Source organism: Panthera tigris, chromosome D4 (assembly GCF_018350195.1).
Source record: "Panthera tigris isolate Pti1 chromosome D4, P.tigris_Pti1_mat1.1, whole genome shotgun sequence".
In the NCBI taxonomy this organism is placed as follows: Eukaryota; Metazoa; Chordata; class Mammalia; order Carnivora; family Felidae; genus Panthera; species Panthera tigris.
This window is the reverse complement of record NC_056672.1, coordinates 30,314,771-30,603,128: the sequence shown is the minus strand read 5'-3', so window position 1 is coordinate 30,603,128 and position 288,358 is coordinate 30,314,771. Positions and strand designations below refer to the sequence as shown.

Here is a 288,358-nt window from a genome sequence, read left to right as displayed (position 1 = left end):
AATTAATAGGAGAAAAGCTAAAGTTTTATTATGTGTTCACAAAGACCCAATAATGAAATTGAGACCTAAAGAAATGACCAAGACAGAAAGGTTTTATACTTTTTAGACAAAGAGATGATAAATCTGTGAGGAATTGACAGGACAAAGAAAATTTATGTCCAGGAGCTTTAATTAGGAATTCTAAACAGAATTTGGGCTGGCATAGTAAATTAGTAAAAAGTAACACGGGTTGTTTAGACAGCCTTCTCAGCCTTAAAATCCCTGTCTCTGGTGATAAGGTTGTCTTTTTACATCCTGGTATAGCAATGGTTCCTTTTAGGGGGATCAGAGTATTCGTTTGGCATTGGCTGTTTCTTAAGTAACTTTGGGTTTTTTTAAGTGATTTATTTAAAATAGTAAGCCAAAGTGGCACATTTGGGGGCAGCCTACCATTGCACACATTCAGAGTTAGCTGGTAGGTGGTTTTATCTCACTGAACCAGCCTCTTAGTCCTGACAATAGGTCAGTTTAGTCAAATTCATTTCAGGAGGTGGTTATTTCAGGGATGTTCTCAAAGTTAGGTCTATGATTCAAATAATCAGGTAGTCAGTAAGAGGCATATCTATGGGAACAAAAGAAAAACAGTGATTAATGATTGGATCAAATTATAAGCCAGTTTTTTTTAAGTTTATTTATTTATTTATTTTTTTTATTTTTTTTTTTCAACGTTTTTTATTTATTTTTGGGACAGAGAGAGACAGAGCATGAACGGGGGAGGGGCAGAGAGAGAGGGAGACACAGAATCGGAAACAGGCTTCAGGCTCCGAGCCATCAGCCCAGAGCCCGAGGCGGGGCTCGAACCCACGGACCGCGAGATCGTGACCTGGCTGAAGTCGGACGCTTAACCGACCGCGCCACCCAGGCGCCCCTTAAGTTTATTTATTTTGAGAGAGAGAGAGCATGCACGTCAGAAGGGGAGGGGCAGAGAAAGGGAGTGAGAATCCCAAGCAGACTCCACTCTGACAGTGCAGAACCCGACACGTGGCTGGAAATCACAAAACGTGAGATCATGACCTGGGCCAAAATCTAACTCTTGTTAGACGCTTACCTGACTGAGTAATCCAGGTGCTCCATAAGCCAGAACTTCTCAGTTCTGAAGTTATCCAGTCCAAAAGGCATCTAGATGTCAAGCTCAAAATGTCTTCAGAGGTGTCTGGGTGCTTCAGTTGGTTAAGCATCCAACTTTTGATGTCGGCTCAGGTATCAACACCTGTGTCGGGCTCTGTGCTAGGCATGGAGCCTGCTTGGGATTCTCTCTCTCTCCCACTCTTTTCTGTCTCTCTAAAATAAAAAAATAAGTAAAAGAAATAATTTTTTTTTAAAGAAGGGAAATTTACATTGGATGTAGACATTTCTTTTTGTCTTATATCCAATTTCTGTGATTTCATCTTGTCAAGGGAGTCCCTGACGCTTAGTCATTATACTAATAAAACAATTGAGAGTTCTTTATATTATATATTATATATATATAATATATTTTTTTATTTTTATTTTTTTCAATATATGAAGTTTATTGTCAAATTGGTTTCCATACAACACCCAGTGCTCATCCCAAAAGGTGCCCACCTCAATACCCATCACCCACCCTCCCCTCCCTCCCACCCCCCATCAACCCTCAGTTTGTTCTCAGTTTTTAAGAGTCTCTTATGCTTTGGCTCTCTTCCAATCTAACCTCTTTTTTTTTTTTCCTTCCCCTCCCCCATGAGTTTTTGTTAAGTTTCTCAGGATCCACATAAGAGTGAAACCATATGGTATCTGTCTTTCTCTGTTTGGCTTATTTCACTTAGCATAACACTCTCCAGTTCCATCCACATTGCTACAAAGAGTCATATTTCATTCTTTCTCATTGCCACGTAGTACTCAATTGTGTATATAAACCACAAATTCTTTATCTATTCATCAGTTGATGGACATTTAGGTTCTTTCCATAATTTGGCTATTGTTGAGAGTGCTGCTATAAACATTGGGGTACAAGTGCCCCTATGCATCAGTACTCCTATATCCCTTGGGTAAATTCCTAGCAGAATTTACCCTTGGGTAAATTCCTGCTGGGTCATAGGGTCGGTCTATTTTTAAGTTTTTGAGGAACCTCCACACTGTTTTCCAGAGTGGCTGCACCAATCTGCATTCCCACCAACAGTGCAAGAGGGTTCCCATTTCTCCACATCCTCTCCAGCATCTATAGTCTCCTGATTTGTTCATTTTGGCCACTCTGACTGGCGTGAGGTGATATCTGAGTGTGGTTTTGATTTGTATTTCCCTGATGAGGAGCAACGTTGAGCATCTTTTCATGTACCTGTTGGCCATCTGGATGTCTTCTTTACAGAAGTGTCTATTCATGTTTTCTGCCCATTTCTTCACTGGATTATTTGTTTTTCGGGTGTGGAGTTTGGTGAACTCTTTATAGATTTTGGATACTAACCCTTTGTCCAATATGTCATTTGCAAATATCTTTTCCCATTCCGTTGGTTGCCTTTTAGTTTTGTTGGTTGTTTCCTTTGCTGTGCAGAAGCTTTTTATCTTCATAAGGTCCCAGTAGTTCATTTTTGCTTGTAATTCCCTTGCCTTTGGGAATGTGTCAAGTAAGAAATTGCTGCAGCTGAGGTCAGAGAGGTCTTTTCTTGCTTTCTCCTCTAGGGTTTTGATGGTTTCCTGTCTCACATTCAGGTCCTTTAACCATTTTGATTTTATTTTTGTAAATGGTGTGAGAAAGTGGTCTAGTTTCAATCTTCTGCATGTTGCTGTCCAGTTCTCCCAGCACCATTTGTTAAAGAGACTGTCTTTTTTCCATTGGATGTTCTTTCCTGCTTTGTCAAAGATTAGTTGGCCATACGTTTATGGGTCTAGTTCTGGGGTTTCTGTTTTATTCCATTGGTCTATGTGTCTGTTTTTGTGCCATATATATATATAGTTTTAATATAGTCAAAGGACCTGTTGTCTGGCCATTGACAAGTAGAATCTATTAATAGTGACTCAAACCAATAAGCCTTTTAATGGCTTAACCAAAGGTACAGGAGACATCCAGAGAGGATATGGATGATGCAGCCCCTACAATCTGAAGATTTATTCTGAAATTAGTCTAAGAAAGCAAAGGCCTTTGTTGCATAAGCAATAAGGATGGCATAGTGAAAATAATGTCTCTGGAATCCCATGAAAACATGAGATGCTGCCAGTCACAGACACACTAATCTGTTATACCAGGCAGGTGCTTCTGGAATGGAACTTTTTAGCAGTAATCCAGCAATGAAGGTTGAGATGCTAAAGGTTAGAAAAACACCCCTGAAACCTGGCACAGCCAAACAGAGAGACTTAGAACCCCAGTCTGTTTAACTGGCCACCAATGGTCACCCTGGTAAGCACACCCTCCAGATAGGGTAGACAAAGAGAATATTCTCATTGATCACAAAGCCAAGATCTCAAGACATAGAGAAAAAAAAAAAAAAAAGAAAATTCTAACAGTTTTATCTAAACCTTGGGTCTTTTGGAGCCACTGTAATACTTAAGAGGGTTTGCTGAGAGGTTAGATTCTGTGTGTTGTTTTACAGCATACTTCATTGCAATGAAGTTTTCTTGACCTTGTCAGGTGACCTAGTGTCAATCTGATCTGTTCCATGACCAACTTATCCTATCACAGGAGTCTCCTTGAGGAGGCGAGTGCTCTAATAGCTTTTAAGTGATCGACTTCTACCCACCCATTTTGTGGCTTTGACTTCCAAGATGTCCCTTAGCAACAGATGATAACATAAAAGACACAGAGGAAAACAAAGACCATCTCAGGGAGGAAATGGATCAGTGACCAAACAATACTCTACCAAATTTGACCAAAGAATCCCTAAGCCTTGGGGCTCCTGGGTGGCTCAGTCAGTTGAGCATCCCTACAGCAATGCTCAGGGCATGATCTCGCGGTTCATGAGTTGAAGCCCCACATCAGGCTCTGTGCTGACAGCTTAGAGCCTGGAGCCTGTTTCAGATTCTCTGTTCCCCTCTCTCTTGGCTCCTCCCCTGCTGATACTCTGTCTTTCTCTCAAAAATAAATAAACATTCAAAAAAAATTCTTTTAATTCAAAAAAGAGTCCCTAAGCCAAAGGAACTAGTTCCATAAATATTTTCTCCTAATCTAAATTTAGATGAAAGGACTCACCACACCTGCTCCATCAGATTTAGCAGATAGAGATTCCAAGAAGCTGGCATTGTGAGAAATCTCACTTATGGCTGGCTAAATGTCAGAGGTCCCAGGGTCTCTCAGCTGCAGCAGTGTCCAGTGAGTGGTGTCCAGCAAGTTAAAGTATCCTACTGACTCTGCCAAGTGTTGAGAAGCAAGAATTCCTGTTCCCTTCAAAGTCCTTCTAGCTGGACTAAGAATCAAATTGACATGAGACAGATTAACAGGAGAAAATCAAATTTAATAGCATATGGGAATCCACACAGACATGGAAATTCCAAAGACAGGCAAAATGAGGCATATAGGTCATTCCGAACTAGGGGGAAGGAGGTAGGGGTCTGGAACTTCAAAGGGAAGAAATGCAATTCACAAAAAAATGAAAAGAGTAAATATTTGGTAAACAAAGGTTTGCCCTGCCATATAGGTGGGTTACTCAGTTAAACTTATCTCTGGTAATAACCCTTATTCTAGAAAGACCCTTCAATTTAGATTCTTCTATGTAGTTAAGGAGGGCAGCAAATTTTCTCTTGAGCCTTCGGGGTTGCCTTCAGCTCAATAATCCACATACCAAAATGGCCCATCTTGGGGCAACTTGCCCTGGGTCCCTGAAATAGAAAACAAAACTCAAAGACCATTAGCAGAACTGAATTCTAATATTTACAAAGATGTTGAAGTGGCCAGAATGTGCCACTTTGGCATATGGATCATTTTGAGCTGAAGGCATTTGAGACCCTACAGACTCAAGAGAAACTTTTGTCCTCCCTTAACCACACAGAAGAATCTAAATTGGGGGTCTTTGCCAGAAGAAGGGTTATTAACAGATAAATTTAATCTGAGTGACCCATCTGTATGGTGTGGCAAACATCTAATTACCACACATCTGCTCTTCTTATTGCCCTGTGAAGTACTTTCCTTCCCTCTGAAGTCCCAGACCCCATCCCCTTTATCCTTAGTTCAGGATGACATATTTGCCTCATTTTGCCTGTCTTTGGATTTCCATGTCTATGGGGAGTCCTATATATATAGGGTTAAATTCTGTTTTCTCCTGTTAATCTGTCGTAAGTAAATTTGAGTCTTAGTCTAGCTAAGGGAAGAGCAGGAATTCTTGTTCTCTGACAATGTCTTACTGAAACGTAATTTTTCTCTTTATAACCACCCTCATTTTTACTAAAGATATCCAAATTAAGACTAACTTTTTTAAAAAGCAAGTCCTGGGGCGCCTGGGTGGCGCAGTCGGTTAAGCGTCCGACTTCAGCCAGGTCACGATCTCGCGGTCCGTGAGTTCGAGCCCCGCGTCAGGCTCTGGGCTGACGGCTCAGAGCCTGGAGCCTGTTTCGGATTCTGTGTCTCCCTCTCTCTCTGCCCCTCCCCCGTTCATGCTCTGTCTCTCTCTGTCCCAAAAATAAATAAAAAACTTTGAAAAAATTTAAAAAAAAAATAAAAAGCAAGTCCTGTTTGTTTATATAAGTGCAGCAAGAATAGCAAATGGTCACATAGACTCTTTTGAATCTGCTTTGCTGGAACTTTTCATAAGGAATCTCCAGATTGAACTTTTAATTGCCTCTCAAGGCCAGAAGCCAACCCAAATATTTGTCATTATATTTTGCCTGCAATACCTATAGATTTGGGTTAATTCCTTTCTTCTCCAGGTCTCCAAATTTTCCTGAAGTTCTGTCCCTGCCAGGAAGTGATCTTTACTTACCTGGTAAGGCTGCTAGGAACCCTGTAAGTAAACTTATCAGGTTGTTTTTCCAACAGTCTTTATTGGCTCCATAACTCTACTTTAGTTCCTTAAGGCAATCTAGTCATATCTGAGTCTATGCCTGTCTCCCTCAAATAAAACATTCCAGTCAAAATCTTGCTAATACAACCAATGATTCCAATTGTGTCCTCTTACAAGGAGAATGAATTCTTATTGAATTAGTGCAAATAAATATATATCTTTAAAAATATAAGAATATTCACTGAGTTTTTTAATTCTGGAGGGTTCAGGTAGGGAGAAAAGATAAATGTTTCAATTCTTCTTATAATGGTGTAATTTATCAAATTACTATAGGCCAGTTGCTTTAAGAGAAAAGATTTCCATAGATCTGGAGAAACAAACTTTTTTTTTTTTTTAAGAGAGAGAGGGCACAAGTGAGTGAGGGCAGAGAGAGAGAGAGAGAGACAGAGAAAAGCAGGGCTCACCTGAAGGGGGGGCTCATGTTCACTTGACACGGGACTTGTGCTCACCTGAAGCAATGCACAAGCTCACCCATTGCAGAACTTGAACTCATAAACCATGAGATCATGATCTGAACTGGAGTCAGATGCTTGACCGACTGAGCCACCCAGGTGCCCCAAAGCATTTTTCAAAGTCAGCAGTGTTTTAACAAAGTTATAAGAACTATAATTATCTTCCTCAGTTCATTCAGTCCCATGTTATTAGTTTTTGTTTTCTTTGAATCCAATTTTTACACTCATTTTGGAAATTCTTACCTAATTCAGTTTTATGATCTTAAGGTTACCAGAAACCTGTACTCAAAAGTTTTTCCATCAATCTCACTAAAGAGGAAACATATTTTCAATAGCATCAGTGTAAAACAGTTAACTGTAAATGACGAGACTTAAAAATGACCATGGTTAAAGATTTGATGAGAGTTTATTATGATGCAGTTGGCTATAACATTTGTTTATTTTCAAGACACACAACACCTCAAGATAATAACATACCAGGACATCAGATTTCTAGGGGTTTTATACAATTTTAGAACATTTCTTTTAATTACAGTCGACACAACTATACTTTAACAGTGTTTATTATCACTTATTTGGCAGTGCTACCCATGTAATTTAACATACCAAATAATTCTAATTAGTTTAATTTTTCACAAAATCTTTAAAATGTTCCAGGAGTTCCCTGGAACATCTCAGATTGTTGTCAAAAGATTTCATTTTAGGGGCACCAGGGTGGTTCAGTCAGTTAAGTGTCTTGACTCTGGGTTTCAGCTCAGGTCATGATCTCATATTTTGTGAGATTGAGCCCCACATCAGGCTCCATGCTGACAGTGGGGAGCCTGCTTGGGATTCTCTCTCCCTCTCTCTCTGTCCCTTCCCTGCTGACATGTGCACACACTTTCTCCCTCTCTCAAAATAAATAAATAAACATTTTTTAAAAATGGGGTACCTGGGTGGATATATTGGTTAAGTGTCCAACTCTCAATTTTGGCTCAGGCCATGATCTCATGGTTCCATGAGATCGAGCCCTGAGTCAGACTCTGCCCTGACAGTGCAGAGTCTGCTTGGGATTCTCTCTTTCTCTCCCCCTTGTCTCTCTGCTCCTCCCCCCCTCTCAAAATAAATAAACTTTAAAAAAGAATAAAAATAATTTTAAAAAAAGAGACTGCTAGAGTTTGGGCACAAGAGCCATTTTAGCAGTTTGTATTTTAAAAAGGCCTCTTTCTCTTTTTTTGTTCTTTAATGTCAGGTGATTTGGGGGTTTACATTTCAAAGATTTGATAGGATTTATAACCTCAAGAAATAGAACAAGAAAGCATTTCTTTCTTAAGAGTGTTCAGGTAATTGCTATTTATCTTCCTTTTTCTTTCTTTCTTTTTTTTTTTTTAATGTTCATTTATTTTGAGAGAGAGAGAGCACAAGCAGGGGAAGGGTAGAGAGAGACAGAGGGACAGATGATCTGAAGCAGGCTGTGAGCCAACAGCAGAGAACCCCACACGGGGCTTGAACTCATGAACCGTGAGATCATGACCTGAGCCAAAGTTGGACACTTAACCAACTGAGCCATCCAGGAACCTCCCCTTTTTTCCCCTTAAGTACAGGGCAATTTTGTTCTAATATCCTCATCTTACAATATTGCTAAATATTTTCAGAAGTTAAGGTGAGGTTTGAATATTGGTAAAAATAAATGGGCTTGAATTGTTTCTAGGGTTCCATTTCTGGTTTTGTAGACATTTGCCAGACAAAGTTATCTCCAATTCCCCAAGGAACTGGATTACAGCCTAAATAACAAGGATTGACTACCCTTTTAATTAAACTTTTTTTTTTAATCAGGGAGGTTTTTTTGTTTTAATTTATTTACTTATTTTGAAAGAGAGTGTGTGAACCAGGCAGAGAGAGAATCCCAAGCTGGCTCTGCACTGTCAGCTTGGAGCCCGATGTAAGGCTCAAACCCACGAACCGTGAGATCATGACCTGAGCCAATGTCAAGTCTGACGATTAACTGACTGAGCCACCTGGACACCCCTAAATCAGGGAGATTTTTAACTAAGATGAGAATCAAGGATTTATGAGTGATGTTTACTCCTCTCCTGATACCCTGTAACTTAGATAAAAAATAAAATAAAATAATTAATAACACTTAAATACTAATATAAAATCAATACATCTTTTGTTATATAATAAGGGAATAAAAGAGGAAAGAAAACAAAGACATTAGCTAAATATGTGTGTGTATATGGTACCATATTCATTAAAAAAATGAAGAAATACTCCAGACATTTACAGTCTTCCTTTCTGTAACCAGTCAAGGGGTAATAGGTCATATTTATAACTATCTCCTTATACTTTCCATTCTGCATTACTTTTGCCTTCAGTAAGTATCTCAGCTGGTTATGTTTTTTCACCTTGTAGGGTCTTGCTCCAAAATCCAAAAGCCTGCCCAATGATTCACCTATAGGGGCCTGCCAGAGGCACCAAAATGCATACCTATTTCTTACTGCCATAGCAAGCACCAGTTGCTCTCCTGGATCATATGGTCAAAGTGATAGAACAGAGTGCTCAGCAGTCAGGATCTGTTGCAGAATCTTCTCTTGTTCTGGGTCCTACTCAAAACTAGCATCTTTGGGGGTACTGAATATGTGGGCTGTAGTAACAAACCCAAATGAGGAATGTCTTGCCTTCAAAATCCAAAGAAGTCAACTAGGCTTGTGCTCTTGGTTGTAGGAGAGGCCAGATCCAACAACTCAACCCTTTGCCTTAGAAAGAATGTCTTTTTTTTTTAAATGTTTTATTTATTTATTTATTTATTTATTTATTTATTTATTTATTTATGAGAGAGCAAGCTGGGGAGGGGCAGAGAGAGAGGAAGAGAGAGAACCACAAGTAGGCTCCACACTTGATGTGGAGCCAGATATGGGGTTCAATCCCATGTACCATGGAATCATGACCTAATCCAAAATCAAGAATCCAGTGCTTAACTGACTGAACCACGCAGGCACCAGAAAGGATATCTAAACATGTCCCACACCATTAGGCCCCTAGAAATTTTCCTGAGATAGAAGTCCCTGAATTTTAGTCAGATTTATTTCTCACCTCCTGACATGCCAATGTCTTATCAATAAGTCTAGAGTAGTTGCTACTTCTTGCTCACTAGGTCCAGTCAGCATATTGTCATCACCATAAAAGACACATGTGATATCTTGTGGAGGAAAAAAGTTGATCAAGATTCCTGAAAAAAAAAAGGGGGGGAGGGTGCCTGGCTTGTTCAGTATGTGGAGGGTGGGACTCTTAATCTCAGTGTTGTGGGTTCAAGCCCCACATTGGGTGTAGAGATTACTTAAGAAAATAAATTAAAAAAAAGAAAAAGAGAAGAAAGAAACAAAAGAAAGAAACAAAAGAAAGAAAGAAAAAGAAAGAAAGAAAGAAAAGAAGGAAAGAAAGAAAAGAAGGAAAGAAAGAAAAAGTAAAAACTAACTTATGAGATAGTCTGGAGAGTTGATACCGCCCTGAGGCAGGACAGTTAAGATATATTCCTAACCTTGCAGTTTAAAGCAGCCTGCTCCTGGTGGGCCTGCCTGATGGACAGATAGGGAGAAAAAGGCATTTGCCACATTAGCATCTACATACCAAGTAACAGGAGATACATTAATTTGCTCAAGTAATAAGCAAATGTACTGGATGCTATACATCTGGTACAGCAACTGTGATTGGAGTCACTGCTTGATTAAGTTTATGATAATTCACTGTTACTCTCCAAGATCCATGTGTTTTCTGCACAGATCAGATAGGAGAATTGGATGAGGATGTGGTGGGAGTCACCACCCTTGCATCCTTAATGGTCGCACTAAGCTGTGCAGTCCTTGCCCAGATGTAGTATTGCTTTTGATTTACTGTTTTGCTAATTTGAGGCAGTTCTAATGGTTTCCATTGACCTTGCCTGCCATCATAGCCCTAACTCCCCAAGTTAGGAAATACAGATATTCTGCCATCTGCTAAGTATGTCTCTTACAATTATGCATTCTAGAACTAGGGAAATAACCACAAGATGGGTTCAAGGACCTATTTTGACTCTGTGACTTCCCTTTGGCAGTTGTGCCACTACTTGTAGCCACCCTGCTACTCTGGGATCTAATTACGCCTATTGCATTCATGTTTTGTGAATGGTTGCAGTTCCCACTGTAAGGTCTGGCCTACAGAGACAAGCAATCATGGAGTTCGTCGAGGATGGTAAGTCTCCCCTCACAAATTTATTTCTCAAAGTGTTGGTAAAAGATATGTCTTCTAGACCCTCCCAGTGTGGGTGAGTAGGCCTTATTAACAAATCCACCCTAACATACCAATTTCCATAAGCCACCAAATCCTTTCCTTTGCACTAAACAGGTCAGGCATTTACAGTTTGATAATTGTAGGCCATCTTTTGGTCCATATTTCAGCCAGCCAACCAAACAGAGCCCTTTCTAACTCTTTGAGCTGCAGGAAGCCTAGATGGCTCAGTCAGTTAAGCATCTGATTCTTGATTTCAGGTCAGGTCATGATCTCACAGTTCATGAGTTTGAGCCCCATGTCTGCGCTGTCAGCACAGAGCCTGCTTGGGATTCTCTGTCTCCCTGTCTGTTTGTACCTCCCCATTCGAACTCTCTCTCCCTCCCTCTCTCTCCCTCTCTCTCAAAAATAAATAAACATTAAAAAAATGATATCTGACTCTTTGAGCTGTGACATTAAAAGCAAAATTTCTGCTTAGTAAGCCCATATCAATAAATTCAACCTGATCCCAACTTTGTGTTTCTTCCTCCATTATCCCCCACTCTTACTGTCCATTTCCACATGTTCCCCAGATTTCTGATTATACAAATTAGAAAGCTCAAGTAGTTCTTTTGGAATGTAACATACTTTCTCATGGGTTACACTTTGTACTTCAGTATTACTGGCCTCCTGGAACTTGAGTCTAGTTATAGGTCTAGAAGCAAAGAGGGGTAATAGGGGTGGGTCCTATGGAGAATCAGCATTGTTTTATGGGGGGACTGCCTCAGAGGAGGCCAATACCATTTTCTCAGGCAATGCAGTATTAATCCTCTCAGATGGAAGCCACTGTGGATACCACTGTTTGTGGAGAAGCCACTATCACTGAAGGTGGGGATACCACTTCCACTGGGGCTTGGGCGGCTATTTTTGCTAGAGGTGAGTGTAGAGTTCCAGATCTGCAAGATGAAATGCTTTAGAGGTTAGTTTTACAAGAGTGTGCATGTGCTTGAAGCTGCTGAGCTATACACTAAGAGATGGTTAAGGGTACATTTTGTGTATTTTCTACCACACAAGAAAAATTTTTTGAGTTGAAAATTCCCTCTTACACTCAAGTTTGTCTTATAAAACCAGTTTAAAACAAAGCATTTTATTTTCTTCCATTCCTACCATCTTCTTTAAACCCAATGGAAAAGAATAAACATCATAAACTATACATGAAAATGATAGTTGCTAAAACTATTTAAAACTGTTGTGTTACATCAGGTTGAGATCCTGGAACTGAAATGGATAGAGGATAGGAGGATAAGGAAACCAGATAATGTCACAGCACCTCCTGAGATGGATTGCTAATGTGGTTTCTCAAACATTTTCTCTCTAGAAAGTCAACATTTTAGGGGAGCCTAAGCGGCTCAGTCGGTTAAGCGTCTGACTTTGGCTCAGGTCATGATCTCATGGTTTGTGAGTTCGAGCCCCGCGTCGGGCTCTGTGTTGACAGCTCAGAGCCTGGAGCCTGCTTCAGATTCTGTGTCTCCCTCTGTCTCTGCCCCTCACCCATTCATGTTCTGTGTCTCTCTCTCTCCAAAATAAATATTAAAACAAAATTTTAGAAAGCCAATATTTTGGCTCTATTATACTTATTAAATCTATCATACTTATTAAATCATTAAATATATTAATAAGAATACTTATTAAATCAAATCTGTAGGCAAAAATATATATGTGACCCAGGTATTTCTACCTTTGTACTCTCAATATCTTCATTTTCCCATCAAATAGAAGTAAGTGCCAAGAAAGTAGGTCATCCCTGCTCTCATGACAAATTAGTAAATATTAAATATCTATCATGGTTTGTGTTCTTATATTGTTTTACAAAGGTAGAGCTAACAAATATTTTTTATGTATATAACTGACATCTTTTATAACTATACTATTTTTATTAGGTGTCATTTTTTATTTTACTGAGGTATAATTAACATACAGTGTTACAGTAGTTTCAGGTGTGTGACTGTACTATTAGTACAGAAAATTTAACATATATTTTAATTAAGAAATTGAATGCTTTGGGTTATTTTATTGGATTCCTTCCACACTGGCCTGAAATTATCCTTTTTTAAAATTTTGTTTAAAATGTTTATTTATTTTTAAGATAAAGAGATAGAGAGCAAGCAGGAGAGGGGCAGAGAGAGGAAGACAGAGAATCCCAAGCAGACCGCTCACTGTCAGTGCAGAGCCCGATGTGGGGCTCTAACCCACGAACCTCAAGATCACTACCTGAGCTGAAATCGAGAGTTGGTTGCTTAACCAACTAAACTATTCAGGGGCTCCTGAAATTATCCTTCTTAACTAAAGTATAAGATAGTTTTAGAAAAGAAATGGCAAATGATTTCTATCTAGAGTATGATCAAGTTGAAATATTACCATTTTATAGTTAAATTCACTTACAAAGAGAAAGCACTGTTTCATTCAGTTATTATTTCCAGAACATTTGACTATTTTAATTTCAATTTGTACCTTACCACTTGAGGACAAAAATAAAATGACAGTTAAAATAACATTAAGTGTGAAATCAGAATAAAATCATACCCTTTCACAATATTCTATCAAGACAAAATTTTAGACTGTGGTTCTTTAAGAATAGCTCAAATGGGAAATTCCTAAAATGGAAACCCTTCTCAGAACTACAGACCCTACCACCTTCACCAGCTCCCAGATACACACACACAGACATTTTCCTCATACTCCACCAAAATAAATTTACTTGTGAGTTTATCAATTATGAGGCAGGAGGTTAATTTATATTACCGTTACAAAAAAAAATTTACATTTTTCTAAATACTAGATTTAGAAACTTTATGTAAAGTACCAGATTTATAATTTAATCTGTAATGCTAGCAAAATGAAGATTATTCCTGATAATATATAGAAAAATGTTCCAAAGTAAAATACTTTTCTCCTACATTGTTTTTCCTTATTGTCAAGAATAAAATATCAAAGGAGGTATGGTTTCATGTAACTAATTTTATGATATTTCATCTATATAATTAAATTACAATGCTTTACAAAGATGATTTTTAGGCCTTAGGAAGGTTAATTATCTTTCATGCCTCCTCTGTTATTTTGAAAATATAAATACCAAGGGGCACCTAGGTGGCTCAGTTGGTTAAGCGTCAGACTCGGGTTATTATCTCGCAGTTCCCGAGTTTGAGCCCTGCATCCGGCTCTGTGCTGACAGCTCAGAGCCTAGAGCCTGCTTCAGATTCTGTGTTTCCCTCTCTCTCTGCCCCTACTGTGCTCATGCTCTGTCTCTCTCTCTTTCTCAAAAAATGAATAAACATTTAAAAAAAGAAAATATAAATACCAGGTTCCATCATTTAAACAAATGGAAGTCACTGTTAATGATTTGGATTTAAACAGATTATAATATATATATTTTTTAATATATTTTCATAAAACACCCCTACTTTCAGCAAATCTTCATGGTTTTTGGCATATTTACTTCAGATTTGATTTTTTTTTAATGTTTATTTATTTTTGAAGGAGAGAGAGTGTGAGAGGGGGAGGGGCAGAGAGAGAGGGAGACACAGAATCTGAAGCAAGCTCCAGGCTCTGAGCTGTTAGCACAGAGCCCAACATGGGGCTTGAACTCATGAACTGTGAGATCATAACCTGAGCCAAGTCAGTCGCTTAACTGAGTGAGCCACCCAGACACCCCTAAAAAATATTTTTAATGACTTTTTAGCTTTTCTAACTACTTGGGAGCTGATAGCAGTGCCATCACCTGTATCAAAGAGTGACCCTCATAACCTTCTTTTGTTTTCTGCATCTTTTATCCCCTTAAGACCTACCTTAAGAAGTAGGTACTTCTTTTAACACTTTTAACACTCACTGATCTTGTTCTGCCTTGGGGAAATTAAAGGCTTTAAATTATTTAATTAAAGACTTTAAAGTCTTAATTAACTTATTCAATTTTGAATTTGTCTTTTTTTTTTGCAAAAATGCATTAATTTAGTGTCTTATGTATTAAGAAATGTATCTACCATCTCTAAGCAATTCCAGAATAAGAAATCAGAAGTTACAGATTTTTAACCACAGGCTAAAGAATCTATATCATTTAACATGTAAGTTTCTTTGTGTTTGGTTCAAAGCAATAGAGGCTCTTATGGCTATTTTGATGGTCGTAAGATACTCTACCCTCCACCTTTATCCAGTGAAGTCTTTATTCCTGTATAAGTTTTCCTTTGTCTTTACTCTTATGGACATTTAAGAATAATAAGAAGAATGGAAAAGCCAGAAAGAAGAAAAGACCCATGAAGAAACATGTCAATAAAACTGCTTCCTCAAGCGATTTAGACAGTTCCCCTGAAGGAGAACTGAGCAGCCCCTACCTGGTGGTAAGCTCCCAATATTGTGTCTTTGAGGATGGAGAAAAATGGGGAAGATAAAAACATGAAGTCTTTTGTTAGAGCGCTCATTAACCCAATAGGATTTGATTTTTACTTCTAGCACTTCAGACACCAAATGTGTGAGTTTTTTTCCAACTGTCCAGACACGAGCTGGGTATCCTACAGTTCAGTTAAATTCTTTCACTAACAGACCCTACAGGTTAAGTAATTGAATGCTCTGGATTATTTTATTAGATTCTTTCAAACTGGCCTGAATTTCTCTTTCTTAAGTATCAAATGTTTGTAGAATAGTAGTATTGGGTGATTTTAGGGTTAAGGGCTCAGTACCGCAGGTCTGTCTCCCCACTTGAGAAGTCAGTCACAAAAGCCTGAGTCTTTTGTATTTCTGACCAACTGGCTATTAATCAGGGATTCCCACAATCCCCTTCTCAGTTCAATAATTTGCTAGAATGGTTCATAGAACTCAGGAAAACAGTTTACTTTACTATTGCAGATTAGCATAAAGGATACAACTCAGAAAAGGACAAATAAAAGAAATGCACAGAGCAAGGTGTGGTGGGGTAGGGGTCCATAGAATTTCCATGCCCTCTCCAAGGATCCCACTCCTACCTAGCACCTCAGTGTTCACCATCCTGGAAGCTCTCCAAACCCTATCATTTAGAGGTCTTATGGAGGTTCCATTACATGGTTATGATCAACTAAATCATTGGCCATTGGGGACTAGCTATTGGGGATTATCACAACCTCCAACCTCTCTCCCCTCCCTCTAGGGAAGGCTTGAGGCTGAAACTTCCAACCTTCTAATCACTTGGTTGGTTGCTCTGGCAACCTATCCTGAAGCTGTCTAGAGCCCACCAAGAGTCACCTCATTATCATAAACAGTTATGGTTGAAAGGGTTATTATGAATAACAAAATACATTCCTCTTCACCCCATCACTCAGGAAATTCCAAGCATTTAATAAGCTCTATGACAGGAACTAGGGACAATGTCAAATATATATTTCTTATTATGTCACCATATCACAATCCTTTTTTATGATTGTGAACCTTTTGAGAACTTAGAGCTAGAAAAAATTCCTGGGGTCTAATAAACCTTTCTGGACCTTCATGAGGGTCTTCTGTATTCTTGTCTCAGCTTATCTTATCTTATTCTCACCAGTCAGTTGAGCTTATGATCTTCCCTACTTTTCTCCCATCTTAGGACCTGACTGAGGAGGGAGGTCCTTGAGCCATATACAGAACTCAATAATCAGTATTACTCTCCAAAATCAACTCAAGGAATGTTTTGTTAACATTAATTTGAAAATTTTCACCCAAATAAAATTTAAGTTTCCTTTAACATTTGAATGCAAACTGTCTGGGTCTAGTATAGCTTTTATTTATTTAGTTAGTGTGTTTGCTTCGGCAGCACATATATTTATTTATGTAGTTAGTTTTAATTTTTTTATGTTTATTTTTGAGAGAGAGAGAGAGACAGAGTGCGAGCAGGGGAGGGGCAGAGAGTGAGGGAGACACAGAATCTGAAGCAGGCTTCAGGCACAGAGCTGTCAGCATGGAGCCTAATGGGGGGCTCAAATTCACTGACCTGAGCTGAAGTCAGACACTTAACCAACTGAGCCACCCAGGCTTTTAAGTGTAGCTTTTAACATACTTTTTAATAATATATATTCATTAATTTTTGAGCTGGTTTTTGCCATGATATTTTTCTAATGTTTATTTATTTTGAGAGGGAAGGAGGCAAAGGCAGAATGAGAGAGGGAATGGAAGGGGAGAGAGAGAGGAAGAGAGAGAATTCCAAGCAGGCTCCACACTGTCAGTGCAGAGCAGATGTGGGGCTCAAACTCCATGAGATCATGCCCTGAGATGAGATCAAAAGTTGGACACTTGACCAACGTGCCATGCAGGTGCCCCTGCCATGATACTTTTTTATTCCTATCAAGGTTCAGTGCTATTAGGGATTCACTTATTAAAATAATGGTTTTTCAACAGATGTTGGTAAGGATGTGGAGAAAGGAGAACCCTCTTGCATTGTTGGTGGGAATGCAAATGAGTGCAGCCATTCTGGAAAACAGTGTGGAGGTTCCTCAAAAAAATTAAAAACAGAATTACCCTACAACCCAGCAATAGCAGTACTAGGAATTTATCCAAAGGATACAGGAGTGCTGATTCATAGGGGTACATGTACCCCAAAGTTTATAGCAGCACTATCAACAATAGCAAAATTATGGAAAAAGCCCAAATGTCCATCAACTTATGAATGGATAAAGAAGATCTGGTGCGTATATATATATATATATATATATATATATATATATATATATATAGTTTGTATGTATACACACACACACACACACACACACACACACACACACACACAATGGAATACTACTCAGCACTCAAAAAGAATGAAATCTTGCCATTTGCAGCAATGTGGTTGGAACTGGAAGGTATTATGCTAAATGAAATAAAGTCAGAGAAGGACAGATATATGTTTTCACTCATATGTGGAAGTTGAGAAACTTAACAGAACACCATGGGGGAAGGGAAAGGAAAAAAAAATAGTCACAAACAGAGAGGGAGGCAAACCATAAGAGACTCTTAAATACAGAGAACAAGCTGAGGGTTGATGGTGGGGGGTTGGGGGGAAGTGGGGAAAATGGGTGATGGGCATTGAGGATTGCAGTTGATGGGATGAGCACTGAGGGTTGTGTGTAAGTGATGAATCATGGGAATCTATTCCTGAAGCCAAGAGCACACCATGTACACTGTATGTTAGCTAACTTAACAATAAATTAAAAAAAAAAATAGTGGTTTTTGTCTCGTTCCAAACTTCACAGTTGTGTGTTTGCATTTGACAACAGCAGAAATAGAACAAAGGAGATCATTTTACCTGGATTTCATTCATTCTTAGCCTCTCTTCTGAAATATAAACTAGTCATATTTGGGTTTTTATTGCAAGTGAAATAATAGACTTGTAACAGTTACAGCTCTTCCTCCAGCTCAGAACCGGATTCTTCCTCAGCGTACAAAGAGTTCTATAATGGCCATGGAGAAGAGGAGGTTAGGATCCATTTGGTACCAATGACAGAGAAGGAGAGAGAATCAGAATCATGCAGCCAAACAGAGAAGAGAAAAATACAACAGAGGGTATAAGTTAAGGTTACCTGCATCTTCTGTTTTTATTTCTCTTCTCCCTCTTTCATTCTTTCTTTCACTCTGACTTATAAGTGGAGACTTAATGTACTAAATGATGTGATTGTTACCATAATAAAGAAATAAATGGTGTGGTGACATTTCGTATGTTTATTCTGTACCATGTGCTTCGCTAAGCACTTTACACTTTGCATGCTTTATCTTAACCTTCAAAATAAACTCTAAGAAATTGGTTATATCTACTTCACAGAAAAAGAAACTTAAATATGAAGTCATTATATGACTGGACTATAAGCTCTGTAAGGACAGGAACTTAGTCTGTTTTGTTCACTACTAAATCCCCGGGTCCTGGAGTAGTGCCTTGGACATAGATGCTCACTAAATACTTATTGAATTATTGACAGATGAACAACATTGTCCATGGTCGTGTGCCAGGTAAGTTGTGGAGTTGGGATTCAAACCTTGAATTATCCAGTACTAACCTAACTACCCTGTACAGTTCAGTTTCTATGTTGGTTGTATTTTCAGTGGTTAACATTTCTGAGATCCATGTGGTTTACCTATCAACATCTTAGCCAGAAAGGACACACCTCCCATCATTCTCAGTACTCCTAATTCTTTCTTCTTTTTTGTTTAAAGTTTATTTATTTATATTGAGAGGGAGAGAGAGCAGGGTAGGGGCAGAGAGAGGGAGAGAGAATCCCAAGCAGGCTCCACACTGTCAGTGCAGAGCCCAGTGTGTCGCTGGATCCCACCAACCATGAGATCATGAGCAGAGCTGAAATCAAAAGTCAGATGCTCACCCAACAGAGCCACACTCTTTCTTGTTGATCTGAATTTCTATTCTGAAATTATTTTCCTTCAGCCTGAAGAATGCCCTTTTAGCATTTCTTGTCATGCAGGTATGCTAGTGACAACTTCTCTCCTTTTTTGGTTATGAGAAATGTTTTTCCACCCATTTCTTTAATGTTTATTTATTTTTGAGAGAGAGAGAGAGAGAGAGAGAGAGAGAGTGGGGGAGGGGCAGAGAAAGAAGGAGACACAATCTGAAGTAGGCTCCAGGCTCTGAGCTGTCAGCACAGAGCCTAACATGGGGCTCAAACTCAAAAACCATGAGATCATGACCTGAGCTGAAGTCAGATGCTTAACCAACTGAGCCATCCAGTGCCCCAATTTCACCCATTTTTAATGGACATATTTACTGATGTGGAATTCTAGGTCCTTGTTATTCTTTTTTTTTTCTTCTTCTAGCATTCTAAAGATATTCCAGTATTCTCTGGTGTCCATTGCTCCTAATGAGAAGCCATCCTTTGTTTGTAATGTCTTTTTCCCCCCTCTGTTGGCCTTTAAGATTTTTCTCCTTATATTTAGTTTTATATATTTATGTATTATATATATTTAGCAGTTTGACTATGTTAAACAAAAACAAATCTGTACTTAGACAAGGAGACTTTATTCATAAAAACCATTGCATTAGGTAGGATGCCCCAACTTCAGGATCTGCAAATGTCTCAAAACCAAACAGAAAAAGACTTTTATAGAGAGGGGTAAGCAGGACCAGCATGATCTGGGGCAGGTAATGGGTGAACAGTTGGCAAAATCAGGGCATTTCAACAGCAATGTTTCTGTGGTTGGCTGATACTCAGAATGAGCTTTTAAAGGTGGATGTTTTACACATTAGTAATTGCTAAACCTTAGTGAACCAGCCAAAGTTCAGGAGCCTGTGGGGAGGAGAGAACCTGACTAAAATTTTTCAAGTCAGGTCAGTGGGTAAATTACAAAACTGAGAGCACTTGGTCAACTGTGATGTAGGTATTTTCTTTATATTTATGCTCTTGGAGTTCGCTGAGCTTGTTGGCTCCATGGTTTGATGTTGCCAAAACTGAGAAATTTTCACTCCTTATTTTTTCAGATAGCCCCTTCTCTCGCCCCCCCCCCATTTTCTCTCTCCCTCCTTTCCTTCTGGAGAATATATATTTGAGCATTTCATGTTGTCTCACAGGTCACAGAGACTCAACTATTTTTGTTCATTGTATTTCTCTCAAGTCAAGTCTTCAGATTCAATCATTTCTACTGATCTCTCTTGAGTTCACTGACCCTTTCTTCTGCAATTTCCCATAATCTGTTAAAACTATCCAGTGAAGTTTTCATTTAAGATACTGTTCTTTTTCATTTCTTGGATTTCCATCTTTTTTTTTTAATTCTTTCCACTTCTCTGCTTAGAGTTTGCACCTTTTACTCATTACAACTTTTCCTTATGTCCTTGAACATATTTATAGTTTTAAAGCCCCTTATCTGCTAATTCCAAATCTAAGTTATCTTGACTGCTTTTTCCCCTTAATTATGGATTATACTGTTCCTCTGTTACATGGCTCATAATTTTTTATCCTGGACATTTTGTGTGGTATCAAGGGGTCTGCATTGTGTTGTTGTCATCCTTTAAAAGATGTTCTGGCCTGCTGTTAAATGACTGATAAATCCTTTTGATCTCTTCAGGTTTGTTTTTATTCTTGATTAAGACAGGCTTATTTCTCTTTTGTGTTTCACAAGGGGTCTGCATTGTGTTGTTGTCATCCTTTAAAAGATGTTCTGGCCTGCTGTTAAATGACTGATAAATCCTTTTGATCTCTTCAGGTTTGTTTTTATTCTTGATTAAGACAGGCTTATTTCTCTTTTGTGTTTCATCCCAGGATGGCATGGCCTTTTCTCAGTTTGGTCCATATTGCTCAAGTGTGGCTTTTCTGGACCTCAACTAAATTCCTCTGGTACTCACAGAGGTCTCTTCTCGTTATCTGGACTGGGCCTTAGCTTCCCCAGCGTGAGATTAGCCTTCAGCACTACAGCAATCACTCCCTACTCATACCATGTTTTGAAAGAAAAGTTGAAACATTTTCTTTGGCAGCATTTGTTTCTATAATATCTAGAGAATATTTCTCCTTTATGGAGCCCATATTAAGTACAGTGAATTTTCCTAGATAAGAATGCTTGCTTTTTAGTTAGTTGCAAGCAGTATACATTCATATTGAATGTGAATGATTCTAACAAAACTGGAAGGTACGAAATGAGGCTTTTCTGTAAGGCTTGTAAGATACCACAGAAAGTTACTGAATATTTTGGAGTAGCAGAGGAGCTTGGCTCAAACTCAACCTAGTTCAGGTTTGTGGGTTTTTTCTTTTCTTTTTTTTTCTTTTTTTTTAATTTTGTATGAGGTAGTTGAATTGTGACTTGGTGATTTTTTTTTTTTTTTTTTTTTTTTTTTTTTTTTTGAGTTACAAGAAAACTGTTTAAAGCAGTGATAATGGGAGGCACCTGCATGGTGCAGTCGGTAAAGTGTCCAACTCTTGATCTCTTTATCTCTGCTCAGGGCATGATCTCAGTTGGTGAGTTGGGGCCGGCTAGGGGCTCTGTGCTGATGGTGCAGAGCCTGCTTGGGATTCTGTCTCTCCTTCTGTCTGCCCCTCTCCCACTCGTGCAGGCTCTCTTCAAAACTTAGGTAAATAGATAGATAGATAGATAGATAGATAGATGATAGATAGATAGATATGTCGCATCCACACGACTCCTGAAACAATGCTACGGGCACCAGTGACAGTTACAACAAAGTTTATTGCAATGAGAGGCAAGGCCAATCGATTGGGACCAACACTCTTGATCAGAGTGCGGCCTTGAACAGCCGGGGTACACAGTTTTTAAAGCCGATCATGATCACATCGTTTTATCATTACCTGGGAACAGAACAGAGAAACAGTTCCCAGATGAGTTAGAAACAGTTGCCGGATGAGGTGATTATTTTAGACTTTCTGCCGCTAAGTTGCAACCAGTGGATCTCCTTGACCTTGCCCTCTGATGCTCTTTTCTTTGAGCTTTTGTTTCCTTCAGTTGGTGAAGCCTGATTTACAAGAGTAGGAAGCGTAATGTACAAGAGTAAAGCAAGGCTGTTATCTCTTGACCTTCAATGTCAGAACAAAGCTGTTACTTTTCAAGCTACGCATTAGCCCGACACTACAATTTAACCCTTACAAATAAAGCAGTGATAATTGATAGTTAAGACTGAGGTTGGGGCACCTGGCTGGTTCAGTCCATACAGTCTGACAATCTTGATCTCCAGGTTGTGAGTTCCAGGCCCACCTTGGGTGTAGGGATTACTTTAAAATAAACAAGCAAAAAGACTGAGGTTAAGAGTCTTATACAGACGCCTTAGCTTTATATGGCTCATTTGTTTAGCTCAATACAGGAAAGGTGATAGTACTGATTAGATAAATATGTAGATTTAATACAATTCTATTTAAAATATCAGAATAAGCTTTGCTAAAACACGACAGAATAATAGCACACAGAAAGAATTATTTTGAGAGAAGCTCCGTGAGCAGGAGGAGCTACCACGGCCAAGCAGCCCTGCTTCCAGAAATCTCTGGGCAGCCCACAGGCGGCAGCCAACCCCCTGCCAGCCGCACCCCCGCCCGCCCACATGAATGCATCTAGGCCCCTCCCTTGCACGCACACACGCACGCAGGCGCCCACTCGCTTGTACGCGTTTGGCTCCGCACCCGCCCGCAGGCACACTGGGCCTGCACCGGCTTGCCTCTGGCTCCGCACCTGCCCATCTGCGCGCACCGCACTGCACCTCCCGCACACAGTTGGCCCTGCACGGGAGGGCAGGCACCCCGCCACCAACCCAAAGAGGAAAGAGCCGCCCGAGAGGAGTTTGGAGCAGTTGTCTGCCAAACCTGCTCTGCAAAAGTGGAAATGATGTAGGGAGAGATAGATCTTCAGACAAGAAAGTCAGAGTGGCTATTGAAGAAACGAAAGACTTAACCTGCAGAAAACGGAGAAACTAAAAACCAGGAGAGTCCAGCCTCTAATGAAGAGGAGAGAGAAGCCCAGGCTGATTAATGTCATTACCATGTCTTTCAGGTCCCTGTCTCCCTTCTTGTACAACCCAGAGGAATATTTTTATCAACTATTTTGCAAATGCAAGGTTTTTAGTAGTAGCTCTAGAAACGTTGTAGAGAAGGAGAGAATCCCACCTCATCCCACTTTTTAAAGTGTAAATGCTCTGTCCTTAAAGAAGTGAAATCATTTTTTTGGTACAACCAGAAAATAGTGGAATATTGACTGTGGGAGGCTTTCATGGTCCTGGGTGCCAGCTTAACATTCTATACATGGGGTAGTTTTTATAGCCTATAATACAAAGGATGGTAAATAACAATTTGGAGTCAGTCGTATTTTTAATATGTCTTGAACGTTAAAAATTACCCTTATTCCTGGGTTGTTTTGGTAGAATGGTTTCCTAAAGAAAACCACTCCTTGATTTTGGCTCTCCCTGTCAGAATTTTATGCACTCTGTAACATCTTGGTCCTGGTAATCTAGTTTTCCTAGTACCTTTTAATGTGCTGTGCGAGATTGAAAATTTGAGTATGTAGTGTATATAATATCAAATAGTAAATTAATGGGACTTAATGTGATAGCATATGAACATTTGAAGATATTGGTACTTGATATACTGTTAAGGAAAATTTGCCTCCAAATTGTAATCTGTAAGGTCACTGGAATAACTTTTACAAAAGAATCATAACATGATTTTTTAGGTTTTCAGTACGTACATTAATAACTGTGCATAGGAGCACCTGGATGGCTCAGTCAGTTGAGCATCTCTCTCTTTTTTTAAGTTTATTTATTTAACTGGGGGGGGGGGTGCAGAGAGAAGGGGAGAGAGAGAATCCCAAAAAGGCTCTTGTTAGCGCAGAGCCTGACAAGGGGCTTGAACTCACAAAACTGTGAGATTACGATCTCAGCCAAAACCAAGCGTCCGTCACTTAACCAACTGATCCATCCAGGCACCCCAAGCATCTGACTCTTGGTTTCAGCTCAGGACATGATCTCAGGGTTGTGAAATCAATCCTCAAGTTGGGCTCTGCACTAAGCGTGAAGCCTGCCTGGGATTCTCTCTCTCCCTCTCTCTTTGCCCCTTCCCCACTCACATGCACATACACACTCTCTCGTCTCTCTCAAAATAAATAAACATTTAAATAAATAAGTAAATAAAATTTATAAAAAGAATTGTGTACAAATTGAAATGTCTGTACCGATCCTAACAATCAATAAAAACTCAATTATGAAAAAAAAATTACTTTGAGGGGTGCCTGGCTGGCTCAAATCAGTAGAGCATACAACTCTTGATCTGGGGGTTGTAAGGTTGAGCCACAAGTTGGGCCAAACATTTACTTAAAAACATTTTTTTAAGAATTATTTTGAGTAGGGGCACCTGGGTGGCTCAGCTGGTTAAGCGTTCGACTTTGGCTCAGGTCATGATCTCACAGTTCGTGAGTTCAAGTGCTGCGTTGGACTCTGTGCTGACAGCTCAGAGCCTGGAGTCTGCTTCAGATTCTGTGTCTCCCTCTCTCTGCCCCTCTCCTGGTCGCACTCTCTCTCTTTCTCAAAATTAAACTTTAAAAGAAAGAATTCACTGAAAATTTAAACAAACAGGCATTTATTTGGGCAATTTGAAATGCGATTTATGAGATCCAAATTCAGGTGGAAACCTAAAAAAAGAATTATTTTGAGTAAAATAAGAGATTTTTTAAAATTCCCCCTGCCAGAAACACACAAAAATAAGCCATAGTAACTTCTTAACTGATCTACTGTTATCAAATGTGGACCATCCCTCCTTCAACCCCATGAATCTATCTTTTACATTACAGCAAAAAAGAGTTTTGTGAGCTATTTCAGTGACTTCCCATTGCTATTAAGATAAAGCAGAGCTCTTCATCAGGAATTATAAGACCCTACACTGACACCTACCTACCTACCTACCCAGCCCTCCAGATTCATCTCCCATGAGATTATACCTCACTCTCTCAGCTCTAACCAAAAGCTTTTTAAAATCCCCTTTTCCTGTCTTGCTCCCTTCTGCCACAGAGCCTTTGTCCTTCTGTTCTCTCTTTCTGGAAAGCTCTTCCCTCCTCATCTTCACCTAGATAACTCTAACCCTGTAGATATCAAGTATTATTTTCTTGGGGAAGCCCTCTCTGACCTTCTGGTCCGGGCCACATCCTACTCTTTTAGGTATTCATAGTATCTGAACGCCATCAAAGTATATATCCCAGTTGTAGTCCGTAAGTTGGCACTGGGCACTTTAAGTTTGTGAATTAAGAGTATGTTAGTCTCTTCCAAATAAACTGTCTCTTTTGGATAACTGTCTTAGGAAGAAAATTATCTTTTGGACTTCCTTCCTTTCTCTAAGGTGACATCTAGGTATTGAGAGTAGCTTAACACCTCTTCCCCATTGGCCTTGAAGGAGCAGGAGGCAAATGGGGGGCAGCTGGGAGACAGTGGGTCAAAGAGGTCAAAGCAAGAGGTGGGAACCTCTAATCCTGAAGAGGGGGAGAGTCTGACATCTAGAGAAACTGAGCTAGGAGTGGCCCTAAAGGAACCTAAAGGAATAAGCCCAGTGTTTCTCCAGCCGCTTAGGGACCACATTTTTTTTTTTCATCACTGATCACCAGTCTCACTCGTCTTGCTTCCTCATTTTCTAGATCAACCTTAGATGGTGCCAGAGATAACAGTATCTCCCAGGAGTCTAGGTTCCTATCTCCACTGGGACCTCCTGTCTCCCCTGGATGCACACAAGGACTCTCAGCGGTTCAGGAATAAAGTATCTCCCTAAGATTCCCACCTAGTGGTGAAACTACATGCCACTGTTTTATAGTGATGAACTCCTATGTCTCCTACCCCTCACACATAGGGTGGTAAGGTGTTATGCAGTTTTCACTGGCTTTGTATGCTTTTATATGTGTTTTTTAATGTTTATTTATTTATTTATTTTTGAGAGAAGAGAGAGAGCAGGGGGCGGGGCAGAGAGCAAGGAGGAGACAGAATTTGAAGCAGTCTCCAGGCTTCATGCTTATCAGCACAGAGCCCAACATGGGCTCAAACCCATGAACTGTGAGATCATGACCGGAGCTGAAGTCAGATGCTTAACCAACTGAGCTATTCAGGAGCCCCTGCCTTTATATTTTAAATATTCTTTTCTATAAGAGAAAATTATGGTCAAAATATGTATATTTTTGGTTTCATGTTTGAAATTTTATTAAAGTGGGAAGACATGGTGTCTGAGATTCAGGGGAGGGGAGTGACATGGACACAGTTGGGGTTGTTGCTGGAGGGAGCTGGTTATGTTGGGGTAGGAGTGGGTGTGAATGTGTTGAAGGAGAAGGAGAACAGAGCTGTCAGATGGGAGCTTGTGTGTGAGGAATCAAAGTAAAAGGTGCCAGGATTTTCCTAGGCTCACAAACTGCCTTTTCAGGGAGGAGGAGGTTGATAAGGCAGAAAAAAGAGCATCACAACTTTGGTGGGGAAGAGGCAGATCTCCCACTAATCATCTCCAGTTACTATAACCTCTGGTTATACCCACAGGAGTTCAGGGTAGAACACAGCACAGAGAATATATCTGTACTTTCTTACCATGGAGAAAGGGGGGGGGGTCATCCTGTTTCTAGGGTGAGGCCTTCTAAATTACCTACCCAAGATGTGGAATCAATCAGTTAATTAGTGAATGAACAAATAAATGCCATTGAGTAATTCAAGGAGTGATACAAATATAGTTGGAGCAAGAAAGGCAAAAAAGGCAGGTATATTCCTCTAGCCCTGTTGGGACAAAAAGTCCTACCAGAGCTCTCCGACATCAGGGAGGGCCAAGACTTTGTTTTTGTTGCCATTCATTTATTCAACACAGTGATTGTCCATTATGTACCAGATTCTATTCGAGGAACTGGGGTGTAAAACAATGACTAAAATAGATTCAAAAAATAATAAACATGGATCTTAGATTCTAGCAGAGAAGGCAGAATTAGTAAAACACCTAGTATATGAGATAGTGACAGGTGCTAAGGGGACAAGTGAAAGCAGAGGTTGCAATTGTGACAGTGATGTGTGAGCTATCTACTGCTGCTGGACAAAGTACCCCAGCACTCAGGAGGCTTAAAACAACAGTACATTTTATTACCGTTCACGGTTCCTGTGGAAGTAGATGAGGCAGGCTGTTTTGACTTAGTCTCTCACAAGGCTATAGTCAAGATGTCAGCCAGGGCCACAATCATCTGAGAGACCCAGGCAGAAGCTAGTTCTTCTCCTCCTCCTCCTCCTCCTCCTCCTCCTCCTCCTCCCCCTCCTTCTTCTTCTCCTCCCTCTTCCCCTCTCCCTCCTCCCCATCCTCCTCCTCCCCTCCCCCTCCCCCATATCCCCCTCCTCCCCCTTCTCTCCCCTTCTCTTCCTCCTCCCCCTCCTCCTCCCCTCCTCCCCCCTCCTTCTCACCCTTCTTCTTCTTCTTCTTCTTCTTCTTCTTCTTCTTCTTTCTTCTTCTTCCTTTTTAAGTTTATTTATTTACTTTGTGTGAAAGAGAGTCAGCACAGAACCTGACACTGGGCTCTGTCTCACAAACTGTGAGATCACGACCTGCACCAAAATCAAGAGTCGGCCACTTAACCAACTGAGCCACCCGGGTGCCCATGAAGCTAGTTCTTATGACTTATTCTTAGAAGTTACATAGCACCACTTATGTATTATTTACCTCTTACTGCTTAACAGGTCACCCCATAACTTAGTGGCTTAAAACAAAAACATTTAGTAGATTGGTCTCTGAGTCAAAACTTGAGACAGGGCACACTGGGAATGGTTTGTCTCTTCTCCGCCATGTCCTCAGCTGGGACATTTAAAGCCTGGGCATCTGAGATCATCTGAGCTCGATGGAGGCTAAAAGATCCACTTCCAGGGAGTTTACTCAAATGTCTGGCTAGGTTGCTTCCTCTCAGCCTGAGCTGCTGGCACATGGGCCTTTCCCCAGGGCTGCTTGAATGTTTTTTTTTTTTTTTTTTTTTCCCAACGTTTTTTATTTATTTTTGGGACAGAGAGAGACAGAGCATGAACGGGGGAGGGGTAGAGAGAGAGGGAGACACAGAATCGGAAACAGGCTCCAGGCTCCGAGCCATCAGCCCAGAGCCTGACGCGGGGCTCGAACTCACGGACCGCGAGATCGTGACCTGGCTGAAGTCGGACGCTCAACCGACTGCGCCACCCAGGCGCCCCAGAATGTTTTTAACATGGTAGTTGAATTCTCCAGAGCAAGCAATCCAAGAAAAACAAATAAAAACCAACCCTTTTAACCATTTATGACCTGGTCTCAAAAGTCACATAGTCTCATGGGATGCCTGGGTGGCTCTGTTGGTTAAGCGTCCAACTTCAGCTCAGGTCGTGATCTCACAACTCCTGAGTTCAAGCCCTGCGTTGGGTTCTGTGGTGACAGCTTAGAGCCTGGAGCCTGCTTCAGATTCCATGCTCCCTCTCTCTGCCCCTCCTCCACTCACAGTTTCTCTCAAAATAAATAAATAAATAAATAAATAAATAAATAAAATAAAAAGTCACAAAAAGTAGTCTCAATTTTTGACTGGACAATGGGAGAGGGAAAGAAGCAATATTTATGTTTGTTGTACCATTTATTCAGCACAAATTGATAAATTGCCCATTACGTGCCAGATTATATTTTAGGGGTATTTGGGAGTAGAGCAGTGAGTGAAACAGATCCAAAAGGTATCATTTTTTAGAGAAGAAGATGGAAAACAAATTAGTTAAAATATATACATATATATTTATTTAAACATGAAAATGACCTGGCTTAGTCAATAGAGCATGTGACTCTTAATCTTGGAGTTATGAATTCAAGCCCTAGGTTGGATGTAGAGATTACTTAAAAATTAATGTATTAAAAAAAAAACAACATATGAGGTGCCTGGGTGGCTCAGTCAGTTAAGCATCCAACTTTGGCTCAGGTCATAATCTCACAGTCTGTGGGTTTGAGCCCTGCACTGGGCTCTATGCTGACAGCTCAGAGCCTGGAGTCTGCTTTGGATTCTGTGTCTCCCTCTCTCCCTGCCCCTTCCGTGCTGCTCATTCTCTGTCTCTGTCTCTCAAAAATAAATAAACATTAAAAAATTAAAAAAAATATATATATATATATGTTTTATGTTGATGTGTGCTTAGAAGACACCTAAGGAGGTTGCAATATTTGGTAGGGTGATATCCAGTCCCAGGGCTCTTTTGCCTCATTTCAGAACACTTTCTACAAGTGAAACTCCTGCCCTCTGTTCCCTCTCAAAGGTCCTCACTTGTCCGTTGTTTACCTGATTTTTTTTCTTCTTCCTTAAATTCTATCACAGCAACAAATAAAGTAATATTAGCCATGACTATTGTACTACAGCACCCCTTAAATTGGTCCTGATTTTACACTGGCCTGAGTCCCAAAATCTTCTCACTTGGCCCCCAAATTCTCTCCATTCCTTGTCAGAGGCCACAGGGAACCCTTTCACCTTTAGTTTCCCATGTGACAGGGAGTTTTGACTCCTGTAGGGAATCCATGTAGCTATCCAGGTTTGCTGAGTGGGATGACTAGCCTCAGTCTTTTAGCTGCCCTGGCCCTGGGGAGCCAGAGTTCAAATTGGAGCACATCTAATTTTTCTCACCCACATGTACAGAAGTGGGCCCTGACACTGAGGGTGACTAGAATTCAAGTGGATTCCCTGATGGGCCCCAACACCTCCACTGATATTCTAGCACACCAGGATGGATTCCTCAGCCCTTTGTACAAACTTCTGCTCCTGCACAGCTCAACAGGGCAATGACACCTTCTTTAATTAAAATAATAATAATAAAAATGTTAATGCTGTTACTTTTGTGCTGACCACAAGAAGGCGCTGTTCCCCAACTCATGCACACTCAGTGCACTTTGAATAAAGCAGTCTACTAAAAAGGTTTCTGGTTTCCTATCAAACCCAGGGACAGTTGAAAGTGACCTGAGACCTTCAAACTGGGATGTACTAAAATCTTTGGGAAAAAGAAAGAAAAATAAATGTCTGAAGTGTTGCAACCAGTTAATATGATTTATATGTTAATTTTCTCATCTTCAGCTCACACTTTACAAGAGGGAGACCTCTGGTCCTAATTCTGGGGCTGTCCTCACAAAAGGGATCATATTTAGCCCCCATAACTAGAAACTTCTTGCTGGACACCTTTACCCCTAATGTCCAGCCCCCAAAAAAGGGGCAGAGAGAGGTTGATGGTGTCCCTTCTCCGACCTACTGCTAGGAAGAAGGTCTTTCCAATACTCTAAGGCCCTGATTCACTCTCGGGAACAATTAATACCAGCAGACACTCTTCCTGAAGGCTCTTGCCATCCCTGGCAAGACTTTGCTCTTCTGAGTGTGGTCTCCAAAGTCCCAGAATATTCCAGGAAGCACCTCCCCAGTCACAGCGTAGTAAGTAGACAGAAGCCAACTCTCATATACTGTCCGTGGGGCCCAGCACTTCCTATTTCTATCTTCATACCTTCCCCTGCTAGGAAGGTTTCCAGTCAGGATCATACCCTTCCTGGAGGGTCAGCCCTGAGCATGCCTCTGGCAGCTTCTCCTATAGTGTATGAGAAGGACCATTGGCGGTTCAACATGGTGAGCCACACTGTTCTGAGTAAATATGGTTTCCGAGGGGTATATAAGTATATCAGTAAGGCTTATAACTAGACTCTGGCCTGCAGTGACTGAGGCACACATGATAGTGTCAGAATCATGATGTCTAGGAATGATAACAGAGTGTTAGGCACTATCAAATATGGGGGGGAAACGTGACAGATTGGCTGGCTCAGTCAGTAGAGCATGCAACTCTTGATTTGAGTTTGAGCCCCACGTTGGGTGTAGAGATTACTTAAAAAAAAAAAAATCAAGTAACAAATGGTTTTGCTATCAGCTCTAGTGAAGATTTAGATACTATTCTGTTTTCCAAGATGGGAATAATTAACAGAACTAAGGAAATAGATCTCCACAAGAGTCCACTTTTCAGTTTCCTTCTAGAAAAAACAAAATGTAGGGACGCCTGGGTGGCTCAGATAGTTAAGTGCCTCACTTAGGCTCAGGTCATGATCTCGCAGCTCGTGAGTTTGAGCCCTGCATAGGGCTCTGTGCTGACAGCTCAGGGCCTGGAGCCTGCTTCAGATTCTGTGTGTGTGTGTGTGTGTGTGTGTGTGTGTGTGTGTCTGCCCCTCCCCTGCTTGCACTCTCTCTTTCTCTCTCAAAAATAAGTAAACATTAAAAAAATTTTTTAAATGAATTCTGAATTCTGTTTATAATGTATAAAAGCAAACAGCGCCACCTAGGCATACTCCTCTTGTGATTTCTTTCAACAAAACTCTTTGCAAAGTATTTATTTCCCCGTTCTGGTAGATTAAAGTTGGTTCTTTGCTACATTTGCTTTTAAAAAAAAATGTTTATTTATTTTAAGAGAGAGAGAGCACACATGAGTGAGGGAGATGGCATGAGTAGGGGAGAAGTCCAGAGGGAGAGAGAGAATTCCAAGCAAGCTTAAGGCTCAGCCCGAAGCCCCACACAGGTATCGATCTGACAACTGTGAGATCATGACCTGAGCCAAAATCAAGAGTCGGGCACTTAACTGATTGAGCCACTCAGGTGCCCCTTTACCACATTTGCTTTTTATCTTCCTGTTTAATGAATAAATCTGATATGTGAAACATAAGAATTTTAATTAATTTTTTCTAACCTGACAGAATAATTCAAATAAATTCAGTTTCAGATAAATTCATCAAAACTTAGGTTTGATTTTACTTTTGAGCTATTTCCATTCTATGTTTTCAACAATAAGCAAAAGAGATGGTGAGTTGTAACTTCATTTTGTCCTAACATATGTCAGGTATCTGCCAAAAGAAAAATTCAGTTCTAGGTGCTGGGGTTACAGAGAACAACATATATGAATTAAATCTTCTTGAGAACTAGTTCTTGGCAACCAAAATCACCATCATCCATAGATTCAGTATAATTTCTACAGTTCGTCACAACAGTTTCGGTTACAAGTAGGAAAACAGCAGAGAATCAGCTTAAGTCACAGAGATATTTATTATCAGGATTCAAAGGACTCACAGAACCTAGGGGCTGAGATGCAGCCCAAGTTCAGTAATGAACTGAAACCAAAGATTCAGCTGTGCTAGGAAATCTTTTTATTTATTTTTATTAAAAATTTTTTTTAACATTTATTTATTTTTGAGGGAGAGAGAGAGACAGAGCATGAGCAGGGGAGGGGCAGAGCAAGAGAGGGACACAGAATCTGAGGCAGGCTCCAGGCTCTGAGCACAGAGCCCAATGCAGGGCTCATGACTCACGAGCCGTGAGATCATGACCTAAGCTGAAGTCAGACACTTAATGGAATGAGCCACCCAGGTGCCCCTGTGCTAAGAAATCTTTATCCTTCATGGACTCTGTCTGCACGTGTGCTTTGCCCTCTTTCTCAGGGGGGCTGGGCTTCTATACAACCCAGGCAACAGAGCAGAATGTGTCTTCTCAGAGATCACACTTTCACATCTGTCCTGCTTTAGGAGACTGGCCAGACTGAGATTGGAAAGAGGGAGTGGGAAGACTGGGGGACCAGCCCAATAATTCAGGTTTCCTACAATTGGGATTTTAGAGAACATGTAATCTAGTAGCCTCTCTCTCTCTCTGTCTCTCTCAGTTTAAAAGTATTACATGGACATACCTTTGTGATCATTCATAATCATACATAGGAAAACACTAAAATCTCCTGACTCCAATTCTCCTCTCTGCATCAAGGATAATCACCATTAATAGTTATATATACTTCCAGTTTACTACTTTCTTTGCACCCATATCTGCATCTATATCTATCATCTATCTACCTATCCATCTCAGTACACTTTGAATAAAGCAGATTACCCTCCATAATGTGAAATGCCTCATCAAATTAGTTGAGGGTCTTAAGAACAATGCCAGGTTTCTTGAGAAGAAAGCAGTTCTGCCTTAAGATTGCAACATAGGGGTGCCTGGGTGGCTCAGTCGGTTAAGCATCTGACTTCAACTCAGGTCATGGTCTCACAGTTCGTGGGCTCGAGTCCCACATCGGATGACCTTGGGGGTCTCTCTCTCCCTCTCTCTCTCTGACCCTCACTCAGTTGTGCCCTCTGTCTCTAAAAAAAAAAAAAAAAAAAAAAAAATTGCAACATAGAAACCCTGCCTGAGTTTCTAGCCTGCATATCTGAGACTCAAGACTATAATACCAACTCATCCCTGAATTTCTAGCCTGCTGGCATGCTCTATAAATTTCAAACTTGCCAACCACCATATCCTATTGGTTTTATTTCTCTAGAGAACCCTGACTAATACAAATTTTGGTACTGAGTGTGGTTCTAGAGGAATACAATCTTTTTTTATATATAAAATTATTTAATGTTTTTATTTATTTTTGAGAAAGACAGAAAGAGTGCAAGCTGGAGAAGGACAGAGAGAGGGAGACACAGAATCCAAAGCAGGCTCCAGAATCTGAGCTGTCAGGAAAGAGCCTGATGTGGGGCTTAAACTCATAAAACATGACATCATGACCTGAGTCAAAGTCAGGCACTTAACTGACTGAGACACCCAGGTGCCCCTACAGGAACACAATCTTTTTTTTTTTTTTTTTAATGTTTATTTATTTTTGAGACAGAGAGACAGAGCATGAGCGGAGGAGGGGTAATTCAAACCAGGCTCCAGGCTCTGAGCTGTCAGCACAGAGACCGACTCAGGGCTCGCACTCACTGAGCTGTGAGATCATGACCTGAGCCGCTTAACTGACTGAGCCACCCAGGTGCCCCAGGAACACAATCTTAAAGTTGAATTTCTTGAATTGGTTCTGGGGTTTCTGGAATTGGTTCTTTAATTTGGTAGCATTAAAGGCACTAATAACTCTATTTTCAGTAGCAAAGAGAACATTTATAATCCATAGCACGATGTGGTAATAGAGATAAACATTACCTCTGAATATTCCTAATCACTATTAATATGAAGCAAGGTCCTGGGTGACCATGTATTTGATACCTTCAGAACATTTTGTCTGGGTGCCTGGGTGGCTCAGTCGGTTGAGCATCCAACTATTGATTTTGGCTCAGGTCAGGATCTCACAGTTTGTGAGTTTGAGCCCCAAATCAGGCCCTGTGCTGACAGTATAGAGCCTGCCTGGGATTCTCTGTCTCCCACCCTCTCTGCCTTTCTCTCTCTCTCTCAATAATAAATAAATAAACATTAAAAAAAACATTTTGTCAAACTAACAAGTATGATGAGATTGGCTGGTTACTCCTAATTGTACTGGACAGAGTGAGGAAAGAAAAGGAGGAGCCCAGGGATTTGAAATCCCAGCTTGAGTGCTGAATAAATTACTTGAAGCTTTCTATGTCCTGAAAAAACCTTGTCCTGTAGCTGCAGAGCTGAGACTGCTGAAAAACAAACCTAGAGTTTCATCCTGAAATGGCTGACTTATAAATGGAATGCCCAGTCTCACAGGTGTCTCCTGTTAAAATAAAACATTGATTGGAAAGGAATGGGATCCTGAAAACTGGAATCAGGAAGATCCTGATAAAATGGAACACAGCCCCTAAATTTTGATGAGTCTTCTTTGTCAAAAGCAGCCACTCCACTGACACCTGACATTAATCCTACTTTGCCTGAAGAACTCGTAATGGCTTCCTTTGAGGTATTGTAGTAGCCTTGCAAGACAATGCTGATTCTCCTCAAGACCAACCCTTACTTACCACCTGTCTTTGCTTCTAGACCTATAACTGGATTCAAGTTCCATCAAGCCCCTAAAGGTGACCTATGAAGTGTGACTCATGGAGTGTAACACACTCCAAAAGAATTACATTATTTTTCCAATGTATACAGGCAGAAATCCAGAGTATCTTAAGAGTATATTAAGAGATATTAAGAGTGTGGGATAATGGTGGAAGTTTAGATCAGCTAAATTTATTGATAGGGGCCCACAAAGCAAAGATTCCAAAGTTAATGTTGCAGCTCAAGGGGTTAAAACTATCTCTAATAGTATGTTTGGTTGTTTAGACCAAAAATGTAGCCTATATTAAATGAGATTGAAATGCCAGAACTTCCTTGGTATTCTTAGAGAAAGGTATCCAAAGGCCTAGGGAGATTGGGGTTTTAGAGAACATTTATTATTTAAGTCCTGCTCACCCACCAGAGGAACATACAGACAATACACCTTTCACTACGGGAAAATAAATTCGTGCAAGGGAACTCCAGCATCCTTGAAGATCTCTGTGCTCACTCTTCTCTGTAGGTTAGAAATTACAATGGGAACTGCTGCCAGTAAGTTGGGAAACCTAAAAACAATGAGTATTAGATCCCCAAGGGGCCAAGGGTCAAGTGGTGGCACTTAATCACCTAAGGCAAGGTACGCATGGTTGCTGTAATGGACAGCAGAGTCAAAGCAGTAAATAAAATAGTCTGATTTGCAGAAACGTATGGCATTAACTAGTTGATCATGGTGTCATTACACATGAAATAGATGGGCAATGTATTAAACTCTTACTTGATCTGTATAAGTGGAAGGGTTCTAGATTAAATGAACAAAAGCCTAACTTGAATTTTTAAAAAATAGAGTCAAGGGGTGCCTGGGTGGCTCAGTTGGTTGAGCATCTGACTTCAGCTCAGGTCATGATCTCACGGGTTCATGAGTTCAGGCCCCACATCAGGCTCTGTGCTGACATCTTAAAGCCTGGAGCCTGCTTCGGATTCTGTGTCTCCCTCTCTCTCTGCCTCTCCCCCACTTGCACTCTGTCTTTCTCTGCCTCTCAAAAATAAAGAAAAATAATAATAAAAAATTAAAAAAATAATAGAGTCAAGTTCCCTCAACCAATTCCCTAGACTTGAGACAGTTTACAGACTCAGAACCTGCTGAATGAAGGAAAAGCCAGGTCCCCTTGAGGAAGGACCCTAGTCAAACTCAGGATGCTGTTCAAACTTTATACTGTTAAGCTTTCTGCCAGTCTTTCCCAGAGAGACCAATGGCCTATCACTAGGGTGACTCTGCACTGGGGAAAAGGAACTAATCAGACTATTTGGATTGCTGGACACTGGCTCTACACTTAAAATGATTTCAAGGGACCCCAAATGTCACTGTGGTCTACTAGCCACAGAAGGGGCTAATGGAGGTCAGGTGATTTGGGGGGGGATTATTTATTTTTAAATAATTTATTGTCAAGTTAGCTAACAGAGAGTATACAGTGTGCTCTTGGCTTTGGGAGTAGATTCCCATGATTTCATCACTTACATACAACATCCAGTGCTCATTCCAACAAGTGCAGGTGACTTTTTTTTTTAAGTTTTTATTTTAATTCTGGTTAGTTAACATACAGCATTATATTAGTTTCAGGTGTATGATATAATGATTCAACACTTCCATACATCACCTGGTGCTCATCATGACAAATGCACTCCATAATCCCCATCACATCTTTAACCCATCCTCCCACCCACCTCCCCTCTGGTAATCATCAGTTTGTTTTCAGTTTGTTTTCTAGAATTAAGAGTCTATTTCTTGGTTTGTCTCTCTCTCTTTTCTTCCTTTTTTTTGTTTCTCAAATTACACATATGAGTGAAATCATATGGTATTTGTCTTTCTTTGATGGGCTTATTTTGCTTAGCATTATTCTCTCTAGCTCCATTCTCTCTAGCTCCATGAAAATGGCAAGATTTCATTCTTTTTATGGCTGAATAATATTCCATTGTATATATATACCACATTTTATTTATCCATTCATCAGTCAGTGGACACTTTGGCTTCTTCCATATCTTGGCTATTATAAATAATGCTCCTATAAACATAACTGTGCAAATATCCCTTTGAATTAGTGCTTTGTATTCTTCAGGTAAATACACAATAGTGCAATTACTGGATCTTAGGGTAGTTCTAATTTTAACTTTTTGAGGAAACTCCATACTGTTTTCCACAGTGGCTGCCCCAGTTTGTATTCCCAGCAACAGTTGCAAGAGGAGTCTTTTTTCTCCACATCCTTGTCAACACCTGTTGTTTCTTGTGGGCGGTCAGACAATTAATGGGGTTTTAGCTCAGGTTCATCTAACACTGTGGGTCACCAAACCCATGTTGTGGTTATTTTCCCATTTCTAGAATTCCTAATTGGAACAGACATACTCAGCAACTGGCAGAATTCCTACATTAGTTCCCAGACCTATGGAGTGAGGGCCATTATGGTAGGAAAGGCAAGTGGAAGCCTCAAGAACTGTCTCTACCTAGCAAATGAAAACCAAAAGCAATGCTGCATTCCTGAAGGTATTGCAGAGATTAATTCCACCATCAAGGACCTGGAGCATGCAAGGATGATGATTCTCACCATATCCCCATTCAACTCACCTATTTGGCCTATGCAGAAAATATATGGATCTTGAATAATGATAATGGGTTATCACAAACTTAATTAAGAGTTGACTCAAGTTGCAACTGCTACACCAGATATGATTTCATTGCTTCAACAAATTAATAAATACATCCTTGTTACCTGGTATGCAGCTATTGATCTGGTAAATGTTTTTTTTTTTCTCCCTCAATATCTATTAGAAAAGACTCTTAGAAGCAGTTTGCTTTCATCTGGCAAAGCCAACAATATAACTTGACTGTCTTATCTCAGGGGCATGATAACTCTCCCGCCTATGTCATAATAGTCCAAATGGACCATGATTGCCTTTCCCTTCCACAAGACATCATGGTGTTCCAAAACACTGACATTAGGCTGATTGGAACTAGGGATCGAGAAGTAGCAACTACTCTAGACTCATTTGTAAGACATTTGCATGTCAGAGTGTAGGAAAAAATCCAGCAAAAATTCAGGGGCTTTCTACCTCAGTTAAATTTCTAGGCATTCAGTGATGTGGGGCATGTCATGATATCTCTTCCAAAGTGGAGAATAAGTTGTTGCATCTTGCCCCTCTTACATCTTAAAAAGAGGCACAACACCTGCAGGACTCTTTGGATTTCAGACATGTGTTCCTCATTTGGGTGTGCTACTTTGGACCCATTTACCAAGTAACCTAAAAGCTACTGTTCTTGAGTGGGGCCTGGACAAGAGGAGGCTTTGCAATAGATCCAGGCTGCTGTGAAAGCTGCTCTGCCACTTAGGTCAGATGATCTTGGAGACCCAGTGGTGTTAAAGTGTCAGTGGCTGATAGAGATGCTGTTGGGAGCCTTTGGAAGGCCATTATAGGTGAATTGCAGCACAGAACCTTAGGATTTTGGAGCAAAGCCATACCTTCCACTGTGGATAACTTCTCATTTTGAGAAACAGCTTTTGGCCTGCTACTAGGCCTTAGTAGAGACTGAACACTTAATCATAGGCCACCAAGTTACCATGCACCTGAACTGCCCATCATGAACTGGATATTATCTGACCCCAAGCCATAAAGTTATACACTCCATCAGCAAATGGAAGCAGCATATATGAGATTGGGCTTGCACAGCTCTGAAGGCACTATAAAGTTACAAAAGGAAGTAACCCAAATGCCCACGGTCCCCATTCCTGCTACATTACCTTCTATTTCCCAACCTGCACCCATGAACTCATGGGGAGTTCCCTACAATCAGTTGACTGAGGAAGAGAAAACTCAGGCCTGGTTTGTAGATGGTTTTGCACAATGTGTTGGTACCACCCCAAAAGTGGACAGCTGCAGCACTATAGCCCCTTTCTGGGATATCCTTGAAGGACAATGCTGAAGGGAAATCCTCCAGAGGGCAGAACTTCAAGCAGTGCATCTGGTTGTTCATTTGCTTAGAAAGAGAAATGACCAGATGTGCAATTATATACCAGTTCATGAACTGTGGCCAATGGTTTGGCTAGGTGGTCAGGGATTTGGAGGGAACATGATTAGAAAGTAGGCGTCAAGAAGGTGTAAGGGAAGGGGCACCTGGGTGGCTCAGATGGTTAAGTGTCCAACTTTGGCTTAGGTCATGATCTCACAGCTCATGAGTTTGAGCCCCACAACAGGCCCTCTGCTGTAAGTGCAGAGATGCTTCAGATCCTCTGTCTCTCTCTCTGCCCCTCCCCCACTCACACTCTTCTCTCAAAAATAAATGAACAATAAAAAAGGTCTAAGGAAGAAGTAAGTGGACTCACCTCTCTGAATGAGTGAAAAACTGGTATGTGTTTGCCATGTGAATGCTGACCAAAGGGTAACCTCAGCAGAGGAGAATTTTAACAATCAAGTGGATATGATGATCTTTTCTGTGAACCAGTCAGCCTCTTCTCCATCTGCTCATTATTGCCCAATGGGCTCATTAAATAAATGGCTGTGGTGACAGAGATGAAGGTCATGCATGGGCTTGGCTACATTCACCAAGGCTGACCTGGTTATAGCCACCACTGCAGTGCCCAATTTGCCAGCAACAGAGACCAACACTGAGCCCACATTATGGCACCATTTCTAGTGGCAGGTTGATTGCATTGCACCACTTCTATTGTGGAAACAGCAGTATTTTGTTCTTACTGGAATAAACCCCTATTCTGGATATAGATTTGCTTTCCCTGCATTCAATGCTTCTGGGAAACTATGATCCATGTATTTATAGAACACGTTATCTACCATCATGGTATTTCACATAGTATTGCTTCTGATCAGGGAACTTACTTAACAGCAAATGAAGTGTGCTAATGGGCTGAAAGTCAAGGACTTGTAATGTTCCACCCCAACCTTAAAGCAGCTGTTTTCAATGTTTGGTGGAATGGCCTTTTGAAAACTCAATTACAATGCCAGCTAGATGGCAATACCTTGCAGGGCTGGGGCAACGTTTTCCAGGCAGAGGCATATGTTCTACATCAGCATCCATATATGGTGTTGTTTCTTCTATAGCCAGGAGTCAGGGGGTGGAAATGGGAATGGTACTACTCAGTATTACCCCTAGTGACTCATCAGCAGAATTAAAAAAAATTTTTTTAATGTTTATTTATTTTTGAGAGAGAGAGACAGAGCATGAGGAGGGGAGGGGCAGAGACAGAGGGAGACACAGAATCCAAAGCAGGCTCCAGGCTCCAGGCTCCAAGCTGTCAGCATAGAGCCCAACACAGGGCTTGAACCCATGAACCATGAGATCATGACCTGAGCTGAAGTCAGATGCTTAACTGACTCAGCAACCCAGGCACCCCTCACCAGCAGAATTTTTACCCCATCCCCATGACGTTATGCTTTGCTCTGCTAGAGGACTTAGTTCTAAAAGGAAGAATGCTTCTGCCAGGAGACACAACAATAATTCCTTGAACTAGAACTTAAGATTGCCAGCTGGCCATTTTGGGCTCCTCATGCCTCTGAATCAACAGGTAAACAAGGAAGTTATTGTGCTGGCTGGGGTGATTACCAAGGAGAAATTGTGCTGCTACTCTACAATGGAAGTAAGGAAAAGGGTGTGTGGAATATAAGAGATTTCTTAGGGCATCTGAAAGGAAAATTATTATTATTTTTTTTACTCACACTTCTGACACCAAATGTGTGGATTTTCCACACAAAGCAATTCTGACACTAACTACCCAGAGTTAGGGCAGACCCCACAGGTTAAAGCTCAATCACACAAGACTCCCTCTCCTACACCTTCAGATGCCAGTTTTAAGTCCCAAGTTGTCACCTGTACTTTTGACTAACTGGATATAAATCAAGGATTCCCAAAACACCCTCCTCAGTTTTGATAATTTGCTAGAACAGCTCACAGAACTTAAGAAAACAGGTTACTCACTATTGCTGGTTTATTATAAGGAAACAACACAGGAACAAAGATAGGTTTCTTGAAGAAGAAGCACTTCTCCTCAATACCACAATATAAATACTCTGTTTCCCGCCTCCTGTCCTGAAAAATTCAAATTCAAGACTGCAACATCAACTCTTACATGAATTTGCAGCCTGCCAGCCAGTCCTACAGATTTTATACTTGCCAGCCCCCACAATCATGTGTCGATTTAGTAAAATAAATTTCTCTCATTCTTAATACATGTAATATACCAGTACAACATTTAAAAAGTTAATGAATGGTACACTCATGTTCATACCAGCATTATTCACAATAGCCAAAAGGTGGAAACAACCTAATGTTTATCAACAGATGAATGAATAAAATGTGATATATACATATAATGGGATATCATTTAGCCTTAGAAAAGAAGGAAATCAGGGGCTCCTGGGTGGCTCAGTCAACCGGTTAAGTGTCCGACTTCGGCTCCAGTCAGGATTTTGCGGATTGAGTTCAAGCCCTGCATCAAGCTCTGTGCTGACAACTCAGAGCCTGGAGCCTGCTTCAGATTCTGTCTCTCCCTCTCTCTCTCTGCTCTCTCTCTGCTTATGCTCTGCCTCTCCCTGCTCATGCTCTCTCTCTCTCTCTCTCTCAAAAATAAACAAAAAAAAAAAAAAAGAAGGAAACTTAGTCATATGCTACAACATGGATGAACCTTGAGGACAATATGCTAAATGAAATAAGCTAGTCACAAAAGGAAAACTACTGTATGATTCCACTTATGAGATATATAGAGCAGTCGAACTCATAGAGATAAGTAGAATGGTGGTTGTCAAGGGGTTTGGGTGAGGGGAGTTATTGGCTCATGGGTACAGAGTTTCAGTTTGGGAAGATGAAAAAATCCTGGGTGGTATGATGGCTGCACAAGAATGCAAATATTCTTAATGCCATTTAAGTGTACACTTAGAAATGTTTAAAATGGTCAGCTTTATCTTAATTGTATTTACCACCATCTTTAGTAAGGGTAAAAATTAAGGAATTAAAAAATAATTTACACATCCTTTGTGTCATCACCCTTGGGTCTTTATTCTTGGCAATTGAATCTGCTCTTGGATTTGTCAGAGGATATTTTGGGGCAGGAGGTTTTTTTCTAGGGCAACAAAATGGTTCATACTGGCAACCCTATCCACATGCAGCACTGTCTCCATGTGTATGTGTTTTCCAATTCATGTTTTTTGGTTCTATTTAAAACCATGGACACATGAAGAGCATTTTTCTTAGTTATACCACAAAATACGGGCCATTTTTAAATAACAAGATAGAAGTGACAATGGTTCATGTATTTATACTTCCTTGATCATAGTCTCTAAGGCACTGTGTTAGTCTGGGCCCAATAAGGAGATTGAAATAACAACGTAGGTTAGAAAGTTTAATACAAAATATTATTCAACTCTGATTGACATATGACTGGAAAACATAAACTATGGCTGAAAGATAGTACCCAAGGAAGATAAACTTGGAATGGGCCCCTTCCCCAAATCCAGGGTTCATACCTCATTGGAGAAGATGCAGTCCAGCCTAGGCTGGGTACCAGAGATTCAGAAATATCAGAGATATCAGGGATATCCAGTAGACTGGATAACAGAGAAAGAAGTTTGCTAGTTCCCCCAGGCCAATCAGTGTCAAAGGTCTACAGTTAGTGGGCAAGCTGGAAGCAGCTCTCCAGAGGGCAGGTGAGGCACAGGTATAATCCCACAAGAGATATGAGTGTGCAGGAGTGTCCAGAAGTGCAGGTGGACCATGTGCAGGCCTGCAGAGAGAGTGGTGGCTAGACAGGAACCACCTGTGGTGCAGGTGAGGAACTGGGCCATTGGTGGAGGCAGGAGGGCTTCTGGGCAGTTTCTGCGTCAAGCAAGATTATTACTAGATGAGGCCATGACTGCAAGGTTGCTGAGGAGATGCACACACTGGGCATGTGACTGGGCAGAGATCCACCCGGTGTTCTCATTGACCCAACGTGCAGCAGCCAGAAACAGTATGAGAGCCCCTTCCTCCTGCAAAAGCAAAAGCACCCCCCACCAGACCCCATGCCCTCTACTGAAAATGCTTAACATTGTGCTCACTATAAACGAGAGATGCTTGAAGGAAATCTGTCCAGTATCACAGAACATATATTGAAGGATTAATTTGGAGCTGGGAGACAATAAACTGGTAACTGTCACAGGTGCTTTATCCCTCAGAGTTTTTAACTCATTCAGTCATGTTCTGATGCTCCGTCCATAATCCTTTCTAATTTCTGCATTTGGCATGGCTACTCTCCCTCCTACAGAATTACTTTTTAATGATGCCTGGGTTCATTGCTCTGCTAAAATAACAATGACTAAATCATATGTCTCTTTATATTTGAAAATTAAACTGCCTAATCTGTAATTATTTTACATGAAATATAACCCCAAAAGCAGTAATGTAAAAGAATAAATCTACTGATATCAGTAATTAATTAGAGCTGTCAAAATAGGAGCAACTGTTTTATTTGCACATCTATGTCTACTTACCAGAACAATGCTAGTAATAAGTGCAGTCAAGTCTTTCTCTGGCAACCTGCATGTTGTCAGTGCTATCCATCAGCCTTTTACTCTCCTCTGCTCATTTATTCCCAGAAATTCAAGAAGCCTCCTCTCTAGAGGCCAGAGGCTTTTGGTACTGAATTCCCTCTGGCAAAAGGTCTTCCATGTAAATACACCATTCTCTTTCCTTGAGAATTGATGACTCCCAAACAAGAAAGAGGATGGAGACATCAATTTAATTATTTTTTTCAAAGAGAGAGAGAGAGAGAGAGAGAGAGAGAGAGAGAGAGAGAGAATTTTAAGCAGACTCCACGTTCAGCATGGAGCCCGATGTGGGGCTCGATCTCATGACCCTGAGATCATGACCTGAGCTGAAACAAAGAGTTGGTTCAAATAGCTGAGCCACCCATGTGCCCTGACATCAATTTTGAATCCCACATAAGCCCCATAGCGAATTAGAAGTTTAGAAATAACCTCACTATTTGCAAGCATTTTAAATTATCCTAATTTGCTAATACTCAGTGCTGGCAAGAGGATGGGGACACAGGAACTTCCAAGACCACCTCTGCTATGATAAATCTGGCAATGACCCTCATGTAAAATGAGCACATCCTCTTGCTCAGAAATTCCACTTCTAGCAATTTATCCCGGGGAATCAACTCTCCCAATTCAAAATTGGTGTTTGCAAAAGGATGTGACCCAAATGTTATTTCTAATAGTCAAAAGAAGGAAGGAAGGAAAGGAAAGGAAAGAAAAGGAAAGGAAAGGAAAGGAAAGGAAAGGAAAGGAAAGGAAAGGAAAGGAAAGGAAAGAAGAAAGGAAGGAAGGAATTGTTTACATCACTAGGAAACCATTTAACTCTATTTCTTAGAAGCCCGAGGACAAACTATACAAACTAAACTTTTAATATGAAAAATCCCAACTATACAAAATGGAAGAATAGTATAATGAATCCATGTTTAACCATCATGCACCTTCAAAAATTATCATTTGGCTATGTAACCAAACCAATGTGAGTACCCACCTTGGTGAATTGGAAACTCGCTGAGTTGTCACACAAAGAAAAGTTTATTTGCAGCAAATAAGATCATGGGGAATAATTTAGAAAGCCATGACCCCCTTTGAGCAAGGGTGGATGGGCTCCTTTTATGGGTTAGGATGAATATTTAGATATAGAAGCTTTGTCATCGTATGTAGAGGTGGGCATAAGGTCGTTCATGCACCTTAAGGAAACATTCCTATACACACATTGTATGTTTTATAAATGAGGCTCATGCCCCTCCTTGGAGATTTTAGTATTACAACGGAGTAAAGGTAGTTGTTGGTCATCCTGGAGGTCACTCCATTATCCATCTGCACAAGTGTGAGTCAGGGGTTACACTCAAACTGGTCTGGGCCGGCTGGAGGTCTTGACAGGGCAGTCACTATCATTCCAGGGGAGGTTTCGCTTTCCACCTGCCTGAGTTAGGAGGTAATCTGGAAAGAAGAGCTTAAGGAAAACTGGGACAAGGGTAGGGGAGTACAAGCAGGTGAGCAGTGTAAGAAATAAGTCCACTGACTCAATCAAAGGGGGGTCGTGAGACTCACAGCATGGTGAAGCGAGGCTTTAATCAACGTTCTTGCAGGAGTGGGAGTCTGATGGACAGTCACCCCTGGGGCAGTTACAGCAACTTATCTTTTAGCATGTAAGTCCCTCCCCTGGTTCCTCATTGGCTGAGTATTACAGAGGTTACAGCATTACCTGGACATTGCCTTTGCCCATGTAAGGCCAAAAAGTAGTCTGATTGGAACAAATGTATATTTCCTGAGATGACAGACTTTAAGTCCCTTGTTTTTTGGTGCATGCTCATTGCAAAGCCTGCAAAAATACGCCTGCAAAAGGGAGAGGGGAAGAAGACCCAGGAAGTCAAGTGTCCGAGGGTTTGGGATTCCATGGGGGGGGGGGGGCATTTGTACATATTTCCAATAGGTTGTAAACCTACTGTTAACTAGACAGCACAGCTTTTATTTGGTATTTCTGAAAATGAATCATCTCCCTTACTTCTCATGGCAGTAAAGGTTGGGTCTTGGGGTCTAGCTGGTGACAGCTAATCTTGTTTCATCTATTCTTCTCTCACCTTTTCTTTCTTCTTTTGAGTAATTTGAAACAAACAGCAAATTACACCATTATATTGTTTTACCTATGAATAGTATGTATCTCTAACAGTAAGGACCTTTAAAAACACATAACATTGACATTATCACACCTAACAAAAATTACAAGAATTCCTTAGTATCATCTAAAACCCAGTTTATGGCTTCCAGTTGTCTAAAAAATGTGGGTTTTTAAAATCGAAATATATTTGACATACAACGTTGTGTAAATTGAAGGTGTACGTGTTGATTTGATACATTTATTATTGCATTGTGATTGCCAGTGCCGTGTTGGCTAGCACGTCTATCACCTCACATATTATCATTTCTTTTTTTATGGTGATTGGAATAGTTAAGATCTAGTCTCTTAGCAAGTTTGATGTTTATAATACAATATTGTTATCTATAATCACTATACTGTGCATTAGATCTCTAAGACTTATTTATCAGGTTTACACCCTTTAACATCTCTCCTATTCTCTACCCTCGAGGCCTTGGTAACTGATAGAGTAGGCAATTAGCTAGATAAAAGCAGGGAACAAATGCTTTCCAACTAAAAAAAAAAAAAAAAAAAAAGGCAGAAACCAGATTCCAAATAGCCAGGAAAGACCCTGGAGGATATACATGCATTCTTCCCTGTAACAGGCTGCCCTACAGTAACCTATAGCTTCATTATAATACATTTACATTGCAGTTTTGACTCCCCACCTCTGGGGCGGTGTTGGGGGGGGGGCGGGTAGACAGCCGCCATGGCAGTTCCAACAAGGACCATACGGGGCCAAAAACTCCCCCTTGAGAGTTTGGCTCTCTATATTCTTTCTTGGCTGAACTCAACAACTGTGGTTGGTGCAGAAGCAGGGAAGGGCTCCACAAGATGACACTAACCACCATTTTACTGTTCCTACAAGTTAAGCATTTTTTTAGATTCCATAGTATAAGTGATATCGTACAGAATTTGTCTTCTCTGAGTTACCTCACGGAGTATAATGTCCTCAAGGGCCAACCATGTTGTCACAATGCAGGATTTCCTTCTTTCTCATGGATGAATAATATTTCACTGCATATATACCATATCTTCTTTACCCATTCATCCACTGATGAACATTTAGGTTGTTTTCACATCTTGGCAATTATGAATAATGCTACAATCTTCATGGAAGTGCATATATATTGCTTCAATATCCTGTTTTCATTTTCTGGTTATATACCAAAAGTAGAATTGCTGGATCATATGGTAGTTCTATTTTTAATTTTTTGAGGAACCTCCATAATACTTTTTATAGGGGCTATGCTAATTTACATTCCCACCAACAATGATTAGTGACTCCTTTTTCTCCATATCCTCACCAACAATTATTTCTTGTCTCCCTGATGATAGGTGTGAGGTGATAGCTACTTGTGGCTTTGATTTACATTTCCCTGATGATTAGTGATGTTGATCACCTTTTCCTGTACCTGGTGGCCATTTGGATGTTTTCTTAGGAAAACTGTCTATTTAGTTCCTCTGCCCACTTTCCCCCCTATTTTTTTAAATTGTATTGTTTGTTGTTAATGAGTTCTGAGTTCTTTATATATTTCAGATATTTACCACTTTTCCAATATATGGTTTGCAAATATTTTCTTCCATTCTATAGATTGCCTTTAAATATTTTCTCCCATTCTATAGATTGCCTTTTCATTGTGTTGTTTCTATTGCTTTGCAGAAGCTTTTAAGTTTGATGGAGTCCCACTTAATGATTTTTGCTTTTGTTGATAGAATCCAGGTTTTCTATTACTTGAAAACAAAAGCACTGTAACTGATAAGTTCTCACTATACTTATTCATTCTTCTGCTATATTATTTATTGCTCTTCATCACAACTATTGATTCTGAGCTTATCTTCCCAAATGGACTATTAGCTCATTGCCTTAAGCGTGTCTTATCTTAATCTTTCTAGTTTCTACCAATACCTGACACAGGGAAGTTGCTAAGTAAATATTTGTTGACTGTGTGACTAGTTCTACCTGTTATATCCTGAGTACAGGGATTAAGGAGTTTACATGAAAAACAATTTGTATCCTTAAAATGTAAAGGAAACCATAATACATTGCAGTTAAATAAAATTTTTAAAAAATACACCTGAAAGTAACCAAATGAAACACCAAACCAGAATAAAACATATTCTGTGGTAATCATTTGTGGCTTGTACGCATACGTCTTTCTGGGTCACTTGGACACTAGAACATTTTTTTAAAAACTGTTATTTTGATCTAATTTTAGATGTACAGATAAATTGCAAAACAGTACAGAGTTCCTATTTACCCTTTACTCACTTATCTCTGTTAACATCTTACACGACTATGATACATTTGTCAAAACTAAACTCATTGAAGTACAGACTTTATTTGGAATTCCCCAATTCCTCTACTAATACCCTCTATCTGCTCCAGGATCCAATACAAAATACCATGTTGTCTTTAGTTGTCATGACTCCTTATCTCTCATCTGTGATGGTTTCTTAGTCTTTGACTTTTATGACACTTTTGAAGAGTATTGGCCAGGTATTTACAGAATTTCTCTTAATTTTTGTTTATCTAGAGACTTATTGTCTAAAGCTTTCTGGAAATTCTTTTTTTTTTTTTTTAAAGTAAACTTTACCTCCAATGTGGGGCTTAGACTCACAACCCCAAGATCAAGAGTTGCGTGCTCTACTGACTGAGCAAGCCAGGCGCCCTCTAGAATTCTTTTGTAGTAATAATAATGCCTTATAAATGCAAGACATTTTATGGTTTACAAATGAACATCAGTATGTTCCTGTGGTGATTCCCACCTTCATCTGGAGAAGTGACTCAGAAAGAATGTTTGTCCCCATGTACAGGAAGGCCTTCACAGAGAACTACTGGAAGGAGCAGGCTGAAAACACCATTAGCACCTGCTGGAATGAAGGCTGGACAGGAGGTCACTGAACCGGACCAGGCCTGAAGGGAACCGAGCTTGAACTTGTGAGGTACCCTCACTGGGTCAGATTCCTGACCTCCACGGGTCTACATTGTTTCTAAAATCCTCTATTATCTATGTATTTCATTCACCCTGCTAATACTGCACTCTATTCACACTAAAAATTAACAGCTAATGATAAAACCCAAAAGTTGCCTTTCACAGATAGCATTTTACTGTACAACAAAGTCCTTTACTTTTATTTCTCTGAGAAAGGCCCTCTTCAAAAGGCTGATGGGGCATATTGGCACCTGATGGGTCAGCCTAAGTTACTTCTTTTCTCCTTCCTTCCTTCCTTCCTTCCTTCCTTCCTTCCTTCCTTCCTTCCTCCCTCCCTCCCTCCCTTCCTTCCTTCCTATTTCTTTCTTTCCTTTTCCTTTTTAGTAATCTCCACACCCAAGTCAAACACACAACCCCGAGATCAAGAGACACATGCGCCTCCAACTGAGCTAGACAGACACCCCTGAGTTACTTCTTGAGGAATTAACCTCTTGGGAACTACATTCCTTGTTTCAGAAAAACCAAGGTGCATTAGTGACAGCAGCAGAGATGAATAAACCAATAATGCACTATTTTCAGACCAAGGTACAGTCACAGCACTCAGCCAGGTGTGCTTGGGGAGAAGGAAAAGAGAAACTGGGGAGAGGGGAGGATAGGTGGAGGAAGAAGTGCGTGCAAGAGGAAGACTTAAAGACAAGCAAAAGGAAGTTCATGCATTCATGAATATTTCTTGGGTACTTTCTCTGTGATAGATTTTAGAGATAGAACAAAGTAGACATGGACTTTTTTTCAGGGAGTTTACAGTCTACTTAAGAAATGGAAAAGAAACAAATACTTATTTAATCCTAATTGTAACAAATGCTTAAAAATACTGAAGTGTGCAGTGCACCAAATAACCAGAAGGTAGCAGGTTAGGGTTTTCTAGATGGGCTAAAATAGTTGATAAATTATTAACATACTTGAGTCCAACCAGGCAGTTTTGGGGACTTTTGATAGCTATTGGGATGATCAGTGTGAAAATTCTTGTTAGAGTCAGTGGTTAGCAACTAAGCCAAGGAAACCTGAACATCTACAGTCAGGTGAGGCCCATCTCTGGAATAATCTAAGCGGAAATAGAACTGGCTGGGTGTTAGGTGGACAGGTTTCTGTGGACTGGCCATACTGCGTTGGATGTGTTCTCTGAGCTCTGCCCTGCAAGTTTCAACCAGTGGGAAACACCCGACCTGTGAAGCACTCTGATTGCCCTGCTCCCACTCATACTCACTGCACACTGGCTGGCTGAGCTTTCCCGGCACCACCATTTCTCACCTATTCCATGCATTCCCCAAACAATACTCACCGAAGCCTACTATGTGCCAGGCCTCATGTCGGTCTGTGAAGATAGTACAGTGCTGCAGAAGGCAAGGAGCTTACCGTCTCATTTAGAGGTTCCCAAACACTCGGCTCGAAGCACCTTTAGGGCAACAGAAATTCCTGTTAGTTCCCTTCGTTTAGAAGTTAGGTCCAGAGGGGCGCCTGGGTGGCTCAGTCGGTTAAGCGGCCAACTTCGGCTCAGGTCATGATCTCGTGGTCTGTGAGTTCAAGCCCCGCGTCGGGCTCTGTGCTGACAGCTCAGAGCCTGGAGCCTGTTTCAGATTCTGTGTCTCCCTCTCTCTGACCCTCCCCCGTTCATGCTCTGTCTCTCTCTGTGTCTCAGAAATAAATAAACGTTAAAAAAAAATAATAATAATAAAAATAAAAAAAAGAAGAAGTTAGGTCCAGAGCGCCTAGGTGGCTCAGTCAGCTAAGCAACCAACTTTTGATTTCGGCTTAGGTCATGATCTCACGGTTTAGGGGTTTGAGCCCCACATCGGGCGCTGAGCTGACAGAGCCTGCTTGGGATTCTGTCTCTCCTTCTCTCCCTCTAAAAATAAATAAATATTTAAAAGTTATTAAAAAAAAAAAAAAGTAGGGTCCAAACAACTTAATAAGTATTTATATTTTAACAACCTAATCGCTGTTTGAAGATAAAGCTACAAATGAAAAGAAAATGTCACATTTTTATTTCATTCCAGGATGTGTGCCTGTTGGGCACTATACAACTCCTCAATCCTTGAAATCAGATTGGACACCGCCACCCTGGTTTCCTGTTCCACAGTAATTTTTGTGTGGTTCCAGATTTTTATCACAGCTGTTGAAAACCCAGCTTTGCAAAGATATGATGTCATTCAAAGAAATGCAGTAGAAAAGAAACGTCAAATCATCAACTATCTTTACTATCTCTACTTATAGGCAAGATGTCAGACAGATGACCCATTTCCTCAAATATTTAAAATATCCTGCTGTACATACTGTGTAAGTACACTGTGGCACCCCAACACCTATTTCTTGATTTAGCAACAGATCTATGCTTTAAAATGTCTAAACCCACTGCAGGTTTCTCAAACAAAGCACTTAAATATGTGTCCAGTAACGTATACATCACACAGCTGCAAGCCAGAGGATACAGGATCAGTTTCTCCCACACTTTGTGGCAGACACTAGTCACATATACCTCACTAGCACTCTGTCCAGGATATGGGTGACTCTAAAGGGCTTCAACTAGACAAATATAATAGAGGATCACATTTTCTGAATTGCAAATCCAGATACAAAGGTGGGTGAACTTATAAAGACGAAGTCTGTTATCTGGCCCCGTCCCAGGAGTTCTGGACACATGGTCACCAACTATGAGAAACCCCAGTACAAGATTAACCCCCAAGTCTGGGGCCAACGGGGTCTCCTAGAGGCTGCAGAAATTCCTAAATTCCCCTATGCCTGCCTACATACAGCCTGCCTTAGGAGAAATTAGGGTGGAACTAGAAGCAGGCCTAAAAGACTACCTGGTATCAACCTTAAAAATAAAACAGCCAGTTATTTTATCAGCAAAGTGAATTTATTTGGCAATAGCAAAGGGACTGCAGTTTGGGACAAACAAACTATGACAAACCACAGGCAAGTATGAAGAAACAAAGGGAAGGTCAGCTTTTATTAGGCCTTTGGGAAAATTTGGGAGATTTGTTTTGAACAAAAGTTCACTGGAGAAGAATAAGAGTCTGCAGCTGTGGTGGTTTCTCACTGGCTACAAGCAGTAGTTAGCATGTTGCTGGGAAGAGAGGGATCTTCCTTTATCTTTTTTTTTTTTTAACGTTTATTTATTTTTGAGGCAGAAAGAGACAGAGCATGAATGGGGGAGGGTCAGAGAGAGGGAGACACAGAATCTGAAACAGACTCCAGGCTCTGAGCTGTCAGCACAGAGCCGGACGCGGGGCTCGAACTCACGGACTGCGAGATCATGACCTGAGCGAAGTCAGCCGCTTAACCGACTGAGCCACCCAGGCGCCCCCATGGGATCTTCCTTTATCTTAAAAGCAGGAGATAAACTCGTAAGTGAAACATGCCCTCTCTTGTCAAGATAATTCTTATCTTCCTTCTTCCTGCTGGTTGTACAGGCTGCAAGAGTGGCATCTGCATGAAAATTTCCCCTTCATGGCTTCTGAACTCTATTTTATTATTCTTTCCATACTTCATTTTAAATGAGGTGTCCTTTACTCATTTTCACACTGGTAGAGACTTCTACAAAACCGATGCCAAGTCATCTAACTCCATCGTCCTCATCCCTCCCAGCCCTTTTACACACTCAGGTGGGTTGTCTCACTTGAGGAGTCTGTTTTTTACTTACAAAACATCTTGTGGGGGGAGGAGTACTCTTGAAACATTTAGAACATGTCTTTTTATTTTTTTTTAATGTTTTACTTATTTTTGAGAGAGAGAGAGAGAGACCGTGTGAGCAGGGGAGGGGCAGAGAGAGAGGGAGACACAGAATCCAAAGCAGGCTCCAGGCTCTGAGCTGTCAGCACAGAGCCCAACACGGGCTCGAGCTCACAAACTGTGAGACTATGACCTGAGCCGAAGTCAGACACTTAACCGATTGAGCCACCCAGGTGCCCCTATTCTATCTAGTACATTTCTGAAATAGGTTTGTTTATCTATCTATCTATTTAAAGTAGGCTCTACACCCAATGTGGGGCTTGAACTCAAAGGCCCGGAGATCAAGAGTGGCATGCTATACTGACTACTGACTGTGCCTTCCAGGTGCCCCCTAAGATAGGTTTATCATACCAACTCTTAAAATGTAAAACACACACATACAGAGAAGTATTATGCAATCATAAAAAGAACAAGATCATACCATTTGTGACAACATGGATGAACCTAAACAGCACAGTAAAACCCTGGATTGTGAATAACTTGTTCTGTGAGTGTTCCTCAAGATGAGCAAACATTTCTAATACATTTTAACTTGATAAAGAAGTGATGTCTTGCAATAGCAGTACATGACTCTGAATGTCCCGTGATCACTACTGAGTCAATGGTTCTTCTCTCTCTCTCTCTCTCTTTTGCTGTGGGATTGTGGATGATTGTCTCCCATGCTCAGATTCTCTGTCTCAGGCCTCAGTGTTTGGCAGAAATCAGTGATTTTTCAGAACAGTGGGAGGTGCCCACAACTGACACTAGTGTATTTTTGTCACTTCAAAGCACCAATGGACAGTCCTTTGCTTTTCCATACAAGAGTAAGCTTAGGAATGCTTTGCTTCATTCTAGGTCAGGCTGCCTGCAGAAATAGACCTTTCCTCTGCTGCCTTATTGCCAGTTACATTAAATATAGTATATGACAAGAATTTCTTAATACTGTACTGTAGTCAACATCCGTGTGAGCATATACAATGATCCCCATGCAGAAAAAGGTGGAAAAGAAAGGCGGTAAGAAGAACGGGATGAGGGGCACCTGGGTGGCTCAGTCGGTTGAGTGTCTGACTTCGGCTCAGGTCATGATCTCACAGTTTGTGAGTTCAAGCCCCACCTCAGGCTCTGTGCTGACAGCTCAGAGCCTGGAGCCTGCTTCGAATTCTGTATCTCCCTCTCTCTCTGCCCCTCCCACATTCGCACTCTCTCTCAAAAATAAATAAACATTAATAAAAAAATTTTTTAAAAAAAGAAGAAGGGGATGATTACAGTGGAAGAAAGACATCATCATGAAGTACAAATGAGGTATGCAAGTAGCTGGAATTGCAAGATTTCATAAGAAGTCCAGGTCTGTGTCTTGTCTGCAGAGGAGGAGGAGAAAAAGGTGGAGGAATCTCTCACTTCAAATGAAATTAGGGAGATGTGTAAAATGTGGGAAACAATGCAAAATTTTGTAGAAAAGCACCACCCAAATAAGGCTGTAGCAGCGTGCAAGCAATGAATCTGTTTAACAACAATGCTAGGTCACATTTCTGTGAAATCCTCAAAAGGAGGCAAAAGCAAGTGTCATTGGATAGGTTCCTTGTTAAAGTTGCATGAAAAGAAAAAGATACCATTGAGCCAAAAGACAGCAAAGATTCCATTAGTGAGAGTGAAAGTCTTCCTACACAACAACCCTCCTCTCTCGTCTCCCTCACATGAACCAGGAAAGTTTTCAAAGGTAAGTGCAGGTTATTTTTTCTTCATATTTTGTATTATATTACAGTATTCTGATCGTTTTTATTTTTATTTATTTTTAAGTTTTTTAACATTTATTCATTTTTGACAGAGTGTGAGGGGGGAGGGGCAGAGAAAGAGAGAGAGAGACAGAATCTGAAGTAGGCTCCAGGCTCTGAGCTGTCAGCACAGAACCCGATGAGGGGCTCGAACCCACGAATTGTGAGACCATGACCTGAGCTAAAGTCGGACGCTTAACCAACTGAGCCACCCAGGCAACCCTTGTGATCATTTTTATATAAATATTTTTGGGTTGTGGAACGAATCATCTGAGTTTCCATTATTTCTTATGGGGGAATTTTCTTTGATATACAAGTGCTTTGCATTACAAGCGTGTTTCCAGAATGAATTATGTTCACAAATCAAGGTTTTACTGTATTATGCTAAGTGAAATAGTCAGACTGAGAAAAACAAATACCATACGATTTCACTCACTGTGGAATCTAAAAAAAAAAACAAACAACAACAAAACAAACAAATAAATAAGCAGAATCAGACCTGTAAACACAGAAAACAAACTCACGGTTGCCAGAGGGGATGGGGAGTAGATGGGCAAAACAGGTGAAAGGGAGAGAGAGATACAGGTTTCCAGCTACGAAATAAAGAAGTCACAGGAATAAAAGGCACAGCATAAGGAATACAGTCAATATTATAATAGTGTTATATGGTGCCAGATGGTAGCTACACTTGTGGTAAGCATAGCATAATGTTTAAACTTGTTGAAGCACCATGTTTACACCTGCAGCTAATTGACATTGTGTGCCAACACAACACTCAAATACAAAAATTAATAATAAAAAAATTGGTGGTCTTACCAAAAGAAGTTGAACCTATGCATCTTAGCTTCTTCTTGTCTGTGGCACTTGCACAAATTGCTGCAAACCTTTGTTCTATGACTTAAAATATTTAAATCACTACCTTGCACACACACGCACACAAAGTAGAATTAAAGGAGTTTGTTCCAGTGATGAAAATTTTCCATATTTTCATAGGGATGTGAATAACAGGGGTGGACAATCAGCCAAAACTCATTCGACTGTGCAGAGATGCACAGAAAAGTGCCAGAAGCCAAGCTATCCAACCAGCCTGATGGCAGGGCCCAGGCGGTGGATGGATCAGGACTGCATGGCGGCCCACCGAAAGTGAAGCTTCTTGTACTCCTGCTTTTATGTAATTTGGCCTTAGCGATGGTCAGGGCAGCCTCCCTACCAATGAAAGTACATGGGGATTTGTTGATTGGGGAATTGCCCATGACAGGCCCCTCGGGGAAAAAAACCATTGGGGAAAGAAAGAAGATTCCGCAGGGAAATTAGTGGCCCTACATCCAGCCTTTGCCACCCCCTATAAAGACTCCTCTACCTAAAGGAAGGATAGCCCCATATATTTCCCAGCCAAGGAGGGGGACAAATGGGTTCGAAATCCCCAATTCTGGTAACAAAGGAATGTATCTATGGATACAAGTTACTCCAACCCCCTGGCCCACTTGGCCGCCAGGAGGCATTCCAGAGCATATCTGGACCTGGTGGGTTAAGGTACAGAATGGTTCTTTAGTTCCTAGGTATACATTGTCTCTCTGGGAGCACATAAGGCATGGGTTCCCAGGGCCCTCTTGCCTCCCTCCGGGCACCCCAGACCAAAGCGAATACTTTTGTTCCTTGTATCCCAGATGGTTCAAAGGAACAATTAAGAAGTCATGTCCCTGTAAAGGTGTTGAGAGCTAGATGACCTTGAAAGGGCAAGAGGAAATGTTACAAGAAAATAACTATGTTGTTCCTTAACGGGTGATTACACAAAAGAACATTTTTAGAATTAGGTAATGCCAGAAAGCATAGATGACACATGCTATAAAGAATTTGCTAACAAATATAATGCCACGCTTGCCACAATAAAGCGGCCTATCTAACACACTGCTATTGTCTGTGTCCATTTGTTATTTTTGCCGACGCCATTCATCCTTCAGGAACCTCTGGACCTGCTGGGGCTGGACTCTGGCAGAAAAGTGACAGAGTAAAACATTATCAATAGAAACTAGATGGTGGACCCAGGAGTGTTCACTGCACAATTCTTTCAATTTTTTGAGCGTGTTGTAAAATATCCAAAATACGTACACCTGAAACTGAAATTAAAAACTTAATAAAAAAATTAAATAAATAAATAAAAACTCCTTGTTTAATCACGGTCAGAAAAAAAAAGAAGAAATGCACATCCAATGACCCAATCATTATTCTCCTGGGTATATACTCAACAAAAATGCATAAACATAAATCAAGAGATGTGTATTTTAAATCTTACGGTGGCATCGTTTATGCTGAGCAGAATTCTATTAGCAAAATGAGTAATATTTATTCACAGATACAAGAATCAGGGGAAAAGCCCATTCATGTCAAGAAATAAATGTCAAAAATAATTTTGCATTTTATATTTAATAATTGCATATCAAATTATGTAATGACTTATGTCATTTGACCATGTGTATACAAATAATAGTTGTAATAAAAACCCAATTCAGTACAAAAACATTTTTTAATAAAAAAATAAAATATCCATGATAAAATGTTGGCAATCTTTAAATTAAAAATTAAAGATTTGGGGCACCTGGATAGCTCAGTCGGTTGAGCCTTTGACTCCGGATTTTGGCTCAGGTCATGATCCCAGGGTTCTGAGATCAGGCCCGACACTGAGTGTGGAGCTTGTTTGGGATTCTCTCTTTTTCCCTCTGCCCCTCTCCCACGCCCGCGCGTGCTCTCTGTAAAATTAAAAAAAAAATTAAATTAAGTTAAAATTAAATATTTATTTTAAAAATAAAAATTAACTCTACACCTAAGATGTGTTCATTACACTGTGTATTAATGATACCTCAAAACAAAACACCAGAACTAAGGAGGGGCTCGGTTAAAAACGGAATAGAAGGAAAATACAATAAGTCTGTTAAATCATAAATGTGGCTGTTCTGAGAAGAAAATTCTTTAAATTGGTAACTGGTTCTCTAAGTACGAAGTAACTTCGGCCGAAGCAGGGGGCTGCGTCCTTCCTAAACAACTTTTTCTCCCCTGGACCCCTCTCCCTCTTCCTACCTATAGTGGCTGAGTCAGAAAACACCCGTGCAGCTTAAGCTTGCCTGCGTGTCGCGGCCAGCGGAGCCTCATCTCGTAGCTGCGGTGGGCGCCCCATCCAGTCCCGGTACACTCCAGTCTACCAGCACCCAGCGGGCCGCGACCCAGCGTCCACGCCCGACGGAAGCTCACGCAGCTCCGCCCCTTGTGCTCTGCCCTACGGCCCGCCGGGAGCTCCGTCCCGCCCCTCCCCGGTTGCGCCCCGCCCCGCCCCGCATTCAGCTCCGCCCCACCCAGGTTGCGCCCCGCCCCGCCGCGACGAGGGTCGCCCCCGCGGGCCGGGACCCCACGCAGCTCCGCCCCGTGCGTCCTGCCCCGCTCCGCCGTGAGTCCCGCCCAGCCTTGCGTCCCATCCCCAGTCCCGAATTGCTCCGCTGGGTGCTCTCTGATCGGCCTCGACCCGTCTGGCACAGCCTATGCGATCAGCCTGAGCCCGGTGGGCGCGATCCCTGACCGGCCGGGCAGATGCTGGGCGCGATGGCCGACCTTGCCCTCGCCCCGGTAACGCGGCAGGTCAGCGGCCGCGCCGCCCCGGCCGCAGTCCCTAGCGGCCCCGAGCGCGGGCAGCCCCTGGCCGCAACAGTGGCCGAGCTGTCTGTGCTGGACGCCTCCGGGAGGCAGGTGCCGTTCGGCGCGCTGTTTCGGGAGCGCCGGGTTATCGTGGTCTTCGTGAGGGTGAGCGCAGGCAGAGGGGCGGCCCAGAGCAGGGACCTTGCGGCAGGCTGGGATGGAGGTTGCTTCTGTAGCCTCTGCTGGGGGACATCGGGTCCCTGAGAAGGTTCAAGGCCCAAGAGTGAGGTCTCCCTGGGCGTGGCCATCCCCATTGCTGGTCAGTAGAGGCTTCCGGAATACGAACTGCCCTTCTGGCTTCCTTTAATAGGAATGGAAAAATAGCCCGCCAAGCCAAGTACATTCTCCCAGCAAACGAGGCCTAAGAGCGGGTGCGGCCCAATTTTAATGCACCTCGAGCGCCCTTCACACCTTTTTTGTCCACCTCGAGTGGCGTCATGAGTAACAAAGTACTTGGTCTTTTATAGTTGCTAACTTGCCCTTTTTGCCGTGTTGGGATTTCAGCATTTCCTGTGTTACATCTGCAAGGAATACGTAGAAGATCTGGCCAAAATCCCCAAGAGTTTCTTACAAGTAAGTTTCCTGAGAGTGAGCAGCAGTGTGCCTTGCCTCAGGGCGACCTTGTGAAAGTCACCTGTCATTTATTAAGAAGCGAGGTGTGGTGAGTATGACACATCTCCAGAACAGACTCTCACAAACCCGTATTATCACCTTCCCCCACATCTCTCCCAACACTTTGAAAAAGTAGACAGAGTTAGAGATCTATTTTTGTCCTGCTTTACTTTTCTATGTACTGCCTGCTAATATGTACTAATCATAATAATTTAGATGTTAGTAACTTATTTGCAAATGTTGAATGATAATGACCAAAAGCACAAATGCTAGAAATTATTGCTATTTTATTCTCTTTATTTTTGTAATAAGAGCACTGCAAATAGTTGTTGACTATGCGAAAATACTAATATATCTTAAAGGTGAACATTTGTATTTGTTAGGATGCGCTTTCCACATTCCTGGGACATCCACATACACGCTTTTTTTCAGATACATATACGTTTGTCCCCAGGTGAATTTTTGAGTGAAGAAATTGGGCAACCTTTATAAAACTAAGATCTGTTTCCCTCAGGCATTAGTAATTGGGATGTGAAAAAGTAAAATTGTCTGATTTTTAAAAACCCTCCAATAATTTTTATTCTTTTTTAATGTATGTCTTTGGGGAGAGGAAAGAATTATTGGCTATATTATTTTGAAGTTCTTTCTTGGCAAAAGACCAACTGAATTAACTGAACATTTTAGCATACATTTCTTTATTTTGATTCACACAATTTTGCTGTTTATTCCATTCTTCTAGAAGCCTATAGGTGGCATTAGAATGGAACAAAAGAGTTGAATAAGGGGGAGTTTTATAAAACATATATAATTTCTGGTAATATGTACCTGTCCTTTTTTTCTCCTAAAGGAAGCAAATGTCACCCTTATAGTGATTGGACAGTCATCCTACCATCATATTGAGGTAAAGGTATCATCAGAAATTGCGAAACCAACAGATTAAATCAGTTTCAGACATAAAAATTATTTTATTTGAACAACTAAGTGTAGATTAAACTTACAAAAATAAAGATAGATTATCATTACTTTTCTCTCTCATTTTTACTAATACAAATTCCAAATATTATCTTTTTTTAGCCTTTCTGCAAACTGACTGGGTATTCTCATGAAATCTATGTTGATCCTGAGAGAGAAATTTATAAAAAATTAGGAATGAAAAGAGGTGAAGAAATTGCCCCTTCAGGTAAGACATGACATGTCCCATCAGAAAATGCCGGTGGTGTATTTTACATTTGTGTATGTATGCATAGAGAAACGAATGGTAAACTCATAAATCAGGCTGGTTTTTAGGATTCTAGTAAGTGGGCCAGATACACCAGATTCTCAAGGATTCATTTCCTAGGTGTAATGACATAGAAAGCTGTGAAGTACCAAAGGAGTGAAGAAAGCAAGTTGCAGAACACTGTTTTTGGTTTGATTCTGTTTTTGTGGAAATAAAAACCATTTTCATAAAGATCAAGAGTATGTATATGTGTGTGTAATGAAAAAGGTTTTAAAAGATACTGCCATGCTTACCCCAAGGTACAGAAGTTAGAAAAGTGGCTTTTGTGCTTTTAACAGTGGGAGTGCATTTTTTTTTAATGTTTATTTATTTTGAGAGAGAGATAGCACATGTGTGAGTAGAGGAGGGGTAGGGAGAGAGGGAGAGAGAGAATCCCAAGCAGGCTCCACGCCATCAGGGCAGAGCCTAAAGTGGGCTTCGATGTCTTGAACCAACTGTGAGATCATGACCTGATCTGAAGTCAAGAGTTGGATGCTTAACTGACTGAGCCACCCAGGCACCCCTAACAGTAAGTACATTTTTGTAATTCAATGAAAAAATAATATTGCTTGAGTTCATATATTTTGCTACTTCAAACAAACATATATTTTGCTACTTCAAACCATAGCTTTGAATAGTATATGTTCTTTAATTGATGAAATCTGTTTTCATTGAAGCCCAACTCAAAGGGGCCCTTCAAGCAGAAGTTATTGCTTCCCTCATTGTACTTTAATAGCACCTTGTACTTTATTATATACTCTATTAGTGATTAAGGTGTGCAGATACTATGGTTATTTGAAGAATTTGAAATTTTATTCATTGTTATGTGGTCCATATTCCCTGCCCTTAGCACAATTCTTTATAATTAACAGAGCTTCATCAGCTTTAGGTGAACCATTGCTGCGTGTTTTAGGTGGAAAGAATGTGGCTTCTAAAATGCCAAACGAGAAGGGGTGCCTGGGTGGCTCAGTCAATTAAGTGTCCAACTTTGGCTCAGGTCATGATCTCGTGGTCGTGAGTTCAAGCCCCCCGTTGGGCTCTGTGCTGACAGCTCGGAACCTGGAGCCTGCTTCAGATTCTATGTCTCCCCTCTCTCTCTGCCCTTCCCCTGTTCTCTCTTTCTTTCTCTCAAAAATCAATAAACAAAATTTTTTTTTAATTAAAAAAAAATGCCAAATGAGAGAACTCAAACTCAAATCATTCACTCTCAAAAAATATTGTTGCACTCTTGTCAGTAATCCCCACTTTGGTGGATGCTCCCAGAAGAACAGTGATAAACAGCCCCTGCCATCCTGAAACTCATACTCTTCTCTAGGAAACAGAAGCGAACAGCTGATTACAATTTAAGGGCTTGTACTAGAAAACATGTAAGGAGAATATCATTACCAGAAATATGAGGGCAGAGAAGAATCTGGGAAGGCTTCTCCAGAGGAGGTGTCACCTAAGCCCACTCTTTTTTCTTTTTCAATTTTTTTTTAATGCTTATTTATTTTTGAGAGAGAGAGAGACAGAGCACGAGCAGGGGAGGGGCAGAGAGAGAGGGAGACACAAAATCCAAAGCAGGCTTCGGGCTCCCAGCTGTCAGCACAGAGCCAGATGCGGGGCTCAAATTTGTGATCTGCGAGATCATGACCTGAGCTCAAGTTGGACACTTAACCAACTGAGCCACCCAGGCACCCCGCTCCGTAAACCTACTCTTAAGGGAGTTAGCTGGGTGAGATGAGTCTGGAGAAGGGTGCTGCTGACAGAAAGCACATGCAAAAGCACATGGGCATGAAAAACTGTGGCCCTTGGAGAAGTGTAGATCCCTGCATCACACCAGAGTCTAGGAGCCATTTGAGGAATTGGTGTGAGCCAGGGGACAGGTGTTGGCCATTTCAGACTGAGTCTGGGGTGACCAGCCAAGGAGTTTGGATTTGCTCTGGAGGCAGTAGGGATGTCACACAAGCATTTTAGGTAGAGAAGTGATAGCCATGTGTCCATTGTGGTGGAGTATTTAGAACTTGCCAAGCCACAGCCACTGATACAGTTATAGTAGGGTGTAGCAATAGACTAGAAAGAAGTGCTCGGGCAGAAAATGGAGATGAAGAGGAGGGGATGGGTCGGGAGCTATTTATGAGATAGAGTTGATACGATTGCTTTACTGATGTTTTTTCAAAAAAGCAACCTAACTTTTTTTTTTTTTTTTAAAGAGAAGAACAGATTTTTTTTTTTTTAACGTTTATTTATTTTTGAGACAGAGAGAGACAGAGCATGAACAGGTGAGGAGCAGAGAGAGAGGGAGACACAGAATCTGAAACAGGCTCCAGGCTTTGAGCTGTCAGCACAGAGCCCGACGCAGGGCTCGAACTCACGGACCGTGAGATCATGACCTGAGCCGAAGTCGGACGCTTAACCGACCAAGCCACCCAGGCGCCCCAAAAGCAACCTAACTTTTATTAAAACTAATAATGAGCTATCATAAACAGAGTTTACTATTTCCTTTTTTCTCCTTGGTATAGGAAATTGCAATGTACAGATTGTGAGCCTTACTTATTGGTAGACTGTTTTCTGTGTTATAATAGTCCCAGTGTGTGTAAGTTCTGTTTATCATTTAGCACTTTAGATCTAAACTGTGAGCTTCATCTTAGTAACACCTCACCATTCGCAGGCACAATAAAAATACAGAATTGAAAAGAAAACAGATGAATTTGAAACAAAACTTATGCTTGTAGTTATTAGATAAGGTATATTTAAATCTTTTAAACTCTTCTGACCTGTGTTAAAGTACTGTATTTCCAACCAGAAAACATTATTTTCTCATAAGATCATCTTTTACAAGTTCCTCTCTGAAAAAGCATAAGTCTCAGAATAGTCCTACTTGGAAATTAAGACACTAAAAAATAAGATTATAATTTTAAATTAATGGACACTTTATAAAAACAAAATAAGAAAATAAAGCCCTTACATGCCAGGAAATAATGGGTTTGTAGAAGACTGAAAAACAGGAGTTTTATACATATGAACTAAATTCAAATGGGCAAAATTAGATCGTGTTTGAAGCAAAGACTGTCGATTCTAGGTCATGGAATCTCCTTCAATTGAATTTCTAAAGTTTCAGAAATATTAAATGACCCCATCTTTGGACCTAAAGAAATAGTTTGGATTTCTGAATATTTATTTTAGATAGAGAATCCTATAAACCAGTAAACCAGTCTTTTACTCATGTCTCTAAGCTAATGAGCCTGTATTTGTTTTTTTGTAACATCACTGTCCATCATAATGGAAACATGAAACAAATAAAAGAGTCGTAGAGATGAAGGGAAATAATAGGTATTTGGAAATACTAGGAATTCAGGCAGGTCAAAGGCAGTGTAAATAATAAACCAAAAGCGAAACATAAAAGGCAAGGATAGGAGAAAGATAAGTTACAAGAAGGGTAAAGAGACTGAGTCCCTTTACTCAGTGGGAGTGGAAGGGAAGTATTAGTCACAGTGGGAAAGGAGACTGAAAAACTGACAGCCAAGGAGAGATGGAAAGGTGGCTGGAGTAGCTGTTGTTACAGAGAGCTCCCAAAGTCTCAGTAGCATAACACAGTAGAAGATTAGTTCTTTTTCTGTTAATTTCAAGATGGGTGTATCTATTCAGATGTCTCTCCTCCAAGCAGCAATACCAACAGGAACACAGTAGGAAGGACTGAGGCCTCTTCCATCTTGTGGCTCTGTCATTTTCAACCCAAGGCTTCCAAGAATGTAGAGGGAATATGGAGAATCACTTGTGGGAGGTTTTAAGGAGTTGGCCTGGAAATGGTCCAAATCATTTTATTCAGGGGTTAGAACATAGTCACGTGGCCATACGAAACTGCCAGGAAATTTAGCTGTGGGCCCAGAAAGAGGAAATGGGTTTTGCCAGCATATAATAGTCTGTGCCACAGTGTCTCTTGAAAAGGAGTGTAGTTACTTATAGTAGGTGAGAGACTCAAAAGAGGATAAATGGGGTATTAAAAGGGAAAGCACTGGGGCGCCTGGCCAGCTCAGTCAGTAGAGCATGTGACTCTTGATCTCGGGGTTATGAGTTCGAGTTCCATGTTGAGTGTGGAGATTACTTAAAAATAAAACCTTTAAAGAGAAAAGGGAAAGCACTACCAATTTGAGAAGTCTGTAGCTGACATTCTTCTGTGGCATTGGGATATATCATGACTTCTTCCTTTAAAGTAGTAGTTCTCGATCAGGGGACATTTGGTATTGTGTGAAGACATTTTTGGTTGTCACAACTTGGTGAATGGTGCTATGGCATCTAGTGGGTGCACAGGGCAGTGATGCTGCTGAACATCGTACGTTGCACAGGACAAAGACTTGTGTGTTCCAAAATGTCAATAGTGAAAGGCTGAGAAGCCTTTCCTTGAAGGAAGAAAAAAAGACAACTTGAAAGTAAGATAACACACAAGAAAGAGAATGTTTTAGAGAGGGATGGGCAAAAGTGGGTGACGGGGACTGGGACGTACAGGCTACCAGTTATAGGATTAATAAGTCATAGCAATGAAAGGTACAACATAGGGAATATTGTCAATGGTATTTCAATCGCTTTGGATGATGACAGATGGCAGCTACACTTGTAGTGAGCATAGCCCAACTACAGAGCTATGGAATTGCTGTTATATACCCCAAGCTAATGTACATTCTGTGTCAACTATACTTCAGAAAGAGAGAGTGAATGTTTTACAGAAGTACTAACATTATCTTCTGATATCTAATTGAATATAAAATGATAATATCTAAAGACAATTCCCAATATTTCAGGAAAGAGTCCCCATATAAAATCAAATGTACTCTCAGGAAGCATTCAGAGCCTGTGGAGGGCAGTGACTGGCCCTCTTTTTGATTTTCAAGGAGACCCTGCTCAGCAAGGTGGAACCCTCATTTTAGGTCCAGGTAAGCATCAAAGTGCAATTCCAGCAGTATGCTTTTTGTGCCTTTTAGAAGTTAAGAGGCCACCCAGTTTCTTCATAAAATAGATACCATGTAAAAATGGCAATTTGACATTGTAATAGTCACCATTCTGTGCTTGTAGGGAGCAGGGGGCATCTTTTGTTTTTAAAGGCTTCTGTGTATTTTGTGTCTGTTTATTGGATGTAATGTGCCCATCATTCTGTGCCTGAGTGATTTCAGTATTTGAGATAGGAAAGTCAGTGGTGGTTTGGTGAATTGTATATGGCTATAAAACTGTTTAAGAAGTTCATGGAGGGGCACTTGGGTGGTCCAGACAGTTGAATGTCTGACTCTTGACTTCGGCTCAGGTTGTAGTCCCAAGATTGTGGGACTGAGCCCCGCATTGGGGTCTGCACTGAGCGTGGAACCTGCTTAAGATTCTCTCTCTCTCTCTCTCTCTCTCTCTCTCTCTCTCTTTCTCTCTTCCCCCCCTCCTCCCCCAGCCCCTCTCCCAGCTTGTGCATATTCTCTCTCTCTTAAAAAATAAATAAAAATAAATAAAATAAGAAGTTCATGGAAGTGAACATTTCCACATAAGAGAAAATCCTCAAGCTTCCCCCCCCACCCTGCCTTTTTTTTGGGGGGGGGAGGGGTCGTCAATAGAAGAATCAATCCAGTTACTTATATCTAATAAGGCTAGAAGACTTGTTTAGTGTCAGAAGGCAAGTCAGCTCATTCAGTAACAATTACTATAAGCCACATAGTTTTAGTAGCTTTATTGATTGGAATACCTGAAATTTCTTTGGCTCCACATTGCTAACTGGTTGACTGTTGGATCTCTACCATGTTCAAGTATTGTAGTCAGGGACAGGCACTAAGTAGATTTTTCTTAGTTCTTCCTCTTTGAAACTGTCCACAATAGTGAGCATAGCTTCTAAAAGTTATAAAATTTTCCTTTAATAAACTCCAGATGTCTAAAAGTCTTTAGAAGGAGGCTTTTGACCAAACATTATGGCTTTTTGGCTTTCTGCAGTTAGAGTACTTTAGCTAGCTAAAACCTGTCATTCAATCTCTTTCCCTCTCTTGTGAATTTACACCAGTTAGACCAGACAGAAGAGAAGCCCTGTTTTATGAGACTGAGTCCTATAGATTATCCTCAATGACATTGAGCCATAGTTTTGGATGGCTTGTTTCCATTGTCCAACCTGTTGTGAGCCCCTCATCTCCATTGTCTCAGTATCATGTGACCACATGTTCAGGTGTGTAAGAGTGATGAGCACACGGAGTTCATCACTGGAGCATACTCAATAAAGAGAATATTTTGATACTCTCTGCTGGAAGGAGTGTAGCTCCTCTAAGGAAAGAGCTGGGTGTACTTATTTACACAAATCTATCACAGTTAACCCAGTATTTCATTTTGCCTTATTTGATAATAAGCCAATTCATGATATTAAATCTGCAGTGATACTGTAGACAACAGTTAAGTATAATGCAGAGAACATGCCTCTTATAGTTAATCATGAGAGTTGATGGAGGAAGGTGGGGGGGCCGGATGGACTAGATGGGTGATGGGTATTAAGGAAGGCACTTGTGATGAGCACTGGGTGTTGTATGTAAGTGATGAATCACTGAATTCTACTCCTGAAACCAATATTGTACTATATGTTAACTAACTAGAATTTAAATAAAAATTTGAAAAGAAAAAACACACATGCAAAGAATTACAGAATTTCAGCTGTAGGTTGAAATAAAAAAAGCTAATCTAATGTTTTAAGTTCAACATCTGGCTTTGAGTCTAAGAATCAAAGTAAAAAGATCTAGACCTATAAATTACAGGGTTTTTTTTACTTGAGCAGATAAAAGGTTTGTTGTGGAGGTCTTAACAGTCTCAATGCCCTGCTTTTCAGCCTCTTTTGGTTTCTGGTTATAATGCAGATAGCCTATTAAATCAGTGTTTGAGAGTGAATTTTTTTTTAAGCAAGTGATTTATTCCATTATTACATTTAAGAAACAGATGTGATTTTCCATTTGATATCTATGTTCTGTATTGTTCCTGTCTGTTTGACAGGACATTTTGTTTAATTACATCTAATAAAACCTAACAGAGGTTATAATTTAAGAATATTTCCCCTTAGATCTCATAAAACATTAAGTATCACTCTTACTTAACCATAATCCTTTTCATCCTTTATTACCTTAATTAAAAATTATTATGGCATTATATAGAGAATATTATGAACTCCAGGCAATTAATTTTTCCCTTAGGATTAATTAAAAGTTGCTTTTGCTTCCTTTATTCTAATAAGCAATAAATCTAATGAATAATACTATATGCCAACTTCTGCCTTTTATTCTTACTCTCTTCTAGGTAACAACATCCATTTTATACACCGTGATAGAAATAGGTTGGATCACAAACCCATCAACTCTGTTTTACAGCTTGTAGGAGTTCAGCATGTGGACTTTACAAGCAGATCTTCAGTTATCCATGTGTGATGGTATAGACTCTTTATCACTTTCGAATGGACCCTTGGGATATGACCTGAAATGTTCAGAGTGTGGTATCCTTGTGCAGTGTCTCACTTGTTGGCTTTTCCCAGCCTTTGAGGAGTTATGAAAACATAAAGAGACCATGTACTAGTTGAACTACATACTGGGAGGCATCAGTTGTCAAAAATGTTATATATATTTATAATTCTATAGCTTTTAAAGTTTTATGTAAAATAAAATTTTATTTATATAAAATAAAACTTTAAAAGCTATAAAATTAGAAATACCATTTTTTATTTTACATTATGGTATATCCATTCAATGAAAGTTTTTATTGGCCCTAATTCTTATGAAGAACATATAAAGGGAAAGGTAAGCAACTCAGGACCACTTTATCCAGTGAAAAAGCAGGATGTCAAATCCTGTAAATAATGTAATCATATTTTTATGTATATGTTTATATTTTTGCATACTTAGGAAAAAAGACAGGATATAAACACACCAGGTTATTGCCAGTGGGTACCTCTATATGGTAGGATTACAGTATCTTTATTTTCTTTTCCATATTTTCCTTTATCTCCTAACTTTCTATAATGAGCATGATTCATTTTTTTAGCCAGGAAAAGTTATTTAAAAATTATATGAAGAATATATTCCTATATAGGAAGCTTCACAAAGTTGCATATAAATGCAACTGTCTACATGTTTCCATCCACATTGCTTTACTTAGAGGAAATATTGCAAACCAAACCTGCATAGCCTGTGTTCAAAGTGCCTTGTACCACACACACAGTATCCATTTCACTAGGATTTGGCGGGGGGTGGGGAGGTGGAAAGAGTAAAAGGAGAAAAAAAATGTTTTATATATTTAATACATGTATTTAAAATATGGTTCAATATGCTTTTTGAAAGAATTTTAAGAATTGTTTAAAAAAAAACTTTGTAACTTAAATGTACACTGGTTTGCTTGCCAAATTGCTTTTATTTAGTGTACTGTTATCTTTTATTTTTCTAGAATGTTAATAGGTTTACTTGGGAAGTGTCCCAGAAATTCTGATGAAAAAGTACAGCAAGATCAAAATCTTGGTAATTAGTAGCAAATATACACTGCTTTGAACTTATAAACTTTTATATCAAGCATATGAAGTCACACACACAAAATATATTTTAAATATCCAAATATTTTAATGTACATTCATGTATATATACATTAAACAATCATGTTTTTAACCAATAAAAACAAAATTTCTCATGACATTTAAAATTAAGCAATTTTGTGCTATTTTTTATAGTAAGGGAAGACTGGTGACCCAGATCCTTTTGCTGATTTTACACTTAAAACTGCTGAATCAGAGCTTACACAAAAATTTATATATTTATAAACTTACACCACGTTTTTCTAAGATACACAAATGTTCTTTATGTGGCTTCAGGGAGGTTCAGTTACATAAATACAGTGCAGTGGTAAATTGCTGACCCAAACAAACATATTTAAAACAAAAAATATTTCTGGTAGTTACTGTGAAATATATAAACATGCTGCATACCCAATAATATACTAGACTCCAAATTTTGAAAACCTTCCTATAATAAATACATAGAAATTACTGTTAAAAGAATATCATCTAGCCCTGTTATGGTGCTAATTATTTGCCAAGTAGTGTTCCAAGTGCTTTACATAGTGCTCTATAGAATTGACATCCCCATCATGCCCATTTCACAGAGAAGAAGCATTTTTTTTTTTTTAATTAACTTTTAATAAGAAAGTGAGGAAACCATCAGGGCCAGAAGCAGAAACATGCCTTGAAGCCATGGGCTGCCCTGAAGTTTGTGCTCATCCAGGAATGTTCTTTGGCCAACTCAAAGGCTTTGTGTAGTAGAGAGTTAAGACTAAGACCACTGCCTAAAGTAGTACCTGAGACCTAAGCCTGAGACCTGGGACTTCTAAAAGCTACAGCTGCATTGCAGTCAGATCCATCCATAGACCAAGGATCCCAGTGAGGAAGTGTGTTGGAAGGCTCCTGCAGTGAACTACTGGGGCAACAAGAATTTTAATAACATGAACGTACATCTTTAAAAAATTTTTTTTGACATTTATTTTTGAGAGACAGCATAAGCAAGGGGAGGGGCAGAGAAAGAGGGAGACAGAATTTGAAGCAGGCTCCAGGCTCTGAACTGTCAACACAGAGCCCAATGTGGGGCTCGAACCCACAAACAGATCATGACCTGAGCCAAAGTCACACGCTTAACCGATTGAGCCACCTAAGCACCCCTTTTAAAAAATTTTTTTTACTGGGACACCTGGGTGGCTTGGTCGGTTAAGCGTCTGACTTCAGCTCAAGTCATGATCTCACGGTTCGTGGGTTCGAGCCCGGTGTCGGGCTGTGTGCTGACAGCTCAGAGCCTGGAGCCTGTTTCAGATTCTGTGTCTCCCTCTCTCTCTGCCCCTCCCCTGTTCATGCTCTGTCTCTGTCTCAAAAATAAATAAACGTTAAAAAACATTTTTTTAAAATTTTTTTACTAAAAAATTTTTTTCTTAACGGACTGCATGTTTAAAAACCAAATACTTTTGTTTCTCAAGATTGATGATAAGCTAGTAACCAGCATAAAATGCTTATTTATGTTACCATCTACCAGTGGGGCCAGAGTGATAACATGGACCATGTGAAACTGGGAGACAAACTTTCTAAAGAAGAAACATCATCTACTCCAAAGTTACCAGTTATTTTAAGAAGAGTGTTCCAGAAAATAATTAAAGATGTACAGTTACAGAAGGTACATTTACACATCATTCTGTGAACATTTTTTTTTCATTTATTTTTTTTGAGTAGACTCCATGCCCAACATGGGGTTTGAACTCACGACACTGAGATCAAGGGTTGCATGCTCTACCAACTGAGACATTCATGCACACCTAGTTTTAATTTAGAACAGAGTCCTTTTAAATTAATTTTGCTCATTTTCACTTCCAAGTTTTCTTGTACCCATATAAAAAGTGGAATGGCAGCTATTCATATATTAGCTCTATTAGCAGAAAATTTTGAAAACAGTTCCCAGATGCCAGTTTTATATCAGTATTATATAAATCTAAATGATTATATACTGTGATAAAAACAATGTTCATACTAAATTATGAAATTTGTGGAGCACAGTGTACTTGGAACTTGGTTGTGAGATATATATATATATATATATATATATATATATATATATAAATTATATATATATATATCAATTATATATATATATCAATTATATATATATATATATAATTGTGTCCAAGCTGTCAGTCAAAATAAATATTATAGTTGTTAAAATTTATTAAATTTTTAAAGCATTTTATTGTGATAAAATATACATAAAAACTTACCATCTTAACCATTTTTAAAATCTACAGTTCATAACATTAAGTATACTCATAGTGTTATGTAATCATCACCACTACCCATCTCCAGAATTTTGTCATCATCTCATACTGAAACTCTGTACACATTAAATAACTCTCATTGCTCCCTGCCCATAGCCCCTGGTAATCACTGTTCTGCTTTCTGCCTCTGTAAATTTGTGGAGTCATACAATATTTATCATTTTATGTCTATCTGATTTCACTTAGCATAAAGTCCTCAAGGTTCATCCATGTTGTAGCATGTACCAGAATTTCATTCCTTTTTAAGGCTAAATTATATTCTATTGTATGTGTATACGTTTTATTTATCCATTTATCCCTCAGTGGACATTTAGGTTATTTCTACTTTTGGGCTATTGTGAATAATGTTGCTGTCAACCTTGGTATACAAATATGTTTGATTCCTTGCTTTCAATTCTTTTGTGTATATATCCAGAAGTGGAATTGCTGGATAATAGGGGCATTCTGTGTTTAAGGAACTGCCATACTGTTTTCCACAAAAGCTGCACCATTTTACGTTCCCACCAGCAGTGTACAAGGGTTCCAATTTCTCTATATCCTCACCAGCATTTGTTTCTAGTTTTTAAATTTTTTTAAATGTTTATTTATTTTTGAGAGAGAGAGCGCGCGCAGGGGAGGAGCAGAGAGAGAGGGAGACACAGAATCTGAAGCAGACTCCAGGCTCTGAGCTGTCAGCACAGAGCCCCATGCAGGGCTCGAACTCACAAGCCATGGGATCATGACCTGAGCAGAAGTCAGCTGCTCAACCGAACCACCCAGGCACCCCTCTCGTTTTTTTTATAATAGCCATTCTTATGGGTATAAAGTGGTACCTCATTGTAGTTTTGACAAAATTTACCAATTTTTAAACATGTATACACATAATAACCAAAAGAAAAAATATCTATGAGCAGCTGATGTTAAATAATTAAAAAAAGAAAAAAAAGCATGGCAGCCTGGACTTTCAACAACAAAGTCCACTATTGAGCAGACATTAGAAACATTTGGAGTGTTAAAGAACAGCTTTGTAAATCAACCTGTGTTGTCCTGATTGTGGATATTTTTTTCTTTTTTTGTGAATGGGTCCTTACATGTTTTGATTTCTATTGTTTAAGTTGGAAATCTTTAGTGAGTTTATTTAATGGATGGTGTGCCAAAAAATTTTCATTTTGAACTTTTAGCAAATCATATGATTGAAAACAAACCTTACAAATAGGAAGACATTGAAATCTGGCTTTTAAATGAGAAGGAAACTAAACAGAATAAATAATTGAAAACTCAAATAGAATAAGATTTAATTTTGAAATTCTGTAACTTTGCTTTACAGTTTTTTAACTTATGATGAAGCTCCTATTTTTAATTAGGTAAATGTGAATTCTGCATTAGAATAGAAAAGAATGAAATGGAGGGGCACCTGGTTGGCTCAGTTGGTAGAGCATGCCACTCTTGATCTCAGGGTATGAGTTCAAGCTCCACATTGGGTGTAGAGCTAACTTTAAAAAAAATAATAATAATGAAATGGAAAAAAAAAAAGGAACAAAATGGCCTCTGATTATTTACCATAAAAATATGGTAAAACATTCAAAAGAATTTAAGTGGAGAATTTATTTGATGAGTTTTATCTTGTAAAAATTATGTGTTGAAGAAAGGTACTGAGTGGAAGCAAAAGACAGTACATATTTGAAAATGTTAGAGCTGCAATATTTTTTGGTATCAAAAAAAAATGGACTTTAGGGCGCCTGGGTGGCTCAGTCAGTTAAGCATCCAACTTTTGGCTCAAGTCATGATCTCACAGTTCATGAGTTCAAGCCCCTCATTGGGCTCTGTGCTCACAGCTCAGAGCCTGGAGCTTGTTTCAGATTCTGTGTCTCCCTCACTCTCTGTCTCCCTGCCCCTCCCTGTCTCTCTCTAAAAAATAAATAAACATTTTTTTTAAAATGGCCTTTAAATACCCTCCATTTAACAATATTTTTCTGGAGTTTACCAGGTACTTCAGCACCTAAAGAGACAGTATATTCTCCATTTGAAATGTGGACTACAGAGAAAAATCAAATGAAGAGGTCTACAATTCCAAGTCAATTAACTATAAAATCCAACATTAGAGAAGGTTGCAGAGAATTTTATTTAAATGAAATTAAAAATAATTTAAATTAAAAATAAAACAATATTTAAAAAATCGTTTTCAGAAAAATGACTTGGCATCAGAGACAGACTCAGCTTAAAAATGGACTGAAGTATATACATATGTATAATTTAGAATTTTTAGAAAGAATTTTATTTTTAAAATATTTTTGGGGGGCATCTGAGTGGCTCAGTAGGTTGAACATCGGACTCTTGATTTCAGCTCAGGTCATGATCCCAGGCTCATGGGATCAGGCCCTTCATTAGGCTTAGGCTCTGTGCTGAGCATGGAGGCTGCTTAAGATGATCTCTCTCTCTACCCCTCTCCCCTGCTCATGCTCTTTCTCTCCCTCTAAAAAAAAAGAAAAGGCTGCCTGGGTGTCTTAGTAAGTTAAGCATCTGACTTTGGTTTGCATCATGATCTCACAGTTTGTGAGTTTGAGCCCCGCATCAGGCTTCCTACTGTCAGCACAGAGCCTGCTTCAGATCCTCTGTTCCCCGCCCCCATCCCTTCCCCGCTTTCTCTCTCTCTCTGTCTCTCTCTCAAAATAAAATAAACTAAAAAAAAAAAAAAGAATACACTAAAATAAAATAGTTTTTGAATAGAACAATTTTAGATGTCCCTTAACATTGAAACAATTGTCAGTCAATAAGTGTTTCAATAAATTATTTTATTTTTATATATATTTAATTTTTATTAATAAACAATAATTTTCACATCTTTTTTCACTCTCAAATGTTGTTTGGACCATAAATTATATGGCCACCTTATTGACGATCTTCATTGATGGATGAAGCAAATAAAATAATAGTAAGAATAAAGAATAGTTGAATAATGCAAATAATAAAATTGATTTAATGAACAAATGTAAAACAATAGGTTAAAAATAAAAATCCTGGGGCGCCTGGGTGGCGCGGTCGGTTGGGCGTCCGACTTCAGCCAGGTCACGATCTCGCAGTCCGTGAGTTCGAGCCCCGCGTCAGGCTCTGGGCTGATGGCTCAGAGCCTGGAGCCTGTTTCCGATTCTGTGTCTCCCTCTCTCTTTGCCCCTCCCCCGTTCATGCTCTGTCTCTCTCTGTCCCAAAAATAAATAAATGTTGAAAAAATTAAAAAAAATAAAAAAATAAAATAAAAATCCTATCTTTCTCAAGAATACATGAAACATTAACCATATATTATCCTTAAAGTATAGCTCAATAAATTTAAAAATTCAAGTTTATACAAACCATGTTCTATAGGTATCACAATACAACTGTATTTAGGGTGCCTCGTGACTCTTGATTTCGGCTCAGGTTATGATCTCACAGTTTGTGAGATCAAGCCCTGCGTGGGGCTCCAGGCTGATAGCTCAAAACCTGCTTGGGATTCTTCCTCTTTCTCTCCTCTCTGCTGTTTCCCTCCCCCTCCCTCCCCATGTGCACCCAGGCTCACAAAAAAAAAACCCACAATGTAACTATATTAGAAATCAATACCAAAATCAAACCAAACCCTCTGTAGACATTTTTTTTTTAATTTTTTGAATGTTTATTTTTGAGAGAGAGAGACACAGAACATGAGCGGGGGAGGGGCAGAGAGAGACGGAGGCACAGAATCCAAGGCAGGCTCCAGGCTCTGAGCTGTTAGCACAGAGCCTGACATGAGGCTCAAACTCATGAACTATGAGATCATGACCTGAGCCACAGATACTTAATCAACTGAGCCACCCAGGCACCCTTGTAGACATTTTTTTTTAAGTAGTCTCCAAGCCCAGCATGAAGCCCAACATGGGGCCTTAGCTCACAACGCTGAGATCAAGTCCTGAGCTGAGATCAAGAGTCAGACCCTTAACCTACTGAGCCACCCAGGCACCCCTAGTCATTTTTAATTAAAAGAAAAAACAACACTAAAACTTAATGGGACAAAGAAAATGTGATAGATGTGAAGAATTAGAATTGAATAGTGACAATAACTTGTGGAATTCTTAAAAAATGGTATTTTAATGTAAATTTATACCCCTAAACTCTCATATTAGAAAAGAAAAAAAAGGGCTAGAAATTAATAGACTAAGTGTTCAACGTTAAGAAGTTAAGAAAGCAACAAACTAAACCCATATGAAAAACAATGAAAGGAGGTAAGTAAGGAGTGGCAATTGATTAAATATCAGATAGAGATACAATAGAGCAACTCCATAGGCTAAATTTGCTAATAAAGTAGACAAACCTGTGGCAAAGCTGTTGAAGGAAAAAGAAGGTACAAATATTAGAAATAAAAAAGGGACAACTACAAAGATAGCAGAGATTAAAAACACTCTGAACTTTATGCTAATAAATTTGAAAATTTAGAGAAAAAGAATGTTTTATTTAAATAACTTTAAATAACTTTTAAAAGTCTTTAAAAATAGAATATCTATATAGCCTTAAAACTCTTTTTTAAAGGAAGTGATTTTTTTAGGTTTATTTTTATAGAGAGAGAGAGCACGCACGAGCGCAAGTGCATGCGGGAGGGGAAGGAGAAAGGGAGAGAGAATTCCAAACAGGCCCTGTGCTGTCAGCGAGGAGCACCACGCAGGGCTCAATCCTAGGAACTATGAGACCATGAATGACCGAGCCAAAACCAAGAGTCTGACGCTCAACTAATGGGCCACCCATGTGCCCCTAGACTTATAACCATTTATTTATTTATTTATTTATTAACATTTATTTGTTTCTGAGAGAGAGGCAGAGCATGAGCAGGGGAGGGACAGAGAGAGAGGGAAACACAGAATCCGAAGCAGGCTCCACTCTCTGAGCTGTCAGCAGAGAGCCTGACTGGAGGCTCTAACCCACAAACTGTAGGATCATGAACTGAGCCAAAGTCGGACACAACTGACTGAGCCACCCAGGCGCCCCTATAACCATTTAAAATTGAATCAGTAGTTGAAGATCAGCAGTTCCTTCCCACAAAGAAAACACCCAGATGAAAAAGGTTTAGTAAGAATTTGAATTCTACCATTTTTTTAAACCTAATTTTTAAGGAAGTAAAGACATTTGCAATCTTTTTTTTTTTTTTAAGTTTATTTATTTTGAGAGAGAGTGAATGAGTGGGAGAGGAGCAGAGAGAGAGGGAGAGAAAGAGATAATCTCAAGCAGGCTCTGTACTATCAGTTCAAGAGCCTGACGCAGGGCTTGAACTCACCAACTGTGAGTACATGACCTGAGCCAGTCAAATGTCAGCCACTCAACTAATTGAGCCATCCAGGAGCACCAATACTTCCAATCTTATACAAACTTTCTGAGAAGAGAAAATGAGGCTAATTTTACCTTGTTTTACTTCAATCAGAGTAGGATAATATAAGAATGGAAAATTATAGGTTGGACTCTCCCATAAATAAATGAAAAATTCCTAAGTTGTATATTGGCAAACAGAATCAAACAATATGTAAAATATTTAATTTACCACAGTAAAGTAGGGTTTATCCCAGAAATGCAAATTTTATTTTACAGTAAAAATTAAAGTAATTCACCATATTAATACATTCAAGGAAGAAAAAAATGCGTAGTTATTTCAAAGAAGCAGAAAAAACATATGATAAAATTTAGCATCTGTTTATACTTAAAACAATTTTAAGCAATCTAGGAATTAAAGACAATTTCCTCAATCTGATAAAAACTGTCTGCCAAAAACCTTCAACATTTATTATATTTAATGGAAAAATACTATAACTCTTCCTTTGAAAAAAAGGAATATGATGAGGGTGCCCACTATTACTGCTAGTTTTTGACATTATACCAGAGTTCTAGCCAGTGCAAAACCACAACAAAACAAACAAAGGTATAAGATTTAGAAAAGAAGAACTAAAACTCTTTCATTTATTATATATGCCATGACTGTCTATGTAGAAAAACAAAACTAATCTAAAGACAAATTCTTGGGGCACCTGGGTGGCTCATTCGGTTAAGCATCTGACTTCGACTCAGGTCATGATCTCACGTCTGTGAGTTCGAGCCCTACATTGGGCTTTGTGCTGACAGCTCAGAGCCTGGAGCCTGTTTCAGATTCTGTGTCTCCCTCTCTCTCTAACCCTCCCCTGTTCATGCTGTCTCTCTCTGTCTCAAAAATAAAAAAAAATAAACGTTAAAAAAAAATAAATTGGGTTATTTCTCTAAAAAAAAAAAAGACAAATTCTTACTTAATAAGTTGCTGGATGTGATATCAATATTCAATTTAGTTTGAGTTGCTACAAGCCCTTAATTATGAACAGGAAAACTGATTTTAAAATCATTTATAGGGGTGCCTCAGTGGCTCAGTTGGTAAAGCCTACAACTCGGCTCAGGTCACGTGATCTCACAGTTTGTGGGTTGGAGCTCTGCATCCAGCTCTGTGTTGACAGCTCAGAGCCTGAAGCCTGCTTCAGATTCTGTGTCTCCCTCTCTCTCTGCCCCTCCCCTGCTCACACTTGGTCTCTCTCTCAAAAATAAATATTAAAATGTTTTTTAAAACATTTATAAGAGCAATAAAACGTATAAGGGACCCAGGAATAAATCCAACATGTTAAACCTTTACAAGAAAATTATACAGTGAAACCTAGGTTTGCTAGCATAATTTGTTCTGGAAACATGCTTGTAATCCAAAGCACTTGAATATTAAAGCAAATTTCAAGAACCATTGGCTCAGTTGTGTTCATGTGGCAACACGTACTACTTGTATTGCAAGACATCACTGGTTTATCAAGTTGAAATTTATCAGAAACATTTGCTCGTCCTGCAAAACACAGAAAAGTTACTCCCAATCCAAGGTTTTACTGTATATCTTTATTAAAGAATTTTTTTAAAGATTTGATAAATCCAGAGATAATATATTCATGGAGAAGAATTCTCATTATTCTAAAAATGTTAGCTGTTTCCAAAGTGGTCTACAGATTCCTAACAGAATCCTTACCAAGTTTTTCATGGAACTTGAAATGCTCATTCTAAAATTTATGTAGAGGAGCAAAAGCTAAGACATTCCTAAAAAACAAGAGTCAAGAAGTGGCTCCTTCTATGAGAAATCAAAATGCAGAATTAGGTCATAGCAATTAAAAGATGGTGTGAAACTGGAAGGGCATATATAGAGAGAGGAATGTAATAGAATGGAAAGCTCAGAAACAGACAAACATATATAGACACTTGACACACGCTACAGATAACTGGAGAAAGAATAGAGTAAATAAGTGGTCCTGGGATATCTAATTATCCACAGGAAAAGAGAAATACAGTAGTGCAATATTTGTAAGCCACTGTTTTTCAAATCACAATATCATCAGATTGTGTGGTATGACCTCAGGCAAAGACATTCCTATCAGGAGTGACATTCCAAGAGTTTGGAGATTAAGAAGCTAAGGGCAAAGGCCAGACCTCTTTTGTGGGAAGATCACATTCTTTAGTACACAACTACAAATTCATAGGGAAAAATCTCATAAATGGTGAATAAATATATGAAAAAATTTTCCAACTTCACTAATAAATTAAATCCACTATAATATACCATTTTATACTCAGGAATTTGGCAAAAATAAAAAGTATGACAATACCAAGTGTTGAGGATATGGGTACACTGATAAAACATAAACTGGAAAAACAATTTGTGGAGCAATTTGGCAATACCTAGGAAAATGGAAAACATGTATAGCTCTAGAGCCAGTCTTCTATAAAACAGATAAAATGCACAAATATATCCACAACAACATTGCTCGGCATAGTTATAAATTGGTAACATCCTAAATATCTATTACCAGGATGATGAATTAATTGTGGCATAATGTTTTAAGAAATATATATTAAGGATACTTACATATGTCTTACAGTCTTAAAAAAATGCAAGGCAATCATAAATAGTAAATTAAGGAGAATAAATATCTTTGGGGAGATAAAGGTGGAAGTGATTATTAGAGTGGCACAGAAAGGGGGTTTGGCTGAGTTAGCAAAATTTTATTTTTTAACAAAAGTATATTAATTTTTTGTAAAGATTTTATTTGTAAGTCATCTCTACACCTAACATGGGACTCAATTTACAACCCCGAGGTCAAGAGTTGCATGTTCCTTGGGACACCTGGGTGGCTATGTCAGTTAAGCATCCAAGTTCAACTCAGGTCATGATCTTGTGGTTCGGTTTGTGAGTCCGAACCCCGCATTGGGCTCTGTGCTGACAGCTCAGAGCCTGGAGCCCGCTTCGGATTCTGTGTCTGCTTCTCTCTCTGCCCCTCCCCTGCTCATCCTCTATCTCCCAAAAATAAAAATTTAAAAAAAAAGGAGGCGCCTGGGTGGCTCAGTCAGTTGAGTGTCCGACTTCAGCTCAGGTCATGATCTCCTCATTCTGGAGTTCAAGCCCCGTGTCAGGCTCTGTGCTGACAGCTCAGAGCCTGGAGCCTGCTTCAGAGTCTGTCTCCTCTCTCTCTGTCCCTCCCCCACTCATGCTCTGTCTCTCTCTCAAAAATAAACATTAACAATAAAAAAAAAAAAGAGTTGCATGTTCCACCAACTGAGCTAGTAGCCAGGTGCCCTTAAAATTTCATTTCTTTTTTTTTTTTTTAATTTTTTTTTAAACCTTTATTTATTTTTCAGACAGAGAGAGACACAGCATGAACGGGGGAGGGGCAGAGAGGGAAACACAGAATCGGAAGCAGGCTCCAGGCTCTGAGCCATCAGCCCAGAGCCCGACGCGGGGCTCGAACCCGCGGACCGCGAGATCGTGACCTGAGCCGAAGTCGGATGCTTAACCGACTGAGCCACCCAGGCGCCCCGAAATTTCATTTCTTAGGTGATATAGTGGGTACATGGGTATCTGTTGTGTCATTCTTTATACCTTTTGTATTCTTAAATGGTGTATAGTACTTTGAAAAGTGAATATATGTGTCTGTGTTTACACACACACACACACACACACACACACACACACAATGTATTTAGCCTATTTTGTAGATGTATTAATTGGGTTGGCCTTACATTATTCCCTGATAATTGCCTTTATAGCCTAAATGTTGAAAGAGAGGGCAATCGACAGTTTTACATTTATGCAAAGAAAGAAAAGCATTGTCTACATCTTTAAAACATGTAGGTTTACTAAGCTGTACATTCAGTTCCTGCCTAGAATAGCAACACAGGGGTGTCTTTCTTGTTTGGGATCTGTGCTGCAGTACTCTCTTACAGGTGATGCGGTCTGATCATCAGGGAAAAGATGTTTTCCAGGGCCTATTATATGTTAGGTATTGTGGAAGATTTAAAGGAAAGAAACAGCAGAATCTTTGCCTTTAATCATTCAGAATATATTTAGGGCAAGTAACAAAATAGGGTAGTAAATGATAAGCAGGCCTCTGCAGGGTGCAGAAAACCTCACAGTGATTTGAAGGTCTTGGAGGGGAAGGCAGGAGACTGGAGTGCTGGGAGGTTTGCACATGAATTTTTAAAAGCAGCTCACAAGGACCACAAGTGTAATTAGCCTTATTCATCATGATGAGGTATTTGATCAAAGCTCTTATGGAAGTAAAACTTGTTTCTAGAAAATTATTTTTAATATCACGCCAATCTTCTTACAATGCCATTTTTAAAAATAGGTAAGCACTCAGAATACTTTTAAGGTTTCTTTAGAAATCATTCCAGCTCTGTTATTTAACTTTACTCTGAGAGCAGCCTGTAATCACTGACATTTCCAGACTTTGACTCCTAAGGACTTAAAATGCCATATATGAATGTACTTACTAACTTGATGTAAATAAATAGCCTCATAATTCCAAGCAACATGCATACATGTCTCATAAGCAGTTCATCATTTCTTCTGCTTAAACCCATACTTTCCTCTCCCTTTTTGTAGACTGAAAGCTCAGATTTTGAGATTTTGTTGCTCATGTCTATATAGGCAAGTATGAGGCCCTCCTGTGAATTAATACTGTGTGCCACACAAGGGGAAAACAAAGCAAAAGAAAATGCTTTCAAAAATGTATTGAAGGGGCACCTAGCTGGTTCAGTTGGTAGAGCATATGACTCTTGATCTCAGGATCGTAAGTTTAAGTGGCACACTGGATATAGAGATAACTTAAAAATAAAAGTTTTTAATTTTTTTTTTTTAACGTTTATTTATTTTTGAGACAGAGAGAGACAGAGCATGAACGGGGGAGGGGCAGAGAGAGAGGGAGACACAGAATCGGAAACAGGCTCCAGGCTCTGAGCCATCAGCCCAGAGCCTGACGCGGGGCTCGAACTCACGGACCGTGAGATCGTGACCTGAGCCGAAGTCAGACGCTTAACCGACTGAGCCACCCAGGCGCCCCAAAAAATAAAAGTTTTTAAATAAATAAATAATAAATAATGTACTGGAGACATTTTTCCAAAGATGACAAACAGATAGACAATGGGTACATGAAGAGACGATCAAATAACTAATCATCAGGGAAATGCAAATCAAAACCACAATGAGGTATCACCTCACACCTGTCAGAATGGCTAAAATCAAAAAGACGATAAATAACAAGTGTTGACAAGGATGTGGAGAAAAGGGAACTCTGGTGTACTGTTGGTGGGAATGTAAATTGGTGCAGCCACTATGGAAAACAATATGGAGGTTCTTCAAAATACTGTAAGTAGAGCTACCAAAAGATCCACCAATTGCACTTCTGAATATTTATCCAAAAAAAAAGTGAAAACAGTAACTCAAAAAAGATATCTGCACCTTCATGCTCACTGAAGCATTATTTATAATAGTCAAGACATGGGAGCAGTCTAAGTGTCCATCGATGGATGGATAAAGAAAATGTATACATACGTGTGTGTGTGTGTTGTGTGAATATATATGTGTGTATACATATATATGTATACACAACACACACACACACAACACACACACACACACACAAAGGTATATTACTTAGCCATGAAAAGAATGAAATCTTGCCATTTCCTGTTGATATGGATGGATCTTGAGGACATTAAAGTAAGTAAAATAGGTTAGATAAGAAAAGATAAATATGTCTGATTTCACTTATATGTAGAATATGAAAACAAAATAAAACCAAGCTCATGAATATAGAGAGTAGACTACTGGTTGCCTGTGGCATGGATAGGCAAAATGGGTGAAGGGAGTCAAAAAATACAATTTCCATTTATAAAATAAATAAGTCATGGGAATGTAATGTACAGCATGATGACTCCAGTTAATAATACCTTTTTTTTTTTTAAGTTTATTTATTTTTGAGAGGGAGAGAGACAGAACGTGAGAGGTAGAGAGAGAGAATCCCAAGCAGGATCCGCAGTAACAGTGCCCACTTTGGGGCTCATACTCACCACCCATGAGATCATGACCTGAGCCGAAACCAAGAGTGGAATGCTTAACCAACTGAGCCACCCAGGCACCCCTCTAATTAATAATACCTTACTGCATATTTGAAAGTAGCTAGGAGAGTAGGTCTTGAAAGTTCTCATCACAAGAAAAACACATTTTGTAACTATATATGGTGACAGGTGTTAACTGGACTTATTGTGATGATTTTGCAATATATACAAATATTGAATCATTACATTTACATCTGAAACTAATATAACGTTCTGTGGATTATGCCTCAATGAAAAAAAAGGTATTAGAAACAATGATCCATGTACGTTGTATAGTTAGGAAAATTAAAATATAGTACCAGAACCATTCTGGCAGAGAGACCTGTGACCAAAGAGAAATAAAGTATCTTTCTGCCACTTCTTTAAGGAAAGAAAATGTATTCATTTATTAATGTTGAGAAATTATTCTAATATTGACTTAGAATCTATGGGCTGCAGTGTAATCACACATATCTCCATTAAAAACTATAAAATTCATTCTGTAAGTTTTCTTATGTCATTTTGTTTTAACATATAAAAGTGAACCACTCACAGAGTACTTAATAACAGATATGTGCTTGAATATGCATAGACTATATCTGGATACATAAAATATTGAATTTTGAGGTGGATATATTATCTATTTAATGAAGTTATTTTTATAAGTAATAATCAAATTGTCTTGCATTATAACCTTCTCTAGATTAGTTAATACTAATTGGTTACAGAAGACTCAACTAAAAACACAGTGCAACAAAGAATAGAAACCTCATTGCCTTATAATGCCAGTTCTCTTGTTTTCTTGAACAGTATTATTTTCTATTTCCCACACAGAAATCAGATATACTTACAGTGATAATCAGGCAAATATAAATTAAAACAATGAGATGGGGCACCTGGCTGGCTCAGCTGGTACTGTATGCAACACTTGATCTCAGGGTTGTGAGTTTGAGCCCCCACATTGGGTGTAGATATTACTTAAAAAAATAAATGCTATTTATTTTACTATATTTTATTTTTTTGAGGGAGAGAGTGCACAAGCAGGGGAGGGGCAAAGGGAGGAGAGAGAGAATCTTAAGCAGGCTCCATGCCCAGCACAGAGCCCAATGGGGTGCTCCATCTCACGACTATGAGATCATGACCTAAGCCGAAATCAAGAGTTGGATGCTTAACTAACTGAGCCACCCAGGCACCCTGAAATGCTACTTCAAAACCAAACCAAACCAAACCAAACCAAACAAAACAAATGAGATGCCATTTTCCTACCATGTGACAGAGAGTGCTACCAGGAGCAGAGGTCAGGCTGGGATTCAAAGGCAGTCAGAGAAGACCACACATCAGTTAACACTTAAATAGTTGTGAAAAAGCGTTTAAGAATTAGCCACACAGAAAAGTGGTGGTAAGGGCCTCCAGGAAGACGCTACAGCATGGGCAAATGCAAGAGTATGGGGGAGTATGGCACTTTGGGGACTCTGAGAGGGTATGTGGCAGAGCATACAAGGCAGTGAAGAAATCGCAGGAGATTTTGTAGACAAGACTAGAATCAGTTCTCAGAGGCCTTGAGTGTTTTTTAAATACTGTGACCAGGGGCACCTGGGTGGCTCAGTGGGTTAAGTGTCCGACTTCGGCTCAGGTCATGATCTCAAAGTTCATGAGTTCGAGCCCCATGTTGGGCTCTGTGCTGACAGCTCAGAGCCTGGAGCCTGCTTCCAATTCTGTGTCTCCCTCTCTCTCTGCCCCTCCCCTGCTCATGCTGTCTCTCTCTCAAAAGTAAATAAACATTAAAAAATTTTTAAAAATAATAAATATTATGACCCAGTAAAGACAGCTAGACCTTCTTGGAGGAATAACTGACTCCAGGGCAGGGAAAGGACAAGTTAAACCCTGAAAATCTTGTGCCAGAAAGTAAGAAAGCACTAAAAAATTGATGGGGACATGTCAAAAGGACACAGAAGGTAATATGAAGTGCTACCCACTAGTCAAATCTGAGACAATTTGAGCATCAAAATACATAGTGACACTAAGGGATTATAATCCATTATAGAAAACTAGAAGTAAATCCATAATCTATCCACCTACCTACATGCATGCATACATGCATACACACATACATACATGCATACATACATACACAGGAGAGAAAATAAAGCTCCTCTTTCTATAGAAAGTCAATAAATAAATGTAGAACGTAATTAGAAAGTCACTATCTGCACCATTATAGTAACAACTGATTCAGAATCCTCAATGTGTACTAAATCACTGGGTGGAAGTTTGTGGTCTTAAACTATCTCCCCACAAATTATTAATTACAAAGGGAAAAGTTATACCTTTATAGTGGGAAAAATTGGCAGGCAACACCTTAATGAACCCAGTGATCAAAGTTCATTAATTACCCAGAATAAGGCAAACTGTCATCCTGGGCCTCCTTACCTGACACAGCAAGGATGCACCATCACAGTAGAAAATTCCTGCAAAAGTACACATCCTGAGCCTAATTGTTAGAAAAAGGATTGCTTCCTGGGTCAGGGAAAACCAATGCTATAAAGGGCATTATTAGGACAATTGGTGAATTGTGAAGATGAACTAAACATTTGATAATTGTATTGTCAAGGAATGTTAAGTTTCCTGAATTTGACAATGACATTATGGTTATGTAGGAAAATGTTCCTGTTTTTAGGAGATAGAGGTCATGATGTCTGTAACATTTTCTCAGATGGTTCCCCCCTAGATTAACTTGTAGGTTTGACATTTTCAAACTAAAATAAAATAATAATAAAGATGACTCTTATATAAGTGTGTAGGATGGTCCAGAAGATGAATTCAAGACTCTCTAAATGGGGCAAGGGGCTGTGAGAACATTTTAGTTGATAAAATATGATCAGATTTACCATCTTGAAAGTTTACTATGGAGCAGGGTGGAGCACGGTCCAGAAAATGAACATGGTGGCCAAAAGACAAGTTTGATCTGCAAACTCTTCACTTGGAGTTTCTTTTCTTTTCTTTTTTTTTCTTTTTTTTACTTTTTTTTTTTTTTACACGTTTATTTTTGAGAGACAGAGAGAGACAGAGAGAGACAGAGCATGAGCATGGGAGGGGCAGACACAGAATCTGAAGCAGGCTCCAGGCTCTGAGCTGTTAGCACAGAGCCTGATGTCGGGCTCGAACTCACAAACTGCGAGATCATGACCTGAGCCGAAGTCGGATGCTTAACCAACTGAGCCACCCAGGCGCCCATCTTCACTTGGATTTTCCAAATACATTTTAACGTTATTTTGGCAGCTAGATTTAAGTCAGAAACATATTCTTTTTAATATATTTGATAATGCATAAGCTAAAAAAATTAAGCTAATACATTAAATGTGAAAACATAATTTTTCTTTCCAGAAATATTATTAAATGACAACTCACTTTTATGGACAATTTCTAGAAGCTGATTGCCTATGTTATGGGTCATTCCAGCTGTTTTTGTCTTTGCAAAGCCCCTAACTTTGGATAAAGCAATTCACTACTCACTTGAATCTGCATTTAACAATGAAGTTAATGGAGAATCCAACTTAATCTGTTGATTTGTGCTCTAGTATCACTGAAGAGGGAAAAAATGATAGTTAAAACCTCCTACCCTATAAGAATTAAAAACTATAGATCTGTGAGGGTTGCCTGGATGGCTCAGTCAGTTGAGCATCTGACTCTTGATTTCAGCTCAGGTAATGATCTCACAGTTCGAGCCCTGTGTTAGGAGCTGCACTGACAGTGCAAACAAAGTCTGCTTGGGATTCTCCCTCTGTCCCTCCACTGCTTGTGTGTGCTCGTTCTCTCTCTCAAAATAGGGGCGCCTGGGTGGCTCAGTCGGTTAAGCATCCGACTTCGGCTCAGGTCATGATCTCACGGTCCGTGGGTTTGAGCCCTGCGTCAGGCTCTGTGCTGACAGCTCAGAGCCTGGAGCCTGTTTCAGATTCTGTGTCTCCCTCTTTCTCTGACCCTCCCCTGTTCATCCTCTCTCTCTCTCTCTCTCTCTCTGTCTCTCTCTCTCTCTCTCTGTCTGTCTCAAAAATAAATAAACGTTAAAAAAAATTTTAAAAATCAAAATAAACTTAAACAAACAAAATCCAAACCTATAGATCTATGTGTTTACTCTTTTCTGCCCTCCCTACTCCTATGGAAAACAGTGTGTGAGAGGGAGAACCAAGACTAGGCTAGGACCTCCTCATAGACAGGAAAATTTGTAGCAAAAAGACAGAAAAATCACCCAATATATTGGAATTGGTAGCCAGTTCTCTTCCAAAGTCTTTGCAGGGAATATTCTCCCAGTCACAACAGGAGATAGAGAATAAATTGCTTTTACACTTTTACAGCTACGGAAGTGACTTGAAATTGATGCCTTTAATTTACTTCTAACTGTGTGGATAAGGGCAGAGTCAGACAAAGGATGTCTTTCTTGTCCTGCAACAATTGGAAAGACAAATGTGTGTAGTGAAGGTGAAGGAGGCTATTAGCTGCTTCACATTACCTGATTATCTCTGCTGATTCCTACCTGAAGCATGCTCTGTCCTACCGCTACCAAGCCCCCCTGGGAGGAGGCCTGGTGGGGTGCAGCCAGGAGAAAGGGCCAAACTCAGGGACAGCTTGGGTCTGCGAATTCTGTATCCTAGTTATGTCTGAGGAAGAGGACCAAGACTCGAGCCAGCAGAGCCGATCCCATTCAGTCATGTTGGGTGGGAGGGAAGGTTCAGAAACTTGAGGTATAGTGCCAAAGGGATGTCAGAGGTGGAGAGCAGCAAGCAGGGGCAAGGGAAGGGTGGCAGATGGATTGGAATGGCATGGGGGATTGTCTGGACACGGGCTTGACACAGGGAATCATGCTTATGATTGCATGGATGGTATTTCTATAAGGATCATTGATTCTGTATCTTGTTTTGAGTGGTGGTTATACAGGGGTATATAATTTTAAAACTCACTGAACTAACATCCAGATCTTTGCTTCTATAACATGTTTATTATATTTCAAATTTTTAAAAGCCCATTGGAAATAAATACAGCAGGAAATTACTATAGCTGAAATCACAATCTTATGGTGCCCCCAGAGCTTACTGTGAACATAAGGTTAATAAATCTTCATAAGAGCCTCCTTTACACTTACAAAAATGAGGTGATGAGAGACTGCACTGCCCAAAACTCAAGACTAAAATAAAGAAAAGAGTTTAATTTCAAAGTTCTGTTGGGCCTTGGTGGAAATGAAAGTGTCCCAGATGTAGTGGCTTCTGCTTTGGTCAGACAGTAATAGGTATAATTTCTTTTGCCCCAGTAGGCCTCTGGGCCTTGTAAGAAGCCAGGAGGAGGAACTGAAATTAGTCTGGACAGTAATTTAAAATACTATCTCCCTTGTGAACAAAAGAAGCTGGAAGTGTATGTTTAACGAAAAAAAGTTTGCATTCCTATGGATCAGGCTGTACCTTCTCCTAGTAACAGTGGTAAAATACAGGAACAATACACAAAATCATGCTCATAATAAATGTATCATGGTTTATTTACTGAAGGACTTAAATAAATTCAAAGACATATACATACACACACACATATATACATACATATATATACACATGTATACATACATATATACATGTATGTATACATGTATATATGTTTTAATTTATTTAATTATTATTTAATTATTATTATTTAATTTATTATTATTATTTTATTATTTATTTATATATACATGTATGTATATATGTGTGTGTATATATATATATACACATATATGTATGTATACATGTATATATATATAAGTTTTAATTTATTTAAGTAATCTCTATACCCCATGTGGGACTTGAACTCATGACCCTAAGATGAAGAGTCGCACACTCTTCCCACTGGGCCAGCCAGGTATTCTTATACCTTTTCCTTTAATTACAGAAAATCAGTATTTTAAGAAATTCCTATTTAAAAATTCAATATTTAAATATATCAATTTTCTTCAAGTTAATCTAGAAATTGAATACTATCCCAGACAAAATCACAGAAAGAATTTTAAAATATGTAAGAATATAGGGGTACATGGCTGGCTCAGTAAGTAGAGCATGGTAAAGATTACTTAAAAATAAAATCTTGAAAATATAGAGAATATAGAGAAAAAAATTGGCTTTGATTATGAAAAATTTTAAACATAAGAAAGTAGAAAGACAACGAAAAAAGAAATAACCATTACCTGGATTCAATAATTCTTAATATTCTGCCATAGTTGTTTTATAGATAAATACATAGGTAAATGGATAGATAGAATGAGATAAAGAGTATATACTTACTGAACCATTTTACTTTTATTTACTTTAAAAAATTGTTTGAGTGAGAGAGAGAGAGAAAGAGAGAGCATGCACAAGTGGGAGGTTGGGAGGGAGAGAGAATCCCAAGGAGGTGCTGTGCAGCAAGCACACAGTCTGATGTGGGGCTTGACCAAATGAACCACGAGATCGCGACCTGAGCTGAAATCAAGAGTGGGTGAGCTACCCGGGTGCCTCCTTACTAGACCATTTTAAAGCTTTATACTCAAATACTTTATCCATAAATTCTTCAGTTATCAGTTGACTTGAGCTGCTATAACAAAGTATTATAGATTGGGTGGTTTTTTGAGTTTTTTTTTTTAAAGATTTTATTTTTAAGTAATCTCTACATCCAATGTGGGGCTCAAACTTACAACCCTGAGATCAAGAGTCACATGCTCTACTGACTGAGACTGCCAGGCACCCCGAGACTGGGTGGTTTAAACAACAGACATTTATTTTTCACAGTTCTGGAGCCTGGAAAGTCTAAGATGAAGGCGCTGGCTGATTTGGTTCCTTGTGAGGACTCTGTTTCCTGGCTTGCAGATGGCTACCTTCTAACTGTGTCCTCATATGGTGCACAGAGAGCCATCTCTTTTCTACTTCTTATATGAATGATAATCAAAATATGAAGGCCACACCCTCTTGACCTCATCTAAACCTAATTATCTCCCAAAGGCCCCATCCCCAAAGACCATCACATTAGAGGTTAGGGCTTCAACATATAAATTGGGCTGGGAAGGGGTGGGGCACGATTCAGTCCACAGTACTAGAATAAGTCCATTCTTCTACATCATTGCATTATTATCATACCCCAAACATTTAACAATATTTCCTTAATATCACCTAATGCCCAGTCCATATTCAAATATCACCAGTTATCCAAAACACGTCATTTATAGCTGGTTTGTTCAGACCAGACACTATGAATTGCATTTGGTTTTATGGCTCTTAAGGTTCTTTTCATTTACCACACATCTTCTCATCCACTTGACCTCAGTTTTTTTCCCATGACATTTACCTGTTTAAGAGACAGACTTTCTAAAAAGTCTCACATGTTACACTGTTTTCTTAGAAGTCATTTAATTTGTTCCCTCCTCCCCCTTATATGTCCTATAAGCTGAACTCAGATCTCAAGACTTGATTGGATTCAGGGTAACTATTTTTCTCCTATTTTACTGGTGATGCTGTGTTCATCAAGAAGCACACAATCTCAGGGCGCCTGAGTGGCTCAGTTGGTCAAGCATCTATTTGACTCTAGGTTTTGGCTCGGGTCATGATCTCAGTGCTGACAGCACAGAGCCTGCTTGGGATTTTCTCTCTCCTTCTCTCTGCCCTTCCCCACTCTCTCTGTGTGCCTATGCATGTGTGTGCGTGCTCTCTCTCTCAAATAAAAAAAGAAAGGAGACTAGAATCAGGCCATAGTATATACTGAGAACTGTAAATATTTATGGGTAGCATTTCAAATTAATGGGAAAAAGATGTGCTATGTGATAAAAAAGTGTTGGGAAAGAATAGATCCCTACTTTATCCTATATCCTCCAAATAAATTCCAGGTGGATTAAAGAGCTAAATATAGCAACATCTCTGAAAGAAATAGAAAATAAAGAATACTTTTAAAATATTGGGACACAAAAAATAAGGTACAATACTTAGAAACCTTAAAAAAAGGACTGGTAAGGAGCACCTGGCTGGTTCAGCGGAGCATGCAACTCTTGATCTTGGGGTCATGAGATCGAATACCATGTTGGTGGAGAGATTACTTAAATAATAAAATCTTAAAAAAAAAAGGACTGGTAAAATTGATCAGACATTAAAACACATACAACTTGTGCAGCAACATGAACAGAGCAATATGACAAAGATTAAGTAATATCAACAAGACTGAAGAGCTGATATCTATAATATATAATCAACTCTTACCAATCTAAAAGAAAATGAAAACAAATGGAGACATGAGCAAACAACATGAATAAGAAATTCTTAGAAAATATACTGAGCACTTTATAATATGTTCAGCTTTACTAGTGATGAGAGAAATGCAGTGAAAATTACAGTAAGCTGTTACTTTTTATTCTCAAACTTAAAAATATTGATTATATCTAGTGATCTCAAGGATGTGCAGAAACAAGTACTCTAAAATATTATTGGTGTCTATCAAAATTTAAAAAGTGGTCACTCTTCGATTCAGCAATTCCACCTCCTGTGGATATACATATGTTAGGATATTCAATGCAGAGCTGTTTGTAATAATACCCCCCACTACAACCTAAGTGTCCATCCATAGGAAAATAAATTATGGAAAACATACAAGGGAAATCTATGCAGCCATTAGAGTCAATGGAGTTGGCTATAAAGACAAGGAAAATGTTCAGGATGCAGTATTAAGTAAAAAAGAAAAAAAAAACAGTTCATAGAACAATATGCACACTATGAAACAATTTATTAAAAATTCTTTCAAATCTAAATACAGACTATTAAAGGTGTAGGGTAGGATTGGGGTATAAGGGTGAAGAAGAATTTTATATATACAACTATGTATGTATTTCTGCTTTTTATTTACGTTTTTAAAAAATACAATAACATGTACATGCATTATTTGGTCATTTGGGATAAAAACAAAGAAAAAGAAAAATACCTCAAGAATCTTTGAGGTAAAAAGACCCTATCACAAAGTAAGACCCAGATTTTAGAAGCCACTGGTGAGGATGAGCATGTATATTCATTTCATCCTGGGAGAAACATTTAGCCAAGGAGAGCATGGATGTGCTGATCTTCATGCATTCTTTTCCATTTCTCTCAAGATTACTAAATTCTACTCTACTGATACATTAAACATCTGACTGTCAAATGCATGCTAGCATTTTTCAAAAGGTAAAGTGAGAGAGAGAATGAGCTGGGTACTGCTCAGTCAGTGCCCTAGGCACAGGCCTAGTCTTTGGGGTAAAAGCATCCTTAGTCGTTCTCTGATCTCAAGACTCAATATAACCAGAATTCTCACCATTCTCTAGCCTCTTCCACACCAGCATGACATTATTTATTATTGTTGTCGTTGTTGTTATTGTGTGGGAGGAAGTGTACGTAATAAAAAAACAAATTAACATCAGGAATATTGTTTTAAAAATCTGTAATGGTAGCATGTGGTCTGAGGTCCCCAAATTTAATAAAAATGTATGACATTTATATAACTTTACAGGTTATTTCAAAACCTACCTGCAAGGAAAGATCCCTCCAAACTCTGTCCTCAACCTATGAAGAATGGTGTTGGCCCCAAGAAAGAGCCCTGGGTTTTCAAACCAAACTCACTGCAGGACCTGGGATAACTGCTTTGCCCTGTCAAATGAGGGATTCCTCACCCACAAAATAAGAACAATAATATCTAACAGGGCATCTAAACCCCTAGCACTGTGTCCAGCATGTGGTAGTAGCTTTCTAAATATTCATTTTCTCCCCTTTTTACAATTCTAAGAGATTTTCAGTCTCAGGGTCAGGAATATGGAGGACTTCAGATTAATGCTGAGATTACCAGAATATCCAATGAAATAAAATCAACTTTTTTTTTTTTTAAGATTTTATTTTAGGGGCACCTGAGTGGTTCATTCGGTTAAATGTCTGATTCTTGGTTTCAGCCCAGGTCATGATCTCACAGTTGGTAGGATCAAGCCCCCACACTGCTCTATGCTGACAGCATGAAGCCTGCTTGGGATTCTCTCTCTCTCCCTTTCTCTCTCTGCCCCTCCCCTGCTCATGCTGTCTCTCAAAACTAAATAAATTAAAAAAAACATTTTATTTTTAAATTTTATTTATTTTTAAGATTTTATTTATTTATTTATTTATTTATTTTAATTAAAAAAATTTTTTTAACGTTTATTCATTTTTGAGAGACAGAGAGAGACAGAGCATGAGTGAGGAAGGGGCAGAGAGAGGGAGACACAGAATCAGAAACAGGCTCCAGACTCTGAGCTGTCAGCACAGAGCCTGACGCAGGGCTTGAACTCACAAACTGCGAGATCCTGACCTGAGCCGAAGTCGGACGCTCAGCCGACTGAGCCACCCAGGCGCCCCTAAGATTTTATTTTTAAGTGATCCCTACACCCAACATGCGGATTGAATTTACAACCCCAAGATCAAGAATCGCATGCTCTATGGACTCAGTCAGTCAGGTGCCCCTAAACCAGTCTTTTTAAATATGCTAGTGAAGACTTCAGTGTCTATTTTCCCATATACCTGCCACCTAAACCCTTTAGCTTTATGGAAATTTGACCTTAAAGAAAATTACTTATCTTCACATAATTAAAGCTGTAATTCACTTATTATTTGAAATTGAAACTTACTGTCATTTGAAAAAAAAGTTTTTTTTTTTTAGGATTTTACTTTTAGTGGTACCTAGGTGGCTCAGTCATTGAGGGACTCACTCTTGGTTTTGGCTTGGGTCGTGATTCACAGTTTGTGGGATTGAGCCCTGTGCTGGGCTCTATGCTGACAGCATGGAGCCTGCTTCTGATTCTCTCTCTCTCCCTCTCTGCACCTCCCTGGCTCTCTCTCAAAATAAATAAACACTTTTAAAAAAATATTTATTTTTAAGTGCTCTCTACATCCAACATGGAACTCCAATTTACAACCCTGAAATCAAAGGTCACATCATGCTCTAGGGACTGAGACAGCCAGGTCTTCTATCCTTTGAAATTGTAATGTAATGTATCTATGGACCAGTTTCTACTAATTTTAGGGTAAGATTTCAAATTTTCAGAGTATGACTTAACTAAAATATACATCTAAAAAATCTTCTATAATTGTATTCTTTTCAGGGTGAATCTACCTAGGAGAAAGGAATATTTTGGAGAACTTCTTCCCTAGTTCTTTTGCTTTTCACTGTGCTGCCCATAATGCTGAAGATTATAACCAGATGCATCTGTTTTCTAAGCTCAGACAAGTCAAGGAAAGACAACTGGAATCTTGAAGAATGTTTCAGTATCCACTCCAGCCCTGCACTGTCACTTCTGTGGGTTCCCATGTCCTCACTGTGAAATGGCAGCCTTGGACCAAATATTGTCTAAAGTGCTTTCAAGCTCTAAAATTTTATGATCAATGGTCAAACAGTGAACAATAAACTAACCAATCAACCAAGCAAACTGAACTACATTTCTTATGGCCAATTTCTCAGAGCTTAGAGATTAGCTTATTAAATGTCAGTAGGAGTCAAATTACTCAAGAGAAGTGCCACACATGAAAACAAATATCGTAGAAAGACCACTTTTCTGTCACTACCTAAACATGACCTAAAAAGAAAATATAAACAGGGTTTAAAATTTCGATGTGTGAGAGCAAGTTTAAGTGTCAGACTTTGCCTCAGGTCATGATCTGGAGGTTGGTGAGTTTGAGCCCTGCATCGGGCTCTGTGCTAACAGCTCAGAACCTGCAGCCTACTTCGGATTTTGTATCCTCCCCTCTCTCTGGCCCTACCCGGCTTGTGCTCTCTCTCAAAAATAAATAAACGTTAAAAAAATAAAATAAAATTTCAGTGTGTGTACTTAGTGTATGGATTTCCTATTCCCAAGATGTGAGACATTTCTGCAAATTTACAAACTGTAATTATATACTTTCTCTCTTAACAATGTTATACTAACAAAAGCATAAAATTCTGTTTGTAAAATGTGAAAATGCTTAAACAGTGTAATTATCTGTACTTATTACATTTTTCCCTCATTTATTGGAATCATATGCATTTTGTTAGAATTTCCAGTCTAAACACTAAATTTGTAGTTGAAAGAAAATGAACTGATGTAAGTGAACTTCCTGGCACTTCAGTCTTAGTTTGACATTTAGATAAGCCACGCTCAAATAAATAGAATGTCATAGGGTACTTGAATTTCTTTAATTCTAGGGAGCCAAGAAAACAACTCCCATGTAGTATCTAACTGTTCAAAACAAGACCTACTTGGATGTTAACTAGACTTACTGTGGTGATTATTTTGCACTATATACAAATATCAAATCCTTATGTTGTACACCTGAAACTAATGTAATGTTATATGTTAATTATACCTCAATAAACAAAAGAAAAGACTCTAGCAAAATCTCAGATGATCTGGGAAAAGGTGGCCTTTCCACTACTTTCCTAAGGCCAGTAAGGCCTCCTTTTTCTAGTCATAGTAGATGACCTGGGAGGATAGGTCTCTGCTTAAGGTGGACTCATTTGCATAGCATTCTAGAAGCTTCCAAGTCTTGTGCTTTATTGCTGCCCCTGCAGACAAACAGGTGGACCATTTTTAATTTAAGGCCTTCACTGAGTTCCTTAGGGGAAACAGGGAGGAAAGAACATGATTACTAAGCTTCTGGTCTAAGTGGCTGATCTGTAGGTCCAGACTGTTCAGCTGAGTCAGTGATGCAGAACCATCTTTTTCCCCAGCCCCCTTTCCTCCTTAATTAGCAGTGCTAAAGGGTAAAGGCCTTCAACAATAGAAGTCAAATAGCCCCTCTGGGAGGTACTCCATCAAAATTTGCATTTCTAAGACGCTTCTAGGGGGATTGACTAAAATTCTATCTTCCTCTTCTAGAGGCTGGCAGTAATTGCAGAACTGCAGGATAAAACGTTAAAACGTTGGTGAAAAATTAAGAATCGCTTGCAAGATGTAAAACTCGGGGCTATGAAAATTTAAGACTGCCCTCCAATCTATTCACCTTCTTAGATGTTACCATGGAAATTTGTTTAAAGTCCCACCAAAACGAGTTTTGGTTAAGTTTCAGAAATACCAGGCATTATTTTAACCCAGAAGAAAAACAGAGAGACAACCCCACAGTTTGCAAGATGAAAGCTCAAGGATTAAATTCGCCACTTGCTTCATTCAATACTTCAATCATTTTATCTGTCAACACCTTAGGTAAGAAAAACTCAGCAACTGTGTGTAAAATTACTGAGTTAAATGGGGGTACTGGACTCCGAGAAGACAAACTAGGAGGCAAACCCTACCGTAAATCGTGTTTCCACGGTGAGTTTATCGACTCCTTCAGAAGCCTGGCTTAGTCTTTTTGAATGCTGGGCACAACATATGTCGATAAAGAGTATGGGTGATTTAAATAGTTCTTAAGTTGTGAAACCAACTTTACCTTAGAGCGGCGGACAATTTTATCAGTCCATACTCTTTTCCAAGCCAGCAGCCAGGGCAAGAGTCCTTTTCACTTGGCGCAATTACAGGGAAAACCCAGAAATACTTAAAAAAAATATATACATGCCAAAGAACTGGAGTTAAGTTACTAGGGTGGGGCTGTGTAAAGCTTTGGTGACTCATTAAAGGAAGTTGGCGACCTCGGGTCTTGGCACTGGAAGAACACAGAAGAAACAAAAGTTGGGGGTAGGCGGAGGGTCGCGAGCACACTTTTATGTTTGATTGGCGGAACCACTCAGACTTTTCTTTATGGCGTCACCGGGTACCTGCCTGTAGAAAGGCCCCGTCCGCGTGACGTCACGTCTCACTGACCAATGAAAAGCCCCAGTCTGCGGGCCCCGAGGAGGGTTGTGGGCCCTTTTTTGTGAATGAAGCTCCACGGAACAGCCCTCCTGGGGTCCCCGGGAACCGCGGCCCGCTGTGCTCCCGCGCCTCAGCAGCAGCGTCCGCGGCCGCGGTGGGCGCGCGCGGTTACCCCGGGCAGCCCCAGCCGCCGGCGGCAGCACCGTCGCCTCAGCCGCGCCAGCGGGCTGCGGGCACCTGGGGGCGGGCTGGGGGGCGCCGGCGGCGGCAGGAGGCGCTGTAGCCAGGGCTGCGGCGCGGGTCCCGCGGCGGCCGCAGGAGGGAGCGGGGCAGGCGCGGTGGGCCCGGCCCCTCCTCCGCCTCCTGCGCGGCCGCCTCCCGCCGGGCTCGACCGGCGCCCGCCGTCCCTGCAGCGCCGCTCCGCGCCCGCCGCCCCGAGCGCCCGCGCGCGGGGCTGGCGGGGGCCTCGGCGGGCGAGCGGACGCTCGGGCCATGGTCGTGGCCCCCTGACGGGCCGCGGCCGCCTCCATGAAGCGGAAGAGCGAGCGGCGGCCGAGCTGGGCCGCCGCGCCCCCCTGCTCGCGGCGTTGCTCGGCGTCCTCGCATGGAGTGAAGAAGAGCCGCAGCTCCACGTCGCAGGAACTGCACCGCTTGGACCAGCAGGACGACCTGTACCTGGACATCACCGGTGAGCCGGCGAGCTAGCGCGTGGCGGGGCGCCCCAGACACGCGGCACCCCGCGCGGGGGTCTTAGCCCACCCACCCAGTCTGTGGAGGCGCCTCCCGGGGCCCGACTGACGTGCCTCCACCCCCACTCCCATAAAAGCCCTGCCGACCACACCCCCTTCAGCAGCCGGGCTCCTTGGGAGCGCCCCCCTACCCCGACTTTCCATCTGCGTGTGTTGCGAGCTGTAACTTTATCCGTTTTGCACTCCTACCCCAGCGAGATGGGCCGAGGGTCACCTTTCTAAATTGCTGGCGTCAGCTCGGCGCCTCGGGCTTTTTCTAAGTTCGGGTTGATAGCACCTCCCGGGGCTGCAAGCTCGGTTGGCCCTCCCAGGAGTCTGAACCTCTGAATCACCCCAGAGGATTCCCCGAGCGCGCGGAACGCGCCGGCACGGGAGCAGCTGCCCTGTTTGCTTGGCGTTCGCCCAACCTCGGCTGCTCTGGAGGAAATGGAGTCCCGCCTCGTGCGGCGTTCCCACGTCCGCGCTCGGGTCCGCACGGCCCGCGCCCCCTCCTTGGCGTGCACGCGAGCACTCCCGGCCTCCTGGGGCTAGCTCCCCTCTCGTGCCTCTACTAGCATTGTGTCACGTTGAAGGCTTGGGAGCCGCTGTGCGTGCCGAATGCCCAGAGTTGTCACTTGAGAAATCGCAGCCAGCCAGAGGAGGTAGAAAAGCAGACCTTTCGTAGCTGTTTTATTATTAGTGCTGATGCTACAATTCTTGAAGAGTAATACATCCAATTTGGTAGCTGTTGGGTTTGCCAGGATTGACACTAAAGCGTGTGAAGGCATCACATGTGATGATGTATGTGCAAAAACGCTTTGTAAACAGCATAGCGGTCTACAATTCTGAGGCAGTTTGCAGTCTGTTTTCTGTGGCGCGGAATGTGTAAGGCTTGGCATGTGGAATTTTTAAAAAACTGTTTCCCGCCCTGAGTCTTTGATAAACCAGGTGAGCTGGACAGGGCAGAATATTAATTTAGAAAGTGTTCAGACAAACATAAATTTAGTAGACATTGATTTCTAGATTGATGGACAGTTGTAAACTGAAGGTCCGTTTTAAACAAAGCTGCGAGTACAGGGGAAGGTTTCTCGGCGCTGGATGGGTGGCCTTTGGAAACCACGGCGGGAGGAGCAAGGGGTCGCCTTAATCTCTGTCCCCGGCTGACACCTGCCCGGGTCCACCGTAGCATGTGACGCTGTTGGAGGTGAAGCCAGTTTGCTGAGGCTGAAACCAGGTCCCACCTGGCTGTACACTCCCCGGGAGATAGCCCCGCCGAGGAGGGCTAGGGGTGGGGGACGACACCACATATTCCTTGTGCCTTTGTTATTTATTTATACCTCTTCAAAGGAACTTTGCTTAATAGCATTTAATTTTAGGGCAAGTAACGCACTCTTCATTCTGAAGGTGTTTCTAGTGAAACACCTCAGGAGTTTCTAGTGAAAAGCTGGTTGCAGCCACCGGCTCTTGGTCCCCAGAGGCAACGGCAGTTCCTAGTTTCCTGTGAATCCTTCCAGAAATAGACTATGCGTGCATACACCTATATATTCTTAATCAGACACAAGCGTGATAGCATACATATTGTTTTGCAGTTTTTTCTTTACAGTATTTCTTAGCAGAACAATTATTCTGTACATGCAAACCTGCTGCATTTGATTTTAATTACTGCTTAGGCCAAAGTAGACCAAGTTTTAAAAAATAAAGCATAAAGTATATGTAGATTTAAAAATATATCTCTTCAAAGATTTTCTTATTTTTTAAAAGTAATCTCTACACCCAAAATGGAGCCGGAACTCACATCCCCCCGTTCAAGAGTCTTGTGCTGTATCCTCTGAGCCAGCCAGGCGCCCCTAAGTGTGTGTGTACACACACACACACACACACACACACACACACACACACACACACACAGATATTTATATGTTTTAGTCGTTTAGACAGCTCCTTATTTTATTGTATTTTTTTAAATGTTTATTCTTGAGGGAGAGAGAGAGAGAGACAGTGTAAGCGGGGGAGGGGCAGAGAGAGAGAGACAGAGACAGAATCTGAAGCAGGTTCCAGGCCCTGAACTGTCAGCACAGAGCTGGACACAGGGCTTCAACCCAGGAACTGCGAGAAATGACCTGAGCTGAAGTCTGACGCTCAGCTGACTGAGCCACCCAGGCACCCTTAGACAGCTCCTTACTGATAAATATTTAAGGTTGTCTCCATCAAAAAGAAGTTTTTGACAGTAAAGTTGTTGGAGTAAATCTTATTCCTCCTTCGTGGCTGGCTTTCCTGAGCACAGTGATTGAACTTCAGAAAATATTGCCAAGCTGAATATTGAGGAAAGAGTTGGTGCATTGTATAATATCAAAATGCTGTTATTTAGATTGCAAGCCCAGATAATGAAAGGATCCTGCTTAAGTGTAAGGGCAGCAAGGGAATCAAGTTTGCCTGGAATTTTTCCAGGTGTCCCTTAGTGACAGTCTTGGCTTCCTGGAAGAATGATACTGAATCAGTCTGCTTCAGGGTGATGGACAAGACAAATTAAAGTAACTTTGGATGCATGGTGCAGATTACTTTACACTGGGTTTGGAGGGAAGGCTTGAGCCTAAGTGGCAACCTGGTCCCATCCTCCCCAAGTTGTTTTTTCCTCATTGTTTCCTTAACATGTTTCAAGTTGAATGTTACCAAAAGAGATATATAAATATAGTTGGTCTCCCCAGTAATATTTTCTTTTTCTATGCACATTTAAGTTTCTACAAACTGTGCCATATCAACAAGAACAGTCCTTTTTTTTTTTTTAATATTTTTTTTAACGTTTATTTATTTTTGAGACAGAGAGAGACAGAGCATGAACGGGGGAGGGTCACAGAGAGAGGGAGACACAGAATCTGAAACAGGCTCCAGGCTCTGAGCTGTCAGCACAGAGCCCGACGCAGGGCTCGAACCCACGGACCATGAGATCATGACCTGAGCCGAAGTCGGACGCTTAACCGACCGAGCCACCCAGGTGCCCCGAACAGTCCTTTTTTTAATGGCTGTATGGTATTGCATTGTATGGCTGAATTGTGATTTATATAATGGTTACAATCGTTTTTTTGGGAGGTTTTCAGTTTCTGCAAATGGCAGCAGTAAAATCAGTGTATATGTCTACCTACGTGTGTGACTGTATCTGCAAAATAAAGGAGAAGTGAAGAGACCAAGCCAAAATATATATAGTTTTATCTATTCATTGGTGGACTTTTTTGTGATTGTGAATAATGCTGCTATGAACATTAATGTACAAGTTTTTGCGTGGACGTTTTCAGTTCCTTTGCCTATATACAGGTAGGAGTGGAGGTGCTGGGTTGCATGGTAACGCCATGTTTAACCTTTTGAGGAACTGCCAGACTTTTTCCCAGTGCTACTGTACCACTAGCATTTCCCACCAGCATTGTACCAGTTCTTCGACATCCTAGCCAACACTTGTTATAGGATTATGAAGATTCTTTCCCAGTGGGATTGGTTTGTAAAAATTAATGCACATTATCACTTCTGCCCACTCTGCCCTTCAATACATTATTATTTTTTTACTTTACTGCCTTGTTATTTTTATTGTGACTTATTATCTGTTAAGTCAAATTCCCATAGATTAATGCCTATTATTGTTCTGTAGTCCTTTGTTATATGGTCACTACTTATGTATGTATGTATGTATGTATGTATGTATGTCTAGCCAGCCACTTGGCTACACTGGGCATTTCCTAGGAGTAGACTGATGGTTTTATTCCCACATGGACCCCATCCACCTCTCACCATTCACTCAGTTCTTGCCATTTGCAGTGATGTGGATTTTTACATGAGCTGTATTCCTGGTGCGGTTCCATGCATCATATTAAAAAAAAAGATCAGGGGCGCCTGGGTGGCTCGGTCGGTTAAGCGTCCGACTTTGGCTCAGGTCATGATCTCACGGTCCGTGAGTTCGAGCTCCGCGTCGGGCTCTGTGCTGACAGCTCAGAGCCTGGAGCCTGTTTCAGATTCTGTGTCTCCCTCTCTCTGACCCTCCCCTGTTCATGCTCTCTCTCTGTGTCAAAAATAAATAAACGTTAAAAAAAATTAAAAAAGATCATAAAAACTATAAATTGTATACATTAACACAAAAGAGATACTGAGTAGAGATCTAATCAGAATGAATTGTTATCAGTTAAGGAAGCTGGGGAAGAAGGGAAGAGAGGAGAGTTTTTGGTTGGGTTTGGAATTAGAATCTCTCAAGATGGGAAAAATACCAAATGAAAAATGTTGGACATAGGTTTTTGATTTTCCGATGAACCTCCTAACAGTCAGAAGTCTGAATCTTTTTGATCTCTATATTCCTATCTCTTAAATAGGACCATAAATGACAGTGCACATTCTCCTTTCCTCTTTGGTAATATAGGAAAAAATATTAAAGACTATGAAACTACTGTATTATCTCTATGTTTGATAATTTACAGGATTTAATAGTATGGAATTTCGATTTACTTTATTTTTTTATTTTTTAAACTTCTGACTAGTAAAAATAATTGGTAATAACTATTAGCTAAAAACGATTCTTGGTGGTTTGTCTTAAAATAAATTTTGTTTTTAATGTCTGCCGTGATAGTCTACCTTTTTAAGAGTCTATAACAGTAAATAATTTTATTGGAGAAGCTCTAGTCGAGATCTGGATTGTCATTTAAAAGCACCGATTATCGTGTATCAGATACTCATCAAATTACAGATGCAGCACTGCCTTTACCCTGCTTCTTTTCTTTTTAGGATTTAAAAAATTCACACTAGACATTATTGGGCAGGGAAAATTTATTCATTAATTCAAGAAGTGTTGAATGCTTACTATGTAAAATAGTCTTGCATATTCATTGTTTGCAATGATAGAAGTATATTTTTCTTGATTAAAAAAATAATGCTGTTACCTGGGGCACTGATTCAAGGAGGAAATAAATTCATTTTTCTTCAAGACTGATGTAGTAGATTATTGAGTTTCAGTAATTGAAGCTCATCAGAGTATGTAGTGTTCATTTTTCTTCTTATGCCTTATTTCTATACTTTGAAATTTGTGCATGAGCTAATTTTTTTTTTCTTGGTTTATGTGCTTGTTTAAATCTTCAGCATCTTTACTTCTGATGGTGTCATGTTAGTAATCTGCTTTAAATTTAATTCCTTAGGCAGTGGGGCACTACACACAAAAACTTAACCCAGTTTCATTGTTACTGCTTCAATGGACATAATGTTTGGGCATAGAGATGAAGGGAAAGCGGAATAACTAGGTGACAGAGGCGGTACTGATGCCAGGAGTTGCCAGTAAGTGCAGACTATAACTTCTTTAAATGGGAATGGATTTCCCCAATTCCTGTTGTGGAGAGCTGGAATGAAACTGCATTGTGGATTTTTAGAATGAAAGGAAGGCACTGGGTACATAGCAATGACATATCTTGAAGTTTCTGAGATAGTCTCTGGGGATCTCTGAATTGATAGGACAGGTGTTTTGTTATTTGAAAGAATTTCAAGAGATCATCTTGAAATACCACAACTGTCCACTTTTCCCTCAGAAGCTAAGACCGGAGATAAGTAATTTTGGCCAAATTGATGCAGTTTCTTTTTGGGAAAGCCATACTACCTGCCTTTTATTTTTTCTAGCAGATAAAGCTATTTCAGCAGTTATGTACATAAATTTGTTCAACATGTACTATTTAGTCCTGTGCTGCATGGGTGATGTCATAGTAGATGCTCCATGAGGAGTATCTGTGAAGTTGAATTTAGATAATTACCTAGTGAATTTGGAAATAGGAGTAAACTACGTACACAATTCAGGTCCTCCTGTTTTTCAAATCGGCTGTCATCACAGCTCAGATTTTCTAGGTATTTCATTCATTCAACCAAATGTATAATGAATACCTACTCTGCCAGGCTTTGTTTTTTTGGTTTCCTTTTGCTTCTCAAGAGCTAAAAATAGGTCACTGCGGAAGATAATCCCTGCTCTCATGGAGTTTGTTTTCTGTGTTAGTTGAGAAAATAAAACTTGGAGGGTCTGAGGAATAACTAGTATAGAGAGGAACCGTATCGTGGTTGAAATTTGGGGGGAAGGAAAACTTTGTTCATAGAGTTTTTGAAGAGCTAATTGTAGTGGTTAGGCATGAGGACACCAGAGAAAGCTAGTGTCTGCCCTCACCGAGACTGAACACAGCTGGATTATTAATAACGTTTCGGAGCCTCTATTCTCTTCTGTTTGAAAATAAAAAGTGCAGTGTTGTTGGGAGGGTGAACTGAAGCAGATGCATGTGAAGTGCCTGACTTGGTGCCTCCTTGACAGCCAGGGATCCCTAAATGGTCTCTGGTATTACAAGTGTGCCAGCAGTGGGCCAGGGATACTAAGGGCAGACAGACAGTCATCGCGGTTGGAAGGGTTTCAAGCTCAGAAGCAAATATTTCCTCCATACGTGTGCATGTACAAAAGGTTCAGTGAATCAGCACAGTGAAAATGCAGTGTGTTCCTTTCTCTGCTTCTGAGAATGATCTTCAGGGCAGAAGCACTCCAGATGAGGCTGGTTCAGAATTTGTCAGAGCAGTGGAGATTTGGCGCTGTGATGACAAGCTTTTCTGTCTTGGGAAAAACGTTATGGTTTCTCTTTAAAGATTCCTTGTAAGAGGAAGAATAAACTAAAGCTGTTTCTTCCTTTTTGAGGCTATTGTTATGTATTTTTATTACACTGAAGAGTTTGTATATTGCATTATATTAAATTGCAGCTAAGCTCATTGGGGAACGTCTTTGTAAAGATGAAAAGGCCTCATGGGAGAGCCTCAGGTAGGTTATAGAAAATCAAATATATTAAATTCTTTACTGATAGAATATAAACTTTTCACAGTGGTTAATTTAAAGCATGACTGTGGCCTAGAACATCGTTCTAAAAGAGTATTTCACAGATTCAAAAGATTTGATCCTGGTGGCACATATTACAGGCAGACAGGACTTTGTTGTTGTTATTTTGAGTAAAACAAAATTGTTTTCAGTGGGCCTTTCCATGCTCAATTTGTGACATGGAGACCCGATTTATTTGGAAGGGGTGGGAGGTAGAATAAATAAGAAATTCTATCTGTACGTCTTTTAACCACACTGGGAACAAAATAATTTTAGTAGCCGGTATTTCATTTTCCTTTCTGTCCTAGCTACAGAGTATTTTTAATCTGAGTAAGCCCTTTACTCAGGTCCTTCACGTTAAAAGTACTTTTACATAATTATCTGTAAGTTGAATGAAACGCATGTATAGACTGGTTTATCTGAACATTTCAAAAACTGTTCCTCACTTAGGACAGGCACCTTTATGAGTGAGGTAAGTAGGTGCAGGGGTTGTGGGCAAAAAGTGGAGAGATTAATATAGAGACACAAACTGGTTCGGCAGGAGCTAACCAATCTTCAAATATTGTTTCTTTACATTATTTGTTTTTTAGCTTCTGAGGTTAGTCATTTAATTTCTAGAAGTGCTGATCTACCATAATAGACAGGGATTACCTTAGAAAACATTTTCCAAAACAAAATTGATTTTAATTTCCTAAATACAAGGATATTTAACTGGAATGTGTGCGTCTCATCTGGATTCTCTAGTTTATATGAAAGTTTTACGCCCTTCTCTCTCTTTCTCTTTTTTTCTTTAGCTTTTCATGGATACTGCTCCAACAAAGGTATTCAGATCATTGACTCTACTTTGCAGTGCTTTCTGATGATTTTAAAACTGTAGATTTAACCTGTTGGTTGTCATCCTTGGTTCCGTCCCTTCCTTGTTTGCTTGTCTTAAATTAGTCTTAGGTAGCAGATTCAAGTTTTCTGTAATTGTAGAGTATCCTACGTATGTTTATGACTTAAGTCGAAATTTGTCTTTATATGAAAAGTTTTGTTGTTTCTGTGTATAGGTAATGCTGACATTAGTTTCTCTGCTATTGTATTAGGTTAATTATGAATGCTATGTTTTAGATAGTGGATATTTTTGGTACTACTAAACTTTTTCTGTTTTAATTGAATCTCACATTCATAGACTTGCTGAAAGGATGTTTAGAATGAGCTCTATAACGGCTATTCTTGATTTTTTTCTTTTGCTAGGTTACTTCTTTCTAGGCCTTTCTTTGCTTAATGGACAGGCTTATATCTTATTTACTGTTTTTGGCAAGAGGGAAATCTCATGAAAATGCCAACTTAAACTTTGGGAACAGGGAAGCTAAAGTATTCTGATTCCATTTCATTTTCAAGTTCCCCACATAAGGCCAGTTATCAAAAGAACAAATCCGAATGGCCCCATATGCATGTATTTCCAATTAAAAAAATTTCTGCCTTTATTTTCTTGGTCTTTTATTCAGCTCCTTTAATTCTTAGTATCATTTACATTCTAGAGAGCAGTTCTCTTAGAGTGCTTTATTCACCAGTCAGTTCAAAGATTTGGTCCTATTGTCTTTTGAGTCTGAAAAGCTGAGGAAGCCAGGCTGGGCAAATTCATTCTAAGTGTGCAATATCACATACTGACTTCATTTCTCAGGTAGTTCACTTTTATACTATTAAAATTTGGTCAGCAGTGTACTGTTTTCACAGAAGAAAAACATCTTGTTCCCACTGTCGATGGTGTTTATTGTTCCTTCAAGTTCTAATTTGAAAGTAAAATTACTTTCTTGGCACTGCAGTTTATGACATTGATCTTTTTATACCCAATCCATAATGCTATAATATCATTACAGACTCTGGATTCTGCAAAACCCTCCATTTTAGGACCATCTCAGCTGAATCATTCTCTGCATTTTGCTCATTTATACTCATTTGTATGAATCGTGCTGTGGAATTAATTAGTGTATCCATTTAACAAGTATTTATTGAGCAACTACCTTGAACAAGGGATTGAGCCAAGTACTATTGGGGAAGGGAGGAGGAGATGTGAAGATTTATAGCAACATCCCTGAAAGACTGAGAAGGCATAGACTATTAAGTCATCATCGCAGTGAAGACAGGTAATGAGAGAATCCGTCATTATGTGGTTTCGTTTTCTTCATTTACACAGTGTCAGTTTAAGAGAATTTTGTGATGGAAATGTCATTCCATAATTCCTACACAAAGTAAATTATTTTTTCCATTGTGGTGAAAACGATCTGTCTTACGGTATCTTTCTCGTGGGGGTGTAGGGGCATGGGTGTGGGTGTAGGTGTGTGTTTCAAACTTTAACAGTGACAAGTGGAAAAAGCTTAATTTTGGTACATAGTCATATACATATATGAATGCACTATATACATGAATACTGACATATAAATGGATATAGTTAATAACATACTGAAAACCCTATTTCTACTAAAACACAGTCAAAGCAAAAGTTCTACATTCCAGTTAATTCTATATCTCTAATTTGAATCTCAAGAGCACCCCAGATGATATAGTTTAGAATGAGATGTCTTGTTTATTTTTAAGAATACCTAATTTATTGGTAAGAAGTAATTACAGAACATCTTTTTTTAAAAATTATTTTAATATTTGTTTATTTTTGAGAGGAGAGACAGAGCACAACAGGGGAGGGGCAGAGAGAGAGGGACACACAGAATCTGAAGCAGGCTCCAGGCTCTGAGCTGTCAGCACAGAGCCTGATGTGGGGCACGAACCCACAAACTGTGAGATCATGACCTGAGCTGAAGTCAGCTGCTTAACCAACTGACCCACCCAGGTGCCCCATTACAGAACATCTTTTAAGGGGAGTATTGCTTCTTGAATTGAAGGCACTAAAGACGAAGATTGCCAAATATTTTAGGAACTAGATTTGGTGTGTGTGACTTGTACTGAAAAGCATTCTGATTTTCACAGTCTTTTATAGGTGCTGAGGAAGAATTGCTTTGACATGAATGTATAACAGAATTAACATTATGGTTTTACATTTTGGGGAGCTGTTCTCAGTCTGCTCTTGGAATTTTTTATTGTAGTCCTGTCATCAGATAGCTTGTTAGAAGCACCTTGTGCATGAAACTGAATCCTCTTAACATTCATTTATTTCCTTTTTGACAATAAACTGTCAAAAAAGCTTAGAATTTAGCTAGCAAACACAATTGAGGTTGGGATTTTAACTTCACTGTTAATATATTCTAATTTTAAACTATTGTGACTGAAAGGGCTTGAAGCACAGATTCACATAGGGTATGTTTGAGTGCATTTCATGGTTTCATCCTTCCACTGGCTGCTGCAAGAACTGCAGCAGAGATTTCACACTTGACCCAGATCTCTGCGAAGTGACAGGAGCCCACAGAACTGGGTGATATATCTCTATCTCTATATCTCTGTCTCTATCTCTATCTTTATTCAGTAATAGAGGGGCTTATCAGTGAATGTCATGGACACTCAAAGATGGATGCCTCTGAATGAATGAGAAGAGGCTTGAGCTGTGTTTTACAGCTTTTTTTTTTTTAAGTTTATTTATTTGTTTTGAGAGAGAAAGCATGAGTGGGGGAGGAGCAGAGAGAGAGTGAGAGAGAGAAACCCAATCAGGCTCTGCACCGTCAGTGTGGAACCCCATGTTGGGCTCGAATTCACAAACTGTGATATCATGACCTGAGCGGAAGTTGGATATTTAACCAACTGAGCCACCAGGTGCCCCTTGAGCTGTGTTTTAAAAGATTCTCTTCTTTTTCCCTCTAGAGCCAGCAGGAACTGTTTTTTTTTTTTTTTTTGTTTTTTTTTTTTTTTTTAAAGAACGGTTCTTGATTGCAGTAACACAAGTCTGCTTTCTCCTTCCTGCTGATAGCACCTTTGGCCCTACTGTGGTGGCAGTTGTCGGGGTGGTTTGGGGAGGGTGTGATTGCTGGGACTGGGGATAGACTCTACCCCAGTGTGGAGAAACTATCCTCTCTATCCCCTAGACCTGTCTGTCAGTGCTCTTACATTTTTCCAGTAACAAACATCAAGACATGGTAGTTAACCTAAATTAAATAACAGCTGTGCTCCAAAAGGAAAAAAATACTTTTAATACTTTAATCGGTCTTACTCAGGAGAGCAGGAAAAGGAACATAACCTTAAAGCATCCTTTTTCTATTAGGACCTATTCAGATTATTTTGATCGAATAAATTTTTAGAGGTTAAATGTGTGGATTCAGAAGACAACCATTTCTAGGCACAATGGTAAAGGAATTTTTTTTTTAATTTTTCTTTTCTTTTTGTAGGCTCCATGTCCATTGTGGGGCTTGAACTCATAATCTTGAGATCGAGAGTCGCATGCTCTACCAACTGAGCCAGCCAGGCACCCCTTCTTTCTTTTTTAAATTGAAGTATAGTTGACTCACAATGTTATATTTGTTTCATGTGTACAACATAGTGATTCAATAATTTTATACCTTATGCTATGCTCACTACAAGTGTAGCTACCATCTGTCATACAATGCTATTACAATACCATTGACTTTATTCCCTATGCTGTGCTTTTCATCCCTCTGACTTATGTGTTCTGTTACTAGAAGCCTGTGTCTCCCTCTCCCTTTCACCCATTTTGCCCATTCCCCCACCACCTCGCCTCTGGTAACTGTCAGTTTATCTGTATTTACAGGTCTGATTTTGCTTTTTTTTCTTTATTCATTTGTTTTGTTTTTTAGATTCCACATATGAGTGAAATCATCTTTCTTTGTCTGATTGATTTCACTTAGCATAGTGTCCTCTAGGTGGTCCATTCATGTCACAAATGGCAGGGTCTCATTTCTTTTTTTATGGCTGAATAATATTCCATTGTATGTATATGTATATATCCTTATGCAAACACATAACCCCACCTCTTCCTTAACTATTTGTCTGTGGATGATGGATACTTAGGTTGCTTCTGTATCTTGGCTATTGTAAATAATACTGCAGTAAACAGAAGCATATATCTATCTTTTCAAATTAGTGTTTTCATTTTCTTTGGGTAAATACCCAGTAGTGGAATTGCTGGGTTATGTGGTAGTTCTATTTTTAATTTTTTGAGGAACCTGCATACTATTTTCCACAGTGACTACACCAATTTACATTCCTACCAACAGTGCAGGAGGAGGGAGGAGTCTTTTTTTGTAATGTGATACTTTTGGGAATTTCCAAAATAACAGTGTGGAATATTTTGAAAGCTAAGCAATGACCCCCCCCCCGCCAAATCAAAGCTTTGGATTAAGGGCTTTATTTTTAAAAGATCAGAAAACAAATGTTATTCTGATTGTAGAGATTTCTGAGCAGGATTACTGAGTTTTGTTGTTTTATGCCACAAAAGCAATTTTTTAATAATGTCAATTTCTTGTGTACCTATTACACACCCCATTTAACATAACTTTGTTCAGTGCTATTTTGTTGTAATTGTCTTCAAAATAATTTTACTAAGTATAAATAGGCATATATAAAACTGTAGTCATTGTCTTGTTTTGGCTTTCCCAGAACAGATTGAGTCAAGGGTTCCAATGCAGTACTTTCTTTGGGATATGATCCCAGAAAACTCTCCAAGGGGGGGTGGGGTGGTGAGAGGTTTGGAAATGCTCATTATTGGGTAGGTTACTTCTGTGTGAACTAGAGTTTGATCCCATTGGGGAAATCTGACAGTAGTACAGAACAAAGGAGGGTCGAAGGGGCTGGGATATTTAACCAGTAACTTAGAGTGGGGGTGAGTGATAATTTTGAAGTGCTGTGAGGATGGGTCAAAATGGGCTCTGGAGGCTAGAGAAAGCCCTGCAAAGAGATGTTGGTATAGTTAGAAAGCGCTGATGGGGGCAGGGTATATAGGCTGAGCTGTTCCAGTGTGCTTCCAGAGTCCGTCAGGGTATTGTTAAGCTTTTTCTGTGTGCTCTTACTGCTATTATTCTAAGTTCTTAGCTAGTTAGTGCTCAACTGTTATCCTGAGTTGTGTGCGTTACTGCTGTCACTGCTGTGTCCTGGTGGGGCGTGGGGTATTTTCGATAGCAAATGTTGAGAAAATGTATGCACAGCACAGGGTGGGTTTGTTAGAAAGAAGCAGTGGGAGAGCTGGATGTTTAAAATGTAAGCTTAGGGGCACATGGGTAGCTCAGTCAGTTAAGCAGTTTAAGCATCAGACTTCAGCTCGGGTCATGATCTCGTGGTTTGTGAGTTCGAGCCCAGTCAGTGCAGAGCCTGCTTGGGATTTTCTCTCTCCCCCCATCTCTCCCTGCCCCTCCACCACTTGCACACTCTATCTCAAAATAAATAAGTAAACTTTTTAAAAAAATGTAAGCTTAAAGACAAGGAACTGTTTAAGGAAACTAGGTAAAGATCAATGTGCAGTTAAGGATGGTTGGAAGTTCTTGGATTTTTATGAAAGGCTTTATAAACATCCCTGTAGCTTGTATGTTTGACTAACAACTCTGTGATTAGCACTTAGAAGAATTATGGCCAGAGACAATCTTGACTTCAGTGAATGTGAAATAGCTAGAAGAGCTGAGCCATTGCCAATGTAGAATGCCAGGACTGGATCTCCATGGAGACTTTGCGGTTTCTGTGCAGTTCTGTTTCCAGGAACTCCTCATCTCCAGCTAAATGAAGTTTGTGCATGCATGTGAAGTCAACCACCTTATGTCATTTATTTATTTATTATTTCTTAAAAAAACTTTTCATTCATTTATTTAAGTAATACCTACACCTAACATGGGGCTCAGACTTATGACCCTGAGGTCAAGAGTTGCATACTTTCCCAACTGAGCCAGCCAGGCACCCCTGTGTCATTTTTTTCTAATAAGGCCAGATAACAAATGTTAGGTACTCTTGCAAATATTTTCAGATAAATATGCTAATTTAACTGCTCAAGAGTTGATAACTTGTATGTCATATGTGTGTACAAAATGTTACACAGATACAAAATAGGGAAATCACAGTTTACCATATATGGTGTAAGTAAATGCTGTTTTCCTACCTTTCTGGATGCTTTCCCCACATTATTAAAGCCTTACACAGTTCTTTCTTTCTTTCTTTCTTTCTTTCTTTCTTTCTTTCTTTTGGAAATAATAATTCAGTCTGTTCTTAGTGGAGGAGAAAAAATAAGTCATACTGTTAATCTTGTAAGAGGTGGAATATAACAGTGCTGAAGCTGTCACATGGAGTCAAGATTCAGTAATAAAAGCCTTGACCCTGGAAGCATTAGAAAGAATTTTTATTCATTTTCTTTTCTTTTTTAAAACATTTTAAAAGGTTTTTTTAATGTTTATTAATTTTTGAGAGAGCGAGCATGGCAAGGAGCAGATAGAGAGGGAGACAGACAATCCAAAGCAGGCTCTGCACTGACAGCAGAGAACCCGATGTGGGGCTCGAACTCATGAATTGTGAGATAATGACCTGAGCCGAAGTCAGTTGCTTAACTGACTGAGCCACCCAGGCACCCCTTCATTTTCTTGAATGTCAGTGGATAGCTCATAGAACTTATTTGAAAAAGTAGTACTGGTGATCTTTTCTGCCCTTTAATCATGTTCCATGTTATTGAGATGAATTCATTATTCTGGGTTCATGACACATTCATAATTGGTCCATGCAAGCCCTTTAATTAGGCTTTCTATGTTTTTGAAATATGACCCCCTAAATGACATGTAGTATATCCCTTCACTTGGAGTTGTTTGTATTTTTTAAAAAGTTTTTCATTTTATCTGTTTTTTTTTTTTAATAGATCATGCATGTACATAGTTCAGAATTTTAAAGATACACAAGAGGAGTGCCTGGCTGGCTCGGTTGGTGGAGCATGCAACTGTTGATCTGAGGGTTGTGAGGTCAAGCCTTACATGGAGTGTAGAGATTACTTAAAAAGAATCTTTAAATTTTTATATTTATTTATTTTTTTGAGAGAGAGCATGAGCGAGCACGAGCAGGGATGGCGCAGAGAGAGAGGGAGAGAGAGAGAGAATCCTAAACAGGTTCCACACTGTCAGTGCAGAACCTGATGTGGGGCTTAATCCTACTAACTTTGAGACCAGCCACTCCAAAATCACTGAATGAATACCAGTAAATGGCAGAGTAAGATTCCTCTTTTCCCTTGTCACCTAGCTACTTTCTTTTCCATTTCTGAATCAATTGACATAACCTCTTCTATGTCTTTTTCCAGAGATTTTCTATGTACTTGCAAACATTTATATTATGTGTGTACAGATGTATGTATGTTTGTATCCTCTCATTCAAAAGACAGCACATTATTCTCACAGTTCTGTTCTTTGCTTTTTTAACTGCTGTTGGGTTGCTCAGTGAGCATGGAATGAAACAAAGGGAGCTGAATAACCCTAATGGAGGATGAGATGTGATGGTAATAATCCCTGAGTAGTCAATGTCTGCTGGGTGCTAAGGCCCATGCTAACACCTGTGTCTCTCCTCCACCTCCAAATAAAGTTTCTAAGATATAGGTGCTCTTTATTTTTAAAAAAAGGCACAGAAAGAAAATGGTCAGAGATCCTACTAACAAGGATGTTTTCTTTATCAGTTTAGACTTGGTTATACTGTAATAACAACCCCCTCCCACCACCCCCAATCTCAGCAGTTTAAAACAAAAATTAAAGCTTTTTCTGTTTCACAGCCACTGTGGGTCAGCAGGGGGTTCTGCTTATTGTAATTGCTTGGGGACCTAGGTGCATAAGCAACAATCCTCTCTAATCTTGGTTCCTGTGCCAGAGGAAAAAGAGGCCTGTGGAGGGTCTTGAATCAACAATTCAATGCTCGTTTCCACTCATAACTTTGTGGTCAGAATTAATCACAAGGCTCCACCCAACCACAGAGGGGCAGGAATGTGTATGTTAGGCCGGGAGCCAGAAATATTTGGTGAACAGCATTAATGATTACCACATTTAGCCTTTTAGATTATTCAGTGCATATTTATATATATAGACATCTCGAGAGAGAGAGAGATGTTTTTGCATTAACAAGATAAACACTATAAATACGATCATTACTTTTTCCACTTTATATATTGTAGCGGAATCTTCCATTGTCATAAATATGTGTCCAAATATATATCTCTTAGTGGATGCATATTATTTTAGTGTAAGGATACATGAGGTATTTATTTCCTTGTAGTTCCTCTACTGAAGAAAATGTCCATGAATTCATTTGAAAAACTGGGTAGAGAATTTTAGGTTATAGGTCTTCTCTAGCCAAGACATGGATTCTTGTCATGGTCCCTAGATTGTAAATATAAGCTCTATTTAGAATAACCTCTCTTTAGCCCCCTTGTCCCCCTCATAAAGTATCTTTTTATAATTTTTATTTTTATTTTTTCCTGTCACTGTTACTTTATTAATATCAGATAAATACATACATATTAAAAAAATTTTAATTCTAGTATAGTTAACATACAGTGTTATATTAGTGTCAAGTATACAGTACAGTGATTTAATAGTTCCATATATTACTCAGTGCTGTACTTTTGGAGTGTCTGACTGCCTCAGTGGGGAGAGCATGAAACTTCTGATCCTGGGGTTGTGAGTTCTAGTCCCATGTTGGGTGTGGAGCCTACTTAAAAAAATGTTGAAAAGAAAAAAGGAAAAGGATAAGTGTGCTCTTAATCCTCTTTACCTATTTTGCCCATTACCCCCCACCCACCTCCCCTCTGGTAACTATCTATTCTCTATAGTTAGAGTCTGTGTTTTGGTTTGTCTCTTTTTTTCCTTTGTTTGGTTTCCTAAATTCCACATATGAGTGAAATACGGTATTTGTCTTTCTGACTGACTTATTTTGCTTAGCATTATACACTTTAGATCCATCCATGTTGTTCCACTGGCAAAATTTCATTCTTTTTTGTGACTGAATAATATTCCATTGTATGTATATATACCACATCTTATCTGTTCATCAGTCAGTGGATACTTGGGCTGCGTCCATCATTTGGCTATTGTAGTAAACATAGATGTGCATGTATCCCTTTGAATTTGTGTTTTCGTATTCTTTGGGTAAATACCCAGTAGTGCAATTCTGGATCATGTGGTAGTTCCATTCTTAACTTTTAGAGGAACCTCCATACTGTTTTCCCCAGTGGCTACACTAGTTTGCATTCCCACCAACAGTGTATGAGGGTTCTTTTTTTCCACATCCTCACCAACACCTATTGTTTCTTGTGTTATAATTTTTATTATTTTATTCATTTATTTAGTTTTTAGAGAGAGACTGTGTGCATGAGCAGGGGAGGGGAACAGAGGGGGAGAGAGAGAGAATTTTTTTTTTTTAAGCTTATTTACTTTGAGACAGAGAGAGAGAGAGCGCGCGAGCACATGCATGGGCAGGGGAGGGGCAGAGAGGGGGAGCGAGAATCCCAAGCAGGCTCTATGCTGTCAGCACAGAACCCGATGCGGGGTTTGAACTCACAAAGTGCAAGATCATGATCTGAGCTGAAATCAAGAGTCAGGAGCCTAACCGATTGAGCCACCCAAGTACCCTGAGAGAGAGAGACAGAGAAAGGGAAAATCTTAAGCAGGCTCCATGATCAGCATGGAGCCTGATGCAGGGCTTGATCCCACTACCCTGGGACTATGACCTGAGCCAAAGTCAAGAGTCAGACGCTCAACTGACTGAGGCACCAGGTGCCCCTCTTGTATTGTAATTTTTAAACTTGATATCTGAATAGGTAAATATTCATATGGTTCTGAGACAAATGTAAGCTGAGCAGTCTCCTACCAGCCCTCTCTGTCCATATTTGTCTATTTCTACCCACTCTGCCATCCCCCAGAAGTTTTAGTTTGTTAAGGTTTGACTTCAGTTTTTAAAAATGCATAAAATGTAGATACTTTTAAAAATTACTATTTCAACAAACTTTTTTTTATTGGGGAATAATTTCAGATTTACAGAAAAGTTGCAAAAATAGTACAGAGAGCTCCTTTATATACCTTTCCTATTTCCCCAGTATTATCTTACTTTACTATAGTACATTTGTCAAGACTAAGAAGCCACCACTGATGTGAACTATTAACTAAACTCCAGACTTGATTTGGATTTCCCCACATAAATATCTTTTTTTTCTGTTTCAGGATATAATCCTGAGTACTTCAATGTATTTAGTAGATTCTTTTTGAACTAAAAGATAGCATATTCTACACATGGTTCTGCACCTTGCTGTTTTCAGTTGACACCATATTTCACTGATTCTAAAACACAACAGGGGTGTCTGGGTGGCTCAGTGGGTTAAGCATCTGACTCTTATTTCAGTGGTGGTGGAATCAAGCCCCATGTTGGGCTCCTGGCTGAGAGCATGCATCCTGTTTGGGATTCTCTTTTTCCCTCTCTGTCTCTCCCCAGCTCATGAGGTCATGATCTCTCTCTTTCTCAAAATAAACAAACAACAACAACAACAACAACAAAATAAAACACAACAGGATATATTAAGTACTTCAGAAATGGGGCACCTGGGTGGCTCAGTGGGTTAAGCATTGCTCTTGATTTTGGCTCAGGTCATGGTCTCAGAGTTCATGGGTTCGAGCCCCACATAGGGCTCTACGCTGGCAGCACAGAGACTGCTTGGGATTCTGTCTCTCCCCTCTCTCTTCTGCCTCTACCCCGCTTAAGCGCACTCTTTCTCCAAACAGATCAATAAATTAAAAAAAAAAAAGAAAAAGAAAGGAGACATGCTGCTGATTATAACTAAGTCACAGATCTTAAGCTGTTGCATAATTTCAGAGATATTCAAATGTGAAAAAACATACATCTTAGAATTGATGGAATGTGATATATCTTGGAGATCTTTCAACTTGATTTCATAGAGACTTCCTCATTCATATTTATATAGCTGCATAGAATTTAACTTTATAATGCTCATAAAATCTTTAAGTAAGCCCTTATCCCATACTTCTTAGGATTGCTTTCAGTCTTCAGCTATAAAAAATAATGCTGTTTTGAATAACCTGTTACATATGTCCTATGTGCAGAAGTATATAGGAATAACTTTTCAAAAGTGAATTGCTGAATTAGAGGTGTATATATACTTGTAATTTTGGTAGAAGTCGTACCCATTTACATTCCCACCTGCGGTGGATGAGACAACTTGTTAAAAGTTCACCAACAGAGTAGGTTACCAGATTTTTGGATTTTTGCCAGTCTGACAGGTGGAAAATTATAGTCTCAGTGTAGTTTTCCTGTATGAGCACAGGTTGAGTTTCCAAAAACTGGCTATAAATTATCTTCACCCGCTTTTTTATTGGGCTATTTGCTCTTTCAAATATGCATTGCTGTTTCAATTTTATTGCATTAGGCTCTTTAAACATTAGGGAAGTTATTATGTGTTATGATTTACAAATGTGTTTTCTTTTTGTCATTTCCTTTTTAATTTTCTTACAGTTGTGGTGGTGATGTAGGTGAACCTGATAATATTTTCTCTTAAGGCTTCTGGACTTCTGGATTTTAAGTCCTGGTTGGCCTCAACAAAGTTATTAAGAGATTCATACATGTTTCCTTCCATTTCTCCTGTCTTGGCCTTTATGCTGTTGATCTCATGCATTTTACTTAATATGTATATTATACATTTAAGCCCCAACATGGGACTTGATTCCCCAAACCATGAGATCATGACATGACCTGAGCTGAAATCAAGAGTTCACTGAGCCACCCAAGTGCCCCTTATGCATGCAGTATATCATAGAAACTATCCATAGTATACTATTACTTTTGTGAAAACAATCATCTTTTAAGGACTCCTGGGTGGCTCACTCAGTTGGTTAAGCGCCTGATTCTTGATTTTGGCTCAGGTCATGATTTCATGGTTGGGGGTGGGGTGGGGTGGGGGTCAAGCCCCAGGTAGGGCTCTGCACTGACAGTGGGGAACCTACTTGGGATTCTCTCTGTGCCTTCTCTATGTATGCTCTGTTAAAATAAACATTAAAAATATCTTTTAAAGAGATTTAAGTAAGAAAAATATTACATATTTACCTATGTAGTTATTTGTAGCACCCTTCATTCTTTGTGCAGATCTGGACAACTGGTGTCATTTTCATTCTGCCTGAAGGATGTTTTTTAACATTTTTTTATAGTGCAGGTCTGTTAGTGATGAACTCTTTCATCTTTGAATATCTAAAAATGTTTCCGTTATGTCTTTTTTTTTTTTTAACGTTTATTCATTTTTGACAGAGACAGAGCACAAGTGGGATGCAGCAGAGAGAGAGGGAGACACAGAATCTGAAGCAAGCTGCAGGCTCTCAGTTGTCAGCACAGAGCCCGATACAGAGCTTGAACCCATGAACCGTGAGATCATGACCTGAGCCTAAGTCCGGACGCTCAACTGACTGAGCCACCCAGGCGCCCCTATGTCTTTCTTTTTGAATGATATTTGCTTAGTATAGAGTTCAAGGTTGGCATTTTCTTTTTAATTTAAGTACTTTAAAAATGTTGCTCTCCTGTATTCTCACGTTGGTTCCAACAGGAAATCTGATATCCTTGTCTTTGTTTCTCTATATATTAAGTACTTTTTCCTCTGGCTGCTTTCAAGATTTTCTCTTTATCACTGGTTTTGGGCCATTTGCTTACAGCATAGTTTTCTTTATGTTTCTTGTGCTTAGGATTCATTGAACTTCTTGGATCTGTGTGTTTATAGAGTTCATCAGTTTAGAAAGTTTTCAGCCATTATTTTTTAAAATATTTTTTTTCTGCCTGCTCATCTTCCTTAATATATAATTAACTGTGTCTTAGACCATTTAAACTGTCCCACAGCTCATGCTCTTTTCATTTGTGGGTTTTTTTTTCTCTCACTCTGTTTCTTTTGGATAGGTTCACTAATGTGCCTTCAATTTCACTAATGTTTTCTTCTCCTATTATCTTCCATTAATCCCATCCAGTGTGTTCCTCATTTTATAGATTACAATTTTCATCTTTAGGAAAGCTTGAATTGGGCACTTTTCCCATTTCTTTTTTTTTTTTTTTAATGTTTTATTTATTTTTGAGAGAGAGAGAGAGAGAGAGAGAGAGAGACAGTGCGAGCGGGGGAAGGGCAGAGAGACAGGGAGACACAGAATCTGAAGCAGGCTCCAGGCTCTGAGCTGACAGCACAGAGCCCCATGTGGGGCTCGAACTTTCGAACTGTGAGATCATGACCTGAGCCAAAGTCCATGCTTAACCGACTGAGCCACCCAGGCGCCTCTCCCCCTTTTCTTCTTAAAGTAGGCTCCACACTGGGCATGGAGCCCAACACAGGCTTGAATGTATAACCCCGAGATCAAGACCTGAGCTGAGATCAAGAGTCAGGCACTTGACCAACTGAGCCACCAAGGCATTCCAAATTGGGCCCTTATAATATCTTATGTGTCTCTCTTTTTTTTTTTCCCTCTCTATTGAGATGTAATTCAACTACCATACAATCCACCAATTTAAAGGGTACATTTCAGGGGTGCCTGGGTGGCTCAGTCAGGTTAAGCATCTGACTTCAGCTCAGGTTATGATCTCACAGTTCGTAAGTTCAAGCCCCACAGTGGGCTCTGTGTTGACAGCTCAGAGCCTGGAGCCTGCTTCAGATTCTGTGTCTCCCTGTCTCTCTGCCCTTCCCCGCCTCGCACTCCGTCTCTGTTGCTCAAAAATAAATAAACGTTAAAAAACAATTAAAAAAAATAAAGTGTACATTTCAATGGTTTATTTTTAATATTTTAAATAGCATTTAAATATTAAATATTTAAAAAATAGTATTTCGGAGGTAAATAGTGTACTCATGGAGTTGTGCAACTATCACCGTAATCCAGTTTTACAACATTTTGATTATCCCTAAAAGGAACCTTGTACCAAATAGAAGTTACTCTCCATTCCCTTCCCCTTCCCCTTCCCCTTAGGCAATCACCAACCAACTTTTTTTTGTCACTATAGATTTCCTATTTTAGATATCTCATATAAATGGGATCATACTATTAGTGATCTTTTGTGACTGGTTTCTTAGCATAATGATTATGGGTTCATTTATGTTGTGGCATGTATCCGTGCTTCATTCCTTTTTAAGGCTGAATAATACCACGTTTTGTTTATCTTTTCATCATGGACATGTGGGTTGTTTGCACTTTTAGGTTATTATGAGTAATGCTGCTATGAACATGTATACATAAGTTTTTATGTGGACATGCATTTTCATCTACTTAGGGAACATATGAATACAGTTATAATAACTTTTAATGTCTTTCTCTGCTTGTTCTAATTTATGCATCTGCTCTGGGACTATTTTGACTGACTGCTTATTCTCTTCATACGGGTAGTGCTTTTCTGCTTCCTTGCATGCCTGGCAATTGTTGGATGCTGAATTTTATCTTAGTGTGTGCTGGATATTTCTGTATTTGTTAAGCAGGCCTGGATCAGTGCTAAGTCAAGGGCTAATTATTCATTATTGAGGCAAGACCTTTCTGAGTACTCTTACCCACTGTGTCTTAGGAGTTTTTACATAACGGCCTGTGAAAACAAGTGCCTTCCCCAGCTTTTTGTGAGTGCCAGACACTGTTTGCTCTAATCTTTTGGGATGATTCTTTTCTGGGCCTCCAGCAGTTTCCTAACATGAACATTCTATACTTAATTCTGTTAAATACTTAGGACTGTGCAAATCTTTGGAGTTCTCTCTTCCTTCTCTTTGGTATTCTGTCCTATGAACTCTTGCTGCCTTGGTTTTCCTGCACTCAGCTCCATCTCCTCAACTTGAGTCACCTGGGTTCTGCCTCAGTTTACCCTCTCTGCAGGGGCAGTTACAGGGCTCACTTTTTTGTTTCCTGTGTTTCAGACATTGTTGTCCTCCATTGCCTAATAGCCAGAATCTTGAAAACCATTATTTAGTGTAATTTGTCTGGCTTAAAAAAAACAAAACAAAAGTTGTTTTTTTCCCGCCAGCAGGAATAAGTCTGGTTCCTGTTAAATTAACTCTGTCTGGGTTAGTAGTGGAAATCCTCTGTTTTCTTATATAAATTATGTTTTCAATTTCTTACATTTAAATAGTTTTTCCATTTGAAATTCTGTGAGGACATGGAGCCACTTTTATTTGTTTTTTCAGATGGCTACTTGACTGGTTTGATTTATCATTTTTATCATGTATTACATTCTTGTATGTGTCTGAGCCTATTTTAGAACTTCTGTTCTATGTGTATATGTCTATCAGGTGCTAGGAATGGTCTGTGTTAGTAATGGAGGCCTTTTAATACATTTTAATATCTGGTAGTACTAGCTCCTTTTTATTTTTTAATGTTTGTTTATTTTTGAGAGAGAGACAGAGCACAAGTGGGGGAGGGGCAGAGAGAGAGGGAAACAGAATCTATCTGAAGCAGGCTCCAGGCTCTGAGCTGTCAGCACAGAGCCTGACGCGGGACTCGAGCCCACGAACTGCAAGATCATGACCTGAGCTGAAGTCGGACCTTTAATCGACTGAGCCACCCAGGCGCCCCAGTGCTAGCTCCTTTTTAGAGCTCTTTAAAAAAAAACAATCTTTTTGTGGCTACCTTGAGACACTGGTTATACTTCCCATCACAGTTAAGTTTACTGCAGTAGTGACCATGAGACCTGTAGCATTTTTCACTAGGCTCATGGGTAAAAAGTGGATGTAACAAGACTTTTCAATATTAGAAATGATTAAGGAATATTATGTTTTATTTTATTTTATTTTAATTTAATTTTATTTATTTTATTTTATTTTGTGTGTGTGTGTGTGTGTGTGTGTGTGTGTGTTTTAAAGTCAGCTCTACACTCAGTGTGGGGCTTGAACTCATGAGCGTGAGATCAATAGTCACATGCTCCACCAACTGAGCCAGCCAGGCAATTGAAGGAGTAATACATTTTAGACGATTTGCCAAAATAGTAATCAGTGTGCTTCCTACAATTTAACTTACATGGCCTTAAAGTAAATTGCTTGAAACTGGATCCCAAAGATTATATAAGTGACAAAATTTTTTTTTACGATTTTATTTTTAAGTAATCTCTACACCCAATGTGGACTTGAACTTACAACCCTGAGATCAAGAGTCACACACTACTGAGTGAGCCAGCCAGGTACCCCACAAGTGGTGAATTTTTGAAGTGTTGATATTCAAGTGATGATCAGAGAAGCTCAACTAAAAGAATTGTGGACTTACTGACAATGACAACTGTGGATTGAGCAAAAATTCTTTTTGAAGGGCTGTCTTGAAGATTATGACCCGGGCTTTGCAGGGAACTAAGGTGATTGACTGGCAGTGGAAGGAATCACATGTGAAATTCCTTAAATAAAAATCCATTGACTTAAAAAAGAAACAAACCCTCCAGCTATGATTGTTTCTTTTTCCATATGAATTTAAGGCTCAGTTTACCTATTCCATAAACAAAAAATCTTGCTAGTTACTTAAAACTAACTGGGAGAAAACATCTTTAGGATGATGACTCTTCTGTCCACAAACATAATATGTCTTGTTTGCTCAAGTAGTCTTTTGAGTAGCTCATTAATGTGTTAAAATGTCATACCACACAGTGTCTTACACTTGTTAAACTTTTTTTTAGGTATTTAATCTTTGTTGTTAACTATTATAAATGGGATTTTTTTCTTTTTTATTTCACATGATACCAATTCCTTGAACAGTTAACTGAACTCATTATGGAAAACATTTTAATTTTATTTAACTTTGATTCCATAGTGCCTACCACAGAATTTGGAAGATAGAAGTGGCTGTGCTGAATGTTTAGATGTTAGAAGAAAGATTGAGGGGTTACTATAACTTCATTAATACTACATTTTACATTGTAGATGATTATCATGGCTTTGTTTTTAACTATTAAAATTTAGGGATTGATCATTCTGATCATGTTGGTATGTTATAGCTCTTGTAAATAAGACTCTATTAATATCCTTATTAACAACCTGTTTTTGTTTTTCTAAAGTTTATTTATTCAGAGAGAGAGAGAGCGAGCACTCGCGAGGGGCAGGGATAAAGGAGGGGGAGAGAGAGAGAGCGAGAGAGAGAATCCCAAGCAGGCATTGCACTGTCATTACAGAGCCCAGTGCAAGGCTCGAGCTCATGAACTGTGAGATCATGACCTGAGCCAAAACCAAGAGTCAGACACTTAACCCGCTGAGCCACCCAGGTGCCCCTTAACTACCTGTTTTTGAACTCTGTTGAAGCTGGTATAGCTAATGGTAATCATAGATTTCTTTTTTTGATGAATAGAAATTTGCTTGAGAAGCAAAATGGCCTTTTAAAAACTTATGGTTTTACGTTGCTATAAGAAAGTAAAGACACAGATAAATGGAAAGACATTCCGTGCTTGTGTATTGGAAGACTTAATATTGTTAAAATGTCCATACTACCCAGAGTGAGCCAAAGATTTTATACAATCTCTATCAAAATCCCAATGGTATATTTTGCAGAAATAGAAAAAAATTCTAGGATTCATATGGAATCTTAGAGGACCTCAAATAGACAATCTTGAAAAAGAAAAACAAGGCTAGGGGCGCCTGGGTGGCTCAGATGTATAAGCGTCAGACTTCAGCTCAGGTCATGATCTCATGGTTTGTGAGTTTGAGCCCAACGTCGGGCTCTGTGCTGACAGTTCAGAGCCTGGAACCTGCTTAGGATTCTGAGTCTCCCCTTCTTTCCCTGCCCCTCTTCCCCCCGCCGCCCCCCACCCCTGTCTCTCAAAAATAAATAAAAAGACTTGAAAATATTAAAACAAAAACCAAGGCTGGAGACTTCACACTTCTCATTTCAAAACATATTATAAAGCTACAAAACAGTGTGGCGGTGGCATAAAGAAAGACATACACCAATGGAACAGAATAGAGCCTAGAAATAAACCCTCATGTGTATGGTCAAGGGCTATACCACGGGGAAAAGATAGTCTCTTCCATTAATGGTGTTGGGAAAACTGTATATCCACATGCAAAAGAATAAAGTTGGATTCTTATATCATATACAAAAATTAATGCAAAGTGCATTAAGGAATAAATGTAAAGCCAGAAACTAAAACTCCCAGAGGAAAACACAGGGAAAGCTTCAAGACACTGGATTTGGCAATGTTTTCATGGATATGGCACCAAAAGCATAGCAAGAAAAGCAAAAGCAGACAAATGGGACTACATCAGATGTAAAAAGTTTTGCGCATCAAAGGACAAGAGAGTGAAACCTATGGAATGAGAAAAACAAATGCAAACCATGTATCTGCTAAATGAGTTAATGTAAAGGTGGTCACTATCCAGAATATGTAGAGAACTCCTATAATGGACTCCTACAACTCAACAGCAACAAAAAACACCAAAATCAATCAATCAATCAATCAATCCAACTAAACAATAGGCAAAAGACTTGCATAGACATTTTCCCAAAGAAGACAGATAAAGGGTCAATAAGCTATATTAGAAAAAGACCTCTCAGGTTTCCCTCCTGTGTGTCTCCTTTACTCTTACACAGAATATGTCATTTCTGATATTTCTGGTTACCAAATGTGGGTGGATTTTCCCACACCAAGCAATTCTGTGACACTAGCTGGATATCCTATAATGTAATTTAATTCTGACACTATCAACCTAGAAATAGCATCAGATCTCACAGATGAAGGGCTCAGTCCCACAAGACTGCCTCTCCCCCATTTCAGATGCCAATCACAAATACAAGTTGTTACCTGTGCTTCTGACTTGGCTATGGGCTATAAATCAGAGGTTCCCATGACTCCTCTTCAGGTTTGATTAATTGCTAGAGAGGCTTACAGAATTTAGGAAAACAGTACTTACTGTTTACCAGTTAATTATAAAAGGATATAATATAGGATACAGATGAACATCCAGATGGAAGAGATGCATAGAGTATGTGGGGTAGGATGGAGCTTCCATGCCCTCCCTGGGCCCACTGTTCTCCCAGTACCTGTATGTGTTCACCAACCCAGAAACTCCCCAAACCCCATACTATTGGCATTTTTAGGGAGGCTTCCTCATCTAGGCATGATCAATTTATCAATTCCATTTCTAGCCCCTCTCTAGAGAATTCAGGGCAGGACTGAATATTGCAAGCTTGTAATATGGCTTGCTCTTTCTGGTGACCAGCCCTCATCTAGGGCCCTACCAGAGTCCCCTCATTAGAACAAAAGACACTCATATCACCCTGGGGAGTTTCTAGAGGTTTAGGATCCTGTGTCAGGAACCAGGATCAGAGACCAAATATCAGAACAAAAGATACTCCTAGTGTTCTTCTTACAAGGGTTTTAGGAGCTCTGTGCCAGGAACTGGGGGGCCGAGACCAATATACAGTAAAACCTTGGCTTGTGAGCAACTTGTTCTGTGAGTGTTCAAGACGAGCAAATGTTTCTAGTAAATTTTAACTTGATAAATGAGTGATGTCTTGCAGTACTAGTATGTGATGCCAAATGTCACATCACAACCGAGCCAGTGGTTCTTCTCTCTCTCTCTCTCTCTCTCTCTCTCACTCTCACTCTCACTCTCACTCTCACTCTCACTCTCACTCTCACTCTCACTGTGGAGTTGTGTGTGATCCTTTCCCATGCTCGGATGCTTGGTCTCAGGCTGCAGTGTTTGGCAGACATCTGATTTTTCAGAAGGTTGGAAGGTGCCCAAAACTGGTGTATTTTTTGTCACTTCAAAGCACCTGTGGACAGTCCTTTGCTTTTCCATACAAAGTAAGCTTAGGAATGCTTTGCTTCATTCTAGGTCAGGCAGCCTGCAGAAATAGACCATTTCCTCTGTTGCCTTATTGCCAGGTACATTAAATACAGTATATGACAAGGGTTTATTAATACTGTAGTCAACATCCATGTGAGCGTATACAATGGTCCCCATGCAGGAAAATATTCCATTGAGCCAACAGATAGCAGTGATTCTGTTAGTGATAGTGAAAGTCGTCCTACACAATAACCCTCCTCTCTCTTATCTCCCTCAAACCAGCCACAAAGGTTTCAAAAGTAAGTGCAGGTTAATTTGTTTATTTTTCTTTATATTTTGTATTTCCTTTATTACTTTGTATTACATTACAGTATTGTAATCATTTTTATATGAATATTTTTGGGTTGTGGAATGAATCATCTGAGTTTCCACTATTTCTTATGGGGAAATTCACTTTGATATACAAGTGCTTTGGATTCCAAGCATGCTCACAAACCAAGGTTTTACTGTATATGTTTTCTGTTATCTCACACAAGCATATGAAAAAATGCTCAACATCACTAATTATTAGGGAAACTCAGATCAAAACCACAGCTAAGTTATTACTTCATACCTGTTTGGATGGGCACTATAAAAAGAAAGCCAAAATAACAAGTGTTTTAAGAATGTGGAGAGGGGCGCCTGGGTGGCGCAGTCGGTTAAGCGTCCGACTTCAGCCAGGTCACGATCTCGCGGTCTGTGAGTTCGAGCCCCGCGTCACGCTCTGGGCTGATGGCTCGGAGCCTGGAGCCTGTTTCCGATTCTGTGTCTCCCTCTCTCTCTGCCCCTCCCCCGTTCATGCTCTGTGTCTCTCTGTCCCAAAAAAAAAAAAAAAAAAAAAAAAAAGTTGAAAAAAAGAATGTGGAGAAATTAGAATGTTTGTGCACCGTTGGTGGGAATGTAAAATGGTGCAGCTGCTATGGAAAACAGTATAAAGGCCTTTAAAAGTTAAAATTAGAACTATTGTGTGATCCAGCAATCCCACTTCTTGGTGTCTATCTAAAAGAACTGAAAACAGGATCTCAAAGAGCTAACATATCTATGTTCACTGCATTTTCCACAATAGCCGAGAGGTGAAAGCAACCTAAATGCCCATAACAGGTGAATGGATAAAGAAAATACGGGTATACATAAAGTGAGATATTATTCAGTCTTAAAAAAAGGCAATCTTGTCATATACAAAAGCGTCAATGAACTTTGAGGACCTTAATGCTAAGTGAAATAAGCCAGTCACAAAAAGACACATACTGTATGATTCTACATATGAGGTACCTCAAGCAGTCAAACTCTTAGAGAGTAAATTGTGGTTGTCCTTCTGGGAGGAGGTGGAAAAGGGCAGTTGCCTGTTCTAGGTGGGTATAGAGTTTCAGTTTTTCAAGATGAAAAAGTTCTGGAGATCTGTTTCACAACAATGTGCATAAGTTAAAATTACTGTACGATACATTTAAAAATGGTTAAGATGGTAGATTTTGTTAATGCTATTTTTTTTAAGTTTATTTGAGAGAGAGAGAGAGAGAGAGAGAGAGAGAGACAGTGACAGTGCAAGTGGGGGAGGGGCAGAGAGAGAATCCCAAACAGGCAGCGCAGAGCCCAAATGGGGCTTGAACCCATGAAGCCATGAGATCATGACCTGAGCCAAAACCAAGAGCTGGGCACTTAACCAACAGAGGCACCCAGGTGCCCCTATGCTGTTTTGTTTTTTGTTTTTTTAATATAGATTACAATTTAATAAGGTCTTTTTAAAAAAAAATTGTTTGGGGCACTTGGGTGGCTCAGTCATTAAGCATCTGACTTCAGTTCAGGTCATGGTCTCATGGTTGGTGATTTCGAGTCCCACATTGGGTGAGCTCAAGCCTGCTTCAGGTAAACAGGAGCCCTGCTTCGGGTGAGCCCTGCTTCTCTCTCTATCTCTGTCTGTCTCTTCCCCTCTCCCTTCCTTCCTTTCTTTCTCTCCCTTCCCACCCCACCCCCCACTCTGCCCCTCCTGGGATTTGCTCTCCCTCTCTCTGCCCCTCACTCTCTTGCACCCACTTTCTAAAAAAAAAAAATCGTTTGTAATCTCTGTACCCAATGTGGGGCTCAGAACTCAACCTTGCGATCAAGAGTCCCATACTCTTCCCACTGAGCCAGCTAGGCACCCCTATATTACACTGTTTTTGATAACACCCACAAAAAGAGCAGTTTTAAAAAATGGAAGTTTCGAGGTGCCTGGGTAGCTCAATTGGTTAAGTGGCAACTCTTGATTTTGGCTCAAGTCATGATCTGATGGTTGGTGAGATTGAGCCCCGCTTTGGGCTCTGCAATGACAGCATGGGGTCTGCTTGGGATTCTCTCTCCCTCTCTCTCTGCCCCTCCCCCACTCATTCTCTTTCTATATATCAATAAGTAAATACACTTTAAAAAAGTTTCACATTTATTTCTATTTGTTGACTGATCTTAATACTGTTATTTGTGTAGGTATTCCTCTGGAAAACATTAGGCTGTTGGAGATCAAGAATCCAGATTTCAGAGAATGTTTTTCGTATTTTAAGCAAATAACTGCATCTGATAAATATAAGGATTACTTTTAAGAGTGGAGCAGAATATTTGAAATTAGAATTGGTCAGGAAAGTTGAGAGTGTATGATTAAGCATTAACAGAATGCTTATACATAGCCATTCAATTTAAACAAAAATAAAAGATATGAGTTATAAATTTTTTAGCAACTTTAGTACTTTATGGTTTTTTATTTTTAAAAAAAATTTTTAATGTTGGGGTACCTGGGTGGCTCAGTTGGTTGGGCGTCTGACTTCAGCTCAGGTCATGATCTCACACTATGTGAGTTCAAGTCTCTCATCGGACTCTGTGCTGACAGGTCAGAGCCTGGAGCCTAATTCAGATTCTGTGTCTCCCCCTCTCTCTGCCCCTCCCCTGCTCATGCTCTGTCTCTCTCTGTCTCATAAATAAATAAAAACATTTAAAAAAATTAAAAAAAATTTTAATGTTTAATTTTGAGAGAGTGTGCAAGTGAGCCAGAGCACAAGCTGGGTAGGAGCAGAGAGAGAGGGAAACACAGAATCAGAAGCAGGCTCCAGGCTCTGAGCTGTCAGCACTAAGCCTGATGCAGGGCTTGAACCCGTGAACTGTGAGATCATGACCTGAGCTGAAGTTGGAAGCTTAACCGATTGAGCCATCCAGGCGCCCCTGCTTTCTGGTTTTTTTTTTGTTTTTTTTTTTTTTTTTTAAACAGGAGAATTTCACTTCTGCTTTCAGGCAGTGTTTTTCAATTACAAGTATTTAAGTAATACTGTAAAATATAAAGCTGTGCTTCATAGTTACAATCTGAATACCATGTTGTTTTAAAGTAGATAATAAATATCTGGGCGCCTGGGTAGCTCAGCCTGTTAAAGCACTGACTTCAGCTCAGGTCATGGTCTCATGATCTGTGAGTTCAAGCCCGGCGTTGGGCTCTGTGCTGACAGCTCAGAGCCTGGAGCCTGCTTCAGATTCTTTGTCTCCCTCTCTCTCTGCCCCTCCCCTGCTCATGCTTTGTGTGTGTGTGTGTGTGTGTGTGTCTCTCTCTCTCTCTCAAAAAATGAATAAACATAAAAAAATTTTTTTTAAGTAGATAATAAATATAATTGGCATTAAATTCGTGTATATTTAATGACTTCTCTGAAAACTTTTCTTTAAAAAAATCTTTTAAGAACAAGAAATCTCCCTCAAAATTATGTTAAACTTAGCAAGAGCTATTTCCTCTTCAAATTCAAAGCATACACAAATTTCTCTTAAAATCCTTAGGTTTACTGTTTCATGTAGAGCTGCTGCAGAGAGGTAAATGTTACTGCTGTGAAAATTAGTTGTGTCAAAAAATGACCTGTAAGCAAGATAGAATGCTCCTTTGCTGAATGATGCCGTGTGGCTGGGTTAATAGAGGGCTTTCAGTGAACAGCCCACTCTCTTTCTTAGGTTTCCACAAAGTTGTGCTGCTTCCAGTGTTCCTTCTGGACCCCCCCGAGTGTTTGTTCTGGTGTCCCAGCTCCCCCCAAGGAAGCAAGCTTTGAGCCTGGAAAAGCTCAAATAAAGCATCTCTTTATATGATGCAGATTTCAGTGTTTTTGGCCTCTCTTTTCTTTCGAAAAACATGTTATGATATGGCTTTCAAATTTTAATAGCTTATGAAATAAGCAGTTTTGGAAGTCACCTACCTTGAGGCTTTCCTTGAAGCCAAACTGCAGTATAATTGTGAGAAATAGGGGGCTTTAAAAAAATGCTATATGGCAATTACTGGTATATATGCAACTATATATGAGTGAATTCTGGCTACATTGGTTATATTTGTTCAAAGCCGTATTTTACCCCACTGTCACAAGCTGTGCAAGTTACTTATTCTTCCTTGCACTGCCTCTCCCATTTGTAAAATGGAGGCGATAATCTCTATTCTAGGCTGTGGTGAAAAATAAAATGAGATAAGTTGTGTAAAGTGCCTATCCCAGAATGTACTCAATAAAGGACGCCTTTTCCTCTGGCCTTGTCTACCCTCCTTCCATTTATTAAACTGGTTTCTTAAACAGGCATTTACTGTGGGTACCTGTTGTGTCTTAGGCACTATGCTGGGTAGGCTGTGTTTCTTACCACAGGTGCTTCTCATTCTCTTCAAACCCCAGAGAAAAGCAGAGTTGTGTCCTGAGGCTTGGTGTTAAGATCAGGACTCTTGGAACCAAAGATCCTGAAAGCAGAAGAAAAGCCATAGCTCCCTTAATTTTGTTTTGCCCACAGTGGAGGACTTTTGTTTCTTAATTATCCACTTGCCAGAATGTATAGATCAGAAGCTGAAGAACCTATTTCCCCTAAGTCTATGTTGTTCATTTTAGTAACCACTAACCATGTTTGCAGATGCTGCACATTTCCATCACTACTGAAAGTTCTACTGGAGCAGTGTTGTAGGCAGTGCGAGAGAGTTGGATCAGTAGTTTTAAGAGAAGGAATAAGAACTCTAGATTATTCTGCTATATTTATGTTACTTAGGAAGTCTTAGAGCCATATGAGATGGTATTTAACAGAGTTCCTGTTCTCCTTATTTGCAACCCAGAGTACTTTATTAAATAATATGTTTGATGGAATATAAGGAATGGCAGAGAATCTATGAATAAAGATAGGCCCTGGATCTGTGATTTTTCCTTTGTGAAAATTTTAGGACCAGAGGGACTGCTTAAAAATTTTTTTTATTTTTATAAATAATCTTTTACAGCCTTAGGAAGAATAAAAATATTTACTTTTCACCAAATAGTCAACAGTCTTTCTACTAGCCACATGACCTTTTCTGCCTTTTTCCTTTTTTTTGCAGTGTAATTTATTATTCATGGTCTATGCTATCCAGTTAATTAGGTCAAGATAATTCTTAATTATATTCTATACAAAATATTCTGTAGTTTTTTCATGAATGTGTACCACTTAAGATTCTTTTTGCCCCCCACTTTTAAAAAGTACAGTATAACTTATATACAGTAAATTGCATAGATTTATGTGTACAATTTTAATTTTAACAAGTATATACCCCTGTGAACTACTGTTCCCTCTGGGCTCCTTTCCAGTCAACTCATTCTTACCCCCAACAACCACTGTTCTGATTTCTGTCCATATAGATTAGTTTTACCAGTTCTTGAAATTTATGTCTGGAATCATATAGCATGAACTATTGTGTCTGTCTTCTTTTGCTAAGCATAAGAGATGCATCCATTTTATTTTGTGTATTGACACTTCATTCTTTTGTTTTTGCTGGGTAGTGTTCCATTGCATAAATATACAACAATCTTTTTATCTATTCTCCTGTTGGTGGGCATTCTCCTTTCCAGTTTGGGGCTCTTTCTAAAGCTGCTACAAATAACTCCCATACAAGTCTTTCTGTAGACACATTTTACTGCTCTGAGTATGTACTTAGGAGTAGGATGGTTGGGTCATAGGAAAAGTATATATAACTATTAAACTTTTCCAATGTCTTAATACTATTTTATTTTATTTTATTTTATTTTATTTTATTTTGTCACTACCATTTTAAATTCCGTGTAGCAGTGTTTGAGAGTTGTAATTGCTCTACATTTTCCCCAACAATTGGTGTTATCATTCTTTTTTTTCTTCTTTTTTTAGATTTCAAGTAATCTCTACACACAGTGTGGGGCTCAACTCAAAACCCCCAAGATCAAGTCACATGCTCCCCAACTGAGCCAGCCAGACGCCCCTCCGTGTCATTCTAATTGTAACCATTCTAGTGGGTGTAGATATTTCATTATGGTTTTAATTTGCATATGTGTGATTTAAATACCTTTTTCATGAGCTTATAGGCCATTCCTATGACTTCTTTCATAAAGTGCCTTCAAATCTTTTGTCTTTCCCTTTAAAATTTTTTTGATATATAGTCAAAATCCTCTTCCTCATTTTCTTAAAAATCACAACCAAATTGGCATAATTTTGAAAACTCTCCCTTATATATTTTTCTATAGAAAAAAATTGGTTATTGATAGGACTAGTGGCCTAAAATTGTGATTTGTCCTAAATATCGTTAGGAGGGCATTAAAATACCATCAGAGATAGTGAGTATTGTATATAAGAATTTGCTTCTGATAAGGCAGTTATATTAAAAATACTCATTAAAGTAAGTCTTTTTTAAATTCACTGCCAAGAAATTTGAGATGAGACAGACCATTTACTTACACCACTGTCCCCCACGTGCCCTGCCTTTTGAAACATTTATTTAGGTAGATAAATTAGAATTTATCTATCAAAGTTCTTGGTTTAGGATCCTAGAAAAAAAATGTCTGCTGAACGTGGCTGCTTTATTTCAGTGTGACTTCCTCTCTCTGGCTCCTGTCTTATTTCCATGACTGTGATCCAAATGTTTTAGGGCATGTTAGTGATGCCAGATCTAATCTCACTTTTGTATTGTACTGATGGAAACTGACCTGAACCGGTTTGGTCATGCATAGCTCTTAGGACTTTTTGATAGATAACAGTAACTGCAGGAAAACTTGAGGTAGATAGGGTTTAGCTAATTCTACTACGGCCTTGATCTACCAGGTTATAATGAAAGCTAGTCTCAGATAAAAACAATTCTTCTATACAACAGTGATTCATTCAGTATTCTTAGCAAGCAGGCATAAACTACAATACACCCTTTCCTGTAGACTTAGCTCCTGAAATTTTAGGTAATCTGACCCCTGCTTTTGTGACAGGTTCACTTGAGGCAGACATGACAGTATTCCAGGTACAGGATTCTGTTAACCTTATAGTTGGCACCAAACAGAAATCCTCACAGCTAGCAGCTGGACAGGGGCCAGTTTAGACATCTAGACTTCAGGCTCTAACACTATCCCTAAATAGGAGTCACATTACTTTATAATCTGTAGAGTATTTTAGACCATCTACATATATGGACAGCTATTAATGTTACCAACGAGAGCCCTTTCTAACAATTATTCTGATTAGCAAGCTACTCACTTTACCAGTAAAAACCACTTGGCATTCACTGTTTTAATTGTAAATTCTCCAGATATATGGATAATAGAAAAGCTATTGTATCATCTCTGGAATGTGAGTTTCCTACTTTAATAGCTGCCCATCTCTGTAGCTTCTGATTAGAGCAGCTGCCCCTAGATCAACTGATTTGTCCCACAGTGTAGCTTAAACCAAATTGTATACCTTTCACCCTTGTATATGCAGTTTGAAAGCAAATTTACCAATAGCCCAATGCCATTATATAAAACAAGAATTCGTCTGTATGATGCACCTACCTTCTGATAAACTTAGTAAATATATTACAAGTTTCAGATACGAGTAATTCTACAACACTCAAAGACAAAGGAAATTAGAGGCTAGAACTTTTTTTTTTTTTTGATGTTTTTTAATTTATTTTTCAGAGAGACAGAGCGTGAGCAGGGGAGGGGCAGAGAGAGAGGGAGACATAGAATCCGAAGCAGGCTCCAGGCTCTGAGCTGTCAGCACAGAGTCTGATTCGAGGCTCAAATGTAGGGACTCAAACTCACGAACCGTGAGATCCTGACCTGAGCTGAAGTCGGACGTTCAGCCGGCTGAGCCACCCAGGCGCCCCGAGTCTAGAACTCTTAATTTTGCTTTTTGTCACATAGCCAGAGAACATGTGAGACAGAGGGCTGGGGGGATTCCCCCTCCACCCCGGGGACCCCCAGTGATTTAAGTTTTAGAGCCCCTGTTTTAAAGAGAAGGACCAGAGAGCTTGATAGAGCTGTCTTATCTTTGCCACCCTTTTGTAGTTCCCTGTAAAGTGCATTGAGAGTCAAATTTGAATCTCCAGCTCAGGGATGAAGGATAGACTAGATAAGGAAGGATGGTGAAAGGCAGCTGGCAGGAGTCGCTATCTTATTCTTCCAGTTAAGAGTGCTAGCTACTAATGCTTTAATTTAAACTGATGTCGTCCCTGGGATGGTAGATCTTGTCCTGGCCGAAAATAGCTGTTTCACTGCATTTATTAACAGGGAATTAGGCCACCCAGGTTGAGAGGCGAAAGATGATGGTTTCCTCCCCCATCCCTTCCTTGCTCCCCAGAGGAACAGATTTTGAATTACATATAAACTAAGTAAAAAAGACCAACTTTTAAGATGTTCTTAAAAACCCAAGTAATACTGATAAAATATCAGTCCCCCCTCCCCCCCAATCCGAGTTCCTTTTGTTTACATTAACTGTTTGGTGTTGAGTTTTCTTCCATTTGCTTTGCTGTTTATTTTCATATGCATATATTTACCTGTAGGGATATGGCTGTTTTTCACTGTTTCTTTTTTTTTTTTTAATAGATGTTGTTCATTTATTTTTTTTAAAAAAAGTCTTTGTAGTAGTATGAAGAGATTTCACAGTGCTCTACCTCATTAATTTAAAAAAAATTTAAATAAGTTTTCATTTATTAAATAATGTTTTCATTTATTTTTGAGGGAGAGAGAGACAGTGCTCAAGCAGGGGAGGGGCAGAGAGAGAGGGAGACACAGAATCCAAAGCAGGTTCCAGGCTCTGAGCTGTCAGCACAGAACCTGATGCTGGGCTCGAACCCATGGACCATGAGATCATGACCTGAGCCAAAGTCGAATGCTTAACTGACTGAGCCACTCAGGTGCCCCCTCATTAATTTTAAGTCACAGTAGGACTTCAACAGTTTATGTAATTGTTCTGCTATTGATAACAATTGTTAATTCTGTTTAGTTTTATTGCAGACAGTGCTATATAGTAAACCTCTTCACAAATGCTTCTTAGTGCTCCTACGCTAGCTAGCATTTCTCTGAGGTAGATACTAAGAATGGGAACCAGCTGGGTCAAGGGTTACAGGCATAATAGACACTGCCAGACTGCTCTCCAGGATGCCTGTATTCAATTTATAGTCCCACCTTCTTTGTATAAAAGTAGCTATTTCCCCACAACCTTTCCCTAATTAATATCAGTATCTAAAATATTTTCCAATTTGATGGTGTGAAACAGAATTATAGTTTTATAATTTTTATTTTTTGAATTACTAATTAGGTTAAACATCTCATTTTTTTTGTCATTTGTGTTTACTTTTCTGACTTGGTTTTTTATATTTTACTCAATTTTCTTTTGGGCTGTTTGCAATTTTAAGATATTTTAAAGGCATTTTTTTATATTTATTATATATGTCTATATATCTTTTAATTATATAAGTTATAAATATTTTCTTCCAGTCAGTTCCTTTTTTTAAAAATAACTTTTTAGATTTACAGAAACATTGCAAAGATCGTACAGAGAGTTCCTGTATACTCTTCAGTTTCCTCCAATGTTAGTATCTGCATTAATCACCTCAGGCTGCCAAAATAAAATCTGCAGGGTGGGTGATTTAAACAATGAGAATTTATTTTCTTTCGGTTCTGGATGTGGGAAGTCCCAAGATCAGGGTGCCACCATGGTTGGTTTTGGTGAAGCCTCTCTTCCCAGCATGCTATGACCTCACATGGCTTTTACTCTGTGTGTGCACAGAGAGGGAGAAAGATCTCTGGTGTCTCCTCTACTTATAAGGACATCAGTTCTGTTGCACTAGGGCCCCACCATTTTGACCTCATTTAATGAGATCTTTAAAGGCCGTATCTCCAATATAGTCCTGTTGGGGTTTAGGGCTTCAAGGTAACGTATCTTAGGGGACATAATTCAGTCTCTACATCATCTTGAATTACTCTGGTACCTTAAGATACCTTAACATACATTGGTATGTTGCTATTAAGTATATTCGACTTTATTCAGATATCTGCAGTTTTTCCATTAATGTCTTTTCTATTTCAGGATTCAGTCTAGGATACTACATTGATTTTGGTGCTACCTTCTTAGTCATCTAAGGTCTTTGACAGTTTCCTTGACAGTTTTGAGGAGTGCTGTTCAGGTATTTTGTAGAATGTTCCTTAGTTGCACTTGATATTTTCTAATGACTAGACTGGGTTTTTGGAGTGAATACCACAGAGAAGTGCCCTTCTTACACATCATATTGAGAGTACATGAAATCCACATGACATCACTGGTTAATCATGACCATGTGCATTAAAGTAGCATTGGCCAGGGGCGCCTGGGTGGCTCAGTCGGTTAAGCGTCCGACTTCGGCTCAGGTCACGATCTCGCGGTCCGTGAGTTCGAGCCTCGCGTCGGGCTCTGTGCTGACTGCTCAGAGCCTGGAGCCTGTTTCGGATTCTGTGTCTCCCTCTCTCTCTGACCCTCCCCCATTCATGCTCTGTCTCTCTCTGTCTCAAAAATAAATAAACGTTAAAAAAAATTAAAAAAAAAAAAGTAGCATTGGCCAGGTTTCTCCTCTGTAAAGTTGCCATTTTTCCCTTTTCATACTGTATTCTTTAGAAGCAAGTCACTAAGTTTAGCACACACTCAAAAGAGGGGAGGGGTTATGCTCCACCTCTTGGAGGGAAGTATCTACCTATTTTATTTGGAATTCTTCTGTAAGAAAGTTTTGTCTCTCTTCCATTTACTTATTTAAGCACTTATTTGTATCAGCATTTGTCCATATTTATTGTATACTTTGGATTATAACCCAATATTATATACTTATTTTTATGGGAATTCAGGTTGGCTACAGTATTATTCTCTCCTCCCACCCCATCTCTAAAAAGTATTGTTATGGTGTCTTTTGTAAATTTATCAAATCCTTTCTCTTTATAGCTTTTGCATTTTGTGTTTTAGTTTAAGACTTTTCATAAACATCTAAAGATAAGTTCAGGATAGGCTGGGTTATATTGTGATTACAACTCCAAAATCTTAGTGGGATGTAACAAGCAAAGGTTTATTTTTTGTTCGTGACATATACCCATCATTGGTGAGGTAAGACCTATTCTAAATCTCCCCTGTGGATCCACGTTGTCCATGCAGAGCCCAATGTGGGGCTTGATCCCATGAACCACGAGATCATGACCTGAGCCGAAATCAAGAGTCAGATGCTCAACCAACTGAGCCACTTAGGCACCCCACTCTCCTGATTTTTGTTGCCAAGATTTGTCTGATTTTGAAATATAAATGAAACCATACTGTATGTACTCTTTTGTGTGGCTTCTTTCACTAAATAGTATGTTTGTGAGAGTCATCCATGATATTGTGCATGGTCATAGTTAATTCATTCTTAGTGTTATTTAATATTACATTGTAAGAAGTATCACAGTGTTTCAGTCTACTGTTTCTGAACATTAGTTTGTTTTCAGTCATTATTTTCAAATGATTCTATGAACCTTTCTATCTTTCTTGGTGAACATGTATTTTTTTTTTTTATGGACTCTGCCAGTTTTCTAACATGGTTTGTGTTATGACTATAATCTTGAATGCTGCTGTCAGAAGGAAAGAGAATTCGGCAGAGTTTTGTACCATCAATTAAATGGGCTGGCCTGGAAGCGATGTGCTGTCAGCGTGGAGCCTGACATGGGGCTCAGTCTCACGAACCAGGAGATCATGACCTGAGCCGAAATTAAGAGTTGGATGCTTAACACCCTAAGCCATGCAGGCTTCCTGGTAGATTATATCTTTAATCATGAAACATCATCTTTTTATTGCTTTTTACTATGAATTATACAGGCATACCTTGGAGGTATTTGTGGGTTTGGTTCCAGAACACTGCAATAAAGAGAATATCATAGTAAAGCAAACCAAGTGAACTTTTTGGTTTCCCACTCCACATAAGCGTTATGTTTACACTATAATCTTTTAAGTGTGCAGTAGCACTATGTCGAAAAAAACAATGTGTATATACCTTAATTAAAAAATACTTTATAATGGAGCGCCTGGGTGGTTCAGTAGGTTAAGCTCCCGACATCGATCTAGGTCATGATCTTGCTGTTTCTGAGTTGAAGCCCTGCATCAGGCTCTGTGCTGACAGTTCAGAGCCTGGAGCCTGCTTCAGATTCTGTGTCTCCCTTTTTCTCTGCCCCTCCCCTGCTCACACTCTGTCTCTCTCTCTCAAAAATAAATACACATTAAAAAAATTAAAAATAAATAAAAAAATACTTTATTGCTAAAAAATGCTGTCACCTGAGCTTTAAGTGAGCCAAAATCTTTTTGCTGGTGGAGAGTGCCTGCTGACTGACCAGGGAGGTAGTTGTGAAGGTTGGGTGGCTGTAGCAGTTTCTTAAAATAGGACAACAGTGAAGTCTGTCACATTGATTGATTTTCACAGAACGATTTCTCTGAGGCATGCAGTGCTGTTTGATAGCATTTTACCGACAGAACTTCTTTCAAAATTGGAGTCAATCCTCTAAAATCCTGCTGCTGCTTTATCAATTAGTATGTAATACTTGAAATCCTTTGCTGTCATTTCAACAGTCTGCACATTATCTTCACTAGGAGTAGATTCCATCCCAAGAAACCACTTTCTTTGATCATCATAAGGAACAACTCATCCATTCAAGTTTTATCATGAGATTGCATCAATTTAGTCACACCTTCAGACTTCACTTTTAATTTTAGTTCTCTTGCTGTTCCCACCACATCTGCAGTGACTTCCTCCACTAAAATCTTGAACCCCTTGAAGTCATTCACAAGGGTAGGAATCACCTTCTTCCAGACTCCTGTTAATGTTGATATTTGACCTCTTCCCATGAGTCACGAATGTTCTTAATGGATCTAGAATGGTGAATCCTTGCCAGAAAAATTTTGATTTACCTTGCCTAGATCCATCAAAGGAACCACTGTATTATGGCAGGTATAGCCTTACATAACATATTTCTTAAATAGTAAGATTTAAAGTCAAAGTGACTCCTTGAACCATGGGCTGGCTGCGGAACGAGTGTTCTTTTAGCAGGTATGAACATGTTTGTCTCATTGTGTATCTCCATCAGAGTTCTTGAGGGACCAGGAACATTGCCAATGAGCAGTAATATTTTGAGAAGATTTTTTTCTCTCAGCAGTAGGTCTCAACAGTAGGTTTAAAGTATTCAGTAAGCCATACTATAAACAGATGTGCTGCCATCCAGGTTTTGTTGTTCCATTTGTAGAGCACAGTTAGAGTAGATTTAGCATAATTCTTAAGGGCCCTGGGATTTTCAGAATGGTAAAGGAACACTGGCTTCAACTGAAAGTTATTCGCTATGTTACGCCCTAACAAGAGAGTCAGCCTGTCCTTTGAAACTTTGAAGCCAGGCATGGACTTTTTTTCACTAGGTGTAAAAGGTCCTAAATGACATTTTCCAATGGAAGGCTGTTCCATCTACATTGAAAGTCTGTTGTTGAGTATAGCCGTCTTTATTAATTACCTTAGCTAGTTCTTCTGGATAACTTGCTGCTTCACCTTGCACTTGTATGTCATGGAGATGGCTTCTTAAACCTTATGAAACAACCTCTACCAGCATCAGACTTTTCTGCTGAGGCTTCCTCCTTTCTCAGCTTTTGTAGAATCGGTGGCTTGGGTGTTGGCCTAAGGGAATGTTATGACTGGTGTGATCTTCTGTCCATACCACTAAAACTTTCCCCAAATCTGCAATAAGGCTGTCTCACTTTATTACCATTGATGTGTTCACTGGAGTAGTACTTTCAATTTTTAAGAACTTTTTCCTTGCATTCACAAATGTGCTCTTTGGTGCAAGAGGCCAAGCTTTCAGCCTATCAATAGGCTTTTGACATGCCTTATTCACTAAGAGTATTAATTTCTACCTTTTGATTTAAAGTGACGGATGTGTAATTCATCCTTTTACTTGAACACTTAGAGGCCATTGTAGGAGTATTAATTGGGGTGATTTCAATATTGTTTCTCAGTCAATGGGGAAGCCTGAAGAGGGGGAGACGGGAATAGCTGGTTAGTGGAGTAGTCAGAATACACACATTTATCGATTAAGTTCACCATCTTATATATGGACGTGGTTTGTGGCAACCCCAAACAATTACAGTAGTTAACAAAGAGCACAGATCACCATAACAAATATAATAATAATGAAATTTTTGAAATAATTGTGAGAATTACCAAAATGTGACACACAGACACAAAGTGAGCAAATGCTGTTGGAAAAAATAGTGCCAATAGATTGCTTGGTGCAGTGTCGCCACAAACCTTCAGTTTGTAAAAATCCTATCTGTGAAGTGCAATAAAAGCAAAATGTCTAAGATGAGGCACCGTTTTCCTATCTTTTCATTTAAATTTTCCTTATAGGGCTTTGTTTTAGTAGCCTTTATTAAGCAGTATGTATTTTTAAAGTCAATTTGAAATTCTTGTAGATGAATTTAAGTATTTTGCATTTTATTATTGTTAATATGTTTGGACTTATCCCTACCATCTCATTCTGTTTTATATTTGCCATGTTTTTCCTAGCTGTTTGGTGCCTTGATCACATTTTCTTTTTCTTTTTTTTTAACATTTATTTTTGAGAGAGAGAGAGCATGAGCAGGGGAGGGGCAGAGACAGAGGAGACACAGAATGTGAAGCAGGCTCCAGGCTCTGAGCTGTCAGCACAGAACCTGATGTGGGGCTCGAACTCACGGACTGTGAGATCATGACCTGAGCTGAAGTCTGACACCAACTGAGCCACCCAGGTGCCCCATTTCTTTCTCTTTTTTAAAGTTTACTTATTTTTGAGAGCGAGAGGGTGTGAGCATGGATGAGTGGGGGAGGGGCAAAGAGAGAGGGAGAGGGAGAGGGAGAGAGAGAGAGAGAGAGAGAGGGGAAGGATCCCAAGCAGGATCCAAGCTGTCAGTGCAGAACCTGATGTGGGGCTTGATCTCACGAACCAAACTGTGAGATCATGCCCTGAGCCAAAATCAAGAGTCAGACACTTAACTGACTGAGCCTCCCTGGCACCCCGTGACATTTTCTTAGTTTCTCTTGCTCTAAAGATCTGAAAGGTGTGAAAACCATTGCAGTTCTTATAGTGGCTTCCTTTTAAAAAAAAAAAAAAAATGATTAAATATTTCAGGAATATAGATGAGTATGGAGACTAATGTAACATTGGGTGAAGATTTTTGGGTCTCTTTAGATAAGATTACTCTTTTTTTCCCCACCTTAGTTTTAGAGCAACTGATAGAGGAACACAGGAGTTAAACAGGTAAAGATTAAAATGTAGGCATTATTACTGATAAAATTAAGGGACTTGGTTTATATCTGTGTGCATTTAGATCTGCAGGCCACTGGAATTACTTATAGAAGCAGTCACTGGCACATCGGTCAACCAGCCACAAGGATAAATTCCAGATGGTGCATCTGCAACTGATGGAGCCTCTATTCCATATTCTTGGATGACTGCATAGAATAGAGCCTCCTCCCCCCCCCCCCCCCCCCCCCACCTGTGATACATGTAGCACCAACAAGCAATACACCTCTGTTGTAGTGAACTAAATCACTACGATTTCAGGGTTAGTTGTTGCCATAGTTTATTCTGACGAGTAAACTCAGTTCATCACAAGGCATAGCACAGACTAAAACCATACTCATCTTATAGGTCCTTTTTAAAAAGAGGAGCAAGAACAATTAGGTTTCTTCTTTTGTGAATTTCTTACTCCCATCTTCTGCCCATTTATTTATTGGGATGTTAGCTTTTTTCTTTGTGATTTATAGTTGTTTATAAGTTCTGATACTAATCCTCTTTTGCTTGTATGCTTTGTAACTATCTTCTAGTGTGTGAATTATCTTCTAAAATTTTGTTTATGGAGTCTCATATTGAACAGAAGCATTAAATCTTCATGTGACCAAATTTCTCAATCTTTTGCTTCATAGTTAGTACCTTTTATGTTTTGTTTAAAAAAAAACCCATCCCTTCACTGTTATGAGTTATTTTTCTATATTCTAAAACTTTTAAAGCTTTCTTCTTATATCTAGACTTTTTTTTTTTTTTTTAACATTTATTTATTACTGAGAGACAGAGAGTGACAGAGCATGAACATGGGAGGGGCAGAGAGAGGGGGAGACACAGAATCTGAAGCAGGCTCCAGGCTCTGAGCTGTCAGCACAGAGCCCGACGCGGAGCTTGAACTCATGAACCGCGAGATCATGACCTGAGCCAAAGTCAGTCACCCAACCAACTGAGCCACCGAGGCACCCTAGACTTTTTTTTTTTTAAGTGTTTATTTATTTTGAGAGAGAGAGTTCCAACCAGGCTCTGAGCTTTCAGTGCAGAGCCCGATGTGGGGCTCCAGCTTACAAACTGTGAGATCATGACCTGAGCCAAAATCAGGAGTCAGACACTTAGGGACTGAGCTACCCAGGTGCCATTCATATCTAGACTTTCAATCCACCTGGGATTTTTTTCTTCTTTGGGGAGTGGTGGCTGATGGTGTAAGATAAGGATCCAACTTCCTCCTACCACCCCTGACAAAGTGGACAACCAATTATCCCTATACTTTGTACTGAGTAATTTTCCTACTGATCTGTAATGCCACCTCTGCCATATGGGAGGTTTCCATGTAAATGTGGTTTCTCTCGGGGCGCCTGGGTGGCCAAGTCGGTTAAATGTCCGACTTCTCGCAGTTTGTGAGTTCAAGCCCTGCGTCAGGCTCTGTGATGGCAGCTCAGAGCCTGGAGCCTCCTTCAGATTCTGTGCCTCTCCATCTGTCAGCCCCTCCCCTGCTCAAGCTCTGTGTCTCTCTGTCTCTCAATAATAAATAAATGTTAAATTTTTTTTTTAAATGTGGTTTCTCTGTGGGCTCTCATCTTTACCTTTTGTCTATTATATCTGTGCCAATACTACAGGACCTAAATTATTTTAAATTTTACTATTTAGTAGGGCAAGGGCCCCCTTCCTGTTCAGTTCTTCGTGGTTCCTGCTGTCTTCTAGATTAATTTTAGAATCAGCTTGTCAGGCTGTATTGAGATTTTAGTAAGAATTGCCTTTAGTTTGAGGGTAATCACCATCTTTGTGATAGTGAGTCTTCCCAGTTATAAACCTGCTTTATCTTGCCATATACTCATCAAGGATATGCACATGCTATTATATTTCATAGTTGGTTATTACAAGTATATAGAAAAACTCTTGGTTTTTGTGTGTTAATCATCTGTATCCAGGAACTTTGCAAAAGTTTTATTAATAGGTTGTTTACAGATTTCTCTTGTATTTTTTAGGTAGATAATTATTGTCTGTAAATAAGGACAACTGGTTCCTTTCCAATTCTTCTCTCTCATGTCTTTTTCTTATCTTGGCATCAGCCAGAACTTCCGGTTATTGTAATGATAGGAATTTTTGTCTTTTTTTTTTTAATATTTATTTTTGAGGTGGGGGGGTTTGGGGGAGGGGAGAGAGAGAGCGAGACATAGAATCTGAAGCAGGCTCCAGGCTCTGAGCTGTCAGCACAGAGTCTGACATGGGGCTCGAACCCAACAAATGGTGAGATCATGACCTGAGCCAAAGTTGGATGCTTAACAGACTGAGCCACCCAGGCACCCCTTGTCTTGTTTTTTATTTGAGGGAGATGCTCACAAAATAAAGCATGAAGTATGATACTTGCTAGAGGTATTTGGAGAATACTCTTTATCAGGTTAGAGAAGTTCTCCTTTAGGCTCATTATACAAAGACTTAATTGGAACTGACTTGATTTTAATGATTCCTTTTTCTGTATTTAATGAGATAATCATGTGACTTTTTTCTGTAATCTGTTTCATGATGATGGATTTTTTTTTTTTTTAATGATGAGCCACTGGGAAGATTCTTTCATATACTATTGACCATTTGTATAGCTTTTTTGAATTGGCTGTTTCATTTTCTATTGGGTTCTTACATTGCTTTGTAGGTACTTTTTTTCTGTCATGACGATTACCCCTTTATTATATGATTAACCCTTTATTATATATTTTCCTCTAAGTTTGTTTTTTACTTCTATGACTTGAGTTTTGTGTCATGCTTAAAAATTCCCCATTTATTTTTTTAAATTTTTTTTTTTTAACGTTTTTATTTTTGAGACAGAGAGAGACAAAGCATGAACGAGGGAGGTCAGAGAGAGGGAGACACAGAATCCGAAACAGGCTCCAGGCTCCGAGCTGTCAGCACAGAGCCCGACGCGGGGCTCGAACTCACGGACCGCGAGATCATGACCTGAGCCAGAGTCGGCGGCTTAACCGACTGAGCCACCCAGGCGCCCCTAAAAATTCCCCATTTAAATTGTAGAACTATTCATTATAATTTTTATAGTTACCTGACAGCTTTAAAAAATTATTTAATCTGGTATTTGTTCTATATGATAGGTGAGATGGAAATCTCAGTTTCTTTTCATACATGGAGATAACTGCTCCTTATTGAGTAAGGCCTTCTTTGTTACTGGTTTGAAATACATTTTCATTACATACTAAGTTTTCATATATGCCCAGGTCCATATTTGTATATTGCTATGGTAACATCATATTGTTTTAATTATTCTTGCTTTACATCAGCTGAAGTCTCTGAGGCAAGGATTTAAAAAAGCCTCAGGCTTCAATCTAATAGCCTGTCCTAATTCTACTTTATAACAGGCTTTGTGACCTTGCTTTTAGGTTAGTCACTTAGCCTCTTTAGGGTTAGATTTCCTTTCCTGCAAACTACCAATAGTAGTAGTAATATCTACCTCATAGGTTATGAGCTTTAATACAGTACCTAGCACTGAACAGTCGATAATTGCTCACTGTCATTGTTTTCTTTTTTAAAATCAGTACTTTTGCGAACATTTCTTCCTCTGCTCCCCTTGGTCACTCCTTCCCTTCAAAACTGAGTGACTAATACAGCTGAGAGGCTGATGTCTGTTGGCCCTCTCTCTAAGGGACAGTCACTATTCAGGTAGAGCCTGGTTTTTTACCTGTTCTCTTTTGTTCCATAGGGATGTGAATCTTCCTTTCTGCTTGTCTTGCGGTGAGCTCTCTTATCCTATAGGGAAGCTGTTCACTTCTCTAGCTACTCTGCCAGGTTCTGTGAAGTCAGTCAAATTCCAGGGGGAAAGAGAAATAGTGGGAAGTTGATTGTGTCTGTAGGTCCAAGTAGAGTTCTTTCTGTTAAAAAGTGTATGCTGTATTATCATTGCCACCTGACTCCTACATGTATTTCTCACTTGGTTTAGAAACATTACCCCTCTGTTTGATTAATTATCCCCAAATTTCTACATTTGTTATGTAGGAAAATACTTTTTACTTATTTAATGTATTTATTAAAGGAAGAAGTAGCAAACTGGAGACCCAAAAGCCAAATCAAAACAGACAACTCAAAACAAATCAAAACAGACAACTTGGGCATGAGGATGTTGAACGTTTTTGTTAACATTTTTAAATGGTGAGATTTCATTTCCTTTTACTGTGCCCTTTTCAAAGAAGCAAGAGAGGCAACATTATGTGACAGGCATATATAGGCAAGAATGTTTATTACTTTAAATCTTCAGTGTTCTGTTTTTGACAACAGAAACATTAAGTGGAAGATACATGGGTTTACAGGATTATACATTGAATCATGAACTTTGTAAAAGATTCCGGCTTCTAGCTCAAGGCTTCTGATAAATAGCTCTCATCCCCACACTCATCTCCACAGCAGTTTATTGCAATATTAGTCTAACAATAGAATATTGAGAATACATTATGGAAAGGTAATTGGACATCAAAAATCAGTGATTTTTTAAAAATAATATTTGTTTTTATTTAAGTAATTTCTACACCCAATGTGGGGCTCTAACAACCCCGAGATCAAGAGTTGCATGCTCTTCCAGCTGAGCCAGCTGTATACCCCAGTGATTCCCCCCCGCCCCTTGTAATGTGTAAAAACCTCTTCCCTCTTCCTTCTAGGTATTCCCAGTTTTGTTTGGGTTTGTTAAAAGAAATTGGATTGCAAGATATATAGGTAGAAATCAAATAAGTTACCAGTTCTCTCTTTTATTTTATTTTTTAATTTTTTTGATGTTTATTTTTGAGAGAGAGAGAGAGAGACAGAGTGCAAGCAGGGTAGGGGCAGAAGAGAGGGAGACACAGAATCTGAAGCAGGCTCCAGGCTCCAAGCTCTAAGCTCTCAGCACACAGCCCAACGAATCACTTGAGCCAAAGTCAGAGGCTTAACCTTAACCGTTTGAGCCACCCAGGTGCCCCCTACCAGTTCTTTTTTTTTTTTAATGTGCACGAAGGACTTTTCCAGGTTGCCTTATACTATGCTTACAGTATGCTTCATGTCTTGACGAAGAGTCAGCTTTGGAGAAACACTGTTAGCCTGCAAGTTCACTTTTCAAAACCTTCTTCATTTTGAATAGGTAAATGTATGGTACAAAATTTGAAAGTTATGAAAAGGCACAAATCTCACTTATCTTTCTGTATTTCCGGACACTCAGTTTCCTCTTGTAAAACGCATTCACTACTACCAGTTTTTTGTATATCCTTCCAGAGATTAGCTATGCAATGTGCCATATACAGTCATAAAAATGTGTACATATACTTTACACACATTCAAATAAATGGTATAAATGGTAATATTTAGCAGCCTGTCTTGGCAGTCTTGCCAGCTTTCAGTCTTGGAAATTTCTGCCAAATTGCCCTTTCTTGCCCTTCAAGGAGGTTATCCCAGTTTATATTCCTACTCACAGGCAACCTGAGAGGGTGGATGTTTCTCCAGAGCCTCACAAACAATGCTTTATCAGACTCCTGATTTTTGCCAAGGAAAAATAGTACCTTGTGGTTTCAGTTTGCATTTTTTGTATTTTGAAGTTCAATATCAGATTGAGATGAATTTAAAAATATTTTCCAGCTTATGTCTTGACTTTATGTGTTTATTTTCCATGAAGACTTTTTTATTTTACTATTATTATCATTTTAATATTTATTTTTTGGGGGGAGAGTGCAAGCAGGGGAGGGGCAGAGAGAGAGAGAGGGATAGAGGATCTGAAGCAGGCTCTGCACTGACAGGCTGACAGCAGCTAGCCCAAACTCACAAACCTCTAGATTATGACCTGAGCCGAAGTCAGACACTCAACAGACTGAGCCACCCAGGTGTCCTATGAACACCATTTTAAAAATGTGTATCGGGGCGCCTGGGTGGCTCAGTCCGTTAAGCGTCTGACTTCAGCTCAGGTCACGATCTCCTGGTCCATGAGTTCGAGCCCCGCGTTGGGCTCTGGGCTGATGGCTCAGAGCCTGGAGCCTGCTTCCGATTCTGTGTCTCCCTCTCTCTCTGCCCCTCCCCCGTTCATGCTCTCTCTCTGTCTCAAAAATAAAAAAATAAACGTTAAAAAAAAATAAAAATGTGTATCAATTTAATACATTCTCTTATGGCTTTTAGTTTTTGTTTCATTTAAAAAGGCCCAATTGGAGAGTACAGAAATAATTCATTATTTTGTTTCTACATTTAAAGTCTTTGATCCTTTTGGAAATTTTAGGATAAGGTTAGGAGGTATGCAGGCTTACTTTTGATGCAAAGATGTATATATTGTGATATAATGTATATATTGTATTAGGACTATAAGTGACTTGGGGGAAAGAGTAGAGTAGTTCCTGTATTGCCTTTCTCTTTACGGGAGTCATTGCAAATTTTTTCACAGATAAAATAATACTTGCCTGTAGGAAACTTGGGAAAATAACAGGAGAAAATGAAAATCATCAAAATCACCCATGGTCCTAGTGTGTATGTGCATATACATATGCACATACTCATACTGTATCGTAAATTTTTTATCACTTGAGACTAACACAGGAACATAGATTTAGAAAATACTTTAAATGGATGCTTAAGTATTGTGCCTGAATTTTTGTTTTTCAACCATCCTAATGCTTTTTGGAGGAGAAATCTAGGACCTTTAAAGGAACACATGGCCTCAGTTTTAGGCTTACCTTTAAATCCTGAGCAGTTTTGGAGAGCCCAAATAGATGAGACGTCAGCATTCCTGCGAGCCTGGCACCCAGCGGGTCCCGACCCGAAGTGGCCAAGGAGCTGAGTGGACTAAGAAGTCGAACGCCTCCACCCGCCCCCGCCTGGCCGCCGCCAGGCCTTGGACCCCGCCTCCCGGCTTGGCCCTGTCCGGTAACAGTGCCCCCTAGCGGCAGCGGCGAGGAGGGCTGAGTGCGCGGCTGTGGCGGCTGTGGGAATACCCCGCATAGCTGGGCAGGTCAGCCAACGAGTCCTTCTCTTCTGACAAGTCCTTTTAATGGCTTTTGGAGCCGCTTGCTTTTATGAGGCCTGTGTCCGCTTCTGCGGTGTTTTGCTGCACCCCACAACTTCAAGTGCATTAGTGTGGCCCAGCCAGGCCTGGCGCTGCGGAAGACCGCCAGGCGGCCCCAAGGCGGGCCGAGGCTCAGCCCCGGCGGCTGGGGCTCGTTTCCGCACCCCACTCTTTCGCCACTCTGTTTGGGGCCTTTTGAGAAGTTTTGAACTTCCGGGGTTGGCTCGCCCGCGTTTGTGGTGTGGTGGGTGGCCGAGGAGCGTTGCTGTGCCCTGCGCTTGGGCGCGGCCCTTTAAACTTTCTGTTTTTTCAAACTTCGGGGGTGTGGTTGCTGCGCCTCCTCTCTCCCGGGCTGGTTGTTCTCTGGCCACCCGGTCCTTCCCTCCGCCCCGCCTTCCAGATGCTTTGGAGTCATGAGCCGGGAGGGCGCAGGGACCCCTCTGGTGGCCGAGGTGATCAAAGGTGAGTGCGGGGCTTGTCTGTCGCCGGCGCCGAGACACCCGGTACTCAGCATCAGGCGGTGCCGCGGGGCGGGGGGTCTAGGGGAGGTGAGGAGGCGCCAATTGCCGGCAAAGGGCTGCCCTTCCACTTCGGGCCGGGCTGTTGCTGTCTCACGGGCGTGGGTGGCCTCCCCGGACTCCTTGTCCCCAGGCACGGTCTTGCTTTGGGGCGAATCCACACGGACACGTGCAGTTGGGAACCCGGTGTCCTTACACCCCTGGCTGGTAGAGTAGTTGCGTCTCCTCACCCAAGGGAGCAAAATCCCAGGTCATTCTGTGCACGGGGATCAAGGTTCATTTGTGGTTGGAAAGGAATAAACTCCGGCATCCGTTTGAGTGTTTGTGGTTGCAAGACATTTCAGTTGAGTTTGCAAGGAAGTAAATACAGCGATTGTGTGAGTTGAATTGTAGACAGAAATTGTTTAGATTCCCATTTGGGGAAAGGATGCCAGCTGGCGTTCTTTATATTTTACTATTTTGAAGGCTGTGCTTGATTTTGCCACAATCTGAGTGCGAGTATTCTCCTAGCACTACTTATTACTACTAAGAGGTGTTGCAGGTGACTGCTTCACTGATGGTTTTTAGGCAACTTTTTTGGGGGGTGAGGAATGGAGAAAGGGTGGAGCCTCTGAGCATTACTACTCCTTACCATTCTTGCTAAACTTCACAGCAGCCTAACTGCATTTATGCAACACAAGTTCATCTCACACTCCTCTTGGAGAAACCTCTCATTGCTTCTGTTGTAATGGTAATTTGTCTAATTGTAAAAATCACTATGACAGTAGTGATTCCGAATCAAAAAAGAAGCGATCCCTAAGAACAGTTGGATAAACATGGTTTGTTTTGTTGTGTTCTATAGCCATAAACATTAATTTAGCAGCATTTTTTGATGGCGTTCTTTAGTTTCTGTTTTAAAAAGTGCAGTTTCCTATTGAAATAACTTTTTAGGATGACTTGAAAACCTAGTGAAACAAAGCACAAGTAATCTAGGTTGATGCCTAATTATCAAATGCATGCCTCCAGTTGCTGAAATTTCTTAGCCCATGGGTACTAAAGTTTTGTAGTGAGAGGTTCCTCTAAAAATCTAGCCATGTTGCTATGTGAAAAATTACTTACTGCTATTGAAATTTATGGTTAAAAGCAATTTCTCCTTTAAAAATGTGGCTTATTTATTATCACCTGCCAGAATAGCAAAACATTTTGAAATTGCCCATTACCCTTACCATGCATGGGAAAAATAAAAATTTGACTTCATCTGAAAAGAGTTGCATCATGATACGTGAAACGTTTTTTAATAACCTGAAGGAAGGAACATTGCAATTTTTCCATTTCAGATCGCCTTTGTTTTGCCATTCTCTACAGCAGACCAAAGAGTTCATCAAATGTACATTATTTCAGCATAGATAATGAACTTGAATATGAGAAGTAAGTATTGGTTTTTAAAAGATTGTTAGTAACATTTTTTTTTATTTTGAAGAATCTAAAGGTATGTTTATAAGTAGAATAGCCTTGGAAAATTACTAATCTGTTGATAATTGGAGAATGCTTTTTTTTAAAACTCTTGGTAATAAAATAGATCTTTAGGAAAAAATCAAAATGAAAGAACCTTCCTAAATTTAATAATTTACATTTGAAATTCTAATAGTTTAAGGTATATTGAGATTAAGCTAATATGCTACTAAGTAAGATGCTGTGTTTTTGCCAGTAGAAACATGTGGAAAAACAGCTTTTTTATTCAACAGGTATTTTCAGATGTTATCGAGGCTAGATTTAACCATTGTCACACTTGCCATGTTTTTTTAATAAGCATTATTTACCAGAATACCACTAGTATTAAGTTGTATGATCAGTAAAAATTTGGTATACTCTTTCTTGTCTTAATTGGATCTTGTAGTTCCAAAAAGGCATTTATATTAGAGCATCTAGAATGTATATATCTATATGTTTTTGTTTTTCATTTTTAAAGCTTCTACGCAGATTTTGGACCACTCAATCTGGCAATGGTTTACAGATATTGTTGCAAGATAAATAAGAAATTAAAGGTAAAATCTTTTTTACTTAAGATTTGACTTAGGTAATCATTGTTAGCCTGATCATGGGGAGGGAAAAGTAAGGAAAACATACCTCTGTTTTTTATTAAAAAAAAAAAAAAAAAAAAGTCTTGTTTCTCACTGCAGTGGTGCTTAAGACATACATGTGGCTTATTGTTTTATATAGTCATAGTGTATATGTTTATTTTCCAGAGTTTTGACTGAATGGTTTAAGACTGACTGAGTCGTTTGGTTCTGGTTTGAATTGGTAATGATTAAATACTTGAAAAGCCAAAGTGGAAATTGGTTATTAAAGTGAAACCTCTTACTGTCTGTTCTAATGGAACTGAAACCCAGCAAGAGAAACTTAAACTTCCCTTGCTTTGGTCAAACAATGACCTTTCTGCCTTCACTTTGACAGAGAATGCTAGCAAACTAGTGAAGAAAATTGCATCATCTTACTTCCATTCTATCTTTAATGTCCCGTGATATTGTACTACTACTTGTGACTTTTCACCCTCACCCTTTGTACATACTATTAAGGAGCAGGGAAGGCAGGGGCAAACAGCATCTCTTTAAGGCTGTATATGAGAGTTGCAAAGAATATTAATATTAGTTTGAACTCAGACCCCATTCCTTTATTTAAAAAACTTTGACTTATGGTTACATATAATAAAAAGTGTCTGTGTACTGCTAGCAATTCCAAATTAGTCACTGTAAATTCTCACGTAGAAAGTGCTGCATTTAGGGGCCGTTACTTTTTTAAAAACAATGTTATCCAGGTGATTACTTACCATACTATTACACAGAAGAAATAAAAGTTATTTTCAACTAAAAATTAAATTGTATTAAAAATTTATGAGTGATTAAGGCAGATTTTTTTTCCCCTTGAGCCTCAAACCTAAAATTCCCCATCATAACTGTTGGAAATACCTGCCAGAGGAGTTACTAATCTGCAAAATGGCAATGTGCCTTTTCTTTTTGTATTATATAGTATGCCCTACAGATTTATGTAGAGATGGAAACTGTTTTTTTCTGGGCTTTATTTTTCTCTTGAATAGGAATATAAGCATTTATGGCCTTGTATATTTATGTCCACACCCTCCTCCTTTTTTCCACTTGCCAGTGGCAGGTCTTTTGTTCATACAGGGCTAGGAAGCTAAAAATAATTTCCTCTCCCCCTGCTTGAGTTTCTTTGCTCTAATTTTGAAAGACTTTTTTTCCCCCGTGTATTCCTCTATCTACAGCCTTTTATCCTTCAGTCAACCAAGAATATATTGGTATATTAGTCCTTTTTTTTTTTTTTTTTTTAAACTTTTTATCATTTACTAGAACCAACTTTCAGGGTATTGACCATCCAACCTGGTAGGAACATTACTGCCTACTCAATTAGTGATAAAAACATGTATAGAGTTTGAATTTCAGTGTCTCGTGCTTATGTTGCTCTATGGCTGGTTGGGTTTTGTTTTTGTTTTTAAAATCAACTTGGATCTCTTACTCTATGTAAACAAAATATGTACACATTCATCATTGACTCACAGAAGCCAAGAAATATGTGCTTTTTGAACTCAGTATATCCTTTTCCTTATGCTTACCTGAATCTGTTTCTGCTCACGTTAGTGAAATACAGGTGAGGAGGTCCTAACTAATCATATGCTTTTTTTGGTTTTTAAATTCCATATCCTTTTAAATAAAAAGTATAATGTATTTACAGAATTGAAGTATAATGTATGTACAGAAATAGGTACAGATCTTGAGGTTCAGATCAATGAATTTTCACAAACTGAGTATATGTAGGTAATCATCTAAGTCATCAAATCAAGAACAGAATGTTAGCAACGCCACACAAGAGCCCACTTATGCTCTGTTATCGCTGTTCCACCCCTTCTCTGCCCTGTTACCTCATTCACTATCCTGATTTGTAACAGAATTATTTTTGCCTGTTTTTATTTACCCTTTTATTAAAAAAATGTTTTTTAACGTTTATTCATTTTTTTTTTAAATTTTTTTTTTTTAACGTTTATTTATTTTTGAGACAGAGACAGAGCATGAACGGGGGAGGGGCAGAGAGAGAGGGAGACACAGAATCGGAAGCAGGCTCCAGGCTCTGAGCCATCAACCCAGAGCCCGACGGGGGGCTCGAACTCACGGACCGCGAGATGGTGACCTGAGCTGAAGTCCGACGCTTAACCGACTGAGCCACCCAGGCGCCCCTAACGTTTATTCATTTTTGAGAGACAGAGCACGAGTGGGGAAGTGGCAGAGAGGGGGAGACACAGAATCTGAAGCAGGCTCCAGACTCCGAGCTGTCAGCACAGAGCCCAACGCGCGGCTTGAACTCTCGAACTGCAAGATCTTGACCTGAGCTGAGCCCGAAGTCAGACGCTCAACTGACTAAACCACCCAGGCGCCCCACCCTTTTATTTTAATGTAAAGGTTTTGGGAATAGATGTTAAAAACAAAAACGGGGAAAGGAAAGAAAAGTCCCTTCCCCCCCCCCCCAGTGCCTTTTCTAGCATCGTATGTATTCTTTCAGAGCATGTACTCTAAGCATATACCTGTTCATGTCTCTTCCTCACTCCTTAATTGTACATTCATTTTAATCCAAGAATATGTCTATTATGGGAAGGTACATGGTATTTTTGAGTATTAGAGTTAACTATTTTAAAGTTCTTGCTAATACAAATGCTTATATGTTGTTAAGATTTGGAATTTATATCTTCATCACAAAGTAAAGTTTTAGGAAACTTGAAATTATAGAGAAATACTAACAGCTGTTTATCTTTATGCAGTCCATCACAATGATGAGGAAGAAAATTATTCATTTTACTGGCTCTGATCAGAGAAAACAAGCAAATGCTGCTTTCCTTATTGGATGTTATATGGTAAGTATTAAACTGATTTCCTAACATATTAGTGAAAATGCATACGGCAGTGGTACTTTAAATTGCAGTTGGAATTTTGAAATTACGTTTTCTATGATAACGTCTTGATTTCTTTCCAGAAAGAACATGTTTTGTTTTTAAAGATTTGACCAGCTGGAAAGGCTGTGCATGTTTGGGAGGATGGGGTATATGGGAGGTTTCTGTACCTTTTACTCAGTTTTGCTGTTTTGAACCTAAAACTACTCTTTAAAAAGTCTATTTTTTAAAAAAATTGATCAACTACTGTGAAACCCCTTTTCTGTGTTTTGCACTTAATAATGCCCCCAAAGCTGTGTTTTTATAAACCCATGGTCCGTTTAGTGAAGTTGTAAAAGTGGAGTCAGGATTAATAATTGTTTTTTTTTCTAGAAAAACAGCAAAGTGCATCATATGAAGTAAGAGTGCTTTATAATTTGAATATAGGCAATTTTTTTCCTAACTGAGGTATGATTCTTAGATCTATTCTTAGGATTCTCTCTATTATCAAAACATCTTGCATGAGGAAAATGGGTGCATACTGCGTAGGTTACACAGGACATTGAGAGGTCTGTTTGAATCATTGCAAACTGTGTTTGGAATAGCCAGTATTTACACAAGAGTTATAAATTTCATTTATTTATAAGCATCAAGGAAGAGCTTTATTTTTTTAGTCCCATTTTATCACTGCCTGGTGCATTTATCTGCAGGAGTATCTTAGCAGCAAGTTTTCCAGAGTATGCCGAGAGCTCCTCCAGAGTGGTGTGTCCCTTATCTTTTTGTTTGTTGGTATGGAAGCTAGCTGTTCTGTTCACTGGAGAAGAGCAAGTTGAATGTGTTTTCTACTCCCATTCACCATAAAGGGATTGTCTTTGAAGTTCTTTAGATAAGTTCTTTCTTCCCTCAGCTTGCTACTTGATTCTGTCATGCTTTCCTCCCTTTGAAAGTTATTTTCTGGTATATTGTTTAATAATTTAGAATGTACAGTGATTAGACCAGAAGTTGGTGGCACTAGCTAACATTGCACCTAAAAATTTAGTGATTTCCTTTTCTGTTAAAGGTAAATCATTAACAACAGTGATTAAGGCCTTTTTTGCTTTTGTTTTTCCTCTTGTGCTCACAGAAATAGTTGATAGAAATGTTTTTGGGATAGTTTTATCATCTCCGAATATATGAAACACAGGTTGTAGATGATGTCTATTAAAATTTGACTTCTTAAGCTTACCAAAATGTGGTGCTTTTGTTTAGTTGTTTGTTTTTCCATCTTTCCTGGTGTTTATTGTGCTTCACAGCAAAAATTCTTAGGGGTAAAAAAAAAGCCTATGCAAGTTCTTAAGAAAAAGAATAGGGAGGTGGCTCTTTTAACAGGGGCATTTGGTCCCATTACTTAGCCAATCACTGGGGATAGGAACCCCATGGATTACAGGATAAATCATGACAGCTTTACAGAAAGAGGGATGTAGCCAGAATTCTTGGGGTTTGTACAGTGTTAAGAGGAGATGCTGGAGAAATGGCCCTTGGTGTGATAGTAAAAGTCTTTGCACTGCCCAGGAGAAAATCTGGGTGGCTGAAGCCATTCCATTTCAGAGAATGTGCGCTTGCCTAGAACATACCGAGTTCTGCCTGGACTGTTCTTGGTGCACTCATTTGTTTCTGGTCAGGTGAGATGTCCCCAAGTTGGGGGGGGGGTCTTGGGGAGCCAGACATGATGTCTTCAGTGTGAAGACCCTCCAGAGAAGGTGGCTGTGATCATGGTGGAAACCAAGGGTTTTGTTAAAAACAAAACACTTGATAATTTTATAAATAAGAAATCTCTTTTTAATAATCTTATTGCTGTTGTGTGTTACTGCTAGTGAAAAAAAAATGACCTCGGCAAATTTACCAAAAATTTGTTGTCATATTTGTTTTAAGTTTGGTGTTGGCCTTTTGACTTTGTTTATGGTTTATTTTGGCATGTAAAAGTGTATTTTTCTATTTTTAACATATTTGGAGTTAGAAATCCTTCCAGGATTTTATGCTCTCAGATTAACACTGATTTGATTGGTTAGGAAAGTGCCAGGTAAGCAATTTGGACATGGACTTGAGTTCATTCCTTTGCTCAGTTAGAAGCCAGCTTGGCAGGAGGATCACAGCTCTTGGCTATAGTGAAAGTCCTTGCAGCCATGACTGGCTGGCTAAAGTGGGAGCTTGGAGTTCAAATGATGCTAGGTAGAGAAATAGGAGAAAACCTTCTAAGAAAAGGAAATTTATTAATAGTAGCAAAAGAGGATCGAGGTATAACATGGATACCTTAAAAGATGAAACATCAAAGGTAAGTAAATAGAGATTTGATCTGCTTGAAGTCTGTTAAATCCTCTGATGAAAGATTTGTAGAAAGAATGAGAGTTCCCTAAAAAATCAATCTGCAGCCTTGATAACCTTTTTTTGGAGTTATTGAGGAATTTTGGAGATTGTAAGGCTTTTTAATGGTTGACCTGGAAGGTGGTGTGGTAATGTTAAAACAGAAAGTCTAGAGGAAGAAGTTTCAGGAAGGAAATGTTCCAAATGGACTGACTCTTGATCCATCCTTTTACACTCTGGGATTCTGAAGGGGATGTCCCCTTCATCTTTACACATTCAGAAGGACCTAATACAGAGTGTGGAGGAGGCTTGAGAATAAAGTGGCAGTACTTCTATTATCTTTTTGTCTTAAAAACAGAGGAGGTTAGTTTTATAAGTACTCAAAATAACTCAGATACTTAAAACAGGATTGATATGCTCATGCTCCCTTTTGTCAGATGGTCAAGTGTCACATGTGGCAGAAGAAGTGAGATTATTGGCTTAACTATTCATTTGTCTTCAATGTGCATATTTCCAAGTAATGCACTTTGTGTGGCCTGGTAAATGGATTCACAATCATCTGAAATGGTAGGAGCTTTGGTAACAAATTATGGTGAAAGTAACCATCTTAAGGTGCTTGGTTAAGCATCCAACTCTTGGTTTCAGCTCAGGTCAGGATCTCACAATTTTGTGTGTGGGTTTGAGCCCTGCATGGGGCTCTGTGCTATAGATGCAGAGCCTATTTGGGATTCTCTCTCTCTACCTCTCTCTCTCTCTCTCTCTCTGCCCCTTCCCCACTTGGTGCTCTCTCTCAAAATGAATAAACTTTAAAATTTTAATTAAAGCAAATTTAAAAAAAAAAGAAAAATCTTGTATACCACTCAGCGTAGAAGACTTGAGGAATGTGAAAGATAAGTGCATTACATCATTTTATGAAGTGGTAAGTTTACCCTGTTGTGATAAGTCTGTGATTCCTTATTACCTAGCCAGATTTGGAGACGGGTGGTATATATAGCCTGTTACTTCAAGTAAAGGTGAAGTTTTAAGTGAAAGTGCTTTTCAAAACAAATAAATTCATAAGAGAGTATTTTGAAAATAAAAGTTTGAAACTTTTGTCATTTTGTGAAAAATGTCATGTACAAAACCTGTGTACCCTTGATAAATTTAGAAAATCTTCCTTAAAAATAAAAAATAAAAACCCTTTTATATTTATAAAAACAGGACATGTGCAGGGGCGCCTGGGTGGCTCAGTCGGTTGAGCGGCCGACTTCGGCTCAGGTCATGATCTCGCGGTCTGTGAGTTTGAGTCCCGCGTCGGGCTCTGTGCTGACAGCTCAGAGCCTGGAGCCTGTTTCGGATTCTGTGTCTCCCTCTCTCTGACCCTCCCCCATTCATGCTCTGTCTCTCTCGGTCTCAAAAATAAATAAACGTTAAAAAAAAATTAAGAAAAAAAACAGGACATGTGCATATGTGTGTGTAATATACTATATGTTTTATGTTCACTAGTACAGTTTTATCACCTATTTTTTTTCAGTCAGTGGGTCATTGTTCCATTTTAGTACATACTGCATCATCTCTATACCTGGATTATATTCATATTTCCTCCATCGATCCAAAATGTCCAAAGCAATATGTAATCCAGGACCACACATTGTGTATGATTGTTGTGCCCTTAACCTCACTGACACATTCATGGTACCTTTTTACTAACACTGATTTATGGAAGAGACCAGACCTCTTATGGAATGTTCTACCTTTCGAATTTCTCTGGTTTCTTCCTTGTGGTATGTTTTAACTGTTTTTCTCCATTCTCTGTATGTCTTCAGAACTGGAAGTTAAATCTGTAGGCTTGTGCATTAGTAGAATATGTTGCATCATATCAGGAAACATATGATATAATACCTAAATTACCATTCAGGATGCTAAAAATGTCCTTTGGATTAGGGGCTAATCATCAAATTCCTTCAATGTATGATTTTTCTCCTTTATGACTTAATGGATTCAGATGGTGTTATTTTGAAACTATTTGTATGTTTAGTTCCCCATCAACCATGCAGCTAGTGTTTTAAACAACAATTATAGTACTTGCCTCAATCAATTTTATTATGATTTCAGTATAACCATAATTCCTAATTATTTCATTCATCCTTCATTTATTAGTTGGCTTTCTTTCATGGAAATTGAACTTCCTTTCTTCCAGTTAAGATTGTTGGTTATCCTGAAACCAGTTTCCTACTGAAAAGGCAGAATGAATGGTGTTTTTCCATTTAAGCACACAGTTTTCAAAGTCAAGTGTTCTAGTGATAGCCACAAAACAAAATTTTATAACCTGCTTTAAAATCATCTAAGTAAAGTTTCAGTGGATTTTGGGCTTATTTGCTAAGCATGTTTTCAAATGTGCAGCACTCCTCCATTAGTTTTTAATAATACCTGATTAGCATTTGGTAAGTTGGGAATTTACTAACCAAATGTCCATCATTGGCTGGATGGGTTGAAAGAATAAGTGTAATCGTTTCTGCATTTACATATACTTACCACAGTAAAGTATCTGTTTTAGTTAAAGCACCCATTAAAATCAAGAATTGAAACAGCTGTGCATGATTTTATGTATATGAAGCTCTTGGAAGGCTAGCTATTCTATTCCATAGAGACAGAAGGCATATCAGTGGTTGTCTCAGACTTATGGGGAGGGGGAAACATTTGGGATTAACTGGGAAGATGCACAAGAGAACCTTTGAGGGTGATGGGAATTTCCTTTCTGGATTGTGTCATGGTTATATAGGTGTAGACAGTTGTTAAAATCCATTGACTTGTACATTTAAAATTATGTTTTTATTGATTGTAAAATATACTTCTGTAAATATTTTTTAACTAAAAAAAGTAATAAATAGAAGAAAAGAAATAGCCGAACTCACAACTAGGCATTTAAAAACACTTAAAAAATGAAGCATTAGCTGTTAAATTTATTAATATTTTAGTGAAGAAGTTCTTTATTTTATTATTTTTTTTGTGAAGAAGTTCTTTAAAACACAATTACTGTATATAATCATTTAAGAAATAACTGTCACTTTATCTTTGTCTATTTAATTTTTTATGTGTATGCTTTGTAATGGAAGTGATAGTGTGTAATACTAGTAGGTATAAACATCAATTTCTAGTTGCAAAATAGTTTTTTGAAGAGGCCACTGAGCTGGCTTTTAATTTCAGTTTAGGTAGAATATCGGCACAAATTAAACATTGAATAAAATGTCTTCTTTTTCTTTTTTCCCCCTGCTCCTGTCCACCATTATCATATCTTAAATCTGCTTTTTATATTAAAAAACAAGAAAGTTACCATTTTATCTTATTGCCCCAGCAGCAATTCTGTTTTCCTGCAGATATATAGTATTTAGCTCTTCCATAGGTTAAATGTACTTTTGAGGGCTAGCGTGGGAAATTAACCATTGTTTCTAATAGTTTTTGTGGTTTTTGTGGTTAAGGCGTTCTGAGTATAAGATAAATGACAGAAGCAAACTCTTGGTACATAGCTTGCAAATATGCTTTCCTTTAATGTTTAATAGATTACTTTGGTGGAGCTAATTGTGCTAACATATAGATTTCCTGTTCAAAATTTATCCCTCTGTATTATTATTTTTTATTTCTAAGCAATTTTTATAAACTTTATAATGACTTACCTTGTAAATTGTTAACATTTACATTGAAAATTATACTAATTAAATTCTGGGAATTGATTAATTCAGCAATCTGTGAGTAGAATCCTAAATTGTATTGAATTTGAGATTACTTCAACAATTAGAATAAGAGCTCAGGGACTTAATTTGTTATTTAATGATGATCTTTTGAACTTGTAGTCTCCTTTTCCTGAAGGAATTAATTATTTTGGACCCGGAGTAGTCAGTACCAGGTTAAGGTGGCTGCAGGGTGAAGGGATCAGATGAGAAGTTAAGACAAAGGGAGCACAGAGGAGAGGATCTGGGGGCTGTAGGTAAGAATCCAGTTCGGCAAATAGCCATCTAAATGGGGCAGCAAAGACTGGAGGATAAAATCAGGTGGGATGGCCAGGGTCTTGGCCCTGGGCAATACTCAGCCCTGGGCAAACACCCTTCCTGGGTGTCAGTGAAAAGTAGGGCCAACAGCAACAGGCAGCTGTAAATAGCAACCAGGAACCAGGTTAGTGTGAGGTGTGCCCAAAAGGGGATAGGATGGGCCGGAGGAACAGGCCAGGTGGTAGAGTTGGCTGTAGGCATCACAGTTCACAGCCTTACTACTTCTTCCTTTTTCACCCTAGTGAGCCTGACTGCTGGTATTTCAGCTGCCCATGATACTTGCTAGGTGGTATTAGTTTGGGGAAAAGGTAAAGAGAAATGACTCTGACTGTTACGAGCTTTGATTGTAGATCTTTTAAGCTGTCTGGAATTTTTTGGATCCTGTCCTTGTTTTAATACTTATTTTATTTTTTTATTAAAAAAATTTTTGTTTAACATTTATTTTTGAAAGGCAGAGAGAGACAGAGTGTGAATGGGGGAGGGGCAGAGAGAGGGGGAGACACAGAAACAGAAGCAGGCTTCAGGCTCTGAGCTGTCAGCACAGAGCCCCACGTGGGGCTCAAACTCACAGACTGCGAGATCATGACCTGAGCTGAAATCGGCTGCTTAACCGACTGAGCCACCCAGGCACCCCTAATACTTGTTTTAGATAGTATGGTTTCTCATCTATAAATAAGGGAAGGGCCTTCTTCCATCCATAGCAAGCAGTGTGATTTTGGGTGACCAGTTGGAGAAGTGGGAGAGTAGTGGCCTGCTGGCTTTGTGTAACTAACAGTATTTATTTTTAAATAATAGTAGTTTGTTTTTGCCATGTTTAAAAATTAGGAGGTTTCATGTAAAAAAAAAAATCAAGATTTTTGCTTTGTTTAAAAAAAAAAATCCCTACTACTCACATAGTATAACCATGTACACTTAATACCTAGAACCGATTCCCTCACATTAAAAAAAAAAAAAAGTTTACTTATTTGTTTTGAGAAAGAGAGTGAATCCCAAGCAGGCTCTGCCCTGTCAGCATGGAGTCCTACACAGGGCTGGATCTCACAAATCCTGAGATCATGACTAGAGCTGAAATCTAGAGTCGGACCCTTAACTGACTGAGCCACCCAGGCGCCCCTCCCTCACGTTTATTAGCTGTATGGCTTTGGTAGATATGATTGCTACTCCAAACTTCCAGTTTCCCTTTATCTAAACTGAGAATCATTATACTAGCCTACTGTTATATAAATAAAAATAATTAAAAAGTGAAAACTGTTGAAATATAAGACCATCTGATTTTTTCTAAAAATGGTTTAGGTTTTTTTTTTTCATATTTCTGTATTTGTGCAGGAGCTGTGAAATTTATTTATCTTATCATGTAAAACTGTATTGTATATAGTCTTTCCCTGCTCAATAAGCTATTTCCGTAAGCTTATTTCCATCTTTCATAAACATTTCAGTATTAATCTGAAGAGAGTGATTTCTTTAAAAAAGATCATTCAAGTCTTGGCATAGGAAAGACTGTGTCATCTGGTTGATGTGCATGTAAGTTAATACTGGAAACATTGTGACATTTCTCCATGAAAAATACTTGAAAATGGGGGTACCTGGGTGGCTCAGTCGGTTAAGTGGCTGACTCAGGTCGTGATCTCAGGTTGTGAGTTTGAGCCCCACGTCGGGTTCTGTGCTGACAGCTCAGAGCCTGGAACCTGCTTCAGATTCTGTGTCTCCCTCTCTCTCTGTGCCTCCCCTGCTCACACTCTGTTTCTCTCTGTCTCCCAATAATAGATAAACATTAAAAAAAAAGAAAAATACTTGAAAATGGTTTACTGGTTTATTGGGCTGCCACATTTGTTGTGGAGTTTAAGTACTCTTTGTTATTCTTCATTCTTAGGATGATTTGTGTAATGTTTTGGTTTTTAGAACTGTACCAAAGACCAATAAGTACATAGCTTAAGCTTCAAAATGCTCTGTGTAAGAATAGAAATAAGAAGCATGTGTCTAAGTGATTGGGTGTTATTATTTGAGGCCTGAGTGGTCAGGATTGAAACTGATCAGTCTGTGATTCTTTTCTTTCAGTCCACTAATTAATTCATCACCGATTGAGCCCAGCCCCTCCCAGGTTTTGCAACACAGATCAGTAGTCCAAGGTTAGAAGTTCTCACAGGGACTGAGGCAGGCAGATGGTAATTTAAAAAATGGGGTGGTGGAAGTCCTAGAAATGGCTTTGATTTTATTCAGCAAAAAGATCATGACTTTGAAAAGCACTATTGACTTCTCAAGTATTTCTGCCCCAATATTTTATTCATCCTGTGAGATTGCTGTTTGCTTCTTCAGAGAGAAAGAGAGAGGTGGCAACAAGCTCTCCTTCCTAATGCTTTCTAAGCCACAAGACTTGCTTATCTTTACATCTCTGCACTTGTCACCTATTTTTTTATTTATACACTTTTAACAAACTGAACTGATCATTTCTTACTGTTGATTGTGTTACCATATTATTGCTGCCTGACAAATTACCCCCCTGGACTACAGTCATCTAAAGGCTAGCCCGGGGCTGGAGGGTGCACTGCTAACGGGGTCTCTTCACACTCCTGCCAATTAGCGCTGGTTATTGGCACATGGCCTTAGTTCCTTGCCACACAGCTGCCCAAGTACCGTCACTGAATGACACCTTGAGGTACCTGGAGTGAGGAATCCAATGCTGGAGCCACAGCATCATTTATGCCTCAGAAGTCACACTCTGCCTTTTATGCATTGTTTATACATAGGTGCCCAATCAATGTGGGAGGGGGCCATGCAAGGGTAGAAGTACCAGGAGGTGAGCATCACTGGGACTGTTTTGGAAGCTGGCTACCACAGCTGTTTAATATCTCTCTTGTTCCTCATTTGTTGCTTCCTATTTTTGGATGGCAGTGTGGATTTAGAGTGAGCATTCTATATTTGTACAAAGCTTCTCATGAAAATATACCAAAGGAATTTGAGAAGGACCTAGCTTCCAAATTGCCAGGAACACAGTGATAGATCATAAAATTGCATTGAGTTAGAGTTTACTAATTTGAGGATCTGTGTTAATAGAGGAGCCATTTATAGGGTTTTTCTTAAAAAACAAATTTAGAATAATTTCATTTGGCAAGGCCTTTTGATGCGGGAAGATACGTGAGTGTACAGTTAAAAATGATAGATTGCTAGCAGATATTTCCTTAATAGTTCTGTGTCTTAGTCCTTCTGAGTAGCCATAACAAAGTACCAGAGACTGGGAGGCTTATAAACAGAAATGTATTTCTCACAGTTCTGGAGGCTGGAACTTCCGGGATCAGAATGTCAGCATGGACTGGTGAGGCCTCTCACGTGGTGGAAGGGGCTGAGGATCTCTCTGGAGCTTCTTTTAGAAGGCACTAATCCCATTCATGATGGCTCCACCTTTATGGCTAACCATCTCCCAAAGGCCCCATCTACTAATAGCATCACATCACCTTTTGGGGGTTAGGATTTCAACATAAGAATTTGCAAGGTGGGGCACACAAACATTCAGACTATAGCATTATATAAATAGGCTTATTCTGAGTCTATAAATTTCTTTCAGCTTATCTCATTATACCCAGTATTACCTGTTTAAGTACATTATGTACAAGCATCCCCCAACTAGATTTCAAAAATAACATTTTTTTTTTGTTTTTAAAGTTCATGGCTAGGGATTTAGGTTTTATTCCCCCATAGGAGGAAATGTTATACTGCTCTTGTGTTCTTTGAATTGAACTTATGTTCCAAGGCTAACCCAGAATTATTTAATGTATTAGCGACTGTGTTTTGAAAGTAAGGAAATAATACTATTGCAATTTTAGTAATTAAAGAAACCAAAGAACTGCAATCTTGAGTAAGAGGAATTTTCTTTAATGTGGTGCTTAAGGAAAAATTACTATAATTTGAGAGAAGGTTTTATTAGAAATTTATGGAAAATCTGAAAGAGGTCTCTGGATTTCATTTACTTAAATTATGTATATATACACATATATACTCAAACACAATTGAATCAAACCTGTTTTCACTCTCATTTGCCTCAAAGTGTTTTTTATTTGGTTTTGTTCTTTTGGTTTCAGGGGTGGTGTTTGGAGGGGAGTTGTCTGCTAGTAAGTCCTAAAATAGAATGGAGAAAAGAAAATACTTTACTGATGTTATGTAGTAAGCCTTAGATAAAAAAGGAAGCATGTTGGAGACTAGAAGAGAATGAGGAGATTTGGAAAGAGGGATTTGTTTTTTAAAAAGTTTTAAATTTTTCCTGAAAGAATTGTTATGCTGTCTTTCCAAATGAATAGTAATAAAATAAAAAGTCAGTTGATAGGTTGATGCTTAAAAGATAATGTATAGACAACTATGATGAGTGAGATTATAAATGATTATCTTGTGGCTAATTCATGATAAACTGCAATTGTATATGAGTCAGAAATACTTGTACTTGAAAATTTGTTTGATACTCGGTAACAAAGTATTTCTTTATTCTTGGAATTGATTGTTCTTTGTGGTACTTTTTTTGTGGATTTGTATCTTCCTATAGATAAAGAAATGTTAAGAGATAAATATTGGAAGATTCTGTATAGTTAATTAAAGTTGAGCATTTTTTTTAGAGTAAATGGGATGAAACCATATTGAGAAACAGCCTAGACATTGGGAAAATTTTCCATTTGTGATTCTTAAAACAGAAAATTGGTAAAATGCCCTCTGGAAGCTGAGTTAACTCTTATGACTAGTTTTGGAATATACCCTTCTCTAAGTTTCAAAGATCCTTGCTGGATCTGTGATTTTGTAATTTGTTTTAATCCAATGATTTTTTAAATTTAGGATTTAAACATTTTCTAACCATTAACAAGTAGATTTAGGTTCAGTGAATTAAACATTGAACCACAGTATATATAATATATAATCTATGAACCAGGAGTCAAATGAAACCCACGATGTGGGTCCTCACTTGAGACAGCTCACATTACATTGAAGAAACAGCTCATATATGTATGTAGTAGAGATTAAAAGTTTATAATGAACTTTTTTAATGATTTATTTTTACCAGTCAACATTTAAAGTATATTATCCCAAAGTAAGCTTTAGCACTGACTCTAATTTGTATCATAATATATGTGCCAAATCTAATGCTTGTGGCCACCTCCCCTCCCCTATATATGAGCTGAAAATGCCCTGCCCTGCAGGAAGATTCTGAGTTGGAAAAAGACTTGTGCCTTCAGATAGCATGTGGGTCAGATAATCCCAGGCAAACTTAATTGGAGATTGAAGATGACTTATTTAGAGGGAGGCCAGTAGTTTTTTTAGAACCAGTGACTTGTAAGGAACAGAAGGAGAGTATGAGGCTAGTAAAATCCTTCTGCAACACTACAACTGAGAAGACAGTGGAACAACATGTATAAATTATTGAGAGAAAAGAACTACCCACCAAAAATCATATACATAGTCCATAAATTCAGGGCAGAAAACAAGAAATTGTCAGAAATGTGAGGAATACCTACCAGTAATGGACCTGAAATGCTAAAGCATCTACTTGAAGTAATTCTACCAGATAAAAATGGAAGCATAATGTAGTTCTGAGGATGAAAGAAGCCAATGAGAATAGGAAGCAAATGCAGTTTTATAGGAAACTTGTACAGTATTGTAAGTAGTTAAATCTAAATGGATGGAGTTAATAAACTTGCTCTGCCTTTATGTTCTTTTCCACCTTTTCCCCAGTCTCAATCCATCTCCCAACCCTGACCCCCCCCCCCCCACACTTCTTTATGATCATTTCAGTGGCTTTTCATAAAAGAGATGAGGTACAAGCATGTGCTCAGTCTAACATCTTGGTTTAGAAAATCTGTTTTAAAAATTCTATACTTGTTACTACAAAAGGTTGTTGTGAATTTGTTGCTGAGTGTTCTTCCTGCAAGCAACAGAAACTAGCTATGGCAGATTGAAACAAAAAAGGGATTCACTGACGGGTACTGGGGGACTCTCAGGATCCTTGGGAAAGCTAGAGACCCAGGCTCAGGTAATTGGAGAGGTCACTTTGCAGTGACAGCACTATATCTTCATTTAGAAATAAATTGCCTTTTTCTTTTCTTTTCATATGTAGGTTATATATTTGGGGAGGACTCCAGAAGAAGCATATAGAATATTAATGTGTGGAAATACATCCTATATTCCTTTCAGGTAAATATAAGAGTGATATGATAAATTCATTCAGTCATGCCCTTGCCAGAAATATCTTGGTATAATTGTTTCTGAAAAAAAGAAGACCTGGTAAATAGTCATTTTAGAGTGGGTGCAAATAATCCGGTAGATCTAGGTTGCTCAACAGTGACATTTTCGACATTTTGTTGTGGGGGCTGTCCTGTGTATTGTAGGACACTCAGCAGCATCCCTGGCTTCTGCCTACTAGTTGCCAGTAATACCTCCACCTCCATGAAATTAATTGTGGAAACCAAAATGTCTCAGACATTGTGAATGTGAATCACTTCTATGTGAGAACCTCTGCCACTCATGGAAAATAGGCTTTATAATCAGATGACAGTCCTGTAGTTAGAACTCAGAGCTACCGTTGAGGAGTTTGAGTCCTGAGGAGTTGAGAGAGTTTTCTGATAATCAGGAGTTGGTTGCCACAGCAAAAAGGAACCTCTTTGTCCTAGGGATTTGCCAGCAGAGATAGTGGACAAGGTTGCTAATGCAGCAACACTACTAGAGAAACCAAGTGGCTGTGTCCTAGAGGCACTATGTAAATACTGTCTGTACATGAATGGATGATGTCCTCATCCTCATCTCAAACTTACCAGGTGATTGTGTTGAAGATCTTTTGAAAAAAACTTGTGTTCTTTTTTTTTCTTTAAGTTCTAAAAGTTTCTCTGTGTTTCTCAAAATCCTTGACTTAGTTACATTATCTAAATATTATGTGGCGCTTGACATGTAATAAAGATGTGAAATAATTTTGCTGATTGCATGCTGTGTTGTTAATTTCAAGTGCTGTATTATTCTTCCACTTGTAAGTTAGGTAGTGATTTTAGTATTGTTGCATATACCTTGAATGTCTGATTTGGAAGGTAATGGCTTCACTTTTTAAATGTAAGCTTGTGAATTTGACTTCATTGTGGACAAGCTTTAGGAGGGTCTCCCATTGGGCAGAATCTTCAATAACTGTAGGACTGTCCATAGACTTACTCCATGAAATAGATATTTGTTTCAATTACATATTGCACTAAAGATTGTATATTAAGTGATTTAGCAAATTGGAAGAATTACTTTGAACCCAGGACTATCACCTTTCTTTCTAGTGCAAGGATTATGTTAGGTATTCTGTTATTTGAGGTGGGTAGGGAGAGATGGAGATAATTTTCTAACATGGAGAGTGTGCTACTTTTCTTCTCAACCTGTAATCTAATAGCAACCATATACTTCCTTTAGAAGAAAGGCTTGTATCTGTGGTCTGTGAGTCACAGGAACATTGATATACAGTGATAATTTAGTTGTACAGAGCTCTTTATATTGATATTCCTTTATAATAGTGCCATTCTTAAAGTTTATAGCATAAGGTCTTGAAATAGAATAAGTGCACACATTTCATATAATGCAAGTAAGGATCCATGGAACACTGTTGATGTAAAAGAGAGTTTGCATTGATTTAAATGCAAAGGCCAAAAATAGAATAAATGTTGCTTTTTTTTTTTTGCCATACCTGAGTTTAAAATTACTGAGGTTTGGCACTGAGAAATGAAGTTAGTTACTTCTAGTCCCAGGAGCAAATGTTTGTAATTCTTTAAAAAATAGGACTTAGCTAGAAACAGCTCAAGATGGTAAAATATGAATCTTTGCAGTCACAGATGCCAGATAATTTGATATATCTAAAGTATTGTGTCTCCAAGTGTGGCCTATGAATTAGTGTCAATCTGTGAAGTTTTTGTTCCAGTTAAGTATAGCAATTGAGAGCAAGATTTTAGAGACTTTGGTAATAATGTAATAGGATATTTTTATGTGTGTGGAATCGAATATTAGAAGAATTTGGGCTTGTATTTAATATGTTTTTTACCTTCTGTTTTTCTAGTAATTCATTTTTGTTTATAAAAAATGCATTTTTATGAATAAAATACTTTTTTATTTATAGAAATAAAATTGTGTTATTTGGGGTATGTAATAGTACAATACTGTTGTATTTTATACTTAACTGCATTCTACAAGAGTATCAGCATATGGCAGATATAATAATCTGGTGCTTTATCACATGTTACTATTCTGTTGAACTTACTAGTTAGAAAGTAGGCCAGTCAGAATTAATAAAGCTTGATAATATTTTTTAAGTTTGATAATATTTTGGAAGAGATTGCATTATAGTCTTTTATTCTTGCCACTTGAAGTGCATAGTATAAATATAGCTGTTAAGAAGAATAGCATTGATTTACAGTTAAAAAACTTTTGGTTCTCCACAGCAATATTTAATTAGATTTAATTCAACCTAGATATAATTCTTCAACCACTGAGTTGACTTGATTTCTTAATGGATATATTGAGTATTTCTCTTTGCATGTCTAAATGAAAAAATAGTATAAAATGTAGTTCGATATTTTCTTGATACCTTAGGATTATGGTTATGAAGGGCATATATTTCTATTTTTTTGGTTATTACCTATAATACTCTTTTGCTTCTTAGTTGATTTTTTTTATGGTGGAGGGGGTCTCTACTTACTATTTTCAGCCCACTAACCTCATGTGTATATGTGGCTACCATCCAGTTCAGTGTACAGAACACTGCCAGCACCCCTGAAGATTCCTTTCAGCCCTTTTCTAGTGAGTAGCCACCCCCTAAGTAACCACTGCTGACTTCTACCACATCAGTTAGTTTTTCTTGACTTTGAACTTCTTATAAATGGAGTCAGAGAGTAGGCATTTCGCAGAACTGGGACTAGCTTTTAAAATACATCATGCCTGTGAGATGTATCTGTGTTGTGGCAGGCATCAGTAGTTCATCTTTTTTTTTACTGCTTTTGTAGCATTCCATTCTATGAATACATCACAACTTATTTGCTTTTTGTCCTTTTGATGGATTCCTGGGTTGTTTGCAGTTTGGGGCTATTATGCATACAAGCCGCCGCAAAATCTGTTATTTTTTAAACTAGTATTTGACACTGTTTTGCAGTTTCTCAGCAATACTCCTTCATTGATTCTCATCTGCTTTTCTGAGTTTGTTAAATGATCTTACCCGCCCCAACCTTACATCTAGATTCATAGCTGCTATTCTGCTGTTTTGAAGAAGCCTGATTGCTTGGGTAGAAGGAAGGAAGTGTGGGTGTGTTTAAAGTTGGAGGTGTTAATGAAGTAAACGGGAATGAATAAAGATTCTTGTCATCTATTCAGGTAGTATGATGCATGAGGCAGAACTTTAGCTGAGCCCAGATCAAAGCTTGTCGAATCATCATCGACTAGAGCAGGGCTTGGCCCATAGTAGGTTCTCAGAAAATATTCAATGAGTAAATGCATCAAGTTATCACAAAGACTGAATCAACATGTCTTTAATTTCACTGGGGAAGAATTAGCAGTACGTTAAGAAGATAATAAAAGTGGTAAAAACACTGGGATGCGATTTGAGACTTTACCATATTTCCTCTGATAATTTTGATTTGGTTTAGGCTAAATTACTTAATTTCCTTACCCATAGGTTCTTTATCTAAAAATGTTCTTTATTCCATGAAAGAATTATTTCTACAAATCAACAAATATTTGTGTTGATTATATAGGTCAGTGGTTCTTAAACTTGAACATGCATCACAGTCACCTGGAGGACCTGTTAGAACAAAAATTACCTGGCCCACCCATATAGAACCTCTGACTCAGTGGGTCTGGGGTGGAGCTGGGAATTAGCAGGTGCTGCTGATCGTTTGATCAGTGACCACACTGATAACTGCTATGGGTCGTTTTGTTTTTCTCCTCCCGAATATTACCAATAAACTACTGGTAAAATCATTTTCTAGGTTGCATAGAGACCTGGTCTAGCTTTTGGATGAGCAGCTTTTTAAATTCAGAAGCTTACTGGACAAAAATGGCACATTGTAAGACTTTGTGTGCAATCCTATGAAGGCTAACCTATAACTTAACTCAGTAATTCTAACCAATCCAGACAGTAATGTCTAAAACTAAAATAGTCCTTTTCCTCCTTGTTCATGTTGCTATGAAAGTCTGTATTCTTAAGGTTTATGTAAGTTGACATCTTAAATAATTTTTCAGGTTAAGTAATACTACAATTGAAAACTCAACCAAGACAGGCAATTAATGATGGCTTCACTAGCAGCTGTTTCCACCAGGGGACCAAATAAGGACCATTCAGAGAGTCACAGTTGTTTGGCATGTCTAGAATGATCACAATTAAATTAATTTTTATCTTGTCTAATTCCAAACATTTTTACTTCGTAATGGCTCACAGTAGCTAGAAGGGGGAAGTAGATGGGATTGGAGTTCAAAACCTTAACTGACATTAAGAGATTTGTGCTAAGATTACAGATAGATGTTGATGAGGTGTTGGGCTGTTGGGCGGAGTTGTCTGTAAACTAATTTAAGCACTTCCCCAAGAGCACTAAAGCTCTACTAAAGGTGGTTGGCCCCTTAGTTCCTGTGGTTTTCTTGGTATTCTAATCTTGTAAGAATCAGAAAGAAGTTACTCAGTTAACTTGTTAAAAATTGTGAAAGCATAATGAGAAGAGCAGACTGCTTTCTTTTTAGCTTGCAACTAGTATTTCAGTTAGCAATAATTGCGCCTCGGATAAACCTCATTGGCTACAATACTGCCACTGTGCAAAGCTTGCACCTAGTATTTCAAATATTACTTTGATTTCCCAATATTGTTTTCCTTCATGGATAGACCTATACCTGCGGCACATACTTACAACATGCACACACATATATGTGTATACAGAATCAAAAAGAAGTCTTACCTGGTAACAGTTTAATATGGTATTTTCCAGTAAAAAAGAAAAAATTCAATGCCTTGCTCTTTTGTGGGGAAGGGTACATATTACTGATTAGAACTTAAGCAACTTTTGAAGCCCAGCCATCAAGGCCAAAAATGATCTAGGGAGATCATTTGAAATTTAAAAAGTGGTCATTATTGATTCATGCCTATAAAATAATATCTACTGGAATAGGTAGAAACTGCAGTGAAATTTATAACAATGACTTATCCTTGACTTAAAAATCGAAAGGCAAGATTTTTGTTTTTTGAGTCTGATCCTGAGTATGTGGTTTGCTTTTAAATACTAGTCTGCTTTGTCTTGAGGTAAGTGTACTACAGAAAACTAAATTTAACTGAGCTATATATTTCAATACTTTTGGGATTTCAGAGATGCTGCCTATGGAAGTTGCAATTTCTACATTACACTTCTTGACTGTTTTCATGCAGTAAAGAAGGTAAGTGAATTGTAAGATGTACCCAGTGTTGAGTTGGAAGACTAGGCCTTTTCTGCAAGGATCTTCCAAGATGTGTATGATGTCAGAGATGTCCCATTTCCCACTAACTTTGGAATAATGCCAAACCAGTAAATGCTTTTTCTGAATCTGAGTGTTTCTCGAATGAGTTGGGAAAAAAGCCACTTGAACAACAGAGCTAGTTATGTAATTAGGTTCTAAATCCAGACATGTTTTGGGTGTGTTGTGATTTCAAAGAAAAACAAAAAGTAAATAGATTACTGGTTTCCGAGTTGTCTTTGATTTATGTATTTTATGGGTCTGATAGCCACCAATCCTATTTACCACAGACATTTCTGTAATGCAGTAATTGATACAAACACTTCGTTTTGTGTCTTCAAGCATTCAATTTCTAGCTCAGCAGAAGAATTTGTGTAGTCCATTAGTTTGTTACTAGGTTTTATGTAAGACTAAGTAGGTCACCACTGCTTTGTCAAAGTTATTTAAAAATAACTGCTGTGTTTTATAACCAGTACTGCCTGCCGTCTTTGACTCCCAGGGACACCTTTAATATCACATTCTAAATGAATGGGGTCCCCTGGAGTTACGTGACGCAGGCACACTCCCTCCCTCAGGTATGTGTCTTGAATGTCAGGGCAGCACAAGAAACTAGAATTTAAATCAGTAGCCCATGGATCAAATACACTTTCAACAACATCTCAAGTTTTATGTGACTTACATTCACACAGTCAAAAGGAGCCCTGGTTTGCTTTCTTGTATAATGAAACATGGTGGCTTTCTGAGAAATATGAAGACTAGTTAGTATACTAATTCAGATATTAATTAGTATATCTTTTTTTTCCTGTATTAGGCAACAAGGTATAGAACTTAATGTTGTTTTGGGTTTGAGTCCAGTGACTGTTAATAAAGGTGATCGAGTTCGTTGCCACAGGCTCTGAGGCAGCTCGATCAGGCCTCAGTTTAGGCGGGTAATGTGCAGAGGAGGTGATCAAGAGATGGAGGGTATAAATGACCCCTGGGAACTGCTAATGCAGGCAGGTATACCTCTCCTTATGCTAGGGTTCCCTTCTCTCTACTTCCACTTCCTTTAAAAAGAGAGGTGAAAAACTTAGAGGGCCTTGGAAATGGTCCACTCTAACATTCTATTGTTATTTGTCAGCTTAGTTTTTTTCTTTTTTATCAGATATTATATCCAAAGCCTAATTAATTAGCAGGAACTATAAGTCAAAGACTCCTTTTCTTGCTCTATATTTAATTTTATTCGAGAGTCAACAGCTTCTGATTTTCAAGTTAAACATTTTTAATTTGTAGCTGATTTTGAATATTATTGCATATAAAAAAGGTTTATAAAAGTAATTGTGACTTCATTTTAATGCAGCTTCTAATAGGTTCTCCTTATGAGTAGAAATTGCCTTTAAACTACATTTTATTGTATCACTCTGTTAAGAGCATATAGTTCAAATAGCATGACATATATTGAGTATTTTGAATTCAAAGAAATATAACTAATCATAGTCTTGGAATTAGAATTTAAATAGCTATATTTTTTTAAATGAGGGTTTTTTGTTTGATACTGTAGCCTTCTCATTTTCCATTCATATTTCAGTGGTTTAAATTTTGAAAGCTGAGTTTATAGAGTCATTCCTTTTGAACCAAGAATACCTTGCTGATCAAGAATTTTTACACACAGAGATGGAAAGTACAGCATAGAGAATATAATCAGTAGTAGAACAATAACATTGTATGGTGACAGATTGGGACTACACTTAGCATGGTGAGCACTGAGTAATGTGTAACATTGTCAACTTCGTTATGTTGGACACCTGAAACTAATAAAACATTGTCAACTACAACAACAACAAAAAATCCTTGGTTGCATGCTGGCTGGCTCAGTGAGCAGGGATAACACCTCTCAGAGGCCACCAGCTTGTCTTTGTCTCAGAAATTAGATACTCTGTTTATTTTGCTTAGCATGACCTGCCCGCTGCAACTGAGGGAGGCTACAGAATAGAACAGAAATTTTATGGGTTTTCTTTTTATTGAAAGAAGAATTTTTTCCTCAAAATTTTGAATTTTGTTGTATCAGGAACATTCATCTTTTAATCCAAATTCAGAAGAATTTGAAAGTGAAGATATTTATGAAGTGGTGGGATTTGTTTGGGATAAGCTAACCTATGATTTACTTCTTTTTTATTATTTATTTAAGGACCATTGCTTGGTGGTGTTGATCATTAGATCAGCTAACTAACTTATTAAAGTTAGTATGATTACTTTGAAGTCTTCATTAGTTAGCTGTGCATGGATAGGATGATTGATGAAGGAAAATAAAAACAAATCAAATCCCATTAAAATAAATATTATTATAGCTAATTTTCCAGATAATGGAAGCATTTAAAACACATAGCCCACCTTCTTTGAAAACTATTAAGTGGAACAAAATCTAAATATAATAATGCTCTTTTGGGTTACCTCCTGATATCTTTAATTAGGAAATTGGATCGGAAATTGTTCTCTTATTTGCATCTTTATTCTTAAAAGCTTTCCTTTGGATTTTAGGCAATGCAGTATGACTTCCTTAATTTCAACACATTTAACCTTGATGAATATGAACACTATGAAGTAAGTTTTCAAGGATACTGCTTTTAACTCCTTTATTCATGTTTTACTTACAGAGGTAATATTCTTGTTTTTTGAAGAGGTGAACAATTTAGATATGTATAGAGAAAAAAAAAAGGCAAGTCTTTATCCTCTTACCCCCATTCTGTAGTTCCAGTTCTTAGTGGTGATTTGTATATTTGATGCATCTTTCCCAGAGTGCATGAATGTGCTCCTGGGCATTTTTCTTTCATGTTTAATTTTTTTAGTACTGATAATTTTCATAGAGTGATTAAATGAGGAGATTTAAAAACCCTTAGCATAGGATCTGGTGAGGTGAATAAAAGTCCTTATACATCTAATTACCTCTGGAAAATGTTTTTATCATGACCTTTTGTTTGTATGAAGTCAAGACACTTCTGGGTGCAAATTACAGAAAGTAAATACAAATGGCTTAAATAAAAAAGGGGACATTTATTGATTTACATAAATAAAAAGTCTAGGAGCAGGTGTAACTTCAGGTATGACCAGGTGAATGTACTCAGATACTCGCCAGTAAAAGCTAGTTTTGTTACCAGGCCAGCCCTCCCCAGTAGTGATGGCGACCAGCATCTTTGATTGACTCACTGGGCAAACTCATCAGAAGAAACCCACAAGTTCCTCATTGGCCTGCCTTATTAGATCATGTGCCTTGCTCTGAGCTAGACTGTGTTCCTAGTGAGGGTAGTTGTTGGGTGGATCATCTCAGTAGTTGGAGGGGTATGCTGGGATCAGCCCTGTCAAACCACACAGACAATAAAAGAGAGAAAGAGAAAGAAGAAAGTCCAGGAAGGCAAAACAATAGATGTCCTCTACATTTGTAAATGTAGTATATTTTAAAGAGTAAGTAATTTGATTCTGCCATTCCACCCTTTAAGTAGTAAGATGCTATCATGCTAAAGGTCTTTTTTGCCAAGAGTACTTGTGGGATCTTGTCTTTTTATCCTACTGTAGTTATCTGGAGCAGGCATTCTCACCAATAATGGAGTGATTCCAACAGACAGCACTTTTATGCAACAGTGTCTGGAATCCTCAGATAACTGTCCTTTCACAATTTCTAGAGTATTATTTTTTTTAATGTTTTAAAAAAATTTATTCAGAGAGAGAGAGAGTGGGCGAGGGGCAGAGAGAGAGGAGAGAGAGAATCCCAAGCAGGTTCCACACTGTCAGCGCAGAGTCTGACGTGGGCTCGATCTCAAGAACCTTGAGATCATGACCTGAGCCAAAATTCAAGAGCTGGACACCCAACTGACTGAGTCAGCGAGGTGCCCCTAGAGCACCTATTATTTTAAACTTTCAGGTATAACTGAACTGTTCTAATAGTTACGGTTAGTCATTACTGTGATGTACCAAAGATCTAAAACATACCATGATTGATTCATTCGGGCCAACCATATCTTTACTTCTCTGTAATACCAGTATGTTTCTGAAGTACAGTATATATTTAATGCACATCCTAAACTGATAAATATAACTTATTTATTAATACCATTATTTTTGTGCTTGTCCTCATAAAATTAAACATTTAAAATAAAATATGCTTTCTCTTTCTAGGCAAATAAAACTACTAAGAACACCAGTTGGTGTTCCTTCAGTGGAGCAGTGATGCCTTTATGTGTTACTGAGGAGTAGTATAGGTGCTAATTAGCTTCCCTCTCACTAATGCAGAAATTGCAGTGTTGGGGGTAGTAGCAAGGTTGCCCCCATATACTGTTTACTTTCAGTGAAACTGCACTGAAACTCAAGGAACTGTTTAAGTAGCTACAAGCCATGGATAGTTTTGTTTCTCTACAGATATTTAGAAATTTTGGAGTAGTGTCTTTCATTGATTCCCCGATGCCCATTTTTTCCTATTACATTACTTTTCTGAATTCAAGATGCATCTTATAATATGTGATGTCTGCAATTCTGTAAAATCTAATCACATGTTTCTCATAATAAAATCTCTAGATTTCTGATTCCATTTCAAAGTTGGAATACCTGGACATGTTTTCATTCTTGCTTAGGCCTTTTAGTATGGAACAAGGGTTCGTTAATTCCCCTCACTGATAATTAAGTCAAATAAATTGGATTTGGGTTACCTGACTGGCAACTCCAGTTGTAGATAATCAGGCAACTCCCAGTTTATTGCTTACTTGTTCTTAGGTGCGCATAAGTATACCCCAATTGCTTGTTTTTGTTGCTAGTTCTCTCCTCCACTATCAAGTCTTCTACTTCCTGCTTCAGTTTTTGTGTATCCATTTCTATTATTGTTATAGTTGAGCTGTATTTATCCTACAATAATTATTATGGTAACTCAGTTGAAAGGACTTAGTAACAGGAAGTAAGGTGTTTTAAATATCAGTTTATGTTCACGCTTTTTTCTAAAGCTGTACTGTGAAATTAGTGTACTTGTAATTTTGTGGTGGGTTTAGTGCAAATTCTTCATTGACCCTTTTACTAAATAGGTAACAAAATGATGGAAGTGTGTGTCTCTAGAAATAAAGTGTAAATATCAAGAAATCAGAAGACCCCCCCCCCCCCCCCCCCCCCGCTTTGTTCAAGGAGTCAAGATTGCTCATGTTGGAAGCCAGTTAGTCATTCAGGGAAATAGGAAAGTTTCTAAGATCCCTCATAATAAAAAGTTTGCTTTCTTATTAATTAGCAGCAATTATATGAGAATTTACCTGGATAAAATAATTAAAATACTTAGGTATATTTTGAATAGCAGCAGTTAGCTCTGTTTTCCAAAGGCTGACTATCCAAGCAAAGGAACACTGTTTTTAAAAACATGATTAGAAAAATAAATAAATAAATAAATAAAAATAAAAACATGATTAGGATCAGAAGAAGTTAACTACTCCCAGGGAGTACTCATAGCAGGCTAAATTTTAGTTTCCTATCTCATGGTCATTTATAAACTGATTCTGTGCTAAAATAAATGGATTTGAAGTCCTTCAGACACTCAGTATTGGGAAGGAGTGTGGATGGGAGATCAAGTCTAAAAATGAATTGTACTGGTCTTTCCTTTGCAGAAAGCAGAAAATGGAGATTTAAATTGGATAATACCAGACCGATTTATTGCCTTCTGTGGACCTCATTCAAGAACCAGACTTGAAAGTGGTATGCAAAAATAATGGGACCTAGTATCGTTTTGTTATTAAAAGTATCTATCCTGTATTTTCTTTTGAAAGAGGCCAAAGGTCTGTCTTAATTATTTAAATATACTTGGTCATTTTTATTCTGCCAGGCTTTTAACTTTTTGAATTAATGCTTTTATAGTTATAATCAAATTGGTATTCCACCCCCAGGTCAGATACTCTTTCCACCCAATTACAGGTGAAATTGTTAAGCATTGTTTTCTTTCTGCATTTGACAATATCTGGTGAATTTTTTTATGTAGGTTACCACCAACATTCTCCTGAGGCTTATATTCCATATTTTAAGAATCACAACGTTACTACTATTATTCGTCTGAATAAAAGGATGTATGATGCCAAACGCTTTACGAATGCTGGTTTCGATCACTATGACCTTTTCTTTGCGGATGGCAGCACCCCTACTGATGCCATCGTCAAAGAATTTTTGGATATTTGTGAAAATGCGGAGGGTGCCATTGCAGTACATTGTAAAGGTATGTTTCTAGGATTGGTTAAAGATGCTGGACACATATGTATGTACGTTTAGAAACACACCATGCCCCTTTAGGTTATATGCCAGGATACATGAAGCTGCCTTTGTTGTTGTTGTTTGTAAGTTGCTGTTTTCTTAAAACCGCTTTATTGAGGTATGATTGACATTAAAAAGCTGTGTGTATATCGAATGCCTTTAAAACCCTAATTTTGGGGTGCCTGGGTGGCTCAGTTGGTTAAGCATCCAACTCTTGGTTTCAGCTCAGCTCATGATCTCCTGGTTATGGGAATGAGCCCCATGTCAGGCTCTGCACTGAGTGCGGAGCCTTCTTAGTGTTCTCCCTTTCCCTCTCCCTCTGCCCCTCCCCTGCTCTTTCGCTTTCGCTTTCGCTTTCTCTCTTTCTCTTCCTCTCTTTCACACTCTCAAAAAAGACATCCTAATTTCATATGAAAAGTGTCATAAATTAACTTGTATTCATTGGTAACCCTGCAAAGGCTTATCTATCACATTGAAATGCATTCATTTATTCCTCGAATATTTACTCAGTGCTCTCTGTTTGATATGTTCTAGAATATGTCAATGAACAGAGCAGACTCTAAGAGCTTGTCTTTGTGGTGCTTATATTCTAACAAGTTTCTGTGTTTTTAGCAGTTAAAGCAGTGCTTTAGCACTTAGTAAGTATTTATTGAATGAATGACTGTGTAATAATATACTGTATGATGTACTAGGATTTCAGTACTTTCCATTTCAGTAATGGAAAGAACAGAGAGAAGATTAGTAAGGAAATAAGAGGATTTGAACAACACAGTAAAACCGACTTAGAAATAACAGACACACCCAGAACACTGACCCCCAAAAAGGGAGCACACATTTGTCTTAAGGATACCCACGACATGGTAGTAATGGTCGCACAGCAATGAGTTGGTTAATGCCACTGAAATGGACACTTAACAATGGTGACCATGATCTCCAGACACCAGCCCTAAAGAAACGTAGATCTCTGAATTATCTGACAAGGAATTTAAAACAGCTGACTTTAAAAATTAGGGGCTTCTGGCTGGCTCACCCAGAGTGTGCAACTCTTGATCTCAGGGTTGTGAGTTCAAGCCCCACCTTGGGTGTGAAGCCTACTTTAAGTAAACTGTGAAAAAAATGCTCAGTGAGCTAAAAGGAAACATAAGGAAGGTAGTGAAACCAGGAAAATGATGCATGAACAAAAATGGTAAATTTTATGTCAGGTATATTTTACCACAATTTAAAAAAATAAATAATTATGGGGCGCCTGGGTGGCTCAGTCGGTTGAGCTTCCGACTTCGGCTCAGGTCACGATCTCACTATCTGTGAGTTCGAGCCCCGCGTCGGGCTCTGTGCTGACAGCTCAGAGCCTGGAGCCTGCTTTGGATTCTGTGTCTCCCTCTCTCTCTAACCCTCCCCCGCTCATGCTCTGTCTCTGTCTCAAAAATAAAATAAACCATTAAAAAAAAATTTTTTTTAAATAAAAAAATAAATAATTAAAACAAAATCCAACATTGGTTATTTCATTTTTTTTTAAATTACAATAAGCAATTGAGGTTATGCTCAGCTGAGCTCCTCATTCAGGGTGGTTTTGCCCCCCAGAGAACATTTGGCAATGTCTGAAGACATTGTTTTGTTGTGTTTTGTTTTGTTTTCACAACTTGGTGGGAAGATGCTACTGGCATCTGGTGGCTATAGGCCAGTGATGCTCTTAAACAGCCTACAGTGCACAGGAGAGCCCCCATACCAGCCCCCAAATTCAGTAGTGCTAAGGTTGAGAAACCCGGAAGTTGACTGGGGACCAGTTAAAAACCTGAAGAGGATTTGATAGGATTGGATCTTTGTTTCGGGAAGAAAACTGATGATACTATAAAGCGTGGATTATCATATGCAAAGTGAGATTATCTAGGGAGTGTATTAATTTGCTTGGGGTACCACGTCAGAATCCCACAGACTGTGTAGTTTAAACAGAAGTTATTTTTTCACAGTTGAGAAGCTAGAAATTCAAGATCAGGGTGTTGGCAAAGGTTGGATTCTGATGAGGCCTCTTCCTGGGTTTCAGACAGCTGCCTTCTTTTTCCTATGTGTACACTCACTCCTGGTGTCTCTTCCTCTTCTTTAAAAAATTTTTTTTAAATGTTTATTTAATTTTAAGAGAGAGAGACAAAGCGTGAGCAAGGTGAGGCGGGGTGGTGGGGGGCAGAGAGAGAGGGAGACACAGAATCTGAAGCAGGCTCCAGGCTCTGAGCTGTCAGCACAGAGCCTTACATGGGGCTCAACCAACGAACCATGAAATCATGACCTGAGCCAAAGTTGGATGCTTAACTGACTGAGCCACCCAGGTGCCCCGTGTCTCTTCCTCTTCTAAGGACACCAGTCCTACTGGATTAGGGGCCTTCCCCACATGACCTTGTATAACCTTAATTGACTCCATAAAAGTCCTTTCCCCAGAGATAGGCACATTGGGAAATATGACTTTAATATGGATTTTGAGGGGCACAGGGAGTGGGGGACCCAATTCAGTCCATAACATTGTGTTTGCTGGGTCCCCAGCGTTCATGTTTTCGCATGTAAAATCCCAGCAGCCTCCAAAGACTTAACTCATTCCAACATCAGTTCCAGATCCAAAGTCTCATCTAAACGTCCTCTAAGTCATGTAATGGGTGACACTCCAGGTACAATTCATCCTGAGGCAGAATTCCTCCCGGTCTGTGAACTTGTGGAACCTGGCAAGTTAAGTGCATCTAAAATGCAGTAGTGGGACGTGCATAGGGTAGATGTTCCCATTCCAAATGACAGAAATCAGAAAAAAGAAAGGGCTTGACAGGTCCCAAGCAAGTCCAAAACCTGGCAAGGCAAATGCTGTTAGATGTTAAGGCTCAGAAATAATGCTCTGGCTCCATTCTCTGTCTGCAGACCCACTGGGGTAGCAGCCCTGTCCCTGAGCTCGGGCAGAAACAGCCTGGCCACTGACCACAGAGGTGACCCCCACCCTCTGAAACTCAGGAGTAGACAGCCTTGCCCCTGGGCTTAATGGTGGCAGTGACAGCCCTGTTGGCCCCTTGGGGGTATGTTTCTCTTTTCTTGAAGAGAAACATGAGATATGTTTTTAGTGAGATGTTTCTGTTAGTCCTGTTTAGAACCCCAGGAATTTGAAAGCCTTTATTTCATCCTGTACGTATCCCCTTTGTTTCATCCTGGCAGTGTGTCCGCTGGTATAATCAATCCCATCACTATTTTTGGCTTCTGCTGAAATGGCTGATTAAATCCATAGGTAATCACTTTATGGAATAGATCGTTGACTATACCCTTGGTGTTCTCTCTAAACACACCTTCTCACTCTGCAATATGGATAGGCCTAGAATTTTCTAAATGTTTAGTTTCTGTTTTGCTTAACAATTCCTTCTTCAGTTGATTTGTCTTCTCTCATATTTTACTATAATCAGTGAGGAGAAACCAGGCTGTACTTTCAATACTTGGCTTATAAATCTCTTTTGCTAAATATCCAGGGTTGTCACTCACAACTTCTACCTTCCATAAAGCAATAAAACAATTTAGCCAGGTTTTTTTTTCTTTTTCTTTTTCTTTCTCTTTCTCTTTCTTTCTCTTTTTCTTCTCTTTTCTCTCTTTCTTTCCTTCTTTCTTTCTTTCTTTCTTCCTTTTTTTTTTTTTTTTTTTTGCCATTTTCTAACAAGGATTGCCTTTCTTCTGGTTTCCAATAACATGTTCCTCATTCCCATCTGAGTCAGAGCCAGAGCCAGAGTCACTGTTAATGCCCATATTCCTACCAACAGTTCCTTCAAGGCAATCTAGGGTTTTGCTAACATTGTGCTTTAAAACTTCCAGAGCTTTTACAATTACAACTCCAAAGCCACTTACACATTTTTATATATTGTCACTGTAACACACCACTTCACAGTACCAGAATCTGTATAAGCAAGGGTTTTCTAGAGAAACAGAAGCAATGGCATGTGTATATATAGAAAGAGATTAATTGTAAAGAATTGGCTTGGGTGAATTGAAGGCTAGCAAGTACAAAATCTGCCATATGAGGTGACAGACTGATCACTTGGGAGAGCTTATGGTGCAGCTGAGGTCTGAAAGCATACTGCTAGGGAATTCTCTCTAGCTTGAGGAAGATGGCCTTTGTTCTCTTCAGACCATCAACTGATTGGGTGAGGCCCACCCACATTATGGCGGGTAATCTACTTACTCATAGTCCAGCAATCTAAATGGCAGTGTCATCCAAATACACCTGCCAGACTGACCTACAAAATTAACCATCACAGCAGGTAATGATAGTAGTCTGGATGGGAGTAAAGAAAGGATAGCAGGAATAGAGTTAAAAAAGAAATCTATATGAGGGTGCCTGGGTGGTTTAGTTGGTTAAGCATCCAACTTCGGCTCGGGTCATGAGCTCACGGTTTGTGCGTTCAAGCCCTGCATCGGGCTCTGTGCTGACCACTCAGAGCCTGGAGCCTGCTTCGGATTCTGTGTTTCTCTCTCTCTCTCTCTCCCTCTCTCTCTCTCTCTCTGCTCCTCTCCTACTTGTGCACTCTGTCTCTCTCTCTCTCAAAAACAAACATTTTAAAAAAATTTTTTTAAAAATCCATATGAAAATAGGAATAGAAATAGCATAGAAAAAAACTGTTAGGGGAGAAAGTGTAAGATTCTAAGCCCATGTGTTTGGAAAGATGATGCTACCATGAACAGAAAACTCGGAGTAGAAAGCAGTACTAAAAGTCTCGCTTAGAAAGTGATTTTCAGTGTTGACTATGTAGAATCATCTGGGGGGATTTTAGGAATCTCCATGTCCAGGCTGTCTCACATACCAATTAAATCAGAATTCTCCAGTATTTTTTAACACTCTTCAGGTGATTGCCATGTGCATCCAAACTTGAGAACCACTGTTGAGCGGGGAAGCAGAAACCTTTTAAGAAAAATTCTACCTCCCCTACAAAATTCTGGAGTACATGAGACCAGGTCCGTTTGGTTTGTTTCTGTTTCTAGCTGGCCTTGGACGAACGGGCACTCTAATAGCCTGCTACATCATGAAGCATTACAGGATGACAGCAGCCGAGACCATTGCTTGGGTCAGGATCTGCAGACCTGGCTCAGTGATTGGGCCTCAGCAACAGTTTTTGGTGATGTAAGTAGACAGAGAGCTTTTGTAATTCCTGAGGGAACACATGGGCCTGGCAAATGATAGGAAGTAGAGTTTTTCTTAGTCACTAACAACAGATAGTCTAGTAGGAGAAAGTTGTTTGCATGTGTCCTTCTGGAAAGCTGTGTTTTGATGTTATTTAAATGTTCTAGGAAACAGGCAAGCCTCTGGTTGGAAGGTGACTATTTTCGTCAAAAGTTAAGGGGTCAGGAGAATGGAAAACACAGAGCAGCTGTCTCAAAACTCCTCTTGGCTGTTGATGACATTTCAATCAATGGGGTCGAGAATCAAGACAAGCAAGAACCTGAACTGGTAATCGAACCATCCCTATCATGCTGTTGTCATTGTTTTCAGTGCTGGTGAGGACCATATAGGGCATGGGGGAAATTGTAGATAAAAATAATAAAGCACGTTTTTGAGGGATTATCGTCACACATTTTTTTAATACTTACAGCTCCCTCTAGGAAACTTTTACTCAAAATAATTAAAATAAGGTCATATGGCCATAAAATGGAAGGTTTTTTTTTATTTTTTGTCTTTTTTTTTATTTACTCACTAGGCACTGGTGGTAAAAAGAGGTATGTGAAGGAAGCCCTTTAGATGGACCTAATGACACTTCCCCGTGCACCTACACCCCCAACCCGGCGTTTTTTCCATTTCATGACTGTTGATTTAGGGAACTAGTTGTTCTCAAATGGAAAAGTTTATAAAGAACCAAGCAAGAGTTTAGGGGTAGTGGTACTATATTAAGTGGTGGTGAGTGGATTGTGAAATTTTACAAAGAATGTTTTCATTATTGGAAACCCATCATGCCTCTTCACTGTCAGTATGTTTTATAACAAGAGTGCTGTTGGGTTCTGTGTCTGTGAATGTCAACTTTTGGTTGTCTTGAAATGTGACCCGTGTTTATTTTGAAAGCAGCAAAACACTGCAGAGTTCAGCAGTTCATTTGTATGTGTCTGTATGGGTAAACATAGCTGCTATGCTTTTTTGCCTTAATAAGTGCAACTGAAATCACTAGCTTAGTGTGTCTTTACTTATACAGTACAGTGATGATGACGAAATCCATGGAGTGACACAAGGTGATAGACTTCGTGCCCTGAAAAGCAGAAGACAGTCAAAAACAAACGCTATTCCCCTCACGTGAGTCTGGTTTCCTTTGTGTGGTTGATGTATTTAATATGTACATGAGCACTTTATCTTGTATATTTTTCTCAATAGTTGCATGCCCATTATGCTACTTTGAAATGCTTATTTACATTATTTAAAATCCAGGGATGTTGCCCAAGAAGCTCTTGGCCATACTTTATCTCCATCTTCTATTGTAACCTCACTAGCCTGTATAGAAAGGAAAGTGTTTTCCCTATGGATAGTCACCACGTGACATCCTCAGGAGAGTGGCAGCAGATGTAAAACCACAGAATGACAGATTTGTCCATAGTTATTAAAATTGTGAATTTCCTTAAATTCACTACCATATTTTAGGCAGTTTATTTGGATATGGTAGAATTTAATCTGTGATGACATTGTGGCTTAATGTCATATTTTAGGGTAACAATGAACTAGATTAAATGATTATTTTTGTATTAATTTTTAGTTGAACTATTTTCAAGTTATAGAAGAAGGTTTAGTATGGAGGTAGGAAGTTTTATAGTTAGTGTGTGTATGTCCACATGTACTTGGTTGTGTAAATTGTTAGTTGGGATTCAATCTTATGGAATATCCCAGATTGCTAGAGAAATATGTAGAGTTAAAAAACTTGGTCATTACACTTTTTTTCTAGGATATTCTTTCATAGATGCTGTAATCTAGGCTGTTGGATTTCTTCCTTTTCATTGTGGGCTATCACATTTCCATTTATGTTTTTTGGTGATGGAGAATGGAGATAAGTCATTTTGTTTATTAGTCAGCATCTTACAATATGGTAAGGACCTGATGGCATCATAAATGTTCATGGTAGAGAAGAACAGGCCTTCTTTTTAATTAACAGTGCGTCTTCACTGGCATCTCCTTGTTATATAAACTAGAATTACACAGAAGGCATGTATCCTCATAGGCTACTCACGGCCTTGGGAGGTTCTTAAAAGACCCAAAGAAAAGAATGGGGTTTTTCAAAAAAGGGCCATGTGAACGAGAGGCGTCAAGTATTGATTGTAGGTATTTACTAAGCATTCTTTGCAGCTTAGTGGTGCATCACAAAACTGAAGAAGCTTTAAGAATAGTGCACTTTATATAATTTATTTAACTTCAAATGCCATTTTGTTAATTTTGTTGTCTTCATCTAAGGCCTGAATGTTTCTTTTTATTTAGAAATATTGTAGTCCCTTCAGATAATCATCCTGAAGCGGTAAGAGACATGGTAGAGGAAATAGGTAGTGCCCTGGAGCATTGCTCAGACTTCACTGTGCATTTGAGTCTCCTGGGAGCTTGTGAACATGCAGATTATGGTTATTGGGCCTGGTCTGTGATTCTGCATTTCTAGCAAGCTTCCAGGTTTTGAGGCACTGCTGGTCCAGGGACCACACTTTGAGTCGCAAACCCTAGAAAATGGGTGATTTGTGGGTTGCTTTTAGTCATGCCTAGGTGTTTTGTTTTTACAAATCTGCAGCATCAGTTTATTTCTCAGTAACTTCTGATCCGAAGGCAAGTTGGGAGTCGGGATGGGAATTCTGCTTTGTCTAAAGTTCTGGTTAAATAAGGCTTATAGAAAATTTCCTTTAGTTACTCTGAGTCCACTCACTTGTGAATATGTGTTCCAGAAGGTTCACGTCACTTGTTTTCTTTTCTACAGATGAGACGATAAGGCTCTTTCATAGCTGATAGGTTTGTGGTAATATAAAAGAAAACCATGAACGAAGATTAAAATTCTAAATACTATTGGAAACCAGCAGGTGACGCTAGGTGTGATTACATTCACTTTGGTGTGTGAGGTTCTCCAGGGTGAAAGCTGAGCAAAGTCAGTGATGGTTGAAGGAAAGACCAGCCTCTGCTATCACATGCTAGTTACAGAGTTACCCCCCACCTTACCCACAAAAGAAATAAAGGACATGGCTGGCCCTTTTCCCTGAAGCACTTAGCCTAATTTATAAACCAAGGAAAATGGTATAAGTTAAAATAAATAAAGCGCTAGTTCAAGTTCCTGTAATTGTAACCCTTAAAACAGTAGAATAGCCCCCAAACTGTCCCCTTCCCATACACATAATCAACAGGCTTTTAGGCCACAGTTTATTTTATTTTATTTTACTTTTTTAAATGTTTATTTATTTATTTTGAGAGAGAGTGCAAGCAGGGGAGGGACAAAGAAAGGGAGACAGAGAATCTGAGGCAGGTTCCGTGTTCTGAGCAGTCAGCACAGAGCCCTACACATGGCCTGAACGCAGGAACCTTGAGATCCGGACCTGAGCTTAAGTTGGATGCTTATCCAGTTAACTGAGCCACCCAGGCGCTCCAAGTCCACAATTTTAAAGGAAAAGACAAAATGTTAAAATCCTTTTAAGCTCTTAAGTGTAAAAACCCTGGGGGGTTTTAGATTTCCCTTCCTTCTTTACAACATTTAACTTACCCTTTCTCTGCTTTTTCAGACCCTCCTTGCTGTTAGAATCCTCTTTTATGGTCCTAGAAGAAGAGGTCACTTAGGGATTTCCTTTCCCTCCCAAGTATTTGTTGTTACTTTAGAAATAAAAGTTTCCTAAGATAGAGTTTTTGAACAGCAGCTTGGGTTGAGAAATCTAAATTCAGTCCTTGCCTCCTGATTTTGACTCCTGTATCACTTGTGGGTAACCTATTTTGCTTCGCTGTTGGTACTTAGGTGAATGAAAATACTTAGGTGAATGAATATAAGATTTTTAAAGTTTTTTTTTTTTTAATGTGTATTTATTTTTGAGAGAGAGAGAAAGACAGAGCCTTAGCGGGGGAGGGAGAGAGAGAGAGAGAGAGAGGGAGACACAGAATCCAAAGCAGGTTCCAGGCACAGAGCCCGACACGGGGCTCGAACTCACCGACCACGAGATCCTGACCTGAGCCGAAGTCGGCCGCTCAACCAACTGAGCCACCCAGGCGCCCCAAGATTTGGTAGATTTTATAATTTCATCCATGCTGCCTGTCTTTTCTGCATAGTGATGATTTCTGCTAGGTTTGTTGGGGTTAAATGAAATGGTACATAAAGAATGAAGTGTACTCTACCTAGGAATAAGGTGAAAATATGGATCTAATTTGCCTCAAATCCTCTTTAATAGCACAGTGTGGATGAGTGTGTGTTTCATCATTGGGAAATAATTCTTATGCCAGGAGCTTTATTAGAGGAATAGTGAAAAATCTGTAATGTGGACACTTGGATATTTTGGCCATTCTGCCGTTAAGATAACTGTTAAATCAGTAACTGCAAATGAAAGTTGGGGTGGATGGAGAGTTCTCTAGTATTCCTGGGCCATTTATTCTGTTCTGTCTAAATACTAAGCCCCTTCAATCTTAACATTTATTAGTAGGTTTGTGTTTTTGTGGGAGGAGTACATGAGCTGGTACTAGGTGTAACTTGCAGGGTGAGATTAGATTTGATTTCAGGTCCATCCTTAGTGTAATCCCTTGTTGCTAGATACCATACCAGGGTGCCTGACACATAGTGTTCAATGATTCAGATGACAAGGACACCAGTAAAAATGGCCTAGTAAGCCAGACCAATCATTTATGACTTGATTCATGCAGTACTTTGCACAAAGTGAATGCTCAATAGAGCCTTTTATATTTGGTCACAGATGTGTCCAGGTGACCAGTTGGAACTATAGTAGCTGGAATACCACTCTTCCAACTGTGAGGTTTCCTTCTTCACTGCCAAAAACTAGACTGCTGGGTTAAGAAATCCTGAGCTGAAAGCTCAGTTTGGCCACAGGAGGAAAATGAATGAAGAAAACAATGAAGGAGGGGTGCCCGGGTGGCTCAGTTGTTGAGTGTCCCACTTCAGCTTAGGTCATGATCTCACGGTTTGTGGGTTCAAACCCTACATTGGGCTCCGTGCTGACAGCTCAGACCCTGGAGCCTGCTTCGGGTTCTGTCTCCCCCTCTGCCCCTCCCCGGCGTGCTCGCGCGCTCTCTCTCTCTCTCGCGCGCGCGCGCTCTCTCTCTCTCTCTCTCTCTCCCCCCCCCCCCCCCGTTCCCTTTCTCTCTCAAAAATAAATAAACCTTTAAAAAAATTAAAAAAAAAACAACAACTAAGAAAATAGATATGGTGTTAATACATGGGGGAAATTGCCCTCATTTTGTGTTGCCCAGGATTGGACGTGCTTCTTTATGCCTTATATGCAGAATACGCAGTTTGCCTTAGCTCCCAGATGATCCAGTGTATGACTCCATGGAAGTTAGATCACATCTGCTATGCCGTGTTCATTTATAATTGTGCCTTCTCTGAATCATTGTTAATTATCAGGCCATAGCTTCTTGTTATTGTTGGTTGGTTAGGTTTCCCTCCTTTTTCTCTGGTTTGGTTTAGTTTTCTGTGTGTGCATATCATGTGCTTTTTGAAGAATTTCAGTCATGTAACTACAACTCTGATTTCCGTATCACACAGTTAAGTTAACATGGGGCAGTTATCCCCCATGAGATTAGAGGTTAGAGATAGGGTCTAACCTTTTGTTACCAAATAACCCAATCAGCTGAAAACTGAAGGTAGCATTTTTCTCCCCCAGCACAAAATAGCAAGACTCCATCCTTGTTTCCCACCCCTTTGTATCTATCATAGGGTGTCTAAAATTCACACGTGGCTTTATTTATTTATTATTTATTTATTTTGGCTTCCCAATTTGAACATCTGTTCTTTCCCCTTCACCCCTTTCCAGATGTTCCCTAGCTGTGCTGACCTCTGCACTGTGTAGTGTTGTCATCTGGTGGATTGTTTGTGACTACATTCTTCCCATCCTGCTATTCTGTCTCGATGGTTTCAGAACACAGTAGCCGTCGGGACCCTTTGACAAATAGCTGCTGTGTAAGTGTCCCATTCCATTTCTCTACGTGGTCCCCTCTGGTGGCCAGTGTGTTTCTCATGATGCATGTTTTTCTCACTGTCGGCTCTCCTAGCTTTATTGGTTTGCCTCTTTTCAAAGGTTCTTTTTCTGAAACTTCTCAATTAATGGGATGGTGGTGGGAGGAGGTCTTCCCTGATCCTTTCATGTAGGGATGTTAAAAATAACAAACTTTGTTTTTAGGTTGTGCTTATTACTCTTAACAGATTTTTTGCAGTGGCAATTTATGAAGTCACTGGAATAGTTTCTTTTCCCTATCAAAAATATTTAGTGAGTTTGGGATAATTGGGGTGGTTTTCATTCAGTCAGTTTTCCCTTGTTTTCTAGAGTAAATGTCTTTAGCATAGCCTTTTCAATGTAGCGAAAAGAATTTGCCTGCTGATTTTCCGCTGTTGATAGAGATTTGCTTTTGTAGCTGTGAGGTCTAGTGAGCATTTCATCGTGTTTCACCTCTGACTCTGCCATTGCCCTCAGCCAGCAACTGCTTCTCTGCGAAGTCTTCTGTCTTGAGGAAGCAGAATCTTCTCCTCTGCTTCGTTTCATGTCCTCCCCTCTAGAGTTAGTACAGTTTTCAGGAATGATGTTAAATGGAAATGGGACAGCAGAGAAGACAGGATTCCCTTGTTCAGCCTTGTATTTCTGCATGACAATCTCTATGCTTACTTCCTCCCACTTTCCTTCTTTCCCAAAAGTAATCAAAATGCCCTTATTAGGTTAATATTGCAGAATTTGTATTCTCTTAATATCTTTTATCCTTCATGAATAGCATAACAGCGAAGAGACTGTGGCAGGAAGCTTTCCTGGGGAACACCTTACAGTTGACACCAAACATAGGAAGGAGGGTGTGTTCTTTTTTCTCTGAAATTCTTCCTTTAGCTCATATTTCAAGAATTTATTCTCTTGTTCCAACTTGGACTTGGGAGTTGTAAAAGAATATGAAAGTTCCTTCTAGGATCTCCTCCAAAGTGGAATTCCATTTCAACCAACTCTCATAATTTGTGGCTTCATGGAGTATCTTCAGATGGCTTAGGAAAGACTTAAAAATCCAGCAGACTCTATTCTTTTCAAAAGTAAGGAAAGGCTGCTTAACATGTTCCTATGTATGACATTTTCTTGACTATCTTATCAATACAAGCTTATTATTACATAGATAAGTTGTATTTCTGACATAGATGATCTTTTTGTTTGTTTTTTTTTTCCTTTATTCCTCTTAGTAAGCTTAGATTTTTGCATATTCTGACTCGATCATCATGCACTGCACAGATTTATTCCTCTCAAACTATTCCGAGTGGGAAAGGTATTTCAAATAGGTGGAGTTCTAAATGGGTGGAGTCATTGCTAATAATACTTAGGCACTTCATGACTGTATTACTTTTCCCAGGGTGAGTAAATGATTTCTATCAGGCAAGCACCTTTCTTTTTAATATTCTACGTAAGATACAGTCTTTATTGTTACTACTGGTATCTGCCAATGCATTTGTAGACCCAAAGCTGAATATTCAGTTTATCCTGCTTGATTAATTTGGAATTTACAGAAACAAAAGCTTTCGGCAGTAACAATGATGTGAACAGATATAATCCTTGTAGTTTTCTTTTGAGGTGGCCACTTGTAGAGGTGGCATTCACCTCTGTTGGCTGATGACGTAGCATGGCCTGATAGATCATCACCTGTCATGCCTGGAAGACCAGACTGTACCAGTGCCTCAGATGGCTGCGCCAAACTCTGGGACAATGGGAAAGAAGTCTGTGAAGGTTGCAGGGCCGCAGGCCTATCATTTGGAAAGCTTGTTGTGTGTCAGTGGTAGACAACCAAGTGTCAATAGTGCATAGTTGGACTGATGGATTCTTTTCTTGGAGTTGGACATTTATGTTCAAAGCATTTTGTGGTTTGGGAGATAAGAGGCCTGGCTTGTCAATTATTTGCATTGGGAATACTGGGACTCAAGAGGAGTCGCAAAAAACGTGAACTGCAGTATGGGCAAGAATAAGTATGAATTTGTAGAACATTGCTCTGCAAAGCCATGTGATTGGCCTGGTTTGCAAGGTGAGAGGTAGCTGGTTCCCGCTTACCCTGTGGCAGAGTGAAAACATCACATGTGTTTGTCAGCTTATTCCACTTTACGTTGTTGTGTGTAGTTTATCACAGGTAATACCTAAGTATAGTTGCTGGGGGGTTTTCCAATTGATTGATGCATAACCTACAGATCGAGTAACTGCTCTGTTAATACAAATATCTGGTGATGTGACTCTCTACTGCGATTAATGCTTTCCAAATTTCTGTTATGCTCTTATTTTTTTAAAAAATCAACAAAAATTATTTACACTAATTTTACAGAGAAATAGATACTTTTTTTTTTTTTTTTTTTTAAGTTTATTTTGACAGTGAATGAGAGCGAGCAAGCACAAGTGGGGAAGGGGCAGAGAGAAAGGGAGAGAGAGAATCCCAAGCAGGCTTCACACTGTCAGTGCAGAGCCTGATGCGGGGCTCAAACCCATGAACCATGAGATCATGACTCGGGCTGAAATCAAGAGTTGATGCTTTAACCCACTGAGCCACCCAGGTGCCCCGAGAAACAGATACTTTTTAAAAGATGTTTCCTGTCAGCCTAAAATTGGATTTAGCAGTGATTTCTGTTTTCAGATGGTAAACCTTCATAGTAGTTGTCTTAAATTTCCTAAGCAAGTAATATATTGGCTCTTGTTTCTATTCTCATATTAATGATTTCACAGTGTGGTGACTATCTATACTTTTGGCCGTAAGTGGCCTCAAATTATTTGAAAAGTAGATGTGGTATTTCCAAAAAGCTAAGGGGAGTCTCATTTTCTCTGCATAAATGGAGATGAAAACCAGGAGCCTTGCTGAGCAGGTGCAAGGCTTCAGGACCACCGTGGCAGTGGCACCACACATTGGGCTTGGGCTTCAGAAATAGCAGAAGTTTTGTCGTTGTGCTTCATTTTATGAAAAATTCTATATTCAGATCCTGTTAATGATACAGAGACTATTAAATAGTCTCCTGCCCTTCCCTCTCCACTTGATATAATCAGATTTTTAAATAAATCCTTGGTTTCAGAGGTAGAATTCATATGCCTCTGCGGTTGGTTGCCTTCTTTGATCAAACAACTATGTCTGCATGTACCTTTTCTATTTTATTAGAGTGATAAAACTTTATGAGAAATTCTGAGTTGAGCATTGGCTCATTTACCCAGAATCAGTTTCCCTCTGAGATGGAAGGCCCTTTCACAGGCTCTAGGAAATACTCTGGGGATACAGCAAAACCGCTGAGAGTAGCCCCACCCCTCCCCCACCCTTCCCTAAACAGCTTGAAAACCACTGGCCCCCAGGCTTCTGCTCTGGGACAATGCCACCATTGTGTTTTTAGTGATGAGAAGTTTAGCATTTTACTAAATGCTGATGCTGAATATGCTGTGGTTTGCATAATATTAAAAATTTGCTAATCTTTGCTACATTGTAAGGACCTGGCCTTGGTTAGTAACTTATATGGTGGTAACACAGGCATAGGAGGTAGGACTACTAGTTAGCTGTAATGGTTTCTTTTTACTCTTGTGAGTTGGACATGAAAAGAGGAAGCTTATTATTAAGGCAGTGTTTTCTCTTACAGATAAATAAAAGTTGAGTACGTATAAATGTATGTGTGCCCACGCAGTTCATTGTTTTCGCCATTATCTTTTGAAGGAAAGAATTGCATATAAAATCTTTTGATGTTTTCTGTTTTCCCTGTGGCCATTCAGTGAGGAATTACGAAACACCCTCTACTTTTGAGCAAGGTCCTCTATGTGGGCTTTTATCTGAGGGTGTTCTTCTGACTCATGAATTTGCCTCCTGGGCAACCTACACTCATAGGCATCAGTTCCTTGAGATTATTTTAGAGTTTAATTAAATCAGGTTTTTCACAGAATTTAAACAGTTTTGTATTCATGTTAATGGTGCTTAATGATTTAATTAAGTAGGTTATAATCCAGACAAATTCAAATTTTGCTTGAACATATTTTTAAAATTTGAAATATTATATAAAATTAGTATTGATTTGGCATTTATTGCCCTTACTTTCATCTCTGAAGAGTGACTATTGTAGATTTTTATGTTCATATTCTTTAGAATTTGGGGTTTTTAAATGAAATCTTGTTTTCAAGAGTAGAATTCTGAGAACGTACTTTTACTTTGGGACACAAAGATTTGTTTTATTGATTGATTTCTTTGGTGTGGGAATTGCTTAAAATGCCAGGTCATTTGTTTTCCAAAAGCAAAGTATATTCTGGTTATCTTTGTATAACCTTTATGGGGAAATGAGATGCTTCATTCAAAAGTCTTTGATGTGAAAATGTGTTTCAGATTTTTATTGGCAAGTGTGTTTACGGAAAATCCTATGAATTCTCAATAAAATAATTTGCACTAAAGTACAACAATGCCTTCCTCTGTCAGGTATTTGAAAATTGTTTCAGTGAATATAATCTTATTTTTTTCCAACTGTTTTCAGAGTAATTCTTCAGTCCAGTGTTCAGAGCTGTAAAACATCTGAACCTAACATTTCTGGCAGTGCAGGCATTACTAAAAGAACCACCAGATCTGCTTCAAGAAAAAGCAGTTTTAAAAGGTGAGAAAAGAATCCTACTCTTCTGAAAAGTTCCAAGCATTGGTTTTCCAGTTTAATCTTCTGGATATAGAAATGAAAAGAGGAAGAGAGGAGAAAGCACAGTCCCTAAGATGGACAATTAATCAAATGTGTTTGACTTGTTCATCATCTAAGAAAATCTGGGCCATTTTTAATGTAGGGTTTGTTTTGTTTTTCAGAGGTGGTTCTGAACACTGGAGATGTGTCTCGGGGTCAGAATATGGGGAAGTTGAGAGTGTTGTACTTATAAGTTCTTGAATTTCCAAAGCTCTCTCTGTCAGGACTCAAAGGAAATTTTTCTGTATAGCAGATACAGCATAATTGTTGGAGAATTAGCTGCAAATAAGTGTGATGGTGGAATATGAGAACTCCAGTGAGTTTGGGATCCTTTTTTACCTAGGGCCTGGTCTCTTAGCCACAGTCCACACCACACCCATGGGGGCTCATGCTTTCACCAGGAGCCCAGCACCTTCCCTTCCTTCATTATTACAGGCTGTGACAAGAAAATACACATGTTCCATGACCAAATCCATTACTTACTGTTGCATTTGGATGTTTATCATGAACTAAAGGCAGACATTTCATTTCTAACATATTCCAGAAGCAGTTCCCTTTTGAGGGAAGAGCAGATAACCTACTTAACTGTCATCTTATGAATAGAAGAAGGCAGGTACCCTTTTTGTGTTTATGTATCATTGCCTGGTGTTAACATGTGTGGTCCTGTGCTCATGGCCCAGCGCCTGTCTTATAATAGACCACAACCGGCCTGAAGATAGTCTAAACCAGACTTTAAAACATCCTTCCCTATTTTCCTTGTTTCTTTTTAACTTCTTGCCTTCTTGTCTTTGAGGCTGTGGGACAGCCGAGTTAGTCTCCGGGGTGCAGGGCCCAGCAGCCTGTTTCCTGAGGGACTCACTACAAACCAGAGAACTCTGTGGTGTGTGTATGTGTTTGTGTTTAAGGAATTGTTCAGTTTTGCCATTTTCCTCTCTTTGCTAATTCTTTCTGCAGTTTCACTACAGACTTTTACTTACGTCAGAATGTGATAGTGCCTTAGTACAAGTATTTGAGAGCACCAACTCATGACTTGGGGATTTTGAGTTTTTCATAGAAAGGTATCAAATATTCATAGTTCTTTTTACTCTCTTAATTCCACTGAGAAGAATAATAGAGAAATACTGACAAAAGGTCTTAGGTACATTATAATATCAGAACATTATTTATAACCATGAGGAAGAGGAAATGGGCTAAAGATTGTTGAATTATCCCAAATGAATCAAGAATCATGCTTTTACAGAAAATTTAATGGCTTGGATAAATGCTCATGAAGCAGTAAGTGAAAAGAGCCACACATATAAAAATTAGGAAGTATTACTCTAATTTTATAAATGTACAATATACTTTATAGAAATGCATACCTCTACAAATATATGTATATGTTCATACATATATGTAGTATATAAGCTTATAAATTATACATATATTTAAGTATATATGCATATGTTTCTATGCATATATGGAAATAAGATAACAGAAATGCTGAAATATTAACAATTCTTCTGGCTGGTAGGGTAGTTAGGGATTTTTATTATTTAAAAAAAATTTTTTTAATGTTTATTTAGTTTTGAAAAAATGCGAGAGACAGAGTGCAAGCAGGGGAGGGGCAGACAGAGGGAGACACAGAACCTGAGGCAGGCTTCAGGCTCTGAGCTGTCAGCACAGAGTCCAACGCGCGGGGCTCGAACTCATGAACCGTGAGATCATGACCTGAGCCAAATTCAGACACTTAACCGACTGAGCCACTCAGGCTCCCCAGGGATTTTTATTATTTTATCATTTGATTTTCCTCCCAACTTTTTTACAGTAAGTAGGGAGAAATGGGAGCATTTTAACTTCGACACTTTCAGGTGAATTACCCTATTAAAAATTCAGATAAAAAGCCTGCTGTGGGGGATAGTTAGACATGTTTTGAATGAACATATTCTTTTTAGGTATACTTACTCAGGCTTCTATTACAGTTTTGAGTGTGTCTTGCACATTTAATTCTGCTTTCTGCTTTTCTGGATTGTGCTCTTCAGGCTACAGAGGAATAGAGTCCAGGAGCCGGGACTACGCGTGCCCAGTCACACCATGTTCCTCTGAGGGGCGTGGCCACGCGGCACTTTTTCCATCTAGGTCTTGTCTAGTGATCTAAACGTGTGCTTCTCAGCAGAGGTGGTTCCTGATTGCAGTGAGCATCTGCCTGAGGTCCCTGGGCCAGATGCTTTGAGGGGTTGAAAGTAGAGTTCAGACTGAATACACTTAACTGAATTTTGAAATGGCCCAAAGCAGTTTCCAGGCATGTGGCATAGTGCTGAAAACCAAAAGTCTTCTTTTAAATTCTCAAAATGGGACTTTCAGAGATTGGGAGGGGAGAAGAAATAAACTAATGAGAGAAAGCTGGGTTTCGAGTGTGTTTACACACGCCCCCTTCATGCAGGGTCTTCTTGGCCTCTTACGGAGCTTTGACCTGTGTTCACATTACCTTAACTGTGACCCACCTACAGCTCACAAAAGAAAGGCAAATACATTACATACAGGTCCCACTTCCTCCTTCTAGGAAATAGTGGAAGCTGAGGGAGCCAAGCAGTTAGCCTGAAGCTTTTATCCTACTGAATAGTAGTCATTTTTGGTTGGAGAGTAATTAAGGAATTAACACATTTGTGCATAATCTGAGGACAAAATAATACAAGATTGTTGAGTAATTATTAAGTATTGAATAGAAAACTTTGCTTTAGACAGCAATACAAGGAAATGATACAGTATACTTCTCAGTATAAAATAAATACCTAGGAGGCACAAGGGTTGCCAGTCTCCTGTTACCCCCACCTGTGAGGCCTTCTCTTTGCAGGTTGGTGTTCTCACATCATCTGTTCTGCCGTAGGAACCTGACCTTTCATTCCCATGTTCTATTTTCTTCTTAGAGGCTTCCAGGATGAGACCTCACCTAAACTCACTTTCCACTGATTTGGCTTTCTGATTTTTGACAGTTTACTGAGAGGCTCTACAACTTGGGAGGCCTTTTCCACAAACACATTGAAAATGCAATTATTTGGAGGCTGAAAAAATATGTGTTGTCATAAATCTTTGTTGCTGGGAAGAAATGCCACCAGGTTTCTTCCTTGGTAGATGATCATTCCCTCCTGTATCCCTTGAACGTGAGCCACACATAAACCTACCCAGCGGGTGTCAAGCTCTGCTCTGACAGAGTTGTGCGGTTCAGGCCCAGAGCACTGGAGTATCTGGTGGTGGATGGAGTACACTGACCCTTGGGGCTGAGAGGCATCTCTGTGGCACCTTCCTCATCCCTTTTCTCAAGTCTGAAGAAGTAAATCTTCTCCCTCTCTCACTTCCTGTTAGATCTGTAAATGCGTTCTCATGTTTCTCTTTTAAGAATTATTAAATCCAGTAAAGAATTGGACTGTTTTCCAGTCTCTGATGAGCTCTCTTAGAGTCTTGAAAATTTCATCACTCTGCATCTGATTGAGGACCTCCAGCCATCTCATTTGATAACATTCAATTCGGTTTGTGTCTTCACACAACTTACCATCCAGTACATGTTTCTGTAAGCTTATGGTATTTCTTTGGAGGAATCTTTTCTTTCTTTTTTTAAATTATAACTTCATCCATTTTCTGAGAAACTCGTCATGGACAAATTATTTATTTTGTTTAATTCTAAATTGCATCATTTGGAACCATCACCTTCTGCTCCATCTGTCAAACCAACCTAATATTTATGACTTTGGGGGTATTTTGCACCTGATTATTCACATGGGGGAAGATAAATGCTCAGGCCTCTGAAAAACATGTCTTCACGAGCCCTTCAGTTGGAAATAGCTACATTTAGGACTTCTTGGCTTTTCAAGTTTTCTCAATTGTGACTTTTGTTATTATCCCACCTGTCACTGCTGCTTGTCCATTTACAGTCTCAGATCTCAGTACCCATTCCACCACCTCTGGGCTTTAATTTTCAGTTATTGCCATTATCTCTGAAAATCCATTCGTCTAGAAGCCCCAGGATGTTGTCTCTAAATATCCTGAAATATCTTTTTAAAAAAGAATGCTGGTTACCTCTGCTCATCTAAAATACTAATTTCCCTTTGAAATTCCAGACATTTTCCCACTTGGCTGTACCAGTTAACCTGGACCTTTATACTCAGTACTCTGTTGGGGTCTCCAAAAACTAAGTCATCGATTCAGATGAGCTACTTTGATAAAGTGGCCTCATCATCCAGTGAGGGGCACCTCCAGACTGGAATTGGCTTCTCTGACTCTTTCCTTTTGCTCAAGTTCTTCTCTAAAAGCTGCTGGTTAGTTGAAAGTTTACATAATAAACCGGGGTAGGAGAGAAGGGAAGTAAGAGGAGAATCCGTCAAGATGCGCCCCACCTGCAGCGTAGTCTGAGGCTGGCTGGGAGCGGGTGCCCTCCGTGCTGCTGAACTGGAAACTGCTTGAGGTGCCAGAGCTTTTTCTGTGACCGAATTCTGGCTTTGGAAATAATCAAGTAACACTTCTTTATCTTTTCGTTCTTTCCGCTTTTCCCACAGCCTGGTTCCTCAGAGGGAAAGAAGGAAAAGGAATGCTTTGCAACAAATGCCCTTAATGGCATTATGGTACTCTCATTGCTCTGCTGCTTCTGCCCGCCCTTCTTTTTTTCTTTGTTTTTATTGTTTTTTTATTTTTTGCAGAACTGAACCTTTTTCTGCTCTGCCTTTCTCTCCCATTTGTCTTTACTTTATGGTTGATATTGTACTGTCTTTTCCAAAATACTTGTCATTAAAGAATTATACAAAGTGTATACTTCTTAGCATGTCACTACTTTTATTATGTTGCCTTCCTTGTCTTTGGTAACTACATACGGGACACTTGGAAACCTTCATGGTAAAATCCTTTTTTTTCTCCCCCTGTAGTCCCTCCATTTCAAGGACTAAAACAGTCTTGCGTTAAGTAAAAACCTGTGACCAGAACTGAAGGAAGACTCTAGGAACAGAAACCTACAGCAGAACTTAGCACAATGTATTTGGAAACAAAACAAAATTGCAAAAGCCTTAGCCGCTTTCCACCTAAGAAGTTTATTCAATGAAGACAATGTCCACTGGAGTTTAAAATAACTACATGAGTTTGGGCACAAGCAGTGACTTGAAGGAGGCCCAGCTCTCCTTTTGTAGAAACATCTCAAGTTTAACGACAAAAAAAGCTATTGTAAATTTAGTCTCAGGTGTAAATATCAAAGCCCTCTGTTGTCAGGAGAGCTGACTAGTCTGTGTGGTGCACGTGTGTCCCTGTGATGGCAATCATTTTAGCTGCTGGCCTTCAGAAGAAGCGAGGATCTGATGGAGGTTTTTTATGTATTTATTTTCTGTTCACCCTGTGTCAAAATTTATAAAGAGAAAACAGGCATTACTGAAATGGTACTTTCTGTAATTTGATACTATTTGGTTTAAACATCTTCACTTTAATACTTGTAATATTGTTGTAATGGTAACTCTGTTAAGTACCCAAGCTGCTTGTCTTCCACCAAAGAGTGCTTTATTAACAAGAATCTGTGAAAACCGTGTTTGAGGACTGTTGGATGTTGTGATACAAAGTGGTACTTTGGCAGCCGAATTTGCAAGAGAACATGAGTGGTAGCTTTAGAAGACTCAGGAGGGGACGCTGCCTTCAGAGTCGGAAGATTGTTGTAAGTCATTCCTCTTTATGTCATTGAGGGACTGGAGAATGCCAAGGCTGCCCACGATTTGGTTGCCCAGTCATACATACAAATTAAAATCCTGTTTCCTTCCACGCATGATTAAAAAAAACACTGTTGGTGTTTTCCCTTGGAAACAGCCATCCCAAATAACGATGGCTAAAAAAAAAAAAGTACTGCTTTATTCAGGTCTTTCTCTGTAACATTGTGGGTTTCTTTTTTTATGTGATCAGCCTAAGGCCATTCACACACCCTTTGATTTCAGTGACAGTTACTAGCATCTGGATTTCAGTTGTTTGTAAATAAGAGACTCACTGTTGCCTTTGGTTGGGGAATACAACTAACTCTTTTCAGTGTGCCTTCGCCCCTCCACCCTCCAGAAACACAGCAGAGTCTGTGATAAAAAGCAATCACAAAAACAATTTATTTGCTGCTAAAACAAAAAACGGGGGCCCAAAATAAAAGAATATTTTGCAGTCACCTTGGTTACCTCCATAATAAGAAGTGAATGGTTTTAGTTATTGTTAACCAATTTTTGCCTATCCTAGAATGGAGAGCAGGAGATACAATATGGAAAGGCAACAGAAGGCAAATGCCTTCACCTTACAAGATGAATGAATCAGGCGAGTAAGCAATTCCTTTTGTTAAAAAGCTATCTTTTTAACAAAACTATGAGGAGTAAGAAGTGATTGGAATAAACAGATTTTACTCTGTTAATGCAAAAAGTTACTGGAAGGCCGTGGCTCCATTTCGATATTTACTCTCTTGGAGTAAATTATAAGATTGACTGGCTTCGAGGGGAGATGGTGCCATCATCTTGGTCAAACAGGTGGCTCTTCCCTGTCAGGTAGTATGGGGGTGTGTCATGCCAGCTTTTAAACGCTGGGGACTAGATCTCAGAAAAAAAAGTGGTTTTCTATCCCTGGAAGTGAATAGACACAAAGACCCACTTACCTGATGGGAAGACCTCTCTTCACTAAGCTCTGGGTGGGAGGAGAAACATTCCATTAGATGTCTCATGCTAGGAGACAATAATATTCAGACTATGCCCTTGCATAAAACATTGAATTCTCAGGGCAATTCTTCTTCCCTTGACATCTTTGAAGGCCATTTCCTGCATAAATAATCCAGGTAGTTATGAAAATCAAACTTCCATCAGAACTTTTCCTGGTTTGGCTGTTTATTACATCAGAACAAGTTAAATGTGCCGTCTCCCTCCCAGTGAATAAGCCATTTGATGTCTTGGCCAAGAGTGTAAAAATCTGGGCTTCAGTGTTAACCACAGTACTTTTTATTTTACAAATTGCCTTTTTGTGTCAGCTGCTCAAGTTTCCAGCTAGAATTGCTATCACTGTGGCTCTTTCTAAAAAATCTTGTTATTTAACAGGCTCACTAAAGTGAGTCCCAGGAAACTGTGATTTGATAAAGGAGCAGTCCTTGGAACACAGCAAGGACTTGGGGTAGTGCTTCCGGTGGATTTCATAGCACACTATTATTAAATGTACTGGAGGGCATTTCTAGAATCCAGGAAGTCTCTGGGTCTGATGGAAAGTTCTTTCTGCTATGAATAAGAGTGGACTTTTTTTTTCCCCCAATGGAAACTTCAACACACCCAGAATCTCCTGAGATTCTAACTTCAAGTCCTTGTCATAGAAAGACCCTGTTGCTATGGAATATGAAATAGGGCACGTCAGATGGAGAGATTCCTTTAAACTTAAGAGCCTTAAATAGCTTTGAAAGTACAGCAAGACCGTTTCTTTGAAATTAGAATTAGAAATGCATATTTTTAGGTGTCCTTGAAGCTTTTTGGGGACTCATGTCCAAAGTCCAAGACAGTCCAAAGGAAGGGTGTCTGCAAAACTGGGTACCTAGAAGTATAGACAGACTTCTCTTTTGTAATGCTAAAGAAAAACTAGAAATCTCTCTGAGCTGTCTGTGAAGAGGGGTTAATCCTGAGCAGTGCCTCACTGAAACACGTAGCCTGCCTTGTCCACATAGCCGCGTCTGGGCGGCATGCTGCTCTGCTAGTCTCCAGCATCTTTCTGCTCTCGGCCTGGCCCCGTTTGCCTGTCACCCACCTGCTTTCTTCTCTGCCCTCCTGCCCTCTCACAGGGGTCATTCATTCCTACCTCTTTTCTTGGGCCCAGACAATTTTTAGAGGAGTTCCCAAGAGTGCTTGTGAGGCGAATATGTTTGCCCTTGGAGCCCGATGGCCAGTTCTGTGTGCCCTGCGGACCGTCGGGCCTTCTGGGTGGTGTTGTGCCAAGAGCTTCTGGAAGCTTCCCTTTGCTTGAATCACCACCATTCATGACAAATGAGCAATGCGCTCTTTTGATGTTTGTTCTAAAAGTAGCTTAACTGTTCCTCTTCATACATTTTTTAAAGTAATTGCATCTTGGAAAGCAGTGCTCATGAAAAACAACTTTAAAAGCATATTTTGATTCTTTAATAGCTCTCTCCCGCTAGAACTGTCCTGGTAAGGCTAGCTGCTGCTCTTCCATTTCTCCTAAATCTGAGTATTCCTCATGTTCCTAAGTGGAAATACTACAGATATATTTAAAAGACTGGACAATTCACCTATACTGTGTAAGAAATTACCTCCTTAACTGCCCAGTAGAATAACTGTCAGCAGGTATGTTCATCTGATTATAGTACTGCAGTTTTATATTAATAATTTGCAGACTTTTATCTAACCTGCACTCATGTACAGATTACTAAAAAGTTTTAAAATGTAACTGATTAATCAGTATTTGGTCAGTCATTGTCTTGATTTTTTTATTAAAATGTATATTTCTAATCATATTTTATAAAGCCAAGAGAACTGGTTGAATGAATGTTTATTTTCCTGAAGGTATTTTTAAGATAAAGCTTCATAATGGCGTGTAAACTTTGCATATCTATGTAGTTTGATACGTATTGTCGAGTTTGAAAATCTTGTGTATTGTAACTGGTTTTATACGAAATACTGAATAGTGAAAATTGTATAATTATAATCATATAATTAAAAGTGTTAACCAAACAGCCTTCCAGTTTACTGTATTCACTTACCATTCTGAATTGTAGTAGGCAATGGTCAGAATATAAAGTGGATATAACCACTGTATTAGTTTACTACCCTGGGGGCTGAAACAACAGAAATTTATTTCCTCTCAGTGCTGAGGCTGGAGACCCAAGATCAAAGTGTTGGCAGAGTTTATTTCTTCTGATGCCGCTGGCCTTGGACTTTTCTCTGTGCACTATAATCCCTGGTGTCCTGTCTGTCCTCTTTTCCTTATGACGCCAGTCAGATTGGAGTAGGGTCCATCCTCATGGTCTCATTTTAATTACTTCTTAAAAGGCCCTGTCTCCAAATATAGTCACGTTCTGAGGTATTAGGCATTAGGGCTTCAGCTTAAAAATTTGGGGGTGGAGGTATACAGTTCAGTCCATAACACCTTCCCCAAGATAAGATGGTGCGTGAGGGCTTCTGTTATGAAGTCAATCTGTACACACCCAACACCAACTCAAATTATGCCAAGGTTTGACTTTGTGGAAATTACTGAGGATAAGACACATAAATCAGGCCCTTACATTACCTGCCAAGGTCAGGAGTAAAGAGCTAAGCGAGGGGCAGGACCATTGCCCAGGCACCTACATTCTGATGTCCAACTCTGGATGCCATCACGGTGCCGTCTGCCTGCCTCCCCTCTGACCGTCTCGTGCTGGCCTGGATCCTGAAGACCTAATGCCCACACCACCACTCAGAGGATGTGTCTGGGATGTAGGAGCTTGCTCTGTTAGGAATGCTGGCCCATTCCCAAAGGAACTCAGCTCACTCGTGCTCAGATACAGGTTTTCAAAGTACAAACCACAGGGACCCCCACACTCATGCCCCATCCAGACTTCTAGCAGGCACTGCTACCCCCAGAGTGTGATTCGCAAGCTCCGTCCCCTGTTGTTGAAAGCTGCAGTGGCTACCTGCCCCTCCAGGTCGTGCACCCTCCTGCCGAGCAGTGAAGTTCAGTTGATTGGCATCTGCGAAGCTGCCCAAAGTATGTAAGTGCTGTGAAGGGTGCAGGCGTGGCAAGGGCTTAACACTTGGAAGACTCGGAATGAAACCCCAAGTTCCGTCTTGCAGGGCTGTGCAGTGTGGGTGATGAGCCATGGAGACCCTGGCCCTGTAGATGCTCCCTCTCTGTTGTCGACAATGCCATTTGGTGCCACCTACCACACACACAATTTGCTAAACCCCTCTGCTTCTGTTTCTTAAGTAAAATGGGAAGGAAAGGGATTCCTATCTTAACAGTGGGATAATTAAATGAGGTAATCCATGCAAAGCATTTAAAACATGCTGGTACATAGCTTTCAATAAATTAATTTTTTCCTACATTTAAGGTAATTTTCTGTACATAATTAGGTAAATGACCTAGGGTGGGGGTAGAGTTAAGTAGAAAGGCCCCTTCATGAGGCCCCGGAGTGTATGGAGTTAGCAAGTCAATGTGGAAAGAGCAGCCAGTGTGTGCTCTGAAATGAGCTCTGCCGCTCATGCTGTGGTCTCAGGCATCCTTTTCCTGCCTCCTGCCCCTTACTTTGTTCATCTGTAAAATCGGACTGCTAAATGCGTAGCGTTGAAATTAAAAGATCAAGGGAGGTGAGTGTGCCTTAGCCTGGGCCCTAGGCCAGTGGAGGCGTCCCATCCATCCACTGCTCCCATTTCCTCCCATGCGTCTGAGCACACTTGTTGTGCTTGGGAAGGCAGGGTGGTGGCAAGAATTCTCCATGAACATAATACTCACCTTCTCTAGGTCGCCAAGACTTCGGCATGGTCTCTCCTCATGCTTGCCCCCGTGGGTAGTTTCTGGCCTTTCACTAGTACAGATTGATTAAACATTCTCCTGTGTGGATTCTTCCTGGTCGGTGCTGGTTATCTCCTTAGGAGAAATTCTTACAAAAGGCATGTCTCCTGGGTCAAGGATGTGCAAAAATTTAAAGCTTTTGTTGGTATATGCTGTGTCAAAAAGCAGCTTATTATAATTGTTCAAAGCATGGATTCTGGACCTAGGCTGCGTGCAAACCTTTGCTGCTTGTTAGCCAGGGAGACAGATGAGGATTAATTATTAACTTGGTTAATATTTGTTCATTAGAACAAGTGCTTGACACATGCAAAAAGTCATACATATGTTGTGTTTAATAAAAAAAAAATACTGTCTTAATGCTCTGAAAAGGTCTGTGACAGTGGACAGTCCCCTTAGCATCAGCTGTCGGGGCATGGCTGAGATGGCTAATTAATAGTAGGACACTGGCCTTAGTGCTATTAGGTCATGGGTCACCATTACCCGCTGCCGTATCTGGTCCTAACTCTTAGCTGCCCCATTATTTAGATTTGGGGCCTTTTGTCTTCTAAGTAGTTGGCATAATATGTACCTATCACAGTCTATTTTTCTCAGTTTTTTGGGAGAACAAAATGGACTCTGGGCAAAACCCATCCAAGTGCATCTCCAGACATTCTGGCTTCTTCACTGGGGGTGCTGGCCCAGCCTGTGTAGGAACGGAGATCCTCCCACACTGCCTGGCCTTGCCTCTAACTGTGTCTCGTCTCTTTGCTAGCAAGTCTGCATGGCTTTGACATGTTTCTGGATGACAGGTGCTCCATCCACACTGAAATTCCCAGGTAAGGAGGCTTCTCACCCAGCATGACCAGAGGCCACATGGGCTGGCCACCCCCAGGGACTGGCCTTGGTCCCTCGAATTCTTATACTACCAAATGTCACGTTTCTAAACAGGGAGAGGCTTTGGGTGGGAAAAGAAAGAGTAGAGGAGGTGGTATGGTTTGTGCATTGTTTTACTTGGAGAAAGACAATGGGTGTGTTTCTCATCATGGGTGTGTTTCTTCATGTAAAACAAGATGACTTTTCAGGCGGGACAGTTCTTCCTTGCGTGGGACTCTCCAGACAATGTAGCCAGTCTGGCATCCCCACCCACTAAATACCAGTCATATTCTCAGCCATTGGATAGTCCACAGACACCCCCGCACATTGTCAGCCCCCTTCAGGAGGCAGTGCTGCCCCCCCCCCCTTGGGAACTGCTGATCAGCTTCAAATACAGCTTCATTGGGCAATGTCATGGAAACAGAAACAGTTGCTCTTAGGACCTTGCTGAAGTGAATATTGTCCCCCTGCCCTGTTCTGCTCTGGTGCAAACCCCAGAGGGCAAAAGAAGGGGCTGGAGGAAAGGTTTCACTCATGAAGGGGGCAGCAGAGGGGGCTTGGCCCTCAGGAATGGGGTTCATGAGTATTTGTGAGACTGGGGCCGGGGGCTCTGAGACAGTGAGCGAACTGCCTTCCTGCCTGAGCCTAGCATATCTCCTGCCATGTGGAGCCACGGAGAGGTCTCCATCCTTGAGAGTGAGGGTTCTGTTGTGACAGAGCTACATGACACATGGGAGCTCTGTAGGCAGGCCAGTGGCTGACAGGTTCTTAAACAGGAGTGGACAGAGCAGGGGCCTGATTCCAGCACCCTGGAGCACTCATGTTCAGGGTGATTCTGTTGTGGCCAACCCCAGATTTGCCTTGCAGTTAACTAAGGAGTTTACAGTGTGCACCGTGGAGTCTTTTCTCTAGCTGCCATATTAAACTAGTCCTTGTCACACCCAGTGACTCCCTAAGACAGGTTCTGGTGTCATAAATACAACTTGTTCTATCTTCTCCCTTTTGCAGTGATAGTTGGCCGTCTCGAGCTGTAACCTTTCTAGACCGGCTTTTAATCTGGCTTGGGATCCACAAAGACTAGGCCTCCCAAGAAGATCTCTCCTGGACAGCACAATGCTCACCAACAGAAAGTCTCTCCAGGTGCAATTTAAGCCTGTTTCCTCGAGCGTGTGCCTCAGCCTCAGCAAGTGTGTCTTCTATCCACTGGGTATTGAGGGTTCAGCCTGAGGCTAGAGCTGGGCCTACCAGTAGGTGGCCTGGAGGAGTGACTGGGATGGCTCCTCTCTGGTGGCAGATCCCCAGTAAGTAGCGTTCCTTGCTTTCTTACATTAGGGGCCCCTGTGACTGACTTGGTGGAAGCTGGTCTGTGTCCCCAGAAAAGTTAATGCAAAATTCTTGAAGAGTTCATGGGCAGGCCCTCTGTGGCCTCCCCGGCTGTGCAGCATTCAACTCCAGGGGCGCTGCTCATACAGATGCAGTGCGAAGGGCGCCCCCTCAGGTGTCCCGCTTCAGAGCCCGTTCACCAGTCATTCCAAGGCCCTGCTCTGGGCATCTACAGATCCTTGGTTAAAATCCCTGAGGGCTGTCTTTCTGCTCTGGTCACAGGTTCCTGGGTTGGGATGCAGTCAGGGTAGGGATCCCCACTTCTCGTGTTAGGCTATGCAGCCTCCACATTTCTCTTGCTTCCTTTCTACCCACCTTGCTTTTTCCCTCTTACTGAAAACTCTTCCAGCCACCGTGCTTGCTCTCCCCTCACTTTCCCTCACCGCCAAACACGCAGGTGGTGGTCATTTTGCATGGCTGAGAATGTAGGACTTACTTTGATACTTGAGTAGTTTTCCTCCCTGTTGCTCGGATGCTCCCAGTATCTAGACAGGTGAAATGCAGGCCAGGGCCACTAACATGGCCGTGCGGGTGTATCCATGTGGGTGAGCTCCCCTGGGTTGAGCAGTGCACCCATGAGGTGGAGGTGTTCTCAGTGCCCCTGGTGGGGTGGCTGTTCTCAAGGAAAGTTCTCTCTATACCCTCATTGAGCCCTGGAGACTGATGTGCGCCTTGACACCACTCCATTCTCACCTGACAGGCATTCCCACTTACAGATGACTCTGTGCTCTGAAATCAGGCCACATTTCTGCAAAATGCTTAGAAGGCATTGTGGCTTGGTTGGGGAAATTCCATCACCTTGAGTCACAAGCAGCGTTGTGGCTGAGGAAAAGGGTTTCCAGAGCATTTGGGAGACAGGCAGGGAGCAGCTTGGGCCTAGGAGAGGCATAAGCAGCCGTTGGACCCTGTAGGCTCCATGAAGCCCCCGGGAGAGCCAAACTTCTGTTCATTTCCACCAGTGCCTCACTGGTGACCTTGAACCTAATCTCGTGGCCTCTCAAGTCATGCCATCTCCACCTGTGCAGGAGATCTAATAATAAAGCTGAGAACACTTTTTTTTAATGTTTATTTTGAGAGAGTGAGCGGGGGAGGGGCAGAGAGAGAAAGAGAATCCGAAGCAGGCTTCAGGCTCAGAGCGGTCAGCACGGAGTCTGACGCGGGGCTCGAACCCACAAACTGTGAGATCATGCCCTAAGCCGAAGTCCGAGGCTTAACCGACTGAGCCACCTAGGTGCCCCTCTAAGAACACTTGTAATCCCATCGTGTTTTCAGGAGAATGTGTTCAAGAGGGACTCACTTATGCCACTGCTGTGTGTGGTCACCATGTTACTTGCCCCTGAGCACACAGCAGGTACTCATTGTGGCTTCCTTCATCCCCTGCAGAGGAACCTGTGTCCTCTGGCCTTTGCCCCTCTCCTAGCAGCTTTACCCTGGGGACTAGTAATTGAAGTAATTTTGGGAGTGTGGAAGGAACACTGGGCTAGAGGGCTGGATCTTGTTTCTGCCTTATCTCCTCATCAGGTGCTAGCTAGGGACTAAGAGGACCAAGAAGACTGTCCTTCCCGTTCCCTGACTGGAAAGCATGAGACAGTTGCAAGACCGCACACAGCAGCCACTCCACCACTGCTCGTCTCCTCATGCCGCTAGTTTCTGCACCAAGGGTGGGAGGGCGAGCCTGCAGATGTAGAAGACATCCAAATGAAGGGCAAAGCCTTAATGTTAGGGATGACCCTTGGGACTAAGGACAGTGGTTCCTTTCAGGGGAGGGGGAGGCTGTGGTTGGCATGGGCACTGGACAGGCTTCTGGGAAAATCAGTTTCTTAGGTGGTGTTACAAGGAAATTTGCATTTGTATCCATATTGTTTTACGATATATATTTTTTCTAAGACTTTTTTTTTAAGTAATCCTACACTGAACATGGTCATCAAATTCACAACCCCGAGATCAAGATTCGCATGCTTTACCGAGTCAGTTGGGTGCCCCTACAATAAAGACGTTTTTAAAATACCTTTTTCCCTTCCTCATTTTCTTCACCACATAAATACAGACCCCTTTGGGACAAAGCTAGGCAAAGCCTCAGACGTGTGGGGCATGTCGAGGGCACTGACCTCAGGCCAGTGTCGGAGGATCTGGAGAGGAGGGCAGATCCCGAGTGGCTGTTTGCACGAACCGTGACCCTTGTGGAGGCTGAGACACAGCAGCAGTGAAAGGAAATGGGCAGGTCTTCTCTCACAGTGAAACTATGCTCATCTGGCTGCATGATGCCATGCGGAGGGGAGGAAAGCCCCACCTGCTGTCAGCAGCGTGGCTCCTGAATGGCTCAGAAGAGGGCTGACCTTTCCCAGCTTGAGACCCAGGTCCAGTAGCTCCATAGGACTTAACCAGCACCACATGGTACTGTCTCAAAAGAAAAACAGTGCCTGCACTGGGGTGGCCCGGAGGACCTAGCCAACCGAGAGGAAAAGCCCTGAACTAGTGACCAGCACTAGAAGTGCAGGTCCCCCTTGCGGCCTCTTGGGCTCTGACGGCCTTGCCTTGCATGGGAATGAAGACATCAAATGCTTATCAGCAACATTAGGCTAAAGATGTACAGCTTCTCAAGTAGCCTGGCCAGATGTTAAAAACATCCAATGCATGATTTTAACCTTCCTGAGGCGCTTCCCTGGCGGTAGCCTCTGTAGGGAGTCTGCCTCTTCCCAGACCTTGTCAGATAAGCAGCTTAGGTTTTCATCCATTCAAGACTGGTGCCAACCCCTGCTTCCTTCAGGGGCGACACCTCTCTGTGAGGCTCCCCCAACCTCCAGGCCCTGGGACTCCTCCCCCACCCCGCCCTGCCATCTTCAGCTGCTGTCCCCCCAGAGTGGGGCCAGCACATTGACCTTGGCATTCAAACATGTTTGACGTCTGCTTTCCAAGAGTCTTGGGGACTGACACACTAGTTTTCTTTTGTGGGATCAATTTGTTCACTGTTACTTGTTAGAAACAGGACTACACCCACCTCAAAAGAGGAACTTGGATCAGGAAGGCCTTGCCTTGTGTATAAATCCAAACATAAGCCTCCTGCCTGCTTTGATTTTCCTTATGGCATGTTAGGGATTTCCCCTGCTCTTTGCTTCTGCTTGGTCTTCTCTGGGGCACTGTGGACAACCACAGGACCAAACCCAATTATCTATCTACCCCACCAATTGGCAAGACATAGTCCTGGTGAGTAAAGCCTTCTACAGGCTCAGAAACTGTACCCTATCCCCCAGAACGGTTTCCAACTACAGGACCCAAGACTGTTCCATGGCACAGGAATCTTCAGTACATCTAAGAAGGATGCGGTATTTGCAAATACAGTATTAATTCCAGTGCTATGGGCTTTTCAGCCACTATTTACAACATCAGGGAATTTTCTTGAAAGGGATCTTTGTTTTGCCTATCTTCAGAGCCAAGGTGGGCAGAGTAACTTCATGTCACAGCATCAAGCCTGCTGAGGAAAGACACACCCTCATGCTGTACCAGTTGATCATTATGGCTAAATGTGACATTCACTCTCTGAGACTTGACTTACATCAGGTCACTCCCACTCACTGTGTCCTTTCCAGGGAGAGGAAATAAAACAATCAGTTAATATATCTTAGTATTCAGATATTAATTTAGTAATAAGAGACCAAGGGTGGACAGTCACCCACAGCAAATGTCCTTAACTGTCATATGGCAGGGAGGTCAGCCGATTCCTTCTACTGGGCTTTTTTCCACATTCTTTTCTCTTGACCTGGGAGTGACCAAAAGGATTCAGCTTTCTGTACACAGTTAGGAGGGAATACCAACCTTTATTTACACTTGGGTTCAAGTTCAGAGCCATCTTAAACAGTATAGCAAAGCGGGGGAAAGCACAGATCCTGGGACCAAGTTCAGATTCCAACAGAAGCATATTAACTGTGACAACAGGCAAAGGTTATTTTCAGTTTCTGCAGTCAATTGGAGAGAGCATCACCCCCAGCTGCCCGCAGCTTACAGCTGCCTCCGCCCCAGTCCCTGCCCCGGATGCTCGGCCAAATTCAGGCTCTGGCAGGACTCACTCTGCTGGGCATGGCAGGACTCGGTGAGTTACTGAAACTCTGAGGTAGCCCCCAATCCCAAACGTTCACCAAAGGCAAGAAATAGGAACTCGAACTGGTGTATGGGCTGGGTGAGAAAAACTGCACACGGTGTTCAATAAATACTATTTACAAGTCTTGCCAGGCAAGGACAGAGGGCATCTGTACATGGGCACTGATTTCAGATATTAGTTTCTAGGGGAGAAAAGGATATGATGGTAAGGTATAACACTATTTTGCCTGGACCCCCTTTCTCTTGATCAATGGGTTAAATAACGATTTTAAAAATCATACGCTTAATACTCATCCTGAAAACCACCCAAACACTAAATATGCACATTTATACTAAGCGTGCGTGTATGCGTGTGTACATACACACAGAAACCACGAGGTAGTTTAAATCACCATTTAAAAAAACCCAAAAACAATACTTTTCCTAATTCTCTGTCACAGAGTGGTAGCCAATGGCTGCCCACCAGCTATTTAAAATTATCGGTTAAATGAAAACCAAAACTCAAAAACTTCCAGGAGACTGTAACACAAGTAAACAGTAAGTACAGGTGTATTTTACTTCGTCAGTCTCTGGAAACTAGGCTGTGACTGCTTTCAATTAATGGTCGGTGTTACATGTATTTGCTCTAATGCTAAAGCACACAGCCTTCCCAATCTATACACCTTATGAAGTAGTCTCTGTAGATTCTATTTTACATCTTTACTCTCCAGGTTTTTGTGGAGGATTCAATACAATCTCTATGTACACATTTTAAACATTATTTCTGAACTTCATTTGGAATTATTTAAATAAAAAAATAATCACCATTCTCCACCTTCTTGGGAAAGTGCCAGACTAAACCCCCCGCCCCCCCAACTGGAACTGCTGCCTTGTGTCTAGAGAAATCCCTACCCCACAGCCCCTAGGCCAAAAAAGTGCAATGAATTCACACTAAACGGGAAAAAGCAACATCTATTGTTCTTAGAGTCTGACTCTTCCCCACACCAAGAAAAGTCTCTTCATAGGTATGCCAATGCTGTTGTAGCTTGCTAGGGAAATAGGGCTCTCTCAGGCCAGAGCAGGAAAGTCCTCAGGGTCATCTGGGTTGGGAGCAACGTCTTGTGTCTAAAGAAGAAAAGAAAAGTTTTTAAACCAACATTCACTTTACCCATTGCCACTTGGGCAGAGCCCTCTGAGAAACACATGCCTGCTCTCAACCAGGTGGGTGCTGACAGTGGGTGTGGCCCAAACACTGTAGGGAGAGGCAGGCTCCCAGTGGGAAGAGACACAGAGAGGGGGGGTGCGGAAGGGTCCCTTCTCAGACTCGCTCTTGTCCCCTCTGCAAAATGGCCACCAGTTCCTGCCTCCCTCCCTTCCTCCCACAAACCCTTACCGAGTGACCCTTTTTGTATCTGGCACCTCCACCATCCAATAAACATGATTTAGAATATTTACTATATGGAGATACAAGGTTGATTAGAAGCAGTTCCTGCCTGACCTGGGGTTCCCTGGGGTCAGGGGAGATGCCCCGAGGAAGTCACAGCCTGGTAACTTCAGCAACAGATGGCCTATGAATGGCCTACAGGAGGGGCACCCACTGCTATTTGGAGGTGGAATGCACATCACCATTAGGTAAGGTTTTCTAGAAGAAAAGGTTCTTCCAGAGATAAGCCTCAGTGAATGAGCAAAGGGAATATGGATCCTCAAACAGGGTAACCTGATGGTGAAGAGGTGGGGGCCTGAGGGCAGGTCTGAGCTAGAAGAGAACAGTATGCACATATTTGTCTATAAAACATTTACAAAGTGCCTACTATACACTTAAATTGTGCTGGGCACTGGGGAAACCAATAATGAGCAAAAGCAGACATGGTTTGTGTCCATCCACTGTACAGACAACAGACACTGATCAACAATCACACCAGTGAGAATACAGTTACAAATGAAGACAATGCTTCAAAGAAAAAATTCTTTGCTCAAGGACTCTGACCTGGTCTGGAAGGAAATGTGACCAAAGAAGACTTCTCTGAGGAAGCAAGGTGAGAGGATCTATTCTAGGTGAGCAGGCAAATGGGCAGAAGGACCACCAGGTGCAGATGCTCCGTGGGGTCAGGAACATGCTTGTGTGAAGAACTAGAGGTAGAGCAGTGTTGGCTGAGGAGCAGGGAAGAATGGTTTGAGGTGACAAGGTGAGCTTGGGGAGGTCACATGGAGGCCCTGAAGCCTTGGAAGGGTTCTGTCTACCCTGAAAGTACCATAAGGGCACAGGGCATATGATTGGATCACAGTTAGGAACTGTCAGGTGATCTGATAGGATCCCAAGCCTGGGGACTTGTCTGATGCAGATGAGTGAGTTTTCTCTGGTTCTGAGAGTGCATTTACAGCAGTGGATGTGCCCGGTGACCATGGAGGCCATGGCCACTGAATGGTCTGTATCCAACTATGTCCATGCTGCTGACCTCACTGTTCTGAACACCTGGATGCCAGACCCACACTAGATACAGGAATGTACAGCAGACCCTGACAGGCCTCCCAGTGGCATAGCCTGGGGCCCCCTCATCCTCTCACCTCCTTCAGAAAACCGTCCAGGTCACAGAGTACACACACTCACCACCACTTCTGCTCTGGGTCCGTAGTTCTCCACCCTTCTGATCCTTCCCCGGCCTCCCCGTGTGCCACCTCTGGCTCCACGCCCAGGACGAGGGAGGTTACCGAAATTAATCTCCAGCTGGGATGTGATGTCATTGGCTGCTTTCCGGAAAACGTGGGCATCATCTTCATAGTCATCCTTTACCATCTGAAACACAGTTACAGCATATCACACACACACACACACACACACACACACACGCACGCACGCACACACCCGTCTCCATGGACACTCACTCGCTCAGCGTCGAAGCGCTATGCCGCCAGGGAGCCAATATGGCATCACAGCAGACAGTGGCCCTCCCTGATGTGCTGTCGGCACTGGGCTACAGGGCAAGGCAAAGGTGGTGACCCCGCTGCTCTGGTTCCAGCACAGGGGTTCTGCACATTTCCCAGCCACATGTTCTCATACTCACCGTCTTAATCCAAACATCTCTCAAATTACTATTAACTCAAGTGACACCCGAGTTTTTAGCAGTTTGGCAGGTTAAGATGTAAGATTTGACATGCCTACCAGCAATCAACATATATCTTTTATACCTAAATGTATTTTGCTGAGATTAAAAAATTTTAATTTCTGCCTTTTATTTGTTCACAAATGCTACTTTGATAAATAAGGAAATATCACCTCCTTAGAATAGAACTTGATGGAAAAACTCCTTTCAATGTGGGTGCTGACTGTACAAATACCATATGTTAAAAACTGCATGATTTACAATAAACAATTCTGACTCAAAATCTAGGAAAATAGTAAAACAACAGAATATGGTTATCTGATGATTGCTGCAGAAAGAATTCAAGCTGCTTTTTAAGAACTATTTTTGGCCAAAATACTTTGAGAAATTACATTTTATTATATATGAGGTCAAATAAGTTCTGTTTCTTGTTAAAAGAAAACTATATTAAATAAACTTTGTTCCAAATTTGATTTGGCTTCAATTCCTAATAATGGATAAAAAAAAAAAACTCACTTTTGAGTAAAACATAAATCTATACAAAATATGCCAATGATCTTGGATGAGAATCTCCAAACGCTATAATGCTAAACATTCCTACTACAACTTGTCCAGAAAATGGAATCAAGTCTCCCTGAACTTATCAACCCCTTTAGGCCATCTGTTCATTACAGGTTCTGTGTTTAACATTTATGTTCCCTTCAAAGCTGCATTAAAATAAAGCAGAGGCCTTAGCTGGATGTACTGTTGAAACTAAAAAGGTGAAGGAAAGAACAATTCAGGAGCAGACACTCTGGTAAAAAGACAGACACAAAAAACCAGTAAGAGGCGAAGTAATAGCCTACCGCCTGCTTCAGAAAACAGCGGGCTCTGTGTGCTGGAGTGGGGGAGGCCGTGACGGAGTAGGGGGAGGCTGCACAGGAGTAGGGGGAGGCTGTGCCAGAACAAGGGCAGCTGTGCAGGAGTGGGGATGGTCGTGGAGCAGGGGGAGGCTGTGCTGGAGTGGGGGTGGCCGTGCAGGAGTCAGGGGAGGCCCTGCAGAAGTAGGGGGAGACCCTGCAGAAGTAGGGGGAGGCCCTGCAGGAGTAGGGGGAGGCCGTGCCAGAGGAAGGGCAGCGGTGCCTGGGACAATACTGAGTGTGCTTTCTTGAAAGGGATCAGCTCATTTCACAGGCTGCCGGTGGTCTGAACTTTGCAAACACAAGGCATTTTACTCTATTGCTTTGTCTCTTAGGGTGCCCAGAACAAAGTAAACCAGTGACCCTAAGATTTGGCTTTTGTTGCTCTCAGAACAATTTCTGGCTAAAATCTTCAATGCCGTAACATTAACAAGAGACCAAAGACATGTGCTTCGTGGAGACCAAGCTGGATGACTCAGCTAACCCAGTTGCTTCAGATATTCCAGGAGACCTCTCTCTGGAGCCAGGGAGGATGAATCTGGTGTGGATGCAGGAAAAACAGCTGCTATTTTTACCTAACATGTCAGCTGCACATTTCACATCCTGACAGCACATTTGTTTTAGGAAAAGCTTTATTTACAACGGCCCAGAACAAAAAAGAACAAAAGTGAATAGGAAAAGAGCCAACCCAGTTAGCTGATGGATGTGAAGAAATACCTCACAGAGACTTCCAAGAGAAGGCTCTCCCCTCCATGCTGCCTGTGTATAACAGCTAGTGGAGTGGCTCCAAACTTCTTAGTAAGGCCTGGAAGAGACTGGAGGTGGTAAGGCATCCTGTATTATAAATGACCCTCTGATGAAAGTATTCATTCAAAGAACACAAGTAACCGAAGTGTCAATGGAAACACACATAAAGCTACACAGTTTCAAACGGAAAATCAGTGTATAATATCTAGTGGGAATATCTGTCCACCACCATCATCAACACAGAAATGTGTATTAAGATAAGCAGCTGTGACTGAATGATGTGAATTCTACAGTTTAAAACGAGAATATTCAGGGCACCCTTAAGTTCAGTAACTTAAACAGAACGCGATTACATGACTCACTGATCGTCTGCATCAATATATGCTGGGAGTCCTTTTCAAAGCCGAGGCCTCCAAAAAGGCCTGAACACAAAGCATGAAGAGCAAGGCCCTCACGGGAGGGAGGAACAATGTGAGCAATCCTGGCTGCGACAGCAGGGTGTGGCCAGGCAGCCGCACTGTCCCAGGGGCTCCTCCTGGGTGGCGGCAGTTACACGGCGGGGACAGAACTGCTGCAGTAACACAGCACAGAACTCTGACAGGTTGCAAATGATCAACTCCTCCCAATAAAATGCTCTTATTAAGAACGTGAGATGAAAATCTAACCTAATCATGAAATGCGGAGTAGTTACCCTTTGAAATGGCACTATTCATGAGACACTGTACCTCTCTTGATACAAAAACGAGATGCAATTAACATACAGTATTTGCACAGTCAAAGCACAGCTGTGGGTTGAGCGGAAAATGCACTGTCACTGAAACTGCTTTGTATGAAGTGTCGACAGGCCAAGTTTCAACTCTTTTTATGAACAATACAGGTACAGATAAAATTAGGCACACATCATATCTGATTAGTCTTAGGCAGAAACTAGAATGCCAACTACCAATGTCCCATTTTCACACTAGAAGTGGAAAGGCTCCATCTGGTTTCCAGTAAGGTAAGAATGAAGATTACCTCTAGACAAGAAAATGTCATACTTACATCATCTCTATATTTGGACTTGTGTATCACCACTGCTTTGGAAGGGACAGTGGACTCAGGTTTCCGGATGTTAAACTCAGGCTTTGGTCTTGTCTGTTCTTGAAGATTTTTCCACTCATCAAGGGTCATCTCTTGAACTTGAGTTTCCTCTTCTAACTCCAACTCAGGAACTCTATGAAAAATCAGAAGTTTTTGATGGATCTAAAATGTCTACTTTCTCAAAGAAAAAGTTATTACTATTAATTAGCATACTTTCATGGTTCTGCATCTCATATTTACATAAGGTAAGAAAATCTCGGAACTATAAGCTTCCATATTTTAATCATTTTATGCTGTCACTACCAACTGAAGATACTTCCTGTCTGTTTTCTTTTTTATTTTTTTAAGTAATCTCTATGCCCAATGTGGGGCTTGAACTCACAAGCCCCAAATCAGGAGTCACACAGTCCACCAACTGAGTCAGCCAGCTGCCCCACTTCTTGTTTTCAAAGCAGTCTTTGAAAAATAGGAACTGCACCATCCCATTAGCATTACACTTGACCACCAGGCACTCCCTTCCCAGATGGCATTACATACAAAATGAGATAAAATTGCAGAAGAAAAGGGAGAAACTATTGGAACAAAACAACCATAGGCAACCATGAACAGAGTTATAAAACAATGGGTTACAAATACATACTTTTGTAAATATCCTCTTTAAATTCATGAGACTTCAAGAATAGATCAATAGAATAAATTTCAGAGCCCAGAAAAAAATCCTCACATTTAAAATCAATTGATTTTTTTTTCAAGCAGGTGCCAAAGACAATTCAAAGGAGAAAGAATGGTCTTTTCAGCAAATGGTGCTGGGAAAACAGGGTATCCACGTGCAAAAAAAAGAAGTTGGACCCCCACCTCACACCATGAATATAAGAGTTAGAAATATAAACCGCTTAGAAGACGACACAGGCATAAACTTTCATGACCTTAGATTAGGCAGTGGTTTCTTACATGTGACACTAAAAGTGTAAGCAACAAAGAAAAAGGGGTGCTTGGGTGGCACAGTCGGTTAAGCATCTGACTCTTAATCTTGGCTCAGGTCATGATCTCACAGTTCATGAGTTTGAGCTCCGCATGGGGCTCTGCACGGATGTTGCGGAGTCTGCTTAAGATTCTGCCTCTCCTTCTCTCTGCCTCTCCCCACTGTGCGTGCGCGCTCTCCCTCAAAATAAGTAAACTTAAAAGAAAAAGTAGATAAACTGGACATCACCCCCAAACTTCTGACAACTTTTGTGCTTCAAAAGACACCATCAAGAAAGTGAAAAGCCAATCCACAGAATGGGAGAAAACATTTGCAAATCATATATCTGATAAGGGACTTACCTTGGATACAAAAAGGATTACAACGTACAACTTAATGAAAAGAAATAACCCAACTGAAAAACAGGCAATGCTCTGAATAGACATTTTTCCAAACAAGATATACAAATAGCCAATAAGATGTTCAATATCATTAACCATCAGGGAAATGGAAATGAAAACCACAATGACCTATACCCACTCCACATTCAGTAGGATGATTAGAATAAAAAAGACACTTAACAAGTGCTGGCGAGGATGTGGAGAAATTGGAACTTCATACATTGCTGGGGCGGGGTGGGGGGAGGTGGGATGTGAAATGGTGTGGAAAAACACCACTGGAAAAACAGTCTGGCAAATTCTCAAAAATGTAAACACAGAGTTGCCATTTGACCTGACAATACCACTCTAAGTTACACATCCAGGAGAAACAACAACATATGTCCGTGTGAAAACACCATGGCACTGCCATAAATAACACTGTTCATTTATTTTTTAAGTTTATTTATTTTGAGAGAGAGAGAACCAATGGGGGAGGGGCAGAGAGAGAGGGGGACAGAGGATCTGAAGCAGGCTCTGTGCTGACAGCAGTGAGCCCAATGTGGGGCTCGAACTCATAAACTATGAGATCATGATCTGAGCCAAAGTTGGATGCCTAACCGACTGAGCTACCCAGGTGCCCCTAATAATGCTGTTTATAGCAGCATTATTCACAATAGCCAAAGAGTGGAAACAGCTTGACTGGCCATCAACTGATGAGTAGATAAAATATGCTATCTTTAATACTGTGGAATACTATTTGGCTATAAGACGAAATGAAGTATTGATACATGTTACAATATGAATAAACCTTGAAAACATTATGCTAAGTGAAATAAACCAGGCACAAAAAGTTTACGTACGATTCCATTTATATGAAATACCCAGAAAAGGCAAATTCATGGAGACAAAGAGCAGATTATGGTGGCCAGAGACTGGGGACAGGGAGGCCAGGGAATGACTGCTTAATGGGAATGGGGTAATGGAAATGTTCTGGAACTAGATAATGGCAATGGTTACATAACACTGTAAATGCACTGTCACTTAATTGTACACCTAAAATGATTAAAATTGTAAGTTTTATGTTGTATGTATTTAACACCAAAAAAAGAGATAATACACAAAAAAGAAAGAAATGAAAAGATAATATACAAAAAGAAAGAAATAAGCCAGACACAAAAGGACAAATATTATATTCCATTTATATGAGGTATCTAGAATAGGCAAATTTATAGAGATAAAAATAGAGGTTACCAGGGGTTAAGGGGAGGGAGAAGTGGGGATTTACTATTTCATGGAGTTTCTGTTTGTGATGATGAAATGTTCTGGACATGGATGGTGGTAATGGTTGCACACAATGTGAATATAATTAATGCCACTAAACTGCACACTTGAAAATGCTTAAAATGGTGATTTTTATGTTATATGTGTTATGTAACATACCCCAAACCACTGAATTGTACAGTTTAAATGGCTGAATTTTGCAGTATGGGAATTATAGCTCAATAAAGTTTACAAGAAAAAATAATTAGGTGGTGAGTGGGAAGGGAATCAAATCTAATACCTTCACAGAAGGGCTAATGTAACTTGTCCTACATTATAGGTTAATGATATGAAAACTATTAGTGAAATCAGGAGAGAAACTTAATCACAGACCATTCAAAACAGGCATATTTGTAAAGGGACTTTAAAATATCAAGCCAGTGGGGTGCCTGGGTGGCTTAGTCCGTTAAGCATCCAACTCTTTTTCTTTATTTTTAAATTTATTTTGAGAGAGAAAGTAAGTGTGAGCAGGGGAGGGGCAGAGGGAGATGGGGAGAGCAAAACCCAAGCAGGCTATGTAATGTCAGTGTAGAGCCCAATGTGGGGCTCAATCCCACAAACCGTGAGATCATGACCTGAGCCAAAATCAAGAGTTGGACGCTTAACCAACTGAGCCATCCAGGTGCCCCAAACAGGGGACAGAGAACATGTTCAACTACTCTACAAAAGTGTCACATTGGAATTAACTTGCACCAGTTCGAACTGGCTCACGGCCAGTTATTATTATTATTAAATCAAATTATTATTTAATTATTATTATTTAATTATTATTAGATTATTATTAAAAATTAAATTATATAAATTATAATTAGCTATACTAAAGGTAATAATCACAATTCATTATTCCCTAATTATTCCACTATATTGTACCTTTATCCACGCTCTTGGGGTTTATTATACCTAATGTATGTGCATAGTGAAAATGTTACATAATAGCGTACTATTGTTTATCTCTTCCCAACTCTGCGTTCAGTATGACACAGTGGTAGTTTTAAATCAGCCATGGTGGAAATATTTACACCACAAAAACCAGCAAGTGCCAACAGATCCAGGCTTTTTCATTCTAGAGAGCCAGATGTTGAGTATTTACCAGCATACCATTGCCTGCAGGGAGGCACTGAGTAAAATTCTGACTCTGGGAAACATTTTGTGGACATATGACCCAGTTTCTTAGACAAATAAATTACAAGGGAAAGAGAGAACATATAGATTAACAGTGACTTAAGAATAATCAAGATAGTGTAATATTAGTGTAATATAAACAGACCAATGGAACAAAATATAAAGTACAGAAATAGGCCTGCACATTTTAACAATGGTATTTCATGTGCTGGAATAACTGGATATACATATACCAAAATGAAAAAAAAGGGAACTTTGATCCACACCTCACACTGTATACAAAAATCAACTCAAATGGATCACAGACCTAAATACAAAAGCCCAAATCATTAAACTTATAGGAGAAAACCTTTGTGGTACTAAACTGAGCAAAGATTTCTTACATTTGAGACCAAAAGCAAGATCAATAAAAGAAAAAAAAATTGATAAAGTGGATTTAATCAAAATTTAAAACTTCTGCTTTTCAAAAGACACTGTCAAGAGAAAGAAAAGAAGGCTACAGATTGGAAGAAAATACTGGAAAATCATATATCTGATAAAGGGCTTGAATCCAGAATATATGAAGAACTCTCAAAACACAGTAATAAGAAATAGTTAGAAAATGGGCAATTTCAACACTCTTTATTTTAATAAAGATATATAGATGGCAAATAACCTGTGAAAAAGTGCTTAATGTCATTAGTCAATAGGGAAATGTAAATTAAAACCACAATGAGATATAAACCTATCATAATGGCTAAACATTGTAAAAGCTGGAAAAACCACTTCAGAAAAGAGCCTGGCAGTTTCTTTAAAAAGTTATACATACACCTGCCATATAGTCCAACCATTCCACCCCTAGGCATTTACACAGGAGACGTGAAAATGTATACTCCACCAAGACTACACAAAAATGTCCACAGCAATTTTATTTGTAATAGCAAGAACTGGAAACAACCCAAATGACCATCAGGTAGACAGATGAAGAAACTGCAGTCTATCTGTACAGTGGAATACTGCTTGACAATAAAAAGGAACGAAATATTGATACATGCAGCAACATGGATGCATCTCAAAAGAAGTATGCTCAGTGAAAGAACACAAGACAAAAAAAGAATATATGATGTGTGATTGCATTTATATAAAACTGTAGCAATTGCAAACTAATCTTTAGTGACGAAAAGTAGATCACTGGCTGCCTGGGGGAAAGGGGCAGGAGGGAGGGATTACAAAAGGATAAAAGGAAACTTTTTGGGTTGATGAATATGCTCATTATTTTGATTGTGGTAATGGTTTTACAAGTATATATGGTTGTCAAAGCTTGTAAAACTGTACATACTAAATATATGTCACTCGTTGGATGTGAACTCTCAGTACTGTTTAAAAAAAATGAGATATGCCAATTGAGATGTATATTTCAATATTAATTCAAACAAGTAAGTTGTTTTAAAAAGAGATTTTGAGATAATCAGGGAAACTGACAAACTGCCCAGATATTTAAGGAATTGTTAAAAACTTTAGATGGGATAACACTACTCCAGTTAAAAAGAGCAGACCTTTAGATATAACTTCGTGAAACATTTATGAATGAATATGATATCCTGACAGAAGAGGAAGTGGGTAGAGACATACATGAAACAAGAATGGTCATGATTTGATAAAATTTTAAGTTGAATAACTTAGAGGTTCATTATACTATTATTTTATATACATCTTTCAGTGATATAATCTTCTAATACAGAGCTGAAAATAAATATTAAGGGTTCATAAAGGTTCTTTAGGCTACTTGTGACAGAATTAGGAAATAATCAGAGCTGATTTCTAGGAGGCTATTCTGATTATAGACTATAATCTAGTTATGATTTCTAGAACTGATGCTGTAAATTTGAGGATTCTTTCATAACTAGGATGAACTAAAGAAGTTAATAAATTCCAAAAAGTTCAGTAAGAACACATCTTTTGTTAAGACCACAAAAGAAGTACTTTTTCTGTTTGCTTATCTTAAAGAACATCATATATAAACATGAAAGGGCTAGAACAAAAAAGGATAAGGCATATAAGAAATACATTTCTTGTATTTCATGTATTCTTCTACATGTCTTGGGGTGCCTGGGTGGCTCAGTTGGTTAAGTATCTGACTTTGGCTCAGGTCATGATCTCATGGTTGGGTTTGAGCCCTGTTTCTGGCTACGCTAACACCTCAGAGCCTGGAGCCTGCTCTGGATTCTGTGTCTCCCTCTCTCTCTTCCCCTCCCCCAATTGTGTTCATTCTCTCTCTCTCTCAAAAATAAACATTTTGGGGGTGCCTGAGTGGCTCAGTCGGTTGAGCATTCGACTTCAGCTCAGGTCATGATCTCGCGGTTCATGAGTTTGAGCCCCACGTCAGGCTCTGTGTTGAGAGCTCAGAGCCTAGAGCCTTCTTGGGATTCTGTGTCTCCCTCTCTCTCTCCGCCCCTCCCCTGCTTGTACTCTGCCTCTCTCTCTCTCTCTCAAAAATAAATAAAACATTAAAAAAATATTTTAAAAAATTATAAAAAAAAAAAAAGAAATATAGTCTTTAAGTTGATACATAGACACACCCAAAGTGAAGCAAACAGTGGAGAGCTCAGAAAAGAGCATTTGCTGCAAGTGATTCCCTCCTTGAAAATGATCACCTGACCCTGTTCACTCTGGGGCACTCCATTCACAAGTATACATACAGATGCCCCTGTACATTCTCCTCTGCCATTTGTCATTGCAACAAGCCGTGTTGGGAGCAGTACAAAATCACCAAGGACAGACTCCTTAACCTTATTCTCTATTCACTACAGATTATTACAAAAAACACATTCTATGAAAGTTCTGTGAGGCAGATCCCATTTCCATCCTATTTGAATTGGCACTAAATGCAGTTTTTACTGGCAGTTTTACCAAAGACTGGATTTTCAACAGGAAGAGATGTATAATTAATCCCTCAGTTCCAGGAGGGATGAAAGCAGTTATATTTCTAACAGTTATAAAAGCATTGTAATTGCTATTTACATCCTCCAAATTTAACAGCACCCCCCCCCCATTTTGACTAATTCAAAGTCCTTCACAGTTCTTGGTCTATTACCAAAAATCTTGGGAGATGATTTTCCATCAAAGCTGCTTATAGATATAAGATGGTCTAATCTATGACTTGTAATGTGAATAATGCTATATGCAAATTTGATAGTTATACATTTGTTTCTATATGGGTGAAATTATAGGAGAAATAGAACTGTTTTAACAAACTGTTACTTTATTTAAAACATAAATGGGGCAATAATGGTAACATTTACTGAATGCTTCCTAGGTGCCAAATGCTATTCAAAGGACTTTACGTTAATTTGGTCGTGACAATTAATCCCACAAGTTAGCTCCAATTAATAGCTCCATTTTATAGGTAAGGAAACTGAGGCAGAGTCATATAGCTCACAAACAAAAGAGCCATGTTGCATACCTATACATTCCATCTCCAAAGCCCAGACTCCACCACCTTGAGGGAATAAGAGGACAGAGAAATGCACGGAGACGGAAGAGAGTCAAGATGTGGGCACAGAAAACATACGTAACACCAAACGTCCAAATATCCATTCAGGCAATATCTTTCACCTCAATATATGAAAGGGTGCAGGGAACCAAAAAAAGTGGGTTCTAGAAATAACATTTTATGAACTAAATACTTAACCAGGGCAAGTGGATTTAAACTGACGTGTAAGTAACACCTCTTCCTTCCTTCCCAAGTACTGAAATTGAAGTGAATTTCATGCTAAACTTTGAGCTCCTCAGAAATTTGCCATATAAATTTTAAAGAGGTGTTTTCCAGCTTTAAGAAAATTCAACACAGGACAATCTTCACTAAGCAAAAATACTTGGAAATGAATTACAATGAAAAATATTTCACTGCAGGTATTTTGTAATGATGCTTCTTTAACACTCTTTTCATAATGGCTTTTTTATTTTTAAGGAAGGAAGGGAATGTCATTCCATGTTACTGAATAGGAAAGTCCTCAGCAACCCCAGCAGCCCCCTCCTCTGCTCACAGAACCAGCAGCTTCTCCCCTGTTCAGTTCTTTGGAGCAAACTTCAAAGCGTTCGTGGCACTTTCAACCGTTCCTACCATTCACTACAGGAAAGAGCATGAATGTCGGTCCCACATCTAGTTGCCACTTCTTAGCAAGCCCTTTAACCTCCGTATCTCCATATGAGGATAGTAACAGTATCTCCTCCTTCACTAAAGGGCAGCAAAGGATTGAGGAGTTAAGACATGGAAGCATTTCGAGTTCCTGGCACACAGCAAATGCTCTATAAATGTTAGATTTATTCTTATAGTCTTGTAACAAAATACTCCCGAGAAGTTGTCACAAGCATCTTCAGACACGAGGACACCATGTGATTAAGGAACATGCAATACTTCTATGATGAAAGGGGGAAGGAGGGAAGGAAGGAAGGGCACAGCACATATAATTGTCAACAAAACGTGTCCAATCTGAGGAAAATATATCTTCTTTGGGGTGTACATTTGAATGTAAGTGAGGGTATATTAAATTAATCTATCAGGAAGTTCTAAACTGAGTGGCGCATTGAATATACATTTTGGCTCGGCGTCCAAAGTCTGAGCGTTAGATCAACGTGAGAAAAAGCTGAGATCAGACAGCATCACCATCATCGAATGTACTTCTCAAATACAAACCTAATTCTGAAATTATCATAAACCTGTAACTGCACTACTAGGAATTTTAGTGATAACTTTAAAGTGTGACGGGGCAGTGCGGAGACAAGAATGTCGCAGCGCGGTCGGCCACTGGTCTGCTAGTGTGGCTGCTCGGCCGCGCAGCTCCTGCAGACCTAACTAGATGCTCACTGCCTACTGCAGGCAGGGGAGGGGAGAAAGCGGGCTGGGCTCTCGTGCAGACACGAGACCGCCATCAAACCATTTAGAATTCTGTCTTTCAGAGTAACTGACTGAGAGAACTATTTTGTCTATTTAATATTAGGAAAGCAAGGGTATCTCAATCAATTCCACAGAGTTATGCTATAATTTATTATTCTGCCTTACATAACCTGAATTTGTATAAATGGTTTATTGGCTCAAAAAAGATACCATTTTTCCTGAAGGGATCTAGTTTAACTCACTTTTTCAACATTTATGTAAACTGTTAATCTACTTCCTTAGTTAAATCACTGTCTAAATATTCATATTGTTAATTTCTCTCTTTACTTGAATACACTTCTTGGTTGTTTTGAACAGTAAATTAACAGCTTTCATAATTATCAATCATTGCAGCATTTTACTTTTGCAATAATAATAGCAGATATTTATATAGCATTAACTACATGCCAGGCCCCACTCTGTGACTGACAGATACACACACACACACACACACACACACACACACACAATCCTTATAACAACCTTATGATGTAGGTACTATTATTATTCCCATTTTACATGTGAAGAAAACTGGAACAGACAGAATAAATAACTTGCCCAAACTAATGAGTGACAGAGCTGAGATTTGAACCCACACTCTGGCTTGGGGTCTGTGCTCTTAACCACTAGACACCTTGCTTCTTGGCAGCTGAAGGATGAGAAGAGTTAAATCAGTGAAGGGGGAAGGGAATTTGGAGAGGTATGGGGTGGGGGGAAAGGCAACAGCACTTGCTGAAGCGCTTTGGCATGTATAGGACAGGGGTAGGGGAAAGGTCCTTGAGAACATGACATAAGGGCAACATGATAAACCCAGAGAAGGTACACGAATGGCTGCACTTGAGAGCTCTGCAGGGTATAGACCACGCAGGACCCTGCAGGTCAGGTCAAGGGATAGGAAGAGAACAGCAAGCCACGGGGGGTCTTGCATGAGGGGTGGGTGCATGACAATCAGAATGTTAGTGTGAAAGCCACTGTGGTGCAGAAATGGGCTTGTCCCAGATGAGAAAGCAGGGAGCCCATAAGGAGTTGTGGTGACAGGTTGGATGAGATGATGGTGATGAGCAGAGAGGAGAAGAGAAGGTACAATCACCAGGGCAGGGTGACAGACTGAATTTGGGGAAGGGAGGGGGTCAAGAGGAAGGAAGTCTCAAGGATGACTCCTAGGTTTCTGGTTTGTGCAGCTGGATGGATGGTGATGGGCTGCTCCACAAGATGGAAATACGTAATGAAGACAGACTTCTCCTGGACACGCGGAGTGGGAGATCTGAAATATCCATGGGGAGATATCCAGAGCAAGCAGCTAGAAACACACACCTGGAGCCCAGGTGGAAGGTGAGAGCCAGAGGTATACATTCTGGAGTTGATACATGAATGATGACCCGAGCTGCAGGGGTACGGGAGATCCTATAAAAGACACTAAAGAGAAGAGGGCCTAAGGCAGAGCCATAAAGAACTTGACATTTTAAAAGACCAGAAAAACAAGGATGAGTCTGTAGAGGAGAAGCTGAGAAGCAGTGGGAAAACCAGAAGAGTGCAGACATCACAGAAATCAGGGAAAGAGAGCTTAAGAAGAAATCAATAAAGTCAAATGCTCTGACAGGTCAAGAAAGATGCAGACGAAACATCTATTAGGTGTGGAGACATGTGGTGACTGTTTCCAAAGGGCAATGGGGACAGAGCCAGATCTGGAGTGAAGTGAGGCATAAGTGAGAGGGAGGAAGTGAAGGAAGAGTACACACAACCCTGAAAAAAGGCAGCTAAATGAGAATGTGGGGCAAGAGTAGAAGACTTAAAATAGGAGACACTGAGCACGTTTAAACTGTTGATGAAGACCTGAGTTGGGAGGAAGGTAAGCAGACTCATGAGGAAGGAGCTGACTGACGGTGTGAGGTTTCCATGCAGTCAGCAGGAGACAGGATTCAAAGCCTGAAGAAGTGGCAGGAGAGATGGTGCCTCTTTCCTACCATGAGGGAAGGAGGCTAGGAGGTATGCAGGCACAGGTGGGTTTGTACCTTTAAGAGCGGGAAGATGATAAACTTCCCAGCTGGTGGCTCTCAATTTCTGTGTGACATAGGAGGCAAAGTTATGTCGAGAAAGTAAAAGAGGAGGTGCAGGTATGGGAAGGGTGGGGGAAGAGTAAAGTGGGGACAGTGTCAGGGCTTAGAGGATACAAGAAGGATGGAATTGGTCATTGTAGAGGGTGGGAGAAAGAATGAGCCCCAGAAAAGGGGACTGATGGGCAGTGTTAAGGGCTTATTTCAGAATGCAGGTGATCAACAATTTACAGGGGTTCCTGTCGGCTCTGCTGTTGGCAGTGCTCAGCTGGCCAGTGCAGGCAGAGAGAGGGCAGCCAGCCAGTGGTCATCCAGGAGGCAGGTTTTGCCTGCAAGGCACAACAGAAGATCCAGAGGCAAAGGAGGTTAAGGACTGGGCAAGGACACTAGAGGTGGACCAGGGACCTAAGCTCCATGAAGAAAAGAGGGAGGATGGACACAGAGAGAATAAAGGAACGAGAGACGAGGGTACTGATAAGAGGGAGAATAATGCAGAACAGGACGCCGATGGAAAAGAGGTTGTGGGCACTGGATGGGATACTTAAATTTAACTCATTAATTATCATTAATAATCATTCATTAGATTATTTGAATTATTAATTAGTTTGATTATTCACTAATACATTAAGGTCAACCTTCTGTGATATAACAAAAGGCTGAGCTCCTTGTTCTGTGAAGCGCTCTTAGAAATCGTTAAGAACAAGGCCAACACCAACTCATGGGAAAAATGAGTAAAACACCCACTTGGCTGGAGATTCCTCCTCCAGGGGGCCCGGGGACTCTTCCACCGCTGTGGTCTCTTCCATTGGTGCAGTCTGCTCCACGTCACTGAAAAGCAGTGAGAATTGCTCTAGTCACACAAATATGTTCACATCAATGCTTTTATATATTCAAGATAGAAAAAAAAAAATTCCAATGTCCTTTTTCTTAAGTAAATCTCATTCAAAAAATTACATACACATATAGGTAACCCACATCAAAATAAAAATGACAAAATGTTATAAATTGCTAATCCATTGAAATTATTTTTAAAAATGTTAAAAGTACTTTTAGAAATAGAACTTTCTATGAATGGCCTAAAGTTAAAACAGATTATAAAAGACCAGAACAATTATTTAAGATGCTTACTGTCCTAGGAAATTCCAAATATTAAAAGGGGCCATAAAATTTCTCAACCTGTGCTTTTAATATGTGTTCAAACTTCAGTGACCATCAATTTAACACAGACTGCTAAATACACAGGATGTTATATATGAACCTCACAGTACCCACAAACCAAAAGCCTACAACAGACACAAAAAATAAAGAGAACGGAATCTAAACATAACATTAAGAAAGTCATCAAATCACAAGGGAAGAAAGAAAAGAAGAAAGGAACAGAAATGAAAAACAACCAGAAAATGATTAACAAAATGATAGTAATACATGCCTATCAATAATTACTTTAAATGTAAATGGATTAAATGCTCCAATAAAAGACACAGGGTGACTGAATGGATAAGACCCATCTCTATGCTGCCTACAGGAGACTCACTCACACCTAAAGACACACACGGACAAAGTGAAGAGACGGAAAAAACATTTACCATGCAAATAGAAGCAAAAAAAAAAAAAAAAAAAAGCTGGGGTGGCAATATTTATATCAGACAAAATAGACTTTAAACAAAAACCATAACAAGAGACAAAGGGGATTACATAATGATAAAAAGATCGATCTAAGAAGAGAATGTAACAATTGTAAATATCTCTGCACTTGCCACAGGAGCACCTGAACAAAAAGCAACATTAAACAGACATAAAGGGAGAAATCAACAGTGATACAATAATAGTACAACACTTTAACATCCCACTTACATTAATGGACAAATCATCCAGACAGAAAATCAATCAGTAGCTTTGAAAGACACATTAGACCAGATGGACTTAACAGACATAAAACAAACCATCTCCAAACAGCAGAATACATATTCTTTTCAAGTATGCATGGAACATTCTCGAGGATAAATCACATGGTAGGCCACAAAACGCATCCTAATAAATTTAAAAGACTGAAATCGTATCAGGAATCTTTTCTGATCACAACACTATAAAGCCAGAAGTCAATTACAAGAATAAAACTGGAAAAAACACAAACATGTGGATGCTAAGCGACATGCTACTAAAAAACCAATGGGTCAATGAAGAAATCAAAGAGGATATCAAAAATACCTTGACACAAATGAAATGAAAACACCATGGTCCAAAATCTTTGGGACACAGCAAAAGCAGCTCTCAAAGGGAAGTTTATAGTGATCCAGGCCTACCTCAAAAAATAAGAAAAATCTCAAACAATCTAACCCTACACCTAAAGGAACTAGAAAAAGAGGAACAAAGCCCAACATGAGTAGAAGAAAAGAAATAAGATCAGAGAAGAAATAAATGAAATAGAGCCTAAAAACATAATGAAAAGATCCACAAAACTAAGAGCTAATTCTCTGAAAAGACTAATTAAATAAACTTTTAGCCAGATTCATCAAGGAAAAAAAAAAAAGAGGACTCAAATAAAATCACAAATGAAAGAGAATTTACAACTGACATCACAGAAATACAAAGAATCATTAGATTCTTATACACCAAAAAATTGGACAACTAGAAGAAATGGGTAAATTCCTAGAAACATACAATCTTCTAAGACTGAATCAGGAAAAAAAAATCTGTAATTGGCCAATTACTAATATCAAAATTGAGTTAGTAATCAAAAAAACTCCAGGAGTAGATGGTTTCACAGGTAAATTCTATCACATATTTAAAGAAGAGTTAATACATACTCTTCTCATATCCCAAAAAATGGAAGAGGAAGAAGTATTTCCAAATTAATTCTATGAGGCCAGCATTACCCTCACACCAAACTCAAAACAAAAACAATACAGAAAGAATTACAGACCAATATCCCTGATGAACATTCATGTAAAACTCCTTAACAAAATATTATTAGCAAACAGCATTCAACAACACATTAAAAGGATCATTCACCATAATCACATTGGACTTATTCCAGGGATGCAAGGATGATTCAATACCTGCAAATCAATCAATGTGATATACTATATTAACAAAATGAAGGATGAAAATGATATGATCATCTCAATAGATGCTGAAAAAGCATTTGACAAAATTCAACATCCATTCATGATAAAAACTCTCAACAAAGTGGGTATAGAGGGAACACACCTCAATATAATAAAGGCCATATATGAAAACTCACAGCTAACATCATACTCAATGGTGAAAAGCTTAAAGTGTTTCCTCTAAGATCAGGAACAAAACAAGGATGTCCATTCTATCACTTTTATTCAACATAGTACTGAAAGTCCTAGCCACACCAATCAGACCAAAAAAAAAAAAAAAAAGTAAAGGGATCTAAATAGGTAAGAAGAAAACTGTCACTATTTGCAGATGACATGATACTATACATAGAAAACAGTAAATAACTCACCAGAAAACTATTAGAACTAATAAATGATTTCAGTAAAATTGCAGGATACAAAATTAATCTACAGAAATCTGTTGCATTTCTATACATTAATAACGAACCAGCAGAGACATTACAAAAACAACCCCATTTACAATTACATTAAAGAGAATAGCATGCCTATGAATAAACTGAACCAAGGAGTTAAAAGACCTCTACTTTGAAAACTATAGGACATTGGTAAAAGAAATTGAAGACAACACAAATAAATGAGAAGATATTCTATATTCATGGGTTGGAAGAATTAATATTGTTAAAATGTCCACACTACTCAAAGTAATCTTAGATTCAATGCAATCCCCATCAAAATGCCAATGGTATTTTTCACAGAACTAGAAACAAGCAATCCTAAAATTTGTATGGAACCACAAAAGACCTCAAATAGCCAAAGCTCTCTTGAGAAAGAACAATAAAGCTGAATATATTACAATCCCAGATTTAAAACTATACTACAAAGCTCTATTAACAAAACAGTAGTGGACTGGCATAAAAATAAAGACCATAGATCAATGTAACAGAAGAGAGCACAGAGTTAATCCCATGCTTATATGGTCAATTAATCTATGACAAAGGAGGCAATAATACACAGTGGTGAAAAGACAACTTCTTCAATAAGTGGTGTTGGGGAAACCTAAACAGCTACATGCAAAAGAATGAAACTGGACCACTTTCTTATACACCACACACAAAAATAAACTCAAAATGGATTAAAGACCTAAATGTAAAAACTGAAACCATAAAATACCCCCACCCCAACAAGAAACCCCCAATCATAGGCAGTATACTCTTAGACATCTGTTTAGCAATATTTTTCTGTATCTGTCTCCTCAGCCAAGGGAAACAAAAGCAAAAATAGGCTACTGGGACTACATCAAACTAAATAAAAAGCTTTTGCACAGTGGAAGAAACCATGAAAAAAATGAAAAGGCAATCTGTTGAATGGGAGAAGATTTTTGAAAATGATATATTGAAAAAGGGATCAATATCCAAAATATATAAAGAACTCCTAGAACTCAACACCAAAAAAACTAAGAGTCCGATTAAAAAATAGGCAGAGGACTTGACTAGACATATGGTCAACATACATATGAAAAGATGCTCAACACCACTCCTCATCAGGGAAATGCAAAAATCAAAACCACAATGATATATATACCCTTACACCAATCAGAATAGCTAATATCAAAAAGACAAGAAGTAACAAGTGTTGGTGAGGATGTGGAGAAAAGGGAATCCTTGTGTACTGCCATTGGGTATGTAAATTGGTACAACCACTATGGAAAATAGCATGGAGGTTCCTCAAACAAAACAGAATTACCATACGATCCAGTAATGACCCCTCCGGGTATTTATTCCCCCTGCCCCAAATGAAAAGACGAATTTTAAAAGATATATGCACCCCTTTTATAATTAAGCATTATTTATAATAGCCAAAGTATGGAAGAAACCTAATTGCCCATTGACAGATGAATGGATAAAATTGTATTATATACATACAATGGAATATTACTCAGCCATAAAAAAGAATAAAGTCTTGCCATTCGCAACAACACGGATGGACCCAAAGGTATTTATGTTAAGTGAAATAAGTCAGAGAAAGATAAATATCCTATGATTTCACTCACATGTGGAATTTAAATAACAAAACAAATGAAGAAAAAAAAGACTCAAATACAGAGAACAAATTGGCAGTTCCTAGAGGAGCATGGGGGTGGAGGAGAATGGGCAAAATAGGTAAAGGGGATTAAGACATATAAACTTCCCAAAGCAATCTACACATTCAATGCAATCTCAATCAAAATTGCACCAGCATTCTTCTCAAAGTTAGAACAAACAATCCTAAAATTTGTATGGAACCACAAAAGACCTCGAATAGCCAAAGTTATGTTGGAAAAAAAAAAAAAAAACCAAGGCGTCACAATCCTGGAGTTTAGCCTCTACTACAAAGTTGTAATCATCAAGACAGTATGGTACTGGCACAAGAACAGACACATAGACCAATGGAATAGAATAGAGAACCCTGAATTGGACCTACAAATGTATGGCCAACTAATCTTTGACAAAACAGGAAAGAGTACCCACTGGAAAAAAGACAGTCTCTTTAGCAAATGGTACTGGGAGAACTGGACAGCAACATGCAGAAGAATGAACTTGGGCCACTTACTTACACCATACACAAAAATAAACTCAAAATGGATGAAAGACCTAAATGTGAGACAGGAAACCATTAAAACCCTAGAGGAGAAAATAGGCAACAACCTCTTTGACCTCAGCTGCAGCAATTTCTTGCTTGACATGTCTCCAAAGGAAGGAAATTAAAAGCAAAATGAACTATTGGGACCTCATCAAGATAAAAAGCTTCTGCACCACAAAGGAAACAATCAACAAAACTAAAAGGCAACTGACAGAATGGGAAAAGATATTGGCCAATGACATATCAAATAAAAGGCTAGTATCTAAAATCTATAAAGAACTAACCAAACTCCACACCTGAAAAACAAATAATCCAGTGAAGAAATGGGCAGAAGACATGAATAGACATTTTTTCCAAAGAAGATGGCCAACAGACACATGAAAAGATGTTCAATATCACTCAGGGATATACAAATCAGGGAAATACAAATCAAAACCACACTGAGATCAAAACCACATTGAGATACCACCTCACACCAGTCAGAGTGGCTAAAATTAACAACTCAGGAAACAACAGATGTTGGTGAGGATGTGGAGAAACGGGAACCCTCTTACACTGTTGGTGGGAATGCAAACTGGTACAGCCGCCCTGGAAAACAGTGTGGAGGTTCCTCAAAAAATTAAAAATCAAACTACCCTACAACCCAATAATAGCGCTACTAGGAATTCATCCAAAGTATACAGGAGTGCGGGTTCCTAGGGGCACATGTACCCCAATCTTTACAGCAGCACCTTCAACAATAGCCACATTACAGAAAGAGCCCAAATGTCCATCACCTGATGAATGGACAAAGATGTGGTTTGTATATACAATGGGATACTACTTGGCAATGAGAAAGAATGAAATCCTGCCATTTGTAACAACGTTAAAGAAAGACAAATATCATATGTTTTCACTCACATGTGGAACTTGAGAAACTTAAAGGAGGACCATGGGAAAAGGGAAGGGGAAAAATAGTTTCAAAAAAATAGAGTGTGAACGGGGGAGGAGCAGAGAGAGAGGGAGACACAGAATCCAAAGCAGGCTCCAGGCTGTCAGCACAGAGCCTGATGCGGGGCTCGAACCCATAAACTGTTAGATCATGACCTGAGTTGAAGCTGGACACTTAACTGACTGAGCCACCCAGGCACCCCAACATAAGCTATTTTTTGAAAAGCAAAGATAAATTGACCTGTAATAACAGAATTGACTTTCTGCATTTTTAAAAAATGTTTACTTACTTTTGAGGGAGAGAGAGACAGAGTGCGAGAGGGGTAGGGGGAGAGAGAAACACACACACACACACACCACAGAATCCGAAGCAGGCTCCAGGCTCTGAGCTGTCAGCACTGAGTCCGATGCGGGGCTCAAACCTACAGACCATAAGATTATGACCTGAGCTGAAGTTGGATGCTTAACTGTCTGAGTCACCCAGGTACCCCTACATTTTTTTATTCTCAATGCAAAGCTATTGTAATGAGCTTAAAAGTGAGTTTTTCTATACAAAATTTGAATAATTTTTTTAAGTTAATTTTTTCAATAATCTCTACACCCAATGTGGGAGTCGAACTCACAGTCCTGAGATCAACAGTCGCCTGCTCTACTGACTGAGCCAGCCAGGCACCCCAAATAATTATTAATCTTTATTTTTGAAAAAGGTCCTAAATCAAATGCACCCTATGTGTGGAAAGATGTGGCTGGCACTGTGCTTGGTGGAGGCCCTGTCACAAAGGCTGCTTCTGCTCATCAGCCTGACTCCAGCAGGGTCACAGGAGTTTCTGGCATCCAGGAGCCTCAAAACCCAGCAGCAGCAGCACAAATTATTCCAACTTTCTCTTTACTCCCTTGGCAACATAATAAACCAAGGGAATAAAAACCATAGGTTTATTGATAGTTTATAGTTTTCAACAATTAAAAATCATAAAAGGGACTATGTACAAACACCAGCATTCTTTTTTTTTTTTTATTAAAAAAAATTTTTTTTTAACGTTTATTTATTTTTGAGACAGAGAGACACAAAGCATGAATGGGGGAGGGTCAGAGAGAGGGAGACACAGAATCTGAAACAGGCTCCAGGCTCTGAGCTGTCAGCACAGAGCCCGACGTGGGGCTTGAACTCATGGACTGCGAGATCATGACCTGAGCCGAAGTCGGCTGCTTAACCGACTGAGCCACCCAGGCGCCCCACACCAGCATTCTTAAACTTGAGCAGCTGATTAAAAAAAAGAGAGATCACATATCTCCCTGTGTTGACCTACATTATTTAATGAATAAACATAAAACTAATGTGCTTACGGCTCTTATAGACCCATGTGACCAAAACTACAGAGCAGTGAGGTTTCAAAATTAGCAATAATTTATGTTAGCAGATTTTGTTATTTTGTTGAAAGTAAATCACCAATGTTAGATTTACAGAAGAAGATACAGCCCCAGGGCAGATGTATATATTTTGACTTTAGTTATATGAATGCAGAAAATGCCTGTTTGCACAAGCACATTCCACAAAGTGAATTGAACACCTGAAGGCTTTGTTATCTAGTTCAAATTCAATGAGACTTGAATTACCCAAATCTATGACAGCAGAGAGATTTTAATTGAATGTTAATAAAACCATCTTGCTCTTTGAAATAAAAGTTGGAAGGCACCATTACTGAAAACTGCTTTCGTGTGTGTGTTTCAATTGGTAACAAAGAAATAATATCAGATATTATATGTTTGTAATTACCACAGATGGAGAAAACTTTACTTTCAGGCACTCACTGTCAAACTGCTGAAGAGAAGCATTAACATTGGAAATGGCTCATTGCACCATTTTGAAAACATTCATAAATTTAGTTAGCACTGCCAATGCCTTCAAACAGGAATACTAACTATAGCAAAACCCTCCAGCTTTTAACACACCGTGCAGTGTTTGGCTTCACCAGCCATTAACATCCTTGCTACAGTAGGCTCACCTCTGCTCTTTTCTCATTAATCAAAAGCAGCCCATAACTCCACTGTACGGAACTGTTTTCATGATCAAAATCAAAATCTCCACTTATTAAATAAGAAATTTAAGTCTTATTCTATGAAAATCTTTAAATTACAAATTATTACCACATAAGAGCTTTGACTTAGTCACTCACAAACCAATCCAAAATGACATGTGTCATTTTAGCACAAGGACATACATGCCAGATCACCTGCAGCACACCCAGCTCCTGGTTACTTCTTCATGTTAAAAGGCCAATGCTGACCCCTTAGGGTACATAATCACTTGACGCCAAAATTATTTTAAGTTCCAATGCCAACTGAAATGGAGTGGCAGCATTAGATAAGGTGGTAAATCAGATGACTCAGAGGTATTTACTTTTTAACATATATATCAAAGTAAAATAAAACAAAATTAAAAGATTCATTATTAACAGCCTATGAAACCCCATACTGAGAAACATTCAACAAGTTTCTTTTCCTTTCAAGGACAACACAGATGTGCAAGGGTAGCACATGTAATATTATATTTAGTATTATTTTGTATGTTTGTCTTTAAGAACAATTTCAGAAAAATGAGTTTATGGGGGTGCCAGGGTGGCTCAGTCAGTTAAGCATCTGACTCTTGATTCCAGCTCAAGTCATAATCTCACGGTTTGTGAGTTCAAGCCCTGCGTTGGGCTCTGTGTTGACAGTGCGAAGCCTGCTTGGATTCTCTCTCTCCCCATCTCTCTCTGCCCCTTCCCTGCTCATGCTCTCTCTCTCAAAATAAATAAAGTTTAAAAAAAAGAAGAAAGAAAGAAAGAAAGAAAGAAAGAAAGAAAGAAAGAAAGAAAGAAAAAGAAAGAAGGAAAGAAAAGTAAGTTTATGTAAAAAGCTTATATTCTGGATTCCCTCAAGGCTTCAAAATCGTGGAAAGTCTTTCCTACAACATGTGCTGGGAGGGATCCATTCCTTGCCTTGTACTGCCCTCAAGTCTTCTTGCTTATTCTTTGCAGACACCAGGAAGGCACTGCCCCTACAGCCATGAAATGACTGAAACAGCAGAACCAAGTACTTCTTCTAAGCAGCAAAACTGGTACAGATCTGAGACACCATGAAACCTCAGAGAAATGTCAGATTTGAACCTTCGGTGAAATTTGTCATTGAGCTTCAACCTGCAAATGATTTCATAAAATCAAGATGCAATGCATATAAGAACTTGGGAAGGTCACAGAAAAATAAAAGTATAGAATATCCAGAAATTTAAAAAGCATTCTGAGGCCTATGCAAATGTAGAGTATCATGCGCTGGGGCATCAGCAAATACACAAATTTGTTTGGCTAAAACAAAAGAACTTTAAAACCACTTTAAAAGTCATTTTCAAATCTAATTACAACATAGCAAACCCACTTTAAAAAGTCACCTCACTAAACCAAAGCCTAAAATCAATCTATACCTAACAGCACACAAGTATAAAGACAATGCAAGCATAGCAGAGAAGACATAATTTTCACAAAAGGAAAATAAAGATCTGGATATTTCCACTTAATTGCAGGTTCACAAAAGGCACACATTTGCACCATACCTGGTATCTTTGCCTGATCCCCAAGTTCGAATTCCATAGCCACCCATGTTGTCTTCAGTTCTGATTGCTCTAGAGAAAGAAAGAATATTCCCTTCAGCTGAAAGCAGGCCTGCAGTCAATCTCCAAATCATAAAAGTTAATCAGAAAAGCTGTCCCAGGATCAGCTCCCTCAGGAATAAGCGCATACTAATATCAAGTCAATTCATATTAACACACAACAAACAGATTCATACCGTGTATGACCAAGATCATAAGGCAAAAACAGCAGTTACAGAGGAACTTACATTTTCTCACTCCCACCGTACCTCTCAAAATCTCGTTTCCCTCTCTGGTCAAAACCCTCAAAAGCTCTGTTCCCGGGGCCGCCTCTGCCTCGGCTTCGCATGGCCCCCCTTGGGCCTCCACGGCCTCTCAGTGGTCTGTCTCGATCAAACCTGTCAATGGGTCTAGGAAGAGATGGGTATAATAATAAAAAGCAGTGAACTGGATTGAAGGGCTAAGGCTTTTTTGAGAAAAAAATTCTAGGAGGACATCATGGCTATAATATATTGGAAAGAATGGTAGCTTGAAAAATAAAGTAATAATTAACTTTTACTGAACAATACTACTGAGGCATTGTTCTGAGCACTTCATCATATATAATTCTCATAAACAGATGTATAATATACAACTATTATCCACAGACAATGAAACTGAGGCACAAAGGAGGTAGGTAACTTGCCCAAGGTCATACAGCTGCTAGGTGAGGAAGCCAGACCAGAGAAGCAGGTCCTGGGCAGGTCTTGCTAATCTGTGGAGGGGTACCCCTTTCTCTGGAGGTTTATTCCAGCTCTAATATTCAATATTTAAATTAAATTTGGAATGTTTTGTATAAGAGAAATAGGAAACTTCAAATTATGCCCCTCCCAAACCTCCCTCTCCCAAACACACAACCAGTCAGTGACATTTGGGGCTAAAAGTATTAACCCGCAACAACCTTAATTCTCTTCCTCTTGCCCCCCACACACCTCCAAGGACAGCTGAAGCTTTTTGTTGTGAAAGCCAATAGCAACTTTTGTCTTTATGTCATTTGACCCCTATTCATCATTTGACACCACTGACCACTAATTTTCCTCAGACTTCTCTTTCCTTGCCTTGTCCTTAAACACTTATTTTTGTAATAGGTCATACTCAAACATGGTACAAAATTCACAAGATACTCACTCCCCTTGCTTCTTAGGCCCCCCAATTCCATTTTTCAGAGGAAGGCACCTCCAGAGTCACATCAAGGGACACATTCTGTATCTTGCCTCTTTCACTTAACTAGTCTTGATGCTCTCCACACAGCTGCCTCCCTCGTTCTTCTGGATACTCGTTTGTCCTCACAGGTGCCCACATTCCTGACTTCCCATCCCAGGCACACACTGTTCTCATCTCTATGCTATTGCTACATGACCCTCATTCACGTGACCCTGCATCTCTCACTGGGGTCTCTGATTCCAGGCCACAAAGCCAGTTACTTCCTGGACATGCCCTCTGTCCACACCCTGGCCCTGCAGATACATGACCAACACTGACCCCTTGGCTCCCGCTATGGTCCCTAACTCACAGCATCAAACTACCTAAGCCAAGAACCAGATGTCTTCTATACTCCCTTCTTCCTCTGCCACATCCACTGGGACCAAGGCTTAACCACCCACACACTCCTCCTCATACTCATTCTCAGCCATGTCTCTGGTCACCATCACTTTTTATGAGGACTTGCCTTTCTTCCATTAGACTCAAAGCTACTGCAGCAAGGACCACATCTTTTCACCATTACAACCTTAGTTTAATAAGACAGATTATATATTTTTAATTTGTCAAGACTTTAAAAATATTTAAAATTGTAACAAATTACTTACTGAACTCTAGTGGCATTAGTGACTCAAACACCAAAACTAGAGGTATGTTCTAGTCTATGGTCATGGCTGAAATTGTTACATTAAAAAGCTACTGTCTGGGGCGCCTGGGTGGCTCAGTCGGTTGAGCACCTGACTTCGACTCAGGTCATGATCTCACACTCATGGGTTTGAGCCCCGTGTCGGGCTCTGTGCTGACAGCTCAGAGCCTAGAGTCTTGCTTTGGATTCTGTGTCTCACTCTCTTTTTGCCCCTCCCCCACTCTCACTCTGTCTCTCTCTCTTCTCAAAATAAATAAACATAATAATAAAAAAATTATTTAAAAAAAGCTACTGTCTGATGGTGGGTAAAAATATATAAAACTCTCTATTATCCTTACTCAAAAAGATAAAAAAACACAGAAGCACCAATCATTAACTTTATGCCAGTCTCTTATAAGAAACATCATCCTAAATAAAATCTCCAGGTTGGGTGTTCTACCTCCCACCTCTCCCATTCCCGACTAAAACAGAGATTATTATAAAATCTATTCCCATTATAATAAATATCTAAAGCAGAGTTCTAAAACAATAACAAAAATGTAACAATAAGTTCTTAACAAGGAAGTTGGACAGGGTCATAAGAGAAAAAAAGTCTACCTAAATATTGAGAGGAAATGAAACACCAAAACATACATGGAAAATAATGTCAACAGTCAAAATTGGGTCTAAATTTACATGAAATCTAGATCAGATACCAACAAAACAACAAAGGCATTTAAAATATAATAGTGATTGAAACCGACCCTAAAAATAGCCCTGTGTGTTCTGGGGTTTATTTTAATCCCTTAAGCCTCTTTTTTTTTTTTTTTTTTAGTGGTTTTTTAAAAAAAATTTTATTTTAGAGAGAGAGCATAAGCAGGGGAGAGGGGTGGGGAGGGGAAAGAGAGTGAGTGAGAGAGAGAGAGAGAGAGAGAGAGAGGGAGAGAGAATCTTAAGCAGGCTCCACGCTTAGCACAGAGCCCAATGCAGGGCTCAAACCCATGACCCAGGGATCATGATCTGAGCCATAACCAAAAGTCCAACACTCAACCAACTGAGTCACCCAGGAGCCCCTAAAACATTTTTTTTTCTTTACTCCACAGGTTACCCACATCCTTATCCCCATATTCTCAGGACACCTGGGTGGCTCAGTCAGTGAAGCGTCTGACTCTTGATTTCAGCTCAGGTCATGATCTCATAGTTCATGAGCTCGAGCTCCGTGTTGGGCTCTGTGCTGACAGCCTGGAGCCTGCTTGGGATTCTCTCTCTCTGCCCACCCCGCCCTGCTCATTTGTGCACTCTCTCTCTCTCACAAATACACTTTAAATATATATATTCTCAATTGCTTCTTGCTTATAAAATATACCCTCTTTGTGCTCGTGTTGGCAGCACGTATACTAAAAATTAGAACAATAAAACATATTCTCTTTTTATTCAGGCAAGGGAGCATTGAGAAATCCTGTATCCACTTAGGAATCTTTATTTGTTATGTACTCACGAGGAAAAGGATGGAAAATAACATTTCAGCCAAGCATCATGCTTTATATCCCTGTAATCCACTCTCCAACAACAATCCTAATTAAGTAGGCATGAGTACCTGTTTTACAGATAAAGGGAATGATGTTCTTGGAGGGGAGAATGGGGAATTAGTGTTTAATGGGTACAGAGTTTCAGGTGGGGAAGATAAAAATGTTCTGAAGATGGATGATGGGGATGGTTGCACAACAGTGTGAATGTACTTCATGCCACCGTACTATCATACATTTATAAGTGGTTAAAATGATACATTAAAAAATTTTTTTAATGTTTATTCATTTTTGAGAGAGAGACAGGGTGAGAGTGGGGCAGGAGCAGAGAGAAAGAGAGAATCCAAAGCAGGCTCCAGGCTCTAAGCTGTCAGCACAGAGCCCAATGTGGGGCTTGAATCCATGAACCATGAGATCGTGACCTGAGCTGAAGTCAGACACTTAACTGATTGAGCCACCCAGGTGCCCCTAAAATGGTACATTATGTTACGTATATTTTACCCCAATTTTTCTCAACTATTTCCATATGAGGAGGAAAAAAAAGTTAAACATCTGAGTAAGTGATTCTTTCAGAACTGGAACTGACTTTGAATGACCAGCACTAAACTTCAAGAAGAGCCAAAGAAAGAGTCAAAATATATCCAGACAGAGGTAGGCTAATTTCCTAATAGCCTATGTTCAAAGAATTCACTTAGGTTCATCATTTGGAGCCTAAAGAAAAATTCCTTATACATTAAAAACAGTGATCTGGAAGTGTCCTGGTTGATCTCTGCACCTGAGCCACATGGACAGTTACTCCCAGCACCACTTATGACACCGCTTCGATGTGACAATATGTGTTCTGCTTTAGTGGAATAAAAATCACATGAGCTGGCTGTGACCACAATAGCCATCACTGAAACTCCGGGTTTTTGTTTCCTCATCCATAAATTGAGAGGACTGAATTAGACAGTCTGTTAAGATTATCAAGATTCAATAATTCTGCCCAATAAATATGTATAGGTATCACAGAAATGCAAGGTGACACCATTTTTCACTATCAAATAAGCCAAGATCAAAGTTTATTATATTCAACTCTGCAGAAAGAGCTAGGAGAAGGGCTCTAGATTATTAGTGACAGAGTAAATGGACAGGTTACTAAGATAGTGATTGGTCACTACATATCAAAAGATCCCCCTGACTCTAATTTGTTTTCACACTACATGCACCCATCCAAACTTGCATTGAAGCACAAACTGGGTCCCAGGTTTTAATATATGACAACCAGCTGAGAACCACTGCTTTATGGCCCTAACTGGGGTTCCCATTTCTAGAACTTCCATCTAGAGAAGGTCCAACACTAAGGAAATTATTACACTGTACTGCATCCACAACAGCTCATAATAGAGCCATTAAAAATGTTTACCAGGGCGCCTGGCTGGCTCAGTCAGTTAAGCGTCCAACTTCGGCTCAGGTCATGATCTTACAGTTCATGAGTTTGAGCCCTGCATTGGGCTCCATGATGACAGCTCAGAGCTTGGAGCCTGCTTCAGATTCTGTGTAGCCCTCTCTCTCTGGCCCTTCCCCACTTGTGCTCTGTCTCTCTCTCTCTCTCAGTCTCAAAAATAAGTAAAAACATAAAAAAAAAAAACGTTTACCAAAAATTCACAGGGCAGCTGGGTGGCTCAGTCAATTAAGCATCTGACTCTTGATTTTGGCTCAGGGCATCATCTCACGGTTGAGTGATCAAGCTCCATGTCAGGTTCTGCACTGAGCGTAGAGCCTGCTTAGGATTCTCTCCCTCCTGATCCCTCTGCCCCTCCCCCACTTGCAAATGCTCTCTTTCAAAAAAATTTAAAAGAAAATGTTTACCAAACATTGTTAGTGACATGGAAATGACTTTGACCATGTCAAATGGAAAAAGAAAGAATATAAAGCACTCAGTATATATGTATTATCATCTTAATATTTAAGTATATCTATGTATTAAAAAAAAGGAAAAAATTAGTCCAAATGTTAGGAGTAATTACCTTAAATGGTAAGATAAGTGGCTTTAATTTTCTTTATAATTGTATGCATTTTCTAAACTATCCAAATTGTCTTATGGATCTTTATTAATAGAAGAGTACTTTTTAAGAAACTAAGGAAAATATCTTTTCTGATAGCACATGATTTATCAAAAATAATTTCACATTTCCTTGAAAGTAAAACTTCCCTCCATATACCTAACATGATACACTGCGAAGGACACAAGACCTCACTTGTGTGGTATTCCTGCCAAAGTGCATGACATCGTTCCAGACAAACTCGGTTCTGAGCTGTTGTACAAAATAACTGGTCCTTCCTCTTCTGACATGTCAAAGTCAAAGATAAAAGAAGAGTAAAGAGCTGTTCCAAATGAAAGACGACTAAATGCAGTGCACACTCCTGGACTGGATCCTGAACCAGGCATTTTTTTTCTTTTGCTAAAAGGACATTATAGGACAACTGGTGAAATTTGAGTACTCTGTAGATTACATGATATAGAGAATTAGATAATAGTAATGTATCAAGGTTAATATGTTTGATAATTGTACAACGTTTTCAGGAAATACATTTAAAGTATTTAGGGATAAAGAGGTATTTCTGCACTTTACTCTTTTTAAATTTTTTTTAGTGTTTATTTTTGAGAGAGAGAGAGAGACAGAGACAGAGCATGAGTGGGGGAGGGGCAGAGAGAGAAAGGGAGACAGAATCCGAAGCAGGCTCCATGCTCCGAGTGTCAGCACAGAGCCGGATGCGGGGCTCAAACCCAGGAGTTGTGAGATCATGACCTGAGCTGAGGTCAGATGCTCAACTGACTGAGCCACCCAGGCGCCCCATCTGCACTTTACTCTTAAATGTCAAAGAAAAAAGGTGTGTGTGTGTGTGTGTGTGTGTGTGTGTGTGTGTGTGTGTAAGAGAAGGAGAGAGGCAGGGGGTAGAGAGGGAGGGGGTATGATAAAGCAAATGTTAACAGTTGGGGAATCTGGATGAGGGTATATGGGAATTCTGTGTATAATTCTTGCAACTTTCTATAAATCTGAAGTTTTCATTTTTTTTTTTTTTTACATTTATTTATTTTTGAGAGACAGAGTGAGACAGAGTGTGGGCAGGGGAAGGGCAGAGAGAGAACGAGACAGAATCTGAAGCAGCTTCCAGGCTCTGAGCAAGCAGTCAGCACAGAGCCTGATGTGGGGCTTGAACCCATGAATCATGAGATCATGCCCTGGGCCGAAGTCGGACTGAGCCACCCAGGCACCCCAATAAATCTGAAGTTATTTTTAAAGAAAAAAGAAAAATCCCTCCATAATCCCATATCCCACTCTACCCCTATCTTCATGTATGACTTCACTTAATAGGCATCATTTTGTGTTAACATATACTCATCCTTTTAAAAGACTCATAGTTTTGCTACTAAAAAAAGCTGGAAACATGAGTTTGTGCTTTTGAGCTATAATTTCCTTATTTCCACAGAATAAATCCCTGAAGTGAGAAAAAAAAAAATACACATATGCTTCCCCAAATAAGCAGCTCTGATCCAGAAGTCTTTCTGTAAGCAAGCAGACTATGGCCATTACACAGCAAAATTGAAGTACTCTCCAAAAATAGCAGAATTAAGCCTTTCTCTAACCCTCACGCTCCAATATGGTGGCAGATACACTAGCCTGATGTTCTCAATATGTAATTTCTAGGGAATACATCTGTGGGAGTCACCAGCTGCTCAGCGTTCTCAGACTGAGCTACTCTCTGCTGGACTTCTGGGGGTCTTTTGGGGGAAGGGGTGGTGTTTTAATGAGGTGGTGTTTTAATGAACATAGTTTTTACATGTCCTTTGGTTAAAACTTGTAGCCAGGATCCTAAATGGAATCAATAGTCAAGAACTTGGAATACTTTGGGAATAACGGCTCCCTTGACATTAAACTGTTGACGGCTAATAGTGTCAACGTACACTATTCTAGTCTCCTTTAGCCTTTTTTTTAACCTATTTTCCTTGAAATGTGATTCACAAGTTGTTTCAGTTTAATCTAAACTCAGTGCTATGAAGGTTGAATAATTTAACACAAACTTTAGGCAGTAAGCATCTGTCTTGTTAGGGCCAAGCATAAGACACAAAGAACCGCTACGTGTGTACAGGCAGGCGCGGGTGGTCAGGAGCGGTGTCAGGCTGCACCAGCCCAAGACTACCTTCCAGATCAGAGCACTTTCTAGAAGAAGGTATGGCAGCCAGAAATTGGTTTTATACACTGTATCAGTTTTTCTTAAAATGTCATCATGATAGCCAAGTGACCTAACCATGGGGCTAGGAACTTGTTTAAATTTGTTAGTAGTCTAAATTAGTAATGTTAAATCAAAACCATAATTATGCTTAGCTTCAACTGCAAAAGAAAATTTAACCAGTTTAACAGACTCCTGTGTAGTTTTTTTCTTTACAAGAGTGCTTTGTGTAGTTACCAATAAATAACTCATTTTTCACCTTACATCATTTCCTGAACCAAGACTTAAGGTCACCCAAGAAATAAATGGAACATCCTTCCTGTGTCACCTAAAGTGACTGCCAAGGTTGCAAAGGTTAACAGTTCTAGTAAAACCCTCCTGGTTCCCCCCACCCTCCTGACCAAGGTCTGCAGTACGTACTTTTCATCCGTGAACTTCTCAGATGTAAAGTCTGCCTGTCTCTCGCTCTCATAGGGTCGATATTCCCTGTAGGATCTCCGCTCTGCTCTGTCAAGTGTCACCTCCGTCCCCCGGCTGTCATTCCATCCCTGCTGCTCCCCTCTTCTAGGAGCTCGCTTCTGGCCTGCCAAATCAGAAGGGACAGCTGGGACACCAGGTCCATGAGAGCACACCTACAGGGAGTTTTAAATTCCACTTTTCTAGAAGTCAACATCATAGGAAAATCCAGGAAGTTTGGAAATGTTCAGAGAAGAAAAAAGTTATGGATATCATCGTAGCCCACAGTCAACTACCATCGACCCTTGAACAACAGGGGTTTGAAGTGCATGGGCCCACTTACAGAATTTTTCAGATGCAGTACAGAAGTGTAAATGTATTTTCTCTTCCTTATAATTTTAATAACATTTTCTCTTCTCTAGCTTATCTGCTATACGAATATATACTACATATACAAAATAAATGTTAATTGACTATTACTGGCAAGGCTTCCAGTCAATAGTAGGCTACTAGTAGTTAAGTTTTTGGGAACTTCAAAGTTATATGTGGATTTTCAACTGCACGGCTTGAAACCTGGTTTCAACCTAACCCCCTGGTTGCTCAAGGGTCAACTGTACTTCCTCATAAAACTTTTTTTTTTTTAATTTTTTTAGCGTTTATTTATTTTTGAGAGACAGAGACAGAAGAGGGGCAGAGAGAGAGGGAGACACAGAATCTGAAACAGACTCCAGGCTCTGAGCTGTCAGCACAGAGCCCAACATGGGGCTCAAACTCACGAACCACGAGATCATGACCTGAGCCGAAGTCGGACGCTTAACCGACTGAGCCACCCAGGCGCCCCCCTCATAAAACTTTTAAGATACTTAGGTTTTCTTTCCCTTCTGTCCTAGAAAATATAAGATAAACTACACCAACTAACCTATAATTACAGGTAACTCACAATGACTGTGACAGCTATGGATACACACATTTGCTAAATTAACTACAGTTGTCAACAGCAGCTTTATTAAAACATGGTAGCTACACTCCATACAGAATATTAAAGGATAAATGCCCTATATGTCAGATTGTACTTTCAGATAAACTATGGTTTATCATTGGCTACTAAGGTTTTCATTTCTAAATACAGTTCTGTACTGCTGTTATCTTTTTTTTGTTTGAAAACAGATTTTCCTGCTCTCTTGATCTTTGATGGAATTTATACATTTATGATCATACTTTTCAATATGAGGCCAAACTGCTATCTACCAACTGATCCAAGGGACAACACTGGAAGGGGGCATCTCTCGTTCACAGGCCAGCACTCAGCCAGGGCCACTCCAGGCCTCTCTCTCACTTTACTCCTCTCTAGTTTTGATGCTTTAAAAATTTTAAGCAGAGTCTATGTCTGAAAGCAGCTAACACTTGGTAAGTACGTTGTAAGGAACTTTGTCACTTCTTAAATCATCTTCTAAAAATGCATTTTATTTTTCTTAAAAAAAATACTTAAAAGCTCTCCATCTCAAACATGATGTACCATTTTTATTACAGTAGCTTCGATTTTCCTTGGTATAATTTATACCCTTCACATTGGTTGTATGGCTATCAAAAAATTTTTTTAATGTTTATTTTTGAGAGACAGAGAGAGCGTGCATGAGCAGGGAAGGGGTGGGGGTGCGGTGGGAAACAGAGGATCTGAAGCGGGCTTTGCACTGACTGTAGAGAGCCTAAGTGCGATGTAGGGCTCGAACTCACAGCCCATGAGATCACGATCTGAGCCAAAGTTGGATGCTTAACCAACTGAGCCATCAAAATATTAAATGTATTTGAAGTAATGAGTAATTTTTAAAGTCCTGGATTCCTCTCTTAGACAGATATATATAACTCTTAAGGAATATATGTTTACACATATTTTTCTGTCTTCCTACTGAATAGCTTCTATCTGAACTTTGTACTGGGCACATGTACATAGTAACATAGTTCCAGTATCTTACTGATTCCATTTTAAAGCAGAAGTCAAGTCTGTGACACCACAAACATAAAATTGTGCAATTTATTACTTGTTAACATAAAGTATTTTTTCAATGTGAAAAGTTCCACAATAAATCTAAGTTCAGTCTTAAGTTAATGTCCCTTAAATCGGATTTGCATCCTGTACTGATGTTACAATCTGAGCTTGTGACGTGTTTGGGAAATGGGAAAGATGTTATCTTTCTCATAATAGATCATTGTTTCTCTTGCAGAAACAAAACAGAGGGTGACACTTGTCCCAGGAATATGCAATGCCAAATGAGGGCAGGTATATTCCTAATAGAGATCAAATTTGGAATGTGAGGTAGAAAATGTTATTCTGGAAGTTTATTATCTAACAACTTGAAAATTGTAATAGAGTATGACATAACAGCAATCAGCTGATACGTCAATAGTGACAATACTTTTCCTTCAATGCAAAAACATTATTTTAATACAGCTTCAAATTTCCTATTTATAACCTATCTTTAAATAAAACTTGGGGCACCTGGGTGGCTCAGTCAGTTAAGTGTCTGACTTCGGCTCAGGTCATGATCTCATGGTTTGTGGGTTCATGTTCCGCATCAGGTTCTGTGCTGACAGCTCAGAGCCTGGAGCCTGCTTTGGATTCTGTGTCTCCCTCTCCCACTGCCCCTCCCATGCTCACGCTCTCTCTCTCTCAAAAATAAATAAACGTTAAAAATTTTTTAAAAAAACCTTTAGTATCTCCACTCAGCTACAAAATTACTTAGGAGCTTATCCTACCTCTTTGCTTCCTCAAGGTTGTTGTTGTTGTTGTTGTTGTTTTTATATTGTATTAAATTTGGAATTCACCATTCAAAACTTAAAATGACATTTACTGCATACTTTATATTAAAACTTCTTCCAAAGTTTTGGTGTACAAACTTAAAAAATAAAATTTTAAAAATTAAATAGGGGCACCTGGGTGGCTCAGCTGGTTAAGTGTCCTACTCTTGATCTGGTCTCAGGTCATGCTATCATGGTTCATGAGATCGAGCCATACTTGGGGCTCTGCACAGACAGCAGGGAACCTGCTTAGGATTTTCTCTCCCTCTCTCTCTGCTCTTCTCCTGCTCATGTGCACACACATGTGTGCACTCTCTCTCTCAAAACAAACATTAAAAATACCATTAAATGTAACTGGATATTTATTAGAATAATTATGAATACACTGCAAACACTTGTCTCCCCAAAACCCAAAGATAAAAGGGGTTCAGTTTTCCCCCCACAATTTAGTGCTAAGCGATCAAGATTGCAACTGAACCTAGTTTGTTTTTCTGTGCTGGGTCAGCAGCTCCAAGTGGATAATGCAAACACTGAATTTCTCTAGCCCTTTCCAATAAAACGCTGGCACATGCTGTCTGATCACTGATCTAAACCCAAGCCCATATGAAGGGGCAGAATACAATAAAATTTACAGTAAGATTTTCTACAAAACAAAGTTGAGCTTTCACTCAAAGACAATAGTTCTGAAAGGCTAGGAAAAGGAAAGCTGAAAACAGTCTCTGTAGATTTCAGTAATGAGTTTATAAAACAAGGCTCACCCAAGGGTTAAATATTGAAGGGCATTAAAAACCTCTGTTTCCATGGGAAAATCTTGTGATTTCCACATTCACATCCAAAAATATTTCCATTATATGTCAAACATGTTTTGACTTTGATTCTTCTCTACACTGAGCATTCATTTATAATATTCTAACTAAATTAAAAATTTTGAATGTTAGAAAGGTACAGTCCATATTAATTAGGGCTACAAAACCTTGAGAGAGTAGCTCTCTATAAATTTAGTACTAACTACATAAATGGAAATTAATGAGCTGTTTGCTCCTGAAATAACATTTACTTGAAAAAGAACCAGGATGACAAAATTTCCATCCTATCTACAAAATTAACTAAGAATCTTTAATATAGATCTCAAAACCCAGGTCATCTGGATTATGAACAATTGACAGAAAAAAGTTATAAACCCACTAGATTACAATGCTAAGTGAAACAAGCAGGCTGCAACTCAGTTTACATATCATTTAAATTTAGAAAAAAAGAAATAGCTCTGTTTGTACATAAATAGAAGGTGTTAACCAGTAATAAAAATAGGAGATTTTTGCTTTACTTCATACATTTCAGAATTGCTCAAAATTTACAAAAATTTTATAAATTTGTTATAAAAATTCATGATTTTTAATATTAAAAAGGTTAAAAAGCAGTATATTAACAGCACTAACTGCAGTTTCACACCACTTTAAAGGATAAAATACATTATTTTCATCTGTTAAAAAGCAAAGGGAGAGGAAAAGCTTAGCCTTAGTCAATTCTTTCATTACTATATCTAAATAGATTTATGAGAAAAATCAGAATACAAAACGTACAATATATCTCACATCTCATTCACTGTTTAAATAGGCTCATAAATGTGCTGGCCTACTAGCATGGGGTCTTAAAATATCCAAAAGCATTGAAAATAATTTTCAATATCTTTATTATAGTGACTTGATTTTCTATTTCTCAGGGGATATTGCTGGACTGAAGTTTTCACAGACAAAAGTAAAGCAAACATTACCTAGCTGCACGAGTCAAAGACCCAACACTTAAATCAGAGTTGTAATCTCAGGGCTGGGATGCACAACTGTCATCAAGCAAGGAACAAGCCAGCAAAGCCCAGTTGAATACAATGCCAAACACTGGCTCAAGTGGTCGAATGACACATCTTAATCTTAACACTCTTTTTAAGCAAACCTTAGGACCACTGCTTTATTTTAGGAGAACAGAGGAAATACAGGTGGAGTCTTACAGACTATGAACTGATGCAGTTCAGGTGATGAACGACTCTTAGGTACCCTCCCTCGCTGGATGCGGACAGTGGTACCTGGCTAAATAGGGTGCGGGGAACTTTGAATATTCTTGTTTAAAAGGGTTAAAGGTTAAAAACGCTTTTCTTAAAGCAACCTGACTTAATGACAAGTTACACGTCCCAACGACACAACATGCTGTATTGAAAAATGATGCCGGCTGACTGCTGGAAGCTACAGTAAGGGGATGGGGTGTACGAGGATGGGGTGAAAGCACGGAGCCTGGCAGGAGCCGGGGACCCCGCGTCCGCCCCCGCCGCATTCGGCTCGCGGCCCTGACGTCACAGCCCGCCCCCGCGGTCACCCAGGCCTTCGCTCCATCACAGAGGCCCGAGCCCCTCATCCCCACGATTCCTCACACACCCTGGGCTCTCGCCACCACCCCCAGAGGCCGGGTGCGCCCTCTTTGCTCACCCTCCCTCCTTCCCCACCACGCTTCTCTTCTGACCTCCCGACCCGAATCTTGCAGAGGTTGGGCTGGAGGATAGAGACCTTCCCTGCTAGCTCTAGATTTGAGCGCCCGGGGTAGCGACCCTAGTTATCCCGACAAACACTACCCCAACATTATCCCTCAACTTTGCCCAACTTGTAATCGCTCAGTTCTGGGATTCTGAGACCCCTATTCCAAGCCAGCACGCCGCCCCCCGCCCAAGGGGCTGGAAAAGGCCAGAAGGGGCGTGACACCCCCTCCCGTTCTCTTTTCCTACCTTCCTCCGCCACAAGGACCCTCAACTTAACCCCTCTTCCCGGGAGCCCCTTCCCTTTCTGGATCAAGATCCTCTGACCCCGGTCTCACAGTGAGGGTCGAGGGACGGCAGAGGAGGGGTGACCTCCGTGACCCCATTCTCCTTCCCCTCCCGCCCACTGCGCCTACCCGGGGTGCCCAGGTGCCCGGCGGGGCGCGCGTACCGGGTGGCAGCGGGCCGCCCCCGGGGCTGTCCGGCTGCTGCGCGCCAGGGGCCGGGAGGCTCTTGCGCTCCTTCTGGGACTCCCTCCGGCCGCCGCCCGCGCCAGGTCTGTGGCCCGAGGCCCCGGCCGGACTCCTGCCGCCGCGGTTGCCGGCCCCGGCCGCCGCCGCTGCCTCGTCGCGCCTCTTGCGCTGCAGCTGCTGCTGGCGCCGGTGCTCGGCCTCGCGCAGGATGTCGAACGGGTCCGACTCGTCGTCCAGCAGCTGGTGGAAGCGGTTGGCCACGACGCAGCCGAAACTCTCCTGCATCGCGGCGCCTGCGGCGGCCGCGGCCACGGGGCTCCCCAGAGCGCCCTTCATGCCGCCGCGGCCACTGCGGGCCCGCCGCTGGCAGCCCACGCGAGCGAGTCTCAGCAAAACCGGCGGCGAGGACCCATCCCGCCCGCTGCTACCGCCCTCCCAGCCCTGCCTGGTCCCGGCCCTCCCCGCGCCCGCCCCCGCGCCGCCGCCGCCGCTGCCCGCCCAGCCACCGCCCGACAGCCAATCAGCACACGCAGACACGCCCCCTTTCCTAGTCGGCGCGTCTGGAAGCCCAATCAGCGGCCGGAGGCTGTCACGTCACGCGACCTCTATGCCCCTCCCCCGACTCAGCAGAGAGGGGCGGGGCACGGGGGCGGAGCTACTGGGAGGAGCAACGAGTCTTGTAGTCTTGGCGGCCCCGCTGTGCGGGTGGGTCACGGCCATTATTTGTATTCTCTCTGGCGCTGGATACACATTGGTAATGGGCCACTCATCTTTGAAGTTCATGTATTCATCTAGCCATTCAACTACATATTGAACACTTACTATGTGCCAGGCGTTATGTTGTAAGAGATACTAGCTCCGTGTTTTTGCGGATCTTAGTCTAGAGACAGAAGAGTGCGGTAAAGGAAGGGACAGACTTTCTACGCGCCAGTAGCAGAGACCTGACCTAATTAGGAGGCCTGGAAAGGCTTTCCCTGGGAAGTGACGGTTAAACTGACATACTACCAAGGATGACAGGGGCAGGAGCAACCACACGTGAAGATGTCTTGATGTGGGATGGAGCACAACCCATTGAAACTCAGAGGATACCATTGTAACTGGATTGCAAAGAGCTGAGGGACGGCTTTTTTTTTCCCCCCCCAGGAGCAATAGGAAGCAAATTTTAAGTCTAAGCATGTATTTGAAAAGGCTACTGTAGTTGCACTGTGAAGGACTAGGTTGGAGGCAGGTCCAAATAGATGTAAGGAGACCAAGCAAAAGACTGTTGCAGAACTCCAGAGAAGAGTTGATGATGACAGTGACTTGAATTAGAATGGTTGAGTGGAGGTGAAGAGACTCATTGATTCAAGAGCTGTTTGGGAGGTTGTATCAACAGGACCTGGTGATGCGTTAGATATGGGTGTTGAGGGAAATGAAGAGGGTATGATGACTCCTATTTCTGGCTTGTGCAGCTGGAATGGTGGTGCATTCCAAAGAGATAGAACACTGGAAGAGACCATTTTGATGGGAATCATGAGTTAGTTTTGGACATATTGAGGGTTTTTAAATTTTTTTTAAATGTTTTTATTTATTTTTGAGACAGAGAGAGACAGAGCATGAGCAGGGGAGGGGCAGAGAGAGGGAGACACAGAATCCGAAGCAGGCTCCAGGCTCTGAGCTGTCAGCACAGAACCCGACACGGGGCTCGAACTCAACCGACTGAGCCACCCCGGCGCCACCCCCCCCCCCCTTTTTTTTTTCTTTCAATTGAGAACTGGAACTCAGAGGACTCTGAACTGGACAGTCCTCCGGGAAGTTTTGCCTGGCACATGGCTGTCTATCCCACTCCTTCCTTTTCCTCTTACATTTTCCCAGAAGCTGTATTTTGTTAGGACATCAGGTGGCTGTATGCCCCAGGGGAAGCTGGGCTTCTGGCCAGCCTCAAACTTGCTTAATCCTAATCATGCACTCTAATTCCATTCCCTTGCCAATGATTGGTGTAGGAATAAGCTCCTGGTGCAAATCTTCCCTGAGGGGAACTGTTATGGAGGATTCCTGGGAACATTTTTCTTATATCTAAAAAAAGGGATTGAGAAGGGATCTGTTATTTCCCACCTCTGTTCTCTGCTCTTTGTTATGTGAGGAAGACATAATGCCTAGAGTTGCTGTTCCTTATTGCAACTATGAGAATGGCAGAGCAGAAGGGTAGAGAAAACCTAATTCCTTGGTGCTGATTTATCCCACTGGGAAGACTCCCTACCTCAGATTTATTATATAAGAGGATAAATAACATTATTGTTTAATCTGCTCTTAGTTTTATTTGTCTTGATTCAAAAGCATCACCTTAGAGCTTCTTGCTCAGGTGAGTCATCACCAGCATGACTGCTGCCAGGTTTGTGTTTTACTCATTTAATTTTCTGTCATTCCTGAGGAGGATAGGGATGATGTCTGTCATTCATTGCTTTCTTATTCATTGCAGTTTACATGCCCAGTGCTTCAAATTCTGGGTAGTTGTGTGGTAGGTTCTCAGTAAGTATTTGCTGAATGAATATTTTAAGATATTCAGTCATCTCCTTTTTGGAGTCAGCAGAGGTTTATGATCAAAAGCCTATTCTTTTTACCCAAAAGAATTGATAGCAGGTGTTCAAACAAAAACTTGTACATGAGTGTTCGTGGCAGTACTGCTTGCAATATCCAAAGGTGGAAACAGCCCAAATATACATCAGTGGATGAATGGATAAACAAAATGTGGTACAATGGATTAATATTTGTGTATAAAAGGGAATGAGGTACTTATACATGCTACAATATAAATGAATGTTGAAACATTATGGCCAGATACAAAAGGCCATACATTGTATGCTCCTTTATATAAAATGTCCAGTATAGGCAAATCCATAGAGACAGAAATCAGATTAGTGGTTGCCAGGGGTAGGGGGGAAAGGAGATGGGGAGTGACCATTTAAGGTGCATGAAGTTGCCTTTTGGGGTGAGGAAATTTTTCTGGAATTTATAGTGGTGTTAGTTGTACCAAATGTGAATGTAGTAAATACCACTGAATTGTACACTTTAAAATGGCTACAATAGCACAACTTTCCGAGTTTTTGGCTATGAGGATTGGGGCAGCCTGCGACAGGGGTCCTGCACTGAGATGCCTCAAATCCTTGTTAAAAATGTTTAGGCCCCCATGAGGCCCCACACTGTCTAAGCTAACCAGGAGATTTAGGTAGGAAGGGGATTGATGGGCTTCATTGTTTATAAAATCAGTTGTGCTGATAAAAGAAGTAAAGCTGGGAAAGCTTTGAGTCCGGCACCTGTTCATGGTCATCATTAACCAGGTTTACCTGGAGTACACATCAGATGGGACATCAGTCTGGCTATAAATTTCAGCCAGCTGTTAGATGGGAACATGGAGTATCGCTGTGCACCTGCAGATGTGTTATTTCTTTTGTGGCATGAATAAATGTATCTGTGATGTACAAAAAAAAAAAAAAAACTACAATAGTAAATTTTATGTGATTCTACCACAATATTTAAAGCATATATTTTGGAGTTCTATCATGATTTGAATCCTGGCTCTGCCACTAATTAATTTTGTGACCTTGGACCTGTTCCTTATTTCTGTGCCTCAGTTTTCTCATCTGTAAAATGGAAAAAATAATGATACCTATTTCTGAGGGTTATTGTGAAAACTGGGTCAGATAATGCATATGAAGTGTTGAGCACCATACCTGGCACAAAGTAAGTCCTCAGTGAAAGTCATTATCAACATTATTATTATCATTTTGAATCACACTTAAGACTAGGTAGAGTCATAATGAGCCCTCATTATTATGAGATGAATGAAATTTCCAAAGATTCTTTATGCACCAGAATTACCACATGTACCAGAGACCATATTTTGAGAAGCACTGCTTCAAACCAGATGTCTCCGGCAACTTTAAGCTGCCCATCACCAAGCAACAACAAGGGACCATTACCACTTGAGAGAGGACCTGTCATCCTCTAAATTTTTTTTAATGTTTGTTTATTTATTTATTTATTTTTAATTTTTTTTTAACGTTTATTTATTTTTGAGACAGAGAGAGACAGAGCATGAATGGGGGAGGGACAGAGAGAGAGAGGGAGACACAGAATCGGAAGCAGGCTCCAGGCTCCGAGCCATCAGCCCAGAGCCTGACGCGGGGCTCGAACTCACGGACCGTGAGATCGTGACCTGAGCTGAAGTTGGATGCTCAACCGACTGAGCCACCCAGGCGCCCCATAATGTTTATTTATTTTTGAGAGAAAGAGAGAAACAGAGCACAAGCAGGGAAGGAGCAGAGAGGGTGGAGACACAGAATTGGAAGCAGGCTGCAGGCTCTGAGCTGTCAGCAGAGAGCCTGACATGGGGCTCGAACCCACAAGCTGTTTGATCCCACAAGCTGAAGTTGGATGCTCAACCAACTGAGCCACCCAGGCACCCCGGGCTTGTCATCTTACTAGACATCTGGAGATGCAGTAAGATGGGCAGTAAGCTGCCCCATTGCCCTCCTATTTCCTTTCCAACACCACCAATCACAACAGTTTCTTAAGGCATGCTCTGGGAGCACTGCATTCTAATTTCCAAATCATAACTGCCTAAAACAGTTATAAGTCAACCAATCCTGAATACTTTAGGATTAAGAACACCTTTAAAACCAATGAAATAGAGATGAGTAGCTTCTAGCTGGTGTTAGCTGGCCGTGGGTTTCCTTTGGGTCTATTAATTACTGTAGAATTTACTGATGGAAACTTATTAAGTAGCATCACATTTTTTCCTGACAATTTTTCTGCTGGAAGATTGCATCCTTAAACGCGTTCCTAAAATAACAACTCTTATCACATGAGCATGAGTTATTTGCAATGTTGTGTTTAATGTGGTCAATTTAACAGACTTTATTTTTTATTTTTTTAAGTTTATTTATTTATTTGAGACAGACAGAGACAGTGGGGAGGGGTAGAGAGAGAGGGAGACAGAGAATCCCAAGCAGGCTCTGCATTGCCAGTGCAGAGTCTGATGTGTGGCTCAAACCCACAAAACCGTGAGATCATGACCTGAGCTGAAACCAAGAGTTGGACGCTTAGCCGACTGAGCCACCCAGGCACCCCTAGACTAATATTTCTAATAATCCAAGGTATAAAAACTATCTTTAGTAATTATAATATCAAACAGAACACACACACACACACACACACACACACACACACACTCACACACGGCCATATAACTTAGAAAATAAAGCATACCAAAAAAGCAGTGGGGTGTGGATGCTGAATAATACCATTAGCCCTTCCATAGCAGTTATTTATTGGCACCAGTGGAAATGCATGCAGTTTAACTACATACAAATTGCTAATTACCTTGAGTTACTTAATATACAAATTCCATTAGGAATAGTAAAATAAAATTCACTAAAATCTTCCAGATTGACTTGAAATTCTCAGGAAGATCAGTCCAAAGTTTAAAAACATGTAGTTGTATTACTTAAAATTTTTTTTATCATGTTTATTTATTTTTGAGGCAGAGAGAGACAAAGCATGAGTGGGGGAGGGGCAGAGAGAGAGAGGGAGACTCAGAAGCAGGCTCCAGTCTCTGAGCTGTCAGCACAGAGCTCAACACGGGGCTCGAACTCCCGAGCTGTGAGATCATGACCTGAGCCGAAGTTGGATGCTTAACTGACTGAACCACCTAGGTGTCCCTTTAGCTATATTACTTTTAGTTATATGCAGGGAAAAATGCCTAAGAGAGGGCCAAGGCACAGGGGTCAGTCAGGATGCAAAGGGTTTGCGTTTTTGTGAATCACCAAAGAGTTGCAGTCTATATACTCTGTTTTGCCACTGAGTTACTGCCATCCCTTTGCCTACCTTTTCTTCTCTATGAAATTAGGATGATTATAATCAGTCCTATGTTCCACATATGGTTGATGGGAAAAGAAAATCAGAGAAGTAAATTGAAAAAGGTAAAACGGTATTATATTATTTTACAATTGTTTCTACTTCCTTGTATCATATATGTAAAAAAAAAAACTATTTTTCCTAATTCTAAGAGGATCTCAAATGTTTTATGCCAGTTGAGTCAATTGTGATAAGATCAATAAAGTTATAGTTCCTGGTTTAGCTGTTACAAGATTGATAAGTGAATTTAAATTCAGTGTCCCACAGAAAATGAATAAAGCAAGTATGTAGTCTCAAAGTTAGGGGTTATAGAACCATAAACCATTGACATCAGGATGTGACAAGAGAAAATTTTGCCAAGCCAAAATACATTATGATGACCAGACACAGAATATTTTAAATCCAGAAAGGACCTGTACCCACCTTACAATATTTGTATTCTTAGTATCACTGAAGTTCTTTCCAGCTTTTTTCCTTTTTTTACAAAAATGTTTATTTACTTTTGAGAGAGAGAGACAGACAGAGCATGAGTGGGGAAGGGGCAGAGAGCAAGAGAGGGAGACACAGAATCTGAAGCAGGCTCCAGGTTCTGAGCTGTCAGCACAGAGCCTGGTGTGGGGCTTGAACCCACAAACCGCGAGATCATGACCTGAGCCGAAGTTGGACACTCAACCGACTGAGACACCCAGGCGCCACTTTTCCTTTTTTTTCTTTAAGTTTATTTATTTTGAGAGAAACAGACAGCCGAGTGGGGGAAGGAGAGAGAGAGAATCCCAAGTAGGCTCTGTACTGTCAGCACAGAGCTAGAGTTGGGGCTTGAACTCACAAAGCCGTGAGATCCTGACCTGAGTTGAAATCAAGAGTCAGATGCTTAACCGACTGAGCTACCCAGGTGCCCCTCCAGCTTTTCCTCTTATGACAAGATGTTACTGCCTAACCCTGTTTGTATCCTCAGACCACAGTGCAAATAGAACAGAATTTTATTCTATGTTCTTACTATTAAAATCTTGATCTTGGTCATAGCTTTAATAAAAGCTAAATAAAATAATTTGGAATTTAGAACTTTTTAGTTCCACATTTATTCATGAGGCATCTTAGAATTAAATCACTGGCCTGTCTTTGGTCATTTGTACACCTTTGAACCAGTTGCTATAGTGAAGGGCATTTAATTCTCTGATCAGTCAGGCCGGGGTCGAAAGGCCAACCTGGAGTCTGATTATAGTCAGCCCCCTGAACCCTGGGACTGTGTGGACGGGGGTGGTTCCCCGAGAAAAATAAGGTTTCCAATACTTGCATATAGGAATAGGTGCTGGGCAGGAAACTCGGAATCCCCCATCAGTGATGATTAGCGTGAACATGTTATTGATATGCCTCTTGTAGCACTGGATTCTTGTGCCCCCATTATAATTCTTTCTTCTTATTTCTCCTCCTTAGGACCAGAAAGTGTACCTAACTCCTTTCTGAATCCCTTCTTTCCCTTCTTTCTGGCCCCTTCTCTCTGGTCGCATCTTCAGTGCCTGGAGAGGTGCCCTTCATTCAGGAAATATTTGTTGTGTGAATGAATTAGTTTCTTGCTTGTATGCATGTGCTCCTGATAAATAACTTTGCATGTGTTAAAAATGCAACAAATTAATTAATGTGTGAAAATTAATTAATACATGTTACGTGATCAAATGGATGTTATACTGTTTCTGAAAGAATCATTATTCTATTCTATAGAATAAAATATTCTATAGCGAATATTCCATTTGCTAATAATCATAGCCAAATTTTATATAGTGCTTACTAGGTGCTAGACATCATTCCAATTCTGTTCATTTAATCTTTACAACCACCTGAAGAGGTGGATGCTTCTACTGACCCCATGATATAGTAAGAAGAGTGCCTCGGTAAGTAACAGAGTGTGCACTGGAACGCAGGCAGTCTGGCTGTCCTAACCATTATGCTTTTCTGCTAAGTAGTGAGCCAAAGCTGATGTATGAGCAGGATATGGTTTCTTGCTCCTTTTTTAAAAATTTTTTATTTGTTTTTTGAGAGAGAGAGAGAGAGAGAGAGAGAGAGAGAGAATGTGAGCGGGGGAGGGGCAGAGAGAGAGGTGGACAGAAGATCTGAAGCGGGCTCTCGTTGACAGCAATGAGTTCAATGAGCTGCTCAACCTCACGAACCTTGAGATCATCTGAGCCGAAGTCAGAAGTTCAACGGACTGAGCCACCTAGCTGCCCCATGGTTTCTCTTTTTAAAAAGCTATGTGAGGGGCGCCTTGGTGGCTCAGTCAGTTAAGCGTCTGACTTTGGTTAGGTCATGATCTCACAGTTGGTACATTCGAGCTCTGCGTCGGGCTCTGGGCTGACAGCTTGGAGCCTGGAGCCTGCTTCAGATTCTGTCTCCCTCTCTCTCTGCCCCTCCCCTGCTCACACTCTGTTTCTCTCTCTCTCTCAAAAATAAACATTAAAAAAATAAAAAAATAATAAAAAGCTATATGAGCAGAGGGCAGATATTGTGTGTACATAAGTCCTAAAAAGGAGCTGAATGGAGACCCATAATTATATCACTAATAGAAATTATATGAGGGAGTGCCCAGAGAGGCACTAGTGGGGGAAACGGTTTATTTAGACGCCCCCCCCCCCAAATAATTTTGTGGGATGAAGGCTATATTGTGTCCATGCTAAGTTTGAGTGGACTAAGATGTTGAAATAGGACTGCCTTTCTGTTGAGATTATATTTCAGAAATGTATTTAAAAATGAGCTAACACTTCACTCTCTAAGAATGGTCTGTGGATAAGCACCTGCACAGCACTTGGGAGGTTGTTAGAAATGCACAACCTGGGGCACCTGAGTGGCACCCAACTTCGGCTCAGGTCATGATCTCACAGATTGTGAGTTTGAGCCCCACATTGGGCTCTCTGTTGTCAGAGGGAAGCCTGCTTTGGATCTCTGTCCTCTTCTCTCTCTGCCCTTCCCCCCCGCCACTCCCTCTCTAAAATAAATATTAAAATAATAAGTGAACAATCTCAGGCCTATCTCAGAGCTACTGAATCAGAATCTGCACTTTACAAAATCCCTAAAAGATGTCTATGCACTATAAAATTTGAGAAGCACTGAGTTAAAGTAAAAATACAAAGCCAGCAATTAGATCTGTCAGTATCATCTGATGGAAACCTGGCTGTCCTTTGTCACTGACATAGTTTAGCCTTATCTAGCAGCTGGTATGTTTGAGGTACTCAGCCTGGCATGGAAGCACCTAATGAGAAAGAGCCTACTCTCCCTCTCCCCCAAAGAGGACAGAGGCCCTGCACCAGCAGGGGCTCAGGCCACCTCTTCCACTGAAAAGTCCCTACCACATATCCTTTGATGAACTTAACACCTTACCACAAGGTTAAGGGGAATGAATTGGGAAAGGTTCCAAAGAGGAGGAAATTTTAGGCCAGTTTTGATGAATGATTGAGCTTTAGATTAACTAGAATTTCTGTGTAGAATGTCAGACTATGGGCTATACCAATAAGGATGGGCCAGACCTTGAATTACTGCATAAGCCATAATAAGGATTTTGGACTTTACCTTTTAAACCCAGGAGTGTCACCCAGTGAATATTGTGCTTTATAAAAATATGTATTTGGTCATTCAGACCACCAAAATATATTTTGCATATATATTTGGTCTTTGTTCACAATTCCTGGCTCACAGCTCCCCAAACCCTTAGAATTTGGTTTCATGGTTAGTTGCCAAAGGAGCCAACCATGTGATTAGAGGGTTGGCCCTTGCACTGCCACTAGAAGTTGAATCTATCACCAATGGTCAATGATTTAATCAATCATGTGTATGTAATGAAGCCTCCATAAAAACTCAAAAGGATGGAATTCAGAGAGCCTCCAAGTTGATGAACATGTGGAGATTTGGAGAGAGTGGCATGCCTAGAGATTGCTTGGAAACTCTGTGCTCTTTACCCATACTTTGCCCTATACATCTCTAACCTGGCTGTTCCTGAGTTGTATCCTTTTATAATAAACCAGAAATCTAGTAAGTAACATGTTTCCCTGAGTTCTGTGAGCTGCTTCAGCAAATTAATTGAACCTGAGGAGGGAGCTCCTAGGGCACCTCTGATTTATAGCCAGTTAGTCAGAAGTATAGGTAACAACCAGCACTTGTGATTGGCATCTGAAGTAGATAACAGTCCTATAGGACTGAACCTGTGGAATCTGACACTGTCTCTGGATAGTGTCAGAATTGAGTTGAGGGGCACCTGAGTGGCCCAGTTGGTTGAGCATCCCACTTTGGCTCAGGTCATGATCCCACTGTTCGTGAGTTTGAGCCTCATGTCAGGCTTGTAGCTGTCAGTGCAGAGCCTGCTTTGGATCCTCTGTCTCCTTCTTTCTCTGCCCCTCCTCCACTCACTCATGCATTCACGCTCTTTCCCTCCCTCTCTCTCTCAAAAATAAGCATTTTTTAAAAACTGGAAAAAATATTTTATTTTATTTATTTATTTATTAAAAAAATTTTTTTTTAACATTTATTCATTTTTGAAAGGCAGAGAGAGACAGAGCGCAAATGGGGGAGGGGCAGAGAGAGAGGGAGACACAGAAACAGAAGCAGGCTCCAGGCTCCGAGCTATCAACACAGAGCCCAACACGGGGCTCGAGCTCATGGACTGAGAGATCATGACCTGAGCTGAAGTCGGCCGCTTAACCAACTGAGCCACCCAGGCGCCCCTGGAAAAAATATTTTAAAAAAGAGAATTGAGTTGAATTCTCAGACACCCTGTTGACATCTGGAGAATTACTAGGTGCTGTGTGGGACCCCCTCCTTGCAATGCACACATTGGATTTGGTGCCAGAACCAAAAGACCCAGGGAATATCACCAGGGTTTTTTGAGGGTTGGGAGGAATTATCTTTATTGCTTTGGTTGAAATTATACATAGTCATGGAAAGAAAGTAAAACTAAGAACAGTAAAACTAGTAAACTAAGAAAATGAAACTAAGACAGTAAAACATAAAACCTCATCACCTACTGACATTTTCTAATGTTCTTCTAGTTTTCTTCATGTGTATATACACATATAATTTTACATATCTGATTTTTTCACTCAGCAATGTCATAGACACTGTTCTATGTCAATAAATACATCTACATCATCATTTTAATGGACACAAAATATTCTGTTGTGTGCTAATGCTTTATATATAAGTCTGGGTTCAAACAGAAGACAAGAACACACAGTAATTTCAATGGGAGAGTTAATATAGAGAATTATTAACAAGAGATAGGACAGTAACTACTAAGAAAGTACAAAAGAATGATATCTTGCCATTTGCAAAACATGGATGGACCTACAGGGTATTATGCTAGGTGAAATAAGTCAGAAAAAGACAAATACCATATGATTTGACTTATATGTGGAATCTAAAAACAAAACAAATGAATAAACAAAAAGCAGAAAGAGACCCATAATACAGAGAACAAGCTGATGGTTGCTAGAGGGGAGGTGGGTGGGGGGATGGGGAAATTGGGTGAAGGGGAGGAGGAGATAAAGGTTTCCCGTTATGGAATGAATAAGTCATAGGGGTAAAAGGCACAGCATAGGGAATATAGTCAATGGTATTTTAATAGTGTTGTATGGTGATAGCTGGTACAGCTGGTGGCAGCTGTGATGAGCACAGCACGATGTCTAGACTTGTTGAATCACTATGTTATACACCAGAAACCACTGTAACATTGTCATGTATAATAAAAAAAAAAAAGAAGAAGAAAGAAAAGGAATTCTAAAGGGTACTTTAGGGCTAATGGAGGGTACCCAAGAAAGGACAAAGTTGGAAAGGAGTTCAGACTTCATTAAGGAAGGTGTGTTTTGAGTCCACTGGATGGTGGAGAAGTTTGCTGCTTTGTCAGGCCAGGATGGTGCATAATCACTGGGAAAGCAGAAATAGCACTCCAGGGCTCAGAAGAGTGAAGGCTTATGGGGGAGGGAGTGCACAGAGGGAGACAGGTGCCACTGTTGGCAATGCTGGGACCAGAAGCTGGGGAGGTCCTGCTTTGCAGGAATGGAGCATACTTCTACGTGTAGCTTGGGGTGGGGAGTCTCCAGGACACTGCATGGAAGAAAATTCAGTGGCTGGCTCATTATATGGAAGTCAAACAGGCCCTGGTATGTGCACACAAGGGACAGAGGAGAGGGTACCATGAGCAGCCACCGGTGCTAAGCTACAGGCACATGCACTCTGGCCTTCTGGCTATCCAGCCTGTTGAGAGCTGTTAAAAACAGAAGCCTAGCAGACAGTAGAGAAAATACCACTTGGAGTTAGGCAGTGGAGAAAAAGCATATTCTGCCTGAGCCTGGTGACAATCTACTGGAGAACTAGGAAGAAAAAAGCTCTTTTTCTTTTAGTGGCCTTCCATCACCCTCTGTTGACTGAGTGTAACATCTTGTGTTGGCAAAGAAAAACTATTTAATGGGCCCAGATCCATTTTTTCAGAGCAGGCAATAAATATGAATCTGGAATTGTGTGGCAATAAGTAACGGGCACGTTACAGCATACTTAGCCTGTTCTCTAATAATGGATATTTTTGTATTCCCAATGTTTTACCATTCTGAACGATGCTGGTATGCCTGACTCTAACACTTGAGTGATTACTAGAAGAAAGTTTTAAATTGTGGAGGTGGACATGAGATTTACATCCATTCTTAGATTAATCAATCAAAGCTACATTTGGCTTGGGGAAATGCTGTGAAAATAGCACCTGCCTGGGTCATTCAGAGGTGGCCAAAAGTTACTTCTATTGTTGGCCAGAGATGCTTTTCTAAGAGTCACTATAGCTACCAGGGAGAACTTCTATTCAAGAAGTTGAATACACCTAGGCCTCATCTCCCACATCCAAATGGTCATAAAAACCCAAGCTTTTAGCCATTCGGGCCTGTCCCAGTGTAACAGATCTCTACCCTGCCACCTCCAGGACCACTAAGCCTCTTCCAGATCCTCCTTTACTTGGCATCTCAGGAATCTATTTTATCCCCCTTGGGAGATTCATTTATTCTCCTTGGGAATATTTGAAAATTTGTATTGTTAGATTAGATTCCACATTTGTAGATATTAGAAAACAGAACTAAGGGCTCCAGAGGGCATGGAGGCCTTGCCCTGCCTTTCTTCTGCCTCCTACACCCTTACTCCCTACCTAGAAATCCGTCAAGTTCACCCTAGTGCTGTTCACTTCTTGCAGACATACCTTAATCCATTAATCAGCTGAGTACTGACATTATGCCAGGGACTCCTTAGGAAATTATAGTGAAAAATCCTCTATGGTTTCTCAAGGGCACAGAGGCAATAAGCAGTAAAACTGGAATTAGAAACCAGACCCCAAGTCCAAGTATAGCTTTTATCATGTTTTACAAAAAATATAGCTAGCGAGAGGGAAAAAAGCCCAATAGGCTTGCTGTTTACTATATTGGCTCAAAAAGTCTCATCATGCCCAATGGTCTCTCAATGCCCCTACAGAAGTCCCTGCCCTGCCAGCTCTGGATCTGATGGCTTGGCCCTCCTCTGGGGACCATTTCTGTGGATATCTGAACACCTCTTCACATACCCATAGTGGTCTTTGCTCCTCCCCAGTCCCTGTTCTGTCCTTTGGAGTAATCAGTCCCAGCCAGGAGTCACTGGCAAAAGGGCAATGGTTGCTTCTGAGAAGATGGGGCCTTCTCCCTAGAGAATCTCTTAGAGGTGGTATGCTGGCTGAGACTATTAATGAGCAGTTGAAGATTTTGCCAAATTCTATTGAACAACAGCTGTGTACTAGGCCTCATGAGACAGAAATGTGGGGTGTGGATTCTGCCATCTTTGTTTTTTATTATTCATCCTAGAGGAGTTGGCCATCCTTTTACTTTTGCTTTCTTATATATTTGTTTCTAATTGTAAACTTATAGACACAAAAAATTTAAGGAACTCAATCACCAAAATGTGTGACAGAAAAATCCTCATAATTTGTCCTTTTTTTAAGTTTATTTATTTTGAGAGAGAGATAGAGAGAAAGAATGTGTGGGAGGGGCAGAGAGAGAGAGAGAGAGAGAGAGAGAGACTCCCAAGTAGGTGCACTGCCAGTGCAGAGCCCCACACAGGGTTTGAACCCACAAACTGTGAGATCATGACCTGAGCCGAAATCAAGAGTCAGACTCTCAACTGATTGAGCCACCCAGGTACCCCCATAATTTGTCCTTTAACCCCACCCCCACCCTCACCTCATCATAATTAACAATTCAGCTTTTTTTTGTATTAAATTTTTTTAACAAACTTTATTTTTAGTAGCAGTTTTAGATTCATAGCAAAATTGAGCAGAAAGTACAGAGATTTCCCATAGGTCCCTCTGCTCCCCAACAAGCAAAACCCCTCCCACTGTCAATAGCTTCCACCAGAGTGATACACTTGTTACACTGCAAATATAGTGTACAAAATATAGTCTACAAATTAGTAGGGGCGCCTGGGTGGCTCAGCCGGTTAAGCGTCCGACTTCAGCTCAGGTCACGATCTCGCGGTCCGTGAGTTCGAGCCCCACGTCGGGCTCTGGGCTGATGGCTCAGAGCCTGGAGCCTGCTTCTGATTCTGTGTCTCCCTCTCTCTCTGCCCCTCCCCCATTCATGCTCTGTCTCTCTCTGTCTCAAAAATAAATAAACGTTAAAAAAAAAATTAAAAAAAAAACAAATTAGTGTGTCCACATTGATGCATCATTATCAACAAGTCCTTGTTTACTTTAAGGTTCTTGGTGTTGTACATTTTATGGATTTCAACAAATGTATGATGACATGTATCCACCATTATAACATCATACAGAATAGTTTTACTGCTCTAAAATCCTAGAAATCCTTTGTACTCCATCTATTCATCCCTCCCCTTCCCACAATGTCTGACAAAGACTGATCTTTTTAATGTCTGCATAGTTTTGCCTTTTCCAGAGTGTCATATAATTGAAACCACACAGTATATAGCCTTTTTAGATTGGCATATGTTTTAGATTAAGTTTTCTTTAAGAGCACAATATCATTTGTTTGTTTACTTATTAACTAATTAAATAAATAGGGATAATATCAAACGTGTTCTTTCTTCATGTAATACTGTATCTTGAATACATTTTCTTATCCGTGTATTTAAAAGATAATGATAGCAGTATAATAGTTGAATCTATTGAGCATTCACTGTGTAGCACATATTGTTCTACTATAAAGGTTTGTCATGTCTGTTATGGGCTAAATTGTATCCTGTCCCCCCAATTCATATGTTGAAGTCCTCTCTTCTGTACCTCAGAATGTAACTGTATTTGGAGATAGGGTCTTTAAAGAGATAAATAAGTTAAAATGAGGTCATTGGCGTGGACCCTAATCTAATCCGACTGATGTCCTAAGAAGAAAATGACACAGAAATTCACAAAGGGAAGACCACGTGAAGACACAGGGAGAAGACAGCCATGTACAAAAGCCAAGGACAAAGGCCTTAGAGGAAACTGATCCTGTTGACACCTTGATTTTGGACTTCCAGCTCCTGGAACTGTGGGAAAACAAATTTCTGCTGTGTAAACTACTCGGTCTGTGGTACTTTGTTATGGCAGCCCTAGCAAAGTGGGGCTGTGTTTCCACAGTCCCTGAGGTGGGGGAGAGAACATGTGATGAATCAGATTCATTGACTTCTTTTTAAAATTAAAAAAAAAATTATTTTAATTCCAATTAGTTAATATACAGCGTTATATTAGTTTCAGGTTTACAATATAGTAATTCAACAATTGCATACATCACCCTGTGCTCATGACAAGTGTTCTCCTTAATCCTCATCACTTCTCCTTTTTTTTAAGTTTATTTTACTTAGTTATTGAGAGAGAGAGAAAGAGGGGGAGAGAGCAGGGGAGGGGAAGAGAAGGAGAGAGAGAGTACCCCAAGCAGGCTCCACACTGTCAGTGCAGAGCTCAGTTTGGGGCTCGAGCTCACAAACCATGAGATCATGACCTGAGCTGAAATCAAGAGTTGGATACTTAACTCACTTGAGCCACCCAGGTGCCCCAATCTCCATTACCTCTTTAACCCATCTCCCCATGCCCTTCCCTCTGATTACCATCAGATTATTCCCTATAGTTTAGAGTTTATTTCTTGCTTTTGCTCTCATTTTTTCCCTTTTGCTTGTTTTGTGTTGTAAACTCCACATATGAAATAATATAGTATTTGTCTTTCTCTGACTGACTTATTTTGCTTAGCATTATATTCTCTAAATCCATTCATGTTGTTGCAAATGGCAAGATTTCATTCTTTTTAATGGCTGAATAGAACCTTTATATATATCCATTCTGTATATATATCCATTCTATATATCTATATATCTATATCATTCTATATAATATATATCCATTCTGTATAATATATATATATATCTCACATCTTTATCCATTCTAATATGTATATATATATCCATTCTATCTGTCTATTTATCTATCTATCTATCTATCTATCTATCACATCTTTATCCATTCATCAGTTGATGGACACTTTGGCTGCTTCTGTTCCTTAGCTATTGTAAATAATGCTGCTATAAACATAGGTGTGCATGTATCCCTTTGAATTAGTGTTCCTGTATTTGGCAAATACACAGTAGTGTAATTGCTGGATTGTAAGGTGGTTCAATTTTTAATTTTTGGAGGAACCTCCATACTGTTTTCCACAGCAGCTGCACCACGTTGCATTCCCAGTTCCTAAGGTTTCCTTTTTCTCCACATCCTTGCCAACACCTGTTGTTTCTTTTGTTCTTGATTTAGCCATTCTGACAGGTGTGAGGTGATATCTCATTGTAGTTTTGATTTGCGTTTCTCTGATGATGAGTGATGTTGAGCATCTTTTCTTGTGTCTGTTAGCCATCTGGATGTCTTCTTTGGAGATATGTCTGTTCATGTCCTCTATTCATTTTTTAATTGGATTATTTGGTTTTTAGGCATTGAGTTTTATAAGTTCTTAAAAATATGGAACGCTTCAAAAATTTGTGTGTCATCCTTGTGCAGGAACCATGCTAATCTTCTCTGTATTGTTCAAAGTTTAGTATACGTGCTCCCAAAGCAAGTACAATCCCTCATTTACTTCTTTTTTTTTTTTTTATTTTTTTTAATGTTTATTTATTTTTGAGACAGAGAGAGACAGAGCATGAACAGGGGAGGGTCAGAGACAGAGGGAGACACAGAATCCGAAACAGGCTCTGGGCTCCGAGCTGTCAGCACAGAGCCTGATGCGGGGCTTGAACCCACGAGATCATGACCTGGGCCGAAGTCAGACGCTCAACCGACTGAGCCACCCAGGTGCCCCAATCCCTCATTTACTTCTAAAGCTTCTGCTTGCTCATCATTTCTACTTACACTTCTTCAACTAAGGCAAGTCATAAGGCCATACATATCTTCAAAGAGGTTAAGTATGCACAATCCCACCATGTACCCAGAAAAGGAGAATGAGAATATTCATAAATTTGCATCATAGTGGGATGCTTGGGTGGCTCATTCAGTTGGGCATCCAACTCTTGATTTTGGCTCAGGTCATGATCTCACGGTTCATGAGATAGAGCCCCACATCAGGCTCCACACTGACCACATGGAGCCTGTTTAGGATTGTCCTTCTGCCTCTCTGTCTCTCTCTCAAAATGAATAAATAAACATTTTTAAAAAATTAGCATATGGGAATGCAAGCTGGTGCAGCCACTCTGGGAAACAGTATGGAAGTTCCTCAAAAAACTAAAAATATAACTACCTTACCACCCAGCAATTGCACCACTAGGCATTTATCCATGGGATACAGGTGTGCTGTTTCGAAGGGACACATGCACCCCCATGTTTATAGCAGCACTATCAACAATAGCCAAAGTATGGAAAGAGCCCAAATGTCCATCAATGGATGAATGGATAAAGAAAATGTGGTATACACACACACACACACACACACACACACACACACATACAATGGAGTATTACTCAGCAATCAAGAAGAATGAAATCTTGCCATTTGCAACTACGTGGATGGAACTGGAGGGTATTATGCTAAGTGAAATTAGTCAGTCAGAGAAAGACAAAAATCATATGACTTCACTCATATGAGGACTTTAAGAAACAAACAGATGAACTTAAGGGAAGGGAAACAAAAATAATATAAAAACAGGGAGGGGGACCAAACAGAAGAGACTCAAATATGGAGAACAAACTGAGGGTTGCTGGAGGGGTTGTGGGAGGGGGGATGGGCTAAATGGGTAAGGGACATTAAGGAATATACTCCTGAAATCATTGTTTCACTATATGCTAACTAACTCGGATGTAAATTTTTAAAAAGAGAAAAGAAAATTAAAAAAAAAAAAGAAAAAGTTAACATCATTGCAACCACATGGGGCAGGCCAACCCAGGCAAACTAAAGCCTACACTCTCGATATGTACTCCAAAATACAGGTAGGATGGTGTGTGATGAGGAATTAATTTTACCTAAAGGAGGATCTGGCTTTTCTCTCAGCTAATGGAGGTGATCTCTAGGCCTCTGGATTGTCCTGCCTTGATAGAAGTGTCTTTGAAATCTATACTTTCCTGATCAAACCCCAGCTTTCTTCTTTAGGTTTTTCCACCATCTCCTCCACTCTCTCATATGCTCCCAAAGTCCTGTGTTCCCCAAATACCACTGGCTCCTTCATGCCTCAGCAACTTCACACATGCTATTTCCTCTGCCTAACCTGCCCTACCTGAGCCACCCATGGAGACCTTTCGTTATTCAAGATTTAGCTTGAAATCTCCTTTCCTTAAAGGGTGTTCTTTTCCCCACCAGAAAGTGTTGGTCATTCCTTTTTCTGTGTTTTCATAACACTTTTTACCAGAATGTGTCATAGACTTTCTATTTGGTTGTAACAAAAGTAAACACACTTAACAATGATGCAGGTTGAGAAGGTGCTGTGACTGATCTCCCAAGATGGACCTATTGAGATACATCCACTTCCATGCTACTCTTGAATCTGCACTGACTATGACCCTGTTAACTAAAAGAATTAAGTAGAAATGATGCTGTGTGAATTCTGGGCCTAGCCTTTAAAAGGAATAACAGCTTCTATTTTCCTTCTTGGAACTTAGCTGCCATGCTGTGAAGAAGCCCAAGTAGCCATGTGGAAAGCCCAGGTAGAGAGGAGAAGCCCAAAACTATTTGGGGGAGGAGAAAGACTCAGTCATTCCTGCATCACTGACAAGCTTCTAGATAACTATAACCTCCCCTACCATGTGATGCAACTGCCCAAGAAACACTAAGCAGGACCAGCAGAACTGCTCAGTTGAGTTCAATCAACCCATAGAATCATAAGGTAATAAATAACATGGCTGCTGTTTTAAGTCACTGAGTTTTGGGCTTGAAGGTCATTAGACTATGAGATCAGCAACACAAAGACATTAAATATGCTGGATATTTCCCTAGCATAGAGAAAAATATATGAGGAAGGTAAATAAACCTTCTGTGAAAGAAGTGTCGTTTCTATAACACAAAGTATAGTTCAGCTCATCAAATGCCCAGCTAAAAGTGCATCTCCTCTGGTTGTTTTCCCTGGTCAACTGAATCTTTCAATGTCCCTATGCCATGTAGCTTTAGTCCTTTAGGTAAAAATTAAATTTATATATATATATATTATAACATATACACATATAAAGACTAAAGACAGTGTCTACATGGCAAAGATATGAAAGTAAAAATAAATGAAGAAATAAAATGTTCAGTATTTTCTTTTAAAAAAATATTTGATATTGGGGGCTCCTGGCTGGCTCAGTTGATAGAACATGTGACTCTTGATCTTGGGGTTGGGAGTTCAAGCCCCATCTTGGGTATAGAGATCACTTAAAAATAATAAAAATATTTAAAATGATATTTGATATTGTTTAGGTGACAGAGGCAAAGTAGGTTTTACTACTTAATTAGAAATGTTATCTTTTTATTTAAAAAATTTTTTTCAATGTTTATTTTTGAGAAAGAGACAGAGAGACAGAATGTGAGTGGAGGAGGAACAGAGAGGGAGGGAGACACAGAATCTGAAACAGGCTCCAGGCTCTGAGCTGTCAGCAGAGCCCGATGCAGGGCTCGAACTCACGAACTCTGAGATCATGGCCTGAGCCGAAGTCAGACACTTAACTGAGCCACCCAGAGGGCCTCAGAAATATGATTTTAAATAAAAGCAATCACATAAATATAAGACTAGTCACACTAATTCTGTAATCTTGGGGAAAAGTGTAGCTTTGGTGGCTTCTCTGGATGATTTGGAGATGAGTTACTTTCTCTTCTACACTTTTCAGAGTGACAGAATTTTCTCTCCTGCCCTGGGGTCTTTCTACCTGTTATTCCATCTGCTTAGGGCTGTTTCTCCAATACGGCTCACTTCCTAAATTGTTTTACGTTCCTGCTCAGATGTCTTCTTATCAGAAAGACCTTCTCTAACCAGCCCATTTAAAAGCTCCACTTCCTTCATAGCTTGCACAGGGTGTGTATTCATTTGTTTGTTGTCCGTCTCCCTCCACTAGAGTGTAAGCTCTGAGAACACAGACTTTCTTTTGTCCACTGCTGTATCCTCAGTGCTGAAAAAGTGATTGGCATGTACTTGGCACTCAATAAATATTTGTTGAATGAATGAGGGTAGAAAGTCTAAAAACTCTACTCGCAGCTAAATAGAAAGCTAAGCAAAACAGTGGACTTGATTCTTTTGCTTAGCATCACGGATAATTTTGCCATTATAGTAAGTTTTTTAAATGGCTGGATTTCCTAAGTCATTTTGTAATTACCCTGTTAAGGCTGAGTGAGCATTTAAAAGTGCAATATCTAAATTGTTTTGCATACACAACATCTCTGCTATTGATAGTGTCATTTAGCAGACAGTGTGATGAGGCATATGATTAAAACATGTCCTAGGAGAAGTCGGGCTGCAGTAAGCACCATAGCATAAAAGGGAAGAAGAATGGACTTAGTGCCAGATCTCACCCCGTCCCACGTCAGCCAGATCTCACCCCGTCCCACGTCAGCCAGATGACCTTAGTAAAGCCACTTAATCTCTTTGAGATTTTTTTTCTTCAACTGCAAAATGCAGATACCCTGCCAAGAGTACCTAACTTGGTATTGTGAGGGTCAAATAAGAAAAGACTTAGAAGTGCTTTGAACACCTGAAAAGCATCACAAAAACATAAGGTGTTATAATTATGCCAAAGTAATAATCAGTCATCGACTTTTAAGCACGTGGTATAGCCAAGGGACTGTGCTAGAGCTGCAGAGAGGCTTTCTGTTTAGTTGGAGGAATGGGGGACAGCACGTAGCTTAAAAATTTGCTCATCTAACTAATAATGCAATCATCTCCAAAACGTGCCTCAGATACAGATGGAATTTTTAAAAGAATTGGCTGATTCAAATTGTACCTTCACATTTTATATTAATTTATATCAAAGGAGAATAATGGAACCATAGACCCCTTATTAGAGGCAACCCCTGTGTGTGTGTGTGTGTGTGTGTGTGTGTGTGTGTGTGTCCTTTTGGGCTTTATTCTTCAGTTCATATTGCTTTTTAAAAAATCATATGGATATTTTCACTGGAGAAGAAATGTAATATGGGAGTTACCCAAGAAGAGGGGCATCTGGGTGGGTCAGTGGGTTAAGCCTCCGACTCTTGATTTCAGCTCAGGTCATAATCTCACAGTTGGTGAATTGGAACCCCATGTAGGGCTCTCTGCTAAGCATGGAGCCTGCTTGAGATTCTCTCTCTCCATCTGTCCCTCTCCCTCCCTCTGCCCCTCTCCCTGAGGTGTGCCTGCTCTTTCTCTCTCAAAATAAATAAATAAAACTTTAAAAAAATTCACCAAGAAAAAAAAGTGTCCTTTCATTACTTCACTCATCATATTGGGTTTCTCTTAAAACACACTTTAAATGAATATCAATAAGGGGAAAATAACCACTGAGACAAGAAAAAACTTGAAATCATACATGACTTCTATACAAATAATAGAGACATTGATAATTTCCTGAGGAAATTCAGATTGGCAAAATTGAACCCATTAGAGTTAGAAAATTTAAAAAGGCCAATATCCATAGAAGAGACAGGAAATTACTAAGTAACTATGATTTCACAGGAAAATTCTACCAAACCATTAATATTGGGCATTAAAAAGGAAGGAAAACGTCCTAATTCTTTTTTTAATTTTTTTAATGTTTATTTTTTTTTGAGAGACAGAGAGAGAGAGAGAGAGACAGAGTGTGAGTGGGGGAGGGGCAGAGAGTGAGGGAAACACAGAATCTGAAGCAGGCTCCAGGCTCCAAGCTGTCTGCCCAGAGCCCGATGTGGGGTTCCAATATCCGAATAGTGAGATCGTGACCTGAGCTGAAGTCAGATGCTTAACCGACTGAGCCACCCAGGTGCCCCCCACCCAATTTCTTTTATGAAGTAAATATAACACTGATATCTAAACTAGATAAAGTACAAAGAAAACTATTGGCAATATTATTCATGAATATTGATACAAAATTTTTAAATAAAATATTAGCAAAAAGAATTCAATGCCACATTAAGAAAATAAAACATCAGGACCAACTGGGATTTATTCTGGAAATGCAAATCTGGTTTAATATTTGGAAATCATTGAATATCATACCATAATATTAAATCTAAGAAAAAGATCATATCATGTCTATATAGAAGCTGAGAAAGCTTTTGAATAAACCAATACCTATTCATCATAAAACACTCAGAAATATAGGAATTAAAGAATACTTCTTTAAAAAGTTTTTTTGTATGTTTTATTTATTTTGAGAGAGAGAGAGACAGAGAGAATGTGACTGGGGGAGGGGTAGAGAGAAAGTGGGACAGCGGATCTGAATCAGGCTCTGTGCTGTGAGCCTGATGCAGGGCTTGAATTCACCAACCAGGAGATCATAACCTGAGCCGGTGTTGGTGCTCAACTAAATGAGCCACCCAGGTGCCCCTAAAAAAGTTTTTTATTTTTGGGTTATTCTAATTTTTTAAAATGTATTTATTTACATTCAAGCTAGTTAAAATACAGTGTAGTATTGGTTTCAAGAATAGAACCCAGTGATTCATCACTTACATATAACATCCTGTGCTCATCCCAACAAGTGCCCTCTTCAATTCCCATCACCCATTTAGCCAATCCCCTCCACCTCCCCTCCAGCAATCCTAAGTTTATTTTGTATTTAAGAGTCTCTTATGATTTCCCTCCTGCCTGCTCTACCGACCAAGCCAGGCAATTTCCACAAATTGGTGAAATTTGAATAAGAACTGTAGTTTAATTAATGGTATTATACTAATGTTAATTTTCTGTTTTGAACATTGTGGTTATACATTAGAGGAAGCTGGGGTATATGAAAACTCTCTGTGCTGTTTTTGCAACTTTCCTATAAATTCCAAATCAGTTCTGAATAAAAAGCATTAAAAAAGAGAATATATGGGGCACCTAGGTGGCTCAGCAGTTAAGCATCTGACTTCAGCTCAGGTGATGATCTCACGGCTGGGTTGGTGAGTTCAAGCCCCACACCAGGCTCTGTGCTGACAGCTCAGAGCCGGGAGCCTGCTTCAGATTCTGTCTCCCTCTCTCTCTGCCCTTCCCCCACTCACACTCTGTCTCTCTCTAAATAAACATTAAAAAAAAGAGAGAATATCAACAATAACTGTACTGACACCATTCTTCAAGATTAATCTCTGACACCAGAAGTAAGGAGGAAGAGAATTTAAACTAAAGATGTATTTGTGCTTATTTAACTTAATTTAATGACAATAATTAAGATGAAATGCTGCAATCTTAAGTTTCCGTAGATACCAAATGTACTAACTACCTTTGGCAGAAGCTCACGACTGCGGCCCCCAATATACCTACAGATCTTAAGTGTGGTAAAGAGGGAAGCCAACCCAAGAGTAAGCTCAATGACCTCTTATAAGATTTAAGTACTTGTGAAGGTATTATTAATCAGCTGCCTAATTAAACTGCTTTATTTTAGTCTGTTTTGGATTTTATTCTAACAAGTCAAATTATGTAAGTTTTTTAAAGATTTTATTTCTCTGCATAATCTCTACCCCAATGCAGAGCTCAAATTAATGACCCCAAGATCAGGAGTCACACGCTCTACAGACTGAGCCAGCCAGGCACCCCGCCAAATTATACTATTTACAGGGCATAGCCACATGCCGTTTTAAACTTGATTTCAAATCAAGCTGATAATTAATCATTGTGAGTCTAAAATAATGAAACTTAGGTCTTTTGTGGAGCACAAGAGAGTTAATATGAATACCTCACAGTAAGTCAGTCACTTTCAATACTATGCAGTGGGGTAAAAACTGCCCAGTCGCCTATGCTTGCTGATGGTGGGGGTCTTGAGTAGTGTTTAGAAGATGGTTTAGCTCCCCCAAGTCACCACCTGTATCAACAAAAACAATCCCAGGGGTAAGTAATAAGTAAAATCCATTTGTATGAATCATTGAAACTGCCTCGATTTTGTGCAAATTTTGTAAAAGTGTTTACTATTTTGTATTGATGTGTAACATACACTCTAAATAAAAACATCATGCTTGCTGTGAGCGATAGTGTCAAGGCAAGTCTTTGGCACTGCCTTCCAACAGGACTGCCCCTCTCAAACTCTGCTGTGTGAGAATTCTGGATCCCTCTTGTTTCTATATTATTACAAATATGGCAATCACAGTTGACAAGGTTTATCGGGCTACCCTCAGTGTTATTAGGCTGTTAACAATGATTTATACCTGGTTACTCAAGTTACAGTCAGTCAAGAAGAATTTTACTGTGCTCCCATGAGGGTATCTTTTCTTTTTCTTGTTTTAAAATTTTTTTAATGTTTATTTATTTTTGAGAAAGAGAGAGACAGAGTGTGAGGGGGCAGGGGCAGAGAGAGAGACACATACAGAATCTGAAGCAGGCTCCAGGCTCTGAGCTGTCAGCACAGAACCTGACACGGGGCTCGAACTCAGGAGCAGTGAGATCATGACCTGAGCCGAAGTTGGACCAACTTCTTAACCAACTTCTTAACCAACTGAGCCACCCAGGTGCCCGTGAGGGTATCTTTTCTGTGTGGTTTACACAAGCCCCAAATTTATAGGACCATTGCATTTATACAAAATTGTAGTCCTTTTGTTACTAAAGTTCTTTTGTGGATTTAAGTCACATATTAGGGCCTGTGTAGGTACAAAGTTGCAACTATGCACTTTTCAGTGTGGGGTACTGGAGCTGACCACCTGGGTACCACAGGAGGGCACTTACACACTCAGAGTATGATGACACTAATGGCCTGATTCTTCACCCTTCCCTGTATTCACACGTTAAGCCATGTAACTTTGCAGTACCCTCTCACACAGCGCCAGGGTGTAATTTCCTACTCTGCACTCAGCCATGCATCTTGCTTTGGCCAATGGGATGTTAGCAGATGTGAAGCAAGCTGCTGTGAATACGTCATTAGGCTTGCATACTGTTGTGCTTCCGGCATCTGCAGGAAGACATGCCAGTGCTAGCCATCTAGTCCCAAGAGGATGAGAAACTCGTAGAACTGAACTGCTCAGCCAAAGGCACAGCTCCCAATCAACCTGCAGATGCAGGATGAATTTTTTTTAATGCCCCTGATGTTTTGTAGTTATTTGTTTTGCAGCTGTAGCTAACTGGTACACATATCAATTTAGTTGCAAAGATATGGAAAGACTTTCTAGTATACATTAGTCAAGGGTATGACTTGCTTTTCGTGTCACTCATTGGCAACAGGAGGAGAGAAAGATTAAATGATATGCAGAATCAGTCTAGGAGATCAAAATTCTTATAACTGGCATTCATGGAAGTGAGAATGGCAATATCCAGAGTAAATTTAAAATTTTCTGGCACTAAGGCAAGGCAAGAGTCTGTAGATTTAAAATGTTCACAAGTGAAGAACAAAGTATATAATAAAAGATATATACTTGAATACATCATGGTGAAATGTCAGAATACGAAGGATAAAGAGAAAATCCAAAAAACCTTCTGGGGAGTGGGTGAGTGGGGAGGGGTAAGAATCAGTTTGCGTTGTACCTTTCATCAATAAAATTAAATGCCGGAAAATACTAAAGCAATATTTTCAAAGCTTGATCTTAAAAGGTATAGATACAGACTTGTATCTAGTCCCAGATAAATTAGCAGTTCAATGGAATGACAAAAATAAGGTTTGTTTAATGTAAGGATTTAGAAATTTTCCTCTCACAATTGCTTACTGAAAAAAAAAAATCCAGAGAATAGAAACCAGCCAAGTGCTTCCTTAACCTTTGTAGAGGCTAGGCAGGAGTACAAATGAAGACTTCCAAATTGTGACACTTCCCTCTCTTTCTTCCTACCACTAGCTCCATCTCTTTCTGCAAGGGGAAACCACACCATGCATGTAGAATCCTAGCCTGCAAGTCCAAGTTCCTTCCCAACTGCCTCAAGCAGACTCCTTCTCGCCAGCCCTCAGGTATAGTTAGAAGTGTGATCTACCCATAGGATGTAGGTCCAGGAAAGAGGCCTGCACAGGTCCTGGAAGTGGCCTTGGGGCCATGTGGGCAGGAAATTCTGAAATCTCAGGTACTTAGAACATGATCTTGAGGGTGTGGACATGGGCTCTGGGTAGTCCTTATGGGCTCTTCACATATTTCACACACTCTTCACCAGCCAAGAGCCATGACAGGGCCCTATAAGCCTGGGGTCCCATGGCAGAAGCCTAGCTTCCCAGGTCTACAAGAAGCACTAAGTCCAGAAAAATGAAAAGTTAATCCCAAGGAAAGACATAGGACACAATAAACAAACAGGGAATGGACAAATATATCATGGAATAGAATAGACACATATTTAGTGGGATTTAGCATATAACAATTATAATATCAAGAACAACTAACATTTATTGAGAGCTCATTATATACCATACTCTCTTTGACTTCAATTTACTTACGGGGAAACTTAGATTATGTACAAGGCCCATGTTCAGAAAACAAGGCCTTGGCTGTGCTCTTTTTTTAAATTTTTACTCTTTTTTTTTGAGAGAGAGAGAGAGAGAGTAAGTGGGGGAGAGAGGCAGAGGGAGAGAGAGAGAATCTTAAGCAGGCTCCATGCTCAGTGTGGAGCCCAATGTGGGGCTTCATTCTACAACCCTGAGATCATGACCTGAGCTGAAATCAAGAGTCAGACCCTCAACCAACTGAACCACCCTGGCACACCACCATGGCTGTGCTTTTAACTGCAATACTATTCTATGATGAAGTAAAAGCATCTCAAGTCAGTAATGAAGGGACACATTTTTCAGTAAATAATGCTTTAAAAAATGGCTCTTTGTTAAGGTAAAACTTGCTGCTGTAACTTCAGTGTTTAGCAACATAAAAGATTATTTCTCTCTCACTTAAAGTCTACAATGGGTGTTCCTAATTGGAGGTGGTCTTCCTCCAAGCAGTGACTCAAGGATCAAGACTTTTCCCATCTTAGGAGATCTGTCCTTTCAAAACACAGTTTCCAAGTAAGCATGCTTGGCTGCCTCAGCCAGGATGGGAAAGAAAGTCAAGAATGAGTGTGGGAATTTTTCATGGGCCAGGCCTAAATGGGGTCCATACCTCTGTCCACATTTGTTCCCAGGAGCTTAGTCACATGGCCACACCTAACTACAAAGGCTTAGAAAGGTAGATTGCTGTATGCCCAGGAGGAAGAAGAAATGGTATGCTAAACATCTAACATGTTCTGCCATAGCTATCCAAAGCAATCTACATATTGACTGCAATCCCTACCAAAACAACACCAGCATTCTTCACAGAGCTATAACAAACAATTCTAAAATTTGTATGGAACCAGAGAAGACCCCAAAGAGCCAAAGTAATGTTGAAAAAGAAAATCAAAGCCAGAGGCATCACAATTCCAGACTTCAAGCTGTATTACAAAGCTGTCATTATCAGGACAGTATGGTACTGGCACAAGAACAGACACATAGATCAATGGAACAGAATAGATAACCCAGAAATGGACCCACAAATGTATGGCCAACTAATCTTCAACAAAGCAAGAAAGAGTATTTGGAAAAAAAAAACCAGTCTCTTCAGCAAATGGTATTGGGAGAACTGGACTGTGACATGCAGAAGAATGAAACTGAACTACTTTATTACACCATGCACAAAAATAAATTAAAAATGGATGAAAGATGTAAATGTGAGATAGGAAACCATAAAAATCCTAGAGGAGAAAATAAGCAAAAACCTCTTTGACTTCAGCTGCAATGACTTCTTACTAGACATGTCTTCAGAGGCGAGGGAAACAAAAGCAAAAATGAACTATTGGGACCTCATCAAGATAAAAAGCTCTGCACAGTAAACAATCAACAAAACTAAAAGGCAACTGATGGAATGGGAGAAGATATTTGCAAATGACATATCAAATAAAGGATTAGCATCCAAAATCTATAAAGAACTTATGAAACTCAACACCTAAAAAACAAATAATCCAGTGAAGAAATGGGCAAAATATATGAACAGATACTTTTCCAAAGAAGACATCCAGATGGCTAACAGACACATGAAAAGATGCTCAGTATCAGTCATCATCACTCAATATCATGAATCAAAACTGCAACAAAACATTCCCTCACACCTGTCAGAATGGCTAAAATGAACAACTCAGGAAACAACAGATATTGGTGGGGATGTGGAGAAAGGAGAATCCTTGTTCACTGTTGGTGGGAATGCAAACTGGTATAGCCACTCTGGAGAACAGTATAGAGGTTCCTCAAAAAATTAAAAATAGAGCTACCCTATGACCCAGCAATTGCACTACTAGGTATATATACAAAGGATACAAAAATGCTGATTCAAAGGGGCACATGCACCCCATGGTTTATAGCGGTACTATCAATAATAGCCCAATTATGGAAAGAGCCCAAATGTCCACCGATTGATGAATGGATTAAGAAGATGTGAGATATATCTATCTATCTATCTCCTTACTCATTGACTTCTGTAGCCCACCTGAGATAATTGTTTTGAGTGAAGTATTGTAAAATAAAAAAAATATATATATATATATATTAGATATCTATATATCTATCTCTGTTCCTAGTTTCTGATGCACAGCTCTTAAATCCTTTGGGATTTCCTGGGTGATAGCAGTGTCTTTTGTTCTAATGAGGTGACTTGGTGGGCTCCTTGATGGAGGCTGGTCACCAGAAAGACTAAGCCATGATAAGGAGTTTGGAATTTTCAGCTCCACTCCTCATTCTCTAGAGAGAGAGGGGAAGGGCTGGAAATGGAGTTAACGATTGATCATGCCCATGTAATGCAGCCTCCATAAAAATTCCAGTGGGGTTTGGGACTTCCAGGTTGGTGAACATGTGGGTTTGGTAGGAGAGTAGTGTATAGGGAGAAGGCATGGAAGCTCTGGGCCCCTTCCCACACACCGTCCTCTACACATCTCTTCCATCTGGATGTTTATCAGTATCCTTTATTGGTAAACAGTAAGCAAACTGTTTTCCTAAGTTCTGTGAGCTGCTCTAGCAAATTAATTAAACCCGAGGAAGGGCTCACAGGAACCTATGATCTATAGCTGATTAGTCAAAAGCGTGGGTGAAAACTTGGACTTGATGTTGGTGTCTTTAGTGGGGCATAGGGTAGGGCAATCTTGTAGGCCCTTAACTTGTGGGATCTGATGCTACCTCTGTGTAGATAGTGTCAGAATTGCATTAAATTGTAGAACACTCAGCTGGTGTCATGGAATTGCTTGATGTAGGGAAAAAAAACCACATCTAGTGTCGGAAGTGTTGTGAGTGTGTAGTAGTGTGACAGTAAAGGAGAAACACAGAAGTGAGTTTTTCCCGCTCAGGTATGAACAAATTAATGCGTGAACAACACATACACACACAAAGACACACACATATTATAAGTTGGTTTTCCAGTTGGCTTTCCTCTCAAGGGTAGCTGGCTTAATACATCCAACTTCCTGTTTTTACTCTGGTTGCATATTGCATTGTCCTTAAAGGAGCTGATTCTATAAGGCTTCCACCAATCCTACCTCAGTTAGTCTAGTGCTGATGCCAGCTCCCTAAACCTGAACTATTTGTGTTCACTCTCTAACCCACAACAGGCTTTTGCTGAACTAATACATGATTTAATTGCAGGAAGCTTCAAGGGACTTCAATATAATAATTATTCTCTTTGTAATAGGTCTTTGTTTCTACCAACTAAAACATGAACTGTGTAGCCTTTTCTGACTTCCGTCTCAGCAAAAAATGTGTTACTGGTTCTGAAGTTACTGTAAGGGTTATTTCAGCACTCGACACTTTACTACTTAATGTATGCCAAAGAAGAGACCTAATTTTACTGATTAAGAAATATGGTGTCCCTAGCTGACATAGAAGTGGCTGATAAGTACATGAAGAGATGCTCAATGTCATTAGTCATCAGAGAAATGCAAATTAAAACCACAGTGAGACATCATATCATACCTACTAGTATGGCTATAATTAAAAAAAGGAAAAAGTGTTGGTGAGGCTATGAAAAAATTGGGATGTTCATATACTGCTGGTGGAAATGTAAAATGGTGCAGCATCTGTGGAAAACAGTTTGGTAGTTCCTAAAACATTTAAGCATAGAATTACCATGTGACCCAGCAATTCCATGCCTAGTCATATAACCAAGAGAATTGAAAACAGATATTTGCACAAAAACTTGTGCAAATGTTCATAGCATTATTTCTAATAGTCAAAAAGTAGAAACAACTCGGGGTGCCTGGGTGGCTCAGTCGGTTAAGCGTCCCACTTTGGCTCAGGTCATGATCTCGTGTTTTGTGAGTTCGGGCCCCGCATCGGGCTCTGTGCTGACAGCCTGGAGTCTGCTTCGGATTCTGTGTCTCCCCCTCTCTCTGCCCCTCCCCTGCTTGTGCTCTCTCTCTCTGTCTCTCAAAAAATGAATAAATGTTAAAAAAAAATTAAAAAAAAAGTAGAAACAACTCAAATGTCCAGTAACTGATGAATGATAAGCAAAAAATTCCTAAATAATAAGATCTGTGTGTTATCAAGCAGACTTGCAAAGAGATATACTATTCTTATCTCTCTGAAATACATCTTTTCTGTCTTTTTACAAGAAAACATAAAGAATAGAAATGAGCAAGAGGTGTCATTACTTGGTACACACACACACACACACACACACACACACACAGAGAAAGAGAGAGAGAGAGAGAGAGAGAGAGAGAATATTGTTAGTAGTAGAACTAGTCTCAGTAGAGTATCAAAATCTAAGCTTTGCATTTCTAAATTTGGGGACTGGACCTGCATAACTTCTGTTTCCACCTTAAGAAACTAGAAAAAGAAGAACAAATGAAACCCAAAATAAGCAGAAAAAAGGGAATAATAAAGATTAAGGCAGAGATCAATGAAATAAAAAGTTAGTAGGTCAATAGATAATATCAATGAAATTTCTAGATAAAAGTGAAACAAAATATTTGTGCCCATAGTTTAGGTAGAGATGTTTTAGATATAACACCAAAAGCATAATTCATTTAAAAAATTGGTATCTGACTGACTCAGTCAGTACAGCATGCAACTCTTGATCTCAGGGTTGTGAGTTTCAGCCTCATGTTGGGTATAGAGTAAAAAGTTTACTTAAAACTTTTTAAAAAGTCTTAAAAAAAAGCAAATTGATAAGTTGGACTTAATAAAAATTAAGAACTCTTGCAAAATATACTGTTAAGAGATGAGAACTGGAGGCATCACACTACCTGATTTCAAACTGTATTAGATGCTATAGTAATCAAAACAGGATGATATTGGTGTGAAAACAGACACATAGATCAAGAGAACAGAATAGACAGCCCAGAAGTAAACTCATGCATATATTGTCAGTTAATTTACAACAAAGGAGCCAAGACTATACAACAGGGAAAGACAGTCTTTCAATAAATAGTGTTGGAAAACTAGACAACCACATGCAGAAGAATGAAAAGAGTAAAATTTACATCATATACAAAAATTAACTAAAGGGAATTAAAGACTTGAACATAAGAGCTGAAACCATAAAACTCGTAGAAGAAAATGTTAGTGGTAACCTCCTTGACATTGGTGTTGGCAATGATGTTTTGGATTTGAAACCAAAAGCAAAGGCAACAGAAGCAAGAATTTTAAAAATGGGATTACATTAAACTGAAACACTTCTACAAAGCAAAGGAAACCACCAGCAAAACAAAAAGGCAAACTACTGAATTGGAGAAAATATTTGTAAATTATATATCTGTTAAGGTGTTAATATACAAAATATATAAAGAACTAAAACTCAATAGCAAAAAATAAAATAAAATAAAATAAACAATCTGATTTAAAAATGGGCAGAAGATCTGAATAGACATTTTTTCAAAGTAGACCCACAGGTACCCAATAAGTACATGAATAGGTGCTCAGCATCATTAATCATTGGGGGAAAATATAATATAAACCAAAACCACAATAAGATATCATCTCATTGTGATGAGGTGTAATGAGAATGGCTATTATCAAAAAGACAAGAAATAACAAGTACTGGTAAGGATGTAAAGAAAACAGGAATCCTTGTGCACTGTTGGTAGGAATGTAAATTAGTGTAGCCACTGTGGAAAACAGTATGGATATCCTCAAAAAATTAAAAGAACTACCATATGATCCAACAATTCCAATTCTGGGTATTAATCTGAAAAAAAATGAGAACACTAACTTGAAAAGATATCTGCACCTTAATGTTCATTGCAGCATACAATAACCAGGATATGGAAACAACCTAATCATCCACTGATGGATCAATCGATAAAAGATATACTGTACATATACAATAGAGCATTACTCAGCAATAAAAAGAAGGAAATCTTGCCATTTGTGACAACATAGATGGAAGTTGAGGGCATTATGCTAAATGAAATAAATCAGACAGAGAAAAACAAATACCACATGATCTTACTTCCATTTAGAATCCAAAACAAAAACAAAAAATCCCCAAACACCCCCACAAAATGAAACAAAACAGAATCTGAGTTCATAGATATAGAGAACAGACTGGTAGTTGCCAGAGAAGAAGGTAGAGGATAGGCAAAACGGGTGAAGGGGTCAAAATGTACAAATTTCCAGTTATAAAATAAATCAATCCCAGGGATGTAATGTATAGCATGGTGACTATAGTTAAAAATATTATTTTGCATATTTAAAATTTGCTAAGAAAAAAAATTTTAATTCGCTAAGAGACTAGGTCTTAAAATTTCTCATCACAAGAAACAATTTGTCACTATGCATGGTGACAGATAGTAGACTTACTGTGACAATTTTGCAATATATATAGAAATATTGAATTATTATATTATATACCTGAAACTAATATATGTCAATTATATCTCAATAAAAAAAGAGAGATGAGAAGAAAATATTACAAATCACACATCTGATAATGGACTTGTATACAGTATACATAAAGAACTCTCAAAACTAAATAATAAGAAAACTAAGACAAACTGGGCAAAAGATGTGAAGACACTTCACCAAAGATCTATGTGCTTAGATCAAATAAGCACATAGATGCTGAACATAATTAGTCATTAAGAAAATGCAAATTAAAATCACAATGGGATAACATTATACATGCAGTAAAATGACTGACAAAAATGAAAAGGACTGACTACCAGGTTGGCAAGAATGTGGAGAAATTACAACTCATAAACTTATGGTGGGAATGTAAAATTATATAATTACACTGGAAAACAACTTGGCAGGGGACAATTTTTTTAAGATGATAAGATGATAAGAATATATCATCCCACTGCCTTCTGATTTCCACGGTTTCTGATGAGAAATCAGCTATTGATGTTATTGAGGCTCATGTGTACATAATGATTTATATCTCTCTTGCTATTTTCAAGATTTTTTTTCACTTTTGGGAAATTTTACTAAAAAATTTTAAATTTGAATGTAGTTGACACACAATATTACATGTTTCAGGTGTACGACATTGTGATTCAACTTCTTTATATGTTATACTATGCTAACCACAAGTGTAGCTACCATCTCTTACCATATAGTGCTATTAAAATATCACTGACCCTATTCCCTGTGATGTGCCCTTTATTCTTGTGACTTATTTATTCCATAACTGGAAGCTTGTATCTCACACTCCCCTTCATTCCATCCATTTTCCCTACCCCCCCAACCCCTTTCTTTCATCAACAAACAACCATTAGTTTGTTCTTTGTATTGATAGATCTAATTCTGCTTTGTTTATTCATTTGTTTTATTCTTTTTATATTCCACATATGAGTGAAATAATATGGTATTTGTCTTCTCAGTCTGATTTATTTCACTTATCATAATACTCTCTACATCTATCCATGCTGTCCCAAATGGCCAGCTCTCATTCTTTTTTATGGCTGTGTAATATTCCATTATACCAATCTTTTTGATCCATTCGCCTATCAATGAAGTTGCTTCCATGTCTTGACTATTGGAAATAATGTTGCAATAAATATAGGGGTGAATATATATTTTCAAATTCGTGTTTTCATTTTCTTTGGATAAATACTGAATAATGAAATTTTCAGATCATATGGTATTTCTGTATTTAATTTTTTGAGGAAACTTCATACTGTTTTCCACAGTGGCTGTACCAATTTTCTCCACATCTTTGCCAACAATTGTTATTTCTTGTCTTTTTGATTTTAGCCATTCTGACAGGTGTGAGGTGATATCTCGTTCCGGTTTTGACTTCCATTTCTCTAATGACAAGTGATGTGTCTATTGGCCATCTACATGACTTCTTTGGAAAAATGCCTAGTCAGATCTTCCACCTATTTTTTTTTAGTTGGATTATTTCTTTACATTGAGTTACATAAATTTTTTATATATTTTGGATATTAACCCCTTATCAAAGAGATCATTTGCAAATATCTTCTATTCAGTAAGTTACCTTTTTGTTTTGTTGACAAAAGCTTTTTATTTTGATGTATCCCACTTATTTATTTCATTTCTCTTTCCCTTGCCTGAGGAGACATACCTAGAAAAATATTTCTATGGCTGAAGCCAAAGAAATTACTGCCTGTGTTTCCTTCTACAATTTAATTAATTAACTAACTAATTAATTAATTACTTTTTAAAGTCTATTTATTTTGAGATAGAGAGTGCATGTGAGCAGGGAGGGGCAGAGAGAGAGGGAGAGAGAGAATCCCAAGCCAGCTCCACACTTAGGACAGAGCTTGATATGGGGCTTGATGCCACAACTGGGAGCTGAAATCCAGAATCAGATGCTTAACTGACTGAGCCACCCAAGTGCTCCCAATTTTTATTTAACTGAAGTATAATTAACAGACAGTGTTATATTAGTTTTGAGTGTAAAATACAGTGATTCAGTAGTTCTTCTATACATTATTCAGTGCTCATCAGGATAAGTATATTCTTAATCCCCTTCGCCTATTTCACCCATCCCCCCCCCCACCTCTTCTCTGGAAGCCACTAATTTGTTCTCTGTATTTGAGTCTGTTTTTTGTTTATCTCTTGTTATGTTTGTTTGTTTTGTTTCTTAAATTCCACATATGAATGAAATCATATAGTATTTGTCTTTCTCTGACAGACTTATTTCACTAAGCATTATACCCTCTAGGTCTATCTATGATGTGCCAAATGGAAAGATTTCATTCTTATTATGGCTGGGTAATATTCCATTTTACATATATACTACATCTTTATTCAGTCATTTATCAATGGACATTCAGACAGCTTTTATATCTCAGCTATTGTAAATAATTTTGCAATAGACATAGGGGTATATATCTTTTCAAATGAGTATTTTTTTTTCTTTGTGTAAATAACTAGTAGTAAAGTTATTGGATTATTTGGTAGCCCTTCTTTTAATCTTTGGAGGGAACTCCAAACTGTTTTCCACAGTGACTGTACCAGTTTACATTCTCACCAACAGTGCATGAGTGTTCCTTTTTCTTCATATCAGTGCCAATACTTGTTATTTCTTGTCTTTTTGATTTTAGCCATTCTGATAGGGATAAAATGATATTGTGGTTTTAATTTGCATTTTCCTGATGATGAGTGATACTGAGCATCTTTTCATGTGTCTACTGACCATCTGTATGTCTTATTTGGGAAAATATCTATTAATATTCTCTGCCCATTTAATTGGATGTTGTTGAGTCGTATAAGTTCTTTACGTATTTTGGATATTAACCCCTTATCAGATATGTCATTTGCAAATATCTTGTCCCATTGAGTAGGTTGCCTTTTAGTTTTGTGATGATTTCCTTCATTGTATGAAAGATTTTTATTTTGAGGTAGTCCCAATAGTTTAATTTTGCTTTTGTTTTATTTGCTTTAGAAGACATATATAGAAAAATGTCTCTACAGCTGATGTCAAAGAAATTACTGTCTGTATTTTCTTCTAGGAATTTTATGGTTTAAGGTCTCACAATTAGGTCTTTAATCCATTTTGAGGATTTTTTTTGTATTTTATATATTTTGGCATAAGAAAGTGGTCCTGTTTTATTTTATTGCATGTAGATATCCAGTTTTCCCAGCACCATTTATTGAAGAAGCTGTCTTTTCCCCCATTGTATATTCTTGCCTCCTTTGTCATAGATTAATTGACCATAAAATCATGGGTTTATTTCTGGGCTCTATTCTGTTCTGTTGATCTATGTGTCTATTTTTTTTTTTTTTTTGCATGTGTCAAAACTGTTTTGGTTATTTCAGCTTTGTAGTATATCTTGATATATGGAATTGTGATACCTCCAGTTTGTTCTTCTTTCTCAAGACTGCTTTGACTATTCAGGGTCTTTTGTGGTCCCACTTAAATTTTAGTATTATTTGTTCTAGTTCTGTGAAAAATGCTGTTGGTATCTTGATAGTGATTGCATTGAACCTGTAGATTACTTTGGGTAGTATGGACATTTTAACAACACTAATTCTTAGAATCCATGAACATGGAATACCTTTCCATTTGTTTGTGTCATGTTTAATTCCTTTTATCAATATTTTATAGTTTTCAGATTACTGGTCTTTCACCTCCTTGGTTAAGTTTATTCCTAAGTATTTTATTCTTTTGGTGCAACTGAAATGGCATTGTTTTCTTAATTTCTCTTTCTGTTACTTCATTATTAGTGTATACAAATGCTACTGATTTTGTATCCTACAGCTTTACTTAATTCATTTATTACTTCTGTTTTTTGGTGGAGTCATTAGAGTTTTCTATGTATAGCATCTTATTTGCAAATAGTAACATTTTAACTTCTTCCTTACCAATATGGATGGCTCTTATTTCTTTTTATTTTCTGGTTGCTGTGGCTAGGACTTCCAGTACTACGTTGAATAAAAGTGGTGAGAATAGATATATTTGTCTTGTTCCTGATCTTAGAGGGAAAGCTCTCAGTTTTTTACCATTAAGCATGATGTTAATTGCGGAATTTTCATATACGGCCTCTATTATGTTGAGATATATTTCCTCTAAAGTCGCTTTGTTGAGAATTTTTATCATAAATCGATGCTGAATATTGTCAAATGCTTTTCTGTATCTATTGAGATGGTCATTTGATTTTTATCTTTCGTTTTGTTGATGTGGTGTATTGTGTTGATTGATTTGTAAAATTGAACTGTCCTTGCATCCCTGGTATAATTCCCAGTTGATTGTGGTGAACGATTCTTTTAATGTGTTGTTGAATTCAATTTGCTAATAGTTTGGTGAGGACTTCTGCTTCTTTGTTGGTCAGGGATATTGGTCTGTTGTTTTCTTTTTGTGTGTGTGGTGTCTTCATCTGGTTTTGGTATGAAGGTAATGCTGGACTTGTAAAATGTACATAGATGCTTTCTTTTCTCATCTATTTTTTGGAATAGTTTGAAGAGAATAGGCATTAATTCTTCTTGAAATGTTTGGTATGATTCACCTGTGAATCCATCTGGTCCTGGATTTCATTTTATTGATAGTAAATTAATTATTGGTTCAATTTCATTACTGGTAATTTGTCTGTTTATAATTTCTATTTCTTCCTGATTCAGTTTTGGAAGATTGTATGTTTCTTGGAAACTATCCGCTTCTTCTAGGTTGTCTAATTTGTTGGCATATAATTTTTCATAGCAGTCTCATAATCTGTATTACTGTGGTGTCAGTTGTTACTTTTCCTTAGTCATTTCTGATTTTATTTGTGTCCTTTCTCTTTTTTTCTTCAGGAGTCTGGCAAAGGCTAAGGGTTTATCAATTTTGTTTATCTTTTTAAAGAAATAGCTCTTGGTTCCTTCTTTTTCTTTTCTTTTCCTTTTGTTTCTTTTCTCCTCCCCCTCCTTCTTCTTTTTTTTTGTCCTTTTTTTTAAAAAATTTATTGTCAAGTTACCTAACATGCAGTGTAGTCTTGGCTTTAGCAATAGATTCACATGATTCATTACTTACGTACAACAGCCAGTGCTCATCCCAACAAGTGCCCTCCTCAATGCCCATCACCCTTTTTCCCCACCCCCTAACCCTCCATCCCCATCAACACTCAGTGATGGGATACCACCTCACACCTGTCAGAATGGCTAAAATTAACAACACAAGAAAGAACCAGTGTTGGTGGGGATGTGGAAAAAGGGGAACCCTCTTGCACTGCTGGTGCAAACTGGAATGCAAAATGGTGCAGCCACTCTGGAGAACAGTATGGAGTTTTCTCAAAGAACTGAAAATAGAACTACCCTGTGATCCAGCAATCACACTACTTGGTATTTACCCAAAGGATTCAAAAATACAGATTTGAAGGGGTACATGTATCCTGATGTTTATAGAAACATTATACACAATAACCAAACTATGGAGAGAGCCCATATGTCCATTCACTGATGAATGGATAAAGAAGAAGTGGTATACAGATACAATGGAATATTACTCAGCCATAAAAAAGAATGAAACCTTGCCATTTGCAATGGCATGGATGGAGATAGAGTGTATTATGCTAAGAAAAATAATTCAATCAGAGAAAAACAAATACCATATATTTCACTCATGTGTGGAATTTAAGAAACAAAACAGATGAACACATGGGAAAGGGGGGAAGAGGAGAGAGGGAGGCAAACCATAAGAGACTCTTAAATACAGAGAACAAACTGAGGGTTGATGGAGGGAGGTGGAGGGGGATGGGCTAGAAGGGTGATGGGTATTAAGGAGGGTACTTATTATGATGAGCACTGGCTGTTGTATGTAAGTGATGAA

General features: G+C 39.7%; 3 protein-coding genes, 2 non-coding genes and 1 pseudogene across 24 annotated transcripts; 3 read left to right on the top strand and 3 right to left on the bottom strand.

Moving 5' to 3' along the window:
* The first annotated feature begins 57,494 nt into the window (after positions 1-57,494).
* Positions 57,495-93,488, top strand: PRXL2C (peroxiredoxin like 2C). 4 transcript variants are annotated; one of them, XR_006210633.1, is made up of 8 exons: positions 57,495-57,834; positions 58,234-58,302; positions 59,189-59,242; positions 59,416-59,521; positions 64,378-64,509; positions 66,875-67,004; positions 69,634-69,771; positions 92,946-93,488. XR_006210633.1 is itself a non-coding variant. In XM_042964666.1 (7 exons), the coding sequence occupies exons 1-6, from the start codon at positions 57,625-57,627 to the stop codon at positions 67,000-67,002; spliced, it is 699 nt and encodes a 232-aa protein (XP_042820600.1). In that variant the 5' UTR covers positions 57,495-57,624; the 3' UTR covers positions 67,003-67,004; positions 92,946-93,488. The 4 variants fall into 4 exon arrangements, 3 of the variants coding, with proteins under 3 accessions (XP_042820600.1, XP_042820599.1, XP_015396083.2); XM_042964666.1 differs by lacking the exon at positions 69,634-69,771; XM_042964665.1 differs by lacking the exon at positions 92,946-93,488 and having other exon boundaries at positions 69,634-70,165.
* A 2,608-nt stretch (positions 93,489-96,096) lies between these two features.
* CDC14B (cell division cycle 14B) lies at positions 96,097-210,484 on the top strand. 15 transcript variants are annotated; one of them, XR_006210773.1, is made up of 15 exons: positions 96,100-96,294; positions 148,262-148,352; positions 148,894-148,969; positions 151,750-151,842; positions 164,311-164,387; positions 169,553-169,619; positions 172,194-172,256; positions 175,286-175,373; positions 175,654-175,884; positions 180,909-181,047; positions 181,215-181,374; positions 182,108-182,205; positions 203,023-203,082; positions 204,128-204,420; positions 210,469-210,484. XR_006210773.1 is itself a non-coding variant. In XM_042965039.1 (15 exons), exons 1-15 carry the CDS (start codon positions 96,135-96,137, stop codon positions 196,688-196,690), a joined length of 1,563 nt encoding a protein of 520 aa, XP_042820973.1. In that variant the 5' UTR covers positions 96,101-96,134; the 3' UTR covers positions 196,691-200,455. The 15 variants fall into 15 exon arrangements, 13 of the variants coding, with proteins under 13 accessions (XP_042820971.1, XP_042820970.1, XP_042820977.1 ...); XR_006210772.1 differs by lacking the exon at positions 210,469-210,484 and adding an exon at positions 206,024-207,202; XM_042965039.1 differs by lacking the exons at positions 203,023-203,082; positions 204,128-204,420; positions 210,469-210,484 and adding exons at positions 191,570-191,686; positions 196,291-196,356; positions 196,654-200,455 and having other exon boundaries at positions 96,101-96,294.
* Positions 168,870-169,015, bottom strand: LOC122233359. Its single transcript, XR_006210909.1, has one exon. It is a non-coding gene; the product is annotated as a U4 spliceosomal RNA (small nuclear RNA).
* Positions 209,529-249,711, bottom strand: HABP4 (hyaluronan binding protein 4). 3 transcript variants are annotated; one of them, XM_042965048.1, is made up of 8 exons: positions 249,239-249,710; positions 243,438-243,600; positions 235,682-235,822; positions 235,377-235,445; positions 225,900-225,983; positions 214,365-214,536; positions 211,286-211,370; positions 209,529-209,701 (listed from the first exon to the last, which is right to left on the bottom strand). In XM_042965048.1, exons 1-8 carry the CDS (start codon positions 249,594-249,596, stop codon positions 209,673-209,675), a joined length of 1,101 nt encoding a protein of 366 aa, XP_042820982.1. In that variant the 5' UTR covers positions 249,597-249,710; the 3' UTR covers positions 209,529-209,672. The 3 variants fall into 3 exon arrangements, with proteins under 3 accessions (XP_042820982.1, XP_042820981.1, XP_042820983.1); XM_042965047.1 differs by having other exon boundaries at positions 211,185-211,370; positions 249,239-249,708; XM_042965049.1 differs by lacking the exons at positions 235,377-235,445; positions 235,682-235,822 and having other exon boundaries at positions 211,185-211,370; positions 249,239-249,711.
* A 2,679-nt stretch (positions 249,712-252,390) lies between these two features.
* Positions 252,391-252,573, top strand: LOC102973045 (annotated as a pseudogene).
* Positions 252,574-266,124: 13,551 nt separating this feature from the next.
* On the bottom strand, positions 266,125-266,231 carry LOC122233369. Its single transcript, XR_006210918.1, has one exon. It is a non-coding gene; the product is annotated as a U6 spliceosomal RNA (small nuclear RNA).
* Positions 266,232-288,358: the final 22,127 nt, after the last annotated feature.

What these genes read in the sequence shown, in the direction of transcription:
- PRXL2C (XM_042964666.1), top strand. Translation starts at nt 57,625, where the DNA reads ATGCTGGGCGCGATGGCCGACCTTGCCCTCGCCCCGGTAACGCGGCAG. An exon ending in CATCCTACCATCATATTGAG is followed by an intron (nt 59,243 to 59,415) that starts GTAAAGGTATCA and finishes ATCTTTTTTTAG; the next exon opens with CCTTTCTGCAAACTGACTGG. An exon ending in AACCCTCATTTTAGGTCCAG is followed by an intron (nt 64,510 to 66,874) that starts GTAAGCATCAAA and finishes ACTCTCTTCTAG; the next exon opens with GTAACAACATCCATTTTATA.
- CDC14B (XM_042965036.1), top strand. Translation starts at nt 96,135, where the DNA reads ATGAAGCGGAAGAGCGAGCGGCGGCCGAGCTGGGCCGCCGCGCCCCCC. An exon ending in CAGCAACAGTTTTTGGTGAT is followed by an intron (nt 181,048 to 181,214) that starts GTAAGTAGACAG and finishes TAAATGTTCTAG; the next exon opens with GAAACAGGCAAGCCTCTGGT. An exon ending in ACAAACGCTATTCCCCTCAC is followed by an intron (nt 182,206 to 191,569) that starts GTGAGTCTGGTT and finishes AACTGTTTTCAG; the next exon opens with AGTAATTCTTCAGTCCAGTG.
- HABP4 (XM_042965047.1), bottom strand. Translation starts at nt 249,596, where the DNA reads ATGAAGGGCGCTCTGGGGAGCCCCGTGGCCGCGGCCGCCGCAGGCGCC. An exon ending in GAGAAGTTCACGGATGAAAA is followed by an intron (nt 235,823 to 243,437) that starts GTACGTACTGCA and finishes ATCTCTTCCTAG; the next exon opens with ACCCATTGACAGGTTTGATC. An exon ending in GACCCAGAGCAGAAGTGGTG is followed by an intron (nt 209,702 to 211,184) that starts GTGAGTGTGTGT and finishes TTTCTTCTTTAG; the next exon opens with ACACAAGACGTTGCTCCCAA.